This window comes from Thamnophis elegans, chromosome 9 (genome assembly GCF_009769535.1).
Source record: "Thamnophis elegans isolate rThaEle1 chromosome 9, rThaEle1.pri, whole genome shotgun sequence".
NCBI lineage: Eukaryota > Metazoa > Chordata > Lepidosauria > Squamata > Colubridae > Thamnophis > Thamnophis elegans.
The window spans coordinates 43,899,621-44,187,978 of record NC_045549.1 but is presented as its reverse complement, the minus strand read 5'-3'; the positions used below and the strand labels follow the sequence as shown (position 1 = coordinate 44,187,978).

General features: G+C 37.8%; 1 protein-coding gene across 3 annotated transcripts; it reads left to right on the top strand.

Moving 5' to 3' along the window:
- Positions 1–54,024: 54,024 nt before the first annotated feature.
- SGCZ (sarcoglycan zeta) lies at positions 54,025–282,995 on the top strand. 3 transcript variants are annotated; one of them, XM_032224356.1, is made up of 7 exons: positions 54,025–54,219; positions 135,312–135,413; positions 199,605–199,692; positions 239,849–239,971; positions 260,359–260,431; positions 280,417–280,540; positions 282,715–282,995. In XM_032224356.1, exons 1-7 carry the CDS (start codon positions 54,025–54,027, stop codon positions 282,910–282,912), a joined length of 903 nt encoding a protein of 300 aa, XP_032080247.1. In that variant the 3' UTR covers positions 282,913–282,995. The 3 variants fall into 3 exon arrangements, with proteins under 3 accessions (XP_032080247.1, XP_032080248.1, XP_032080249.1); XM_032224357.1 differs by lacking the exon at positions 135,312–135,413; XM_032224358.1 differs by lacking the exon at positions 239,849–239,971.
- Positions 282,996–288,358: the final 5,363 nt, after the last annotated feature.

The following is a 288,358-nucleotide window of genomic DNA, read 5'->3' as shown; positions in this document are numbered from 1 at the left end:
TTGTTGTTTGGCTAAGGGCCTGCTTTGTTTTGTTTTTGACAAAAATAGTGCCAAGCTTCTCAATGCTCAAATGATCTGATGACAGGATGCCTAACAAAATTGTATGAGTTAAAAAGATTGCAAACAGATAGGAAAAGAAGTTGTAGTTGTTCTTTGTTTTTGGAAATCTCCAGAGTACTCATGGTGAGCATTTTGGGTCCAATCACAGTTTATTTTTATTTTATTTTATTTTATTTAGTTTGTCAAACATATACAGGATAACAGGTATAAGTATAAACCTGGACATGAACAAGGGAAATGAATACAAATAAATGGGGACAGTAGGACAGGGATGGAAGGCATGCTGTGTCACGTTCTGGAGTTCACGTTGAAAATAAACAGAGAGTCAGTTTGTTTGGTGAAAAACTTTATCTCTGTCTAAGAAACTATGTGATAATCGGCACTAAATGACTATGATATAAAAGGTAAGCGAATCCAAGTCAGTTCTAACAAAGGTAACCCCATCACCATATACTGTATATACCATTACCATTACCATTTCCACCCAGTAAATCTACCCATTACCTAGATTATACTCCTAATCACCAGTACCAATCACCATGACCCTCAGCCACACACCCCACTCAGTGTCATCATTGCTTCCTTCCTTATCGGTTGCCCTGAGTAGAAAAGTTACTTCAGAGTAGGCAGTTGCACCCGAGTAGAAGAGTTACTTCAGAGTAGGCTCTGAAGTGCAGCTGCTGTCCAGGAGGCACACCGCCAATGACGTGGGCATCGCGCCTGCAGAGTTGTGAGGGAAGCCATGTGGAGCCACTCTGCATTGCCATGTGGCTCAAAGAGTCTGCTCTGGAGGAGACAGCCCAGGGGCTGCGCCACCCGCATGCAGCCACAGGCTCCGCTGATATCAGAGTGAGGAGTGGAAGGGCTTCAACGGCATTAGCAACATGAACTCTGCTGGCATCAAAGAGTGGAGAGGAAGGGCTCTGGAAGTGGCCCCAGTGGTGTTAGTGGCAGCGTCGGTGTTGGCGGCATGTAAGCATGCCTGAGTGGGTGTGGTGTTGGTGTGGTGCAGATAGATGGGTACACCATTGGCGACGGTAGTGATTGCAGCGTGGAAACCCTCGCTGAGGTCGGGAGGTAGAGCCACCATGGAAAAGCTGCTGACAGCTATCCTGCGAATGTCAGCACGAGGGCTGACACGCTGGTACATTGATGCATGCCCCCTTTATGGACCTCTTAAGAATCAGGTGAGGTCCACAGTAGACAATTTGAGGTTGAAACTGTGGGGGTTAGAGGATGTAACAACAGAGTCAGATGGAGCATTCCAGGCATTAAAAGTTCTTTCTGAACAGCAGTACAGAAAGTAGAATGCAGAGTTCCAATGTGCTCCTCCTTACTCAAAATCCAGTAATGTACATAGCTTCTCTATTTCCCATGGATTTGAGTCACGGTGAATCCAAGGCATTGTACAACATTGAATAATGTTATTTTGAATGAAAATAGCACTACATATTTCTGGCCATTACATTTGCTATTTAAAAAAATGCCAAATCCAAATTTCATAGCCAGGACCAACAGAGATTAGTGAAATCATCAGCAGAACAATGAGATAATCTGGCAAGGATATTCTAGCTTTTACTGTGTAAATATTGGTGATGTTGCAGTGTGGTGTTGATTGTCTTGTAGTTAGTCCAAATGATAGACTGAACAGAGAGGTGCCTTTGCCATTAAACTCTTGAGCTGAATTCAGTGAAGAATTTGGAGGATATTTCACCCCATAGTTAATGGATTATGTGGCAGATAGAAATGCTAAAAATGTGAAATTTTAACTGAAATCAGGTTTATTTTTCATCACTTTCCCTCGTTTTACTAGTTACCTTGGCAAAAAGAATGCACAGAAGATATTATATTAACATATAAAGATCTGAATAGTGGCCTTACTATTTCTGATATGGTAGCAATCATTTAGAAAATAAATAGAAATTATTTTGATATACGTTATTGTATATGAACCTCTTATTTTAGTCTTTTCTTTTTGTCATGTTTGCATCTTTATGTTTTTATGTGGGGACTGATGTGATTGTCGTGGTTACTATTATTTTTGGTTTTAATTTAATATTACATAATTACTTTATTACTAATTATTTTATATAGTCTGCTACTATGATGGTGACTGGTTCCTATTCTGGGACAATATTGTGGTCTGTTCTCAAGTCTTCAGCCACTTTGCACTAGTGTTATGTGTCTTCTCTTTCTCCTACATGTTCTCTTAGTCTCTACCATTGGTGTCTTTGCTGTTACTGTGTTGTTGCACTGCATTCTTTGGATGGTCCTTAGGAGAATAGGACATTTATTTTCTTGACCTCTGTTTCTCTAGTGTATCTCCTTCACTTGTAGCGAGTGCTGAGATCCTTTCTTAAGCAGTCTTTAGAGCTTTGGATGGAGTCAGACCTTTGCATTTCTTCAGTAGCCAAGCCTTATCCATAATCTTTGCACCCTTCTGAAATTCCATCAGTGATTAATCTCTCTCCAAGTTGCCTTGATCTTACCCTTTAACATCGTTTCCTGAAGGGGGAAGGGTACATACTGCTGCTTTTCTTGGTCATGTAACCAAGCATCTGCAGGATTACAGCAACTATAGTGAATACAGCGGTGGGCTGCTACAGGTTTGACCGGGTTTGAGAGAACCTGTACTAACATTATGGCTGGTTCAGAGAACCTCCAAATCTACCCCTGGCTGGCCCCACCCCTCCCACACCACCCCTCCCAGGAGTTTCCACACAGCCCTTTAAAAAAAAATATTTTTATTGATTTTATATTTAAAATAGTGCAGCACAGCGAAGCCTTTATGGCCATATAATCACAATATAGACACATAATCTCATCCATTAACTGTCAGCCTACTTAATACATTCTCTATTCTTTTGTCCAATCATTTACAGTTTGTTCCAGTCTTGTCACCTTGTCTTATACCAGTCATAAAACCTGTTCCAAACTTCATAATATTCCGACTCTCTTTTATTTTTTAGTTCTAGGGTGAGCTCCTCTCCTTCTGCACAGTCCAAAATTTTCCTAATTATGACTAACTCTGATGGAATATTTTCTTTTTTCCAATATTGCACATAGGTTATTCAGGCCACAATTAACACATGTATAATTAGATAGAGCACATCTTTCTTATACCCCTCTGGTATTATGCCTAGAAGGAAAATTTCTGGTTTGAACAGAATTTGTTCTCCCACTATTCGTTCCAGACGTAATTGCATTATTTTCCAATATCTTTTTGCCTCAATGGATGCCCACCACATATGAAAAAAGGTGCCTGGTGTTCTTTTGCACTTCCAACAATTTGGAGCCAAATTTTTAAACATTTTTAAAAATGTGCTGGGGGAAGATGCCATCTATTGAACATCTTGTATAGATTATCCTTATAAGCCGTGGCCATTGTTAATTTCTGATTAAGTGTCCAAAGCCTTTCCCATTTAGCCAATTCCACACTGTAACCAAAAAAATTTGCCTAAGCAGTCATAGTTTCCTTAACATGTTCTTCCTCGAGTTGTATTCCGGCAGATATCTACAAAACACTTTAATCAATCTGTCTTCTGTCTCTATCAGGAGCTTATCTAACATTGAGTATTTTTTGGCAATGCCTTCCTTTTTCTTATCCTGCACACAGCCAATTTTGGATGCAAGGTTAGTGCAGGCCCATGAGGAGGCTTGGGAAGGGGGGGGAAACAGGTCTCCTGGAAGTTCTGGAAGGCCAGATATGAGGAAAGCCTCCAGAGCCTGGGGGAGGCAAAAACGTCTATGTCCCCGCCTGCCATGGTTCAGGAGGCTGACTAGGCCACGCCCACCATGGCCACACGCACCCAGAACCTGGGCAGAGAACCCATTGAGGAAATTTTTGAAGCCCACCCCTTGGTGAATACCAGATTATTGGTTTGAATTATAGTAGGGATTGTCAGGAGAGATATCAGAAGAATGTTTTGATCTGGTTTCAAGCTTGTTTAAGAAATGACACTGGGTACGTTTTTTGAAGAGGAGTCAGGCAGGTTTAATTGAGAACATAGAAACAGAATTGAAGGTAGCTACAGGTGGGAATTCAGAGACTGGAATTATACATGAGAGAAGTGGTTCTTTTATGTGGTATGGATGCATGGGTGCATGTGTTCTCTGTAATGTTTAAGCTGGTGGATGTGCAACTCTAGTGAAAATGTTCTTATCTTACTTTGGTGAGTGTGTAGATCTTTTCCCTTTGATGTGCTTCTATGTGTGGGGCTTTGATGCCACTTCTGTGTACTCAGGGAAACTCTGTATTATGAAAGGATTTTCACTGTCTCTTGCAGGTTAATTAATATAACCTGGTCATTAATTACTAGAGGAAGACGTGGATTAGTGATTTTTGCAACACTGTTTTCTTCTTTCAGTTAGTTGTGGGTTGTTTTAATGATTAAAAAGAGGGTCAAAGATAGAATAAATCTAAATTTGAATTAAAATTCTTTTCATGGTTATTAATTTTTCCCCCACAGAAAATTGGCATCTTCTGTCATTTTATCTATTCCCTGAGCCTTGGCAATTGGTCTTGAGGACTGACTGTAGCTAGTTTATCAAAGATCTTATGATTCATATCAGCTGCTGTCCTCTATAATGAAGACAGTGGTGACCTCCATACACACTGATCTGTTTCCTGTGAAATCAGTTACAGGTAGTCCTTGATTTATAACCATAATTGTAAAATAAAAGTGAACTGGTTGCCAAACATCCAGAATGCAGTCATGTGATTCTAAGTAGCTTTGGAAAGGACCATTGTAAATTCAGTTATTTACAGTGAACAGTTATAATTTGAGGATTATCTATAGGTTGCTTCTTGATGGGGATTTACTGCAATTCACTAAATAGGTACAGATTTATCCATATACAATTGTTTCCTCTAAAAAGATTTCATCATTATTTTGCTTTTGTGACATACAAGGGACATTAACTATTTATTATATCATTACTCCAGACTAAATATTGCAAATGTTTATTGATATAGTAAACAGTAGTTACAAAATTACCCCTATCCACTGTCTCATTTTTCTTACATAAAATGCAGAACTTATAATTCTTACTCTTGAAAAAACATTCCATCTTTTGTGAAAAATAAATATGTTTTTGGTAATGAACAGATTATCCTCAATATCTCAGTTGTTCCAGATCAGAAGGACATTTTTTCCCTAATTTTCAGATGATAGTTTATGACATACAGTTTTACAAAATACCTCCATATTTTTACAAATTTAAAAGAAGAAAAGATATTTGGAACAAGTTCTTTACTGATGCCAATGAAGTCCATATAGATAGAACTCTGGTGGAATTGAGCCAAATATGTTTATTAGGAACATAAATGGCAATGTAATCATAGTAAGACAGACTGTACCATATATAAATAGATCAAGCACATTGAAAAAAGATCAGTTTTTCAAAAAAACTGTTTCATGTCCTGGTTTTAATTAAACTAATTGGCCTTTCTTATTCTCCTCATTAATACTGATTTAGTAACTTCTAGAGAAGTCTTCTATAAATCATTGAAGCCTTGATGCCATGAGCAAAAATAAAATTAGCAATAGGTGAAAGTCACATTTTACTTGAAACTGCTTAAAAGCGATGATTAAATGACCCTCAGTTCTGATAGTAATTTTCTTTTTAATATATGTCTGTATTTTATGATGAATGTTTTTTTTTCTTAGAAAAACAGCAGTGGAGAGCGATAGAAATCTTCATTAATAGTATAGGAGAGCATCATTGTCATTATTTTTAGCATAATCAAATAATTCAGCAAAGGACTATTAAGCAATCTCCCTCTCAGTAAGTTTAATTGTTTAAAAAGAAAGCTTGAAGCTGCTTTAAACAAATGTAAATCTTGATTAATTTTACATGTCAATACATCAGTTACATCTGGTATACATCTACTATTAAATCTTGTGTGTAATTATGTTTTCAGTGCCACTGTATACTGGAATAGATACCTCTAGAACCACCATTTACCCTAATTCATCATTTTGCCCAGAGACATGCTATAGCACGCTCCAGTCCACTCACTAAGTTACCTCTGACTCTGCCATGCATAGTTGTATACATATTAAGAAAAATAATTGTTTTGTAATAAAAGAAAATACTTGCTATTGTTAGCCTACAAGGCACATTCCTATAGAAGTCTGACCATACACCAAGAAAGAAATTAGTTTCTTTCAACAAGATTAGTTGCTTGCTGATTGAGTGTGTGCCATCAAGTCATTTTCAACTCTTTGGGACTTCAATTTGCTCCATAACAACCCATCTCTAGTCTATTCTTTTAAGTCTCCCAATGGTGTACTCATTACCCTTGTAATTAGGTTTATCCACCTTCTACTGATCATTATTATTTATTTATTATTATTATTATTATTTATTTATAGGCCGCCCTTTTCCCTGAGGGGACTCAGGGCGGCTTACAAAATATAGGGAAGGGGGTACAAAACAGTAAACATGAAACAATACATGAGTAAAAATAGTACACAACATTCATTCATCATTCGGGTGGGGACAGATTATGATCTTTATCCCCAGGCCTGACGGGATAGCCAGGACTTGAGGGCTGTGCGGAAGGTCTGGACGGTGGTGAGGGTACGAATCTCCACGGGGAGATCGTTCCAAAGGGTCGGAGCTACTACTGAAAAGGCTCTCCTCCGTGTGGTTGCCAGTCGACACTGACTGGCAGATTAAGGTGACCAGATTTTCAGATTGGAAAAGAGGGACACCCTTGACCGGGGGGGGGGGGGGGGGCTTGATTAAAAAAAATTTTTTTGTCAAAAGGTCACCCCAGGACACTGAAACCAGCATAAATACGAATCTGTTGCCAAACAAAATTTTGATCACGTGACCATGAGGATGCTGCAACGGTCGCTAAGTGTGAAAAATGGTCGCAATGGTCGCTAAGTGTGAAAAATGGTCGCAACGGTCGCTAAGTGTGAAAAATGGTCATCAGTCACTTTTTTCAATGCCATTGTAACTTTGGTCACTAAATGTTTTCCCCCTCCTCGAGACTCCTCACTTCTTCCTTCATTCCTCTTGCTGATCTACCTTCACCTTATCTGTCTTCTGCTCTTTCCCTCTCTTCCTTCCTTCCTCCCTCCTTCCATCCTCTTCTTTCCTCACTCACTCCCTTCCTCCTTTTTTCTCTTCCTTCCTCCTTCCATTCTTTATACGATATAAAATTCAATGAGGGTGAAACACACCAAATCTGGCAAAGCTGCCTTGCACCAACCTGGCCTGCCCATAGAATAGCAGCCACTTTGAGACACATAAACCTGGTCTGAACATATTGCATCACAAAGATTTGCAAAGATCACATTTGCAAAAAGGAACATTTCTTGTAGTAAATACATTTTATAAACAATTTAAAAGTAAAATCCCCCCAAAATAATAAAAAAGGTATTCTATAAATAAAAGAAATCCTTAAAAACCATTGTTAAGTATTACACCAGCAATAATTTATACTGTCACCATTTCAAACTATCATCAGAAATATGAATCTGTTGCCAAACATCAACATTTTGATCGCGTAACCATGAGGATGCCACAACGGTCGCTAAGTGTGAAAATGGTCGCTAAGTGTGAAAAATGGTCATCAGTCACTTTTTTCAATGCCATTGTAATTTTGGTCACTAAACAGCCATGTTCCTGACTTAACAACCACCATGGTTCACTTAACGTGGCAATAAAAGGTCGCAAAATGAGGCAAAAATCATTTAACAAACGTCTCCCTTAGCAACAGAAATTGGGGGATCAATCCTGGTCGTAAGTCGAGGATTACCGGTAGCCAATTGCAAAAGGCAACTTTACTTGGAACAGGTGAGATTGTGCCCGGATCCCTTTCATGCCAACATCCCATCCTGTCCATGGGGAGAACTCCACAGGCGGACAAAAGCCCCAATCCCCTCTCAACCTCCAGCTGACTCTGCCATCCGCCATAACCACACATGCCCCTCAAAGGCAAAACTCAGGGGGCTGAATTCTACAGGGGGAGGAGTAAAGGGGGGATTTGAGGGGCAGCCCAAAGCACCATCTGTCTAAATTTGCATCAGGCAGGCAGTAACATTTTCATAGACCATGATCAGAGGAGCAGCTGATCCTATGGAGAGACTCCTCCTGCATTCAGTCCCAGGCCTACAAGTGGAAGTACCCTTCCTTCCTTCCTCCTTTCACCTTCCTTCCCTCCCTCCCTCCCTCCCTCCCTCTTTCTTCCTTCTAGCCTTCCTTCCTTTCCATTCTTTCTCCTTCCTTCCTTCCTCTTGCCTATCTGCCTTCTGTCTTTCTGCTCTTTAGATCTCTCTTCCTCCTTCCTTCCTCTTTCCATCCTTTCACCAAAAATCAGGATGTTTTATTAGCATCAGCATCATTCTGCTGAAAATGCCAGATTCTGTGGTACTTCTGGATGAGATTTAGAAAATTACAGAGACATGAGGAACCATTATATAATTTCACTTGGCAAAACTCTGATTAAAATAATAGCAACAAAATGTAAGGTTTTTTAATTTTAAAACTCTAGCAAAACATAGATTTATTTCCAGTTTAGTTAATTAATGCCATTATAAACAGGAATGCAATTGATTAAATAAAAATGACTTTTTCTTTTATTAAGAATACTTATTCTACACTAAACTAGAAAATATTTCATAGGCCCTTCAACAAGTTTGTTACAAATTTTCAGGATTGCATGCATTCTTGAAACTGATACCATGTAATGTTAAAAAGCAGATAGCTAACTAAGTACACTAAAAACCATGTTTAATTATTTGCTACTTGAAGCCAATAGCAATGATGAAGAAATTTCTGTCATCCTCAGTGACAATATTTTTAGGGCCAAAAAATAAAACTCTGTATATTGGATCTGTTGAATGGAGAAAGGCCTGCCCCCCCTCCCCCAAATGAGACACCTTCCATGATAATAGGAGAGGAGAGCCTGGAGACAGCAATCACAAGGCAGAACGTAGCTAAGAGAACGGAAACTTGCCTCTTGGAAGGAATGACCCGGTTTGGCTCCCACTTTCAACAATCGAACAGAGAAGCGAAGAGGCAGGACAGACGAAGCGGGAGCCAAGCCGGGCTAGAGTGTTGGGCTGAAGGAAGGAGGGATACACACACTCGTGTTCTCCCCCTTCCTCTCTCTCTCTCTCTCTCAAATGGCAAATCCGAGCCCGGCCCCATGCCTTCTCCCAACCCCCGCCCTGTTCTCTTAGCTCTCCTCTCCTATTATCGTGGAAGGCGTCTCATTGGGGAGGGGGAAGCAAGCCTTTTTCCATTTCAAGGAGCTGCCGCTCCTCCCCCCCACCTCTTAGAAGTCCAGCCAGCTGCCCGCCAAGCTCTCCGCGGAGACTCACCCAGAGTTTTCACCGCGATTTGCCTGGTGAGGGGAGGCGGCAGGTTGATGCAGACCAAATCCACAGTATAATAAATACAAGTATAATAAATACTTGTATTTATTATACTTGTATTTACTTCCTCCTCCTTCTCCTCGCTGCGATCTGGTTGCTTCCCTTCACATCTTTGGAACGGCTTGGCTCCTTTTTTTTTTTTTAGGGCGCCCCTCCGTTGGGAGGAGGTGGAGGATAGGCTCCAACTCTGCCCAGAGAAGGAGTCCGAGCGCTCCGGGGAAACGCGGCAAGCAAGCCAGCACTTCAAAGTCATGTTTCGCTGAATGACGGGCAAGTTCTAAACTGCCGGCATGACTTTGAAAGGGCTGGATTGCCTTCCGCGCGGGCCGAAGTGGAAGGCAAGTGGCAAGCCAGCCCTTCAAACTCATGCTGGCACTTTAGCGTGCCCCTCAGCTGCCATTCAGCGAAACATCTTTCGCTGAATTGCGGGCGAGTTCTAAACTGCCGGCATGACTTTGAAAGGGCTGGATTGCCTTCCGCGCGGGCCGAAGTGGAAGGCAAGCGGCAAGCCAGCCCTTCAAACTCATGCTGGCACTTTAGCGTGCCCCTCAGCTGCCATTCAGCGAAACATCTTTCGCTGAATTGCGGGCAAGTTCTAAACTGCCGGCATGACTTTGAAAGGGCTGGATTGCCTTCCGCGCGGGCCGAAGTGGAAGGCAAGTGGCAAGCCAGCCCTTCAAACTCATGCTGGCACTTTAGCGTGCCCCTCAGCTGCCATTCAGCGAAACATCTTTCGCTGAATTGCGGGCGAGTTCTAAACTGCCGGCATGACTTTGAAAGGGCTGGATTGCCTTCCGCGCGGGCCGAAGTGGAAGGCAAGTGGCAAGCCAGCCCTTCAAACTCATGCTGGCACTTTAGCGTGCCCCTCAGCTGCCATTCAGCGAAACATCTTTCGCTGAATTGCGGGCGAGTTCTAAACTGCCGGCATGACTTTGAAAGGGCTGGATTGCCTTCCGCGCGGGCCGAAGTGGAAGGCAAGCGGCAAGCCAGCCCTTCAAACTCATGCTGGCACTTTAGCGTGCCCCTCAGCTGCCATTCAGCGAAACATCTTTCGCTGAATTGCGGGCGAGTTCTAAACTGCCGGCATGACTTTGAAAGGGCTGGATTGCCTTCCGCGCGGGCCGAAGTGGAAGGCAAGCGGCAAGCCAGCCCTTCAAACTCATGCTGGCACTTTAGCATGCCCCTCAGCCGCCATTCAGCGAAACATCCCTATCACGAGCGGACGCCGCCCGCAGATAACTTTCCATAACTTTCCGGGCGGCGGGACCCCCGCACGATGTTCTGTGCGGGCGGCAGCCGCTGCGCCCATGCTCTCGGAGGCGGCGATCCCATTCACGAAGAGGCAGCTCCTCGTGGGCGCAGCGCCTGCCGCCCGCACAGAGTGAATTTAATTGGGATCGCCTGCGGCCGCGAGGACCCCTGCACAAATGGACTCCTCGCGGCCGCAGGCGATCCCAATTCACTCAGCCGGGGCGGGCAATTTCTGCACGAACGGACTACTCCTCGCGGCCGCAGGAGAACAGGGAGGAGGAGGGGGCAGCCGCCCGCCCGCGGTTCAGGGGCTTCTGCCGGGCGGCAGGAGCCCCTGAACCGGCCGCGGGCGGCTGCAGCTGCCCCCACCCTCTCCTCCTGCGGCCGCGAGGAGTAGTCCGTTCGTGCAGAAATTGATTTGAAGTGAGAGAGGAAGTTCCGGAAGCGAGAGGCTGCCCCGGCGATCGATCCCTATCACGAACGGACGCCGCCCGCAGATAACTTTCCATAACTTTCCGGGTGGCGGGACCCCCGCACGACGTTCTGTGCTGGCGGCAGCCGCTGCGCCCATGCTCTCGGAGGCGGCGATCCCATTCACGAAGAGGCAGCTCCTCGTGGGCGCAGCGCCTGCCGCCCGCACAGAGTGAATTTAATTGGGATCGCCTGCGGCCGCGAGGACCCCTGCACAAATGGATTCCTCGCGGCCGCAGGCGATCCCAATTCACTCAGCCGGGGCGGGCAATTTCTGCACGAACGGACTACTCCTCGCGGCCGCAGGAGGACAGGGAGGAGGAGGGGGCAGCCGAGCCGCCCGCACAGAGTGAATTCAATTGGGATCGCCTGCGGCCGCGAGGACTCCTGCATGAACAGAGTATTCCTCGCGGCCGCAGGCGATCCCAATTCACTCAGCCAGGGCGGGCAATTTCTGCACGAATTGCCCGCCCCGGCTGAGTGAATTGGGATCGCCTGCGGCCACGAGGAATACTCCGTTCGTGCAGAAATTGCCCGCCCCGGCTGAGTGATTCAATTGGGATCGCCTGCGGCCGCGAGGACTCCTCACGGCCGCAGGCGATCCCAATTCACTCAGCCGGGGCGGGCAATCAATTTCTGCACGAACGGACTACTCCTCGCGGCCGCAGGAGGACAGGGAGGAGGAGGGGGCAGCCGCCCGCCCGCGGTTCAGGGGCTTCTGCCGGGCGGCAGGAGCCCCTGAACCGGCCGCGGGCGGCTGCAGCTGCCCCCACCCTCTCCTCCTGCCGCGGCGAGCGGAAAATTCGATTAGAATTAGATTACTCACCAGTCAGCGCAGCTGCAACCTCTTTCGTCTTTTGTAGAAAGGAAATGGAAACTCGCGCAAGCATGCTGAAAATTTCCCATCCCAGCCAGCTCACTGATTGGCTGGAGTCCAGGCCAATCCAATCAGTGAGCGGGAGGCTGGGCTGGCTTAAATTTGTAGGTAGTAGGTAAAAGGCTAAAAGCACGCTTTTTTTGGCGCTTGCAGCTCCCGCCCATCAGCTGCTAGCTTGCTGGGCTGGCTCATCTGGTAGGATAGAGAACAGAACGATGAGCCAGCCCAGCAAGCTAGCAGCTGATGGGCGGGAGCTGCGAGCGCAAAAAAAGCGTGCCTTTTAAAAAGGCGGGCGGGACGCGGGAAAGTGCGTTGGAAAGCGGGTGTGTCCCGCCAAAAGCGGGACGTCTGGTCACCTTATGGCAGATGGAACTCGGAGGAGGCCTAATCTATGCGATCTAATAGGTCGCAGGGAGGTAATCATCATCTTCCTCTCTTTCTTTCTACCTTTCCTAGCATTACAGCCTTTTCCAGAAGGCTGGGTTTTAGAAATGTGTTTGAAGTTGGATAATTTGACCTGGTCATTTGTGTCCTGAGAGAGAACTCCAGGTTGATTTGTTGAGTGATCCATGTGTTTGATTTCTTGGCTATCAACAGTATTCTCAGTAATCTTCTTCAACATGATTCTGATCTTTGTATGTATAGACACATCATGGAATTTAAATATCTTTTTCAAGGCCTTCAGGACTGCTCTATTAAGTGCAGGTCTGCAATATATTTGTTGATTATTTGTTCACTGATACCTGTATAGATCTTGCAATGATTTCTTCATCTTACCTAAACTTTCTTAATGCAATATAATGTACTGGCCTCAAAATATCACCAGGGTTTCTCATATAGTTTAATTTCTAAGTAGGTTTTTTCCTCTTCTTACTCCTTTTATGGATTTGATGTCTACCTGTTGCTGAAATTGAAGCAGAGAAACATTAAAAGACAACACAGTTTCCTTTTCCAAACTCTTTCACAGCATTCGTTTGCAGTACTTTCAGCCACAGATACAGCATCTATCTGCAGTACTTTGATGTTTTTCTGGGTTTGTATGGCAACAGCAAAGGGCAACCACACAATTCTGGGTAAAGATGTAGTTACTTTAAGGCATTCAAGTCTTAAATTTTCACCCCTGTATTCTCCAAAAAAGCTTTTAGAGACTGAACTGAACCGCTGCACAATCCTATTGGAAAATAACATGCATCAAATTGATATTTTCCTTTGCACACTTTTGAAATAAAATTGGCAAAGGGGTAGTTGACAATCATCTTCTTTTACCTTTCATATTTTGCTTCATGTTACTGATTTCTTAAGCATTTATTTATTATTTATTTTCTTGCCTTTCAAACACTCTTAAAACAACAATTTGAAGACCCAGCCATGGAGAATCTGTTAATGGCTTTCTAAAGGTGTCACTAAATTGTAATTTTTCATATTACCAGCATCTAAAATTAATTAAAAGCACTCTTTGGTTTCCAAGAACATAATTGCTATGAATTGTTTAGGGAAATCTAATTATTTTCTAAAGTTCCCATGTTGTTTATTTTTATTTCTTTTTTTAAAAAAAAATCAATCTTTCTCACATACCTGTACAGATTTATTTCTTAATATTCCATTGCTACAAAGGGAGTTAAATACATTTATAAGGTGAAGAAGGTATGTTACAAAAGGGTTAAGAAAAATACTGTAACAAGTAATGCTGCAACAGCTAGCATGTTAATCTGACCAAAAAAGCATTTTTTTTATTTAAGTCATGAATTTTGAGACACCATTACCTGAATTTTACATGCCATCTATTTTGATTCTGCATTTCTGAACCCCAAAGTGCTTTATTCCATTACAGATCCCTTATTGAGGGCCTTCCTCCTCCCATACCCTAAATGTATATGTATATGAATACCGTCAAAATCCTTGCCTAGCTGATCAGTTTAGCTAGATATTAGCAACTTGAGGTAGTTCTTTTTTTAAAGTTATCTTTTGTAGTGAAAGTTTTACAAAGAACAGAAAATTAACAAAGTAATAAAGAATAAAAATTGTAAAGGAAGGAAGAAGAAAAGGGGAAAAAAGAAGAAAAAATAAAAAGCTTTTGATTTTCTTTGCAGCAAATATAGGTATAGTTACAAAATTATTGCCCAATCCATGATTACAAAAGAAAGCTTATTCTCATTATCCAGGTTTTTTAAAAAATAATTCAAACCACAAATCATAACTGCATTTTTAATACAAAAAAATCTATAAAGGATTTCTAGTCAGTAATAACATAGATATTTTCTCTAAATGACGAGATTAACCATTGCCAAATTCCACCATCTTCACCAACACTTGAGTTACTTTCAAACTCATGGGTTGCAGACACAGAAACAACCAGGGACATCTGCATGTGTGTGTCCTCTGTAGAGGTTTATGGAAAGGAATGTAATTGCATCCTTTAAAGTATGTAGGCTTTTAAAAATGAAATACTACCCAATCTCCTAAGAGTTATGTAAAAAATATATAATCAGGGGGCATTAATTTTCCTTTACAAGAATCCAGACCTATTTTCATTATTCCTTTCCTTTTTTTTACTTTCCTTTAAAGAAAGAAACATTTAACATTTATTTATCCAGAATAAGAATTGGACACTATACACAGTGGATACTCTATAGATCACAGAAGAAAGCTGGTAGTCCTTCTTCTAACTAATTTTATTTAGAGAGACAACCTTTCATAAGTTGCAGCTCTCTTCATCAGATGCAGAACGCTTATTTTACAAAGCAATCTACTGGTATATCTGACAGTTGAGCACCCATGTCTCCTAATGTTCTATTTGTCACGTCACAAATTTTAGCAGCTCGCTCTGCCTTCCTTCCTTCCTTCCTTCCTTCCTTCCTTCCTTCCTTCCTTCCTTCCATCCATCCATGAGCATCTAGCCCATGGGCTGCAAGTTGACAGCCCTGTACTAGGGCTAATCCCATGTCCAAAGGAATGTCAGTGGATAATCTGGCTGACTTTGTATGCATCTTGGTGAAAGTATACAAATGACTAGACTTGCTATTCTAGCCATCTGTAAAAAATAAAAAATGTTCCCCTGCTCCAGCCCACATTAAAGGGTGTGACTGATGAATGCTTTCCTTCCAGCTGAGAAAATTCAATGGGCAGGAGAGAAACAAAGCCAGGAGAATCCACTAATCTCTTTGCTTAATGTCTCCTGTATGCTATAAATAATGATAACACTTGATTTGGCAGGATAGAGATTGCTGTGATGAAGAACCCTACATCTACCTCCTATTGCTTTTGCTAATCTCTGATCCGGTAAATGATTAAGTGCACTTAAGTTCATTGATTTTACAGAGTTTGGGCATTGCTGGTTTTTCAGGAATTCAGGTGTAAACTTTACAATCAAAGGGTGCTTATTTGTTGAAAAAAGCTCATGCCATTTTCATCCCTAAACACTGCCACCTTGATGGAAAACACTGATTTGTTTCTATGCTTTTGCTGCTTTCACCTAAGACTTGTTAGCTATTATGAAAAGACTTGAGTAATGGTAGTATTTACAAGATGTGTGTGTATATGTGTGTGTGTGTGTGTGTGTGTGTGTGTGTGTATGTATGTATGTATGTATGTATGTATGTATGTATATATATATACGGAACCAAGGGTTTTTTTGTATGCCAGAATTGTGCCTTTTAACATTAGAAAGGTGGCATGTCCTTATCTAATAATGATTGCATTAAAATTAATAAAGAGAATACATGAAAGCTATGAGGAATAGAACACATTCTTACTGTAACAAGATTCTGATTTATTTTACACTTGCAAGAAGGATCAAAGCCAAGTATGTCATCTGTTGCCAAGGGAGAAAAGTTATTGCTCTTGCAGCTACACTCAGTAGCCCTTGAAAGCTTGTTGTATTTGGAAGGATGTTGGTGCTGGTCTGATTATTCACTTCAATACTGGGGCTAGAAATGGCATTGACTGCCCTTTTAGCTCACACAACACTTTTATTATCCTTCAGCAACAGCTGCAGTAAATAATCATTACAAGCATTGCAAGCTGGCATACCAAAAGCCTATTTCTTTAAAGCAGCACTGGGCTAAATACCAAAGGCATTGTGTTTGGTGTGTATTGGATCCATTCTGTAGCAAACAACTGGACTGTGATTCAAATGAGTGCTCTTTGAAATTTTCTTGATTGCCTTGGCAAGTCCTCCTAACAACATAGGAGTCGTCTTATTCTGTGGAATATGGGAGTGGGGCAAGGCATGGTAAGATTCATTTATTTCATGGAGAAAAATCAACGGCTGGATTTAGTAGATAGACTAATGGCAGGTGAATCTCCCTCTAATTTGCTTTGAAATACTTTGGTCAAGTTTGATAGGTGTTTCTTGCAGGATTGGTTAAATTGCAAAAGGAAAGATGTAGTGAGTTATGCTCAGTATGCTTAGTTGAGTTTATTAGATTGATTAGAAAAGTTGAACTGGAATATATATGTTGTAGAATGTATCAGGTATCTTTTAGGTCAAAGTGATATTGATAGCTTTTCCAAACTTCTTTTACTCTTTTGGTACATTGTTAAATCAGAGAAGAGAAGATTTTTGCCATGATGGATGGATAGATAGATGATAGATAGATAGATAGATAGATAGATATAGATAGATAGATAGATAGATAGATAGATAGATAGATAGATAGATAGATAGATGATATAGATAGATAGATAGATTAGATAGATAGATAGATAGATAGATAGATAGATAGATAGATAGATAGATAGATAGATAGATGATATAGATAGATATAGATATAGATATAGATAGAGATAGAGATAGAGATAGATAGATAGATAGATAGATAGATAGATAGATAGATAGATAGAGATAGATAGATAGATAGATAGATAGATAGATAGATAGATAGATAGATAGATAGATAGATAGATAGATAGATATATCCATCCATCCATCCATCCATCCATCCATCCATCCATCCATCCATCCATCATGGCAAAAATCTTCTCTTCTCTGATTTAACAATGTACCAAAAGTTTGGAAAAGCTATCAATATCACTTTGACCTAAAAGATACCTGATACATTATATATATGGAGGTAGCATTAATAGCATATTTATTCAATAAAACACAATGCTTTGAAGACTTGGAATTCACTTCTTAGTTGGATGATTTGAAATACTGAGCACACAACATAAACTGGAACAGCAGTGATTATTTTAGTTTGATTTGTTTTGAAAATAAATCTTTTATAGGCTGGCATTGCATGCCATTTTCCTATGGTATAGAGTAATAAACTTCATTGCTTGTAGAGCTGAGACATTTTTTTTTAAAAAGTCCACAACTCTTTTGCTAGATTTCTGGAACATGAACATATTTCAGTCTTCTTTGTCTTTTGGGGTTTTTTTTTTTTTTGAGAATTTTAGAAAGGGTTGGACTCAATGAACTTTCCAATTTTTTGACAAAAGAAGAAGTTGAAAATTCAGAGTACAGTATTCCAACATAGTAGAAGAAAGTAATGGATTTGTCTGTTGCACCTTTCACTAATAATTGCTTTCTAGACCTCAGTACTAATATTATAACATGTTTTCTAAATATTCAGCTCTTTTTCTTTCTCTCAATTACTGGAAATTGTTCTGTTTGTGAATATTCAGAAATAGCCAGAATTTCACTACAATAATTTTACTACAACCAGATCAAATGAAGAATATTGGGAGACAAGCATTCAGATTGGCTTAAAGATTCTGCATGGCTTCCTGTACATTCTCAAGACAACTTTGGTGAGAAAGTTGAAAGCACTTCAAGCTCAGCCCACTAGTGTTGCAGTTGAGGTTCTGATTATGGAGTTCAGGTGATCCTAAAAGTCAAATCTGTATGTTCTAAAATAGCAGTGAAGGGATATGTGCATTTCATGTGATTCTATATAAGGAAACTTGGTACCCTGATTACCTTTCCAAAGCCAATGATCTCAATTATCAATACTTTAAACCCTTTCTTTAACAAATTGATAAAACTATGAATGAAACCTGAAGAGAGGGAAGAGAACAGGCAATAGTAAACTGTTTATGTATTTTCATTTTTTTTAAAATCATGAGGATAGAAAATATAAAATGACTTATGATATAGTGGCAGAAAATGGGACCTCCCAAGTCAGATGGCACTCAACATGCTACTTAGGAAGAGCTAAGGAACGTTTGGAGTACTAATGGTGTTTACATGTCTAGATTAAAGCCTTTGGAATATCTACCATAATTTCTGATGTTGCTATGCCAAAATGCTGAAAACAGAGGATTACAGTGGGAACATGAAATGTAAAAAGTATGAATAATAGAAAACCATAGATGGCAAAAGATGAAATGAAACAGCTTCTTTTGCCATCTTAAAATCACCAAATTGAAAGAGACTGTAAAACTGTAAAGATATTAAAGGTGGAAACCAACATGGAAAACAAAAGTGTTTCAAAAGATCTGTAAACTCGAAACTGCAGAAGGAGGTTTCAACTTCAAACATACATGCTAAGGGATGCCAATGAGTTACAATTGATTTAAATTAGATCAAATGAAGAAGGAAGGAGTATACTGAAATAGTGTACAGTAGAAATGTCTACCCCAGGAATACCATGACAGTCAAGAAAAAAGTGAATCATCAATCTAAGGTTGTCTCTAAAATCACAGATGAGCAGGCTTAAATTATTTTATGGAGATGGTGAGTTCTAGTCCCAACTTAGGCCTGTAAGACAGCTGGCTGACTTTGTGTCAATCACCAGGAGGTGGTGAGTTCTAATTGTGCCTTAGGTATGAAAGCCAGGCGGGTGACTTTGGGCCAATTCCCAGGAGTTGTAGTTCCACCTTAGGCATGGAAGCCGGCTGGGGTGACTTTGGGTCAATCACCAGAAGGTGGTGAGTTCTAGTTCTGCCTTAGGTATGAAAGCCAATTGGATGACTTTGGGCGAATCATGTTGTGTGAAGACCCAATTCTCTTAAAGAAGGTTCTAATGTTGAGAAAGGTGGGGGGCAAGAGAAGAAGATGATCAGTACTTTACAATGGTGATGGATATATTGTTAAAAAGTTCAAAGATTGTGAGGGGCAATTCATCCTAGAAAAAAATCAATGCAGTCGCTAAGAGTCAACACTGATTTGATGGCTCATAATTAATCAATAGTAGATAATGATTAAGCAAAAGAAAATAATGATTTGGTTTTGAAATATCTATTAAACTTCAGAAACATTATAATTAACATTTCTTAAAATAATATAAAGGATAACTGATTTCTTCATAATCTTTGTTGACATGCTTGCACAATTAATATTAGGGTATGTGACATTAGCATGAACTCATTCTATTCATTAAGAGAGACAGATGGCACAAGCAGTAGCCATAGGCAGTACTTAGCAGTTTTTATTATAATGGATATGCAGTTGTACAGCAGAACCATCAGAATTCTAATTTAGATAGAATTACTTATCCAAAATAAATAGTAAATAGCATGCTATGTTGCACTATAATGTACATAGTATTTTAAGAGCATCATTATCTTCTAACTTGTTAGAAATAAAGATTTCTGATTTCCATGGAAATAATAAATTTTACTCAGCAGCTAAAAGTTAAGCTACATTTGCAGACTTCGGTTATTTTCATTACACAATTCTGAACAATTAAGGATTTCTGGATGGATGAGGAGATTGTTACTTAGCAATTGATTTCAAGCAAATAGTTGTCATTGTACAAAATTTAACACATTTAGATTCTAATGCTGAGCATAGTTTGAATAAAAGTTTCCTATCAAAAACAATGACCAATATTGAGATGGTTCTTTTGATCTGAAGCAGATTCTAAAATAAAACCTACCAATTATTTTCAATGTCCTACTTTGCTTGAGTTAATGCAGCCAACAATTAACTGGTTGTGAAATAATCCTGTCATTAAGTTGTAGGTTGGGAAAAAGATAAGTGAAGATATGTGCTGATGTACTAAATGCAGCACAATATCCTAGAAACCTGTATGTTGTTGAGATACCAAATTAATATCCAAATATGTTCTGACCTATAAAAGTAATCTTTTAGAAATTATATGTTCAAAGGAAAGCTTTGCGCATACTCAGGTACAAAAGAAAAAAATGTCCTGAGGTGAATAAGAATTGAATCATGATGAAATAAAAGAGAGAATTTTGATAATATACCAAGAGAACAGGAGGAAAATATATGGAATAATGAATGTAAGTGTATACTCAAGCTGGGATATTCAGATTACAAATTTTGAAAAAGAAAGACTGCAAGTAAGCAAGGATTTTGGGTTGAAGAAAAAATATAATGGCCGATGTGCAACACAATCTAGCCAAACTTTGAACCAAATTGCTCTAGAGAAACCAGGAGTAGGTTGTTGCCGGTCCCTGCCGGTTCTCGCGAACCGGTTGGTCACCGGACCCAGAAGTAAGCCTGCCTTGCCCCCAGCCCTGTATACCCATCCCGGCTGGACGGTATTTTGTCCCTTCTGTCTCCCCGTTGCTCAGAAAAGCAATTTTGGGAAGGTCTTTGCTAGCAGGCAAGTTCTAGGATGCCTGCCGCCACCAAAGGACCTTCCCAGAGTTGCTTTTCTGAGTATATAGCCCCCACCGCTTCTGAACATCTATTGCAGTCGTGAGGAGCTGAGGAGAGCACGGAGAAGAGTGTGAAGGTTCTTGGCACTCTGGGAAGCTGCAAAAGCGGCAGGGAGAGGCGCGCGGCTTGGTTTAGACTCTCTGGATGTCATAGCAGCAGCCTCAAGCATGCCGATCTTGGCATTTTTCGCATCGGGGCATGCTGCAAGTGGGAGTGAGTGAAGACCTTTTCTGAATTGCTGGTGGTGGAGGTGTGGGCCCATCGCCCTGTGCTCAGAAAAGCAAGTCCTGGGAAGTCCTTTGCGCCGGCCAGAAAAGATCTTTGCTCACACCCTCTTGCAGCATGCCACAATGCGAAAAACACCAAGATTGGCATGCTTGGGGCTGCTGCTGCAACGTCCAGGGAGGCTAAACCAAGCCACATGCCTCTCCCAGCCACTTTCGCAGCTTCCCAGAGTGCCAAGAACCTTCATGCTCTTCTCCGTGCTCTCTTCAGCTCCTCGCGACTGCAATAGACTCCAGAAGCGGCAGGTGCAGCCGGACTGGAGAACTTTCTCTTCTCAGAAATGTCTTCTCAGTGGAGCTGTAGCAGCCTGCCTGTCCCTTTCAGGTACTTCAACCCCCAGGAGGGAGGGGGCCAGGGTGGGCATAAAGGGAGCCACAGCTCCTCTGTGAATGGAGAGGAAAAAGTTTGGCTTCTCTCTGCCATTTAAAGGCTACAGCAGGGAGAATCCCAACTTTTTCCCCTCCTTCCATTCAGAGCAGAACTGCTTCAGCCTCCCACACACACACACACACACACACACGTTGCCCAGTAATGGGGCCAGCCTGCTCTGCCCCACAGTATTTGGGTGGCAGAGTCCTCTGTGGGGGGGGGGGGAGAATTTGGTTGCAAAAACACCAAGGGGGAGGGGCAGACTTGGAGGGCCTGTTCCTTCTTCCTCTTTTCCTCTCAGCCCTGCAAATCCAGAAATCTCCCCCACTCTAAGCAGCAACTGAGACCATGCAGAGGGGAGGGGAGCAGGAGAAGATAGTCAGACAAGAGAAGTTGAAAGTCAAGAAAGACGGAGCAATTGTCCAGCAAGAGGATTTTCTGCAAAAGGGAGGGGGAGGGGACAGCTTGTAAAGACCTTTTGCTTTTAGCATAATTGCCATCAGAGCAGATGTTGGGGGGCAAGGAAGAAAGGGATCCCAGATGCTCAGCACCTTGAAGAGGTACGCATGGACAGGGTGAGAGGGAATCGGAGGAGAACTGGAGGGGATTCCCTCAATCGTCTTCCTTTGTTCCCCTCCCTGGAGGGAAGACCAACAGCATTTTGCAAAACAGGGAGTTTCCCCTTAAGGCTCCACCGTGTTCCCATGTTCTATATCTGGATGGGTCGCCAGTTTGCTCCTTGCCTTGATCGGGGCCTGTAGTATACACGCAGTGGGCGAAAGGAGTGAAGGGGGGAGGGATACTGGACAGGAAAGTCCATTGGAGTTGGTTGGCTAATAAATTCAAATAGGTAAATAATTAAAAAAGAAATTTTGGGGGCTACAAGACTTGGGATCCTGGGGTCAATCCACAGATTGCAAATCATGTTTCAAGTACCCCAAATTGGGGTTTATATTACTCAAATGGAATCCAATCAACCGTATTGTGGTTTAGTGGGACACATGAAAACCAGGACTAATGCTAAGATTGTTTAGCTCTTGCGTGACTCGTACTCCTGCAAGAGATCAGCATCTTTTGCAAATTCAGAATGTTAAAAGGGTCTTTATCAGAAGGAACCTATATGTACTTGCAAGTAAAATAAAAGCCAAATAATATGCAAAGACAACATCCCCACCAAAGTTGTTTTTTTTTAAATATTTTTGAGAGGGTAAAGAGGAATGACTTGTGTGAGAATCACCAATTGTAATCCATCATTTAGAGACTTCCAATTTGTTCTGCATGTCCATAACTGAGTTTGTCTATTTATTAAATTTATATACCTCCCATCTCACTAGCTTAACTGATTCGGGACAGTTTACAATGCCATAAAAGCTAATACACAAGCATTAAAATTAACAATTAAATGAAGACTAAAAATCCATGAGGATGAAACACTGCAAGGATGGTCTTTTTATGTTTGTCTCTTAGGGACAGCACCACACCCCCATATTTTCTCTCAGCCCCTGCTTTGGTTTATTTATTTGATCAAATTTTGAAACCAACCATCTCCCTCACAAAGGGACTCTGGGCAGTGTACAAATAAAATATTAACACCTAAAAAAAAAATATAAGATTGGAAAGAGGCAAAGATGATTAAAATGCTAAAACTGAATTAAAATTTAAACTTTCAGTTTTCCCTTGCATCAAGGTTCTCCAACAGAAGAGACTCTTGATAGCTCCAGGTTGTAATGAGGGGTCCTGGGTGCTCTCTGAGCTTGGTGGGTTTTTTACAGATATTTCATTACCAAAGTAGGTAACATCATCAGTGCTGGAAGGGAGGGGGTTGGGGGGGGGGAGGAGAAAGATAGGACAAAAAGGAAAAAGGTAAGGAGGGAGAGGAATGTGGGGTCCTTTGGTGTTCTCTAAACTTGGTGGCTTTTAATTATTTTTAGGGAAATTTTATTTATTTATTGTTTATAGAATGTTTGTTACAAGAAATGTTATTTCTTTTTGCAAATGTTTTATTTGTGATGCAATATGTTGCTTTTAAGTGTACAGGTTGGTGCATGGTTTATGTGTCTCAAGGTGGCTGCTTTTCTATGGGCAGGCCAGGTTGGTGCAAGGTAGCTTTGCCAGATTTTGTGTGTTTCCGTGTGATACTTGGTTGTTTAGGTAATTGTGAGGTGGTTGCTGGTTCTGTGAGCTTCCTGGCACTGTCCTTTATAATTTCCCACAATGCCTTGATGGTTTTTATTCCAGTGGCTTTGTCTTTCCTGTTCTTAGGGTTAGGGAAAAAAACTGGTTTCATCTGCAGTCTTCTGGGGGGAAATTGTTATTTTTTGGTGTTTTCCTGGCATTGTCATAGTTTGTGTTTGTGGGTGTGTAATGTCCCGCAGTTATCTACACATTAATAATGATCAAGTACTAATAATATTTCCTTATACATTTTAGTGACCTTTCCTTACATAATTGGTGTTTGCTTTCATACTTTTAGATTTCTAATTGCTGTTTCTGTTAGTTAGCAATTGATAAAACAAATCCCAAAGTATTTGAAGCCTTCTTGATTTTAATTGTCAATTTATTCATTCCTGCACATTCTAAAATTTATTCATTTTCATATCTTTGTTTTTTCCATTGTTGTGCAAACACAATTCCAACAGCTGTTAATGTATGTAAAATTAAATATGTATTTATTCCCTTGGAAATACAAGTAGTAAGTAGTAAGCTACATACCTTCACATGGCTGGCAAGCCACTCCCACCCCAGTCACATGTCATTAATTTATGAGCTCTAAATTTTCATTGTAATGTTGTACACTGAAAAAAATGGATGAGGCAGGAAAGTAAAGGAAATGAACAGTGAATAAAAAGGTACCAGCAGTTAATTATGGAAATGAGGACCACTGTGGTTATATGTTTTAGGAATCACTGCTTTAACAAGAAAATCTGTTTCTGCAATTTCACAGTAAATTATTGTTTTCATATATTTGCTGCATGTTATTCGGATATTTATAAATATATGTATATCTGTAAGTGTTGTATCTATATACTATACATCTATCTATCCAACTATCCATCTATTCATTCATATATTGTACATATATGCAGTACATTGTATGCATGTACTGTATATACTGTATTTTCCTAACATTCTTATTTCCATATAGCCCTTGTGTTATCGTTCAATCTAATAATTTCATTGTAGAAAAGACATCATGGCACCTGCCACTGCCATAGTCACTTTCCATCAAACTAATTTATTTCTTCATCCCAGGGTCATAAATCTCTACTCAACCAAAGTAATACTCCAGTTACTGTATAATTTCCAAGTAGAACTATATTGTAACTATGTCCCTTTAGAGACAGTTCAGTCTAAAGAAAATATTTCAGATCCTGGAAGCCAGACTAGTGAAAATAAATACAATTATGAAGTAAGACTTTCGGGGGGAGGGGTGTTGTCTAAATGTTTTATTCAGCTCACCTGATTCTACATGAACTAGGTGGTAACTCCATCATACTCTAGAGAGTTTTGATGGAAAATGAACTCCTTTCCTTGGGATTATTTTGGAAAGTCCTTCTGAGGCTAACCTATAGTCAGGCAGCCAAAATGATAACACACATACCTTGGGTATAGAATGGCAAATTAGCTCCGCCTCCTTACTGAAACATATTCTCAGTTCTGCTTTTTGTGGAAACAGCTATCTGAACTATACAACTGTACATAAATATAAAAGATTCTGCACACCTCACTGTGGCCTGCTGGATTGCTCTACTTACTTGATGTCTTGGAAGAAAAGTTCAGAAGACTCCCTTATAATGTCGAATTTTGTACTGGTGCATCAAACTCAACTGAATCCCTAGCTCAAGTTTCATTATACTGCCTCTTCTACAGATATATTTGAACATTGCATTTCTCTTAGTGAACTTCCCAAGATGTATAGACTGTTTTATATCTACTGATTAGTACAATCTTATATCACCGGGAATTGCCAAAATCTGCTTTGGTTCTATATAGGATCAAGAAGAGAAATACTTTGCACTTCAATTTAAAAATATCCTAACTCTTTCGGTCTATTCCTTTGCTTTTAGTTGGCTTTTAAACAACCACAAAAGCAACAAGAAAACATGGCTTTTCTTTTCCTTTTCTTTTTTTCCTGAGTTTTGATATATGACTGAATTGAATAAATGTATATTCTGTATAAATGGATTAGCAAGTTGAAGCCATTACTATTGAGTCCATCCACTTGGTTTCTGATCACTCTCTTCTTCAACCTGCCATTTTTTCTAGAATTATAGACTATTGCAGATACAGTAGAACCTCTGGCCATGACCATAATTTGTTCCATAACTTTGGTTGCAAACCAATTTGGTCATGGTCAGAAGTGTTCATGACCAGAGGTTCTACTGTAGTTAGTCTTCGCATAACGTGTTCAACATTTGATAATTTAAGCATTTGTGCCTCAACTGACAATTCTAGGTTGATTTGTTCAATGACCCATTTCTTAGTTTCTATCTATGGTATTCTAAGGATTCTTCTTCAACACCAAAGTTCAAAAGTATCTGTTCTTTGTAACTTTTTGCAATTATGCTGAATGCATCGATAGCAATATTTTTTTCCTAAGGCCATTTAGATGTTGACATCTCCAGTGTATTATTTCGGTAACTCATTTCCTCTTTATTGGATCTTTGAATCAGTTACTATCTGTCAATTGGCAAGCTTTAGCATACCAATTTCATTCTTCTAAATTTGGAGGTGTTTTGGAAGACATTCTTTGTTTTTCCATGTCTGTTTTAATCTGCAGTATATTTACAGATGCTACTGTAATATTGTTTCTTGTCTATTCCAATAGCACTCTGAAGTTCTTTGCTTGACATGTTTGTTTGCTTGGTTTTGGCTTTTCTTTTTTGGCAATCCTCCGTCTCTTCTGAAATCTAATTTACTTTCTTCTGTTTCTTGATCTTTATCAGTCTCTTTTCATATTCATCCTTAATAACAGCTTTGATTTCATTTAAGTTGTGGTTTCATACCAATGAGATTTGGAGATTTAAGGGATAGCTAATGCTCATCCTTGAAAACAGTGAACACATGCTAAAGATCATGTGGGAACTGTGGGAACTGGATTTCTTCTTCTTTAGATTTTAAAGTTGTTCTTCAATCATCTCTTGTAACATCTTTGCTGTTATAACTGAATTCTTCCACTTTCTTGTGTTGATAATATAGTCATAATATAGTTTTCTGCATCTGGCAAGGTCCATGTTATTACATCTTGCTAATCCATATGCAATGCTTATTCAGCAGCAAATATAAAAATATAACCACAAATTATAATTTGTATAGAATTGTATGGATTTCCATATGTAATGATACTTTACTCTTTAGGGATTGTGGAAATTGAGGACATTGTCTGAATAAAATTTATCTCCTGGAATTTCACAGGGGAAGGGAACTAGATTGGTTGGCTCACAAAAAGTTTCCATACTATTGTTCTGCTGGACAATCTAAATGGCCCAAAGCATATACTGTACAATTAGATTTAAATTTCCCTTGCTCCCATGTTACTGTTTATTAGGGCTTACCTATTCTAGAAATATTTCAGTCTATAGTGAGGTTTTCAAGAACAGCAGATAGCTTTTCTGTTAAAAATGTGAAAATAAATTATAGGAGTTGTTTATGCTGTACACATTTTTCATATGTGTACATTTAGATTACTTAACAGCAACTATGTTTTAAGTCCAAACTGCCTAGCACATTGTTTGAGCAGCACAACTGAAAATTGTTTCTCTGTGGTTTTGTTTCTATGTTACCATGTCATTTGAACATGGTGCAGCGGTTTCTTCTTTCCAGAAAACTAGAGAAGGCTCAAAGTTTATTCAAAGTTTTCTTTTTTATTTCATTACTATTTATTTAACTATTTAATTATTTAATTTTCATTGCTTATTAAAATAAATTATTATTATTTTTCTTCTTATGTAAAAATCTCCTGTGCTGCCCAATGGTCATTCCTTCTTTAGTCACTTTCCAAATTCATTTCATTCAAGGTTCATTTGGAATTCAGTATTTGGGCTTATACCTCATACCAATCCATGATTTGTTTTATCAAGTTTTACTCAGTTATATGGAATACTAGGATTCACGTACTGTATTAAATCAGAAATAGGAACCAACACAGTTATGGTTTAGTGTAGTGTGGGAATCCAGGAGTAAATAAAAAACACAAGTAGTCTGTAAGCCATAAAATTGAGCTTTCCTTTTTATTTTTAAAAAAATCCACCAGTGCAACAAAGAGAGATTTGTGAGGTTCCACAACGACTCTGTAGGGACCTCACAACCACACATGTGGCTGCTGGATGCTCATTAATGATTTAGATTAAGAAAGGAACAGAACTGGCTACATTATTTTCATGTGGTCAATAAGTAAGTAAATAAATAAAAAATTCCTATTTGAGTGTATCTCTGTGTATACTGCAATGAATATATGTATCTTCTTTTGCTTGTCACAAGCAACAGGGTACTTGTCTGAATTTTGGAGTAAACCATGGCCTGACAAATGTACTCCTTTCACTTAACTGGAGATCCAAAGAGAATATCAGGGATAAAGATTGGACAAGCATGTGAAAAACAAAACAACATAAAACGTTTACAGAAGAAAATTGTGGCAAGCAGCCAAGAATTACATGGATATGCCCATGAAGTCACATGAGATTAATGTGATTTGGTTTTATTTGTTTTAAACATCTGTCAAAATATCCATGGTTAACAAGTTTCAATTATATCAGGGCAAAATAGGTCTCTTCAGTCCCTTGCATTGCTTGGGAATAAGGATGGGTTTAAAAAGCAATCTGTAACAAGTTCATTGGCCCATGTGACAAATATAGCTATTCAATATTTCATTCACTTCTCAATGCATCAAACAACAGCAATGATTATTCTCTTTTGGCTTTTGCTTGCAAGCTCCTGATGCTAACCCTGAAGTACTTATGCTATAGCCATAAGGATTCAGTCTGGTGCCAGTAAGCACGTTAACATTTAAAGATGGGCAGGTAGCTTAGAGTCTGGTTGATTTTGGGGGTAGCACATTGCCTAGACATAGAAAATGAGTATTCCAGTAGATGGCATGCAGCTTCAAACAGCATAAAAGAAAATCATTTTTGATTCCTAGTTAGGAGAGGTATCAAGTTTCTCTGAGGATAAAACACAGCAGGGCTTGAATGCAAATGTTGAACATTTCCTTTGGGAAGAAGACCATATCTGCAGATTTGATTTACAGATTCAGGCATTTGACGTTTGCAGAAATAGGCTGCCAGAATGCTTTCTATTCTTGCAATCAGGTTTATTAGCATCTGCCTATCTATTCTTAGAAAAACAATAATAAGTGAGTATTAGTCTGAATTATTTTAAAAGAGTAGCAGGCACAGTTGCACTTTGTACTAGTAGTACAACCTGTATCTGTACCATCTCAAAACAGCAAGATTGTGTTGAATGAGAAAGGGAGCCTCAGAATGACATTAAAAAGCTCATCTTTTCCTCAGTGCTGATGCCAGAATATTTTTAGCATTTAAGGTACAGTATTTTTTTTCTGAACTGTGTTGCACAGAATGTTGTCAGGGGAATTGTAACTACACAAATTCTTTCTCCTGTAATATGCAATTATAGTATATGTTTTTTTTTTCCTTTGACCAAAGTGAACTGATATGATTCTCACTTGGTTTGGGGGCTGGTTTCTCACCATGATTACAAAAGGGAGCCTGAATTTATGGTTTGCATAGAAACAATAGTTCCCTCTCCAATGAGTTAAAGATCACTTAAAATTTAGCCTAAGTGAAGATCAAATTCCAAGATCAAAACCTGTTTAATCTGCATTACACTTAACAAAGAGACAAAGAAAAAGTCTGAGCACTAGAGTTGTAAAAAATTATTAAGAGTAGGAATAATTTGTGATTTCATTGAATTTATATCTATTTTTCTTCAAAACTGGACTAGAGACCAGTTTAGATTTACAGTTCTCTGGATGTCTTTGCTGCCATCTAATGCCACTAGGAATTTTGCAGTCCAGATGTCATAGCCCTTTTTAATGTTTTTCTATGGATGATCCTGTAACAAGGATGTAAAATTCCTTCCCCTCCCCTTTCTTATTCAACTTCCACAGACATTATGGCTGCTGACAAGGTAATAACATCAGACTGAGAAAAGCTGAGGTTTTCCACTTTTTTATTGTAGAGAGTTATGGAATTTTATAGAAAAAGGCATATTAAGCTTTCCAGAAGGTTGATATATTTTAAACTTTACATAGTTAATTATCTGCTGGGACTTGCTCTCAGAGAAGATTTTTGTATTGCTTAAATTTTTCAGTTACATTGATTTGGAATCCTGTTCTAAAAATTTTGTATATCAGATTCAGCTGAATGCAGCTTTGGTTTCCTACCAAAGAATAGGGAGATTGTAATAGATCTGAGCCAGCTGATATTACTCAGATTTATATATGACCTGGGATGTAATTATCCTTTGGATTTTGGAGTTCTCCAAATTATGTGAAACTGTTTTATCCTTCATTAGAAACATTTTCATGAAGGACATATATTAGAGAAAAGAAGAAGTCTAGAATTGAGAAATTCTATGCATAAATATCAAAACAGATTTTAAATCAAAGAAACCAGACTGAAATGAACCTATGCTTGAAAAAATGAATCTATCTCTCTCTTTCTCTCTCTCTCCCTCCCTCTCTCTCTCTCTTTCTCTTTCTCTCTCTCTCTCTCTCTCTCTCTCTCTCTCTCTCCCTCTCTCTCACACACACACACCTTGATTTCACCATCACTATCTAGGAATATGCTTTCAATACCTTAGTTTGTCAAAGATTTAGTCCTTGCACCATTGTATGATTTTGTACAATGATCAGATGATTCCCCTAGAAGTTGAGATTTCCTATAATTTGTGATTGCTTCATAGCATCTCATCAAATATTGAGATCTCATTAACCTACAAATTGAAAACCCTTTTCTTTTCTTTTACAGGATGGCCCAGTCATCTCCAATCCCTGTAGGGTCATCTGTCAGTATTTCATTGCTAAAGCTAAGCTTTTGCTTGTAATTAAAATCACTGTGTGCTACGGTATAATTTTATTTTTATTCTTACCTAGAACCTTCAGATCCATCACATTCACTAGCAAACTATAAGAACCTTACTCCACTTGCTTATCCTCCAGTCATCAACTATATTTTTAATCAGTAATTCCATCAATTATAGAACATTAAGAAGAGGAAAGTCTTTATGAAGGAAGGTTTAGTTAAGGATGTGAGCTAAACTCTGTGAAACAAAAAATTCATCTAAATAGATGAAAGATGTCTTTAGAATTTTTTTCCATGAGCTTAAAAATGACAATATTTTGCCTACCTTTGCCTACCTCTCTTTATACCAATTCAGTGCTTCTGCTAGTTCTGGTCTCCAGTTTTATCTTTGAAGCTTTTTATTCACGCTTTACTCTGTTTGGTGAATAGCCTTGAGATAAAAGATGAAACATTGAGTACTTGTGGGAGTTGACAGCTTAACTAGTGCCAAGTATGAGTACAACTGACTGTCTACAGAAAACTTTCATTTATGTAAATTCAGAGCATGTTTGATTTAGAAGAGTGTCTTCAGATGCATTTAAATTGGTCCCTGAAAAAATCCTCCATATGATCCTGAAAATATTGTTGCTTTCTAGTACAAGCATCAACTGATCTTTATCCAAACCCTTCAGAATTATGTACCGCTTCATAATGCATTAAAGCACTCTTTGAGAGTTTTATAATTGTCAGCATATTGCCCCCAACAATCTGAGTCCTCATTTTACCAACCTCAGGAGGATGGAAGGCTGAATTAACCTTGAGTCGGTCTGGATCGAACTCTTGGCATTGGGGAGAATTAGCCTGCAATACTGCTTTCCAACCACTGTGCCACCATGACTCTTATTCAGATAGTTTAAGTTATTTTATCAATACTTTTCCAAAATAAGAAAAAACATGCGCGTGCGCGCGCACACACACACACACACACACACACACTGCCAGTCTAAGCGCTATGGCTATTGCTAAACATGTAGACAAAACACAAATGATTATTGTTATTGTTGTTATTTTCATGTCTGGTAAGAGAAAACTACTTACGAAGAAAGCAATGGTAGTATAAGGTGTATAACATCCATTATGTAAGGGAAAACTGGGGAAAATGGAAATTGGAAGCAAAATTCAGCATGGAGAAGGACTTTTTAAATTGTGTCAAGAATTTTCCCCTTCTGAGCTAATAATAATGCCAATAAGAGAAAATGTTTGATTATATAAATTAGATACCTTAATAGGATCAACTTGCTGCCATGTTCAACTAATGCAACATTATGAAAGGTTCAGCCCAAGAAAAAAAATCTGCGCTTGCCATATTGAATGCTGCACTACATTTCAGGCAGAGCAGCTTGAAGATGCCAAAACATTCTGTTTATGTGTCTGTTCCATTAATAATTTGGCAATTTTTTTGTAAAGAGAATAAAAAAGCTGCAAGATGATGTGAAAACAAAATAGAAGGATTAGTGAAGGAGAAAGAAACTGAAATATTGGCACTGATACATTTGAGCTCCAGTACAGGCGTGAGGTTTCGTAGTTCTAAGAATTGAAATACATTTTGCACCTTTAAATTGTGTCTGTCAAGCACAAGAAATCAGAAGTCCAGACAGTTCAAAAGAATATAGATTTATAGTATGCTAATTCTCTCTACAAGAATCTAAACTATTAATGGTCAAAGGAAGTTGATGGTAGATGAGAGTCAGTGGAATGCAGGATGGATTGGACTTAACTCACTTGTGAGTGTGAAGGGACTCGAAACTGATGACACATTTGACCATTCCTTCAGACTCATCTTGGTCATCTCTTACAATGACTTTGTATTCAATTGTTCCATTGATAGCAATATTGTTCTACTATGTAGTATAATGTCATAAGAGTAGAAATGTACACTCTATCTACTTTGATTTTGTTTTATACTTAATTTAAACAATTGCTAAAAATCTGTCTTCAAATAAATATATGTGATCTCTATTTGATGATAAGGCACTTTGCTTAACCTTTATCAAGCATAGTTCCCAAACATAATCTCAAAGCATACATATATTATATTGCAATATTTATAGATGTACAAAATCATTTTATAAATATAATTTTATTAATAAAAAATAAAATAAAAATTAATCCAAGTTAATACAAAGTAAGAAAAAGAAAAGAAAAAGAAATCAAAAAAGAAAAGAAGAGAAAGCTAAAAATGCAAGAAAAGGGAGGAAAAGTAAAAGTAGAAAAAAAAAGAAAAAAGAAATAGTAGCTTCCGGTGCACAGTTATAAATTTATTTCTTATTCTATGATTACAGCATAATTCTCATATTTCTACAATATATCCTGTTTAATGATCAAAAACATAAATCTTGTTCATTTTTTCTGATTTATACAAAAAGTCCATTAGGGGGTTTTCAGTCAGGAATAACCATAGGTATTCTCTAATCCAAGAAGTCAGTTTAGCCATTGCAGCAAATTCCATCATTTCACTAATCATTCCTCCATTTGTGGATAGTGTCAATTCTTTTTGTGAAGGCAATAATCTCATTGGAGATCTCATGTACAAAGTTCCCTGGCTTTGTTCCAACTATATGTTCATCAGTCTCAAAATAAAAATCTCTTGTCTCAATTGTATATTAATCCTATGAATCAGTTTGTATTTGAGTGCAGAATTTTATAGCTTATTTAGACATCCACCAAACATAATAAAATGTCCCTTCTTGATGTTCAGATTTCCAATATAAATTTGAAATGCCTTTACACCTTCTAGACAATTTCTCTGGTGACATATACCCTACAGATACAAAATCTAATGATACCTATATTTAATATTTTACTTCAGTTTAGATTACATAGATTAGGTGGTTGTACTGCATTTCACAAATTTTGTTTGTCACAAGCGAAACATAAGAGGGCATAAGAGATATTTTAGCATAGTAAATAAATAAAATGGATAGATATGTGAGCTAGCTAAATATGAACAACTTAATTTCCTTATCTTCTACTTGGTTGATGGGTTGTGAATTAATGAGAGGTTTAATTTTTACAGGTATTGTTCTAATGTAAATTAAAAGTTAAACTTAAAACAAGATGTGTTTTTAGGCAATCCTAGTGACCCTTTATAGATTTTTTGCTGACAGAAGGACTGAAAAGTTGATGATGTATGGTTTTGCATATTAAAAGAATGGATTATGGGAAGAGAAGGTATTGTTTGTAACTTTATAGGAGTGGAAAATTATCAAATTATTTCTTGTGATGAAGATGAAGTCACATGCACATATTTCTGTCTTCTTTTAATTCTACTTCTTTGCTTTCTATTTTTTCTTTTGTTGCACATTTTTAAATTTGTATTTGCTTTTACTATTCTATTTAAAATCATAAAATTCAACTTTAAAAAGCCATTAGGTTCTGTCATTTTGTATTGCTTTGCTTTCATTTCAACCTTTGTTATAAAGGCAGAAAGCAATAATATTATATAAGTGTTTTAGCACACCTCAGCACACTGAGGTAATTATTTTTGCATGTGTGCCTTTGGGGAACTGCCTTGAGTCCTTACATTTTTCTTGATAAGATTTTCTGGTGTGGATTATCATAAAGTAATTGTCATGACTGACTGGTCCTGGGTCACCCAGTTGGCTTCTTGCCTAAAACAAGACTAGAATTCACACTGGCAGTTTCTAACCAGCTACCTTAAACTCTATAGCAAACTGGCTCTCAGGTTATAATAAATAAATTATTATAAATTATAATTATTTTAGTCTGAAATATCACTTGAGTTGGAGTTTATAGTAAGTGTCTAATGGTAATTTACCATCTGTGGAAACAGTTTATTGCTTCTGACTTTCACTCCAGTTATATAAAATTATGGGACTAACACTGTACTATTATTATATAATATCTACATGGAAATAAACTGTATTGAATTCAGAAAGATTTAGGGATATCAGTCTAAAAGGAGTAACTGATACAACAAAAGCAAATATCTGGAGGTTTGATTTTTGGAACAGCTGTATTGTTGTTTTTCTTTCCGTTCAGGTTTGTTTAGCAAATTCTAATGGCATTAACAGAAAATGAGATCAGCATCCTTTGTTTACTGCAAAGCAAGCCAATTGTGTCTTCATATCAGCAGAGGGAATTGGTCACTATTTATTTCTACTTTCAACATGTTGATTTCTTTTTTCATGCAGTGAACTAAATTGAAACATCAAATGTCAAGTTTGAATATCCAGATAATAGAATGTCCAGATAATATGCACATGATACACCATTTCATATTCTGAGAGCTATATATGCCATTAGAAAATGGCAATTGCAGTATTGAAAAAAACAGAAATTGGAAGGGGGATGTATAAGAGAGAGATAGATAGGAGGAAGCATAGTGTAGTGAAAGGAAGTTCAGTGAAATATGCAGCTAGATTCAGCTGCTAGTCTCATCAGCTATTTTTGAGAATGCTTGAGACTAACTGTAAAGACTGGAGGTTATCACTGGTCCCATGCCTGTCTATATATCTTTTCCAAATTTTGAATGTAGCTTTTACAACTCAGTTGCTACTGGAATTTTTAATATAATAAAGAAGCAAGGGAAAGTGAATAATAAGAGATAGGAATGTAAGATAAGAATAATTCATGCAGTTGTGATTAGCTACCTATGATTATAATTGTTGCTACATTTTTATATATTGCAAAATTCAGTTTCATTGGTTTCTCTGCAACATTTTTGGACAGCAAAACAGAGTTTCTATAAGGCTAGCACATATTTCTGCTAAAGTTAATTTGCCTAGTTTAATTCTCTATTGGCAAAATCCAAATCCATGGGAAGTACTCAACAGCTGGATAAAAAGGCCAAATTCAGTACAAACATGTGATCTTAATAAAATCGCTTGAAAACCATCAGCATTGACAAACCCACCATCAGTCAATTTCAAAAGGCAGTTTTACCTTGAACAGTGTATATATCCTACGGTGATACCTTTAACACCATCAGACAATATCTGACTATCCCAGGTCTTTGAGAAAGACTCAATAGATGGATTAAAAATGCCAACTCTAGTCTAAGCATTTATTGGGCAACAAATCATAATAATAATTCATATACATAAATGATCATAATTTTGTATGTAAGAAATGTATCTGTATTGTAAATATATTTTTAAATGGCCTGCTTATTTATGTAATGATTTGTACAAACCAAAATCTTTAATACATAAATGTACTAAATCAGTTGCATTGACATAGAGATGTACTATCTTGAGAATCAATAGAAAGAGCATAAGGCATACCTGTGTAAACTATAGAAAATGCCTTAAACATGCAGATATGAATTAGGTTTCTGCAGACCTCATACATTATTTAAGATTACAAGCCAAAGCATCAATATTTTATGTTTCAATGTGTAGAATTATTGACTACTCTGAATAAATATTTTGGATGAATATTTTAATCAACACAACCACAGTTAGCAATGACAGTATATGAAAAAATATTACTCATAACTCAGTAAAACTGTCAAGTTCTTTGATGGAGAAATCATTTCATCACAAATGTGTTCATTTATTTCTTTCAACATGCAATTTATCAAGATTTAGGTATGGCTGAGAGCCATTTCTCCTTCAGAAATGTCAATATCCTTAAAAAATAATATAGCATTGTCAATTGTCAGTCTCCTTTTTTTAGAGGACATGCTTGCAAGTTTGTAACAGTCCCTTTCTCCGTTTAGACATGCACAAGTTTAATAATACAACGTCAAGATACACACACATTCAGTTGCAGATTGGATATATTTGATTTGTAATTCATTTTTAAATTAATATATTATCAAAAAATAAACTAGCACAGAGACATTATTAGAAAAGAACATAATAGATGCATAACTAGAAAAATGAATATGTTTTTGTTTAATAGCACACACAGCAGGTGTCTTCTTTTTTTTTTAAATATAATTTTTATTAAACATTATTATCTTTAAAAAACAGAAAGAAAAATACAACAACATAAGAAAGACAAATCATACATAACAATATAAAGTAAATATACAGCCTTTTGTATCGGCATTCATTAGTTATACATTTTTTTAAGCGTAAAACATACAGATACAAATACCGTTTTAAACATACAACCCCCCCTCCCCTCCCCCCCCCGTGGTGACAGTCATTCACAGCCCAACTTTTTCTTTCCTTCCTCATTGTTAGGTCTCTAAGCCACATCTTCTCATTGCAAAGTTCAGGGATCTATTACAATACCCATGTTAACTTTCCCCATTCTAAGTCCCTGTTGTTCTCCTTGTTGCCCACATATACTATAGGTTCCAGCTAAGATAATGTTCCGTTTCTCCTTTGTCCCTCAGCCAACCTGTCATTCTGTCCATTTCTGCACATTCATAGATCTTTTTAATTATAGCATCTTCCAACGGTATGGTAGTGGATTTCCAAAATTGTGCATAGGTTATTCTTACGGCCACAATTATATGCAGGCTCAAATGCCATATTGAACTGCTTATGTTTTCTGGTTTAATGCTTAGTAGAAGGTTCTCGGGTCTCCATTCCATGTTTGCCCCAGTAACCTCTTTTAACCATTTTTTAATCCTTTTCCAATATTTCGTGGCCTCAGTACAGGACCACCAAATATGGTAGGTGTCTTCCTTAACACCAAGTTTTAATCATTTGAAAACTCTTCAAGCTTCTGCAGTGAAATGGTCTAACAGTGGCAGTTGGGGAATTGCTTGAAGGATAAAAAGTTCTTCCACTTGGTAGAATCAGTGAGAAGAAGAGGAATAGGAAAGAATCTGTCCTCTCAATTGGAACTGTCAGTTGAGAAGGTACAGTAAGATCTAAATTAAGTATTTTTCTAAGATTCTCCCTATCAGTCTCTTTCTCTCTTTCTCTCTCCCTCTCCCTCCCTCTCTCTCTCCCTCCCTCCTACCCCTTCCCCTCCCCCCTCTCTCATACACAAAGATGTACATACAAATAAGGGAAAATTTTATTTATATGACTCCAGGCTTACATACTGTGTACCTGCATTGGGTAGGGTAGGGTAGGGAAAAGGAAAAGGCAAAAAGGAGAAAGGAGAGGAGAGGAAAGGAAATTAAGGGAAAGAAAACTAATAATTAAAAAACATATTTCAGACAGTTTGGACCAGCAACCTTCTGCTATAAACATTGTTACAATATTTATGTAAAGATAGCTCCAGCAATTTATAAACATCAGTTAGAAATAATTCTGATGAAAAATGAAAATGGAACAGCAAAAGCCATCAGTGTGTTGAATAAACAAACTTTTTCAGGAAATGGAAAGAAGACCAAGTCAGAGAGGAAGAGAATACCCTGTCTGAAACTATCAAGCTGGAAAACAAAATAAACAAAAAGAGACATGGAAAACAGAATAAATCCAGGTTAAAGACAAATGCTAAATAAGGAAAAGAGCTTTTTCTAGATACTGTACAGTACATTCAAAATAAAACAGTAAGGCACAGAAGAATCCATCCAACAACTTGTTATAAATAGATTTTATTTGGAAAAAAAGAAAAAGCTATTGCAAAATAATTTTAGCAACTGCTGTGGATCAAATGCAAGTCATAGTTATAGTGAAATGAACATTCATATTTTTATCCATCTTTCTTCCACTCAAACTGTGCAAACGACTGGTTAACCTCAGTTTGGATCAGGTTTCTATTTGTCTCCTACTTTGGCAATGACCAACTTTGTTATCAGGTTTTTTTATATATATATGTGAGGATTAACTCTCACAATTCCTAAAAGATAAATAACATTTAAAGTTACCACGATAAATAGAAACAATGGTTCACAAGTAACAGAATGAAATTTAACAAAGGGCCAGATTTTTCACTTGAAATAAAAATCAAAGACGTATGCAGGTAGAGAATGGGAGAAACCAGGTTTGATAAAACTTGGAATAAATGTTGATTGCCAACTGAATATGAACAATATGTTTAGGTTGCATAAGATTTCCATATTACAGGAAATAATCACTACACACTATTCTTCTGTAGCCAGACTCCTCCTTAAATATTGTGTTCAGTTTGGGGGATTCCACCACAGAAATTTCAAAGAATTTCTAACAGGTAAGGGGGAAAATGTAACAGGATTTCTCTTCCAAACAGGCATTGGGTTCACTAGCCTACATGACTCATTTTAACTCTATAGTGCTAGTTCCATAAAGGAAAGACAATTGTACTTGCTACAATAGGGGAGCGGGGGGGGGGGGGAATCATTCCAGTGAGCGAGAGTTCATCAAACAGAAGAGAATCACAGTTGCCAAATGAAAGGATAAAGTAAAAGCCAAATTGGCTAGTTATAACTTCTACATGATTTAGAAAATGAAAGAGAATAAAGAGTTTTGTTTAATAATTTTCATTCTAAAATAGAATTTTGGACAAAGTCATCTGCACAAACTTTGTATGTATGTGTATATATGTGTGTGTATGTGTATATTGTGTATGTTGCATGTTTGTGTGTGTATGTGTGGTGTGTGTGTCAGTGGTGGGTTGCTTTTACTGTCACTACCGGTACGCTGATCATGTGCTCGCCTGACTTGTGCTGTGCACGTGTATGCAATCAACCAGCTGCTTGTTGGGGCTTGTGCACGCTGTGCTCACGTGAACACTTTGCCGTCTGACATAAAAACAGCTATAGAGCACGGGCAGGTAGGCCCAACGAGCCACCATACCAGTATGCTCTCAACTGCTCCCAGCCACTACCGGTACAACAGTACCAGGCTGCACCCGTAGTAACCCACCTCTGGTGTTTGTGTGCGTGTGCGTGCGTGTGCGCATGCATGCATGTATGTCTGTATGTATTTATATAAAGGTAAAGATTCCCCTTGCACATATGTGCTAGTCGTTTCCGACTCTCGGGGATGGTGCTCATCTCTGTTTCAAAGCCAAAGCACCAGGACTCTCCAAAGACGTCTCTGTGGTCATGTGGCCAGCATAACTAAATGACAAATGTGCACAGAACACTGTTACTTTCCCACCAAATGTGGTTCCTATTTCTCTACTTGCATTTTTACATGCTTTCGAACTGCTAGGTTGGCAGAAGCTGGGACAAGTAACAGGAGCTCACTCCATTTTGCAGCACTAGAGATTTGAACAGCCGAACCGCCGTCCTTTCTGATCGGCAAGCTCAGTGTCTTAGCCACTGAGCCACCACATCCCTATATATATACACACCCCTACACACACACACCCCTACACACACACACACTTGATGCTTACTTGGTTATTTTCAATGTGCCAAAAGGCAATTGAATGATTACATTTCTAAAACCAAAAACCTATGCAAAAATTATAGTTGTATCCACAGTAGTATTTGTACTAGGCAAGATGCACTGAAATTATTTTCACAGATACTTGCTTTGCCCTGTTGCAACAAGAAGTATTTATATAACCAGCACTTTAGTTCTGATTCAAACTTTAAGTGCATGCAGTCCTGAGTGCATGCCATGAATGTGATTATAAGGAATGCATTACAATTAAATATGTTAAATACAGGGCTTCAGTAAATGTTCTCACTACGTGGTAGTACTAATAGCAGTATCTAATTTGCAGTTGTTTCTCCTACTTAACTCCTTTTGCCTTTAAGTGCTATAAAAGTATTGGAAAACAATACTTAAGAGAGATGCATTTATTGTCCTTTTATGGACAATTGTTCCAATAAGTGCTAGCAATTCTGGCATCGTAGGGTGAAAATTGTATACCTCAGTGACTGTCCTGCCTGTGGCTGTAATGAAGTCTCCGTAGTAATCTAATTGTATTGACTTAGCAGGAAAATGGAATTCTCTTGACAGGATAAGCCCAAGCAAATTGCAGCATCATAAGGCCCATGCTGACATAAACACTATTGGCATTGATGGGGAAAAATACTGGGTTAGTTTATGGTTTGGAGAAATTTAAAAATATCAATCTTTTGAATTTAGTTGCAGTAAAATATCATGGTCCCCCCCCCCCCCTTTGTGGTTTATAAAGCTTCTCTTGAATTATTGAACTAGATTCTCCAACAACTTTCAACATTTGTCATTCTGGTTAAATGTAAGGAAAACTGCAGCAACTTTAGGGGATGCTTCTTGAGTAGGGAGGTTTTTTATGGTAGGAGCACATCACATACTCCTGAAAGAAGTATAATCAATGATCTTTGGCTAATTCCAAACTTTTCAAGTTTTTTCCTTGGCATGTAGTCTGAAAATATCAGTTTTAATTGAAATTGGAACTGGGTTCTCATTGAAGCTTACAGAGAAACTCTCTGAATTATTTAATAACGAATGCCTATGCATGAAGCTATGTGGTAGTACTACAATGTGGCAATAAATGATAAGGAAGACTCTATCCATCTTGTCATTTGAGGGCAACGCTTCCGGACAATAATTTTTCTTTGACTCCTGGGAAATCTTACTAAAAACAGCAGTCTCTGCACACCTTGGAAGCAGGGATTATACTGTATCTCTGGGCATAAAGGCGATGATCTTGGTGGAGGAACAAATAAATCTCTATGTGTGAACAGCATGAATGCTAAAAGGCTGGTTAGCCCCAACCAGAGCAGTTTGTAGGCTGAACTGAAATTGAGAGGAAAGTGGCATTACATTTCTTAACAGCTGGGCTCTTAGTAAAAGTTTACTTAGCGTTTGCATGCCTTTTCAAGTACTGTACCGCATCATCTAAAACTGTTTTGTTAATTCTGCTTTTGCAAATGTGTACACTTTAATTAGATTTTGAAGAGATAAAGCCTTGTTTGACGGATTTGAAATAGCCAAAGTAAGCTTAAGTTATAATTTCATTAATTGGTGGAGTGATTGATACACCTGAGTATTGCTTCTTCAGAGATCCAAAGATGGGATGAGATACATAGAAAGTGCTTCCCAACTACCTCCTAATGAAAGACGAGGTGTTCTTATGATGTCCATTTGTTTTATAGAGTATATAACTGCTTATATGGCTTGGTCTTGGGATAGGGGAACTAGCTGCTCTGGCTGGAAGCAGGGATGGGATCGCTTAACTAGAGAAGTTCATCTTACTCTAAATATTTGTGCTTGTTTTTCTCCTTACGTTCCCCACTATCCTGTGGGAGCTGAAGAAGCTTCTTGGATGAGAAGTAAAACATCTTCAAAACTAAAAGCAAGAAAGTTCAGTTGCATCCTGAACAAGCACCTTTGGGACAACCATGACCTGAATAATTGAGAATCTCTACAGACTTTCAGCCAATAGTCCTAAGTCCAGTAGCCCACTTGTCATCAGATGTCCAGAAAGTCCATCTAGCATGGTCCTTGTTGCTCCAGGGGTGACCAATTGGAGACAGGTTTCTGTATATTGTTTATGGGAAAGACACTCTTCACTTTGCTCCTGTGATAGTTCTTTCCTGCAATAGTGTACAAGTGGTGTTCCAGTTGTTTTGGGATTGCACCAAGGTAGTGGTGGAAGGAAGTTCTATTGGCACAGCCTTTGCTTGTTTTTGCCACAATCATTCTATTTCTATTTGTAGATTTTTGAATTTTCTTATCTTCTCCAGTTCTTCCTCTTCTATTCTGCTGCCTTCATGTACTGCCACATCCACCATCTGGACTTTTTTATATATTTCTTATCTATAATTGTTAAGTCTGGGGTGTTATGTGGTATGTGCCTATGATATTGTTGTTGTTGCTGTTATTTGTTGCACAGTCTGCCAAATGTTCAGACTAGATTTGGCATTTTTGTCTACCTAACGAGTCCTTTCCAAGGACACATAGATTTGGATGTTTGATGGTATTAGAGATACTGCTGCAGGATGAAAGCTGTTGTCTAGCTGAGTTGCTCCCAAGAACCTAGGCTCTTGTAATGTATTGACATATTATATATATATATATATATATATATATATATATATATATATATATATATATATATATATATATATATATATATATATATATATATATATATAATATGTCTTTGGCAACAAGCGTTATGCAGCAGAATGCAGAAACAAAACTCTTACAGCCCCAGGTTTTCAGGAAGCAAAATCACTTATCCAAGTGTCTCACAAACTCAAACAGGAATGGAACTGAATTCTCCATAAACGAACGACGAATGAACATTGACTTCTGCAACCAGGGCGTGGCACCATCAGTCCTTTTATCTCCAGAAGACCACACTAACGAGCCCCAGCTGCATTGTTATTCCTGCATCCCAACTCAACTCATAGCAAACTTCTGCTGAGTCACAACACTATCCCCCACCGCAGAGCCCTTTCCCCGGGTCTGACCCTCTGGATGCAGTTGGAATGGGTTGTCCATAATATGGCCCACACTCATTTCCTGTGGTGCCTCTTTCATGATTCCCCAATACCTGCAGGAACAATCCCCTTGAACCAAGACTCCCCAGGTATCTGGTGGCCACCACGTCTCCTTCCACCCTTCACGGCATCGACACCCCGTCCAGGGTCCTCCACCCTCTGCAAGGCCGACCCACCAGCCCCCATACTGTCGAAGGTTGATGGCAGCTCTAACAGCTTCGGCCGAGCCCTAACACTCTGTCCAGGGTCCTCCACTCTCTCCATGGCCGACCCACCAGCCCTTGTACTGTCGGAGGTTGACGGCAGCTCTAACAGCTTCGGCCGAGCCCTAACACCCTGTCCAGGGTCCTCCACCCTCTCCATGGCTGACCCACCAACCCCCGTATTGTCGGAGTCTGGCAGCCGCTCCAACAGCTCCACCGACTCCTGCCCAGCCACCACACAATCCTCTCTCGCAGGGCCCTTCCCCCGGTTCTGACGATTGGGGTGCGGCCCAGAAGGGTTGGTGACAGCCTCCACGGAACACAGTCCAAGACACTGGTATCCTGCCGAGAACCTAGAAACAAAGTCCAGTGCTGCGGGGACCGGAGTCTACAAAGGCTGGAATCTTGGCGGAGCCCTCCTTGCAGACCTGGCCCATTGGCACTGGGCACATGACTCCACGCACCTCCACATGTCATTTCTCAGATGGGGCCACCAAAATTGATGGGAAGCCAGACGCAACGTCCTGAAAAAAACCCAATGTCTCGATGCAGAAGCGCCATGAACCTGCAAGAGCACCCGTCGACATATGTGCTCTGCGGGAACATAGAGCCGGCCCCGATACTTCAAAAGATCCCCTTCCAAAGTCCATGGGGACACCGGCCCTATTTCCGCCTTTCGTCGCTCCACCCAGTTGTCACCCTGCTGCGCATCCCGTATCAGAGACTGCATGCTCATGGGATGACAAACAGCAGCGCAGGATGCAATGGGTAGAACAGTCCGAGGTAGAAACAAGTTTGCAGGGTTAAAGTTCTCCACTTTACTAGGCAGGGCATTCACCCTGGGATTCCACAGACCCCGAATGCACACTACCTTGTTCGAACGGGGTATCACGGCCGCACAAACATGCGGGTTGTCCGACATGATATTGCATTGCTAAGGGATGGCTGTAGTCCGTGCAAGCCTTATGTTCTTCTTGGGGCAACTCCCTGCCAAGTGTCCAAGATCCCCACAGTAGAAGCACAATCCTTCAGCACGTCGTCTGTCCATCTCAGTACGTGACACTCTAGGTCTGACAGCACCCAACTCCATGGGCTCCTCCCAGTCCACTGCAGTCCCTTGCTGAACTGGCATGCTGGTGGTCTCCTGGAATGCATGGCGAGGCCTTCGCCTCTGCAGCCAGGTGTCTATCTGGAGGCACAAGTGGACCAATGCGTCAAACATCAGTGGCCTGTCCACCCTCGCCAGTTCATCCTGCAAGGCCTCGGACAATCCATCCTGTAACGTGTCCATCAGAGCTGGTTCATTCCACATGGAATCCTGGCTACGCAGCCTGAATTCACTAACATAGTCTTGCAATGAATCACTCCCCTGCTGCAGTGACTTCAGACTTCTCGCTGATGTTTCCCCCTTGATAGGATCTTCAAACATTCGTTTGAAGTACTGGAAAAAGCCCTGGAAGTCATCCAACAAAGGGCTCTGCTGAACTAACAAGGGGGTAGCCCAACGGGCAGCTGTGCCTGAGAACAAACTGATAATAAATCCCACCTTCGTCCAGTCAGTGGGAAAGTCCTCTGCTCTCAAATTCAGGAACAGCTGGCATTGTCCCAGAAACGCGGCAAACATGGCCTGACTCCCATTATATTTATCTGGTATGGCTACTGGGCACTTCCTCCTTGGCTGGGTTTTTTTTGCAGCTCTCTGCAGATGTGCAATTTGATCCGCCAATACCGCTATCTGTTGAGCCATTTGCCTATTTTCAGCAATTAATTGCTCCATAATTAATCAAATGGAAGCTTGTTGTGGCAGAAGTCAATCTGTTCTGGCCCCCACTAGCCTGTTCCAAAAGTACAGTCACACAAAGCTTGCCAAAAGAAAGCCTTTATCAGTCCTGGCTCACGCTGGCTGCGAGCCCAAAATAAACATAGATAAAGTCTTTGGCAACAAGGGTTACGCAGCAGAATGCAGAAATAAAACTAGATTAGATTAGATTAGATTAGATTTATTAAATTTCTATGCCACCCTTTTCCCCGAAGGGGACTCAGGGCGGCTCACAACCCAAGTCAAGGGGGAAGGGTACAAATAAGGAATAAAAAGACAGACAAAACAATACCATAGTTTAAAAGCACACAACAACCATACCATTCGAGGGGGGGGGGGCAAGACTCATTAGCCCCAGGCCTGTCGGAATAGCCAGGTTTTAAGGGCTTTGCGGAAGGCCTGGAGGGTGGTGGGGGTTCGAATCTCCACGGGGAGCTCGTTCCAAACTCTTACAGCATCAGGTTTTCAGGAAGCAAAATCACTTATCCAAGTGTCTCACAAACTCAAACAGGAACGGAACTGAATTCTCCATAAACGAATGATGAATGAACATTGACTTCTGCAACCAGGGCGTGGCACCATCAGTCCTTTTATCTCCAGAAGATCTAACGAGCCCCAGCTGCATTGTTATTCCTGCATCCCGACTCAACTCACAGCAAACTTCTGCTGAGTCACAACAGAGATCCTATTTTCCCCACAACAACAACCCTGTGAGGTGGTTTGGTTGAGATACAGTAAATGGCCAAAGCCACCAGCTAGCTTTTATGCTTAAGGCAGGACTATAAATCATGATCAGCCAATTTCTAGCCTGATCCTTTCACTGTCAGACCAAAGAGGCTTTAAAATTTACTCACTTGCAATAAAGTATGGAAAGCTAGCTTGTATTCTTTTAGTAACCTTTTTTTGCTCATTCTTCATAGGGTGCCTCTAAGATCTGTCCTGATGACACTATTATCAATGATATAAAAATACTCAGCATAACCAAATAAAATTATATTTTTAAATAATTCTAAGATCAGACGAAGGAAACAAAGCCCTGAGAAAGTCAGTTATCTTGAGTTTCATTACCTGTATATAGAACATAATAATTCCAATTAAATTCATGTTATTTGATTCTGAAATAGCTTCATGGTGAATATATTTATTTGTCTTTTGGAAATCAATCAAAAAGTGGAGAATAACTAGCTAGTTTATTTTTAGATACATGTAAAAGTACAATGTTTATTGTGCCGCAAATATTGTGCCATTTCTTATACATAATGTATGTATTTATAAGTCTACAGCCTGAGAAATTAGGATTCCAGAGCTGTTATGCACCATCAGCTTCACTGTGTGATACGTATTACTCTACAATCAGTAAGTTGCTAGCTAGCAAGCAGTGAAGAGTAATACTTCATCTTCAAGTTTAATTAATGCTTTGTGTTACACAACCAGGAAAAATAGTGTGTTGGGATGCTGAAGAGAAAGAAAGTGGCAGAGATGGAAGGAACAGAGATAACAGAAGAAGTAAAGAATTCTTAATGACTATGGCTAGTTATAGGCTTGTTGTTCTTCCATTTTTCTGATTCATTGCAAATGTTGATGAGATGTTAGGCCCAAAACCAAGAATGACAGATGACAATTCTTCCAAGCTGAGATCTTCATTGTTTCACACCTACAGACAAAATTTTGCCAGACTGAGGGCTCTACTATCTGTCTCTACAATAGTTCCTGTGAATTGTTAAGGAGGGCTGTCTTCACCCTCTTTTTCTCATAATATTAACTGAGTAGTCTCTTACTTCTCTAGAGTGCCATATTTTCACCATATTTTGTCACATGTGGGCAGTTCTACCTTAGTTATATACATTGTAAAGATTCCCCTCAGTTATTGTGATGGGATGGGTTCCACAATTTACTTCATTCATTGTTTGTGCTAGCATAAGGTGACCAGATGTCCCACTTTTGGCGGGACAGTCCCGCTTTTGAACAATTTGTCCCGCGTCATTTTTAAAAAGTCCCAATTTTTCGGTTGGCCGCACTAGTGGCAAGAAAACACCGTGCAGCAGTTTGCAGCTGCCGCACAGTGATTTCTACTGTCACAGGCTCCAGAAGCTGGGGAGGTCCTTTGCAGGGGGCTAGAACTGGGGATTAGTGTCGTGGGGGTCAGGTCTGCGGAGCAGAGGGCTGAGCTGGACGAAGCAAGGTTTTATTTTTGAGGGGGGAAGTTCCAGCTCGGCTGCAGCTCCCGAGCGCCCTGGGCTATGGTTCCATTCCCTGAAGTCTGAAGGGCTTCCCCAAAGCCCCCAGTGCTCAGTCCCGGGCCAAGCGGCTCAGCCATCGGAAGTTTTTTTTTTTGTCCACTTCTCTTGGGTGCCGCTCTCCCTGCAGCCATGCCAGTCTTCCACACCTGCACTATCGAGAGCATCCTGGAGCCTGTGACCCAGCAGATCTCCCACCTGATCATCATGTATGAGGAGGGCGAGGTAGATGGCAAGGCCATCCTGGACCTCACTGCCCCGGTGGCCGCCATGCAAGCCGCCGTCAGCAACCTAGTCCGGGTGAGCCGAGGGGAGACAGGCGGGGATCCGGTTGGGAGAGGCCGGCGATGGGGGTGGCATTTGAAAGGGTTGGAGGGCCTTGGGGGAAGGCAATTGGGGGAAGGCTGCTTTGCAACCGCCAGCGAAGTGTTGTCTAAACTTCTTGGTTTGCCTTCGTCCATCCTTCCCTCCTTTCCTTCCCGATCTACCTTCCCTTCCTTCTTTCCTTCCTTCCTTCCTTCTCCCTTTCTCCTCCCTCCCTCCTTTCCTCCTTCTTTCCTTCCCTACCTTATCTTCCTTCTTTCCTTCCTTCCTTCTCCCCCTCCCCTTTCCCTCCCTTCCTTCTTTCCTGCTTTCTTTCCTTCTCTACCTTACTTTCATTTCTTTTCCATTCCTTTCCTTGCTCTCCCTCCCATACTTCTTTCCTTCTTTCTTTTCTTCACTACCTCCCTAGCCTTCCTTCCTTCCTTCTCCTCCCCTACCTCCAGCCCAGAGGAAAAGCAGATGCTTCTGAAACTTCCTGATAAGTTTGCTTTCCAATGCCTGCTTTTTTCCTTCTCAAATGCTTTCCAATGCCTGGCCAAGCTCTCCTCCCTGGAGTCTCTTTCTTCTGCCTGGGAATGGGGGGGGGGTGTTCTTGATTAAAACTTTTGCTGCCTGGCGCTGTGGATGAGGTGAAGCCGCCAAGCTCCCGCCGGCGCCCCTACCCATGGCAGTGGCGCCTCCCCCTCCACCGAGCTGTGCACCACATTACCCCTGCCCCCTCCTCCTCCACTGTGCTTTTTAAGGAGCCATGAGGCCGCAGGAGCCAGTAGGAAGGCAGAGAGGGCAGGAGCAGGAAAAAAAGGTCCCATGGCTTCTCAAAAGCACGGCGGAGGAGGAGGCAGCGGTGGCAGGGGTAATGCGGTGCCCAGCTCAGGTGCTCTGAGCGGAGGGGGAGGCGCTGCCACCGCTGCCATGGGTGGGGGCGCCAGCGGGAGCTTTGGCGGCTTCACCTCAGATGCAGCGCCGGGTGGCAAAAGTTTTAATCAAGAAACCCCCCACCCCTGTCAATGGTGTCCCGTTTTACCAATTTTAAAATCTGGTCACTTTATGCTAGCATAGTTTGATAACAATTTGAGCTAAATATTGATTGATATGAAGCTACAAGATGACTCTTAATATTGTAACTGAGAAGAAATTATGTGGACGTGTACATAATAACCTTATTTTAGTTTTTAACTGGATAAATAAGATGGAAAAAGAACTTTTTCGAACCTGGAGTCACACTTAGCTGAGTGAAATGCTTAAATTCATGCTACAAAAAGTAGTAGATAGAGGAAGGAAAAAAACATTTGAAGTTATTTAAATATTTAACCTCTTCAGGTGTTTTATTCTCAAACACATTAAAACCTAGAGTTGGGGAATAATGTCTGGTTATTTCTGTAGTTGTCAATTTTCTATTTGCATTTGCAAAAATCATTCATTTGATGGGAATTATTTGCATTAATTGTTGCATTAATATTTTCAGATAATGATTAATTCTTCATTGTTTGATATTTGTGACATCTTCATGTATGTGCTACTGAAAACGTATTGATGCATGCTGAGAAGCAAAAATAAATAATGTTATTTATTAAACAAAATAATGTTATTGCTTTAGCCTAAATTGGATTTTAGAATATGAATCAGCATGACATACATTAGTTAATTACTGTAGGGTAAACAAATCAGTTGTTAGGCTGCATAGTAGAAGTATTTTAAACCAGACAAAATAAATTGTCACATATATACTGCATATGACACTACTTAGTTAAAATTCTGTATCCTGAGTTTTATTGTTATCCAAAATTTCCAGTCAAACTCAGTAATTTAGTCAATTGGTGTCTCTCTCCCAATACTTTTGCAAAGTTGGTTAGGCTTTGGTTTTTTGTCTCCTGTGAAGAAAATTGGAAGTCACTTCTTTATCTATCACTTTCTTGCTCGCTTTTTTGTTCACTATTTCCTTAACCCTTTTATAATCTTTTTCTATTTCTTATTTAATGTTTCTCTATTTTTTTTACATCTTTGCAAATTATTATTAAATAACTATACCAAAGAAGTATCCAAGTTTTCTTTCTTTCCCATTATGCAATGTTTACTAACTTGCACTTTTCTAATAGTTTTGTAATAGTGCTCAGGCAGAACAGAATTTTGTTTTTATTTGCTCCTCATTTTTAATTTAACCAACTTAATTTATACTTTTATTTGGTAACTAATCGGCATTGTATAATTTGTAGATGGGAAGTCCTTCTTTGCACTTCGCCTTTCTCCAAATTTTGTAATACAATCTTTATCCTCACAATTTTGCATGAAAAATGTGTGCATAGGAAAAGCTGAGTATAGAATTATTTTGACTGAAGAAATTTCTGGATCAAAAATTGTACATTGGAGAAACTAGACCCAGAATCAAATATGAATTTCCAGGCATTTATTAAAATTGCAGACTGACCAAATAATAGAACATAATGCTGATGGCATCTTGAAGAAATTGATATAGATTAATGATAGGTTATTCTTTCCTCATATCCTTTTTCAGTATTATATTGCCTTTTATATGCTCTTGCAGTTAAATATTTTTCAAGTGAATGATTCAATTTCACATGTAGAAAATAGTATTTTTGTATTATAACTTTATTTGAAAGTAAAGCTAATGACTGGTACGCACATAGCCTTGCATGCCAGTGCTTTTGCAAAAGTGTGTGCTTATGGGTTGTATTATTAAATATAGGATAATATTTGTTATAGTGAAACGTCAAAATCATTCATTTTTATTTGGGTTTCTTATTGTTGAAAATTATATCAAACTAGCAAATGTCTATATTTCAATTGTTAATACTAAAAAAAAATTCCTTCTATAAAAATGCAGACAAGCATCCAGAACAGATCATAACTTTCTAGTACAGTAAGAGGAAGATGACAGAAAAGAAGGGGTAATGTAAAAATTAATCTAGACCTCTTTAAAGCAATTTTACTAAATACCAGAAGATTAGTAATCTAGCAAAGACAAGTACCCTGACATTTTCAGTTATTAACTTTCTAAAGTGCCATGTACTGAGACTAGTTTAAAATGAAGAATAGAAGTATTTTAATTGAAAACTGTGAATGATTCTCCCCTGGAGGTTCTGAGTCATTTCTTTTTATCTTCCTGAGTCTCAATGAAAGTGAGAATTACAACAGATAAGGCCATTCTTTCTTTATCTCCCCTTTCTGTTTTTTTATTTTTATTGAGAATAAGCTTTGAACATTGTGTGTTAGAGGTTAGCAAGGAGCATGGCAGTTATGATCCATGCAAAAAAAGGAGGATGCCTTCCTAATTTAGTGTATTCCTTTTATAAATTTTTCTGGATCGTGGAGATGGTTTTCTCCTACATTATTCCAGGACTCAACTCTTTTAGAGTTACATTTGGTCTCTTCTCACTCAGCATATAGGAAACATAAGTTGCTAGCCTCCTTGGGAAAGGCATGATATAGATTATGGCATGAGATGGATGGATGGATGGATGGATGGATGGATGGATAAATATTGTAACAATCCAAGGGCATTCCTTTAGCCAAGATGTCATCTTTACAAACAAGACAAGAAAACTTACAGACAAGAAAACTTACACACCAAATCGTCCCTGCCTACAGCAAACTGCAACATCTGGATTTCAGGATCTGAGAAAACCTACCTGCTTAGAAAAGTTCTACATATATAGATTTTCTTTTGACAATACTCTGTTAAGATGGTTCCCTGGAAGAAGTGGAAGTTATTATCATGGGGAATAATATTCAATCTTTTTTCTGATGAGCCAACCTTTCATTTTCCCCCACTAATCTGTTGTAAAATAATGCCCCATTTTGTCCAGTTGAGTCAAGTTGTTGGAACTGGTGATAGAAGTCAGCAAATGTGAAAGCTGAAGCCTGCAGGGCAGCTGTCAAGAGGTACTGCTCCCTTGATAGAAGAATATGCTGTGTCCCAAAAGAAATGCCACAATTTAGGGCTTTAGACAGACTTGTCTTCAACTAGAACTTTCCTCCCTCTCATTCTATTTCACTTCCCTTTTCTATATTTCTGTCATTTACCTTTTAAAACTTCTTCAGAGCTCTTTAATGTGGGATTATCTTTTTTCAGTGGAAAAAAAACTCTACAAAACAAAAGTTAATTGTTCACTACCATCACTACTGCAAAACCATAGGATTTCTCCACCCTCCTGTATGCCAGTATTTCACTCTTGGTTTTTAGTGGTTACATACTGAATAATTAAAAAAAAGTGTGGAGTACCACTTCCCCTTGACACTGAAAGAATGAATGGCACATAAACTCACAGATGTGGGAGTAGATCCTCCTCTTATGCCCCAACGTCCATCCATAAAATATATCCTATCACATCATTGACAGTTCTGTGTGGATCAGGTAAACAGGTTTGTGCTTTGTCCTAAAAGTTAAGTAATGGTGTGATCTGAAGTAATGTTCCTACATTCAAGTGTAAATCTGTATCTGTTGATCACACAACTATTAAATCACAGTCTGTTTTAATTCTTCTGCTCTAACACTAGCCATTAGTGTGCTTTGGAGAGCACACCTTGTTGAATCAAGGGGGTCTAACCTTTCTGCCAGCTTTTAAAGCTAATAATAGTATTAGCTTTTGAATAATATAAGTAATCATTGGTTTAAATTATAAGTATTGGTTTAAATTCTTTACAACCTTGATGTTAGCTTGATGTTTTCCTATAAATCAGTGAGTCCTCAGTAGTCAATGCTGTAATTAATAAATTAGCCCATTTCTCATTTTTTTGCTTGAAGTTATATAAACAATTTTTACTATTTACAAAATACCATTAGTCAATGTATCCCATTAAAATAGCATTTAGCACAATAAAATACATTTAAAGGTGTAATGTTACCCCATATGTTCTCTTAGCCTGATAAGAATTTTCACATTCTAAGAGGAAAATATTTTCTGCAAGAGCCTAAAGTGTTGCCAACCTTTTACAGCCCATGACAAGTTTAAGTACATGCAATCTTTCCATCACATTTTCATTCATTTTGTGAATGAAGAGCAAATAAGACAATCCCTTGGGGGTATATGCATAATATACTAAAATACACTGTTTCTAAATTATTTTTAAGCCAAAAATTATACAATGACACTTGGAGAATGGTATAATCTGAAAGATAACTGTGCCCTGATCTATAGATAGATCTTGGAAGTTGAAATAAGATCAGTATAATTAAAAATGTGGACCAAATGAATTTTTCATTATTGGTGGATTCCCTATTTTAAGTCATGGTAAATCATCCACTAGTTAGTGGACTGGAGGAATCCCTAAGAGATAAAATTGAATGTACATGAAAATTTAACAAGGTTGTTCTGACAGAAAAGGATTTACTATAATCCAAGCCAATTAGTGACCTCACTGCCGAATAATAGGATCAGGTTTGCAGCAGCTGTGTTTTGCAAAAAATGTATTTTAACATTGCATGTAATTCTCAAATGTGAAATGATCATTTCTGTTCTTTGGTTGAATAAATATATTTTATAACAAGGAGCCTGTTGTGAATGTTGGCATCTACAAATATGAATAACTTTGCAAATTGACATTGAAGCTGTGCTCTGGATTCTGTCCAATTACATTCCTATTTCATACCTTTCCACATTCATGAAAGGTTAGTTGCCTATTGACCGGCTTTGCCTCAACCAATATTAAGGGAGACTTGTTAGCTGACCCATTATCTTTCAGGCTGAACTGTAACAATTATTTATGTCCTGTTCTATGGCAAAGAACCTGAATTCTTAAAGTTGGAGCCTTGCAAGATTTTTGTTGTAGTTTATTTTTTCAGACAGCAGTTACTTAATGTGAAGTGAGTTAATTACACTGTTGCAAATTACAGAATATAAAGGTTGGGTTTAAGGTTTTGAATTATTTATTTTAAAATGTCATGTAGTAGCAATACTAGGGAATTGAAGCATCTTGGAACTATATGCATCCTTGTTGCATGTTTCACTTCTTCTTTTCTCTTTCTCTTATCTTCCCATACTTTCTGTGCTTACCTACCTACTTACCTACTTCATAGGATATGCAGTATTTCTCTTCCACCCCATCTGCAGCGGTGCCACTATTTTCTCTCTCTCTCTCATGATTTAAAAGAGTTTGAGAACACTGCAGGGGTAGGTTGCTGCAGGTTTTACTAATGGTTCGCAACCAATGCACATGCCCTGCTCAATGTAAATTGTTCTTTCTGCATGCGCATTTTGCGCATTTCGCACATTTTGTGTATTTTGGATTGTAGTGAACAGTCACTAAAATCCGAAATGGAGGTGGCCCAGCAGCGGCGAGGGAACTTGTTCGAGGCCGGTTCACCCAAACTGGGCCAAACCAGAAGCAACCCACCTCTGGAACACTGCAAAACAAAGCAGCAGTTGCACCTCCCATGTCTCTTTCTCAAAAGGTGTTGGGGAGTAAAAGAACTGAAGACAGAACAGACATCTACTGTGTTAAAGGCAGAAGTGGGCTACACTTACCTTAACAACTGGTTTGCTGGTTGTGAGCGAGCACACATCTAAACATCTAAACATCAAAGCCTCTTTGTTATTTTATATACCTCTGCTGGTAGACCCCTAATGAGGTAAACTACCATCCATCATTGTACATGGTTGAATGAATAAATTCTATTTCTAGCAGCACAGTGGTGTTTATTGTGTACTATATGTTTATTCGTAACTCAGCTCCGAAAATTGGACCAAATTAATTCTTCTAACAGTGTAAAAAATGGTTTTCTCAGAAGACAAAAAAGAGTTTTCACTTAGTAAAAAGAAATGGAGGATATTTTAATTGTTCAGATAAATATATAATGCTTTGCATTTTTCTTGTTTCTGATAGATGACACGGGAACAGTATATACTAGCAACACAGCAAAACAGCCTGCCAAGAACAGAAAATCCTCAACTTTATCCAGTAGGGATTTATGGCTGGCGAAAGAGGTGCTTATACTTCTTTGTCCTCTTGCTATTGGTTACCATGATCGTTAATTTAGCCATGACAATATGGATCCTGAAAGTAATGAATTTCACAGTGGTAAGTAGCACTTTTTGAAGTGGAGGGTATGTGGTTTATAAATGTTAAAGGGATTTGATACGATTATATAGTGTTATCTTTCAGTTTTCTAACAGTTTTGTGGGTTTGGGGAGTAAAACAATGGTGGAATAAGGTGTCCTTTGCCTTTTGTTAACTGACTGTTCATATATATATGTGTGTGTGTGTGTGTTTGTGTGTGTGTGTGTGTGTGCGTGTTGTATTTGCGCCATTTGTGTTGTATTTGTGCTTTTTATATAATTATATATATATAATTAAGTGCAGAACTAATTAATTCTGATTCTGAACATAGAACATAAAAGTTTTGTTTCTGGGGCAATCTAGCTGATCATTGCTAATAGATGCTATGCCCATCTAGCTCCAATAATATTAATTCTTGTAGTTTGTGAGAAAATATCAAGCCAGCTCTTTCTGAACTTTCAGCAATGACAATTCTGGTTGGAATAAAGAAACTGAACCCCAAAAGGGAACAAAGAAGACAAAATCAAGCCAAGTGATTGGCCTGAATTAATGGCATCCCTTCTGGGCTCAATAGAAGAGTTACCACAAGGTTGATGGCTCGGGAAAGGTTCTCCAGAATGCTTTGATTACCAAAAGAAGAGCTGATTGAAAGTGTAAATACCTACTGCTCTGGTTAAAAAAAGAGTGGCCCAGGAAAAAATGTGTGCCTCTGGCATTTTTGATGCAGATGCCTTTTGCTACATCTGCCACTTTTTCCAAGACTCAGAAATCATTTTGAAATTGAATTAGCAGAGATGCTGAAATTAACTGCATTGATTAGAGATAATGGAAACCATTTGTGGACTTTTTACATGCTAAATATTATAACAGATGGTTAACGGGGATTTGAAGATGTGTAATGTTTAGCTTAACCTGTTGACAGTTTTTTTCTTCTTTCTTTCTGTGTGTGTGTGTGTGTGTGTAAAAGGGAAGGAGAAATTGTTGCTATTAACATCCTAGATGTTAAATATTAAATTTATTTGATTACTTTTCCCTCTTTTTGCATACTATTTTTTTTCTTTTTTGTTATTGTTAAGGTTGATTGTATGCTTTTATTTTTTTTAAAGAAATCGCAAACCAAACAGAGTTATTGGGGAGTACCCATGTAATCTTAGTTTTGCAAAAGTTATCTTTGGGTTCTTTTTAAAACTAATTTTTAAAACTAGATTTATTCCATTTCTAGTAGAATCTCAGTATACACAGGAACCATGTAAGAGACTATCTAAAGCACTCTATTATTTTTCACACCAACGTCAGGTCCCAGTCTTCTTTCTAGTACACAAGCATATGAATTTGATTGAAAAAGGAAACAATTCCCTAAAGTCAATGCTTTTGACCCCTTAGCTTGACCACAGTATTTGTTTTAAGCAAGTATTGAGCCCATTGAACTTGCAATTTAGAACAGGGTTAGGGTTATGCAACACTGCAGATTGGGATTTATATTTGCCATTAAACTAACTAATCACATGAATTGCTGTGGTACTGGCCAGAATTACTTGCCTGCCCTTTGAAGGGTGGGTAATGAAACAAACCGGACAAGGACTATTGGAACTCTATTGTTCAAAGTATAGTATAGAATCTCTCTGTCTCTGTCTCTGTCTCTGTCTCTGTCTCTCTGTCTCTCTCTCCCTCTCTCCCTCTCCTCTCCCCCTCCCTCTCCCCCTTCTCCCTCCCCCCTCTCTCTCACACACATCTCTTACTCTAAAAAGAATAGAGGCAGGACAATCCTGAGTTTTTTTCTCACATCCTCCTGAATTCTTGCATTCCTTCTTCAAGGTGAATTCCATACTCCACTGCCTGCCTTCTCATTCTTCTGCTTAAATATTTAAAGTGTTGTAATGAGTGTGATTTAGATATGTGAAGCATAGTGAGATTTCATACATGTGCAGAATTGCTAAACAAAAATGACACTTGAAATCCGAATTTAGCAAGCAGACCAAAAACAATATCTTTAGTCTGCTGTTTGCATTGTTGTTGTTGTTGTTGTTGTTGTTGTTGTTGTATACTTTATTCATTAAATATGAAACTCAGTCAACTGAACATTCAAAAATGCATTACAAATACCATTGACTTGTGCTAATGGTTGATACAGGTTGCTGCTAGCATCCTAGGTATCAAGCAAGTACCTTCTTAAAATATACAATGTTCCGAGTAGCGCAGTTTTTTGCAATTCTGCTGGTATTATTGCAGGAAGCTGTCATTTGTTGATGTATCTTATAAAATTCTTGGACATGGTATCAAGTGCCCTGTTGACACTGGGTATCATGGTTACATGTCTCAACCATAGGCATGTAGTTTTGATGGTCAGTGACATTGTGATATTTTGTGATTTTTTTTCTACTTCTTTTTCTTCCAGTCTGGCATCTCCTGGTACAGTGATATCAATAAACTGTATATTTTGGCCTTCTATAACTGTGATATCTGGTGTGTTGTGTTCCAAATGATGATCTGTCTGTATTCAAAAGTCCCACAAGTTAGGGTTAGGCACAAATAAATGGATATATAAAAGCAAAACATAATCATAAAAACATAAAATGAGTATATATAAATAGGGAAAGTAGAAAAGGGATGGTAGGCATACTGGTGCACCTATGCACACTCCCCTACAAGAAGAGTTGAGTACTCTTCTTGTAAAAAACCTCTGGATCCTCTCTAATGTATTAATGTCCAAAATACAATGTGGGTTTCAGGCAGGTGAGCAGTATGAATATATTCATGACTTGTAAGTAGTAAGAACCAGAAAGTTCAACTTTCTTATAACAATTTATGGTAGTGGGAATAGTACACCATTAGAAAATCCTTTAGCTGGCCATTAAAGACATGGGCATTAAAACAATAGCATATTGCAGATTCACCTTGGGAATATATCAGAGTTGAAAACATATAGGAATAGCGTTTTAGCTTGGAATGAAAAATTGCAATGATAGTAAAAGCTCTTATGAAATTCTATAATGCAACCAGTGTAAAGGCAAAAGAAAAAAAATGTTAGGAAGAATATACAAGAGCCATTAGCAGGTAAAAGAGAAAATAACCAACCTCTTAGCCCTTGAAAAAGAGGCAATGTGGAAAACTGAAGATAATTTCACCTAGATCCATCTGGTATAAAAGGGGCAGAGGGAAACTCTGGCAGGCTTTCAAGGTTCTGTTATTAAACCTGACCGCAATACAGTGGAGTCTAGCAGGTTATGTTTTCAGCCTACCTGGAAGGGTAGATATTGTAGATATAATGTAGATATTCATGACAATTGTGGACTGAGGATTGTTACAGAATTGGAGAGATAAGCAGAAGGGGACAAAGTCCTGTGTCAGTTGTGTTGATGGTCACATATCTAGAGTTTGTTTTGTTTAAGGGACTAAACAAACTTTAGGAAAATAGTGCTGGGAGTGTCTTGATGGCTGCACATTACTTCCAGAATCAAAGGCAGGTTGCCTTTAATTCCTGTTGCTAGGGAGAAACATAAAAGAGGCTATTGCTTTTATGTCCCGAGTTTCTTACATGTATCTGAGTGATCACTGCTTGATTGAAAATTTTCAACAAGATAGATAGCCCTTTGAGCTGATTAGCAGTTCTTAAGTATTTCAAAGAGTATGGAAATTCCTAATTTTATTTGGTCTCCTTTCACTAATATGCATAGACAAAAATAATTTCCAAAAGCAGTTGAAGTTGATTTCATATCTGATTCTGAACACATGGATTTGAAAATGCTAGTTATATTCATCTCTCTTGAAAGATCCTGAAATGTAACATATTTTATGGTATTTGATATTTTACTGAGGTTTTTTTATCTGTGTTTACAAAGCCATGCATTATTCATGCATTTTATAGTTATTGCCAAAGGTCCACCTTTGCACATGATGATTCCCAAACCTGTTATTGCATGAATAGTGACTTTCATGGATAATCCTAGAGATCTTCTATTTCAAATCTCATAATACTTATTTTCAAAATGGATTAGACACATGTAATGCACTTGAAACACTGAGGGATCCATTAAAGAGAGGGAGTGACTTACAGAAAATAGAATGGAGAGAGAAGAACAAACTGATCTATTTCACAGAGTCTGATATTTATAAAAAGTAATCATTTAAAATTAACCCCTACTTATATTTTTATGGCAATGTGATACCCTATTGCATACTGAAATACTCATGCCCCTCACAATTTTTTTTTCAGATTCATAGTGCACATTTGGCTACAAAGGCTTTCTTCTTTTCAGAATCAAACACTGAGACAGAAAACAGTCAAACAAACAAAAAAAGACAGGTTAAAGAACAATGTTTGCATTACACCAAACATATTTTTGCATTTTAATTGTTGCTAAGCAGTGTTCGTTTAAGATGGCTTTGTTCCCTCTTCCATATGTTTTAGCACCTTTGTAATAGCTATTGACTTCCTATCCACATATCCAAATAAAGCTTTCTTGAGATGTTTGAGAAATCAAAACATGTACAGGGGGGACCAAAAAGCATTACTCCAATGTCCCAAAAGGGATGGATATGACCCATTCCCTTTTGCATTTTTCTTGAAGAATAGTTGTTTTGAACATAGGCACTTTGATCACACAAAAACTCACAGACAGACACACATTGAGACAAGTTGCATATCCAAGGATTTTTTAATTGATGTTTTTGGTCAAAACGAGCTGATTCGTTTTGAATCCAGAAATGTGGTTCTCCAAAATTTCCTATGTTACATCTTATCTTGTATTGAAAGAAAAATTCCAGAATCCTTGTAATGGAGGACCAGACAAGGGTTTTCTTGTACATGCATGTATGTGCAGGGAGGATATTGTTTGCTTTAAAACTATGTTTCTTTCACTGGCTTAAAGAGTTGTTCTAAATTTGGTTTGAAAGTTTGTACTTTTGTCGTCACAGAAATCTGATTCTTTCTTTCTTTGAAAATCTCCATTAATTAATCATTTCAGCAGCAAAAAAAATAACCTTTAATTTCAGTTCTTTTCTTTTGTTTTTCCATCACTCATTGTTCTGACACCTTATTAGATCCACACCCCTGTTGTTTGTTGGATAGAGGAGCTCTTGAAATATTATCCTTTCCCCAAGGGCAACTGTCACTTTGTCACTCTGAAGTCACTGACTTGTGTGCATTCAAAATTCTGGCATTTGATTCATTGGCATTTGGTAAATAGTTATTTGAGGAGAAACCTGCTAAGACAACATGCTCTTTTCATATATCATTGCTCTGTTTTCCCTGTCAATTAGAGGTGGTTGGGAAGCTATCATGGTGTATTTATTTAATACAAATGAATGTGATCTGTTTTCTGTCTTTGGTGTAAAACCTCAAACAGTAATCACAGACTCCAGAGAGATCTAATAGAATCAGATTGTTGTGATGAAATATCCATCTGCAAGTATTAATACTTTGATGATGAAATTGATTTGAAAAGATTTACTATTTCAGTATAATATGATACAAAATAGGGGACATAAGAAAAAAGAAAACTTGAGGGATTTTTTCAAACCAAATCATATAATTTCACTCTACTTAATCATCTAGATAAAACGTAGACTAAAAATTCCTGAAAAAACTCATAGTGTTCCCCCCCCCCTTTTTCTTTGACTAGTTTCAATCTTATGTTTCTCCATTACTATTAATCAGTGCAGGAAAGCTTGGTAGGTCCATTCCTTTCTAAAATATGTTCCTTCAAATTTAAATATAAATGGGCTGGCCCAGTGGTGGGTTCCTAACTGGTTTACTACTGGTTTGCTGACCATGAGGCAAATGGTGTGAATTAATACAGTGTTTCCCCAAAATAAGTGCTTGGCCTTATTTTCAGGGAGGTCTTATTTTTTAGGTACAGGAGGCCCCTTGACCTCAGCCCATGGATCAGCTGATCCACAGAGAACCAGAAGTTCTGTCTCTGTTTCTGGCACACTCTTGCCAGCCCTAGTCTTGCTGAGCCTGCCACTCTTTTTGCAGCCGCCACTAAGAGAAGAGGCATGGTAACTAGGGTTTGCAGTAATGGCCTCCGCAAGGCTGTTCTGTGTGGATGGCAGGTACATGTAGGGCATGTGGGCATGTTCCCCCCTTCCCCCCAGGAAATGGCAGGGACTGGCTGTGCATGCATTTAAATATTTAGGGGAGGGCTTATTTTAGGGGAGGGCTTATTTTAGCACATGTGCCCAAAGCCCAGTTAGGTTTATTATCTGGGGAGGTCTTATTTTTGTGGAAATAGGGTATGTATCGATTTCTCAAATCAATGGTTCCCTTTATATAGTTTATAACATGTATAATCCACAGCTAAAGAAAATTTAATGGGAGTTAGCAGGATGCTTCCTTGCTTTCTTCAGCTTTCATGAAAGTCATCCATTTTCTTGTAGCAAGTTCTTATTCTTTTGGTCTCCTCATATTTCTGAAGAGGAGAGGAGGAAGAAAAATAAGCCTGTATGCTCTGTTGTTTAACACATGGAGCCAAACCAGAAGATTAAAGAAAAAGAGCAAAAGCAGTGAATTCCTTTTACTGCAGGAAGTAGCCACAATTGTTTCATTTTTCCCTTTAAAAACAGCCAGAATCAGAACAAGCAGAGGTCTCTACAGCTACAAGTGAGTAGTTGGGTAGTTTTTTTTTAAGTTGAAGAAAAGATGAGTATCCTTCAAATTATAACAGGCAGGGCTGGGCAGCCCTTTGGATTTGAAGGCAAAAAGTGCTTCAAAGTACATGAAAGTGTTTACTTAGCTTAAAAAACTGCCTCTTGCAGCCCAAGCATGATCCTAGAGAAAGGTGTCTTTGGTTTAATGAGTTTCACCATTAAACCAAATATAGCCTTCAAGCCCAATACATTTCACATCCCCAGCAGCAAGTTTTCCTGTTGCTCATAAGTATATCAATGATTTTTGCTTACAGGCTTGTTTAGAATTGTGGCATCTAAACACACTTCACAGTAATCTGAGGGTTCTCTTACAGGGGAACTATTGCCTTAAATCTTTACAAAAGGATGACTTGTGCATCTGAGGCAACATCTGCCTGCTTTCAAAAATATAAAACCATCAACTAATCCCAGCCAACACACTCATGACTAAAATGTATAAACATTTATTAGAGAAATAGAGATATTGCAGGTCTTTGGAGTATATGTGTGATAATTACCTCAGGTGCCTCCAGTTTATTTTAAAAGTCAGTTAGTTAAATAAATAGGGGACAAAAAAGAGCAGGCATTATAAAATATTTCCTAAATAGCTACCCTCAGCAGGAATAGTCTACTATATTATTAGTTAGTATAGAATTGGGATAATGGAGAAAAGGGAAAGAAAATGGAAATGGATTCACAGAAGGCAATTTAAGCAATCTAAACCTATAAATATTTCACAATAATGTGTCCTATTTATCTGAAATTTTTGGCTGGCTAGTATTTCAGAATGTTGATAATAAGCCTATAAAATACAGCTGCTTATTAACAGAAATGAAAAGACTTCCTCAAATATTAATTGCTACATCATGGAGTGCATCCATTAGCTTCACAGAATGAAGCTATTTGTAAATTCCATATTAATGGCTGGATCGTTGCACTAAGAGACTGATGTTATTTATTAACCTGTTTTTCTGAAAAAAACAATTAGGCAAACTTTTTGTATCCTGTAAACCAATCAAATAAGGAAAATGCAGTTTTGTTTTGTTTTGTTTTTCTAGAGAACACATACTATTGTTAGAATTAATTCAAAATCAGTTAAATAAATCTCCGGTGCAAAGGAAGCAATACATGTACACAAAAAATAATATTAGCAGGTTCACAATGAATGCAACATATTCATATGTTTTCTTTCCATCTCAATTAGGAAGACTGATAATCATGATGAGATTGCTACAGGAGAAAGCATTAATCTGACTTGCTTCAATAGAAGGGAGACTACTTGGTTAAGAGAAGTTCCACAACACACTCAATAATTAGCCCTAATCCCATTTATCAATGCATAGAAAAATATGTACAAATAGTTCAATCAAGAGAGTTAGTTTGGTATAGTGGCACAGCCTAAAAACTGGGAGACTCTGAGTTCCAAACCTGCTTTAGGCATAAGGCCAGCAAAGTGACTTTGGACCAATCATTCACTCTCAACTCTAGGAAGTAGGCAATGACAAGCCACTTCCAAAATTCTGGCCATTCAGGGACATGTCCAGCAATCACCAGGAGTCAATGCTAACTCTAAGGCACACATGCACACACACACACACACCCCACACACAGTTCAGTCAATGACTAGGATGGCCAGTGCCTTTCTCTCCACATAATAGTAATACTTTGGGAAGGCAGAATTATTACAAAGAGATGCAACTCTTTGCTGTTCTTGGTGAGAAGTCAGCATCCTCAGATAAAAATGAATACTTTTGACTAGAAGTAAAATGCCCATATTTATCCCCTGCATGATCTATGTTTTTTTTTTAATTTCCAGGAATTGAGAATATTCTATAAGAGATCCAATTTGAGTGAAATATTTTTTCAGGTCCCATCTGTATCTTTTTATTTCTACATCAAGAAAACTAACAAATTGACACGTGTTTTCTAAAATAAATCACATTAAATTGAACATCTTACGTAATTAAGGAATGAGGATTCAATGCTAGTGTAACTTTTGAAGGTACTGGAATTCCCCATTTACCCATGGAGTCCAAGCCTCCTTTCAGTGCACTAAATCCAAATTAAAGCATCTGCAACAGATGGCTCTTCTTTAACCCATCCAACAGTTGCCGGGGTTGGCTGAACTGTTAGATCCACTGATGGTTTACTGGATTCAGGTTACTCCTGTGTCATAAAATCAACCAAGGTGATCTGTGGTTGGGTCCGTGCTGTGGTATCATTCTCTCTATTGGAGCAGGTAGCACCTTTTGCTTTGAAAGAGGAAGCAGTGCACCACTCCTCAAGAGATCATTCTTTAATCCAACCATTTCTGATAACTATCAACCAGAGATGGATCAGTTTGCAGTTGATAAGAAATCAGGAGGAAGTGGAATATCATGATTTGTTTCATTCACATTCCAAGTCTGGATTTAGTACTGAGACAGTGTTCGTTGTATGATCTGTGGCATACTCTAGATTGAGTTTGTTATCCAATCTTGAACAACTTGATGCCTGAGCAGTTTTCAATACTGTTAATCATCATCGTCTTCTTCTGAGTTGGTGCCATAGGTTGGGAATAGAGGGCACTGCTTTATGATAGTTTTTTTTCTTCCTCTTGTGCTAGCTTCAGTTGGTGTGGATTTGGGGTGGTGATAGGAAGGAGAGAGAGGTCATTCTTTAAGCCCTCCTACATGAAACCATGAGGTGAAGTTACCTTCTGATTAGGGATTGTCGTCTTCAGTAACCTGAGTATATCCAATATATCTTTTGATCTCTGGCCAGTCAAGGAGGCTGTATAGGTTTGGGGAGATAAAGTGTCTCCAAACTAATTTGAAGTCTGAGTGCTGTCATTGTTTGGACTAGTACCATGGTATCTTCATCAAGCAAATGGTTATTGCCCTTTTCTTTTATTCTAAATATACAGTATCTCAAAATAATACCTACGTGCATTTCCATTTCCTCCTATCAACTTTCCTGGTGAAACTTTGACAAAATACATAATTAACTAGCAGACCTTTTAAATAGAATGAAGTTTATCATATAGGCAATCCTGTATATCACCTAGATAACAAGGACCAATCAATCTCTCCAACAGAAGAGAATATATATAGCTTGGGGTTGAATTGTGGAGTCCCTGATTCTCTCTGAGCTTCATTGTTTGTAGACATTTCATTATCCATCTAGGTAACACCATGAGTGTGAGTGAGTGTGGAGTTTTCTCCCTGTTTATATACAGTAACTTTCTGTCAGCATTGAATGGGGGCATGGTTTTCTCCTTGATTTTCTTAATTAAGCTATTGTTTTCTGCTTGACTGTTTATTTGATGCTAATTGTGCTTATCTGGATGTTGGTTGCTGGAAAAGATATGTTCTGATCTTTTTGTTTCTTTTTTAGTTTTTGTATTACCTCTTTTGAATGCTGTGTAAACAAAATTTTCTTTTCAATGCCATTTGTGTTTTCAATAATTTTCTTTCAGTGTTTTTCTTCCTTTCCAGTCCTTTAAAGGACTTCAGGAGAATTTTACCTGGACACATTTAGTTTTCTTCCTACTTAGTACTTTATCACTTTGAATGAAATTTCATTGCATACAGATCTCAAAAGTTCACCATCTCCAATATGCACTACATAATCATGACCAAATAAATACACAAAAATATGCATATACCTACATATATTATATAACACAGAGAAACAACACAGTCTAATATGGATGTATACATGTACATGGCCCAAAAAATGAATCTTGCGAGTTTACCAGATGGATGGCATAGGAAACAAAGCTGTTACAGAATCTGGTAGTTCTGCTAGAAAGACTTTGAAACCTCCTTCCAGAGGGGAGCAATGAAAACAGCCCATAAATTGGGTGTATGGGGTCTCTAATAATTCTTTAAGCTCTAAGCACATAGCACTTCTAAGAAGTATCCTGAGTAACAGGAAGCAAGTTTCCTATAATCTTCCCAACTGTCCTTACTACTCTCTGTATTGACTTTCTATCTGAGGAACTGCTTCCATCAAACCAAACAGTGATGCAGTTTATTAAAACACTCGCAATCATGCCTCTGTAAAAAGTGGCCAGGATAGGAAAAGATGTGCTCTCCTCATCCAATGCAGGAAATACAGATGCTGGTTTGGATGCTTCACTAAGGATGATGTGTGGAGGATGATGTGTGGAGAGACCAGTTCAGATAGTTAGTTATTTGCACCTGTTCTGGATCTTTCTAAAATCTACAATGATCTCCTTTGTTTTATTAACATTTAGAACCAGGTTACTTTTATTGCACCAGACCCTCTTTCCTATGAGCATCTTCATTGTCGTCATGGATAAGACCCATCACTGCCATGTTATCCACATACTTCACAATAGGATTTGTGGCAGATTTGGCACAGCAGTCATAGGTCATCAAGGTAAACAGTAGTGGACTTAAGAGACAGCCCTGTGTGGAACCTGTACTCAAGGAGATGGAGTTGGAAACTTTTCTTTCAACTTGCAAAACTGGGGCCTATCAATAACGAAATGTAGTATCCAATTATGTAAAAGAGTATTAAAACCTAATAGTCCCAGTGTGTTCACCAAATGTTGAGGAATGATTGTATTGAATGCCGAAATGAAATCAAGAAACAGCATTCGCACATAAGTATTCTCCTCCTCCAAGTGTGCTAAACTAAGATGATGAACATAGGAAAGAGCATTACCTATAGAGCAGTTCTTCCGGTAGGCAAGCTGTAATGAGTTAAATGTAGGGGGAAAGCATAAAATCATATCGTCCTTTATCTTAAAACACTTCATCATAATGGAAGGGAGTGCAACTGAATGGTAATTCTGAAGGCATGTGATTATAGGTTTTTTTGGGCACTGGTACAATGATTGCAGTCTTAAAACATGATGGAACCACAGCCTGATGCAACGAGAGATTGAAGATGTCTGTGAGTAGGTGGCCAGCTGGTCAGCACACTCCTTAAGTACTCAGCCAGGGATATTATCAGGACCAGCAGCTTTCTGGTATTGACTTTCCACAGGATCTTCCAAACATTAGTTGTATCAAACCTAATTCTTTAAAATCCATGAAGACATGGTTGTAAGTTATTCTTTGTAATATAATTTGTTCCCATCTGAAGTGGAAAAAGGGATCATTGTCAGAGCATTTGGCAGGACTAAAGGTTGTTCTTTTACATCACTTTGTCTGCATTGTTGGAAAAACAATACCCAGTGGACACATAGTTGTTTCAGCTGAAAGCCCAGTGGGGACACAGTTACTGTATTTCAGCTCCTTATGGCACTTAGTCACAAGTATGCTCACCTACACCATTTGTTTCTCCCTCAAAACTGACTGCTATATAGATACTGTTTTCCACTTGCTCTAATGATTCATCTAAAATACCAGGCACTTTCTGAACACTTTTGAGAAGCAGAACTGATGGATTTTGAGTTATAGCTGAACCACAGGAATCCCTGTGTAGCATGTTCCCCTTCTATGCTTTGAAGATTTTTAAAATCAGTTCTATAGCTTTAAAAGTTCTATTTATTTTGCTTTATTTTTTTTTATAAATCTAGGGCTTGCACTTATTGAAAAGTTGTTTCAAATAGATACTTAAAATTTCTGAAGAGAAATGGATTGTTCATGGGCAATTTCTTTGTAGATTGAATATAATGTGAAGCTGTTTTGATTACAATTTGTACTGAATGTATTGATAGCAAATGTAAATATATTAACAGCAGAATCACCTGTAGAGCAAAATTTACCTTTCTCCTTAAATAAAGCATATTTCTTTCTCTATTATCTTCCTCTTTTTTCCTGTGTTTGTACCAATATTATTTTTTCTAAAGTTGTAACTAAATCTATTACAGGTTTATTGAGCAGCTGGCATTATTAGTGATCAATCCTGTGTCAACTCTGATTCAGTGGGGTTTGTTTTCAGTGTGTTAGTTTGTTTCTTTTGATAATAGTCAAAAGACAATTAATGATACTCCTAATCTTATTGGAGAAGTCAAACTATGTACATTGACAAGCTGTAACAATACTTATTTTCACTGAAAAAAATACTGTTGGAGTAGGATCATTCCACAAGTTCAAATTTAAAAATAATGTTTTGGACAACTCTATTAAATTTTAAGTTTGGACTTTGCATTTTAAAGGCATGAGTAATCTCTTCTAGTTGCCAGAACTTCAAAACATTTATAGACAGGGGAAATGCAATGATCATGCAATGAGTATGTACAGTAGCTATGTAACATGAATGAACATGGACAATATTTTTTTTGCTTTTGTTAGCTTTGATATCTATATATCTATATATCTCTATATCTATATATCTCTATCTCTATCTCTATCTCTATCTCTATCTCTATCTCTATCTCTATCTCTATCTCTATATCTATATCTATATCTATCTATCTATCTATCTATCTATCTATCTATCTATCTATCTATCTATCTATCTATCTATTCCCCCCTGAAAATGGAAGGGAATTGTGTCATTGATTTCTAGCAACTTTGGTCAGATATGGCCAAAAAAAGAAATTCAAAAGCCATCTTTGAGCTTCTCCTCCAACTTGGGGAAGATTGGAGCAGAGGCATCAAGGGAGCTGGACATTTGAGACCATTATGGGAGAAAACAGAAGAGTTTGTCTTTAAATGACTTTTTGAGTTGTTAACGATGTTGAGAATGACAGTAATCGAGTGCAAAAAAACCCACAGTAAAGTGTTCTAAATATTTACCTTTACTGACAAGATGAAAACAATTCCCTGTCACAGAAAAGTAATGTGAAATATATTCTGGAAAGGCCTTGTAGCTGAAGAAATCAATCAATGTCCAGAGTATGTAGCTTGAGTTGAGGTGTTGCCTATACAAAGTGTGCTTGAGCTGACAAGCATGTTCCATAATGCTTATAATTTTCATGGAGTGCATTTCCTTGAGAGTTTTCCTTATAACAGTTATTCAAATAAATCTCTCTTCAAAAGGATGTTCTCTCAGTCAAGGCAAATAACTTTGAAAAGGACATTTTGAAGCCTTGCATTGTATGCATTTGCATGCATTTGATAGTTATATAATTGTATAATTGTGTGTGTGTGTTTAATTTAATTCAATTTATGTAGCTGTCTATCTTATATAAATGAATCTGGTTGGCAAACAATTTTTAAAATTGATAATATTAAAAAATATAAATACACACAAAAAATTAATTTTTTAGATCAAGATGATCTAATGACATAGTTGCCTTGTTTTTAGCATCAATTTTCTTGACTGTCTTAGTAATAATATTGCTGATGTCTTTAATTGTTTAATTGTATTGTTAATTGTTTTAATATTTTGATTTTATGATTTTTTTTACTGTGCATCCCTTATAGTCAATTTTCTGTCAGATTGGTTATTAAATAAATAAACAGGTCTAAAGGGTTTATAAATCTGCTCCTTAGAATGGTGACTATACTTAAAAGTGCATTTAAAACATACAGGATGAAAAGAGAGACAGTCAATGTATCAAAGTGATTTCCTAGGCCATGATTTATGATCTGTAATACAATTTCAGTATGCTGGTTGAACATACAGTAAATACATATTTTCTTATTTTCATCATATGGTTGGACTTAAAGCATGATCAAACAAAGTAGATATTTTTGTCTTCTATAATTCTATGAATAGAAGATGGATGCAAATGTTGATTCATTCATTTTTTTAAAAAGAATCAAACTTATAGAATAGAACAGGACATTTAAACATGGGGTTTAGTTGAATTGATAACAGTGTTATCAAAATTTTACTCTTTACCTTCATGTTGGGAAGATTTGCACCATCTTAAAGCTTAGCTTAAATGAGCTCTGGACTATTTGACAAACTTTGTATGCAAAACATTAGAGATGTACTGAAATAACTTCTATAATACAAGCAGATGGAAATATGTACAAGCAATTGGAAGATAGAGACAATTCCATTAGAAGCATCTTGATGATGAAAGCTCTGGCTCTCATATCCAGTTTCCTCTCTATAACAATGTATGAGCAAGTCCTAATTCCCATTCTAAATAGAGTCTCTACTTCCAAGAAACTTGGCTTGTCTTTCTCAATTCTGCACAGTTATCAGCTTTGCTGTGAAACAAAGGAATCTCTTTATGTAGAGCAAATGTACAATTTTTTGCCAACAATAGAGGGATTTTGCTAATTCTTGCCAAGAATAGTTAGTAAAGCATACACTGCCTGCCAATCAAACTTCATTCTTGTCTTGAAATATTTCTTTCTAAGACCAAATATTTTTCTCCCCATGAACATCCATTAAAAAACTTAGTGTCACTGCACCTTCATTTAATAACCAAGAAAGAAACCACTCAACTCCATATTTCAAAATTAAGTGTACTTTTACTGGCTACAAACAAAAAGAAGCAAAGCAAAGCTGAATCTGAATAAAAAGGTGCGAAAGCAATAGATATCAATATGTGATTCATTCCCCTCCCCTTTGTACCCCAGTCCATAGTCCAATCATATTTCACCCAACTGTCAGGTGGGAGACATCTTCAAAAATCATCATCAGGATGGAATGCTGGACAGTTGGCCTCGGCGGGAAACTCCCTTCCTTCCGCATGCGCAAAGAGATGGTGAGAATAACTCCCTAATAAACAGTCCTCCAGTACAGAATGATTCCCCTCCCAAATACCATGCCCCCGTTCCCCGTTTCAATGGCAGCCGAAAGCAGCAGTGAAGCAGAGACTGACACTTAGATTCTGTTTATCCAGGTAAAGAGTTTGTGTACTTAGCTTTCATGAGGCTGACTTTATATCTCAGTGTATTCAGTCACACTCTTAGTGCTAAATTAGGTCTGCCATCTGTTTTGTTTTTTGTATTGCTAGTCCTTCCTCCTCCTACAATAGAAGATCAATTATGCCAATTAAATTTGCTGATTTCAGTGAATGAACATTTTGTACCATGCAAGCTCTTTACCAAAATTCGTATGCAAGTTCTTTACCAAAATTCTGCATAAGCAAAATGAAAATAACTTTAAAAATTCAGCTGTGAAAGGAAGCTGTGGAAGGGGGAAACTTAATCACTTCCTATTACAAGTCTACCTCAAAACAAGTCTATCTCCAACAATTGAAAAGCACCTAAGTATTTTGCCATTTGTTCCATTTCAACTGGTCTAATTTCTGGTAAATGAAAAAGGGGAGGGGAGAGGATCCCACAATACTCCTCCTTCGATGTTTTCCTCTCCTTAGATGCTTTCTCCAGGGCTTCCAAATTCATTTGAAATAACACTGTACATCCTTCCATCAATGACCCAAATCCAAATTTCCAATATTATCTCAAGTAAGTTGGATCAGGCCATAGATATGAATAAGGTCAACACCTTCCAGATCTATCATCTTTGGCAGGTTCAGTCAGACCTTTTAAATATTATGTTAGGAAGAATACAAGATGTGTGCTTCAGAACATGCTCTAACCAGATAGATTAGCAAGGGAGAAACTTGTAATACTCCATTTCTGTGAGATTTCAATGTGAGACTGGACAGCTCTGCTTTTTTGGAGTAGCATCAAGACTTTGAAATAGTTTCCTGATGGAAATCAGGTAGCCCCCTCTTATTGGCTACTCTAAAATTTTCAAAACTGAATTGTTTTAAGTACCTTTTCCATGAACCTTATATCTGATACTATTTTCCTTTGTGCTTCTTGTTTTATTTTTTTATTTCTTGTCATTTTTCCCTCTTACATTTCTGGAGGCCAGGTGGTAGTGATATGGTTTTCATTATTACTGTGATTGTTTTGATTTATTTTTAATCTCACCATGGATGTTTTAATAGTTTTATTATGGCAAGATAAAAGCATAAAAAAACAACATAGTGAGATCCAATCAAGTCCAGTTCTTTATTTGCTTACATCTAATAGACAGAATCTCACCAGACTACAGCTATAATCTTCTAACCTAAAAGTTATACCCTATGAGATGAAGTTGTCCTGATCCTTTTCTTCCATCCCTCATCTAGTTCAGGTCTATGTGTTCTCTTGTCTTGGGCCTTTCTCTAACATATTCTGACTCCTCTCTGGAAAGATGTGTTACTATTACTGACATTATCCCCTCCCTCACAACAGGTAGCAACATCTAGTCAAATAGTCAACCCTCCCCCCCAATAAAAACCTACACAGGGTCAGAAAAGGTAAGTGGATAGGAGACTACTTGGAAATCCCAGGGCTGTAGGTCAGACTGGGATATTTAAAAGACTTCCTGAAACAAAACAAGACTAGCCAGTACCATAGTCTTGCCATGATAAGGCATGTTTGTGAAGACACCCAGTGCCAAATACAACTTAAGCAAGTCTACTTTTAAAAAAATAAATAAAGCAGTTTAATTCACTGGAGCCTCCTATGCATATGTTCAGCTGGTGTGCCTAACTTTTTAATGATTTAAGCATGTCTTTAAATATTTAAACTTGCTATGAATGCCTTGAATACCTAACACACGAATTAATTTGTCCTTTATTACTCCATCCAATTAATGAGTACCTATAAATTTTGTATTAATATAAAACTGGTTTTAGTTTCAAACAATTATGATCATTCATGATGGGACAATGATACAAAATGAAGACAATTGATGAGTGCATAAACATTGCAAGCAATATTTATTACTTGCAATAAAATTGTCTCCATCCACTCAGTTTTATGATACTAAGGTGATGAAGAAGGAAAGTCTCAAGGAATAATTGAGTCAAGGTGAATTTGTTGAGGCCTGTGGCAAAGTAGGGATTAAAGTTAAGGATACCATGCTTATACTGCCGGGAATGGCATGCAGTATTGGCTAAAGAAACAAGTCCTAAAATCCAACATTTGAGGCTACACAATAATGGTCATGTGGAGCAAACACTATTTTCTAAGTGATGTTTTAGAAAGTTTCCAACCCTGGTTCTTGTAGAGAAAATTGCAAAGAACATGAATCAAATTGAAAACTACATGTATGAATAAGGAATCAATGGATCTGGAAGAATAGAAAGAGCAAGTAATGTGTGGCAGTCTCAGAGCGAAACTTAAAAACAATGGCTACTATATTCAGTGACTTATGAAGGCAGTGGAAGCAAGGATGGTTTGCAGGATAGAAAGGAGTAGACAGTGAATGATGTTGACAATAACCTTCCCTTCCCTTTCCCTTATTACTTCTTATTTTTTTCTACATATTTCTAATAATAATGCTTATCCCTACAGCCTGACCAAATATATATATATATATATATATATATATATATATATATATATATATATATATATATATATATATATATATATATACACACACACACACACACACACACACACACACACACACACACACACATATATACTTCCAGTTTTTTTAGACGGGACTCACAACATAATCCATTGAGATCTTTTACAGTACATCCAAATGTCCTTTTGGCTGTGTATCCTAATTAGTTAATGTTTTGACATGACTAAGAAATGTTGAATTGATTATAGTTCCTTTCATAATTACACCCTGTTCTTCCAGAATATATTGATCATCTCTAGACTAATTACTCTAGAGTTTAAAAAAACTCTGCTTTTATATGTTGGTTAAGTCATTAGCTTAACAGTTACAAGACAACTTGAAGGTTTTGAAATATATCAAATTCTCTCTAGAGATATGTTTCACTGGAGACTAAAAACACACAGTATTTATCATTAAGCTTTTAAGATTATTTTAGCCTATTTTAACCTGTAATAAGGTTGCATTCTAGTAAAAATAGACAAAAATTTCTAGAGGTGAATGATTTAAAGTGAAATTTATTCATAATATTATGCATAACACAGCATAATATTAACATAATAAAATCACTAACACATTTTTACATCAAGGCTTCTAAAATTGCTTCATAGTCTACCTAAAGCACATATAAGTTAAAATAAACTGAACTGTCAGTTTTGGAGAACTGAATGGTGTCAACAGCAGTTCCCCTTTTAAACTCTCCTTAATCTAAAATGTAACTCTTCATTCTCATGGTTGACAGATATTGGAGAGAAGACAACTTTTGTCCTAAATCATAAAACACACTTACATTAGAGTGGTTTATAAATGTGTATTTTATTGAGGTAGATGTATAGAGATACTGTATAATAATCCTTCCATCTGTATATGTACCATTATCATTTCTTCTTTAACATGCTTTCTGTCATTTTTTAGAAATCGGCTCATCAAACCAGAGATTTCATATTATGACCTTTCCTGATTCTGAATTACACTGATATGATGTCACCAGATGCCAGGGTTGGCGTCAAGCTAAGAGATACAAATTGCTTTCTGTCAAGCTATAATTTTGCCAGCCAGTAGTATTTGTGTTGAATTGGCCTTTTGCAGCAAATGGTTTTCCTTGGAGTTTTCTTTATTTGGTTTACTAATATTGTGATCCAGTTTAACTTGCCCAATGAATCTTCCTTTGTCAAAGATGAAACATCATTTGCTCTACAATTCTATGTGAGCCGCATAGAATTAAAATGACTTAATTCCAGGGTTTTTTTTTTTAAAAAAAGAAATCAGTCTTTCAACAGTGTAATAATTAAGGCATTTTTGAGATAAATTTTTGTGACACAACATCACCTATTTTTAATTTTTTATAAAAAAAGGTAACATGTACAATTAGATCATTAATTAAAATGATAATATGTAAATCAGCATGTTTTTAAGAAGCTACAAATAATTTTAGGAGTAACTGTTAAAAAGATAATGACTTTACTACATTTCATATCCCTTGGACCTCATTGTTGATAGTCTTCCCACCAAAAAGTACCTAGGTTCATTGTTATAAGTTACCATAGCTCTCTCTGTATGTGAGAAGTAAACTCTAATCAATATATACTATTACATTTGTGTTGGAAGCATCTACCAAGGCACTTCTGTGTTTAGGGGATTAGCCAGTAACATTCCCATTTCCCAGGTATTTTCATGCCCTGGTATTCCCCCCCCCCCAAGTGGTACCTAGTTATCTACTTGCATTTTGAACTGCTAGGCTGGCAGGAGCTGGTACAAATTGACAGCTCATTCCATCATATGGCTCACTCTCAGGTTTTGAACTGCCAAGCTATTGATCTCTCAGTAGTCTCCTTAACTCAGCATTCTAACCACAGGAGCCACTGTGGCCTCTATTGATAGATAGATAATGGATATATTATTAAAGTGTTCATTTTGCTATAAATCTCTGTAACTTTGGCTGCAACAAACTATCATAGCTATTTGTTACAGTTTCTTTCAAATAGTCATACATCAAAATGTTCTCAGTGGCAGTTCTATAGTATTCTTTACTTCTAGTTATAGGATTGTTTCCTTCCCATCACTGCAAACACAATCATATATAGATTAATGATGGGTGGTTTGTAACTTTTGTATGTTCTCATGATGAATTTATTCCATCCTTCACCCAACCTGTTATCCTGAAGTTGAATTAAACTTCAATACCCACATTTCCTAACCAGCATAACACTCGGGTTCATTGGCTAATGGTCTGTGAGGAATTGTGAGAACTCAAACTCAATAGATTTGGAAGGGCAGCCCATTGAGAAAGATCCGGTCTATTATGTCTCATATCCAGATCAGTTGTTTATAATGATATGTGATGATATAATACCATATGAAGGTATGGCAGATTATTGCGGATGATAGTAATGGGGATAGTGTATATAGTTTTAGCCAGTTATCAACTTCTCTGTTTTTGGCCAGATTGTTTGAACTTTTATATTCTGAGAAGGAACTCTTAGAACTAAGGCTAACATAAGTATTTTAGATTATATGGCCAACAATTTTAAGTTAGGTTGAAAAAATAGAAGCCAATACTTTCATGTTATTGCTGAAAACTAGAAGAATACATCAATGAAGTTATCAGAAGCTTCTCTTAAACAAATTCAATCTTTTGAGTAAAACTGAGGTAATCCACTGCCACTTTGCCCTGGCATAAATTCTATTACTTTCACTTTTATGTAATGAAACATCAGGTTGCCTCATACAATAATGATACTTCAAAAGATCACTGTGGTGGTTAACGTCCCTACAAATTGCAAAGTGACCCTTCTAAACTGCAACATCAACTTTTCTCACTTTTATTCACTTTAAAATATGCTACAGTGTAGCTTGGAACATTTACAAAAGGATCAAAGAGGAAGCTAAGCATTCTGGAGGACATCAAAGGCCAACGAAGGGTGCAATTATTTTTCATAGCTGAGATAAATGGCTGTAATTGAGAAAATGACAAATGTTAGACAAGAGTTAAAGTAACTGAACTCTTTTCCTATGCAGAGAGTTACCTAGTGGATCTAAAAGAAAGCAAAATATAAGTCTTCTCTCAATATCCTTTTTCACCAAATGTAGTCTTAAATATTTTTCAATTGCATTTAATTATATTGTGTCTAATCTCAATTGTGCCTTGGCATATAATGTTGCAGACTTAGAAAAACAGTTATAACATATTTTTCCTATCATTCCCAGACTCTACTATTAAATTTATTTGACTTCAGCCTGTTTTTTTGATATAGGAAACTGTTTTGGGGCCTATATTATTGTCTTCAACTATAGCACTTTGTGTGTCTGTTTTGTTCCCCCAAATGATCATGGTAAAACCACAAAACATAAAAAAAAAAATCATGTTTCAGGATAGGAATTAATAAGAATTGGAATATAAAAAAAAATCAGAGAAAAAAATTATTCTGTTGGATCTGTTGAATATGTACAAGAATTTTATACATTCATGTCAAAAACCCATTTCTACATTTTATTTTTGGGGGGGATTCAGATATCCAGAAAAATGTGTGCACTGAAGTATATACAAAAATTCATTTTCTAATGGAAAAAGAGCTTAAAATTTCATACCCTTGGAAAAGTGTATGCAATGGTCTGTAAGTTAAAGGAAGTGTAATTGTATAAAATGCATAAGACATTCTTTCAAATATTTTCTGCTGAATTGATAAACGGTTGCAGTAATCTGAGAATGTTGGGAAAAATGAAATACAGCTTTGCTGAGAAATGAAAGCGAATTAGAAAGTCAGGAAACAGAACTTTAGCAAATAAATCAATATGCAAGAAGGAAGGAAATTGTGACCATAAATGGTAAAGTGCTAGAAATGCTAATAATACTAATGACCAAAGTAGAATAAAACATTTTAGACCTTTATATCACTTGTGCATGGGGTTTGTCATTAAATGTTATGTGCCCTAGTAAATATGCTCTGCTCATCCATCTTATTCATTCTATTATTCATATACTATGAGCAGTTGAAGAACATTTAATTCCAGTCTAATAATTTCATTTGCTTTCTGCTACAACCATCCAATCCCTTTGGAAGTGCCATATTTGAATCTAGAAAACTTGCATCCATTCATGGAAGAAAGATGGAGGGAGGGAAGGAGGAAGGGAGGGATGCCCAGGATGATAGTCACCCAATCATTACAGTGTGGCAAGAATTTGGGACCACAGTATTTGTCATAATGTCTTATTTTGTGTATTGTGACCACTTCTTTGTGAGTTCCATTGGCTTTCACGTTGTTGATAGTGGCACAGTAGAAGCTTTTTACTATATTTTTGATCCAGAATATGAGGAATATTATTGCAACAATTCACTAGGAAGTGCAGAATTCACCTAAACATTTTATCTCTAAATTACATAATATTCTCACATTATATTACAACAGCCTGCAATTCTTTTGAAAAATTACTAAGCAAAATACAAACACACACACACACACACACACACACACACACACACACACACACACGCACTGAATCAGAACTGGGGGGGAGGGAAATGGAGATGGAAAGCAGGGTCATAATCTTCAGCCTAAATTGAAGAACATTTTCTTTGGTAGATAGCATATGACTCCTTATACCTTTCAGATCACTTATATCTTTCCTTCTTATATCTTAGCTTGCATGAACAAAAAAGCTGTTTTTGGTGGTGGTGGTGATGTTGAAATGGTTATAAGAAAGGGGAATGTCTCCATGTCATTTCCTTCTGGTCTGTGATATTTTTGGAGATTGATAATGTTATTAATGTTAATCAAAGAATGAATAAATGTCCACAACTTGCTTTGTTGAATATATATTTTAAGGTTTGAAACAAATATCTGCCCTAAAGAATTAGTTGCATTTTTATTGATTGCCACCAGAATGTCCATAGCTAACTACCTGATAGATAAAATTATGACATGGGAGCTTTGGTATAGAATGCTTGACATATTGCCATAGCTGAAAATTTGATTGACATGCTTCACCTGGGTCGAACTAAAGTTACTAGAGTTAAAGTCTTATCAAATATATGACCTGAGTTTATATCATATGTCAACAAAGGGAAAGCATAATTTTTATGCTACATGGATAGATTAACATGTGGTAGAAATATTAACATATTATTAATTAATATAAAGTGTTATGAATGGTTTTCTTGGTCTACTTTTTTTAATCCTTATATATATTGAGAACCATCTAGCATTGGATATAAGATGGTCAGCTATATAAATGTTTAAATAAATAAAATGTGCACTTAATTTTATTTACAAATTATTGTATTTTTTTTAGAATTTTAAATGTGTGTGTGTATGTTTGTCTAAAAATAAGGCCTTTACACTTTTCTAGATATATTCTTTCTTCCGTTTCAAGAGAGAATCTTGTGTAGACATGGTGAGGAGTGAATCTGAGCAATATACTGTATATGATTTTAATTGCAGCATTATTTATCATTATTTAAGAAATTGTTTACAACCTCAGTCCAATTGGACAAAACTGGTTGTTTCTGTTCAATGATGAGTATTGTATTTCAATACATTTTAGGGCAACACTGGGCAAAGCTGGATTAAATGATTTTGATAAAAATCATCACTGTCGTCATCATCATCATCATCTCTGCACTGTCCTCACTTGCTAAACTCAATTTAAAGAACAAAAATAAGCTGTTATAAAGTGCATAATGTTTATAATTCTGCACATTTTAATTAACATAATAGGCCTTACAAGCAATCATTTAAAACAATTTGTTTTTATCATCATAACTAATGAATAATGAATCATTCATATTCAAATTAAAGAGTTGTGTGAAGCACCACAATATAAATATTTTATTTATTGCATGTTTATTTGTTTGTTTATTTTGGTCCACTAAATTCATAATACTTGGTCCTCTTTAAAAAAAATACACAGTCACATTTATTGAGAAATCTAAAATCAAATACAATTACCAAACAGTGTAAATGAAAGTGCCTCCCCCACCCAATCCCAGGGTGTAGTAGCTGTTGTTAAGAAGATTAACTCTAATAAAAGAGGGAATGCTCAAACTGGCATTTCAAAAACAGCAAAAAATCATTAGAAGCAAAATTATTTACCATTATGAAACATGGACACTAACCTCACAATTGGTATAAAAGCTATGAGTAGCACAAAGATACATGCTCAGCATTACAAGACACAATAGAAAGTCCTGCACATGGATTAGAGAACAAACTAAAGTATACAATATCATCAAGAGAGTAAAAGAAATGAAATGGAATGGGGATGGTCACATAGCAAGTAGAACTGATGGCAGGTAGACCAAGGCAATCATAGAATGGACCCCACTTAATAAAAAGCATCCACAAAAGATACCTAAAAAAAGACAGAGCAACAACATCAGCAAATATTGCAGGCCCAGTTGGCAAATGAAAGCTCAGGATCCTATTGGTTGGAAAAATGAGGAAGAGGCCTTCATCATGCTGTGGATAAATAATGGCTAAAATGAGGATGATAATTTAGTTTGGTATTTTTTTTAAACTGTTACATTCTTAATTACTGGCATATTCTAGAATAACAGGGGATGGGTCTTCTAATCCAATCCCCCTGTTCAAGTAGGAGAACCTGTATTATTTTGGACAAATGGCTGTCCAATCTTTTCTTTAAACTCTCTGCTGGAGGCGTACCCACAACTTCTGGAGGCAAGCCATTCCACTAGTTAACTAACAGGAAATTTCTCCTCATTTCTAACTACTGTTATTGCTTCATATATTTACTATGGTTTGTTGCCCAGTCATTCAGATATTTAGACTGGATTTAGTATTTTTATCCATCAATCAAATCCTTCCCAAGAATCTGGGCAGGCGTCATTGAGGCAATCTTCCCAGTTGAAAGCAAGGGAAAAAAAATAGCTCTGAAGAAATCTCCAAGGTGCACCAAGCCGCTTCCCTACTTCACCTGAAACGCATTGTTCTGAGCCTAAGATATTCTGGCTGACTCACCACATTTTGACAGCCAAATCTGGCTCTGCATGGATCCCAATATAGTATAATGAGGCAGAAAAATAGTTTTATTATGATTTATTCAGAACATTTTGATAAAAAGGATCCTCTCATTCAAAGAGGGAACCCCAAGCCTCAGATTACAGTCTCTTTTATAGTTAACACTTCAAAGAAAAATATAAAAGAAACATTGATTAAATAAAAGTATTCCCCCTTTGTATAGGAAATCAGTTACATGAAGCTAAATATATTGCATATTTGTATTCCATAATGCTGCATATGTTCATTTAAATGAACTTCATGGTGGATGTAAAATTTAGAATGCTAATGAGGAAAAATGTCATAAGGTTAGTTAGAGTCCACAAAGAGACAAACCAGATGCAAGTCAACACTAAAGAGTTCTCTTTCTTATCAGAAGACAAACTACAGACATTCTGTTAAGACAAACCTGGTCCTATCCTATCCTGACCCCGGAGAGCAAAGTTTTATCTTGCAGTTTAGGAATATTAGGAAGTATCACTCAATCTGTCCAGTAACAGAATAAATAACTTTCTACATTCCAGTCTGCAACGGTTTGATAAACTATTAACGTCTATTAAAAGAGAAGACTAAAATCAAATTAAAATGCAAGAAAACCCATGCTATTTATCAAGTACAGCACTTAGTAGTATCAACATGTATGTTGTGTGGCCTTTAAATACCCTGCTGAAGGACGCCCTCTACCATTTGGCTGTCCAATCTTTTCCAGCGATGACGCACAGTTTCTAGAGGCAAGCCATTTCACATATTGCTTCCTTCTGCATGCAAATTGTTCCTGTGGAACCCTGTTTTGGAGTGTGTGTATTTTTCAGCAATGTTCTAACTTTGAACAAGGCAGCTGGTAAGTGAGATTTACCTATATATATTCTGTGAAGGAGATTTACAATTCTGAGTTAACAATAAGCAGAATTTTTAAAATCTGAATTTTAGAGTCACTAATATGTTTTCCCATATTTTAATTTCTAGAGTTTGGTCAGGGTTAGGATCATTGTTTTAGTTTTAAATGGCATGAGGATTATAGTTATTGTATTATTATTATTATTATTGTTGCGATGGAATACCATATACTCATATGTAGGACATGGTGGCCTCTGTTGTGTACAGGTGAAACTCAAAATATTAGAATATTGTGCAAAAGTTCATTTATTTCACTAATGCAACTTAAAAGGTGAAACTAATATATGAGATAGACTCATTACATGCAAAGCAAGATAGTTCAAGCCATGATTTGTCATAATTGTGATGATTATGGCTTACAGCTCATGAAAACCCAAAATCCACAGTCTCAGAAAATTAGAATATTGTGAAAAGGTGCAATATTCTAGGCTCAAAGTGTCCCACTCTAATCAGCTAATTAAGCCATAACACCTGCAAAGGGTTCCTGAGCCTTTAAATGGTCTCTCAGTCTGGTTCAGTAGGAATCACAATCATGGGAAAGACTGCTGACCTGACAGTTGTGCAGAAAACCATCATTGACACCCTCCATAAGAAGGGAAAGCCTCAAAAGGTAATTGCAAAAGAAGTTGGATGTTCCCAAAGTGCTGTATCAAAGCACATTAATAGAAAGTTATGTAGAAGGGAAAAGTGTGGAAGAAAAAGGTGCACAAGCAGCAGGGATGACCGCAGCCTCGAGAGGATTCTCAGGAAAAAGCCATTCAAAAGTGTTGGGGACTTTCACAAGGAGTGGACTGATGCTGGAATCAGTGCATCAAGAACCACTTCACACAGATGGATCCTGGACATGGGCTTCAAATGTCGTATTCCTCTTGTCAAGCCGCTCCTGAACAATAAACAACGCCAGAAGCGTCTTACCTGGGCTAAAGAAAAACAGACCTGGTCTATTGCTCAGTGGTCCAAAGTCCTCTTTTCTGATGAGAGCAACATTTGCATCTCATTTGGAAACCAAGGACCCAGAGTATGGAGGAAGAATGATTGAAGTTCCAGTGTAAAGTTTCCACAGTCTGTGTTGATTTGGGGAGCCATGTCATTTGCTGGTGTTGGTCCACTGTGCTTCATTAAGTCCAGGGTCAACGCAGCCGTCTACCAGGAGATTTTGGAGCACTTCATGCTTCCTTCCACAGACGAGCTTTATGGGGATGCTGACTTCATTTTCCAGCAGGACTTGGCACCTGCCCACACTGCCAAAACCACCAAAACCTGGTTCAATAACTGTGGGATTACTGTGCTTGATTGGCCAGCAAACTCGCCTAACCTGAACCCCATAGAGAATCTATGGGGCATTGCCAAGAGAAAGATGGGAGACATGGGACCGAACAATGCAGAAGAGCTGAAGGCCGCTATTGAAGCATCCTGCTCTTCCATAACACCTCAGCAATGGCACAGGTTGATAGCTTCCATGCCATGCTGCATTGAGGCAGTAATTGCTGCAAAAGGGGCCCAAACCAAGTACTGCATGCTTATACTTTTCGGAGGTCCGATATTGCATGTAATATTCTAATTTTCTGAGATTGTGTTTTGGGGGTTTTCATGAGCTGTAAGCCATAATCATCACAATTATGACAAATCCCAGCTTGAACTATCTTGTTTTGCATGTAATGACTCTATCTCATATATTAGTTTCACCTTTTAAGTTGCATTACTGAAATAAATGAACTTTTGCACGATATTCTAATTTTTCGAGTTTCACCTATCTTTTTCCCTTTTCTTTATGTTCCTTTGACTTTTATGTTTATGCTGGTCATTGATTGAAATAAAGATTGTATACATAAAATTATATTTTTTAAATATGCATATTTAAAAGAAAAATTATATTTGTATAAATTATACAAAAATAATTCCCATGTTTAAAATAGCATAGATGGAAAAATGAAGCTGATTTTTGTCCTTGGGTTGAGCTTAACCCCGGGGCCTTTATAGATTTAATTTTGCATTTTTCATAAATATTCTTCTTCCTTTCTTCCTTTTCATAAAATACAGCTGTTCCTTATGTTTGCACAGAACAGGCACACTGAAATCCATAGTTCTGTTTAGGATTGGCTTCTTCATCTGTTAAAGAAAGACTTAGCAAGAAAGCCATCATGTTCCATCATAAGAAATATGTTCCTTATTGATGTTGAACATAACAAGTAGCTACTGAGGGCATCTGAAACCCTCTTTTAAAGTGATGTGCTACAGAGGCTTCAAAACTTTGTTTACTGTATTCTTCCAAAAGCCAGATTTTTTTTTAAAAAAACAACTTTTCTATAGCCAAGTACAGATACTCGCATCATCTAATGTAGCTGCTATGACTTCTTTTCTGCTTTCTAAAAACAAGTCTGAGTATGTGTATAATTTTTTTATTATTCTTATACAACATCACTTAAAGATAATAATACAAAAATTATCTATATTCTGTAACTGTATTAAATGTATTCTGAATTATTTCAGTTCCTTTTAATGTAGTATATTAACCCTTTGGTGTATCAATAAGGCCATTTATTTAGTCTTAAGACCAAAGAACTTATTGTTGCAACTGAAATGTCTATGCAAAGGAAATAGCTAGTTTTCCTTCAAAACAAAAAAGGGAGTAGAACAAAATGCTGAAAATAAACAAGACTCAGATCTTCTGAAATGTAGGAACTTAAAAATGAACCTCTACTATTGGTTTTAAATGCCTTGTTATAAATAATATTAATCCTACTGTAAATGCTTCATAATGAAGGGTTGATGGATCAGGTATACATATTTTTCCCTAAACACAATTTTTAGCCTGTTGATGGACTCAACTTTGAAGCTAAAACAGGATTATATGCAAGAGCAAGATACAATCTGCTTCAATCTGCAAGGTCATGGTTTCTCTGGGAATATAAAAAAAATATTTTCTGCCAAAAACACATTTGCTTCCGATTCCAGGAGACATGAATAGAAAATGCTTAAGTGCATACCTTTTTAGGGCCACCAAGAGCAAAATGTTTATTTTCCATAAAGTTTGGAAGTGTTTTGTTATACATATAGGTCATAAAATAACAAATGCAATATTCAGAATTGTGTCACTGCATTACATTAGCCTTTCTGTAAACTACACAATAAAAAGATTCCATCTGATTCCAGTTCCATTTTATGTGATGTTTTAGCTGTTCTTTCTGCTATCTTAAATTTTAGATACAGTTACCTACAAGGGAGAAAATGTTGTTATGCCATTAAAAAATATGTCTATTGGAGAAGTAGAATATTTATTTATTTTGAAAGAGAAATGTATTTATATTGTACTTACAATAAAACTTACCGATTCAGGAAACTTGGACTGAAAGAAACCACAGAGAGAATTTCTGATGTATAATTCATTGAAATTTCAAATTGACGCATCAAGTAGTAGTTAAAGAGTTCCTGAAACATTAAACCATATTGTATTATATGGCTGCCATGGAAAAAATGCCTAATTATTGCTAATAATACTTCATCTATCTGCTTATCATAAGGTGACCAGATTTTAACATTGGTAAAGTGGGACACCATTGACCGGGGGGAGGATGTTCTTGATTAAAAAACTTTTAAAAATTGGGGCTTTTTTAAAATGCTGCAGGATGCGGGACAAATTGTTCAAAAGCGGGACGTCTGGTCACCTTAATTTAGATGCCCATCAAAGGCAAAACTCAGGGGGTTGATTTGAGGGGCAGCCCAAAGCACCGTCTGTCTAAATTTGCATCAGCCAGGCAGTAACATTTTCATAGACCATGATCAGAGGAGCAGCTGATCCTATGGAGAGACTCCTCCTGCATTCAGTCCCAGGCCTACAAATGGAAGTACCCCGTCCTTCCTCCTTTCACCTTCCTTCCTTCCTTCCTTCCTTCCCTCCTTCTTCCTTCTAGCCTTCCTCCCTTTCCATTCTTTCTCCTTCCTTCCTTCCTCTTGCCTATCTACCTTCTGTCTTTCTGCTCTTTAGATCTCTCTTCCCCTTCCCTTCCTTCCTCCTTCCATCCTTTCACCTTCCCTCCTTCCTCCTTTCTTTATTTTTCTGTTCTTCCCCTTCTCTTCCTTTCTTCTTCCATTATTTTCTTCTTTCCTCCCTCCCTCCCTTCTTTTTCCTTCCTCCTTCCATCCTTCCTTCTTCCTTCCTTCATTCCTCTTGCTTATCTACCTTCACCTTATCTGTCTTCTGCTCTTTCCCTCTCTTCCTTCCTTTCTCCTTCCATCCTCTCTTCTTTCCTCACTCACTCCCTTCCTCCTTTTCTCTTCCTTCCTCCTTCCATTTTTTCAGCTTCCTTCCTTTTGCCTATCTACCTTCTCTGTCTTTCTGCTCTTTCCAGCTCTCTCTTCCCCTTCGCTTCTATTCCTTCCTCCTTCCATCCTTTCACCTTCCCTCCTTCCTATTTCTTCCTTCTTCCTTCCTTCTGCCTATCTACCTTCACCTTCTCTGTCTTTCTGCTCTTTCCCTGTCTTCCCCTTTCCTCCCTCCCTCCCTTCTTTCCTTTGTACACCAAAAGTGGGACGTCTAGTCACCTTATCTTATCAGGCCATCCAAATCTATTTTTATTTCCAGTTGTTGCTATCCAATCAAGGTGACTTAATGTGTATTAATGTGATTACATTTTGTTTTATTGTTTATAAAACATACCATACCCTATCCACATCTTTTTTGTCATCTTAAAATGTAAATTTAAATTAGTAGTATCATTGTAGAACATGAATTAAGCAATGGATTAAACCATTCTAAATGAGTCTTTCCCCAATCCCACCACCTCCAATATTGATTTAAAGATTTCAAATTATGCTTTGTAGGCCTTGGAATAATTAATACATAAAACAATGCAGCTGTTTTAAAATAAATTGAGACAGAATTTATTCTGTTTTGATGGTAGGCTGGCAGAAGTTCCTCTGAGACTGTTGCATAATCTAATTAATTTCAGGATTCAGAAGTATTTCCCTGAAAATCAAGCACCCTTTCTTCCCTAAAACTGATCCATTATGCTTAATTTGAAAACCCTATACTATTATTTAGAAAGGGATTTGAATATGACCCTTAGACTACATAGTTAAACTGTTATGTTTTCAGCCAATAATTACACGGAATGCCTACTATTAGTGTCTTTATGTCCCAGAATTATAAATTACTAACAAATAAAACTTGTGAATTTAAATTCTCTTCAAATTATCTCCATAATATTCAAGAACCGTATAATTGTGCATTTCTCTAAGAAACCACATGGTTTCTGTAGCAATAGCTACATATACATAATAATGTAGCAATAGCTACATTATAAATATATAAAAGATTTTTACAACCCCCGGTATGCCCAAATATGGGAGGAAGATCACTACTTCCATTCTCTGTCCTTCGGCTCATCACAAGAGACCATCCAGGCAGAAACCCAATATTTTTTACTGTTGCCTTTTTGTTACATTTTGTTGTATTTGTGCTGATAAATAAATAAAGGGAGACTAGTATAGATCTATTTCAAGCTATTTAGCTCTCATCAGCTAGCCATACTCTTATATATATGTATTTAGTGTCACAAGCCCTGGTATGCCCCAATTATGGGAGGAAGCTAACTGCTTCCATTATCTGTCAATCGGCTCATCACAAGAGTCCATCACGACAGAAACCCAATATTTTTACTGTTGTCTTTGTTATATTTGTGTTATATTTGTGCTGATAAATAAATAAAGGGAGACTAGTATAGATCTATTTCAAGCTATTTAGCTCTCATCAGCTAGCCATACCCTTACTGGGATTCGAACCTGTGCTATATTACATCTTAGGCAAACGTCTTAGCCTTTAACTGCTTCCATCATCTGCTTCCATCATTCAATATATATATTGAATGAAAAGATTGTGCTATTATTTGTGAAATGGAAGCACAAAGTGACTAATCTTCATGATGTTTTAAGCAATGTAAGCAATTCAATGTGTTACATTTTTGATTGCCAAAGAAGTCCCTCCAATTTAAATTCCCCACTGAGTGCAGATTGTTTATGTTGACAAGTACATTGATGTGAGTATTATTTATTGCTGAGCCAAAAATGCAAATTAATGATGAACTGGAAAGATCTGATTTGCATGATCAAAAATGAAGTGTATAACCTTGTGACAACAATCACAGGTTCAGAAAAGAAAGGTTGATGAACTGATCAAGGACAATTGGCATATCATTGAAAGAGAAATTTTCTGTCAACCTTGGCATTTCAAAGGAACATGTCATGTTCTTCACCATTGGACGGATTAAATAAGAGGGCTTCTCACTACTGACAGCAGAGATGAAAGCTTCAAGAGATGAAATTTGTCAGCAAATATTGTCACACTACAAGAATGATGGTGTGGAACTTTTCCACAGCATTGTGACAGCTGTAGAAACATGAGCTTATCATTGTGCCCCAAAAATGAAATGCCAGTCCATGGAATATGATCATAAATCTTCATCCACTAAAATAAATAAATGAATAAATCAAAACCTAGAAAAATTCATGGTTACAGTTTTGTGGAACACAGATGGTGTTATTTACATGGATTGTCTTGAACTTGGCCCAGTATCAGAATGCTATATGGCAACACTCAAAACTTTGAACAATTAAGCAGAGTTTGGAGACACAAAAAGGAAATGTGCTATAACATGACACTAGACCTATTTATTTTTTTATTAAATAAGGTGCACCCAAATTGCAGAGGTGACTCTGATTGGCTTAACATATATTATGAATCATATATTATATCTCATATCTTATGAGTTAAGCAAGAGACAATTTTAAACATAGATTTCATTATCTTTTCCTATTAGCAATACTATAAATATGTACTATAAGTCTACTGCCTTTTCTTAAAATGGAACAAATACTTTTCTAGGCACCTGTCTGACTCAAATAAGAAGTATATCGGGCTGCTGGGGCCTGGCTGATTATGTGTGTAATTACAGATACACATTTAAGAAGTTTGTCCAACTTTGGCAGAAACATGTACTGTAGTAATTGGTAATGATATTGAGAAATATAGGTAGATAACAAAAATCTAATTTCAAGGATTATACACCTGTTTCATTTGTTAACAAATTATGAAGACAGCAGAATTAGTTTTCATTCAACCCTTGTATAACATAGACTGCTATTCTAAGGATGTTCAAAAGAAAATGATCTCCATTCCAATAAAATGGTTTTACTTCAAAGTAAATATATTCAGGATGAACTGTTAATTCTCTCTATTCTCAGAATTATCCAATATACTTACTCCAATTGAGGTTGCCTCCCATCCTAATCTGTAATAGAACAGACCAGGGGTGGGTTTCAACCAGTATGGACTGGTGAAATTCAGTGTGCCTTCCCGTACCCGTTGGTCAGGAGGTCCCGTACCGAAATGCAGAACGCTCCCTCCCCTCATTTGCTCTTTCACTCGCCCCACCTATCCGCACCCCACTGCCAAAAACTTCTCAGAAGAAGAACCAGAGGAAGGAAGAACTGGTGAGTGGCTGGGGTGGGGGGGAGGATGTTGGGGAAGAGGGAAGAGGCAGAGGGGCTGGAAGATACCATAGGAACACACACTTCCAGCCCCTCTGCCTTTTCCTTCTTCCTGGATTCACTCAGAGGTTTGTAAAACTCACAGCCTATGCACACGCACACATTTTTCTACTCTTTTAAAAACATCTGAGTGAATCCGGGAAGAGGCAGAGGGGCTGGCAGTGTGTACATGTGCACAGGCTGTGAGTTTTAAAAATGTCTGAGTGAATCCAGGAAGAGGGAAGAGGCAGAGGGGCTAGAGGTGTGTGTGTGTGTGTGTGCACAGGTTGTGAGTTTTAAAAATGTCTAAATGAATCCAGGAAGAGGGAAGAGGTAGAGGGGCTGGAAGTGTGTCCGTGTGCACTGGTTGTGAGTTTTAAAAACATCTGAGTGAATCCAGGAAGAGGGAAGAGGGAGAGGGGCTGGAAGTGTGTTTGTGTGCACAGGCTGTAAGTTTTAAAAACTTTGAGTGAATCCAGGAAGAGGGAAGAGGCAGAGGGGCTGGAAGAGTGTGTGTAAGGTGGTCAGTAATGTTGAAGACCAGCAAGGACAGCCATATTTCCTCTGTAAGTAGCTGTGTTATTGTTTTGTGTACTTATTTTATTCTTATTTAAGTAGTAAGTGCACAAAATAATAAAATTTCTTTTTTATATCTTCTTTTTGTAGGTCATTCTTTAGGGCAAAGAATTCAGTGACATTGACTTGGCTACTCCCACCCAGTCACATAACTGCCAAGCCAATCCCACTCAGTCATATGACTCCCAACCTACTCCCACCCAGTTTACATGAGCACCAAGCCACTCCCATAAAATAGGCCACGCCTACAGAATAGGTTCTAAAAAAAATTGAAACTCACCACTGGAACAGATGTTTCTATAACAATTACCCTCAGTCACTGTCTCTTATTAATATAATTTTCAACAATTTTCATTTAAAAAAAAAATTGAATAACTCATACAGATACATATATTTCCAAAATATCCATTGTAGGCAGCCATGGATTTGAATAAAGTCCCAACTAATCTTCCACTTTTTCAGACCAAAGATATAGAATCATAAGACTGGAAGGGATTTTCAAGGTCTTCTAGTCCAACCCCATGCCCATGTAAGGGAACTTATATCATCCGAGACAAAGATGGGTCCAAACCTTTGTTGAAAACTTCCAGTGATGGTGCACCCCCAACTCCAGGAGACAAACTATTCCATTGGCTAAAGTTCTCACTGTCAGGAAGTTTCTCTTTAGTTCCAGGTTGAATGTCTCTTTGGTGAGCTTCAACCCATTGCTTCTTGCCTTACTCTAAGGAGTTATGGAAAATAAGTTTACCCCCATATCTCTAGGGGGTCAGCCCCTCAAGCACCAGAAGACAACTATCCTGTTACCCATGCTTCTTCTTTTTCTTAGGCTAGACATACCCAGTTTCCTTAACTGTTCCTCATATGATTAATCACCTTAATCTCTCTTCTCTGAACTCTTTCTAGGGTCTCAGCATCTTTTTTGTATCATGGGGATCAGGACTGGATACAGTATTTATTTTGCAGGAGTAGGGATACTATGAACCTCATTTGTTATGCATTTCACCTACCTGAATTAGTCAAGTGGTATGTACAATATTTCTGCCAACCTATCAGTTTGAAAGCAGAAAAATAGGAACCGCCTTTGGTGGGAAGGTGTCAGCGTTCGGTGCACCTTAATATATATATATATTATATAGGCATTTCAAGTCAGCTTATGCAGACTTAAAAAGATCAGTCCATGTTTTGACAACAATATGAAACACAGCTTGAGCAAAAATGAATTCTTCCAGATACGACGGGAAATTATTTATTCCAAGTCTGTGTCATTCTTTAAAATTCCATTACCATACATTTACATGTAAACATGATTTTATTTTCTTAAGCACATGAATTGCTTATTTAAATATAATATAGTGAAATTATTTTTAACCTAGCAATACAAGAATAAAGAAGACTAATTAAAGTCTGCCATTATATAAGCTATGCATTTCCTAAGAGGAGCATCATAAGCGAAAACCTAAACAACTGAGCATCTTTATTTATTTTAACACATTTCATTCAACTCTTTATTCCCAATGTAACAAAAAGAGATGCTTTTAAAAAAAGAACAATGTACAAACTGGAATGTATCCCATTTCCCTTTATTCAATTCTTTAAATTTTGTGGTAGTGTTATACATTTTATGCAGTGTTTATCTTAATATATTTTAATTTAATTTAATTTATTTTCATATATTTTATTTATTTATGCAACCTACCCAGGTATTTTTAAATGTGCAAAAAACAATAATAGTCTCAAATGCAGTTTAATTTAAAAATAAGAAACTGGCATTCTACAGATCTTCAACATTTCACCAAATCCATGTACACACACTTATTTGCATTGCTGTCACCAGTTAAATACTAATATTATTGTGTATTAGGCTGGAATATAAGGAAATACAATTGTATACAATGGAAGTTAATTTTTTGTTCTCTGACCCATTTTTATATTCAAATAACTGTGAACTAAAGTCTCTTGTGTACTGAGTGTTTGTAACAGTAAGAGATATGATTTGGCTTCTGACTTTAATGGTGGGAAAAACAGTATGCAACATTTTACCATCTTTTGGTACTGTACATAACATATTGAATATCTATAGAACTTATGTATTTATTACAGATATTTACCCAACTGCCAGTACTGATTTGGAATGCCATTTTCCATTAAAAACACAGATGGAAGCCGAAATATAAACTACAATTTTATAGGGTTCTACATTCATCCAGCAATTTGTCCTGTTTTTTTCTCTTTAAAAAAACACAAGTTATTTGTCTTTTACCAGCTTTCTCCATGGAAAGGGTGTAGCATCTTATCAAATTTCAGTTAATAGCTAAGATATACCATTTGCTTCAAATCAAATATTTTGCAGGTTTTAAGCTGGCATTATAGTGCATTCTAAGAGAAAATCAGGACAGGGAAAAGACATTAATATTGGATTTCCTGGTAATATTTTCCCCAAGGCTATATCTGATTCCATAAGTTTATGCTGGGTTAAAAACATTTCCTTCCAGTAGCTTTTTGTTTTCTTTTCACTCTTCCTGGCTTTACAAAGCACTAGAGAATCCCATTACCACAAACTAATGTACCTTCCTTTTATAAACTGACCCTGAAACATTATTAAAAGTCCCACTATCCTCTGAAACCCAGAATAAAATAAAATTAAAATTACAAAGGAAGGAAGCCCTTGGGCAGCTGTAATCAATGGTGTCTGCTAATTTAAAATGCTTACCTTAGTCACAGAAGCATACATGTACAATCATGACTAAGTGGTAAAGACAGCATTTTTTTAAAAAGCTGCTCCTAATAATAAGTGGCCTATTTTGAGATGGATGGCTGCTTACAATATGTGTAGGTCGAGTAAGCTTTCCAGATGCCTTGAATTTATTTCTGTTTGCCAGAGCTCAACTTCCATATTATTGTCTGTCATAAACTTTACCATCATTAGACTACATTCTTATTTATTTATACATAATGCATGGAGCAGTAGTCTTGGAAACAGGCTTCACAGAACATGCTCCATGTTTTATCATTTTTGCCATTTCTGTTTTAACTGAGTAGAGAAATCTGGCACAAAGAAAAAAAACTCTAAAATGTGTGTGACCCTTTAACTGCCAGCCCTTCGAGGCAAATCAGAATAGGAAACCAAATTATGATGAATGGTAATTCTAACATTGTAATAACATTTTATTCTAACATTATAATAACAGAACATTGCAGGTATGAATGTGTCCCCCCCCTCCACTTCTCCTTTTATATCCATGAGAATTAGAGAAGATCAAGTCTAAATGCTTCTTCAAATTACATTTCTGCCTTGGACTTTTTTCTTTTATCTGGCTGTAGTCTTGGTTGTGGCATTTCCTCCTGTTCCTCAAAGTTCCTATTTCACATTGCAAAAGAAAACTCTCTAGTGGACAGAATAAAAAACAAAAGCCAATCTTACATACCATCTGTTTGGAATCAAATGAACGTGCTTTTCCCCCTTTTTTTTCATGGTTACCTCTTTGTTGGCTTTCTACTGCCTCTTTATAAAGCAAAATACTCTTAGACTGACTATCTTTAGAGAAATGTTTATGGAGTTAAGCTCTATAATAGTGTCTTAGTTTCTTTGTTCCTTAAGGTGACCAGATGTCCCGCATCTGGCGGGACAGGAACGCCTTCCAATAATTTTTCCCGGGCGGTTCTTAAAAAAACCCGCTTTATTTTGGCGCTTGCAGCTCCCCCGCCCATCAGCTGCTAGCTCGCTGGCTCGTTCCGTTCTATTTACACTAAAAATCTAAGCCAGCCCAGCCTGCCACTCACTGATTGGCCTAGACTCCAGACAATCAGTGAGCTGGCTGGGATGGAAAATTTTAAGCACGCGGCGTGCTTAAAATTTTCCATCCCAGCCAGCTCACTGATTGGCTGGAGTCCGCTTAGCTTAGCACGCCGCACGAGTCTCCATTTCATTTCGTCTTTTGCTTGGTGCTTAGCTTAACTGGTGAGTAACGGTACCGGTGGGAATTGGGAGGCGCTGGGGGGAGGAGACGGCCCTCCTCTCCTCCTTCTCCCCCTTTGTGGAGTTTCACCTTGCGCAGAGAACTTCCACTCGGTCCCGGAGATTCTGCTGCCGGTGGCGGCCCCTGTGCTGTGGTGGGAAGCGACCACGCTGAAAGTCCGCGAGGCGTGATCACTTCCCACTGCAGCACAGGCGCTGCCACAGGCGGCAGAAGCTCCAGGACCAAGTGGAAGTTCTCTGCGCGAGGTGAAACAGCTGCCGCCGCCGCGCTCTCCTACGGGAGCTTTGGGTGCACGGCGCAGCCGCCGGTGCCAGCAGGGCGACGCGCGTGGTGGGAAGACGGCCGTCCAGCCTGCTCTTCCTGGCAGCGGCTGCTCCTGCTCCTCCCTCCCTTCATGCAGCCTCCTGCCTCTCTCCTGGCCAGAGCAGCGCCATGCCTTGCCAAGAGCCACTGCCGGGCAGCTTCACATGAGTGAGTAACTCCGGCAGTGGGAATCGGGAGGCTTCGGGTGGGCGGCAGCACTTCCCTTGCGAAGGCCATCCAAGAAGCGCTGCCGCCCACCCGAAGCTTCCCGATTCCCATCACCGGAGTTACTCACTCACGTGAAGCTGCCCGGCAGTGGCTCTTGGCAGGGCGTGGCGCTGCTCTGGCCAGGAGAGAGGCAGGAGGCTGCGTGAAGGGAGGGAGGAGCAGGAGCAGCCACCGCCGGGAAAAGCAGGCTGGATGGCTGCCTTCCCACCATGCGTGTCACCCCACTGGCAACGGCGGCTGCTCCGGCCCTTCTCCAGCCGTGTGTCCAGTCCGGCCACTAGGCGACCTCCCTGCAGCCTCCTCGCCCGGCAAGGGGGAAGGTTTGGGGCGAGGGGTCCTCCGCTTCCCCCATCCCAGCAGTGGAGCGTGGGCGCCTGGTTGCAAATGCGTCTCCCTCACCTGCGCTTGAGACCCGCAGCTGAGGCAGCGCCGATGTCAGAGGAGGGGAGGGAGCCAGCTGAGGAAAAAGACCCCCACCCTCTTCCCCTTCAGGGGGTCTCCCCACTTACCATTGGAGCGGCGGGGCGGGGAGAGATTGGATCCAGCCCCCTCCCCTGCCTGCGTGGGCGGGAGGCGTGGAGGAAGGCGAGCAAGAGGAGGCGCCCAGGTTGCTGCGCCCATCGCCACCCCGCGCCTGTCTCGGTGCCCACCTGTCAAAGTGGTGATGCGGAGCAGCCAAGCGCTGATTGGGGGGGACGCCGAGCAAGGAAAGGCGGGGTGAAGGAGCCATCTCTAGCTCCGCTGGTGCCAACCTGGCCCTCCCCACTTCAGAGAGAGAGAGGGACACCCGCTGCCCAGTGCCCACCCTGGTGGAGGAGGCATGTGGGGCTTTGGGCTGGCAGGCACCGTGCAACAAAACCTCCCCCCTTCCCCATCAGGTGGCAGGTGGGGGGTTGCGGGCACACCTATCTTGCCAGCCCTGGCATGGGCCAGCGGGGTTCTCTGTGTGTTCTATTGTGGGTCTAAGGTAGCAACCACACCAGCCTCCAACTTGCAGGCTTGCCAGTCCAAGATGAGTCCCAGTCGTGTTGCTGATTGCGGGACAGTTTTGCCAAGGTGGTTGTGAGAACGGCATTCATAGGGAAAGCTGGCTTCACCTGTTACAGCAGTGATGGGGAAATCTTTTGGGCTCAAACATTCAGAAAATGTTTAATTTCACTCTCCTGGTGCGTGTGTGTGTGTGTGTGTATGTGTGTGTGTGTTGCACACATACAGACATCCTTCACCAAAGAGAAACATTTCTTTTTCAAATTCATTCATTAAAAAAGAATACACTTCAATCATACGTGGTGTTAAGTGTTGCACAAAGAAACAACACAGGAAAGGAAAGAAGGGAGGGAGGGAGGAAAGGGGAAGACAAGGAAAGAGCAGAAAGACAGAGAAGGTGAAGGTAGATAGGCAGAAGGAAGGAAGAAGGAAGAAATAGGAAGGAGGGAAGGTGAAAGGATGGAAGGAGGAAGGAACAGAAGCGAAGAGGAAGAGAGAAATGGAAAGAGCAGAAAGACAGAGAGGGTAGATAGGCAAAAGAAATGAAGCTGAAAGAATGGAAGGAGGAAGGAAGAGAAAAGGAGGAAGGGAGTGAGTGAGGAAAGAAGAGAGGATGGAAGGAGAAAGGAAGGGAGAGAGGGAAAGAGCAGAAGATGGATAAGGTGAAGGTAGATAAGCAAGAGGAATGAAGGAAGAAGTGAGGTGTCTCGAGAAGGGGAAAACATTTAGTGACCAAAGTTAAATGGCATTGAAAAAAGTGACTGATGACCATTTTTCACACTTAGCGACCATTGCGACCATTTTTCACACTTAGTGACCATTGCAGCATCCTCATGGTCACGTGATCAAAATTTTGTTTGGCAACAGATTCATATTTATGCTGGTTTCAGTGTCCTGGGGTGACCTTTTGACAAAATATAATTTTTTTAATCAAGCCCCCCCCCCCCCCGGTCAATGGTGTCCCTCTTTACCAATCTGAAAATCTGGTCACCTTATTGTTCCTTCAAATGAACGTGAACCTCTGGTGACTACCTGGAGACGGATGGTTTTTCAGAAATAGTTTGCCGAGGGGGCGCAGTGGTTAGGGTACAGTACTGCAGGCCACTTCAGCTGACTGTTATCTGCAGTTCAGCGGTTCAAATCTCACCGTCTCAAGGTTGACTCAGCCTTCCATCCTTCCAAGGTGGGTGAAATGAGGACCCAGACTGTGGGGGCAATATGCTGACTCTGTAAATAGCAATTAGACTTATATACCGCTTCATAGGGCTTTCAGCACTCTCTAAGTGGTTTACAGAGTCAGCATATTGCCCCCAACAATCCGGGTCCTCATTTTACCCACCTCAGAAGGATGGAAGGCTGAGTCAACCCTGAGCCGGTGAGATTTGAACTGCCGAACTGCCGAACTAGCAGTCAGCTGAAGTAGCCTGCCGTACTGCACTCCAACCACTGTGCCACCTCGGCTCAGTGAAACTGCTCAGTAAACGGCTTAGAGAGGGCTGAAAGCCCTATGAAGCAGTATATAAGTCTAACTGCTATTGCTATTGTTATTGCCTGCTTCGTAGGGCTGAGAAAAAGTGATTGGCTAAAGATCACTCAGCTAGGTTCATGTCTAAGGAAGGACTGGAACTGATGGACTCCTGGTTTCTAGCCACTTTTCAGCTTTGGTGGTGTGGCACTGAGCAATAGTGGTACAGTGGTTAGAGTGCAGTAGTGCAGACTACTTCTGCTGACAGCTGATTGCCAGCAGTTTGGCAGTTCAAGTCCCACCAGCCTTCCATCCTTCCAAGGTGGGTAAAATGAGGACCCAGATTGTTGTGGGCAATATGCTGACTCTGTAAGCCAATTAAAGAGGGCTGTAAAAGCACTGTGAAGCGGTATATGTCTAACTGCTATTGCTATTGCTATTAATTGGGTCTCTGCCTTTTTGGAACATCACATTCTTGTATTTTTCAGTAAAACTAACATGGGATGCTTCAGCTGCTCACAACTTTGCCTAGGAAGAATTTTCCACAAAATTCAGTTTTGAAAGGTTTAAGCTACATAACTAAAAAAAAAACTTTTCCCCTCCTTCTACTTTTCATTTTAACAAACCCCTCATCAGACCCCTGCAGTCAGTGACTGTCAATTACTTGCAACTGCAGAAATACAAGTAAAGCATTCTTTTAATTAGGGAGGTATTAAAAATGCCTTTGGGAACTAACCAAGCATAAATGTAAGTGAGAAGTTTGGCTTTTCTTGACAGGCTTCAGGATTAGTAGCCAAATCAGTTCAAACTCTGAGAGGGGTAGGGGATGGAATTCTGAATCAACCTTCCTAAAACATGCTATTCAAATTAGACAGCATTTTTATAATCAATACAATACAATAGCAGAGTTGGAAGGGACCTTGGAGGTCTTCTAGTCCAACCCCCTGCCTAGACAGGAAACCCTATACCATTCCAGACAAATGGCTATCCAACATCTTCTTAAAGACTTCTAGTGTTGGGGCATTCACAACTTCTGGAGGCAAGCTGTTCCACTGATTAGTTGTTCTAACTGTCAGGAAATTTCTCCTCAGTTCTAAGTTGCTTCTCTCCTTGATTAGTTTCCACCCATTGCTTCTTGTTCTACCCTCAGGTGTTTTGGAGAATAGTTTGACTCCGTCTTCTTTGTGGCAACCCCTGAGATATTGGAACACTGCTATCATGTCTACCTAGTCCTTCTTTTCATTAAACTAGACATCCCCAGTTCCTGCAACTGTTCTTCATATGTTTTAGTCTCCAGTCCCCTAGTCATCTTTGTTGCTCTTCTCTGCACTCTTTCTAGAGTCCCCACATCTTTCTACATCGTGGCGACCAAAACTGAATGCAGTATTCCAAGTGTGGCCTTACCAAGCCATTATAAAGTGGTATTAACACTTCATGTGATCTTGATTCTATCCCTCTGTTTATATAGCCTAGAACTGTGTTGGCTTTTTTGGCAGCTGCTGCACACTGCTGGCTCATATTTAAATGGTTGTCCACTAGGACTCCAAGATCCCTCTCACAGTTACTACTATTGAGGAAGGTACCACCTATACTGTACCTGTGCATTTAGTTTTTATTGCCTAAATGTAGAACCTTACTCTTTTCACCATTGAATTTCATTTTATTAGATAGTGCCCAATGTTCAAGTTTGTCAAGATCCTTCTGTATCTTAAGCCTATCTTCTGGAGTGTTGGCTTTTTCTGCCAGCTTGGTGTCATCTGCAAATTTGATGAGTTCCCCATTTATTCCCTCATCCAAATCATTGTTGAAGATGTTGAAGAGTATTGGGCCTAAAACAGAGCCTAGGTTGGACTGTTTTATCCCTTTGTATAAAGACAGATGCAAAAAAATGAGTTAAATAGTTCTGCTTTCTCCCTGTTGCTTGTCATCTTCTTGCAGAGTTTGTTTCCCAGTTAATGTCAGGGTAGTTAAAATCCCCCATTACTATTGTGGTGTGCTTCCTACATACCTTAGTTAGCTGAATAGCAAAAAGTTCATCTACCTCTTCTGCTTGATTGGGTGGCCTGTAGTATAGACCTATGGCAATGTCGTTTCCTCCCCAACCTTTAATATTGACCCAAACCTTCACCTTCAGAAATAATTCTCCATGATGATGATGAAGATCATCATCATCAACAGATTGTATGTATGTATGTATGTATGTATGTATGTATGTATGTATGTATGTATGTATGCTTGTTATTGAGGTTTGAGTACCAGAGAGTCTTTGATTGAGTGGAATTGTACTATTAAAAAAAGCTATTAAATGAAATTGTTTGTTTATTTACTTTGAATGCTATTCTCATATCTGTTAACCTTTTGAAGTAGTCCATACAAGAAGCACAATTATGAGTACTAAATCTGTTTGTATTGTAAGGTTGCATTAGCAAAATCTTGCAAATATTTCTACACATACACACACACACAAATTTTATTCTCTGGAAAACTAGAGAAGGTCTCCTCTGCAACCTCCCTAGGTTTCTGCCCTTTCTGTGGACTGAGATATCTTTATATATTGGTTATCCAGTCCCTGGGTGTTTCTCCTGTCTCATATCCACCAACCATTACAATGTTATAGTAACAATGATTTGCAATTCAACATGGACACAGGATATTCTTCAACAACATACTAAAGTCAAATTCAAAAAAGAGGATACTTATTTGATTATATATGTAACTACAGCAGCGAGAATTGTATTTGCCCAAAATTGGAAATTAAATAAGCTACCAATAGATGAAGAGATAATAAATATATATATATTAGATTGTGCAGAGATGAATAGGTTGACAATGAAAATAAAGAGGAATCGGAGTACTTCAAGACATGGGGAAGGTTCTATGACTGGCTAGAGAAAGCAAACTAGAAAAGAAAGTAGGGAGAAGATAAAGTACCCAGATGACGCACTATTAAATGGAAAAGGGGGGGAAAGAAGGGGAAAACAGAAAAGAAAATATTAAAAATATAAGTATATATTCAAGAACGAGATATAAAGGGGGAAAACATACCTAGGGAATACTAGTGAAGGTACGGGAATAAGAAATGATACTAAATTATATCTGGGCTGACGGAAATACATCCCAAGGAAACATAAACTGAGTTTTGAAATATACACCAACAATAATAGAAAAAGAAAGGGAGAGAGGAGGAGAAAGAAAGGAAGATGGGGGAAAGAAGAAAGAAGTAAGGAGAGGAGGATTAAAGGGGGAGAAAGAGAAGAAATGAGGGTAGGAAGGGGAAGAGGAAGAAAGAAAGTAGAGAAGGGAGGGAGGGAGAAAAGGAAGGGAAAACAAGGTGTTACAAAAGGAGGAAGGGATGGTAAATATAGCAACCCAAATTTTACATTATAACTTATTAAATGAAATAATAAATGTATAAGAATGAGAAATGTAAAGAAGAATACCAATTCTGTGAATGTATATTTAAAATAGTATGTAAGAGGATAAAAAAATAAAAATTCTTTGGAAGAACAACAGACTAAAGTCACCAGAAAGGCAAACATTCTCAGCCCATTTTTTTGTACTTTAAAGGTTACCTAGATTTTAATTCATTTACTCTCTAACAATCTTTATTCTGTGACCTTGATGATGATCCTTTTCAAGTGAAAGATCTTGCGTAAGGATGTATTCACATGTGTATGCCTTAAGGTTTCCAAAGTATTGTTTTGCTATATGAAGATGAAACTAAGGCAGGAATTTTTTTCCTACTTCCATAGCTGCTCCTTTTGCCTAGCCTCCAAGGTAGATATAGACCATAAGTAAAGAGCAAGGATGACCTAATTGTAACTATCCATAACTGGTTTTGCAATAAAGGGGAGAGAAAAGGTGAGTAGAAAAGTTGTGGATAAATGAAAACTTGACCCTCAACTCCTAGAAAGGGGAAATGGATCACTGAGGCAAGAAATGATTAAAATAGAGAACATCATAAAAGTAATATAATCTGCCCCAGCTGCCAGGTAGGTGTTTACAAAACATTTATATGGGACATCTGTACAATTGTTTATTCTCATCTGGGACTTTGAACAGCTGTTCAAACTTTTTCTGAAATCTGCTATATAAACATTCTTAGATGTCTATTTAAAATTAATTGAACAAAACATATACAATTCAAAGAAACCACAGATTTATAAATATTTAGAAAGTTATAGGCATGTACTTGATGAAATTTTGATGTTTCAAATTGTGTGTTAGTCATGTTTTTTCTTCATTTTTATTACAATTATTTATTTCCTTTATTTATACCTTTAACACAGTGTATAAACTTTGTAGGCACATTACACATCATAACATAAAGTAATTGCATTCTAATTATAATATTGTCTATTTAGTATTTTGTAATATATATTTTTACACAGAGAAGACCCTAGAATGTTAACTTCTCTTTTATCAGTCACAATCATTAAAATCTTATCTTTCTTCAGTAGAAACTGGAAATATTAAATGAAATTCCTATTATGGGTTGTTGAGGACAAATTACATCACACATAAAACATACTGTAGAACTTAGTAATACCTCTTATTAAAATAGATACAGTAAAAAGTAGTGTGGTTACACTCTCTAAATGACAATGAGGTACTGTAAGCTCTGTTCCCTTCAGAATCATTATTCCTAAGCATGTTATTTTCTGAAATGCAGTTACAGAGAAATAAAACAATATAAAGAAAAAGAAAGAGCATCAGTGGCTCTTCAGGCTCAAAGACCAGCTTTCTGAAAATAATTAGATGTTAAATGCAATATTATTACTAGAAACAGGAATGTTATATGACAGAGATGAAGTTAAGGCCAATATTTTATACATTATAGCTTTATCAATCTTCACATAGCAAAATAGTTGAGCTAAAGCTTCATTATTACGGATTTGCCCTGGAGTAAGTGATACCCATTGGGATTTAATAATAGTAAAAAAAGTGCTTAATCAGCTCACAAGGGCTCTGACATCCTACCTTAACAGGAGCCTGTTGCCTAATCAGAATAAGGTCAGGGACTCTAGGGAAAGTTTTTCAACAAGTAGTTACCTTGCCAAACTTAAAATGGTTGGTAAGTACTCTATTGCAGTAATGTTTTAAAGTATTTCTATGGTTCGAAAGTATCTCACCTATGTTGGCTGAGACGCCATAAGACCGTATAGTTTGCAGACTGCTAAAATGGACTTGTGCTCACAAAGTTTTGGACTTAATCCAATTAAATAGGAAAATGCCCTTTATTAAGAAAATTAGTAATAAGTAAAATATTTTCTATTATGTAAGATTTCTGTATTAATAACAAACAGGAAAACATTTCTCCTTATTCTATATATTAATCACTATAGTATAGAACAAGAAGCTAAAATGATTTATGAGGATTAAAAAAGCAACTCTCGCATAAAAACAGAATGGAACTGGAAAACTAAACTTGTAATGTAATGCACTACCATTAAAACCCAATTGCTATGTTTAATAAATCATTAAAAGAAAAATGTGTTTGATCATTGAATATCACAGGAAACTGCACAAATAGTTCCTCATGTATTAGATATAGCACAAATATCTTAAAGTATTAGTTGTATATATGGAAAGTGGAATGAGGAGAGAGACAACAATGATGTAATATGAAGACAGAGACATTTGATGTAAGGGACAAAGGCTTTGTGAAACAATAAGTTGAGAATCTGAATTAAATCTTCATTACTAGTTGAAAGAAATTGTACCAGAAGCAAAATATATAAAGATCTTGAAACAATGGAGTATTATGTATGTTTGCTGCCTTGAGTTACTTATAGAAATAATATAACACAAGATTTAAAAACATCTAATAAATAATGACATAAATAAAAATTCAATTAGATATATGGTAACTTGGAATATTACTCCAACTTGGAATAATATTACTTTTTTTTAGTTTTTCTCCCTCTCAAAAAATGTTTTAGTTTTTCTCTAAATGAGATGGTGGCACTGATACAAAATAAAAGATCTTATTTTTCATCCTACCATTTTCCTGCGGTTGCATGGTCCACTTTTTGGGTCAGCAAGTTCCATTTCATGCAATCAAATGTAGATCCAACTGGATTCCTTCAGTGAATTTTTCCTTTTTATTTGCTTCTTTGCTTATAATCTCTCTGGTTCACAGCAATCTAAAATTTTAGATTCTTGTAAGGACTAGAACAAGAAATAGTGGTTTGCCTGGATAACATATTACATTGAAATCTTTTTACAGAAGGTTGAAATTGGGGCAGGAGAGGATAACAGAGTCTGAATAATTAAATTTTAAACTGTTATATTCCAAAACTGAAAAGGTACAAGCAAGCAGTGGCAGACATTACTTTTTATGGATGGTTAAAATGAAGATAACCTATCTTTCAGTTAGCGGATTGGGAAGGCAATAATAATAATAATAAAAAAATCAAGGTAGTGAATCATGTAAAAGATATGAAACCTGTTACCTTCCCTCAAGAAATACACAAGGATAATGAATGGCATGCAATCTTTAAATGTAGCTTTTTCAGTAAAGAAGTGTCTGCAACTTCATGTATCAAAAGAATAACTGTAATTTAATCAGGATTTTCTTATACTTTTCAAGGAATTGCAAAAGAATATATACACATACTCAAATTTCCATATGCAAATACACTCATACAAGGCTTTACAGATTAGATTTGCACAAATTGTAAAGTGACAGAATTGCTTTCTGCAGAAAACATTTTACACTTGAAAAACCAATATGGTCTAAGTGACTGGGAGCTGATATGAATTGGAATTCTAGCACAGCAATTTCTAAAATTTTAAAGAGCATTAAAAATAGATCTAATCTAAGCCTCAGTTGGTATAATAAAAATTATGAATAATGTTTCATATTAATTTATCTGTGTCCTAAGGTCCATGAGTCAAAATAAAACCCTTTATTATTTTTAAAACAGATTTGTTACAGCTTTAACAATTACATCTATTGGAAGCTGGAAAAGCTATAATATGGAACTAAACAGCTTACTCTCCTTCAGAAAGACAAAAGAGAGCACATGGATAAACCAAAAAAGGAGAAGGAGGATTAATGAATTATTACATTAAAAGATGAAATGCTCTTGGAAAACAGGAAAATTATGGAAACTAAGAGGAAGAAATTAGAATTATGGGAGTTAGATATTACAGTGGTCATATTATAGTGAAACGATTAATGACGAATTGTGGAGAGCATAGCCATTATTTAGGAAAATCCATTGAATCAAAGATAAGTCCATCACTGGGATTTATTCCATTTGCATGATAACATTACACATGACAAATTACATCATTTGCATTGATTTACATAATTTGCGTGATGTTATTATGTAAATAACAAATTGATGCAAATGATGTCAATCAGTGGAAATTTTATGCTCCGAATACAACATCTATTATGTTGAATTCCAGTAAAATTACCATAGAGGACATCATAATAATAAAGCCTTAGAAGGCTTAGCCAATGGGCTGAATAAAATGCAATAACATAACCTGATAAGATCATAAAGCTTTGGGCAAAATGATGGAAAGATTTTAAATGTCACAGGATATTGCAAATGATTCTGTATGAATCTAAATAAGGTAAAACTAAGATTGAGCTTTATTAAAACAAATTCAAGAATACTACTAACTTGAAAAGGAACAACCTGGAGGCAAATTATTAAAAAACATTAGTTATATAAATCACCTCCGTCAGATGGATATGCATTATTGTTTTATATGTTTTAATGCAAATGCTTCAAAATAATAAGGCAGGTGATAGATAGATAGATAGATAGATAGATAGATAGATAGATAGATAGATAGATAGATGATAGATAGATTCCATCTGATTCTTACATCCATTCCTTCAATGTCCCAAATTTGTGACAGTGCTGAACAAGGGAAACTTATGATCGGTTATCAGAATTCCAGTTGTCACATTGTCCCTGTGGTCATTCAATTGTGACTTCCGGTTTGGTGTCACGCTGGTGTGGGCTGCTGACAGATCTTCTGCTCAGTTCGCCCGGCCTTTTGCACAATCGTGGCCGTAGAGCCAAGGTGGCGCAGTGGTTAAATGCAGCACTGCAGGCTACTGCTAGATCAGCAGGTCAGCGGTTCAAATCTCACCGGCTCAGGGTTGACTCAGCCTTCCATCCTTCCGAGGTGGGTAAAATGAGGACCCAGATTGTTGGGGGCAATATGCTGACTCTCTGTAAACCGCTTAGCGAGGCCTGAAAGGCCTATGAAGCGGTATATAAGTCTACTGCTATTGCTATTGCTATTGCTATAGTAGGCAAGGTCTTTTCGAGGTACGAGGACCAGTGGAGAGGGGAAGCATCGGAGCAGTGGAGGGAGAAAGGCGATCCCCCCCCCACGAAGCGAGAAGCACACTCAGATTGAGTGCAGAGGAGGTCGGCTTATTAATGGCCGACCAGAAGACGTGACTGCCAGCCCTTAATAAGGAAGTGAAAGACAACTGCAGGAAACATATCGGATTGTGGAAGATGGTAAATAAAGACTTTGATTTAAGAGACTAAATTTGAATAAGCTAAATAACCTGAGCACGGATACATAAGTGGATGCATTGGGTTGAAGCGGCGAATAAAGATTGACAGAGAAAGATTTAAGAAAGCTGATCTGCAGATCGGACAGAGAAAGACTGAGTTTTTGAATACTTAAGTTTGGAGGACTAACAGTGGGCGAGACGGTGAAGAGGAAGAAAGACGGTTGGATTTGCCCTCCCCCTGAAAAAAAAAGGGAAGAAGATTTTGTTTGAGCCACGAGGGTTTGAAATATCTTTAAAGCTCTGGTGAGGCGGATGTCGAGACATACTGACAGAGACAACAGAGGGGCGACATCTTGAAAGCGAAAGCGAAAACTGAGCAGTGGGGAAAAAAAATTAAAACACGAACCTCTCTCCACTTGTGCCTGCATCGCAGCTACTGCCCCAAAAGCCCTTTTGAATTGGACTTTTTTCTCTTCCCTTCATTTTTCTCCCTGCCTCTTTCTTTATTTTACTGACGACAAGAAGTGACTGATGGGTGAGCTCTGAAACGACTATCTTGAGCTCCGACTTCTCCTGTCTTTTGACCCTCCACATTGAAACGTACTCTCCCTTCCTTGTGGACTCTCCTTAGATTACTTCCAGATCCCTTTGACAACCTTATTGAAGTAGTACTTTGTATTTCTATTTTCCGAAAGTAGTATATCTACATTGAAACATTAACTGCATTAACTTTTAGATATTGGTGAAGGGATAGACAGTGGAAATTATTTAATGCAATAAGGAGATTTATAGTGGTGTAAATAATGCTTTACAATATATACAATAAGTAAAATAGAGTGATATAAGAGTGACTATAAACAAGTGATTATAATCTTACCAATTTATAGAACTGTTCTACTGTATAGTGCTGCACTAAATTAACTATCTCTCTCTTCTTGGGTATTCTTCATAGTGGATCAATTTGGATTAATAATTGATTATTCTCTGGTAGATCAAATTTCAACTGATTACTTGATTAATTGCTGAACAATATATTGAGATTTGGGTAACTGATATATTATTAACATTATTGATTAGCTATTTAACTTATTGATTAATTAATTAATTAAGTATAAATTATTTTAAAAGATTATAGATTAATGTAATAGAATTGTTTAAACACTTTAACAGCAATTAGAAGGTACTGGAACTACAGACCGAAGGGGGATAGCTGAATTAAATCAATACCAATGACAACAAGAACAGCAACCTTAACTAAAGGAAGCAAAAAACAAACTTTTCTATCCACCCCAGTGAGGCAAAGGTTGCCGGAGAGCAGGCAGACGGAAGATAAGACAGCCTCAATCTCACAAGGCCAAGAGGTAACGATGAACTCTCTACAGGAAGCAATTCTGAAGATGAATGATAACATCACCAAAGGCCTGGAGGGAGTAAAAAACGAAATGAGTGAAGTAAAAAATAATATGGGGAGGATTGAAGAGCGAGTAGGGGCTATCCAAGCAGCTTTGTCAAGAAATGAACAGGAAATAAAAGAAAAAAGAATAGATAAGACAGAGGACAGACTGGAATCTATATACAAAAATCTGGAAGAGGCTATTAGCCACCTAGAATTGGAGAGATCAGCGTTTTATCTGAGACTACAAAATGTAGAAGCGAGAGATGAAAATCTACGGGAACTGATTGCAGAAATCTTGGGATTAGTACTCGACAGACCAAAAAACGAGATCATCAATGAATTGGATGAAGTTTATAGAATTAACACAAGCTTCGCGAGACACCATCGACTCCCAAGGGAGATACATGTGAGGGTTCTAAGAAGACAACTGAGAGAGGATATCTTAAACACAATAAGAGGGGAATCATTAACATATAAAAGCAAAGAAATTCTTATTCTGAAGCAGATTCCCTGGAGGGTTAGAGAGAAAAGAAGAAAATATAACTTCCTCTCTTCACAACTAAATAGACATAGAATCCCGTTTCGATGGCTCCTTCCGGAAGGAATGCTAGTAACATGGAGGGAAAAGAAACACTGGATAGATACTTTGGAGAAGGCTCAAGAATTTCAGGAACTCTTAACTGCAGACGAAGAGAGATTTAGTAAAGAAGAAACTTCAAGTAGAAGTCAAGAAGACATTATAACTAAATCCCAACTGGAGGAGCGAGAGACGAGAGAGGTCAGAGAATGAGAGAGATATGGCAGAGAAGAATCAAGATCAAGGTCGCCAATTGAGACAAGATCTAAAGGTGCCCTTAAAGCAGACAACAAGTAAAGAATCTGAGGAATGGGAAACAAATATACTATCAGCAAATATAAATGGTCTTAACATAACAATAAAGAGAAAACGTGTACTGTTGGACTTATTAAAACAAAAGTTAGACGTAATCTGTCTTCAGGAAACCCACATAAAAGAGAAATACAATAATTTGTTGAAATGCCCAAAATTAGGAAAAATATTCTGTTCGTCAGCACAAACAAGAAAAAGAGGAATTGTGATGTATATAAAAGAATGGCTAAACCCAAAATTAAAATATGTAGATTAAGAGGGTAGAATGTTAATGGTGGAGGTAACGAATGGTGGGAAAAAGTCTTACTAGTAGGAATTTATGCCCCAAATCAAAAACAAGAAAGATTCTATGTAAATTTACATAAGAGGATAAATGAAATAAATTGGCAAAATATATGTATTTTAGGGGACTTTAACGCAGTAGTAGACAGCAAAATTGATTATAAGGGTACACATTAAAAAAAGCACCAGAAGGAAATTACCAACCGCCTATATAAATATGGTGAAGGAATTAGATCTCTATGATGTCTGGCGAACAATGAACGATAAGATACAACAGTGGTTCCACCACAAAACCGCGGTAGACTAAAGCACGCTCGACAAAAGCACGTACCTGACGTCATCACAGCGCGACGAAAACATCACACTGTGAGCGATAAACTTAAAATTAACGCGAAAACCTTACCCTAACCCCCCCAAACCTAACCCTAAACCTAACCCTAAACCTAACCCTTAACCTAACCCTAAACCTAACCCTAAACCTAACCCTTAACCTAACACTAAACCTAACGCTAACCCTTAACCTAACCCTAAACCTAACCCTAACGCTTAACGTAACCCTAACCCTAACCCTTAACCTAACCCTAACCCTAACCCTAACCCTAAACCTAACCCTTAACCTAACCCTAAACCTAACCCTTACCTTTATGTGAATTGGCTTGCTTTAAAATCGCTTTTTAAAATCTCTGCGGTCATATTTGTCACGCTGCTGATGACGTCAGGTACGCGCTTTAATCGGGCGCGCTTTAGTGGACCGTGGTTTTGTTGTGCCACGACAACAGTACACATTTTAGTCTCAACCACATAATTCTTGGTCACGTATTGATATGGGTTGGTCAAACCCAGTACTACTTATGGACACAGTAAATATTGAAATATTAACAAACAAGTGGGCTGACCATCATCCAGTTCTATGGCAGTGGAAAGGAAAGACAAAGATAAAATCTAGGTGGACGCTAAATCAGCACATATTACAAGAGAAACAACTTGTACAATCAATAGAAAAAGAATTGGGTTACTTTTTCCAAGAAAATTGTAAAGAGCAGACATCAACACAAAACGTTTGGGATCTGATGAAGGCAGTCGTGAGGGGAAGGAACATCAATAGCTTATATAGCAAGAAGAAACAAAATGCATAGGGAAAAACTGAACACATTGAATAAAGAATTGAGAGAGATAGAACTGTTGATTCAGAAAGAGCCAGACAATATTAAATACAGGGAAAAAGGAGATTTAATTAAACATCAAATAAATCTGATTTCTCAAGAAGAAGTAGCCCGAAACATTAAGAGAATGAAGCAGAATTACTTCGAACATGCAAATAAAACTGGGAGATGGTTGGCTCACAAAATAAGAAAAGACAATGCAAAAAAAACTATTAAACAACTGAGGGACGAGGAGGGGAATTTGAAACAAGAAATAGGGGAAAAGAAAAAGATTGTACAGAATTACTACAAGAAACTATATGAACCGGATGAAATTAGTGAACAAGACATTAGAAAATACTTAATGGAACAGAAACTTCCAGCCTTGTCGGAGGAGATGAGAGAGATGCTCGATAAGGAAATCACACAAGAGGAATTGAAAAAGGCCATTCAAAAACAAAAAAACAATAAAACATCTGGTCCGATGGGCTTCCGTCGGAAATCTATAAAAAATTCCAAAACACTTTAGAAGACAAACTATTAGAATTATTTAATGAGGTACTACAAAAAGGTAAGGTCCCAAAATCCTGGGGGGAAGCTTTCATTACCCTAATACCAAAAAAAGAGGTGGCTAACAGTAAAATTCAAAACTACAGACCTATATCCTTGCTAAACGCGGATTACAAAATTTTTATATCAATTTTGGCGGAAAGATTAAAAATAATATTAAATCAAAACATTCATTCGGATCAAAACGGTTTTCTCCCTAAAAGATACATTCAGAATAACACAAGAATAATAATTAACACTCTGGAATTCTATGAAACAAGATCTGAGAAACAATTAGCGTTAATTTTTGTCGATGCGCAGAAAGCATTCGATAATTTAGACTGGAAATTTTTAATTATACAACTAAAAATGATGAAATTCGGCGACAAATTTATTAAGATTATAGAAACCATATACTCACAGCAATTGGCAAATATCATAATTAATGGAGAATTGACAGAGAGGGTACAGATCGGAAAGGGTGTCAGACAAGGCTATCCGCTTTCCCCATTATTATTTATTATGTCGTTAAGAGGTACTCCTGAACCAGATAAGACTAAATCAGGAAATTAGGGGTTTGACCATAAAAAAAGAACAATATAAAACACAGGCCTTTGCGGACGACATGGTCTTTATTGTTGAAGACCCTCTAACCTCAGGACCGAAATTAATGAAAGACATTGAGGACTTTGGGCGTGTGGCCGGACTAAAAATAAACAAGGAAAAAACAAAAATGATTATAAAAAACTTCCCCCCAAAACAGATAGAAGAACTAGAAAAAGTAATGGAAATTAAGGTAACCAAAAAAGTCAAATACTTAGGGATTTGGCTATCCGTGAAATGTTATTCCATAAAAGAAGATAACTATAATAAATTATTATGAAACATTCAAAAAGATTTAAAAAATCGGTCGAAGCTACAAATATCGTTGATGGGAAGAATCTCAGTAATTAAGATGAATGTCTTGCCAAAAATTCTTTATTTATTTCAAATGGCACCGGTTAAATTAGGAGAAAATTTTTACAATGACTTGGATAAAACGATACGAAACTTTGTGTGGAACGGCAAAAAGCCCAGAATTAAATATAAATATCTCCAAGATAAAAGAGCACAAGGTGGAATGGGTCTACCAGAATGGAAGACATACCACCAAGCAGCAACAACAATGTGGATAAAGGAGTGGGTAACATTAACCAATTAAAGAATTCTAACTATAGAAGGTTACGACTTGCAATGGGGGTGGCACAATTATTTATGGAATGAGGGAAACAAAGTCCACAACTACTTAAAAAGACATAATTTAAGAGGGGGACTGATAAATGATTGGCCTGAAATTAGAAGGAAATTCTATATCCAATTACCCAAATGGATATCCCCGACGGAAGCCCTGATATACCCAAACCTGATAAACTTCAACAAAAATGTCATTTATAAACAGTTGTTAGATAACCAAAATAGATTAAACTCAAGGGAAAACTTGGCTGAAATGGGAATAAATATTGACTGGTGGCCATACTTTCAAATACAAAATAAGTATAAATCAGATCTAGCACAATTTGGCTTCCAGGACAGGGACCAGGAATTAGATAAAATTCTAATAGGACCAGACGAGAAATTAATCTCAAAAATATATAATTGTTTGCTAACTCGAAAAATGGAAACAGAAAGAGTGAAAGAAGTCATGGTAACCTGGGTCCAGAATATTGGCCACACAATTATGCTAGATGATTGGGAAAGGGTATGGGAGTGGAACTTGAAATTGACGATGTCGACGGCCTACAAAGAAAACATATATAAAATGTTTACCGCTGGCATCTCTCTCCGACAAGACTGGCAAAAATTTCCACAAAATCATCGGCCAAATGCTGGAAATGTAAAATAACACTGGGCACATACTACCACATGTGGTGGACGTGTCCGGTGGCTAAGACATATTGGAAGCGAATACTAAGGTGGTTAAACGAAATTATGTCAACTAAATTAAACCTCAATCCGGAAATGTTTCTATTAGGGATAATAGATCCAAAAATAATTAAAACCAATCAATATCTACTCATCCATATCTTGACGGTGGCAAGAATCTCATATGCACAGTGCTGGAAGAAAGAAAATTCCCCCACTAGTACAATGGTTATGAATAAAATTTTAGAAATAGCGGAAATGAATCGACTAACAATGCTGATTAATGAAAAGGAAGACACAGACTTCTATAAAGTCTGGGAGAAACTATACAAATGGTTTGATAAGAAAGACAATGAGAATTAAGATATATAAATGAGATATTTTATTAACTTAAAATAACTTAAGGAACAATTTAAAATGAAATTATGATATACAATGACTAAGTAACAAATGAGATAAGATATATATTAGAGGTGAGAATTCACCTACAAGTAATATCAATAGACTACAGTGTTGAAAAAACTTTGACGATCTGATAGGAAAAATCCGTTATGAATACCTGCATAGAATTATTAATCTAGCTTCATACTGTTTCCTTCTTAGTCTTTTTTTCCTTTTTTTCTTCCTTTTTCTCTTTTCTTTTTTTCCTCCCTCTTTTCCTTTCCTTTTCCTTTACTTACTTACCTTAGGTAGATATGTAGATAGGCAAGGTGAGATGAACCATGTATATATATATATATATGTATGAATTTTTGCCATTTGCGTTGTAAACATGTAATGAGTTCTATTTCTCTTTTTGTATTTTGTAAACCTTGCCTTTTTTACAACCTTTAATAAAAATTAAAAAAAATTAAAAAAAATAACAATTGTGATTTTTGGTGTTTCTACCAGCTTCCAGCAAACAAAATCAGTAGGAAAGCTAGAAGTTTCTATCTTATGCTGGAAGTTGTGATCTCATGATTTTCTCACTTGCAGAGTTTTCATTTAATGATGGCAATTTTATCTTCCATCACTAAGTGGTCATTAACTTTGTGCTTTATGACTTCATTGTTTAGTAGCAGCAATTCCTGTCCCAATTCCTGTTGTAAACCAAGGTCTACCTGTAGTTACCACAACAACAGAAATGCTTGAACTACGGATATCAAGAGTTTGGATACCTTAAAGTCCCAAAGATTACAGATTACAGAAATGCAGAAGATTACAGATAGATTACAGAGCTTTCCAACTTGCTGTTTTACCAGGGACGTGCAGTCACTGGAGGCAGGGGAGGCGGGGCCTCACCAGTCTTATGAGGAAAAGGAAAGAATTTTTAAAATAATTAAAAAGTCCAAGATAGTTGCTGCCAGACTCCAAGTCACAGTGACTCTGAGTCTGCTTAGTGCTAACTGTAGGGGGAGGCGAGAGAACTATGGGCCTCCTTTGCATAAGGAAGTTTTCGCCTTTTAAGAGTTAAGCAAGGGTTAAAAAGCGAAAAGTTCCTTATGCAAATGAGGCACATGATTCTCTCACCTCCTCCTGCAGAGGGCACTATGTTTAGAGGCTTTTTTAAAACATTTAAGCAGAGTCATCCACGTGGTGACTCTAGCAGCAACTATCCTAGCCTGCCTGGCCCTGGCTAGACCAAATCTTGCATTTTTGACGCAGCTGGAAAGTATGTGAGTCAGAGGGAGGGGGCAGAGGGGAGGAATTCAAAATTATTTGTAATGTAAGTAATTGTAATTTGTGTGTGTGTGTGTGTGTGTGTGTGTTTACCTGCCTCTGCTGGCGCGCAGGCTAGCACATTTATTTTTATTTTTTATTTTTTATTTTTTAAAGTGCTGGCATGTCTTCCGGGCCAGCCATTCAGCAGGACATGCTTGATGTGCTCCCAGCGGGCGGAGAGGGAAAGGGAGGCCTGGAGGCGACAGGTGGGTGGGCGGCGAAGCAAGGCTGCTTGGGCAGCTGAGGCATGGCTTTAAAGTGGTGGCAGGGCGCTGACTGCTCCAGCGAGACTTTCAGCTCATTAGCTTTTCTCGGACTGTTGGCGAAGGACAGGTGGTCGGGGCTTCGAGTGCCGGGGGCACTCTATATATATATGGGACCAGGTATGGGTGGCATTTTACTGAGAGGACATGGGTTTTTTTGGGTGGGTGGGTGGCGGGGAAGAGGCATCCAGCGCTGGCATTGTGAGTGCCTTTGCCAGATGGGAAGAACGTGCTCAGTGTGTGCACGTGTGCTTTTGTGTCTATAGCTAGGCCGGCACTGCACAGATACTATGGAAATAGTTGCGGGTTCAGTGCGTAATCGAGGTGTCGAGGTGGCGAGGGCGAGCGGCGTTGCCACGTGTCAAGGCTGCTTTCATCTTTGGTGCTCGTGTCGAGGCTTCCAGCCATAAAGCGGGATGCTGTATGGGTGGAAGGCGGCATGCACTTTAAAGTGCCGGGATGCTTTCTCTTTCGCCGCCCACCGATCCCTTTAAACCCTCTTTTCACCGTGTGAGATGGGAAGAGATGGATGGAGGGAGGCTGGAAGGTGGTGGGGGCACCCCTTGTGCCGCTACTTCTCGGAGCGCTGTGTGCGGCTTGCTCGCCTAAGTCTCTCCAACCATCCTTCTGCCCTGACTCAGAGGCCACTGAGGGAGGAGGACCAAGCCGGGAGTCCCCCACCCCACCGTCCATGCCTCTCCAAGTCGGGTAAGAAGCGCTGTGCCCGCTCCTCTCCGGCTCCTCGCTTTCTCTTTAACCCCCTCAAACCGCCTTCGGATCTGGCTCTGCTTTCCCTGCTTTTGCTTCAACTTCATCTTTTTGCAAAGGGGGAAGTGTGTGGCCAGGGGCGCACATGTATGAGCGGACTGTCTAGCCCCGGGTTTCCCCTTCTTCCCCCCCCCACCTCACCACTTGCCTCACCGGGCGTGAACCTCAGCACACGTCAAAAGAAATGTTGAAAAATATATAAATATCAACATAATTTCATGGTTATATTAGATCCAATTTTCAGATTTAGCATAATACATATTGTAACTACTAGTTTCCCAGATGTATATATGGCTTTGGGGTACTTTAATTGGACATATCTACTATCACTAATCAAAACAGTAGAACTGTGTTTACAAATGAAACTTGAAATTGCCTCTATATTTCCACCATTTTTTAGCTCTATGCAATTTATACCATAGTTTCAGATATACTTAAAATAATATCAGGACAAAATCTAATCTGGAGGGAGCTCAGCACCACCTATAGTGTCAGGTACCTTGTAATACATATTGTCGACACCACAATTCTTCTGGCCCACATACTTAAGGTGACCAGATGTCCCGATTTCAGCGGGACAGTCATGCTTTATAACAATTTGTCCCGTGTCCCGGGGCATTTTTAAAAAGTCCCAATTTTCTGGCTTCATGTTGAAAGCCCAGTGGATTTGCTTAAGAAATCCTAACCGGGGCAAGACAAAAGACAGTCTGTCTAACCTCTCTCTCTGTCTCAATACTTTCATTGAAGATATTAAAACGTTAAAGCAACAAAACGGACCCCCCCCCCCTTTTACTCACTTTTATAAGAAAAAATGACCCATTACCATAGAGCTGCGGGAAATACTTGGCTAGAGAGGGAAGCGACTGTTACTTCCTGGATTTTCCAGAGGGGAGGGGCATGGAGGTTGGAGGTCGGCTTGTGTGGGAAAAAATGGTGGCTCCTCATTTTTGTCTGACAATTTAAAAAAAGATTCTATCCAAAATAAATTGAAGTGAAACCATTTTTAACCATTTTGAAATATATTGTGCATAGAATTTTTAAAAATAGTTTTACTTCAATTTATTCTGTGTAGATTCTTTTTTTAAATTATCTTAGACTATAGTAAAAAAGATTCTATCCAAAATACAAAATACCAGTTGCAGTTATTCACTTAAGAACTGTGGCAAGAAAGATGGTATGTGCGAGGATTAAGATGGCTGCAGGGCTCCGTCCGCTCTAAAATCTACCCGACGAAATGCTGGAAAAACCGCGAGTAACATCTTTAAAATATAATATAAACAGCTCACCCGGGAAGCCTAAGACCCAGGGAGCCCAAAAAGATCAGTTGGCGGCAGGGACTACCTCTTTGGAGATAGCCCTGAACCGCAAGGGCTCCAGCGTCTTTAGCGGTCCCCATGCTGGTCAGGCCGTTCGGCAGCGCGGAAGAGAATTTCGGTTTGGAAATGGCGGCGGCGTTCTTCGGGGGCTCCGTCGCCTGTTTCATCTTCTAGTTATGCTGGCTTGCGACGGGAGCGACCCACGACTGTGCATACACCCCCAGGACCATCTCCGGGCCGTAAGGACGCTGCAGCTGCGGATTGTGGAGGTTTGGGCGATTCTGGCGGTTTCCGTGCTGCTTCATTTGTATCAGCTGTTCGGCGGCGAGGAGAGGAACATCAACTTGGTGGCAGTGGCATCGTATTTTGGCGTCCCCATCGCCTCCTCCACCCCTGCCCCCCGTTTGCCTGCAGGGGGATTGCGGAACTGGGGAGACCACCCCTGGAATTTGCAGACCTGGACGATCCCATTGGCTTCAGAGTCTCCGGTGCTTTTTGGACTGCCTTGCCTATCTAACACCGAGGGAGCAAGCGCCATCTTGGGAACAACGACGGGGTCTCTAGGCAATTACAGCGCCTGTTCCATCTTTTCCCATTTATTTTTAATGGTGTGCCTCTGGGAACTTCTTGGAATGGTTTTTCCACCAGAAGGAAGACTCTGGACTTGTACTGCAGGTGGACAGATGATGATTGCACTGCGTGTGTGTTTTGAACCCCCACAGGACCTCCTGACTAACAAAGTTATAGAAAAAGAGAGGGGTTATAAGACACTTCCCCACAGATACTATCTGAACTATAACTGGTCCTTAGCCATTTCAATTCTGAACATTGAGAGCCAATTTTTTTTACTGCCTGAACTCGCACCTTAAATTAACTAATTTTGCGCAATTTATAATTTCTTTCTTTTCTTTCATCTTTTTCTTCTCTCTTTGCATGGGCTATGTATGAGGTACGCATGAGATGAATGAATGTCCCACTTTTATGCTCATATTGTTGTAAATTTTGTGTTTTTTAACTCTTACGTGGGGACTGTTTGGGGGAGTGTTTGAGTATGTGTGATTCGGAGGACCTGCCGGGAGTTGCGGGGGCCACGGGGGTGGTTGAGGGGACCAGAGACACGGGAGAGGGTCGGGGTATTGCGGTCGTAACAGGGAGGGCCAGATACGGCGGGGACTTTAGGGCAGGCCATTACCGGGGAAGGAGGGTTCGCTACATTACAGAGATCCCTCCTTCCGGCCCTAGGAGTCCCACTCCAAGACCAGATGGCGTAAGTAGTCAGGACCCTGGTCTCAGGCTGTTGTCGCTAAATGCCAGGTCTGTTGTTCATAAAGCTCCTCTTGTCCGGGACTTAATTTTAGACGAGAGGGCAGACCTGGCATGTATTACTGAAACCTGGCTGGGCCCAGAGGGAGGAGTCCCCCTTGTAGAGCTGTGCCCAGAAGGATTTCAGGTGCTGCATCAGCCGAGAGCCCAGGGAAGGGGTGGGGGTGTGGCCGCTGTCATCCGGGAGTCGTTAGTTCCTCGTAGGGTCCCTGCTCCGGAGATTGTCGGGTGTGAGTCTTTGCTGTTAAAGTTGGACCTCAAGGGTCAAGTGGGTCTGCTGCTAACGTACCTGCCTCCCAACAGCGTTGCAGCAGCCCTCCCCTCGCTCCTCGAGTCGGTAGCCGAGCTGGCAATTGAGTTCCCTAGGTTGATGGTCCTGGGGGACTTTAATTTGCCGTCGCTCGGTGAAAACTCTGATGGGGCGCAGGAGTTCATGGCTTCCATGACAGCCATGGGCTTGACCCAAGTAATTCGAGGCCCAACCCATTCAGCGGGACACATGCTTGACCTTGTATTTCTCTCGGAGCAGTGGATTTGTGACCTTGGTCTGAGGGGGAGCGACATCATACCCCTGTCGTGGTCAGACCACTGCCTACTGAGGCTCGACTTCCGGAGGCCAAACCCCCACTGTAGGGAGGAGGAACCGACCAGGTGGTTCCGCCCCAGGCGCCTTATGGAGCCGTCAAGGTTCCAGACAGAGCTTGGGGTTATTCCTGACACTCTCGCCCACAGTCCGGTGGAGACTCTGGCTGCTGCGTGGCACTCGGCAGCGTCGGAGGCCCTCGACCGGATTGCGCCACTGCGGCTCCTCCGAGGCAGCGGATCCCGGAGACCCCCTTGGTTTACCGAGGAACTCCGGGAGATGAAGCGCCGGAGGAGATGCCTAGAGCACCGTTGGAGGTCCGATAAGTCCGAATCGAACCGAGCAATGGTAAACACCTGCACCAGGGAATACACCAGGGCACTTAGGGCAGCAAAAAGATCCCACATAGCCACCCTGGTTGCATCCGCTGAGTCCCGTCCAGCCGCCCTGTTTAGGATAACCCGCTCCCTATTGAACAAAAGGGAGGCGGGGGAACCCTTGCAGGGCAGAGCTGAAGAGTATGCCCAATTCTTAGCGGACAAAATTGCTCGGTTTCGGTCGGACTTGGACTCCACCCCCGCAGTTCCAGCCGAGGCACAGGGGGACCAAGTAGAACAGCTCTGGGTTGAGTTTCAGGACGTTACCCCCGGGGATGTGGACAAGGCCATGAGAGCTGTAAGTACCTCCACCTGTGTTCTGGATCCGTGTCCCTCATGGCTGGTTACGAACTGCAGTGAGGTGACACGAGGCTGGATCCAGGCGGTTGTAACCGCCTCCCTTCGGGAGGGGAACTTCCCCGCCGCACTGAAAGCGGCGGTGGTGAGACCCCTCCTGAAGAAACCATCCTTGGATCCAGCTGTTCTTAATAGCTATCGCCCAGTCTCCAACCTTCCCTTCTTGGGGAAGGTTGTTGAGAAGGTGGTGGCCTTCCAGCTCCAACGGTCCTTGGAGGAAGCAAACTACCTAGACCCCTTCCAGTCAGGCTTCAGACCCGGTTACAGCACAGAAACCGCTTTGGTCGCATTGATTGATGATCTCTGGAGAGCCAGAGATGAAGGACATTCCTCCATCCTGGTCCTCCTTGACCTCTCAGCGGCTTTCGATACCATCGACCATGGTATCCTTCTGCGACGACTGCGGGAGGTGGGAGTGGGAGGCACCGTGCTACGGTGGTTCTCCTCCTACCTCTCGGACAGGTCGCAGTCGGTGTTAGTGGGGGGGCAGAGATCGTCCCCTAGGCCCCTAAATTATGGGGTGCCTCAGGGTTCGGTCTTATCCCCCCTACTATTCAACATCTACATGAAACCGCTGGGAGAGATCATCCGCAGGCACGGGATTAGATACCATCAATATGCGGACGATACTCAACTGTATCTGTCCGCCCCGTGCCAACTCAATGAAGCGGTAGACGTGATGAGCCGGGGCCTTGAGGCCGTTATGGACTGGATGAGGGTTAACAGGCTTGTGCTCAACCCAGAAAAGACCGAGTGGCTGTTGTGTTTTCCTCCCAAAGATTTGACTAATATTCCACCACTCAGGCTGGGGGGTCAAATTTTACACCCCTCAGAGAGGGTTCGCAACTTGGGAGTCCTCCTGGATCCACAGCTGTCATTTGACCACCACCTAACGGCTGTGACCAGGGGGGCATTTGCCCAGGTTCGCCTGGTGCGCCAGTTGCGACCCTACCTGAATCGGGAGGCTCTCACAACAGTCACTCGGGCCCTTGTGATCTCTAGGCTGGAATACTGCAATGTGCTCTACATGGGGCTGCCCTTGAAGAGCATCCGGCGACTTCAGCTAGTGCAGAACGCAGCCGCGCGAGTGATTGCGGGTGCACCTCGATTCACCCGCATAACACCTATCCTCCGTGAGCTGCGCTGGCTGCCTGTCGATCTCCGGATGCGCTTCAAGGTGCTATTAATCACCCATAAAGCCCTACATGGCAGTGGATCTGGATACTTGAGAGACCGCCTTCTGCCAATTACATCCCTGCGACCAATAAGATCCCATAGATTAGGCCTCCTCCGTATCCCATCGGCCAGCCAGTGTCGGCTGGCAACTACAAGGAGGAGGGCCTTCTCAGCAGTAGCCCCGACCCTTTGGAACGAGCTCCCCGTGGAGATTCGTACCCTCTCCACCGTACAAGCCTTCCGCATAGCCTTGAAGAACTGGCTCGCCCGTCAGGCCTGGGGATAAGGATAGTTACCCCTCCCGAATGATGAATGTATGTTGCCTACTATTTTATTATATGTTTCTATCTTGATGTCTGTATTCCCCCTTCCCGGTTTTATGTGAGCCGCCCTGAGTCCCCTCAGGGAAAAGGGCGGCCTACAAATACTAATAAAACTCTAAACTCTAAACTCTAATGGGCTCAGTGACCAAAGTTACAATGGCATTGAAAAAAGTGACTGATGACCATTTTTCACACTTAGCGACCATTTTCACATTTAGCGACTGTTGCAGCATCCTCATGGTCACGTGATCAAAATTTTGATGATTGGCAACAGATTCATATTTATGATGGTTTCAGTGTCCTGTGGTCATTTTAATTGCCTTTTGTGACCTTTTGTCAAAGTCAAATGGGGAAACCAGATTCACTTATGCTACTAACTTATCAGCTGCAGTTATTCACTTAAGAACTGTGGCAAGAAAGGTGTTATAGTGACCAAAGTTACAATGGCATTGAAAAAAGTGACTGATGACCATTTTTCACACTTAGCAACCATTTTCACACTTAGCGACTGTTACAGCATCCTCATGGTCACGTGATCAAAATTTTGATGTTTGGCAACAGTTACAATTTATATTTGTAAATTGTAGTTATGTTGAAATAAAAAAAAATATTACAATACTATTTTTGCGTTGTATGAAAATTTTTGTTGCTCCGTATAAATTTTTTAATCAAGCCCCCACCCCCGGTCAAAGGTGTTCCTCTTTACCAATCTGAAAATCTGGTCACCTTACACATACTGTCTTTTTCTTTTTTTTCTTTTTCCTTTCTTTTCTCTCTCTCAACTGTCAGATCACAAACCTGAGCCACAAGAAAGTAGAAAGAATGAAACTGCTCTTGCAAAAATTTTAAGAAAGATTTCAAAGCAGTATTTTATAAATCTGTATGATTTGATTTGTGAATAATATTGTCTAGTGAAGAAAGAACAAACACCAAAATGAATGCCAAGCCATTTCCAAGCAAATGTTACTTTTTTCAGAACTCATACTAAGCTTTTCAAAACACTATAAAGGGCACGATATGCAGGTCTGTTAAGAAGTAAGAATAACTCCTGTTAAGTAACTTCCACTGAGTTGAGTGAAATTTACTTCCAAGTGCATGGATAATGCACCTCAGGTATTTTGTGTATTGCAGTAATTGCTTTTTATTCTAGCATGATTGGAAATGTTCAGTCATATTATTAACAGTCACTATTTCCTATAACTTGTTTCAGATTGCACAATAAATTTAAAATATCTGTCAGTCTTCATTTTTCTTGGCATCTTGGTTTAAATATATTTACAACATTCAATTTTGTCTTTTATATTTGGGAAGACAAATCAATTATTAAAGTGACAGAAAAAATATTGTTTTATATCTAATTGTACCCACAACTATATCTGGCTGATGAAAATATACTATTTTTTTATCCCAATCATTTGCAAATTTCTTTTCAGATAGATAAATCTTGGTTGACAATGGTGATGTTGATTTTTTTTTCCTTTTGGTTTTCTCTGTGTTTTTCTATATATTCAGTGACAAAACCTAAATCTGTAATTTTCTTATTCTCCATTGACTATATTTGGAAAGTGAAATTCTTTTCTTGAAAATCTTTAGGTTTTACCATGGAATTCTTCACTTAAAATGGTATTAAATATATTTATTAGATTAAAAACATGGACAGAAACACTTTTACAACATTACATATATGACAAAGCATAAAATACTTGTAAATTTGCATATAACTATCCCTGGGGATAAATTGTACAAAAAACTAGGTTGGAAGTTTAAATATTATTAAACAGAAGCCAAAGAAGGACAGATCAAATTGAAGATTTAACATATACATCACCCTAAAAAAAAAGAGAAAGAAAAAGAAGTCCTTGGTAATTAACATCTCCTGTTTACCTAATCTCTTTTTATTATGTTTTTGTTGATAATATTTTACATATTAAAATATAATATTTACATATTAAAATATAATATTTACATATTAAAATATAATATTTTCATATTGAAATATAATATTTACATATTGAAATATAATATTTACATATTAAAATATTAGCATGCATTAATTTATATTAATATATTATTAACCTTAAAATTACAAAAGGCAGAGAGAGAGAATGTTTTTAAATTATATCTTCTTCTGTAGGTGTTCCCTCGCTTTTCCAATATTATGTAAATATAATTCTTGTATTTACATAATATTGTTAAAACTGTTAAAACATGTAATATCAAATATATATTTTCTTTATCATACTTTTCTGGTATTATGCCTAACAAAAATAGTTCTGGCTTAAAATCTATATGCTGTCTTAACATTTTTTCTAACCACATATGCATTTTCTCCCAAAAATCTTTTGCTTTAAGGTATGTCCACCACAGGTGGTAATATGCACTTGTTTTTTATTACATTTTCAACATTTGGTGAACATATTTTTAAAACATTTTTGTTAGTCTTGCCAGTGGTAAGTGCCACCTATGAAACATTTTATACAAATTTTCTTTACACTTAATATGATCTTGATACCATCCCACTGATTATGCAGCCTTGGACTGCATTGGCTCTTGGGGCAGCTACAGTTCTGCTGGCTCATACTTAAGTGGCTGTCCACTAAGACTCCTGGATACCTCTCATATTTGCTACTATTGAGCCAGGCACCACCTATTGTATACCTGTGTGTTTGATTTTTATTGCTTAAGCATAAGACTTTACATTTCTCACCACTGAATTGCATTTTGTTGGGTAGATCTCAGTGTTAAAGTCTGTCAAGGTCCTTCTGATCTTAAGTCTATCTTCTAAGGTGTTGGCTATTCTGCCCAGCTTGCTTGTTTGAAAATTTGATGAGTTCCCCTTCTATCCCTTCATCTAAATCATTTGTGAACATGTTAAAATGTACTGAGCCTAAGGCAGATCTTGAGGTACTCTGTTGCATACTTCTCACCATTTAGATCTAGTTCCATTGAGAACTACACATTGAGTATGATTGGTCAATCTGCTATGAATCCATCTGTTGGTGATGCTGTCTATTACACATTTTACATAGAAGTAGACTGTGGTCTACTTTGCCTTACTGAACCCTAAGTAAACTATGTCTACAGGATTTCCCTGATCCACCAATTTAGTTTGTTAAAGAATGTGATGAGGTTTGTCTGACTTGATTTGTTTTCAACAAACCCATGTTTGGGGGAACAATGATATTTCTCCTTTTTCTTCCCTCTAATCTCAAAAAGGCATTAAAATAATGATATATTGAGACGTAGCTGTTGCCTGATGGAATCTGGAGTTGACATAATATCTTGCACCTGGAGAAAAAATTGCATCTTCCCAATTCAAAATAGAGGAAGAAAAAACAAAAATCAGGAATTAGAAGCTAATTTTATCTACATCCTCAGTAAACTCCAAGTCCATTTTTGAATGAAATGGGCAGCAATGGGACAGAAGATTGAGAAAACTTTGTCTCAGAGTTAATCAAAAAACAAGACTACACAGACAAAACTGGGTGATTCAATGGATTATTTCAACACCATGAAATTAACTGCTCTTAATAGTGTGTCTGACAGTTTATCCAATCTGCTCTGTAAGTTGCAGAAAGTAATAAAACTTTGAAGAACTGTAATGCTTTGCAATGTGGAATTTGAAGTTCAAAATTAGCACAGTATCCAATATTTGTTCAGCATTTTATATCCAATATTTAAATGGCTTAATCAAATAAATAATTAATAGTAAATAGCACTGAAGAATAAAAGTGATGAGTGACGCTTGACAGCAGTCATTTATTTCAAAGAACACAGAACCAGATTTTATATCATTCTTGTCCAAAAGAGCATCTGTGAGAAGAGTCAGTTGGGGCTCCAGGCAATGCATATTTTCCTCTTCTTTTACCTTATGCAAATGTTTGCCTAGATTTGGATGTACTGTGCTTGCATAGTAATGAATAGATCTATACAGAATTTCTGGACTGATGTTTTGAAAAGTTATTTATTTAGACTTTATATACTGCAAATGACTGAAGCCGTTTATCTGTTTAAAATAAATAGCTTCTGAATAACAATACTAAAAGCCAGTTAATAATAGGTACTAAAAAAATTGATGATCAAGGAGAATGAGAGAGGGGGGAGACTTGGCTATTTGTTGTTTTATAGTCACACAACAAAGGAAGAAAAAGAAGAAATACACATATCCAAAGATGATAAGAGAGCAAGTTCTGAGATTCCCAATTCAATATCCTGAATTGGAAGTATGGCAGGATGATTTACAGTCAAAAATCTGTAAATTACAAAATTTACTACAAAAAGCACATTAGCAACAAAATGGTAGAATTTATAGCAATGTAATATATAGTAATGTAATAGCAACACACAATAGTATTAATTTCAATCTTCCTTATAGCAAGGCTGATGAACAGAATTTAGTAACCTTCTGCTTATTTTAGAAGATAAGTGTACTAGCAGAAGCATCTAACCAATTTAAACACTTAACTAGCAAAGCATTACTAGAATAGAGTATCAGAATGGAGTGCAAAAGATGAGAAACCCAATGCATTAAATGTGGGCAAAACAGTGGTATTCTTGTAGTATATATACAAGGATGTTTTACGTCTTTCTCAAAAGCCACAGAAGGCACTGCATCTTTAGCCAATTAAAACACTCTTTGCAAAACAGTTTATTAGAGAAATAATAGGCTAGGAAAAACATGCTATATTTAAAACCTTTGAAGCAAGGTGCAGATTTCAATCTTCTTGAAAATCAGGAAGCATGTTGGTTCATCTTGTATGACATTTCTCAGATCCTTTTTTTAAAAAAACATTTCCTTTCAAGTTCATTCACAAATATACATTCTTATAATTGCTATTAGCATTTATCCATTCATCATTAGTCTCTATGATTATTTTACACACACACACACACACACACACACACGGTCACTTTCTTACCACTCCGTGCCTCCAACTTATTTTGCAACAACCTTGCTCCTTCCATCTTCTCAACCTCCCTTCTCTGCCTTCTTTCCTCCTCTCCTTCCTCCTTTCTTCTTCCCCTTTCTTCCCCCTCCCCCTTCTCCTCCTTCTTACCCTCTCTCCTACTCTTAATTCCCCTCCCTTACTTCCTCTGCTTTTCCCTTTCTTCCTTTCCCTCTTCATCCTCGCTCCTTTCCATTGTTGCCCTTGCTTATTTACTTTCTCTGATGGGTTCTTAGGGTGGCATTTCAGCAATCCCAACTTTATGTTTTCATACAAATAATTTTCTTTATTACATTTTATTTCTAATATTAATTCCACTAGTATCATTTTTAACTTTTATACCTGCATTTTAATACTTTCTTATCCCCTCCCAATTTAATAATGTGCCATCTGAGTTATTTATTTTATATTTTGTTCCTTTCTCTTTCTATTTTTATCTCTATTCTAGTCAATCGTAAAATGTCCTGTAGTACACTGATTCCTCTTTGACATTTCTCAGATCCTTATTGGAACAACAATGGAGCTGAAGGGTTGCCCATACTTTTCCTCCAGGAAATGTGATGACAATTAGTGAGTATAGAGGAACCTCATTTTAATCAGCATTTTGAACAACAAGTTCACAAACTTGCCTCTGCTGATTAAAAAACAGGATTGGTTTCTCTTCAAGACATTTTTAGTACCTTATTATTAAAATATTTTTATTATTATTATTTAGAAACAATTTATTTTAAATGGCTAAGAAGCTTCAGTAGTTTGCAGTACATAAAGTCTAAATAAATAAATAATTGATGGATTAAAGCAATTGTAGTGAATTAAATGTTATTAAAACAATTAATTAAAGCAATTATAGTCATTATATATACTGACCTGGTCAGATCATTTAAAATCACAATCAAAAGTGCAAGTTAGAGAAATATTGTTTTATAATCTTATTCCCTTTCTCCCATACATTTTGTTTATGCAACATGCAACTCTTGAATACACATTGAAAGAAACAATATACATAAAGTCATCTTTGCCATCTCATAATTAAATAAGTAAAAGCATAAAAAAATTATATCTATGACAATTAACCATAATTTTCTTCTTCATTGAAAGAAGTTTGAAAAGGAACTTTACTTTCATTGAACTAAATGAGAAGTGGTAGGAAAAAAATGCAGGATAATTTATCTGCACTGCATAAGCTTCACCTTGAATTGGATTTGAAAGCAAATCCTGAATTCTCTGAAGCTGGTTTAGTAGTTTTTGCAGGTTTTGTGATTTTATTGTTGTTGTGAGCCACTCAGAATGTTATGTTCTAAGTTGGACAGACATACAATTATTTAAAATAGATAAATGTCATAATATACACTTAAAATGCCACCCCCTACTTCTTTAGAACCAAGGAAGAAGTTTCATCCTGCAGCTGGTATGCTAAAGGACACTAGTGGACAGGTAGTGACTGATTCAAAGGAAATCAAACAAAAATGGAAGGGGTGAATTGAAATACTCTACAAAAAAGATAAACATCCAGAGTATTGGATACTAGAAGTCCTGTTTACAAAAACAACTTGTAGGATGAAGTTAAATCAGCACCCCAGTTCTTTCCAAGTCAGAAGACTACATGAACTGATTGAATAACCACAGCTAACAACAGGAGAGGAATCTGCAAACGTTCTAACCAAGCTATAATAACAAGTCTGGAGAACAACACAATGGCCAACAGTTTGGAAGTGGTAAACTATATTCCAGTATCCAATAAAGAGGTGTAACATAATGTACAAACTAGTATACAATAGACTTAATTTATATGCTGACAAAATAACATTTAAGGTCATCCAACACAGTGAAAATGGAACTAAAACTAAATATAAAGACAATCAAACTAATGACAACAGCTACAGAAATCAATCTCAGATTGACATTGAAGATATTGATGTCATGCTTAGTTTTTACATTCTAGGATCCACAGTAAAGTAACAAGAGTTAGAACAATATCCACGAAGGCCTTTGAAAAGATATTCAGGTGCTGTCATGTGTCTTTACCTATAACAATCAGAATTGAATAATGGTATTTACTGTGAAACTCTATGGAAGCAAAACATGGAATTTGAAAAAGTAGGACATAAACAGTACTGATGCTTGTCAATAGTGAACATTAAACATTGGTTTTAGAAAAAAACTCCTGAGAATACCATGGACAGCCAAAGAAACCCAACTAAATAGTTCATCAAACAAATCAATCCAAAGTTCCCACTCAGGATACAAATGACCAGTGTTAAATTACCCACTTCAGATATATTATTCAAAACATTAGCTCTCTGGAGACGATTCTACTGCTGGGGAAGATGGAAGGATAGAGAAGATTCAGCAGGATTCAGGATTCAGCAGCAAGGTGGGTAAATTCAAGTCACAGTGGTGATGAGCACATCTTTGGAAGACATGAGTGAGAAGATTAGGGGTAGATCTAAGTAGCCCAATGTTATGTGTCATGATTTGTTGCCACCTTGAAGAACAATTCACAAGCTGTGAATAGCCATGATATTATTAACATTGGATAATGGGCTTTTTTTTAAATGAACTAACAAAATTCCACAGTTATCCCATCTAAGGAAAGCTGAGATAGATCTGACTAAAACATTCCTACTTTTTTTTCACTAGAAGTTGGTCATCCTTTAGATTTTGAAGGAAGAAACATAGCCTTTAAAATAATAAATGTAATGGTAATCAAAGCTTAAATTTCAATACACATTAACTTTTGAATCTTCAAGATACCAAATTATTGTAATTTCCTTTGTGTTCAGCACTTATGTTGATATAGAAGTATGTTGGTCAAAATGTGTCACAGAATATGTACAGGAAAATTTAAAATGCTAAACTTAATGGCTAGTTCTTTAACAACTGTTTCCCAAGTCCTTCACTTGTTATGCACTGTTATTTCAAAACACTATGTTTATGTATAGAGCAGTAAATATATAGATTACATTCAAGCCCTAAAATATAGAAATGAAGGTACTTAGCTTTTTCATTTCAATAATTTTTTTCCCTGTTTCACTCCTGATAGACTGCTATAGATTTTGTCATATTTGTCAAACAGCTGAACATTTATTTGTGGTTATAAACAATGAAGTATGTATACTTTTAGCTAATCAATGAAATTCACAATGAATATCAGGGAACTTGACATCATAAATTAAACCTAATAAAATACATTTGGAATCAAGGACAGGTTAGGACAAACTCTAATGCTTGTAGCAGCAAAGAGGATAGCCTTAACATTGATCTGGAAAAATATAGATTAATCCCTTGAAATACTTCACTGATGTTCTTTTAATGCTTCCTTATCTTTTCCAAGCATGGCAGTTTAAAAAATGGGTAAAATTGCAAGACATATGTATCTAGCTTTGGTTTTTTTCCAAGGTTGTATTTTAAAATATGTTTATTTAACTGTATATGACATTTATAGAAAACTTATAAGAACATTTTAGCCATATTAAGACAGCGAAACAACTAAAGATACAAATAATATGTACTGAGAGGGAAGAACCTTGGGTTTTGGTGTATCTCTAAAATAAAATTTGGAAACATATGCTACATAAAAAATGGCATTGGTTGGGATTTGGGCTTATGTGGTGGTGGAGACATTTTTCCATATTTCAGGAGTTGTGGGCCATCCAAAGTACAGCAAACCTGAAAAAGAAAGACATGGGAAAGGTAATACTACTTTTACTATAATATTATTAGAGCAAGAGAACTTATACTCCCTTTCCCACTTCCTCTCTTTACCTTCAGGAAGTGTTATGTCTAAGAGGTTTCTCAAATTACATTTCTGCCCTGGACTCAGATTTCTTTTATCTAATTGTTGTCCTAGTTGTGGCTCTTCCTCCTATTCCTCAGGATTATTCTGTCCTCTTCTTCCATACACTATCTCCATTAGATAAGACCATATCAGGTACTTGTATTCTCATTGCCCATATATTGACAGAAAGAAAGAATCAGTGGACTTTCAAAGGCTTTCCCCATTTTGGAGAATATAAAATTACACACACACACACACACACACACACACACACACACACACACACGCACGCACACATGAGTCTTTCTCTCTGTGTGTGTATGTGTGTAATTTTACATTCTCTGAAATGGGGAAAGCCTTTGAAATTCCACTGATTCTTTCTTTCTGTCAATGCTGCATTTTTAAAGAGGAAAAGAAAGATAATGTGCAATTTAATCTATTATATGACATACTATTTTCAAACCAATAATTCAGATTTTTATCTTAAGAAAATGGTAAGTCCCCTCCTAAAAATCTCACTCTGAGTTACAACAGGGTATGTTGTTCAGGGTCATTTAAAAGATTTAAATAAAAACTCACAATCTCAATAGCATTTCACAATTATGCATTTATGTTACCTTTATTTGTCCTTTTTATTTTGCTATATCTGTCCACCACCTATAACTCATTTGTTTTTGTGTGTGATCAAGAGTAAATGCTATTTAATAGTCATGACTAATACCATTGTCTTGATGTAATCAATTGCCTACATTTTGTGAAAAAGTATTAGTGTCATCAACTTTCAAGACAAACATTAGTAGCAAAGGAACAGTCTTAATAAAGTCAAAAGAAAATGATTATTTTAACAGATTAGTTCAGAGTTAAGGATAACTTCTATATCACATTTGACAAATGCAGTTTTTTTTACTTCTCGAGTAAAGTTTAATCAATTTAATGTGTCACTAAATTAAGTAGCATTTTTGCAATATTTCAGTACAGCTACTGGAAGACCTTTTCCTCATTTACCTAACATACTGATACATTTATTAGATAAGCAGAGAACATTGTGAAAGAATGAAATATTTGACAATTTGGCCATATTTATCACACCAGTCACTGTACTTTAAGATTCTATTGATTGGAATAAGTTGGAACTTAAATACAAATTTAACTGAGTTCCACTAAAATAAGACATTAAAGTGGAATTGGCATTGCATCCATATATATGTAATAAAAATTAGAATTACATATTTTCCTACAGAGAAGTGTTTCCATTTGCTTCTGTGCTTAATATCAAGAGTTATATTTCAAACACTTTTTGACCATTAGAGGTAGCTGATTCTGTTGATTTTAATCTGCCGAACCTCATTTCACTAAATGAATTCTGATGAGCTGAACTATTTATGTAAGTATGAATGCTATACATAAAAATATTTGTATGAAAATAATTTTACATATAACATTGTTCGTCTGTGCTTTTCTCTAACATGTATGGCTTCTGTAGATTTTATGCAAACATTTTGAATTGCAAATTGCATCACAATATAATCAAATTTAAATGCACATGGTTCCCAGGTTTTTCCTTCAGACGCACAGGATTAAAATCATTACATTCATCTAAACAGTCTGATGAACCAATTGTCTTGTCTGTTCCTCTCTTCAGTGTGCAATTTGCTTTTCCAGGCCAATTTTCTGAGAGGAAGCATAGCCATTCTGCTTTTGTTAGGCACATATACATATAATCAGATTATCCAGCTCAATTTTGGCTGGAAAATACTCATCATAAAAATAATATTTCATTAAATTATTGTAATGTTTTGAAAAAATGATAGGTTCTGTTCTCTGGTTCATCGAACAGCACCTCATCATATCATTCCCAATTAAACTATCTGCATGCATTTAACAGATGGAAGTAAGATTTTTTTGGGGTTGCTTTGCATCTGTTATATCTCACTCTTTAAAAAATCCCCAGAAATTTTTCCTTTAAAACTCATCAAGATTTATGTGTGTGGGTGTGCGTGCCTGTGTGTGTGTATTTTACACACACACACACACACACACACACACACACACACACAGTTATAAAGTATACTTTTTAATAAGTGATGGGTCTATCTTTCCATGTTTTTGAACTATTGATTTTTGCCCTTGGAAAACCTCATTTCACCCCACCCCACCTTACAAAAGTAAAAAATTATTTCCTTAAACAAAACATGTTCCCTTTCCTGCACATTTTTAAAACTATTAAATAATTTATTATTTGCATGATAACAATTATATACAATATATTTAAGGTTTTTTTTAAAAAAATAAAGAGATTGCATTAAGCTATATATTTGGACACAAAACAACTTGACAACATTTCATTGAATTGCTTACAAATCCTCCTCCTTGCCAGAAAATTTGTTCACACAAAAGAAAAGAAACTCATCAACAACCCATTGCTGCACATCAAGTGTCAATTTGCCTTTCCACAGTTCTGTAATAACTCTCTTGGCTGCTGCTGATATACAGATAATTCAACATTCTTAGTTTTTTGATTGATTTGTTTATTTTGTTAGTTTGTTAAATACCATTTCAGGCTCGTCACTCTAAGCACCATATAAGAACATCTTATTCAGTTTCAAATATCAAGCAACATAAATCCACCCTAATTTCTAGCAGCTCTTACTCTACCATTCTAAAAGCCTTGCTCAAAAACCAGGTGGTAACTGTCTTCTAAACAGACAAAACTTGCTTCCAGGGGGTGGAGAAGGAGAGGCAGAGCAGAGAATACAACCCATCTGTCACTGGATCTTCTGCATCAGGACTGGTAGCTGGTTCTCTTTGCAGGCTCATATCAGATTTGACTTTCCCTTAGAGCAGAAGCTCTCATTCATGAGGGTGATGATAAGCAGCTTCAATTGTAGAAGGTTCCACAAATTTGAGGTGTCATATAGAAGAATATCTTTTATAATTACAAACATGCTAATATTGTTCTGCCAGTCCTGTAAATTTCAGATTAAGATATTTTAAACAGGAAAGGTTTCATAGTGCACTCCAAGATTGATCTTTACAAGAGAGAGTAGCAGAGAGAGATTGAGAGAGAGAGAGACAGCAGGAGAGGGAGAGGGAGAGAGAGATTGAGAGAGAGAGAGAGAGAGAGAGAGAGAGAGAGAGAGAGAGAGAGAGAGAGAGAGAGAGAGAGAGAGAGAGAGATCTGAGATTGGCATGCATGGTCAGGAATTAAAGGAAAACTTGCAATGCTTCAATATTGCACTGAACCGAATAACTTTGTTTTTCTCCTTTCCTTTCTACACCATTGTAGACCACACAGTAAATGAAGGCTGATGTGTGCATTATGAAACAATCAGCAACATTTAAATTATTACAACCTCACAACTGAAGGCATTATTTTAGTAGGCGACAGGTCTACTATGTAGTTCAAATAACAGATGCGCAAAGATTCCACTGACTCTGCTTTTCTAAAGGGAACACCTTGGTTTGCAGTTCTGAGACTAATGCATGCATCCTAAAATGTATTTGTAATCTTACATGCAGAAAGAGAGCAAAAATGTTCTCAAAAGAAACTGATATGCTGATAAATAAGATGAAACTGATGTATAAAATAGGACTAATGGGTTATTTGAAGAAAATATGCATAGATTGGGAACAGACTGATAAAACCATTTTTAATTCAAAATCTGTTTTAAACAATCATTCCGATATGCAATCACTGATAAAGAAACTATATACTCAAGATATAATCCAGATTTTGAGCCTGCATATAACTTGTCATAGTTTATGATCTTCATGTATGAATGAATATATATATCTTTTCTTCTAGAATATGGTAGTTTAATATACAGGTTTCACAATTGCCATAACATTTTTGATATTTTGTATTTCATGTTTTACATCGGTGTAAAACAATTTCCTACTGCACAGTAGATGTTTTTCCCATCTGTTTGTGACAATATAACATTTTAAAAACTGACACCACAAGAACTCCAAGCCATTTTTTGTCTTTTGAAATGAATCATGAAGTTAGGAGAGCAGCTTTCATCCAATTCTAGGTAATACATGAAAAATAATTTCCAAAGGCATTGCAATTACATCAACATGAATGTAATAATTCAAATTATCCAGCAGTAGTATCAAATAATTTTACAATATTGATTTAGAAAGTCAACACAATTATTGCATCTACAACTATCAAACAACAATTTTGCCATTGGTTAATTGTGCAATTAATAGTGACATAACTATCAAGATTCTTTATTTTTCCTAACAAAAATAAGGTGTAGGATAGATTACCTATAATTACTGATATTCTTATCATTTTACTTTATTATCCAACTAGAAAGCTGGAAATCATAGATATATTTCTCTAAGTAAACTAAGTCCATCTTAATAGATATCAGTAGATTCTCCATTTACGGAGTATATATGTAACAAAAATATAGTACATATTTGCATGCACATCTAAAATTGAAATATAAGATATCACTTTATAATCAAGTAGAATATCTTCACATAGAAAATTTCAAGGTAAGCCTCCTTGATTATAGCCTACAAGATCATTCTTGATCATTCAGTATCTATACTAATTTATATAGGTTTATTATATAAAGTATTCACAATACTGTATATAATAAACCTATGTAAATTAGCATATCTTAACATTATCCAATTTGGCTCTTAAAATAGTATTCCAAACTCATTTCAGAAGTCTGTTTCATTATGAACACTGATTATGCTGAACACAAATTCTGGATGCAGATATATCAGGAAAGCTAAGGTTTAAGTCATCAGGCTAGAAACCAGTTGTATTTCTAGTCCCAACTTAAGCATTAAATGGATAGCTTTGAGCTTGTTACACTCTCTAGGAAGCACCTTTTTCCTAAGGTGTGCCACAGTTGTGTGTGCACATGCTATTGCCCATGCACGTGTGCCCACACCAATTCAATCCTCCCTGCTTGCTTGTGCATGCGCATGTGACCCCCCATGTACATGTGCACACAACCCCTCCCCAGGCTCCAGAAACCTTCCTGAAGCTGGAAATGGATTTTTTCAGAACTTCCTGTTGGTCCATTGGGCCTGTTTTTTGCCCTCTCCAGCCTCCGGAGGCTTTCCTGGAGCCTGGGGAGGGTGAAAACGGCCTCTCCAGCCTTTGGGAAGGCCGAAAATCAGCTGGCCAGCACGCACATGCACACCAGAAATGATGGCTGGTGTGCCAGCAAATATGGCTCTGTGCGCCACCTGCAGCCTGCATGCCAAACGCTAAGGGCATGAGTGACTGCAAACACGGCCTGTTAAACTAGGAAAGGGCATAACTAGTGCACAAAATGAAACTATAGAGAGGCCCTCCAAACCACAACTGCCATTTCACTATTGGAATAGTGAAAATGTTTTGAATGACAAGACTTGTACGCTTTACCTTTTACCCATATGAATTTTGTGAAATATGCATGAATATAAGTTGTATGAACATCAGAATGCTATTCTTTTCATGTCTTACTTGTTCTCATGATCTTCTCAAGATCATTTAATTATTCACATGAGATAAGTTTGCTCTTGTGTGTTCATTTAGCTTATCTCTCTGCTCTGGTAACGGTAACCATAAAATGCTACTTTATTCAGTTTCCTTTATTGAATAAAGGAAATGGAGTATTCTTAGGACTTTCTATTTCCGTGTTGCTGGAAGAAATAAACCCAGAATTAAGCTGGTTGTCTTCCAATCTTATTTACTTTTTCTGGTCTTTGTTTTGCATGTGATTTCTATTATATTAAATCTTTTTAGCAAGTCTTTAGAAATGTTTGTTCCCATTTTTTTCAACCCAAAAGCTTTAAAGGTTCTTTGGTATTAGCAGAAGTAATGTAATTGAATCCTCATGAACCTCATCATTTTTCATTCTGTTGCTTTCCCTAGGCCATTTTTTTTTTATGAGAGAGAAAAAAGTTTTCTCATAGATCTTAATGTCTGAAATGGAGGATGTAATAAACAATCTAAGTCTCAATAAAGACTATCTAAAATACCAGACTTTCTAAACCAGACTTGAAATTGAAATGATATAGCCAACTACAAGCCCTAAACCTATTTTGCAGAAGATGCTGTCTTGCAGTCAATACTGAAATATGATTCAGTTGGCTTTAATATGTGGGGTGTCATCTTACATTTGTTTCAGGAAACATTGTGTTGGCTTGTGCTGTCTGACTGCAATAATAGATATTTTGTTTACTGGTTACACTTTCCCTGATCATCTGTGGAATGACCCCTGCTACTAGGACCAATTTTGCTTGCCCTCTCTAGTGCTCCCATTCTGAAAGCCCATGTTTGGGATAGTCTATTCAGTTGTTAGAGGAAGCCATTCAGGTTTTCAGTGCCTCTTGCTTGACAATTAATAAAAGTCATCATTTTTTATCATTACAATTTATAGAATTTATATTTACATTTCTATTGAATTTTCTTTGTGACTTAACACAAAAAGAAATTCTATTGAACCACTGTAGCTTTTTGTTGATCAGGTAAGAATAGCTAAATACTCTCATCTGTTATCCCCTGGCCTAATCTGTATAGACTTCAAAATTAAGCAGAGTTTGGCTTTTTTGGGTATGGTTAGCTAGGAGACCATAAAAGAATTTGTGAATTTTAGGCAAGGCTGAGTAATTTAAAACAAAATTCGAAATATAATAGTATGAATTAATTTTAGAAGTTTACAGGTAGTACTTTAATGTAGCCTGAATGTTATCATCATAATTTAAGATGGTCATAAAGTGACTGATCCAATTTTACAATCTTCAATCTTTTACAATCGCAGGCCTACATGCGATTTCCACTACCAGTTCGGGTGAACTGGTCTCAACTCTTCTGTTTACAACGTGAACTATGAGAATTCACACTACTACAAAGAGTGGCATGTTTTAACATCCTTTATTCAAAGATTCCTGGAATAGATATAAGCACACTGTTCTTAGTGAAAAACTCTGTCATGTGAGACAAGTGAGGCAGAAACATTTGACTATGTCTTTCTGTACTTCCTCTTCTACAGTAACAGTTGTAATACCCTTATAGATACTTTTGCTAAAAAAAAATCTGAGGTGTTCTGCATAAATCTTAGGTCCACTTCCATTTGGAGATGAAAAACATAATCGTGTGGCAAATGCCAATCTGTCTGGCAGCCTGATAGGGCTTATGAAGCCACACAATGGAACAAAAAGGCTGGGGACATATAAATGAGGGATGTTCTCTCTCATTGTTGTATTTGCATTAAACCTATATCTCTTGTTTTGTTATTATAATATGAATCATATTAATAAATTGTTGTTATTAGGCAGAGGCCAGAATAATTGATTGAGTGATGTTGATTGATTGATAATGTTGATTGATGTTTCTGATGGAAAAGAGTAAGTAGGGCCCATGCTTCTACTGTTTTGAAGGAGGACACTGAATCTGGTTTTGCATTTTTTTGGTGCTGTTCATGAAACTGACTTATAGTTTGTACAGCAATCATGCAATATGTATAAATGTCAGTATTCTAGTGATGCTTTATCCAGTTATAAGACAAAGAATGTAGAAGAAATACCTTGAAATGTTATCCAGAAAGAAATCTCAACAATGTCAATGGCAGAGGGAAAGAAATCTGAATTTCACCTCTTCTCAGTTTTTGAATTTAATTCCTCTAGTCCTGTCCAAGTCTGCATAAGACTTATTATTGTTTTTCATCATTCTAATTAAAAAAAACAGACATCATGCTTGCCAACATAGTCTTGTTATATTACCTTGGTAACAGAATACAGGCTGAGAAGATGTTTCCTTTGGCCACCATTTTTGGATCCCCCTTGTCCAACTTGTTGCCCCAGAGATGTGGAGTTATAGAAGAAGAGATGCATACAAGGGAAGAGGAAGCAAAAGATGGAAGAACCATTGTCCCTATGTTATGCGATCTCTTTCTCTATTGCTGCTTACAAATAATCTGCCACTTTAGCAATAACAGTGCAAGTAGTAGCAACTTCTTTCTCCTTTTCTCAGTTATATATTTGAAAAGCAGGGTAAGGAGGAGTTTGGCCAGATGATAGCTTCCCAGGTTCTAACTCTGGCCATTTTCTTTCTCCAATCATTTTTATTCCAACCTATTTGTGAAAGAATGAAGGGATAGAGAAAAAAATGCAGTTCTTCTGATAGGAATTAGTAAAAGTGTTCCATCCATATTTGAAATGAGAAGGAAGACAAGTCCACTGAACACAGAGAAATATATACTTCATAGTGAACTAGAAGGCAGGGGTCTCAGTCCCTGATTTTTTTACCTTCCTCCAAATCATTACAAGAGCAAAAGATGATCCAGTGTCAATGGGGAATCCATCTGAGAGGTTGTATTAAGGCCTGGTGAGTTTTACATATGGCCCATCTTCCCCTTCCTTTTTTTATAGTTTTCAATATTGACTTTCAAGCTAAAGATGGATAATACATATAGACCCATACAAGTTACCTCTATGTTGAGATAAAAACATAGCAACACGAGTTCTTTAAATTATACCCCCAAATGTATCTACTGAATGATTTTTAATTATGCTCAATGGACCAAACAGTAAATATTGTACAGTATGCATATTGTGTTATTAAACAGCAGTTTTTATTTCTCCTAAATATAAACACTATTTTTTAAAATGATCCTTTAAACTTTAATGGGAGAAAATAGTGCGCTGTTTCTAGTTTCTAGCTTCCCAAATAACCCATGAATAGACACATTTGTGTATTATCATTTCCAGGATGGAATGGGAAATCTCAGAGTCACCAAAAAAGGAATTCGACTTGAAGGGATATCTGAATTTCTACTTCCATTGTACGTGAAAGAAATCCATTCCCGAAAGGTAGGTTCCAACGTCTGTTTTGCTACAATTACCATTTTAAAAAATGAAAGATTTTAGTTCAAAAGAGTAAGCTGTAATACAGGCTAGTGTCTCCAACAAGATGTTTTTTTAAAAAAACCAGTTAACAAACTAATCAACCATGAAGCTTAATGGTCATGTGGCTGCCAATTCTATACCGTCATCTTCTGTCAATTGTTCAGACAGAATTAGACTTATAGTCAGCACACTGGAAACCATGATTCTGGGAAAGTTGCTTTACATTTCTCATATGAGTGTTGATGCATTTGTTCAAACATATTTGTTAGAGTGATAAAGAAGAAAAAATGAACAATATGGATCCAATCCAGTTTATAAACTTTCATTTCAAAGTGTGGCTTCTTTCTTTTTTCCAATGATGAAATACAGCATTTTTTTCCTAGTTCAGAATTTCATATGCATCTATTTCACAAATATCATTGAAAAGTTCTGAAAAGCACAGAGAGTGAGATCAGTTGGCTTGTAGGCTTCTAAAGGTATTCATTTCTTTAATTTTACAGTTCTTATAATACAGATGGTGAAGTACAGAAACACATAGTTGACTTCTGTAAATCAGTATTAAATAAAAAGGTTTTCTCTTCTTTTAAGCTTGTAACCCAAGAGCAGATGAGATGCATACATAATTCAACATTAGGAAAAGACTGATTCCAAAGGAACATTTTGCAGTCATGGAAAGTTGATATATTTGGAACATAAGATAGTTTTGTTGGGAAGCTTGTTTTATATTTAATTGTATTGTTGTAGGATAATGGGAATGCTTATATAAGCAAAAGTAGGTATAAATGTTAATAGCAGTGATAACACTAGGATCCTAGTAAGGATCATTATTTATACAAGAATATCAGATAGGTTTATTAGTATTCTTCCTTTATAGAAAAAAATAGGTGCTAATTTTGGTGGTGAAAATTTGAACAATCTGAATATACAAGAGTTTAGCAGGCAAATCATTTTATCAATTAGCAGTTTTAAAAGATGAGTATATAATATGGACAAACTGATCAAGACTAAACCATCTCTATGGATTGCAATTCATTTCCTTCCCAAGATATATATCCATGTAGTCACAGGCTCTGTGCCTTAATATCTACTAGATGGCTTGGATTTCAACTTTCAATTCACAACTTTTTCTATTACTCACACTTTACAGATTATGCAGAGTTACTTGTTGGTTGGTTTGTTGCAATTATATCCTTACACAATCTGGTTGTGTACATGCTTTACAGTTCGAAAGCATTTGGAACATTCACAGTATGTTTTACTGTGTGATTAAAAACGAAAATTAACAAATAGTTGTGCCAATCGGGACCTGGAGTTGAGTCTGGGAAACTAGAATATGCCATAGTGCAGTCTGTTTTTCAACTCTCAATGTTGTATTTTTCTCTACCTATCATTATTGGAATTTTATTGCCTACTCCCATCATTTCCAAGCCTTCTCTCATTCCCTGTTCATGGCCATGTATATACTGCCTTATGGATCCCAGCCCAATCACCCAATCAGGAGAAAGTGAAGAAACAAGTTCCTGTGGTATATCAGCATTAATTATCAGTGCCAGGAGTTCTCCCTCATCTCCAACCCCATTCATATACAATCTATGCCAGAGGTGTCAAACTCCAAATGAATCTGGCCCACAGGATGCTTAGATCTGGCCCGCAGGTTGACCTGGAAACAGCGAAGGACTGGCCCATGAGACCTCTGCCAGTGGAAATGGTTGCAGGAGGTCTTTGCAGCTGAAAACAGAGCTTAGGAGCCCATTTTCATTGGCAGAGCGCTTGAGCCACTATAGGCGCCCCCAATATGAGTGACATTGAGCTGGCCACACTGACCCTAGCTATGGCCCCCCTGGCCGCCCAAGGTCAAACACAACCCTGATGCAGCCCTCAATGAAAGTGAGTTTGATACCCCTGCCATCCCAGTGTACACACATTGCTATGGTTGTTCACATAGTCAGCTAGTTGTTTAGACTGGATTTGGCATTTTTATCAACCTCTCGAGTCCTTCCTAAGGATCTGGGATAGGCAGATATTGTTTGCTGGTGTTAAAAGTATGTCAGAAGGTGTTAGCTGTTTCAAGTAAGCTGCCTCTTGCAATTGACTGGTGGTGATTTTTGTTAATGCTAATAGTATTCAAGTGGTGCTCCATATGTTCGGGGTTTGCCAAGGTGGCGCAGTGGTTAAAATGCAGCACTGCAGGCTACTGCTAGATCAGCAGGTCAGCGGTTCAAATCTCACCGGCTCAGGGTTGACTCAGCCTTCCATCCTTCCGAGGTGGGTAAAATGAGGACCCAGATTGTTGGGGGCAATATGCTGACTCTCTGTAAACCGCTTAGAGAGGCCTGAAAGGCCTATGAAGCGGTATATAAGTCTACTGCTATTGCTATTACTGCTATTTGCACCCACAGTGCCGATTACCATTGGTACTTTCCAGAGCACTTTATCTTCTTCATTTTCTATGACTTTCACTATTTTCTGGTCTCATCAGTTCTTGTTTGCTGGCAAATGGTATTTCTTTCAGATCTTCCATGCACCATTTTTGCTACTTTGTCATGCCATTGTTTATAGTCAGTTTGCGCAATCTTCTTGCAGCAGCTAACTAGATGGATCACTTTTTCTACAGCTTCTTTGCAATGACAGGATGTATTGCTTGGTTCTCAGTTCTGGATGCTTTTGTTCTTAAGACTCAGTCTTATGCACCCAGAATTAACCCATTTGTGTCATTCTTCAATTTTTCTGTTTTTATTGCCAGTTTTTATGGTTATGTGCTTTCCCTGCTTTTTTTTAATCTATAGACCATATGATACTTTACTTTGCCATGTCTCTTGTCTTTTCTTCATTTGATGTTTCTTGTAAGCCAATTTGGTCTCTCCGGGTCTCAATAAGTGTGGTATAGGAGTTTCAGTGTGTCTTCTTCACTGTTCTTCAATATTCACCCAATGCCCTTTTTTTGCTTCTTCAGTTGCCTCGTATACTTGCAATATTCCACAGTGACTTATTTTTTTCCTTTTTACAGAGTCTTTTAACATTACTACATGGCTCAAGGGCTTGATTTGCTGTCATTATTTTTCTAGTTTTCGTATCAGATCTTTCAGTTCTTCTTTTCTGGTTTTTCTATCAGACCTAATAGTTTTTTCCTTAGTTCCTATCAGACCCTTTAGTTTTTTCTTAATAGTCCACTATTCCAGCTGTGTATCTAATGACTGAAATTGCCCAAGTGTTAATTGCCTTGATAGTATTGCCTTCACTGAATTTGGATTTTACAATCTTCTTCACTCTTATTTCTAACCTTCTTCTTGACTTCAGTGTGCTTTATGTTGTCAGCTTGAAGAATGCCCAGGTATTTGTAGTGGTCTTCTTCATCCAGACTCTTGATTTTATTTCCAAAAGGCATTTTGGAATTTCTTCAGTTTTCACTATTTGTACCCTGTTGATGGTTAGGGTGGCACCTTTGTCTAGTCCAAACACTATTACAGTGTTATTGTCATCTATAGTATTTCTTGTTGAAGAAATAGTTTATGTAATTAACTAATTTAATAAATAAAATATTTATTACATTATTTTCATATAATAAATGTTGGGAATTGATAAACAATTGGAAATTTCATGAAGGGATCTGTGAATTGAAGAATTTTGGGCACCCCGTTTTAGATGGTTTGAAGCAAGAAGACAATGTGACCAGAAGCCACATACATATATTCACTTTCTGAAAGAACCTTTTTCTCTCTTCCTATTAGCCTGATTCTCTTTGTGATCTTCTCACTCACACATACACACATTTTATCTTTCTACCCCAGGCAGCTGGCCAAGTGAAGGAAAAGATAACTCTTACTAAAACATCTGTGCCAAGAAACTTAAATTTAGCCAAGGGCAGTTCTTACACTGAAATTGCCAATACCTGGCTTTATACATAGTTGTTTTAAACCAAATCAGAAAGAAATTGAAAAGTTCAATCAGAAAAAAGCAAACTCAACCTATCATATTATTGTTTAATATCAAATTGTTTAATCATTTAAATTAGGCTATGCCACCTAATAACTGAAATAAACAAGACAAGGGTGAAGTAATCAAAGGTACATTTTTAGAAAATTTGGTGCATGAATTCTTTCTCTATAGCCTGTCACTTCTTGAGTTCTTTATAGCATATCATTGCTAACCATTAATCAAGGAGTGATGTGAAAATGTTTAGAATCAATGAAGTGTAGAGAATTTTAATATGCATAGTTGTACTGAAGTTGTCAAGTGCTATTTTAAAATTTTTCTCTGCCAGAAAATCTACAATAAGCACTGATTCTCTAGCTCCATGGAATTAATTGGGTACAGTTTTTACTGGATATTATTCAGGAAAAGTTAGTTTCTTGACAAGAATGTCCATCTTTTTTAATGTACTGAAAAGTTTGCTTATTGAAATTTCTCTGTTGAATATAATTTCTATATAAAATGTCAAGAGATATAGCAAAAGAAAATCATGGGACAATTTTCAACACTGCTTCCTTAGTAATATATTTATTGATAAACAATTGTGCAAGCATGAAAGACTTTTAGATTGCTTGGTTTCTCTGCATATTTATTGTTTATGCTTATGAGGTATGCCTATACCTCAGTTGCACAAATATATTTGTATGTAAAAGAGAAAAAGACTGAGAAAACCGGTTGCAATGGGATCCGGAACGCACCACTGATTGATAAATATATGTGCTTATTTAGTTACAGGGTATGTAATTGCAGCTCTGTTGGTGTGTATCTGCCTATCTCTTGGTATTCACAAACTGTGTATGACAGATGAAATTCAACATTTGCCATAAATTAGATGTTATAACATATATATTTCAACAGTGGACAGAGTATGTTAGTGTGTAATTAGACCATAAACATATGAAGTTTTCAAAGTTTCTGTTGAATGCCTTTCAAAAATGCCATTTTTCTAGGGAGAAAAAAGCTAGCCAAAAATGAGAGCTGGAATAATATTATACTGCATTAAAAAAGAGAAAAAAGAAAGTCATTATTTAGTAAGTCCACATTCAAAACTCACAAAACTGATGGTGTGGCAATATATACTGTATGCATGTAATTCATTTTGCCGATTGATTATAAATAGAATGATGTTCTAAATTAATAGCCCTCCCAAAAGACATATTATCCATTTGGGAGAAACATATCATTTAAATTATGTATCACAGGGAAATGCAGACTTTCTAGCTTAGTTATCAGCAGCAAAACATTATTTGTTATGAAATACTATAATGACAGTACTTGCATTGCATGCCAATTATGAAGCTATCCATAACGTGCTTCAGTTTTATGGAACTCTTCCAACATCAGAAATCTGATCTTGTACACATACAGTATTACCACATGCTCATTCACTCTTTCTCAAAGGTCAGAGTGGATTTGTACAGGAATCTTACTTAGTACTTCTTGAAATCTTGTGATGCAATTTTCTAACCCAAATGTGCTTAAAGAACATGAGGTAAGGTAAGATCTCTCTCAAACTGAGCTTAATTCCTGGTCACAAGTCCAAGATTTCTTGGCAGCCTTATGGAAATAGTTGTCTTTCATGACTGGGTTGTTTTTTCAAATACCCAATCTAATCTGGTGCCACGGAATTTTACAGTAGTACAACCAGGGAGTAACTACATGCAAATATTAGTTTTTTTCAAAATCTGCCAAGATTAGCAGGATACTGATACCTGCTATTTAAAGAAGGAGGGAGGGAGGGAGAGAAGGAAGGAAGGAAGGAGGGAGGGAGGGAAGGAAGGAAGGAAGAAAGGAAAGAAAGAAAGAAAGAAAGAAAGAAAGAAAGAAAGAAAGAAAGAAAGAAAGAAAGAAAGAAAGAAAGAAATATCTATTATAGCCAAACCCAGATATTTGGCCTTTGGCTATAAAAGATATACATTCATTAATAGCAAAAAAACAAAAAAACAAAAAAACAAATGTTTGCAAAATGTTCATATTTGTAAAGAAATGATACTTTTATGCACACAAGATAATATTTGAACATATTTTATTACAAACTAGCATAGTGTTTTTTTAAAAAAATTCTGTTGTGATTTAAAACAATCATGAGTTCTTTAAAAAATGATTTATGGCCATGACTTATTTAGTTGGCTTATTGACCAGAATTTGCATACTGAGTTTGATTATGGTATGATTTTATTTTGGAGATAATTGGTGAGTTTCCTAGTTATGTCTCAAAAGGAGTAAAGAAAACATAATTTTACATAAGTTTTTCTTGGTATTCTTTATATTTTCCTATGCTATTTGTAGCTTTGCAAACATGGGAAGAGTATACATCATTCACTCTAAATTGTCTTCTCTGAGTATGATTTCTTCTGAACATATTTCATTATAAACCTAATGAGACCTTGGAATTTTTAATAATTCTATCATTAAATTGCATTTTCATCTAGCAAGGCAGGTTTTTCCCCCCCATTTAGCTCTCTGAATTTTATTAATCCCATAAAACAACGTCCTATTTATTGGTAGAATACTCAGCTGAGTCAGGTACGACTGTTTAGAGCTAGCTGCTTCTCAGTGAATTCTGTTTAATATTGTCTTAATCACAGATGCAGTCAAAGGACCACTCATTCATGTTTATGGAGGGCTTTATAGTATCTGCCACAAAATTATGTTGGCTGAGTTTCATAGGGTTGGAGAATTCATGATGCAGTTCTTGTTTTTCTATCCCTCACTGCAATTTTTTTGAACTCATCCATTTTCAAAGCTATATCATTCTGACCACATCATTTTCAGTTTAGACTTGGATTTTTCCTTCTTCCATTTCCTTTCACTTTATAAAATATTAAATCAAATGTGAAACCTTTTTACATTTGCTGAATCTGCATATGTAATAATTCTTTGAAATGGCCTCTTAGCTTGCTCAGAATAGAATTGAATACTATTGCTAACAACACATTCCCTATATAAAGTATTTACCTCATGGCGAATAATCAAGTCGATTATATTATAGGGCTAAAGAAAAGTATGGAAACATACTCTAGGAGGAAAACATTAAACAAAGCCAAAAACAGAAAAAGCAATACATTAATTTTAATTAAGTACTTTGTCAGTGGTTGTATTTTATGCCAGCCTAGATAACACATGCATGTTTTGATGTAACACAAACACACACACATTTTCTCCTGAAACATGCATGTTCATAAGTATTTTCAAGTATATATTCTCAACTGTGTTTGTTTATATGAAAAATGAAAAAGTTTATATAAGAAATAATACCACATAATAGCCCAGAAAGTACAAACTAGACTGATAGGTTTTTTTTTTTTAAAAAAATGCAGACTAAACAAAATATTTCTACATTCATTAATACTGTTCCTCAGAAAAGATCCAAGATTTGGAAATTCCTAGACCACAGCAAAAGTTACAGGATAAAAATTTGTAACTATCTATATTGCTAAATGTGTGTGGGGGGGGGGGGGGGGGAACTGTGCTATCCTGCTTTAGTTGCATAGTCTGAACAAAGGATAGGAACCAAACACTTAATCAATAACAGGGAAATTGGTGGCATCTATTATCTTGATTGTTTCTGAGGGTGCTATTGGTGCCAAGTAATTTAAATCTCTTCTTAAAACTCCTGGATACCATTTAGTTGTAAAGATTGCTGGATAATCCAATTAACTATCAAGCTCAGAAATGGTAAAGAAGAATTTCTAGTACTTGTGTCACCTTTTTAAAAAAATAACAACTCTTACTGCAGGCATTCTAGATTGCTAATTAGGCTCCCTTTACTAAGACCAAAACAAAAACCCCAGTTTTATATTATTCTGGTATTTGGAGAAGCCAGGAAGGATAAACTTTTCCCCCAGGAATATTAAATAGATAAAAACTTCATGACAGTATATCTGCATTTAATAAATTAATATGTTAAATCTATGAATGGGTATTTGGAAGAAAAATGTAGGTTATAGAGTGGCACATAGAATTAGAATATTGTTTCTAATATAAAAGAATATATGTAGCTTAGGGTTAAACTGCAGAGTCCCTGATTCTTGAAAAAAAAATTATTGCATTTGTATGCCGCCCTATCCCGAGAGACTCTTGAGCTCACAACACATCTCATAATATATGGACAAACTCAACTATTGTTTCAACTTGGAAATTGTGAGCATCCTGTACCAAGCTAAAATCAAACATGCTAGGAAATTTCTGGAAACTTGATATTCAAAAAAATCAGTCATCAACAGACACAGAGATAAATCACATTTACCAGCCATTCAAAAGAGACAATAAAAAAGCTAAGAAAAGCAAAAGACCAGAACATACTGTCTCTAGCAACCAACTCTCATATAAGCAGGGATTACTCCGAGACAAACAATCAAGCAGAAAATAATACGCTAACACTCCACCAATAGTGGTAGGGCAAGCTATTGCATATGAACACAAAGCAAACCCCACACTGGGTAATGAAACATCTGCAAGGAAGCAGCGGCTCAGAAATTACCAAAGATCCCCAAATATGTCTTCTGCCTACTGCCCTTTTTGAAGATTTGGTATATCATACTTCATTTTCAATGGGGAAGCACAACATAAGTTTTATCCATTTTGAGAACAGTCTAGTTAAGATAATAACCAATCAGGAATTGTTCATTTTATATACCATTGGATGTATAAAAATTTCTGTAGAGGCTACTAAAGCTGAAATCAGCTTCTTATACTTCATAACAGCTGGCCACTGTGATAATATTCTTGAATCAATAAACATGATATGGGTTCAGTATATGAGCAATTGTAAATAAAGAAAAAATATGATAACCAGATTTTGTTCTGAGATGCATGTATGGGGCATTGTGCTGTTACTTACTTACTTACCTACTTACTTACTTACTATGCTGCCATTATGCTGTCTATAAAGTCATTCTGGGCAGCTATTAGATTTTTAAAAAAATACAGAATACAGAATAATAAGACCTTGGATGTCTGCTAGTTCAACACCCTGCTCAAGCAGGAGACCCATACCATTTCGAACGAATGGCTTTCTATTCTTACAAATCCCCTTAAATACTTTTATAGTTAACCCAATGTGGTGAACATACCTAATAGTCCTTCATCCTTCTATTTTCTCCACAAGAACAACCCTGTGAGATGAAAGAGAGTAATTCAGCCAGAATTGCCAGTCATCTTTCATGCCTAAAGTAGAACTAGAAATCACTGAATACTGGTTTCTGGCAGAGGTGGTATTCAGCAGGTTCTGACCAGTTCTGGAGAATCGGTAGCAGAAATTTTGAGTAGTTTGGAGAACCGGTAGATAACAACTCTGACTGGCCCCGCCCCCATCTATTCTCTGCCTTCCGAGTCCCAGCTGGTTGGGAGGAAATGGGAATTTTGTAGTAACCTTCCCCTGGTGCGAGGTGAGAATGGAGATTTACAGTATCCTTCCCCTGCCACACCAACCAAGCCATGCCCACAGAACCGGTGGTAAAAAAAATTGAATTCCATCACTGGTTTCTAGCCTGGTGACTTAACCAAAAGACCAAACCAGGAAAATGCCAGAATATGAGTTGTGTCTCAAGAGCCTATCTCCCAGAAAATCTTATCTAATTCTGAACGTTTATACTGTTTTAATAATCTAAACACCTTTTATTTAGCTAGCTTTTAAAGGGAATTGTTTAAAATCTACTCCATGATTCAAATGCTGTTTATTCTTCCTTTAATATGACAATGTTTAAAAGGAATGTTTACTGTATGTTTTTCCCTTTAGCCCCTTTCAAATGCACATCAGAAAAGAATACTTTAAAATATATAAAATAAAAAGTCTTCTTGCAGATATATTTGCTTCTATTTTCCTTTGAGCAGGCTTTAATTTTTTAAAATTTAAAACTGCCTTTGAGGGAAGTAACGAACTTCTACATTTCTGTAACTCTGATTCAGTGGTAGGTTGCAAATCCTGTTCCAACCAATACAGTTGGAACAGGGCCGGCAGCGTCCTCATGGACGCGCGCAGCGTGCACTTGCATCTTAGTGCCTCCGTGATTCTCCAGCCGCTCCGTGGAGCATCGCGCAGGCACTGTACATGCCCTGTGCCTGCACAGAAGCGCAGAAGCCTTTTGTTGCATATTCAATATGCAAATACCAGCTGCGACCTGATTGGCTGGTCATTTTGACAGTTGGTCTGAGTGCTAGTATAAATACCGTTCAGGGAAAGTTGAATCGCTGTCATCTCTGTCATAATAAAGATCTGTCTTGCATCCATGGCTCCTGCGTGTCTTTCCCTCACAACCCACACGTTACAATACCTTTAAACACTGGTAAGGAGCTCGGGCGGGCAAGTGGGCCAGCCCAGAGCACTGGATACTGTCCCCAGTTTGGAAACAATCTCACTTCACTAATCCCACTGAATAAAAGTCAGGGAACAAGAGCTATTCTAAGGACACGTTAAGATGTTTCTTATTTGAAAGAAAACTACCTTGCAAATTCTGCTTGCCAAAGATTTGCAAGAGTCCATGTTTGTGTGCAGTGGCACAACCAAATTGTTTTAGCTGTACCAAAGCTAATTATTTGTTCACAGAACTATGTATGACAATATTAGGCTGAGCACCTAAAAATGTCCATTTTATTCAGGTAACACCAAGTTTTATGCAAACGGTACTTTATATTGTTCAATGAAAAGTTAACATCAAGCTTATTGATCCTCATGTGGTATTTGCTGCTTATAAGGTACTAAAGGAAATAAAGGGACCAAATTCTTTCTTGCAAATGCATTTAAGAGATACATAGAAAAAGAAATGGGTTTATTTTTCACCACATAGTCTATCATGACAAAGTCATACTGTAATCTTGCATACCATTCTTTTTTATATTTGCATATCCATGGAAACTTTTCTGTGCCTAAGTTTTATAAACTTCCCAATTAAATGTATCTCCTCATCTTGGAATTTTCCTGGTCATATAAAAATGAAAGGTGTACATCTAAGATAGAGTCCTTGAATGCATAAAGTTTGTGAGTTGGGTGATGGATTCTGAAGAGCAAAAATTGCCTATATTATATTATCTGTCCATCTAACTGAATTTTGCCTTTTAAGGCAAAGTTTAAGAAAGAAACTAGTTCCTTGGGGATTGAACTGAAGATCATTGGGAAGAAAACAATTTATTGTTGTTCTAAAATGTTGTACAGTTTTGATCCTTATTTTATGCTTCCTAGATACATAGAATCAGAATGTGGTTGTTCTTTGGACTGCAGACTTTTATTTATTTTTTATTTATTATTAAATTTATATTGCCACCTATTCGCCAATGGCAACTCAAGGCTTTGCTGAATTATGCAGTGCCATTCACAGAAAATAAAATTATATTGCAAAAATTAATATATTGGGAAAACATTGGAAAAAAGTTTATTAGCGAAAGATGAATAAGGAATGTGTTCAGAAAACAATTTATTTTGGCAGCCAGATTTGCTACCAAGTGACAAGCCAAATTTTACCACATCAAGTGAACATCTAAAAATGTATGGCTGATCAGGTGATGTTATGGCTTTTGGGGTCCAGACTATGTTAAAGCCAGCATTCAAGGTTGAAAGTGCTTGCCTCTGAGTAGTTTGGGATAGCCAGAACATTTCATTTTACATTTCACCTCAAAATCTGAGTATTCAAACATTTCATACTCTATATTTCTCCAAAGCCACAAAATAGGGGTGCATAAGGAATCCACCAAGCATAGTGGATTCCAATAGAAGATAATGTTTCTGTATGAGCTAATAAATTAGGATGAGACTTTATGCAGTTTTACATACTAGTTAGTGGTGGATAAAACTAAACTGTATTGGGGAAAGAGAAACATGGAAGAAAATGTACTGTATGTACAAATGCATGTCAATGAAGCCCCATGTTTGATTTAATGATATATAACTAATTATATACCATATAATGTAATGATCATATAGGTGCAGATATGAGAATGGAAAAGGATGATGAGTTTAGAAATATATGTGGTGTACAATCTTAATGTTTTTCCAAAATTATATAAGGACAAAGGAAGTAGTAGAAGAGAACTGAACAATCAAAGTATTGAAAGAAACTTTGTCTGATCTGAAAGATATAAAGGGATGGATAATACATAATAGCTAACACATAATTGTAATATAAGGCATGAGGGTAGGTTGGGTACTATATTGTTATATTTTTATGGTTCTTTATTTTGTATTGTAATGAAACTTTGTTAGAAGCAATTTCTCTTCCCAACCTCATTTGTGATAAAGATTATACTAAAATTAAAATGATTATTTTCTTCAAATGTTCTAATTAATGTCTGATTAATAGGCTTCAAAGCTTCTGAGAATGAAGCAGAAAATAGAAGATAATCAAGTCATTGAAAAGCCTCTTTTGATATTCATTATTTATACAGTTCACCTATGGATGAGGGTGAGATGTGTATTCCTCTGATGGGACTAAAAGTCTAAAAAAAGGAGGTTGCTGTAGATATTCTACAGCACAAAGAGGAGGGAGTCAAACTATTCTCCAAAGCACTTGAGGGTAGAACAAGAAGCAATGGGTGGAAACTAATCAAGGAGAGAAGCAATTTAGAAAGGAGGAGAAATTTCCTGACAGTTAGAACAATTAATCAGTGGAACAACTTGCCTACAGAAGTGGTGAATGTTCCAACACTGGAAGTTTTAAAGAAGATGTTGGATAACCATTTTTCTGAAGTGTGTAGGGTTTCCTGCCTAGGCAAGGGGTTGGACTAGAAGACCTCCAAGGCCCCTTCCAATTCTGTTAGTCTATATTCTATTCTCAGTGACTTAAAACATTAAATTGGGTCCTTTCCCCTTCCCTTCCCGACATAGTGCATGAATGGCTATAGAGTTAAATTGTTTCTCTTTTCCTTTACATATATTCATATATGTATGAATAACTGAATACCAGAACAAGATTAACCAAAGTCAAGCTTGCTTGTGAATTCATTAAATTCAAGCTCTTTTTTTCAAAGAGTTCTAAGAAGTTCAAAAGGGCATTATAATTATCTGTTTCCATTTTAGCTTCACAATAATGACTCTATGGTTGGGCTGAGATGTACAGACTCACCAAAACTCAATGAAGAGTTGCCTTGTGGTGAGATGGGTTGCAAATAATTTAATTAATAAATAATAAACAAAAATAAATATTTGACAGTGAATTTGAAACTGATTTCCATAGTTATTATGTTACTCAACTGCAGCCTTTCTTTGCTTTGTAAGGGAAACAGCTAAAGATTTAACTTGTACTATTTTAGACTATACCCTGCATATTAGAAAGCAGATGCTAGAGAAGGGTTATTTTTGCTAGTTTTTAATATTTAAGGTTCAGTTATTTATAGCATGAAGTAACCCAACAAGGAGAGGATTATCAGCTCTGCGAATATTAGGGTTAAGACATTAGAATAGATTAACTGACCCATTGATAAATATTGGTGACTCTTGGGAGAGAATGGAGATGGTCATATTCTTCAGAGCTCAACGGCGCAGCTACACTATTGACAGAATAGACATAATGATGCAGGAAAGATGTAGAATGACTTCTGATAGTTCTTTGTTTGCTGCTTTAATAGTACCAAGGGAAATTCTGATTCTGAACAGAAAAGAAACATAGAGAGAAGAGATGATTCCCACAGGGCTGTTGTCTCAATTAAAATGGTCTTTTCAGATATAAATCTGTCCAAGCTTTTGATTAGCTTCAAAAGGCCATGGTCTCAGCCCATCTCTACTGACTATATAATTGACAAGTCCCATCTGTAGGGTCTTCAGTAGCTGCATCTTAGTTTACCCCTGGAGAGATGAGCTGGTCGACTTCTTCAGTGATACAATTAAAAAAAACCTTTCTATTCACTGGCTGGCTGAAATTGAAATCTGTCTTGTATTGCTCTTATTTCTTTTAAAATATTTTTTTTAAGTTTCAATTTATTCATCTCTTGTGGTCTCAATTCTATGCCATTTAAGATGTTTAGTAAATATACAGAATTAAGAATTGTTAGTACCAATGAACACTACCTCTGTGTGGAAAAGAACATTTTTGGTCGATAGAATTTTGATAACAAAACTTTCCTCTTTCCCTAATGCAATCAAATAATTATTTCTCTGTGTATCTTATATTACATCTGTGTTGGCCCTTGGGTGAGTATGAACTGATTTTCCAGATGGCTGGCTTGATTGCCTGTTAATTAGGATTCAATCTTATGTTAAAGCTACATAAATACTAAGGAGATTTGTGAATAACAAGACAGAAATTAAAGATACATCATTTGTTAATAATTCCAAATGTGTGGTAGAAAGGATTTTGTGAGGAGGAGGTCACACAGAATAACAGGCATGCACATTCAACAATTTATCTCACCATATTTTGAAATCCATCATAAAGTATATTAGATTGTTTATCCTGCATGAAGAACTAATAATTTCACTGATTTATCTATTACTGTTGGCCAACCAGAATGAACAATATGCAATTAATGCATACAGGTTTTCTATCAAAATGTTTAGTATTACTTAAAAGTTAATTAAGTCTTCATTTGTTTCTAAGATAAAGAAATGATTATATTACTGCTCCCTTCCCTGGCATACCTTGGGCAATTAAATGATAATTTTCTTGACTAAGATACTTTAAAACCATGATAATGTCATGCAATTTCAGAAGCATATTGGGCCCACAAGAAGCCATTAGAGCATATTTCCATCTCAGATTCAAAGTCAGTTTATCTTGGATTGCAATTGTGGATAATGGGCAGAACACCTAACATTAAACAGATATTGTTACACTTTTTTAAAAAAATATTAAAATCTATACACTGATTTTTTTAAAAAAAAAGTTATTACATTATAGAACAACATTATCACCTGAGAACTATCACAACAAATTCCAAATCAAATCATACATCCATACACATCAATCCACTTCAAAATATAAACCATATAACAATATAACTGAAAAGTCAGCTGATGATGAGCAAAGGGAAAATGCATACACTTTACTTGGCTAGAACAAAAGAACTATGGAAAATAATACGACTACAATTTTGGATGCAAGGATCTGAAGCAGTATATAAGTCTACTACTGCTATTGAATTAACTTGGGCAGCAAAATTGTGCCATTTTCTCCATAGCAACTGATAAAACACTTGGATGATACTTTTGCTAACAAGTGTTTTTCTGAAAACCTTATAAAGAAAACAAAATGGATTCCAAACTTTAGGTCTTTTTTACATATTAGCCTTTTTATGGCTGCAAAAAGAGGCTTCAATTAATCCTTCTATGACCTTTTCTTTTTTTGGAGTATTATGGGACAAACCATTATTATCCTCGCCACAGCTCTCTAAAACTAAATTGAATCTTGATATAATTCCTTTTTCCCCCCAATTGTATTAAGGAACAGTGTTTGCATTTTATGAAGAGTACATTTCTGCTCATATCTGTATATGAGCAATGCAAGCTAAGAAGCTAAAGACATCTCTGGCTGAGCCATGGTGTACACTAAACAAAATGCACATAAGAAGCAAACCTCACCAGTAACCCAAAGCCCTGAACCAAATCACAATCTCTGAAAAAAATACATAAATGCACTGATCATTTTTCTAGAATATGTATGTATGTATGTATGTATGTATGTATGTATGTATGTATGTATGTATGTATTAAGTGTTACAACCCCTGGTATGCCCAAATATGGGAAGATATTTATTTATCAGCACAAATACAACATATACATATACATATACATATACATATACATATACATATACATATACATATACATATACATATACATATACATATACATATACATATACATATACATATACATATACATGTTGTATTTGTGCTGATAAATAAATAAAGAGAGACTAGTATAGATCTATTTCAAGCTATTTAGCTCTCATCAGCTAGCCATACCCTTACTGGGATTAGCTGATGAGAGCTAAATAGCTTGAAAAAGATCTATACTAGTCTCCCTTTATTTATTTATCAGCACAAATACAACACAAAGGCAACAGTAAAAATATTGGGTTTCTGTCTGGATGGTCTCTTATGACGAGCCGATGGACAGAGAATGGAAGCAGTGAACTTCCTCCCATATTTGGGCATACCAGGGGTTGTGACATACATATATATATCAGCAGGTAAATAGAACTCTGGATACAAAGATTGATAATCAGGCTTTTTCAAGGGCAGAATTACAAAAAGAAAAGACAAAAAAGATAGGAAATGGCTTAAAATGAAGATTTGTCTTAAAGGACCTACCGCTAGCATGTTCCATATGAAGCTGGACTTGCCTAAGCATGTCTTTTAATACAATATCAATAGATACTGAGTGGTCAACCAAAGTTCTTCTGAGAGGACAAAATTATACTTTTCAAAGTTTGGAAAGACAGGATTGAGAGAGAAAGGTATAGAAGCTTCTACACATTAAAATAGACTAGATTTTGTGTGTAGACTTCTAATGAATCTTAATTAACATTGAACTATGGGCACTCTGGGTAAGAATAATTGCAGTTGTCAGATGCAGGTTTCCCACTGTTACTTTCTTTCCTTTGGCTTGATGTCAAGCTGTGGCTTGCTGTGAGCTCTTTTCCTCTAGATCTTCATCTCTGCTTATTTTGTCCTGTCACTTTCAGTGCTTAGTTAGTAGTAGTTAAGGATCCTTAGAATCAGAGGAGGGTCTGATTGCAGACAGCCCCTCTTGTTGCTTCTATGTACTGTGATACTCACAAAAACAATGCATCTTCAAAGAAACTGTTAAAACTTAGTGAAGGTACTTTTTTTTTTACTGACAGTAAGTCAACCTACTACACAATTTTGACATCTTTTTTACTATTTTCCAAATACTATCTCTTTTCTTTACATTGTGGAAGGTAATCTACAATTACATCTGGCCATCCCATTAGGTCAAGTACAGGGGTGGGTTCCTGATCTTGTTCCAACCAGTATGGTTGGAAAGGGCCCGGCATCATCCACATGGACATGTGAAGCATGCGCATTCATCTAACTGTCCAGTGAAGCCTCTGCAAGCCTCCGCAATGCTCCAGCTTCTCAGCAGAGCATTGCACAGGTGCTGTATGCGCCGTGTGCATGCATGGAAGTCCTGAAGACTTTAAAGACAGGTAAGGAGTGAGGGTGGGCAGGCGGTCCCTCTGGAGCACAGTATGAGAATGGTACCCGGTGCTCCGGGCAGGCTCTGGTACGCTTGTACCAGGGCACACCACCTGCAACCCACCACTGGTCAAATAGTTGTGGATCTTGTCTACTATGGCCTATTCTCTGGAACATAGTTTCTACTGAGATGAGATTGGCCCCATCCTAGCCTACCTTCCAAAGAACTTTCAAAATGTTGTTTTTCTGTCAACCCTGGCAATCCCATGAGGAGCTGACCAGGTAGCTGTGTGATGTCAAGTGACAGTTGTTCTCTCACTGTCTTGGGTTTTATGTTATTCTGTTTATTGACTGTTTTATCATTTTTATTCTTATCTATTGTACGCCATCCAGTATCACATTTTGTGAGATGGGCATTTGTAAACTCTATATATTTGCTAAATATATATTTCTAAATTGGCATGGAAATGTTATCTTAGTTCAGTAGCAATAGCAATTGGACTTATATACCACTTCATAGTGCTTTAAGCCTTCTCTAAGCAGTTTACCAAGTCAGCATATTGTCCCCAACAATCTGGGTATTTTTCCAACCTCGGAAGGATGAAAGGCTGTCATCCTTGAGTCATTCAGAATTGAACTCCTGGAGTGAGCAGTGAGTTAGCCTGCAATACTTCACTCTAACCACTGTGCCACCATGGCTTCTTACCTAGTACCTAGTCAGAAGTAGAATAAGAACTGCATTTGAAGGAAATAACTTTGCATCTTTTTCAATTTTGAGAAATCTTACTGAGGTGAGGAGATGATGATTAATTCTGATGAAGCAGCATAAATTACTTCTGCCATTTCAAGATGTAGCAGCACAACATTATGTTATTTGAATTATAATTTCTCAAAAGGAGTATCAAAAGGTAACATAATTTTACTAGTATTCTTGGGAAGAAAAATATGGTTCTCTTCCCCATGTCTAGTGGGAACATCCATCTATTTTCAATGAAAAACAAGAGGAAGAGAAATAATATTTTATTTCCCATGTTGCAGCATGATGTAGAGAGAATGAAAAATATCTATCCAATATAGAATTTATCATTTTTATTGTTTCTATACAATATATTTATAAACTATTAAATTATAATGACATTCTAGTATTTAGATAATTTAGAGCAGGGGTGTTAAATGTGTGGTGTCACATTGTCATCATATGACATGTGACTTTTCCCCCACCTTCACTAAACTGGGGGTGGGTGTGGCCAGGGCATGACGTATAAGAGCCATAGGCCACGAGTTTGACAACCCTGACTTAGAGCATTGGAAATACAGTAAAGAGAAAAAAATATTTTTATACAATAAAGATTTTGGTCTTAAGTGGATTACTTAATACAATAATAGCATATAGCAGTATTTTTCAAGCTCTGCCGATTTAGGATGTGCAGAATTCAGCTCCCAAAATTCTTCAGCCTGCATTCCTAAACTTCAGTAATACCGGTGGATACATAATTTTAGGTAAATATATGAGAAAATAAAGAAATTTAATATCAACTTTTTAATATAGTCTTCTGTATTTGATATTCACCACCTCTTCAAGATATTGTACAAAAAATAAATACTATGAAGAGGAAGGAGAAAACCTGAAGGAGATTTTCTCAGAAGCCTTTGATCAACTGATGGGATGGCCAGGAGGGTACTTTGACTGGCATATTGACAAGATATATCATTAATTCATGGCTTGCCAGACAGAAACAACTTCCCAGGGACATTGTGGTGTATTTTGCCACAAGGGACACGAGGAATTTGATATTACAAGAGTCTTATAAAACCAAGTTGCAAATTGGGGGCCAGGAGGTGATAGTTCTGAAGGAAATACCACCCAAAATGTTGAGATCTAGAAAAGACTATGCCTTCTTAGTGGATGAACTCAAAACCCGTCAATTACAGTTCAGATGGGAAGTTCCAGCCGGATTAGTGGTCAACTACCTGGGACAAAGATATCGTCTTAACTCACTATAGAAGGCTAAAGATTTTTACAGCAATATACTGAAGGCTGGACATCCTCCCCACCTCCAGGACCCAGAGAAAGAGAGCAAGAAAGACAGAACAGACAGCAAGATACCCAAGGATCATTGCTGGTGGACCAAGTTCGGATACCTTTGCTGGAACTAGAAGGAGGAAAGGAGCAAAGACAAACCTGTGTGGTCACTAGGCGTATGGAACAAGAGTTAAAGAAGCAACAAGTTTTGCAACAAACGTACACAATGGCTAAAGTAGCCACAGATTCTAGCTCAGAAGCGGTGGGAGAAGCCAGGCCGAAAGCCAAACTACAGGATTTCCAGATGGCTCTTAAAAAACTTCAGGGAGCTAAAGATGACAACTAAATTCTTAACTTGGAACGTCAATGGCTTAAATTCACCACAGAAAAGGAAGAAAATAAACCATTATTTGAAACAATTTAAAAATGATATCATTTGCCTGCAAGAGACACATATTAGAACAACTGACCAGAAATATTTGATGAACGCAAGACTTGGACAACACTTTATAGCCTCCGCCTCAGAGAAGAAAAACGGTATAGTTATATACTTAAGAAAAAACATGAAAGCTGAACTAATTGAAGCAGACTCCCAAGGAAGATATATTGCAATAGAACTTGTATTAGAAGGGGAAAAGATACTTTTAATAGGAATATATGCTCCCAATCAACAACAAGACAAGTTTTACAAAATGCTCCATACTAAGTTAATACAATGGGACTATAGATGTTGCATATTAATGGGTGACTGGAACGGAGTTTTGGATACCAAGAAAGACAAGAAGGGTCTCCTGCAAAACATCCAAATGCGAGCGAAACTACCTAAGTCTTTTTTCGATATGATGGATGATATGGAGCTAAGAGATATCTGGTGAGAAAGAAATGCAAGAGAACAGGACTTTACATTCTTTTCTGATAGACATCAATCTTTTTCCAGGATTGATTTCATATTAACAACAAATGATTTGCTTTCCAGGGTAAAGAAGATGAGATATGTTCCAGAGCCTTCACAGATCATAACCCGGTTTGGATGGAATTGGAATTTGGGAAGGAATCTAGAAGGTGTTGGAGATTAAATGAAAATTTATTTAGATATGAGAAAAATGTTAATGATTGTAAAAAACTGTTGAGAGTATATTTTGTTTTTAACATGAATAAGGGTCCATCTATGGAAATGGTTTGGGATGCAAGTAAAGCGTACATGCGAGGAGTCCTAATAAATTTAAATAAGTTATATAGACTAGACAGGGGGAAAAAAGAGAAAGGTACTAGACAGGGTTGCCCCCTATCACCATTATTGTTTATTATAACCCTGGAATTATTGTTGAATAAAATACGGAGATCAGATGATTTACAGGGAATCAAGATTAGGCATCAAGAATATAGACTACGTGCATTTGCAGATGACTTGGTTATAACATTAACCCAACCAGAAAACTCTATCAAGGTTCTAATAAATATGATTAATCAATATGGCCAAGTATCTGGGTTTAAAATAAACAAAGATGCTAGTTAAAAATATGAACACCAATCAAAGGGAAGACTTAGAAAAAATAACAGGATGTGAAATAGTTAAAAAGATTAAATATCTAGGAGTTTACATCTCAACCTCAAATGGGAAACTATATAAGTATAATTATGAGCTACTATGGCATAGTATACAGGCAGAGATGAAAAATTGGGAAAAACTACAACTGTCTTTGTTGGGAAGAATAGCAGCAGTGAAAATGAATGTATTGCCTAAGTTCCTATTTCTTTTTCAAATGATACCAATAGTTTAAAAAGATACAAATTTGTGTGAATGGCAAAAGGGTATTAACAAATTTGTATGGGCAGGGAAAAAGCCGAGAATAAAACTTAAAATAATGCAAGATGTACGTGAGAGAGGAGGCTTGAAAATGCCAAATTTAAAACTATTCTATGAAGCAGTAGTTTTATCAATAATCAGTGACTGGATCAATTCAACAGAGGATAGAATACTTAACATTGAAGGGCATGATTTGCTGTACGGTTGGCATGCTTATCTGATATATGACAAGAAGATGGATAAGAATTGTAAAATTCATATTTTAAGGAATGCTCTATTGCGTGTCTGGAAAAAATATCAACATAAACTAAACGATAAGATACCTATGTGGGCAATTCCCAGACATGCAATAGAGAACATAAGTATAGCACAAAAACAGGAGGTAACTCTATATAGACAGCTTCTTACTATAGAAAAAGGTGTATTACAGCTAAAACCCTTGAATGTACTAAAAGAGGAAAAGGTAATCCAAACATGGTTTCAGTATGGACAGTTACAGGCCAGATGGAAAAAAGATCAGAAAATTGGTATTACGCAAAATGAGGACAATCTACTAAAACAAATTAGGGATCAAAGTCAAATGCATATAAAAAGGTTATATAATGTATTAATAGAAATGGATTCTGAAACAGAATTAGTTAAAGACTGTATGATAAAGTGGGAACAAAATTTCGAAGAACCAATAATATTGGATACATTGGAAAAGATATGGGTAAGAAATGTAAAATTCACGCAAGCCCAAAATCTGAGAGAGAATTTTTATAAGATGTTTTATAGATGGCATTTAGATCCTAAAAAACTGGCTTGTATGTATCCAAATTTACAACCTAAATGCTGGAGATGTGATTGTGTTGATGCTACATATTACCATATATGATGGACTTGTAAAAAGGTTAAAGCGTTTTGGATAAAAATATGGTGGATTATGCAAATATTTTTTTTAAAAAAGGATAACGTTTACCCCTCAGTTATTCCTGTTAGGTATAACTATTGATTGTACTGTTATAGAGACTAACTTGGTGGCCTTTCAACTCCGACGGACCTTGGATGAAGCAGATTATCTAGATCCCTTTCAGTCGGGTTTCAGGCCTGGTTACTCCACCGAAACTGCTTTGGTCGCACTGACCGATGATCTCTGGCGGGCCAAGGATAGAGGACATTCCTCTGTCCTGGTGCTTCTTGACCTCTCAGCGGCCTTCGATACCATCGACCATGGTATCCTTCTGTGACGACTGGGGGATGTGGGAGTGGGAGGCACCGTTCTACGGTGGTTCTCCTCTTACCTCTCGGATAGGTTGCAGTCGGTGTTGGTTGGAGGACAGAGGTCTACCTCTAGGCCCCTAAAGTATGGGGTGCCTCAGGGCTCGGTCCTGTCCCCTCTCCTATTTAACATCTACATGAAGCCTCTGGGTAAGATCAGTTGCCGGCACGGGATCAAATACCACCAGTATGCAGACAATACATAGCTGTATCTGTTCGCCCCGTGCCAACTCAGCAAAGCGGTGGAAGTGATGTGCCAGTGCCTGGAGGCTGTCAGGGTCTGGATGGGAGTAAACAAGCTGGCACTCAATCCAGACAAGACTGAGTGGCTATTGATGTTGCCCCCCAAGAATGGTCAAGATATTCCATCTCTCAGCCTGGGGGGTGAAACTCTATACCCCTCAGAGAGGGCCTGCAACTTGGGTGTCCTCCTGGACTCGCAGCTGACATTAGAACATCACCTGTTGGCTGTGACCAGGGGGGCTTTTGCCCAGGTTTGTCTGGTGCACCAGTTGCGGCCCTACCTGGATCGGGAGGCAATTCAAATGGTCACTCATGCCCTCGCCACCTCTAGGCTTGATTACTGCAATGCACTCTACAGGGCGCTGCCCCTGAAGAGTGTTCAGAGACTACAGTTGGTCCAGAATGTGGCCGCGTGAGAGATATCGGGTGTACCTAGATACACCAATGTTACACCTATCCTCCGCGAGCAGCACTGGCTTCCCATTGGTCTCCGAACGCGCTTCAAGGTGCTGGTTATTACCTTTAAACCCCTACATAGCTTGGGACCTGGATATCTGCAGGACCGCCTCCTGCCACATACCTCCCAATGACCTATAAGATCTCACAGGCTGAGCCTCCTCCGTGTGCCGTCGACTGGCCAATGCCGGCTGACAACCACTCGGGGGAGGGCTTTCTCTGTAGCTGCTCCGGCCCTGTGGAACGATCTGCCCGCGGAGATCCGGACCCTTCCCACTCTCTCAGCCTTCCGAAAAGCCACTAAAATCTGGCTGTTCCGGCAGGTCTGGGGCTATTGACCCTAAATGAAGTCCAGCTCCATCTAGAACTGAATGTATGGTGTGTTGTTTTTAAATCTATCTTTTCTTTTCCCTATATTTTAGTTTTTGACTTCATTTTTGTATTTGTAAGCCTCCCGGAGTCCTACGGGATTGGGCAGCATATAAATTTTATTAAATTCAAATTCAAATAACTTGATTTTGTACTTAATAACGGCAGCAAGACTGTTGGTGGCGCAATACTGGAAGAAGGAAGATTTGCCTACTATTCAAGAATGGACATTAAAAGTAACAAACTTAGCAGAGATGGCTAAAATATCAGCATAGCTTAAGGATCACTCAGATGAGAAATATAAACTGGAGTGGAGAAGATGGATTGACTATATTCAAAATAAATACGGGACTAAGAAATTCCAGATTGTTTATGACTGAAAAAGGGAGGAATGACATAATCTGTTTAGAGTTAGCCTAACAAAAGAGGAGTTAAAGCACAAATGAAAGATGATACTAACTTTCTTTTAGTTTATTTTAGAACATGTTTGTTAAAGATTTATATCCTGTATTTGCTCTGGGAAGTTGGGGGGGGGAGGAAGGTTGGGGGGGTTGGGTTCGGGTGGGGAGGGTGGGGGAGGGTGGGTAAATATTTGTAAAAGCTTTTTTAAAATATTCAATAAAAAAGAGGGAGGGAATTCTTCAGTATGTATTACTTTATATAGTATTTATTTTATATGTGATTAATATGCCTGAGATCTTTCATATTACAAATAAAGGTAAATTGATAGTGTTTGGAAATTTAACACAATGAGCTTTAGTTATTTATTCTTCAGTGATACATTAAAATGTAAATATCATTTTGTTCGTATCCCTAGGTAGATGCAGCTCAATTTTTACCTGAGCTTTTTCTTTTTTTTCAACACTATAGCATGCTAAAGAAATGCAATAGTGTTCAGTGCTAAAGTAGCTGGTTTTTGTTAGCTCCTCTGAGTATCTAGTTGTGACATTAAATGAATCATTGAATAGTTCTGTGTAGCATCTTCAAAGCAGGTCTTTTATTTAGAATTACAGAAAGAAAGCTAAATTTTCTTTCATTGCCTGCAGCAATCTTGATAATTATTGCTCCCATCTGCCAGTAAATGCTACCTGTATTTTTGAAATTTAAAACTTTATATCAGGATATATTAAATACATCTATTTTGGTCTGACAGTTAATGTTAAATATTGGTTAATATTCATGCTGCCAGTAACACCCTCTGGGTTTTCTGATTGGCTGAAAGCCCCAGAGGGTGTTGCCGGCCGAACGTTACTGTTGATTGGCCGAGGGACTGACGTCAGCGGTTGCTGTCTCGTCCCCGGCCGGTGATTGGTTAAAAATTAGTATAAATACCTTGGCGCGAGTTTATGTTCTTTGAATCGCTGTTGACCAGAATAAACCGTGTTGTTGTTGTTGAAACCTGGCTGCGCGTCGTCCCTCCGTCAAAACTTAAAACTGGCGACGAGGATGGGATGTTGCGATTCCACGCAAGCCTAGGTTAAAGAGAGAGCGAGGTTCTATCAGCTAGCTGCCACAAGTCGCTACTCGCGCCGGCACCGAACTCTGAGGAAAAAATTTTCCTGTCACGACCTCCTCCCCTCAGCTCCTCCATCTTCAGCCTGCCGAACTCTTATTCAATATGAATTCTTTGCCGCCCTTCGCTCCTTTTGGCTCCGCCGGCGAATCCTGGGAAGGATTCATGGAGCGGTTTGAAACTTATCTAATTGCTACCAAAAACCAGGCTCAAACAGATGAGGAGAAGTGCAGCTTCTTTTTATCATGCTGCGAACCCTCTATGTTCGCCTCAGCCAGAGCTATGGCTGCTCCCAGGCCGGCATATAAGTTAGGCTGGGACAACTTAATGGCGAAATTGAAGGGGCACTATGCCCCGACGCCTTCCAAAATTGCCCGCAGTTTCGCGTTCCGGAGAAGAGTACAAAAGCCGGGAGAGTCGATTAGTCAGTTTTTAGAAGCCCTACGCACTGTGGCATCCCAGTGCGATTTTTCAAACCTCGAAGAAAATTTAGTAGAGCAATTCGTGTGCGGAGTGCGGGATGTACATTTAAGAAGCCGCATGTTCCGTCATCACGATATTACACTACTCCAAGCAGTGGAGATCGCCAGAGCAGCTGAGCTCTCTGAGCAATCAACAGCAGATTTGGAGCGGCTACAATTGTCATCCCAAACTCCAGGGCACGTCCCGTTCACTCCACCAGCCTCACAAGTACATGACATTGACTATGATGACCTTACACCATCTGAGGATCTGGAGCCCGACAACGTCGGCCAAGTCCGTGCCCAACCGCGGCGGAGACAACCTGCCCTTTCAGCTGCCGCACCGAAAAACTCCAAGGCATCTTGCCCTAGCTGCGGAGGCCGCCACAACCGCCAAACCTGTCAATTCAGAAACGCAATCTGCCGCCGTTGTCAGAGGCAGGGGCACATTGCCCAAGTCTGCAGAGCATCCTTGCCGGCCCCTGCCTTCTTCCAAGCAAATGAGAGACCCAAGTCGCAGCCGCGCCGCCAGCCATCGAAACCAATTCGCAGAGGAGACGACTGCCACAATGTGTCCGAACCGCAAGAAGTGGAGAGTTCCATCAATCAGGCCTCCTCAGGATCCCGAAAAATTACAGCCAATGTCCACCTGGCAGGTCAGCCATGCCAAATGGAGGTGGACTCAGGCTCCTCCCGTTCATTATTGTCCTGGGACATGTTCTCCCACCTCTGCCCTACAGTTCCCCAAACTAAGTTAGCCCCATCCCGTGTGCTCTTAAGGGACTACCAGGGAAAATTGATTCCTGTCCTGGGATCTTTTCCTATTCCTGTCAAGTATGGCGAGTTTACGGGAGAGCTGCCAATCATCATTGTAAAGAATGCCCTGCCGGCCCTTCTTGGCCTTGACTGGTTTCCGGCATTGGGGTTGTCCATTGGGGGGGTGCACCGGGTAAATTCTTCTTCCATTGAGGACCTCCTACAGGAGTTCTCTGATGTTTTTGATGGACAGCTCGGGTGCTACAAGGGAACCCCCATCTCCCTTAGTTTGGATCCTCAGATTGCTCCCATTAGGCTGAAAGCCCGCAGGGTGCCTTTTGCCTTGAGGGCCAAGGTTGACGCTGAACTTGACAAATTGTTGGCGCAGGGTGTCATCGAGCCAGTTGATCATGCTCCATGGGAGACACCCATAGTCCTCCCGGTCAAACCGGATGGCTCGGTGAGAATCTGCGCCGACTACAAGTCGACGATCAACTTGGCCCTTCAGGCAAACCCCTATCCAGTCCCTGTTGTGCAACACCTGCTCCACTCCTTGGGGCAGGGTTGCATATTTGCCAAACTGGATATGGCGCAGGCCTATCAACAGCTCCCGGTGGATGACGATGCGGCGGCTGCCCAGACCATCGTCACCCATCGTGGGGCTTTCCGTTGTCGCCGCCTACAATTCGGTGTGTCCGTGGCCCCGGGGATCTTCCAGAGCCTCATGGAGCGCCTGCTCCATGGGCTACCGGGGGTAGTTCCATATTTCGATGATGTTCTGATCGCTGCAACAAGCCGCTCAGAACTCATCGAAATATTACGGAAGGTCCTCTGTCGTTTCAGGGGCGCGGGATTGAAATTGAAAAGCAGCAAATGCTCATTTGCTGTCCCTAGGGTAGAATTCTTGGGCTTCTTAATAGACGCCCAAGGCATTCACCCTACACCATCTAAAATTGCCGCCATTAAGAACGCCCCTGCTCCCACCTCCAGGGCGGAGCTACAGGCGTTCCTAGGGCTGCTCAATTTCTACGCCCCCTTTATTCCTCACAAGGCGTCACTAGCCGAGCCGCTGCATCGGTTGCTCGACCGATCCGCGGCCTGGCGCTGGGGGAGCCGCGAAGCGCATGCGTTCGCGGCTGTCAAAGAGACGCTGACGTCATCGGCAGTCCTCATTCAGTATCATGATGGGATGCCTCTGACGCTGGCGTGTGACGCCTCCCCATTTGGTGTAGGGGCGGTCCTGAGCCACATCCTCCCGAATGGCTCAGAAGCCCCTGTGGCCTTTTATTCCCGGACACTCTCCTCGGCGGAGCGCAACTACAGTCAGATCGACAAGGAGGCTCTGGCTGCAGTGTCCGGGATTAAGAGGTTCCACGACTACCTCTACGGTCGGCACTTTACTCTTGTCACCGACCATAAGCCACTCCTTGGGCTTTTGGCGGGTGACAAGCCGACCCCCACCATTCTATCCCCCGCATGACTCGCTGGACGGAGTTCCTCGCAGCGTATTCTTATACGTTGCTCTACCGTCCGGGCAAACAGCTGGGGCATGCCGATGCCCTCAGCCGTTGCCCACTCCCGGAGACGGACACCGCCCCCGTCCCATCTCTCTCTGTCCTCTCCATTGCCGCCTCCGGATTTCCACTCTCCGCCGCAGACGTGGCAGCCCACACGAAGGCCGATCCGATCCTCTCCCAGGTCTCTTCCTGGGTTTTGAGGGGATGGCCAACAGACAAGGTGGCAGAGGGCTTCCAGCCCTTTAAAAATCGCCAGGCAGAGATCTCCCTCCACGGGGGTTGTCTCATCTGGGGGGATCGGGTGCTGATCCCCACTGCGCTTCGGCCACTAGTTCTGGATCTGCTCCACAAGGACCACCCGGGCATAGCACGAATGAAGGCATTGGCCCGTAGCTATGTCTGGTGGCCCTTGCTGGACACAGAGATAGCGGCCCATGTAGGCCGCTGCACGACCTGTCAACTATCCAGGCCCAACCCCCCTGCCGGGCCTGCTCGTGAGTGGGAGGCTCCGAGAGGCCCATGGTCTCGCCTCCACATCGATTTCGCTGGTCCTTTCCACGGCCAGAACTTCCTGGTTGTGGTGGATGCCTACTCCCGGTGGGTGGAGCTAGTCATCATGGGCTCTACCACAGCCGAGAGTACGGTCAGGGCTTTACGGAAATTGTTCGCAACCCATGGGTTGCCGGACGTGATGGTCTCGGACAATGGGCCCCAGTTCACATCCACCATTTTCCAGGAGTTCTTGGCCGAGCAAGGGATCCGGCATGCGCCCATAGCCCCGTACCACCCGGCCAGCAATGGCCGAGCAGAACGGGCGGTCCGCTCAGCAAAGGAGGCGCTGAGCCGCATGGACCGGGGCGACTGGCAGGCGAGGGTGGCGGCTTACCTGCTAAGCCAACATTCCACCCCCTGCCCAACTACCAACAAAAGCCCCGCGGAGCTCTTGATGGGCCGGCGCCTGCGGACTCCCCTGGATAGGCTTCACCCGCTCTATTCAGGGGATCAGCCGAGCAATCTGGGGGTTCTCCCTCCCCGGTCCTTTAAGTTAGGGGATTCCGTGTGGGCCCGGTCCTTTGCGGGGGAACCAAGATGGGTGCCAGGTTCTATCATTGCCCTGACCGGCCCATGTTCTTTTAGGATCCAATTGGCTGATGGATCACAATGGAGACGCCACCTGGATCAACTAAGGAGGCGTCTCCCGTCGCAGGCCGGTGGCCGCGAACCCCCGAGTGACAACACCGCAATACCGGGGTTGCAATGTGAAGCCTTCGCCACTCCAGGCCTCATCCTGCGCCAACCACAAAGTTCTCAAGCCGAGAGACCGCAAACAAGGGCCTTCGCCACACCAGGCCCTGCGTACCCAAGCGCCAACTACCAGGACGCCGAACTAACAGCTCAATCCGAAGGCACTACCCAGAGGGTCCCTCCTACGACCAGTGACGCGCCCCCACGACCAAACCTACCTTTGCAGTTGAGCCCGCCTTCTGGGCCTTTCCGAAATGGCGTGCCTCGGAGCTGCACTCCCTTCGGGGAGGAGCTACCACGAGGAGGACCTCCTCCGCCGACGACTTCCCCTGCAATGAGAAGATCTGGGCGGGTCCGGCGCCGCCCAGCATACCTTAAGGACTACGCATGCTCCGTTTCGGGCATGCGCAGAACTGGGGGAAAGGGGTGTTAAATATTGGTTAATATTCATGCTGCCAGTAACACCCTCTGGGTTTTCTGATTGGCTGAAAGCCCCAGAGGGTGTTGCCGGCCGAACGTTACTGTTGATTGGCCGAGGGACTGACGTCAGCGGTTGCTGTCTCGTCCCCGGCCGGTGATTGGTTAAAAATTAGTATAAATACCTTGGCGCGAGTTTATGTTCTTTGAATCGCTGTTGACCAGAATAAACCGTGTTGTTGTTGTTGAAACCTGGCTGCGCGTCGTCCCTCCGTCAAAACTTAAAAGTTAATATCAAACCTTATACCTTTTTTTTGTGTATTTTTGAGTCTGTATTGAGTTTGGCAACTCCCTGGACAGGCTCCTTGCTGTTTTCTTGCCAAGGTTTCAGAAATAGTTTGCCATTGTCTGCTTCCTAGGGCTGAAAGAATGCGGCTGGCTGAAGGTCACCCAACTAGTTTTGTGCTTTAAGCATGACTAAAACTCAGAGTTTCCTTGTTTCTAGAATGCAGCCTTAATCGCTATAAGAAAATCATTTTCTTATAAACAGTCAATATTTTGTGCTTTGTAAAAAAAAAAGTGGGACAACTACAGTACTTCAAAGAAATTGTGCATCATTGCTCAAAGCCAATATTTGAAAAGAATTTTGCAAAATTTTGTGAGAGTTGGGCGGCTAGATAAATTAGTTTAATAAAGAGGTATTGTGCCGATGACCATCTGGAATTCATTGGCTCGGATGTTATGCTGAACAATTCATTTTGTGTTTTGCCAGAGAAAATATCTTATGAGCTGTAATGACGTGCAGGGTTATAAAGAAAGAAATGTAGGCCAATAGAGTAGCCATCTTGCTTGCAATGAACTGTATTCATCTGTCCAAATTATAGAAGCTTGCCAAACTTGCAGTTTATCAAATTTGTTCTACCAGGGGAAATTGTTACACATTCAAACAGGCAGGAAAACCAGTTTTTCTGAGATATTATCCATCTATAGTACTTACCAGACCATCATCCATTGAAAATCATTCCTCATTTTTGGATAATGTTGTGGATTTTTTTTGTTTATTGCAAGATCCAATAAACATAAACTGGTTTCAATGTTCAATGTGCTGGAAGAAAAAGCTCCTTACAAATTAGTGGCAATGCTATTTTCTGTTTTGGCATATTCTTACTCATGCAAGTAATAATATTTTTATAATACACCATCATTTTTATAAAGGGTTCTTAGTGAATTGTTAAGACTCTTGGTCTGGGTGGGTAAGGCATATGTGTACTCCTCCCTAGGGCCAAAGACCTTTGTCCAGTCAGGATCCTGCCTTCAGTTCAAGAGGGAGGGCATTATCCGCTTACTTGTTGGCTTGTCTGCACCTGGAAAGCATAGGAAACAAATTCAACAGTGAGTATTCATTTTCCATTTCAGAGTCAGAATTTGTCAACTGTGAAAGAGACTATTAGACCACATCGCAGCTATCGCTACAGCTTCATATGTTGACCAACATATAATAGTCAGGGTAGAAAGGGTTTGTGGAGAACCTCATTTTCTACACATGCCACCAAAAATATTTCCAAAATTAGAGGATTTGGTATAATGGAGAAAAATAATAACCCACAGCTTGTGGTAACATAGACAGATAGACATGAATCTCTTTTGTTAATGTCAATATATAATTTTGCTTATTTCCTGCCTTTATTACCTTTATAAATAATTCAAGGTACTACCTATTTCTATTTTCCCTCATAATGATAGGTCTGTGAGGTAAGCTGGGCTGAGAGAGAGTTAATGGCCCAAAGTCACCCAACTGGCTTACATTCTTAAGGCAGGACTAGAACTCATAGCCTCCTGTCTTTTAGTAGGAGTGCCTTTAATCACTAACCAAACTGGCTCCAGTATGTATATGATATATGATATTCAATGCCAACCAAGTGGCAAGCTTTATGAAACAAAGTTTAAAGAGGACAAGAAACAAGGAGGGCCAAGATTAATTGAGTTAAGGACAAATGATCTTGTGAATGTGGTTTTGTCTTAAAAAATGTGATGGGAGGGAAGGATTTTGACATGTTTTCCTCTTTCTTAAAATGAAAGGCTGGCTCTCTACAACATCCAACCCAGCTCTGTGAATGGGAAAACTGTCACAAAACATCACATGACGGCAACGTGACACGGCGAGTTTGACACCCGTGCTCTACAATAAATTCACCTAGTCAACTATGATGGCATTGCTATTCATTATACAGACTCAGAATTCTATGAATTTTAGTCTCAATATTAAATACTCACTGCTTTTCCAGCAGAGTTAGGGATAATGGTCCATAAGAATCAACAACTTGGAGGGGTGGAGGGGGAGAAATCCAAGGGCTGGAATGCCCTTTATCTTTAGCAATAGTTTCAAAAGACAGTTATAAAACTTAATTGCTCATCTATGTGCTAGAAGCAAGATCACCAATATCACAAGTTAGGAGATAATGTCCACATTCTACAGTAAGCCATTGTAGAATAATTCTTTTTTTAAAATCCAAAGATCTATTTAATTTCTTTTACATCAGACAACAAATGCCTGGAACTATTTCTACTTAAAAGTTCAAATCCTGCATGTAACTATCTGTTTTTATGAATGGCTGATGAACATAGATGACTGCTGAATGTTTCTCAGGAATCAAATCTGTAGTTGCCCTTATGCAGCTGCAGATAGGTTTTTTTTAAAAGGCATGTTTGAATTAAAAAAGCACAAATAAAACAAAATCCAAAATCCATAACAATTTGACAGATTAAATAAAACTATCTATTGACATTATTAAAATTTGACATTCTAAAAAAACAATATTAAACCATTGATATCTGTGCAGCAGTTAACTTCTTATGAATTACTTCAACAAGTTTGTTGTCATGTAACACATACCCCATGTGGTGCAAAGGTATTTTGACTTTTGTTTCAACATCATATACCAACTCCACAGAATAGTTTTGATTCACTGTAATCTAACCAATCCTTTGTCACAGAAAACATTTTGGCCATTTGTGAGAAATGACCTATATATAATTAGGTGGAATGCTATAATCATATGAGCCAGCTGTGTTTATTCATCTGCAAATTCCTAATTATAATCCCCGGGAGGTTAAGGAGATGTAGTATTGCCAGAAATGTTTACCAAACTATGAACACAGATGGTTAGGTTTTATCACTTTTCCTTGAACTATCATAATTTATTATGACCTTTGGGTTAATATTTTATCAAAGTCAATATAATATTTTAAGGTTAAATCATTTAAATCTGGCAACAAGTGAGCAAGTATACACTTGAAAGATGACCAGAAAGAATTGAGAGCATCAGAAATCATATAAAAATGGACAATGTATATATGTAAATACAGGAAATGAAGGGTAAATGTACATAGATAAGATATAAACAAAAGAAACAGCAGCCAATAGCCTGCACTAAGAAATAATTACAATTTCACATGCTTGGAATACACTCTTAAGGTACAAACCATGACCTCTAGCATAATATGATGAATGTCATTGAACTGTGACTGTGTGAGTTGATTACCAGATGCATAAAGACTGTGGGCTATATCAACTTTGAGTTGCAATTTCCCAGTTAACATTAAAAAAATATCAGGAATTCTCCATCCTAATGATCATGATAATACATTGGTTCTAAATTTTAAAAAGTAATTGAATTTCTGGAGTTATTATAATTCATTTGAATAATTTTTGTTAAGGAGAACTTTGAGAATTTTGCTTAGAGAAGAAACATTATCAATTTTAACCAGCTGCCTAACTCAACCATAATATTCTTCATGACATATATCCTGGTTATTTGAGAAATGCCTGTCACCCTTTAGTTGTTTCTGCTCATCCAGTATGATCAGTCTGGTGCACTCTGTTCCCTCACAGTAAAAACAATAGCAGAGAATAAAGTACATCAGTTAAAGTTTTAAAATATCACAGCAGCATTAACAAACTTATTAACAAAGATATAAGAACAAATCAAAACTCCAACAATAGTTTTGTAAATATTGGGGTAAATAAAAAAATATTGACCAATTCTGCAAAAAGGATAAATCCTTCCCAACCTAATCAACTTTTGTAAAATATTCCAACAGTTCCCATCTTTTATTTTCAAATGTTTTATTCATTTTCATTTTCAATTTTGTACATTCACTTATATACTGACTTCCGGGGGCGGTGCCTGTCGCCGAAGGAGCTCAACGCAGCTCCTCTCAGAGTTCTGGTCTGTATATCTAATTAAGATCAATAGATATCACCCCTTTTTGGCAGAAAGGGGCAGGCAGAAGCTCAGGTGCTAGGATTTATTCGTAGTTCACAGCCCTTTTCTTTTTTTTTTGGCTGTGAACGGAGAAAAGATCCAGCGTAACTGAGCTCTTATCTCCAGCCAGTTCTTCTTAGCTGCCTTTTTTGCAGCCCTAGACAGGTGACCACCCCCCCTCAGGACAATGATAAGCTGCTTAAAGCTACTTAAGATTAACACGAGCGGGTTCCACTCCTGAGATGTTCCTTTTTTTATAACTATCTTAAACACCAGCCTCGTTTTCCTTTGAGGCTTCTTTGTTCAATCGTGCTACAAAATGGTGATTTTACTGTGTTGGTGATTAATAGATGATGTAATTAACCGGCTCTATCTTCCTGGAGACTGCTCCTCATTAACAAGCAAAATCTACAAATAACTTATTGAGAACTGAGCAGGTGAAGATACTGTTTATTTGTTTATTCTCAGCTTTTACCTATAATGGCTCCCAGGTCTAAGCAGGCAAAGCGCTCCCCTTCGCATGTGCTTAAAGAACTTGCTATAAAATCGCTGCCCTTGCCTCCCACACCCCCTACTGGAGATTCCTTAACACAGGAACTTCTTTTTCAAATACTTAATGACTTCAAACAAGAAATCAAAGAATTTGTGCTGGACTTATGTGACAAAATTGAGACCAAGATTGCCCAAATAAAGATGGATATGTTTGAAGCTATGTCTGCTTTGACAGATTATACCGAAGAAATGGAGACTAAACTGGAAACTTTGGAGGAGGCTAATTTTAATTTGACTTCCAACATCCAAACATTACAACAAGAGATTAGAGATACTCAAACACAACTTATAATGATAAATTACAACAGGAAGGCGTTTGCAATAAGAGTCAGAGGACTGCCCAAAAAGAAAGGAGAGAACTTGAAACAGACATTTGTAGAGGCTTTCAGTCAAGCGGTGGGAAGTCCGGGATTCAATTTTGATTGGAATATTCGAAAAATCTATCGCCAGAATTCGTGTGTAGCAGAACAGCGACAGCTCCCAAGAGACATAATTATATATTTTTTCACAAGAGAATCCAGAAATGCGATCATCCAAAAGTTTTACAACAACAGGCTGCGAATCGATGGGCAGGATCTGTTTGTCTTTAAAGAAATACCACTCCAGATGCTGCAAGCAAGGAGAGATTATACTTTTTTAACCAAAGAGCTTAGAAACCACCAAATACAGTATAAATGGGAAGCTCCAGTTGGAATCACGGTTACATCCGAGAATCAAAGATTTCGTTTCAACTCTGTTTCGGAAGCTCGGGACTTTTATTATAAAACTCTGAAGGCGGGACTTCCTGACTCACTCGGAAATGCAGAAAGACAAGGTGAAGGAAAGACAAGCAGCAATTCACTTGGTTACAAGACGGAGGGAGTTGTTCTCCCCCTACCGGAGAGGCAGAAGAGCGGAAACTGAGGATTTAGCCATATCTTCAAAGCAGTGGGACACGTGGCTATAAGGCAGAGGGCTGCCTTCTCTTTCCGGAAGGGCAGAAGAGTAAAGAATAAAGATCCAGCGATGTCTTTAAAATACTTTTTAAACTCTTAGATTGATTAAAATTTTAGGATTCCTGTTTGGTATGAAATGGTAAAGCTGTATATCGATGAGGAACGGAAAGAAGCATCGCTTATTTTGGACAGATATTGTATGGGATTTATATAAGACTTATTTGAATTTTAATCCAAACTGCGCATGAATTGTTTTCTGGTGTGAGGAAAGCGGAGACCAAGATTTATTTGAATTGCGGTTTGGGATGAATGGAGTCGGGAGGAGTGGGGCAGAAGGGAAGGTAGAGCGGGATATTGATGAAGTGATCTTGGGACTGAATGAAGTGGTATGGATTTTGGACACACATTTTACGGATTTACATGCTTGAAGTCTAACATAAAAAGCTCAGGATCTTAAAGTGAAGAGAGAGATCCTAATTTTATGGAATTTTGGCTTGGGAGGAATGGAGATGAGAAGCGAGGGGTAGGAAGAAGAGTAGCGAAAGTATGATTAGACTGCTCTGTATTAGAAGGTAAATTGATTTTTGTATAAACTATTATCTGAATATAAGGTTAAGAAAGGCTATTTGGAGAGTCTACAGGAAGATGGGGGTAAATATCAAAGAAGCAAGGGACGAAGATAAAATATAAATGGAATGATCTATACTGTTTAAATTTTAATAATGATGGGAGGCTGAGCATAATGCAAAAAGATTTTTATTCTTTTCTTTTTTTCTTTTTTTCTTTTTTTTTCAGAGTGTTCTTTTTATTTTATTTTCATTATTATTTTTAATCTATTTGACTATAAGATATTCTAAAAGGTGAATGGTAGTGAACTGTGCCGGGTGTGGGACTTGGGAAGTCGGAGAGGATTAGGGAGGGGGGTTCATTGGGGGTGGGTGGGTGGAGATATAGTCTCAATATATAGAATAAGAAGAATACACTTGTATACTGTTGTTCCTTATCTTTTCTTTTTATTTTTCTCTTTTTTTTTCTTTTTTTTTTTCTTCTTTTTTCTTTTTAGCGCAATTTTTAGTAACTGAATAGATTAATGAATAGAGAAATGCACCAAAGTGAGAAGTAGAGGAAAAGAAGAGGGAGAAGTAAGGAGGGAGGAAGAGGGGAATGTAAGGAGGATGAGAGGGGAAGGAGGGTGAGGAAGGCGAGAAAGGAAGATAGGAGGGGAAAGGGAAGTAGGAGGGGTGATTGTTGGAGGGAGAAAGGAAAGTTGGAGGGGGAGAAGAAGGGGTGTATGGAGGACAGGTTGGTTTTATATGTTGGATGATGAGTTGTGTTTAGGTTTGTTTTATTTTTTTATATTATTATTATTGCAAATATTCAGTTCCCATCTTTTAGAAGTCATTTTTTCCATAACAACTATCATCCATAATTGTTCATTTTGGTGCCCTACTCAAATGTCATTTGGTGAACTGAGGAAGTGAACTTCTTGGTTCTGAAGTTGTCTACTAGAACAATTTGTCAGGCATGAAGAATCAGAATCACACTTATGTTGTTAAGTTCCAGTTTAAATACACAAGGATACAGTCAAGTAGCAGTCAGCACTAAGTTGGTACTAGATAAGAATTCAAGAGGGCCTGGAGTTGAATCACTTATGGGAACATAATGACTCTACACTGATTCCTCCCTTAACTTTGCCCCAAGGCTACTCTTCTTCTCCTATGCAGTGTCCCTACAGAGATATATAAGTCTCCCACCCTTCAAATTTCTGTAACTCTGCAAGACCTGGCTCTGGGTCAAAGCCTGGGATAGGGTGTTTGTGGCCCCATAACAATTTTTTAGATGTTACTCATGGGATAAGGCCTTGGTGGTGCAGTGGTTAGAGTCAGTAATGGTATTTGGCCAGTTCACATCTATTCGGGGGAACCGGTTTTAACTTTCTAAGCAGTTTGAAGAACCGGTTGTTAGAGGAAATCTAATTTTGTTTTTCCACTTTATAGGGCTAATCCTGTAAGGAAGGCAGGAAGGAAACATTCTGGTGTTGTTTCTAGCCTAATCTTTACTGCCCTGCTTACAGAAACTGCCTCTCTGGTTAATCCTTATTACATTGTAACAGCTAAGGGGAAGCGCCCATCGACCTGAATGATGTGACTTGGCCATGCCCACCCAGTCACATGACCACTGAGCCCCGCCTACCCAGCTGGTCATTAGGGCAGAGAACCAGTTGTTAAATTATTTTAATCCTACCACTGGTTAGAGTGCAGTACTGCAGGCTACTTCTGCTGACTTCTGGTGACTTCAATTTGCCAGTTTGAATCCCACCAGGCTCAAGATTGACTCAACCATCCTTTCTTCCGAGGTGGGTAAAATGAGGACCCAGATTGTTGGGGCCAATATGCTGACTCTGTAAACTGCTTAGAGAGGGCTGTAAAGCACTGTAAAGCAATTATAGGTCTAAGCGCTATTGCTATTAGATCCAGATAATGTATTCTTTGGGGTTGTTTTTTTTTTAAGTATTATTTTAAAAATTGTGAGCTGCCCAAAGTGCTCTTTGGAGACAGGCAGGCTTATTCAAAATTTAATGAATAAACAGTTAAAGCAAACTTATTTATTAACCCTTTCTCAAAGGAACTATGTTTGGTGCATATTCAAAATATAAGAAAATAATTAAGCTTGATTCCCGGAATTCTACGGTTTCAACTGTTTCTTTACAGTTTTATTTTAAAAATTTATCAATTTTCATGTTAAAAATAGAAATGTTTTAAAAGTAGTACTGAGTTTGAAAAAAGGATATGAGTATTATTAAAATATGCCTTTTAGTAGAGATAAAAAATGTGTTTATATTTATTTAAAAAGATTTCAGATTCACATCAATAAATTGTATTTATAATTATATATTGACTATAAGCTAACTGAAAGGCTGCCTTATTGTACATTTTATCTAGTCACTGCAGCCATCATATATCTTACCTTTTATTATTTAAAAAATAACTCAAGGTGGTGAACATACCTTATAATCCTTCCTCATCCTATTGTCCCCATTCTGTGAAGTGGGTTTAGTAGGGAGGGAGAGTGACTGGCCCAAAGTCACCAGATGGTTTTCATGGCTAAAGTGGAACCACCTTGGTCTCCTGGCTTCTAGCCAGGTGTCTTAACCACTATACCAAACTGGAAAGCCCCTGTTCAATTTCAACCTCAGGCTGCTATTAGAAAAAGAAGCTTCTTCAGTGGCCACACTAATTTTCTAGGAAGACTCACTTGATGCCTCAACTGTTGACCTTTGAATAGAAGACTTTAAAAAAAATAATTAAATAGGTTTTAAAGGTTATTTTAGATGAAATTTATTACTTTTTAAGATTGGTGATCTTAACATCTATTATGAAATTATTTTGGCTATTATCTATACTGTGAGGAAGATCAATCCATGTTGATGTTTTTAGTATTCTATGATTTTTTCTTAATTGCCTAGAGGACTTGAGCTTGCAGTTTATAGTACGTATTATAATGTACACATAAACAAACTTTACTTAGGACAGCTTTAGGTTCCTAGATTTATAGCTAATTGTGTGCTTTCCAAGAAAATCAACAATCTTTTACTGCTGTTTGTCAGATAAAAACAAGCTTTGCTTTATGGAGCAGCACTTGCAAATAACTGAATAGCTAAAGTAATTTTCTACTAAATTATGGCAATCAGAATAAATATGAACTGTCAGTGTGCCAACCAATTTTGTGTTGAACTTTTCAAAATATAAATGCACATAACTGTACAAGACCACGGGCCCAAAGACAGCTAAAAAGTGTAGGTGTACAATATAATTTATCATTCCTACAGTATTTCTTCCAACAAGACGTTTGAACATTCATTAATTCTTTGAGCTAGTCCCAGTTGTTTAGAAGGATATTATTCTAGGGCTGCCTTGAGAATAATCCATAAAGGTGGGTCACACATCAAAAAGGCGGAAAATGTAAAAGCTATGGTTAGCAGGAAATATATCATCAATTAAATTTCAGAGCATTTTTGTACTTGTGACTACAATATATTTTAAACTAGTGAGATGAGAGTTGTCAAGCAAATGATTTAATCTATTGATTAAAGCTGGTCTGGCATAATTATAATGAGCTTTAGGGTTTCTTGGTGTGATGGGTCTTTTTTCAACTGGACCAATTAGATTGATGCAGACACAAAGGAACCACAAAATCACTGCACCTTAGACAAGTGTGTTTTTATTTCTCCTATAAGGATCAGAAAGATGTTTTATTTTGAAAAAATTAAGACATGAAAATAAAATATGAAACTTGCAAATATATAGGTCACTGCTTTCTATTATCTCTATTATATAGTCTGTTCTATTGCTATTATTTCTAAATTACTATGCTAATTACCATTTCTGTAACAATCATACTGTTATACCACTATTCAATTAATATTACCATGTTTCTCCTTACTACATTGTGTAGTATAACTATTCAATGATCATCATCATATTTAGTACTATTATAACACGCTCAAGAGCAGCACTAGAAAAGTTTTCTTCTTACAAATCCTGTTCTGCCTTAATTCTTTTCTGTATGATTTCTTCTACTTCGTTTTTGTTTTCTGTTAATGGCCAGCAGATGGAGGACTTGGACCTGACCACATTGTGCTTTCCTTAGCTGTGCCCCTATATTTCTTTTTCTTCTAGGCCACCCATTCCCTTTGAAGGAATGGGTGGCCTTGAAGGAAAAATAGCTTCTTATATTTGGGTGCTGTTTTCTCAGTTTGCTGGTGGTGCAGAGATAATAAAACATGTCTCCTCCCACACCTATATCAAGATTGCAGCTTTATGGACAACTCAGCTATGCTGGCACTAGAGAAATGGATCAAATGGGAAGGAAGAAAGGCAGCACACAGGTGTCTGCAGTTTTTCTAAGCAGCCTGCTTTACCACACCCTGCTACTAAGGAAGCCTTAGGTATTTAGTAGGCCAAACTTGCTCAATCATCAGAATTACTGATAAATAAAGATTGGAGTGCATGGTTTAGTACAGTGATGGTGAACCTTTTAGACACCGAGTGCCCAAAGTGCATGAACACATGCCCAAAGTAAAAGGTCATGCATATGCGCAGACATGTGTGAGTGCAGGTGTGGGCATGGGGTTATTTTCAGGGAAACAGAAGCTCACAAAAGAAACACCACAGAGATATGACTTAGGATGATGGCACATGTGCCAGTAGAGAGGGATCTGCATGCCACCTCTGGTACGCGTGCGATAGGTTTGATTTCACAGGCATAGTAGGATTGTCCTAGGTTTTCACATGGTAGGCTCCCAAACAGAAGATAACTTCATTTAGTACTGATTAATTGCATTTAATTAGTTCCCATTTTAAACCAATTAATTTGGTACTAACATTAGGAAGGACTTTGGGGAGGGTCACATGTGCCCTGCTGCTGCAATTCATGTCATATAAATCCAGCTAATTTTGAATTTGACTCCTTTTAGTCTCCTATGCCACTTTCTCCTTGTCTCTCATTTCTCCTTTGACCTCAGATGTTAAAGCTACTTTGGCAGCAGAAAGGAACTTCATCAACGTATCATCCTGGCTCTTTTTTCTTCAATTAAGGGCTCAACCCTTAAAGGCCAAAAAGAAGCAAAGCACAGCTAAGACAAAACATACATGACCATCCAGTTTTGAATAAAACCAACCTTCTCATTCCTCTAACAGAACGTTTAAGTGCTGCAGTTGCTAATGATGATTCATGAGTCATAAATCTCTTTCAAAGAGTTTAAGGGAATCAGAATAATCTGAATAACCCTGATATAGTTTTTACAATAGATACAAAAAATAAAAATTACTGAAAATGTCACTGAAATAAATCCATGGTAGATAAACCAGTATTTAATTTTAATTATTGTAATCACTAGAAGTGTGAAAGCCTAAGTTAAAACACTCAGAGATGAAGCATTTGACCTTAGTGCCTTCACTGGATATAATATATGATATTATCTTCTATCTTGTAAATGTTGACATGAGTGAAGGGCCATGAAGATTCCATGATGATTAAATTTGCACCTAATAATCTTAGCATAAATTACTGTTGCTAAGTTTCTTTTCTGTTCCCTTTACTTCACATTGCAGGATATGCTATATTCCATCACCCATAAGAAAAACCAAAAATGCTAGGGAATACCTGGAGGGTTGGCATTCAGACAAATCAGCCAGTTGCAGACACAGAGATATATTTATACATAAACGAAAAGAGATAATAAAAAATTCTAAGAAATAAACAGATTAGAACACATCCTTTCCTAGAAGCCAGCATGTAGTTAAACAGGAATTAACCTAAGAAAAACAAGGAGAAAATGATACCTTAATCAAGGAACTACTAGTGAGGGGGAATCCACAGCCCCACAAAAATTGGCAGGACAAATAAATAGAGAACAAACTCCCAACTATGTGTCACTGATAATGTTACATAATTGGGTAATGAAATGTCCGTAAGAAAATAACCATGTTCAGAGAGCAGCAAGGATTCCATAACTTATACTGCAGATGCTAAAATTATTCTAAGAAGGTGAAGAAGAAACTTACATATTTTCCTGCAGCTGTCAAAAAGTGCATTCCCTCACAGATACAACTGCTTGAGATAGTTGGTGGTGATAGGTGAGGAATGGAAGTAAAATACAATGGCTTTCAGAAATGAGGTAAAGGCCTTATTTACATTATGAGGGCTGCAACTGAAATGCAATTTTCAAAAGATGTATGATTCAATCAAAGATAAATAATCTGTTACATAATTTTAATTTAGACATTTGTTATTGTTGTAGTACAATAGAAGATTTGGGAGCAAAAGCCCTAAACTGCATTTAAGGAATTAGTGGATAGGTTGCTAAATGCAGCAGAGATGTCTTCCATCTAAAGAGGGTACATGTAAAAAAAAAAAAAAAAACCATACAGTTTCAGCTACACCGTTTATCATGTGTATAAATCCTTTGAAATCACTAGGAATGAAAGATGTTCAACTGTTATAGGACTAGTATGTTTATGAAGTTTTATAACTTGAAGTTTCAGGTGTTGCATCATGCAAAATGTCATTCGTGATATGTTTCAGAGTATTGCTTCATTCAGATTATTCATTCTGTAAAAGGGGTGCCTTGTTTATTCACAGATCAGGGGTGTTAAACTCACGTCGTCACGGAGGTGTCACATGATGTATTGGGACTTTTTCCCCTTTCTCTAAAATGGAGTAAGCATGGCCATCACATGATGCATCTGGCCCCTGGGCCATAAGTTTGACAGCCCTGACTTAGATCAATGTTTCTCAACCCCAGTAACTTTATGATGTATGCATTTCAACTCCTAGAATTGATCCAGCCAACATGCTGGTTGGGAAATTCTGGGAGTTGAAATCTTCCCATCTTAAAATTGCTGAGGCTGAAAAACATTGAAGTAGATAACCAATATAAGAGATATAAAGCAGAAGAAATAGAAAAAGAATAAAAGAAATATAAACAGAGAGCAAACTGCACACTCATTAGCACTGATGATGTTACCCGATTGGGCAATGAAATGGCTGCAAGTAAACAACGAAGCTCAGAAAGCACCACAGACTCTTTAGGTATAATAACTCTAATTAGAGAAATACACACATTTTTATTATCGTGAATCTTCTTAAGATTTTTGTTGGTGATCAAATGTAGAGGCTTTCTCCTTGGCGCATAGGAGAGAAATCTCCTGAATATAGATTACTGACAATTTAAAGCCCTGTTGTGTCTAGTACATAATTCCCAATCATCCTGTTTCCTTTCCATGCTGCAGATAAGAATATGAAATTGTATATGGCTGCTTAATACAGCAAAAAGAAATGGAAAAGGAACTGAACTCCCCATATGGGAACTGCACTCAGCTCAGCAGCAACAATCACATAGCATGGAGGACAAACAAGTATATTTAGTTAAAATCTAAAACAGCTGTACTCTTAGAATACCATTCACAGATATATTGTATCCATGTCAAACTCCTTGCTATTAGATTTTTTGGGAGTGTATCCTGTGGTATTATTCATTAGCATATTTCTGTTTCTTACAGAACTAGTCTATAGCCAGATCCTTACATAGGATACTGCAACTACATTTATGTACATTTTTGCAAGGTCTATACAAAGATATTCCAAGAGGTTTTTTTAACTAAACTCAGACTACATACCAGGAATATCGCAAAATTATTCCTCTCAAAATGGGCAGTACATCCAAGTTTTCTCTCAATTGCTAATGTGTGGTAGACCTTCAAACAATTTGACTCTGAAGTTGCAAAGCATCAAATCAAGTCAAATTTCTTTTAAACTTCCTTTCATATTAAAGTTTTTAAGAAAGGCAAAATATTGTATATTAATGTATATTAACATAAAGTAAAAGAGAAAAAAGAGAAAGCAAAGAAAAAGAAAAAAGTGCAAAAAATATGAAAAGTTAAATAGAAAAGAAAGGGGGGAAGATATAAAGAAGTGGCTTCTGGTCGTCTCTCCAGCAGTTTTAAGTACAACTATATTTTATATTCTCTAAAGTTACATCATATTACTACTCTTTATGTAATCTATTCTGTGTAATCATCACAACTATAAATCACCTTCATTCTTCATTCAAAATCCATAATAGGCTTTCAATTATCAATAAATGTAGTTAGTGTATTTTCTCTAATTAAATAAGTCAATCTATAAATTTCAACAAAGTCTGTCAACTTGACCAACCATTCCTCAATAGTGGGGAGCCGCAACTTAGCAATTTGAAGATGGGTGGACTTCAACTCCAGAGTTGAAGTCCATTTATCTTCAATTTGCCAAGATTGAGAAACACTGGTGGGTGGCATCAATATTTCATTTCTGTGCATCCAATGCAGTAATACTATACAGGAATAATCTTCCATGATTTTTCTGTTTATCCATTAAATTTAAAAAGTTCCAGTTTTAATTGAATATTGATTTTTAAAGTCCTCTGTATCAAAATATGTAATATGTAAGCTCTCTTACATGTTCGCCAAACACGATAAAACATCCTTTCATGTTGTTCACATTTCCAACATACATTTAAAATTCCTTTATACATTCCAGATAATTTCTCTGGTATATTATGTGTTATGACTCAGCAGATATCTGCTGTGTGTCTTTTCAGGATACAAGATTCATTATGCAGCTGGGGCTTGTAGAGGCAGGTTTGGAGATAAAAGGACGGATGCTGCCACGCCCTAGTCACAGGAGTCAACATACGTTCCTTCGTGTGTTCCTTGTTTGGTACAACATTGCTTGATTATTAATCGTGATTTATGGAAGATACAATTGGATAAGTGCTTTCTGTTTCTTGTAACCCTGATTCAAGGCTACACTGGAGAAGTGCATTGCTTGTAAGAGTTTTTGTTTTGCATTCTTGTCGGAGACTTGTATTTATGTTATTTTTGGGCTCGAAGCCAGTTTGAACTGTGAACTGATAAAGAAAAGTTCCTTTTAAGTGTATTTGTCTGGCCATTTGTTAAGAGCCGTGAAGTGGGGACAGAACAATTATGTACCTATGATGCATCATTTTATAAAAATCCTCTTTAAGATCATAATGCAATGGTAATTTCAACCATTTTAACCAAATATTTTTCCATTGATCCATCTTTATATTACAACCAAAATTCTTAGCCCACTTTATTGTACATCTTTAAATCTATTCTTCCTTTCAATAAATTTCAACAAATGTTTGTACATTTTAGTAGTTACTAAATTGCATTTCAATTTCAAATTCTTCCTCTGTGAGGCAGATGGGTAATTAAAAAGTTTGATATATAAATGAAAAATAAATACATTCTAACTAGTTGTTCAATACCATGCCTTTTTATTCATTTCAAATCTTTCAGATAACCATAAATGGAAAAGAGCCGAGGTGGCGCAGTGGTTAGGGTGCAGTACTGCAGGCCACTTCAGCTGACTGTTATCTGCAGTTCAGCGGTTCTAATCTCACCGGCTCAAGGTTGACTCAGCCTTCCATCCTTCCGAGGTGGGTAAAATGAGGACCCGGATTGTTGTTGGGGGCAATATGCTGACTCTGTAAACCGCTTAGAGAGGGCTGAAAGCCCTATGAAGTGGTATATAAGTCCAACTGCTAAAACCACTGAAAGCTATATCATTCAGCTGTTAATTGTTCTCTCAATTTTATATTAAATTCCCCTTGATAGTTTTCCACAACATCCCAACACAACAACCATTTATCTTAATTTGTAATTTCTCTTTAATAATAAACTTCTAGAAGTGAGATCCATGAAGGCACAATCTGGAGCTATACCTCTTCCATATTTAATATGGTATGCTTATTAAAATGATTTTGAGTCCATATCAACTTAAACATTGATTTGCCAAAATTATGCATGCCATCCAACTTTAGATCATGTCTTATAACTGTAAAAGTCTTTTGTTTCTCAGCAACATCCATTCTTTCATCCAAAATTTTCTTTTAATTTCCATAGTCTTTGCACTGGTGATTTGTCTTAAGGCAACATAAATGAAACAGAGCAATGTTGGAAAACTGTTACCCCCCACCCCCTCTAACCCTAACTTCAATAAGAGATTATCTTCTGCTCAAAATAATACAGAATGCTGATATGCATATGTGTTACATTAAGTGATTCTATCATGGAATCATCAAGTTGTGAGGGGCCATTTTTCCTATCAAATCTACTTCTCTTCAGTTCAGTGGTACAAATTAAAGTATCTCAGATAGATGACTGTTGAACTTGTATTCATATTCATTATAAAGAAGGACTTTCTATTTTCCTAGTGACCCTGGATCATTTTGTCAGTGGTTTTTATAGCCGATAACCAGGCATTGCCTGGGTATTTATTTATAGGGGGGAAATGTCTGGACCAAAAGTAATTTCTAATGTTGCATTTTCCCCCTTACTAGAGGGAGCCCCCTTGTAGAGTACTGTGAAGCCATTACCATGGCAACTCTATTGTGCTGTACAGTAGAAGCCATTTTAAGGAAGTACAATAGAAGTCATTTTAAGGAAGTACAGTAGAAGCCATTTTAAGGCACAACAGGCTTTATCTTAACAGAACACACACACCCCCGAGGGGTGTTAGGGATGTCTTACCCCCACAATATTTCTTTGAAGAGAGTAAGGCATCTGTGTAGCGAGTGTGGTGAAATTGCTCGAGGCATTCCAGAGTTATGCTGGAACACACACAAACACACACAATTTATATAATTAAAGTAAGGCTATCTGCTACTAACATGTAGAAGCAACTCTGCCTTTGCTTGTATCTTTTAGAAGTAGCACATTGAGAATGTGCTACTTCTTGTGTAGAAAGAGCAAATAATGCTGTTAAACTAAGATTCTTGTTTCAATAGCAGAGGGAAGAAATTGTTTTGTGTCTGAGGACCTTATATTCATTTCTATATATTCAATGGACACATTTTTATATTGATATGGTGGTGAGCAATGACATGGCAATGTTACTGGAATGATTGAAAAAAAATGATACTGTTTAATCTTAATCTTTAATAATACAAGTACATTGATAGAATTATTTTATTTGAGGAGTAGTGTAATATTTGTTTCTATATATTTGAATGCTTATTAAATATCAATGTACATTTGAAAAATTCCTAATATTCAGAATCTATTTAACAGGGATCAATGCATTTAATGTACCTTCTTTTTAGGTTGATATGTAGGATGAATGATGGTCTTTAGGCATCTGATTGACAAATATGCATGTTTGAGACAGAAAGATAATGAAGCATAGCTTTTAGAAGCTGCAAATTACTGTGAGGTAGAATTGCTGTAACCTGAACATCTGATTTCTTATAAAAACTGATAGCACACCTTTCTTGAAAACCTCCAAGGTTACATTTTGCATCAATATGAGATGCTCCTGGAAACACAAAGAACAACATATTTCATTGTTATTAGTTAGGTCGTTATTTAGACGTTTCTAAATAATGATCTCTACTAGCAGTATCCAGATTTGTATAGCATATACAAGAATCTCTGAAGTTGGTACAATAATGGCCAAAATTCTGAGTATATATGATGCAGAATACCTCAATTTTTGTATACCTAGCAAAACCTCAAGGAATTGCTAATTGTACTCTACAGACAAAATCCTGAACTGACTTGGCCTTGCAAATTTGAACAGTTTATACATTTGAGTTAAAAAGAGCCATTTTTTCAGAGCCTAGGATCTGTAGATTGTGCATTTTATTTTCATAGCCACACTGCTTTTTATACCTGTTAAATTATTTAGATCCTAGAGCAATTTCAAGAGGAAATAAAAGCCCAGATAATTTCACCTGCTGAAATCCACTCCTTAAATCTCTTTAAAGCTATTAAGAGGTGATTCACCTGAGAGAAGAACATATCACATTGAAGTGATTGGCTGCCCTGGGCATGCAAAGAGGGAATACAAATGAAATCTTCATGTGGTTGTCATGACTTGCTCCACTTAAAGGAGCTTCACAAGCTTTGTGCTGAGTACAAAACACTCCCCTGCTTCTCAAATACAAGTAAATTGATACAACTTCTTTTCCCCATCCCTATTAACTATAGCCTTTTATTCAGAAATCATTATAACCTTAAAGAGACAGCACAGAAGAAGCTATGTTTTCAACACTGCCTTATTTGTTACCTCAAACACTGAATCATGTCCAAGACTGTTGACCATCTAATGCAGGGATGTCAAACTCACATCCTTATGGCGTCAACATAAGACATATCAGGACGTTTCCCCACCTTTTAAAATAGGGGTGGGGGTGGCCAGCGCATGACACATCTGGCTTCTGGGCTGTGAATTTCACAGCCCTGCTCTAGTGTGTTAAAACATGTGAGCTAAGAATACCAATCTAACTTTGAAATCAAATTATGTCATTCATTGACAAGTCAATTACCTTAGACATAACGTAATTCTAACAGACATCCAATATCTGGAAGGGGCTTGTTGGATTTTTGTGCTACTCTGGAGTCAAATTCTAAAATATGAATTCCAATCAACATTTGTAACATTCCATTCTGTGCATGTTCAGTTTTCTTTTTTCTTCCCCCCTTTTTGATATATAGTATAATCAATTAATTCAGAACAAGATGAGTGGCATATAAATTTAATAAATGAATAAGTAAATGATTGGCGTTTATTTGGTTTGTTTGTTAGAATAAATATAAATCCTTTCAAAATACCTGATAATAAGATAAAACATTGAAGTATTGGCTGAAACAAAAAGTATTATTTGCTCCTATATGGATAGGTCATTTTAGTTTCATTTTTTTCATGAATATATTTCCATATCTTCCTCATTGTTCCACGATTTTACTTAATACTTTTGCTTATTCAACTTGTCTTCACATTTTTTTGAAGGCTTTCTTGTGAAAAAAAATCTTGTTTTCTTAAATCACCTTCTCGGGATGTTTTCAAATTGGCTTGAGTGGCTTTTTAAAAAAATGTAGTGCTAAGTAACAAAGATTACATGTTTCTTTTTTCCAGTTACACATCTCTCCATTGCTCTGCAGATTTGCTGGCTTCTCCTGCTTAGAGATCTGAAAATGCCTTATGGGTTGAGTCCTCCATGAAGTTTTCCTTTGGGATCTAATTGAAGCATGAGAAGCCAGAGATGCTGCTGATACTGGAAAGATGGTTGTATAGCAAAGGAGTACATTCACATACATCTCCCTTGGTAGCTTCATTATTAAGGTAAGTTCAATCTTGTTCCATCTAGGAGAATTTCAGAGTTATGTTCTTCCTTTTCTTTGAAAGAAAAAAAAGCAACTATTACTTTTTCATCAAGTTGGATACAGGTGGTCAGAAACAACTTGAGAAAAAGTATTTGGTACAGCAATCATTTCATTGATCTGAGAATATTGCTTATCTAATCTCTATCACATATCTATTGCTATTGCTTCATGTGGGTGACATTGAATTAACAGACAGAGAGGGGCAAGAGAGTTTGATCTGGAATGAGGAAGCATTTTTGCTCTGTCAAAACTGAGCAAACCATACCTTTAAATAGATGATGTTGTTTTCATTGCCCTTCCTTCCTTCCTTCCTTCCTTCCTTCCTGCCTTCCTTATATAATGCTGGCTCACAGATTTATTGGTCTGTATGCCTATCAGTTTACCTGTTCAAGCACTTGGTAAATCCTTGCCTCCATCCTGCTATCCTGAATAAACAAATCTCTGCTGAGCAGTTCACGTTCAAACAAAAGAAGCAGGATCTACAATTTAGCAAAATGCAAAATAAGGATAACAATGCCTATAACTGCCATTAAGGGAACTTTTCCTAGTTACTACATTAGTGACATTCTGTGCCTGCTTGAAGAAGCTAAGATGCTTCATAGCACTATGCACAAGAATCTCAACCACCAATTATAATCCCTTGTTTAATTCTGTTATTAAGTTAGCAAAAACCTTATTTAACCACAGTTTTGCTAATTGTATAAGCTAACCTGCAATGTAACCTGCTCTAAATAGCAGTTTGGCTGTTTTGGAACTTAATTGATAATTACATTGCTTAGGAAACCTGCTGGCCACTTTTAGCTAAGCACCAGATGAAGCTGAACATATCAAAGGAAAACAGTGAAGTGCTATATTAGAACCAAAAATGTGAAGGAGATGGACCATTTTCAGCTGTTTAAAATCAAAACAATGAACAGGGATAGAAAGTCTATCCATATCCTATCTGCTTTGTTTTTGTCTTTTGGAGTGACAAGTCTTCCTTTTTTCCTTAACAATAAATTCTATTTTAGTCTTCCTGAATAAAGTTGGAAGTTCATATAAGAGAAGGGTCTCTTATGTGTTTTCATAGGGTGGTAGTGAACACAGGGTGGTAATGAACACAAAGGGAAAAATGTCACCCTTGTAATATTAATACAAATTGTACCAATCTTTTTTTTTTTTTTGCTTCAGACAAGGTTAGTCTCAAGAAATACTAGTTTGCTATTAAGGACTAGTTGCTAAATAAAAATATCCTTTCACTTTCCTTTTGTGTTAGGAGAATAATTTTCAATTTTATATTATGGCACCATATCCTAAATAATTATTTTTTAATCAATTTTTTTATTTTAGAACATAAACATTCCATTTTCAAATAGTAATCAGAATATTTGCAACTGTTCATTACATTAATGTTGATTCTATAATAATAGTAATAATAATATGTCCTTATCCATTTTAACATGCCTCCTTCATATAATTGATTCTTTCCTTATAATTCCCTGTTTATAACTCCTATTTTTTTCAACTATTGATAAAATAAATCCCATCAAAAAGTATTCAGTTTCTTCTTTTTCCTTAATTGTAGGTGTTAGCCTATCCATTTCTGTACATTCTAGTAATTTTTAATCACATTTTCATCTGTAGTGATATCCTCATTTGAACTCTCATGACATCCACATCATATCTATTCTTGACCAAGACATATGTCTATTTGAATAAAATGAATATTGTTTTTTCTTAGAGTATATCTCTCTCCATACATCTTGAATACCTCTTTCTTCCACTATTTTTAAAAAAGGGTCTTTGGAAGATTTTTTATGGCTTTTTTGCCTACTTTACTGCTTTTGTAATCAAGTTCTGCGTCTACGATTGCATTGAAGTCTCCTCCACACAAATATTTTCATATTCCAATTCTATAATTTTTTGTGTAGTTTTTCATAAAAATCTTCTTGCTTATTGTTTGGTACATATATTGCTACCAATAGTATCTGCTTATTGTTCATTGTTACCTCCACCATCAAAATTCTCCCCTCCTTATCTGCAAAAAATTGTCTAGCATTTATTGTTTCTTTAATATATAAGGCTACACCTCTTTTCTTTTGCTGTGCTAATGAAGAGTATAATTTCCCAATTTTAGGATATTCCAATAATTTATTATGTTGTTTTTTGATGTGACCCTCTTGAAGACAAATTAAATCTAACTCTAGTTTTCCTAATTGATTAAAAGTCCTTTTCCTTTTCATAGGAGAATTCAAACAGTTTGTGTTAATTGATAGCAGTTTTATTTTTCTTCCATAGTTTTATTTGTAGATAAAGTAGGTCTTATTGTTCTAGTCATTCTTATTTCTCTCTGTTTATCCTTCGCCTACTCATTCTGCCCTTTCCTCTCATTCTTTCATCTTCTTTTTGTTGTGCATTTCCCCTCTTGATGCTTCCTCTTGTTTTTTGTCATCTATTTCCTCTCTTTTCTTTTCCTTATATGACCCAAATGTCTCATCATAAAATTGCTCTGCTTTTTCTATAGTATTTAGTTAATGTCTTTGTTTCAAGCAGGTCACCAATATTCCCTCAGTTATCAACCATCTAAAATTTACTCCATGTTTAATTAGTTGTCCAAAATTGGTATTGTTTTCTTGTGTCTCTTACTCTTCTAGGGATTTGTTTCAAGACTACTATTTATCTCCCTTTGTATTTCAGTGGATCATCTCTTGCTCTTTGAAGTATTCCCACTCTTATTGTCTTCTTAGTATATCTCACATGTACCTCTTTGAGAAAATTTTTCCTTGATGCATATCTTGTGTATACTCTAAATATTTCATCTATCCCAGCAAGCATCTGCTGCTTGCCCACCTTCATTTCATTTCATTTCATTTTATTAAGCATTTATAGGCTGCCCTTTTCCCTGAGGGGACTCAGGGCGGCTTACAATAATAGGGGAGGGGAGTGCGGGACAAAACGCAATAATAGGGGAGGGGAGTGCGGGACAAAACGCAAAAAGAAAATGTGAATAGAAATAATTAACAATAAAAAACCCAACATTCACCTCCAAAGCTTCCACCAACAATTCTGTAAGATTTTCTCCTTTTTCTTCCTAGATGTTCTGAAATCTCAAGAAGTATTCAGTTTTATCCATCTCCAAGATAATTACTGTTCTCTCAAGATTCGTATATGCCTGTGGAAGTCTATTGTCCATCTCTTCTACTTTTTTCTCTACTTGTTCTGATTTTCTTCTATTTTCTGAATCTGTTGTTATTATTTGTTGAATATTCTCCATTTTGTCATCCATCTTTTCCATTCTTTCCTTCATGTCTTTAAAGTTTTTTTTACTTCTTGAAGTAGTTGGAGTATTGATTATAGTTCGTTTCTTTCTGTTGCAACATGGTATCCAATGATCTTTGACTTGCTGGACTAGATGCTGATGATGATAATGCAGATGCATTTCCACCCCTAATTTACTTTAAAAAAAGAAAAAAGTAGTTCCCTGCTTCTTTCCAGCTTTTGTTTACTTTGTCTGTTAAATTTCCATATACGTTCAAAAAGCTAAACTATTTAGCATGTTATAATGTTTCACCCTCTGTCTCTGCTATCTTGTATAAACAATTTGTCAGTGCAGGTGTTATTTGTAGCAAAGCTAGCTAATCTTCAGCCAACATTCAAGGTCACATTTTCAATTCTCACTGTTTTCCCCCACCTGTAGATGTCGCTGTTGCTCTACTTCTCTCCTTTTCCTCTCATGTTAATTTGTACTGTATTCTCCAGACCAAAGCTTTTTAAACATCCCAAAAGTCATAATTTCATATTCCAAAATAAATTCCAACTTAGTCATTGTTGTTGTTAAAATCCCCAGTCTGACTTTCCTAACTTTAGACTTCTTTCTCTTTTCTGAAAGGTTCTTTTTTCCCTGTTTCCAGTTCTATAGAGAGCCACTATTCTTGTTGGGGTGGAAAACTAACAATTCTACCGCCTCTTCTTTGAGTCCCACTTTCACCAGGCTAGCTTTAGGGGGGTAGGTTCCTCAATATAAATGGAAAAATCTCACCCAGATCAATCACACTGTTCCTCCATTTTATTGCTTGCTTCATCGGTCGGCTGTCTCAGCTTTGTTCAGGCATGCAATGGCTGTCTTTTTCTTCTGACCAGATTGAGAGCTTCCTCCAAATCAAACAAGCAGTTTGCAGTTTCCTTGTGGTAGATGGAGTTTCCTCTCTGTCTTTATCACCCCTCCAGGGTGACTTGGATCCCTCAGAACCTCCTGACAGGTCAAATTTGGCACGATTCCACAGAGCCCCATGGATATGCATTATATCACCACGATATCAGCCCCACATCCCATATCCTAAATAATCATTCTAACACTCTAGTCGCATTCTGTATTAAAGAGATAGAAAGGATAATATATCAAAACAGCACCCATCAAGTCTGTATAGCCCTGGTTCTGTCCAACCTCATATCACTCCTCAAACTTCCTTCTCTCTTTTACACAATGCATATGAATTGATCCTAAACATCTGATCAAGGAATGTTTGTATACATAAATCTCTGTGCAATAGTTTTATATGCACAGAGTTTCAGCTTTCATGGAGTCTTATATACATAAGGGTTTATGCACATAGTTGTCCACATGCAAAATCACACATTCCCCAATAATTTACGTATCTGGAATCAGAGAACACAAGTATCACTGAGAGTAAAGGACTTAATAGATCATTTTAAGGGATTTGGGCAATTCTTTTAACTTAGATGCATCTCAAAATGGAGATATTTGTTGGTAAAGGCCTTTTTAAAAAACAAAGTCACTATATTAGAAAGCCCAGATAGTCCTTATTTTATAACTGCAATTGGTTACAGAGAGACAGATAGACAGACAGACAGAGAGACGCTGCCTAAAAGTTTCCCTATGATATCCTGTTCCTGACCCATTTTTTCCACCTTCTCAAGAGATTGCTTAACAAGCTATCTCTTTCTGGGCTGCTTTTCTCCACAGCACAGAACTTCCCTAAAACGTACTAGCTTCAACTCAAGAAACAGATGTCTGTGACCTTAATTAATTGATTAGAACCCTGGGTCAGCCACAGTTGCTGCCTGAAGCTGACCAGGCCTTTGTCAGTGTCACACTGAAGAGTTGTGTTATTGAAAATGTGATGCATTGGTCAGAAAATTATTTTTATTATCATTTATTATTGTTGTATTTGCAAACATCACTATTTGAGGTAGTTGCTAAATGTGAATTATCTATAATGAATTTTATCTGAGCTTGGAAAAGAATCACATTAAAAACATCTGCTCTTTTATAGAATAATACTTAAATCTACAGTTATTTCCTGTAAGTATCTTAACATTTTAATGATGACATGAATGTAAGAAAGCTGGCACTGAAGTGTACTTTCAAAAATTAGGAAAATATTTGGGTAGGTATTTCTTTTTTTGTTTTTATCTGTCTTATAATATTGCCTTGACCAACTTTTCATATCACTGTGTTAACTCCATCCCAAAACATCTCTGTGTGTAGAAGGACATATGAAAAAGACAAATATAATGCATTTCTATCTCTATGATTGAGAAATTGGTGCACAGATAGCTAGGAGTTTGTGTTGACACTTCTTTTGTACATTCCATTCATTGTATAACATTCAGGTAGAGGACATAGAATGCTCTACCTTCCTCCATGGTTATACAAATGACACCAATATGAAATTCTGCTACTATATTTATCAATTGATGTATTGCTTAAATCTATTACCCTTTGGGGCCTGGGTTTTTCAGCAACTGTAGACAATTTTCTAACTGTTCCTTTTCAGGTACTTTTAATAAATTGGTTCTTTCAATGAATGCTATTATTATGTCTACACATAGTTCTTGACTTATAACCATAACTGGGACTGGAATTTTCACTGCTAAATGATGCAGTCATTAAATGTGTCATGCCCATCTTTAAGACATTTTTCCCCATAGTTGTTAAGCAACTTTGATTTCCCCCATTGACTTTTCTTGTTTGAAGTCCCCTACGAAGGTTTTTAATGGTGATCATTTAATGATGATCATCTTAATTGTGAACTCTGGGACTCTGCAATATTTGTAAATGCATGGTGGTTCCCAAGCATTTGAATTCTGAAAATTGTGAGAGTGAGGGTTGATTTATTTTCCAAAGCTGCTGATGGTAGGACAAGAAGGAATGGGTGGAAACTCATGAAAGAGACATCCAAGGAGAAACTTCCTGACTGTGAGAACAGAATAACAGAGTTGGAAGGGACCTTGCGGGTCTTCTTAGTCTAACCTTCTGCTCTGGCAGGAAACCCTATACCATTTCAGGCAAATGGTCATCCAATCTCTTCCAGACCGAGCCAAATACAAAAAAGACAGGGAATTTCAAGACAAATCAGACATCAAAGACCCATAGACATTAATAACATCTATATACAAAAGAGACTATCACCCAGCCCAAAAATGAACCAAAAGACCCAAGCACCTCTCTACTAGCAACCACTACCCAGATCAGTATACAGTAGATTAATTCCAAGGTTAATGTCAGACCAACAACCAAGTAAACAATACTCCAGTTAAGAAACTGCCAAAGAAGCCAACAGCAAACAGCCCAAGGAAAGGATCTCTAAGGATCTCCCACATCCACCAACACAGACAGACAAGCCACTAGAATATAAATTGACAGCAAACTGCACTCCTTATTAGTACTGATGATGTTACCTAGTTGGGTAATGAAACATCTCCAAGAAAACATGCTAGCTCAGAGAGTGTCAAGGACCCCTAATGTCTTCTTAAAAACTTCCAGTGTTGGAATATCCACAATTTCTTGAGCCAGGTTGTTCCACTGATTAATTGTTCTGACTGTCAGGAAATTTCTCCTTAGTTCTACATTGCTACTCTCCTTGATTAGTTTCCACCCATTGCTTCTTGTCCTGCATTCAGGTGCTTTGGAAAATAGGTTGTCCCCCTCTTCTTTGTTGCAGTCCCTCAAATATTGGAACACAGCTATCATATTACTCCTGTTCTTCTTCATTAGAAGGCACCCTCCTTTTTGTTCTGCAACCCAAAGTCCAAATACTAGAGAAAAACAAGACATTTCCCAATGTCTTAAGATCAAAGATTGCATTCCATTTCTTCTGCCAACCAAACTATGTTTCCCAACACCAAACTGGATTCTCCAACCTAAACCTTAAATCCAAAATGGAAGCTGACCCAAGACAAAAGATCCTGCGACAAAACAAAAGACCATCATGGCAACAGAAAGGGAATCAGATGAGAAGTTGACCAACAGTTTCCCCATGAGTCCTATTCAGGAAACTAACCCAGCAGAGCTTCTATAGGATGAGGGAGTCTACCCCAAAGAGCTATGCCTTCAGATGAAAAAAATGGGGAACAGGCATCCTTAGTTTGGTAGCTTCTTAGAGACATTTGCCTGGCATTGGTGTATGAAGAAAAGGTGGAGCAGGTGACCTTTGATAGGAGGATAAAGAGAGGTGGATTATCTCCTTGGGAATTCTGATGGCTTTATGACTTCACACCTGCAGGCTAAACTGTCAATTACTGTCAGTTATCAGTTATCAGAGTGAAGATGCCTCCCAAGAGGCAGGTTGGTCTTCAGAAGGGTTCCTGGACTCTGAGAAACCTTCCCCCTTTTTTGTAATCAGCTATCAGAGGGGTAAGTGAGGATTAGAGTTTGGTTTGGGATTAGAATTAGAGTGAGGGTGAGGCTCAGGATAAGAAGTAGAGTCAGGGAAATGGAAAAGAGATGGAACAGAGGGAGGAAGAGGGAAGGAGAAGGAGAAGAAAAATGGGGAGCAAAAGGTAGAGGAAAGATTAGAGATAGAAGGGAAAGAAAGGGGAGGGGAAAGAAAAGGGAGGTGGAGAGGGAGGGAGATGGAAAAGAGGGAGAGATAGATCATGAAGGGGAGGAAAAGGAGAGGAAGGGAGGGGAAAGAGAGGGAAAAGGGAAAGGAGAGGAGAGGGTTCAGGGATGGAAAGGGAATAGAGCAAGTGGCAGAGGGAGGGGGAACAGCAGGGGAATGGAGATGGGAAGAAAGGAGTAGGAAGAGGGAGAAGGAGACAGGGAACAAAGAGAGAGAAAGGGGAGGAGGTAGAGAGGAAGAAGGGCAGGAGAGATTAGAGGGAGGGGGAAGGGAAAAGGGACAGGAAGAATGGGAGGGAGAAAAAAGGAGGGGAGGTAGGGAAGAGGGGGAAGGAGAGGAAGAGAGGGAGGGGGAGGGAAGGGGGAGGAGGGAAAGGAGAGAGTAAAGGAGTTGGGGAGAGGGACATGGGAATGGAGAAGGGGTAGTGGGATGGGGGAGAGTGAGGGTGTGGGAACTGGAGAGAAGGTAGGGGAGGGGATAAAGAAGAGGAGGGATCTTGGTTTAAGGGGGAGGAGAGGGAGGAAAGGAGGGGGAGGAAAGGAAGGGGAGGGATGGGGGAGTGAAGGAAGAAAAGGAGACAGAGAGGGGAGGGGGACAGTTACAGAAAGGAAATTGAAAAGGAGAGAAGGGAGAAGAGAAGATGGAGAGTGAAGGAAGGGGAGTGGAAGGAGAAAGGACAAAGATAGGGAGAGATAGACTATAAGTGAGGGGGAGTTATCAGATTAATTTCGTTATAATTGGATGTACTGCAAAAATGCAGACAGTGAGCATTGCAGTAGGGTGCTGTATGAATTCAGATGTTGACTCTGAATTCTAGATTTCTAAGATATCAGGGAATCCTGGTCTTCCAATCCTACTCAAGCCTTTCAACCACTGGATCCACACCAGTACCTTCTGGTTATATGGGATTAAGCAAGACCCCCAGAGTTGCTGGGAGCTGGATGGCATACACTTTTAATATATTCTGGTTGTTCACACATTCAGCCAGTGTTTAAATTAGATTTGGCATTTTTATCCAACCAATATCATTAATATACAAAAGAATCTTTCTCTTTTGGTAATGCTTGCTTCTTCCATTCATTTCCCCTTCCACTTGTCTTTTTCCCAAAAAAGTGTTGCCTGAAAATCATCACTATTTTAAAATCCCTTAAAGTAGTCCGTTTCTTTCTGTCTCTGTCTCTCTCGGTCTCCCTCTCTCTGTCTTTGACTCTTCCCCACTCCCCCCCTAATGTTTTGGTATGCAATATTTCTCTTTTGATTAAATGGAATTTTCAGAATAACAGAGTTGGAAAAGACCTTAGGGATCTTTTTAGTTCAACACCCTACTCAGGCAGGAAACCCTATATCAATTGAGACAAATGGTTATCCAGTTTCTTCTTAAATTTCTTCTTAAAACTTCCAGTGTTGGAGTATTCACAACTTCTGGAGGCAAGTTGTTCCACTGATTAATTGTTCTGATTGTCAGGAAATTTCTCCTTAGTTCTAGGTTGCTTCTTGATTAGTTTCCATCCATTGCTTCTTGTCCTGCCTTCAAGTGCTTTGGAGAATACAGTACTTTGACTCCCTCTTTTTTGTGGCAGCCCCTTAGATATTGGAACACTGATATCATGCCACCCTTAGTCCACTAGTTCAACAATTAATTAATAGAATAGGTTGCATCCCAGAGTTGTGGGTGCCCAATTGATGGAGGTTTTCAAGAAAAGATGGACAAACATTTGTCTGGGATTGTATAAGGACTCCTGCCTTAGGCCGGGAGTTGGAGTAGAAGACCTCCAAGGTCCCTTCCAGCTCTATGATTCTAAGTAAAGGAATGAAAATAAAAATGTGAAGACCTAGGAGAATAGGAAACTTTTTAAAGCAATACAACCAGAGGTGGGTTGCTCCTGGTTCAGCTTGGATCAGGCGAACTGGTAGTAGTGGTGGCAGGAGGCTCCGCCCACCCGCCCAGATGCTTCTGCACATGCGCAGAGGTGTCATACACGAGCACGCCTGAACCAGTAGTAAAAAAATTGGCAACCCACCACTGAATACAACCATTCCTAGATAAAAGATCCAAAGGCAAGATGTGAATCTAAGTGACAGCCAAGAAACCTATTATCTTAAAACAAACTCCAGAGCCTTAGAATTGCAGTACATTATCAGATTAATGTTTTCTAAAATGGAAAGACAATACAAATGAATTTAACTTTGAGACTGCATCAATGTTATTGAGAATCATTCTAATTCAGATACACATATGTTATTGGTGCTATAAACAGAGGCTTTCCTAGTAATCTTATGAGCAACAAAACAGTTTTTGGTGATGTTTCTCTTAGATCAACCATTAAATCTGTTATTACCTCACAGCCGCTTTTTGCCAGGCCAGTAGTACTGCATTTAATGATCTTCAGAAGTCCAGAAGGTATATCAACAAGCTAATCACTACTTAGGAAAAATATCTCTAGCATCTGCTTTTGTTGCCAAGAAGCCCCTTGGTATGTGCATATCCTCAGCCAAAATGATTGCTTTGGACATGATGGTTCCCAAACAATCATGTTTCTGCAGCTGGAGAAACAGAGAAGCCAAGAATCACCTTTCATCTGCCAAGCTGCAGGAGAACAAGCTGATTGGCAATCCATTAAATAAATCAAACTCTGAGAATTGAAAATGATTTTCTAAAAACAGATAGATAATACATTTGTCATACTATTTGTCAGATCTCAGGGTCTTCAAATCTGCCTGTATGCAAGCTGATGAAGAGAAACAACATATGAAATATATTATCAGGAGAGCTTCAAAAATTTACAAAAATAACGTGGAGCTACTATTCAAAATTTAGTTTAACTCATACTCAGCTTTAAATGTTGCAATGACAAATGGGATATGATGCTTTCACTGAATCTTCTGTATAAGAAGTGGCCCTAGGGCTGCATGCAGATTCTAACATAATGTTAAAAGTCTGCTACTTGTAATCAGTTCAGCCAAATACAATTTTTCTAGCTTTCTTTATGAAGAAAGGAGAGAGAAATTTTTAGAAACTGAAATATAAAAGAGAGAAGTAAGTAGACATTGTATTGGTTCTGCCTTGTCCATTGTTTGCTTAAGCCTCACTTACTATCAGCATTTGGCGTCCAATATATTATTTGGAAAGCTTATTATTTCAACAGAAGTTCACCATGCTTGATCTATGATTTCAAGGCCCTAAAATTAAATTGTTATTGTTATAAGAATTTTCAGTATTGTTCTGTTTCATAAACTCCCAGTTTTTTTAAGTGGTGTATGCATTCTTGGAAAATAATAGCAAATGATACATTACATCTTCTCAAATGCTAGCTCTCTACAATGGAGGTCAATTCTCTACAATGGAGGTCAATTTTTAATTGCAGGTCACATTACAGTGTTAGGCAAAGGCAAAGTCAAAATCTTTGGGTTAATGCTCCTGAGCTATCAAGCTATGAAGTATGTGTATCGGATACAAAACATACATGTATAAAACGAGCAATGTTTAATAATTGTTACTTATTAGATTTTTCAGAGGATATAACGGAATGCGTGGATGACCTTGGTGAATGAGGGGAAGAGGTGCTGCCTAGGAAACAATCAGACAAGAGCGGCAGGAACCCCTAATGACAATGGTTAAAGAAAGAGACTTAGGACATAAGCACATACCCTAATGGATCAAATAGTTAAAAGTGATTCTGTTAATGTAGCCTTACAGTAAAGTAGATTTAGCTCATCTAGTGGTGTTTTCTTTCTGGTTTACTTGGGAGAGCTGACATCAATCTCAACTGCAGGTCTCAAAATACAAACTTCCCACTACCACTTTTAACCGTCTGAACAATTAGGATGTGTCCTTCCTTTCTCTGACTATTAAGACATTGGGGGCTTCTGCCTCTCTTATCTGATTCTTTCCTAGGTGGCATCCCCTCATTCCCCAAGTTCCTCCACACATTCCATTACAGAAGGTGAAGTTAGACTACATTTTCAAAGAAAGAAACTCATTATACCATACTTAGGATTTTCCAAGCCAACAGATTCATTCTCTGACTGGAGAATGAAAACCTGACAGAACCTCCATCCTCCCCTCGTCTCAGACAAATCTGAATCTTCAGAACCACATGAGGTCCTTAATCACTCATTTCTTCCTCCAAAGATGTTTATGAAACATCTTATTGTTCTGGTAGACAAGAAGTTCAAATAATTAAAAAGCAGATAGAGGCTTAATTTTAACTACCCTTTGCACAGGAGGATTTCTGCTTTTTATATATTTACTTGATAGATTATTCATAGTGGATTCAACTTTCCCTGCATTGATCAACTATTATATGTCCTTAACTTCCCTTCCCTTTCCTTCCCAAGCTTAAAATAACTATAAAACAGGCAACATAGAATACAAGATTTTGAAGAAATAGGAGGAACACAAAAATATATCAACAATCCTTATTCTCTTAATTTCTTATCAAGAATTAAGCCTAATTTAGCATAGCAGCTTAATGTTTAAATATATATCTATAGTATTCCATTAAAATGGTTCCATTAAAAAAGGCAGGACTAGAAGCCAGAATTTCTAATCTGCTATTTAAACTAAAATGATTTATATGAAATCTTTTTTTATTTCAGATACAAGCTAGAAGAACTACTACTACTTTTATTTATTTGAAGTATTTTTTCATGATTTTATAAATAGACAAGATATATAAATGTTAACTTTAAATGAGTTTTCAAAGGAAAAGCAATTTATGCTAATTTGAGTATCAAGTAAAAAATAGCATGAGGATTTAATGAGGGTTAAATCCTCATGAAGCTTTAATTTAATTTAAAAATATCATTTTTAGCATCCTTGCCAGTTTTAAATTTTATACAGTTTTTATGTTTTAAAATATTTTATTGTACACCACCTAGAGTCCCAGGGGACATGGTGGCTCAGTGGCTAAAACATTGAGCTTGTCTATCAGAAAGTTCAGCAGTTCAGCAGTTCAAATTTCTAGCACCACATAACGGAGTGAGCTCCTGTTACTTGTCCAGCTTCTGCCAATCTAGCAGTTCAAAAGCATGTAAAATGCAAGTCAAAAAATAGAAACCACCTTTAGTGGGAAGCTAACAGCGTTCTGTGTGCCTTCGGCATTTAGTCATGCCAGCCACATGACCACAGAGACATCTTTGGACAGTGCTGGCTTTTTGACTTTGAAACAGAGATGAGCACTGTCTCCTAGAGTCGGGAACAACTAGCACATATGTGCAAGGGGAACCTTTACCTTTATCTTAGAGTCCCTCTGTGAGGGAGATGGGCAGTTTTAAAATGTAATAAATAAGGTTCTGATGTTTACAGAAAAGTGATAAAATTCACAAATAGGTAGTCTACTATATTATTTATTTTAAGACATCTGATTTTGTTGAGGGGAAGAAAGAAGATTGGGTAAAAGAAGTATCGTCTTAAATTTGTATGCATTGGTCCATCACAGCAAATAAGACACCTGATTTTTAAATAATCCCTTTCTTAGCTTATTGGATTTCTGTTGCTAAGAAGCACTTGTTTAGAGGAATATGTATTGCATAACAGGGAAAACAGTAACTTATTTATTCTCATATACATACAACAATTTTTATTCTACCCTTGGCATAATATTACTATATTTGCTAAAATGAGTAGAAAAGTTCTCACCAGCATAGTTCTTTCCACACAGGTTATTTCATTTATGTTGAATGTTTTGCACTGAATGTATGAATGTCCATAGCATTTAGCAGGCATGAATTCTCTGTTGAGTGGGGGTTCCTGGGGATTTAAATCTAATGCATCTTAAGAAAGTGAGGTTAGTGAAACTTGACCATGAACTAAAGAAAGCCAAGTTTAAATCTCAGCCAGCTATAATGCTCAAATTGGTTGTTTTAGGCCATTTGCAGTCCTTCAGGAAGGAGAGGTGAGATGAGGACAAAATTGGAAAAGAGATGAAGCCTCGTGTGGAATGTCTTGGACAAAAGATAGCATGTACATTTATATTCCTAAGCAATACATTCACCAGCAAAGAATTAAGGAATAGAATACAAACAATTAACAGGAAACAATCACACACTGACATGAATTTTACCCAAAGCTCTCAGTTTAAGCCAAGCCAAGGGAGTTTAATTTTGGATAAAGACGGCAGTGGCATTACATGACAAAAATTGCTAAATTTCTACTATACACAAAACAAATATTTTGAACCGGGCTAGGTTAGTTTGTTTCACTTAGCAACTACTTTTTATTTATTGTTTTCCTAAAACCTCTGTGAATAAGACTCGTGAATCATCCAAAAGTTTCACAAAGTGAGAATCTTCTATCATTCGTTTTTTTTGTGATTTATCTTTAGTGCTGGGAACCAGTATTCCGCCTTTGTAAATGACTCCCATTTGGTTCACTTACTGCTGTTTAGAATGGAATAGCCTCATCCTGACTAACTCAGGGGCATTTTTGATCATTCTCTCCTTCACACTCTGAATGTCTTAATGATCATCTTTAGCAGACCCATTGCCTTTAGTGTCAGAAAATGTGCTGGAAAAAATAGTACAGCTGCTTTAAACAGAAATTACAGTTTTTCAGTATGCATGTATATGCAGCGGTGACATATTGCCTTGCCATTTGGTAAGCCTATTGCACCAACATGGGATGCAGTTGTCTGAGATGGTAACTGATACATTTGGAATCATAGTGTAATTCAAAACTCAGATTTCATATATCACCATGTACCTGCCATTAGCAAAACTGTACTATTTATTTGTTTGTTTTTTATATAATTGCATTTCTACAGCTACCCATTTCACTTTGTGACTCTGGGTGGCATACAGAAAAATAATCAAGAATGTATAATTGGATTGGATTGGATACTTAATTTGGCTAAGTGTAATTAGACACACTGTGAGGGACACAGTAGCTCAGTGGCTAAGACACTGAGCTTGTCGATCAGAAAGATCAGCAGTTCAGCGGTTTGAATCCCTAGTGCCGCGTAATACCTTCTGCCAACCTAGCAGTTCGAAAGTATGCAAAAATGCAAATAGAAAACTAGGAACCACTTTTGGTGGGAAGGTAACATCATTCCATGTGCCTTTGGCATTTAGTCATGCCAGCCACATGATCACAGAGACGTCTTTGGACAGCACCGGCTCTTTAGCTTTGAAACAGGGATGAGCACCACCCCCTAGAATCAGGAACAACTAGCACATATATGCGAGGGGAACTTTTGCCTTTACCTAATTAGACACACAAGTCTCCAGTACAGAAGTGCGTACTGTACTTGCAATGCAACAGAGATCATCATCATCATCATCATCATCATCATCATCATCATCATCATCGCAATAAAAAGGGAAGTAAAGAAGATAATAAAAGAAATAAATAATAATTCTTCAGTCACACTCTTTGAGTTGAAAAGAGTGATGCCATAAAAGGAAAAAAAACTGTCCCATATCTAGATGTCTTGGCATTCAATACCCTGTAGCACTGTCCCAAAGGAAGGAACTGAAAGAGGCTGTGAGAAGTCTGTAAATATCTACTCATCCCTTCTTCTGACCTGCAAAATATATAGTTTCTTCCCTATAAATACCATTAAAAACAACCAATTTGAATTAAAAGAAAAGCAAGAATTTCAACTAGATCTCATGAAGATACTTGGTCTTTGACAGGAATACTCTCATTCTCTCTCTGCAGTTTTTTCTTCTCATTTCATTGTTTATATACATTTTTTTTCCAGGACAGTCCACTGGTCCTACAATCAGATAGGAATGTTACCATGAATGCAAGAAATCATATGGGACACATAACAGGACAGCTGACTGTAGGTAAGTCTTATTATTTAATGAAAGTTTTGTGCTCTGAATTTAACACCATACTTTAAAATTTAATCCCTTAGCATAGGTATTAAAGGAAACAATTGATTGCAACTGTGTTATTAATAATACTGATCTACAGCCTACATTTTATAGTCAACTAACTGTACTACAAGTTAATTTTAAACAGAAATATAAATTGATTAAATAAATACATCAAAACAGTTCTCAGAGTAGTTAACAATAACTGCAAGGCAAATAAAAACAATTGGTAAAAGCAAACTTAAAATCTTAACACATTATCCGAAGCACACAAACTGATAAAAAGCATCATAAAACCACACAAAAAGTCAAAGAAATGAATCTCTGAGGAGGAAAATGAGGACTGCTCTCTATGTCATAAGTATGAGACAGTTTGCATGTTTAGCAGATTTAGTTCCAATTTAATAAAAGAGATAATGTATTATAACAAATTACTGATCAGGTAAAATGAGATTTAATTCTATCTGTACTTTAATAGCATCTCCCTGCCTCCCCCTTTTCTTTATCTATTCAAATATTTACAAAAAATATTTTAATCTTTACATCTAATAAACTTGCATGGCACAAAATGTAGAGCAATTAGTTTCATATTTTTTTGTTTACTTTTTTAAAAAAAAGACGATACTGAAAGAGATAAGAGCTATCCTTAGGATTATTTTCCTTGATTCTAAGCTAGACACAAAGCAACTGAATGAATTTCTACATATTATGGACAGTTTAAAAGTGCATATAAATGTATGTATGCAAGCATGCATATGGATGTATGGATGGATATAGATAGATAGATAGATAGATAGATAGATAGATAGATAGATGGATGGATGGATGGATGGATGGATGGATGGATGGATGGATGGATGGATGGATGGATGGATGGATGGATGGATGGATGGAGTGGGTTGGTACGTAGGTAGGTAGGTAGGTAGGTAGGTAGGTAGGTAGATAGATAGATAGATAGATAGATAGATAGATAGATAGATAGATAGATAGATATGCATATAGTCAAGGCTATGGTTTTCCCAATTGCAATGTATGTCATGAAAGTTGGACCATAAGAAAGGCTGAGCGCCAAATAATTGAGGCCTTTGAACGCTGGTACTGGAGAAGACTCTTGTGAGTCCCTTGGACTGCAAGGAGATCAAACTGGTCAGTCCTAGAGGAGATCAACCCCGACTGCTCTTTAGAAGGCCAGATTCTGAAGATGAAACTCAAATACTTTGGCCACCTCATGAGAAGGAAGGATTCACTGGAGAAGAGCCTAATCCTGGGAAAGATTGAGGGCAAAAGAAGAAAGGGACAACAGAGAAGGTGGTGGCTGGATGGAGTCACTGAAGGCGTGAGCTTAAATGGACTCCAGAGGATAGTAGAGGACTGGAAGACCTGGAGGAATGTTGTCCATGGGGTCGCAATGGGTCAGACACAACTTCGCAATTAACAACAACAATAATGGACAGTTTATATTTCATTGACATAAATTTATAGACTACAATTTTATTGACTTTCATGTTCATTGGATTGATTTAAAAATAATAACTATAAATTACAAAGAATATCTTTCCATTTTTTTCATCAATTGTGGCTAATATACAGTTAAACAGCTTTCAAGATAACTAACCTTAGCTTCAGAGTGGTCCAGGAATGTTTGAGATATTTTAGTAGTTGAAAATGTCAATCTGAGGCTTCTCTGACTAGAAATCACGGAAAGCCCAATACATTGCTTTGCACATGTTAAGAAATTACGCATTTCTTATGAATCAGCAGCTTCATATTCCTGTTTCCACTTGGAATGTTCTTAACTTCCCCTTATAGTTTACAGAGATTGCACTTTTTACAATAATATTTGCAGAGTGTTTTCCGCCACAAAAGAAACACAGTTGTCTTTTAAGTTAAACCTTTCAAACTTGAAGAAGGGGAAAAGAGGACAAGGAGCCTATAATCCTTAGATAACAGCTTCCCTAATCAGCATATGCCATACAGCATGTTCAGTTCTATAACTCCGTTCAGGGTTAGTTGCTGTGATTCCTAGCAATTTCTCTCATAAATCTTCCTTCATTGGTAGGCTTGTGTTGTTCTTTACAAATTAAAATGTGTGATTATCCTAGCTCAGCTGCCACTTTTTAAAAATGATAAAATCTTCCACAGAGATATTGTGATTTATTATATTTGATTTCCTAAATAGAAATAAACTAGATTGCTGAAAAGATTGATATGTTAGCTGATTCAACTAAAACAGATCCTTCATTTTAAAAGGTGACTTTTTAATTGGGAAGTACTGTATATTTTTCTCAATATATTAATAGTTTTGAATCCGTTCACAAAAATATCAGGGGAATAAGTTTTTTTGCAGATAGATCCTGTTTCTTCTTGTGAAATAAGAAAAAAAATTCTTTAGAACAGTTATTTTGTTCAAATTTAAATCACAGTTAGTGAAATATATAAAGAAATAATATAAAGAATTTCAGCTATGGACTTCCAGATGCTTTTTGAGATTGGTTGTTACTTGCAGATATAGTATTTCACTATCCAACTATGTAACATCTTCAATGAGTGGTGTTTGTTTTGTTTATATACATGGGTATCCCACCAACAGTGACAGGAAACACTAACAAATTGATATTTGAAACAACTAAAGCAAAATGTACTTAAAACCATGTTTCTCTTGTACCTTGTCTGTTACCTATGAAATACAGCTTGAACCTACATTATTAACTGATTTTATAAAGAATTGTCCTATTTACAGAACAAAGTAACTAGCTTGAATTCCTGTAGAAGAGAATATATTTATCTTAGGGCTGAACTGTGGGGTCCTTGGTGCTCTATGAACTTGGTTGTTTGCAGATGTTTCATTACTTTACTAGGTAACATCTTAAGAGCTAGAAGGTTTAGGGTTAGGCTCCCTGAAATTCAGAGAGGAAAACAAACATCGCTGAGAGGTTTGGAGAGGCTAGTTAGGCATGGAGGCCTCTTACATTTATAATCCCCCTACTATTCGATTCCTAGTCAACTACATGGAAAAATCCTAACGGGATGGAAACCTACTCAGGGTTAGTGTTAGGGTTGTTAGGGTTGGGACTGCAATTAAGATTAGGATTACAATTAAGATTAAACTTCCTTGAATTATCAAGTAACACAAACATGGCCAAGAGATTTTTAGAGGCTCATTATTCTTAGTAGGTGTGTTATATTTCCAATCCCCCTTATTATCAAGTGCTGGTAAAATACATGGAAAAATCCTGTTGGGATAGAAATTCACTTAGAATTGGAATTAAGGTCCCATGAATCTTAGGAGGAAAAATATCACTGAGAGATTCAGAGAGGCTTGTTTGGTTTAGGAGGCCCCTAACATTTATACTCCCACTAATTTTTGATTCCTGGTAAAGTACATGGAGAGATATTATTGGGGTGTAAATTATTAGATCGGGTAAAGGAGGCACAGTAGGCTTCAGTAAACAACAGCTCTTTATTTCAAGTCAAGTAAACATGTGGCTGGGGAATGGTTGGACAGCATCCCCTTTTGAAGGGATCTGTCAGACCTCTTAGCCAATGAGATTCAAACTCTGTTCCTGCTGGAACAGAGGACCTTAGTGGAAACCTCTTGCAGTCTGTCAGCGGGGGGGGGATATCTAACACCCCTCCCTTCTAAGATGGAACAATCTGACTAGTGACGTAGTCACGCAGGTAGGCAGGCTTCTGCGTAGTTCTGCCTGACCTGCGCAGTTCAGTCTTGGTGTTTCCTTCACTCAAGTTGGATGGACCTGTTGCTTCTGCTGATCTGCCTGGTGGAACCTCCTAGAACTTTTCACAGGCTGCGGCTGGAGCTTCCAGTGTTGAATCGCTAAGAGCTTGCTGTGGGTCTGCATCGCAGTCAGATAAGTCATCCGACATTCTCGGGTTTTCCTCAGGACTGTTATTTTGTGTGTAGCTTCTTTTGGTTTGTGCAGGAGTTATGTTTGGCTGTCTAAGCGTTGAGTTAGGCAGGCGGCTACGGAATTGGTCAATATGCCTTCTCCAGTTTCTACCATCGTCAAGTTTCACTGTGTATGATCGCGGTCCGGTAACGCCAATTATAGATGCGGGAATCCATAACGTTCCCCCGGTGTAATTGTGTGCATATACTGAATCTCCTACATTAAAGGACCTGACTTTGCTAGTGGAGTCAGGGTGTCAGCACTCCTTCATTGGATAATCAGGAAAGAAAACCACAAGACTTCATTGATAGAAATCAAGTGTACTTTTACTAATTATAAATGAACAGAAGCGTAGCAAAGCAAAGACTGATTATTTAGGCGCGAAAGCAAATGATATATAGAATAACCCATTCCCCACCCCTTGGCATCCCAGTCACAGTCTAATCATAATTCTCCCAAATGTCAGGTGCGAGATAACTTCGAAAGGCATCACCAAGATGGAATGTCGGTGCCGTTGGCCTTGGCAGGAAACCTCCTCTGCATGCGCAGTAAGACAGGCAGCAGAAATTCCAGAATCTTCCTCCAGCACAATTAGTAGTCCTCTCCCAAATACCATGCCCCCCACTCCCCATTTCAATGACAGCCGAAGCAGCAGCAAAGCAGAGGCTGACATCCGGCCCTCCTCTGGAAAAAGGCGGTCAGATCTGGAAAACGACAAAACACAAACAAACAGATGAACAACAAAAAACAGAAAAAGAAAAATAGGGGGAGAGAAAATCAGGAAGGAGAGACAATTAGGGCTTGTCAGGATAAGCAGAATAGAACTGGCAGAGCAGTTGGGGGGCCCAGAGATGGGACTTGTCCACCCACTCAGCATGAGACTTGGGAAAATGCTTCCAAGCCACCAGGTACTGAATCCGATTCTGCAGTTTTCGAAAGTCCAAAATTTCTCGAACTTCAAAATGCTGTTCACCATCAATCAATAGGGGGGCAGGTGGCGGATCCACTGGTGGATGTAAAGATGAAAAACGAACAGGTTTAATGAGATTAACGTGGAAAACAGAATATACACGGTTGAGGTGCTTGGGTAGCTGCAAGCGAACCGAAACAGGATTGATGACTTTGATTATGGGAAACGGGCCCACATACTTAGGGCCCAACTTCTTTGATTTCTGCGTAGTTTGAAGGAACTTTGTGGATAGATAAACCTGATCACCCACCTTGTACTGATAAGGTTGAGCACGTTTCTTATCAGTCTGTTTCTTATGCGTGCGATGCGCAGCATCCAAAGTACGAAGTGCCAAAGGCCAAATATGCCGCAACTGCTCACTCCACTCAGAGATGGATGAAACCTGCGGCTGCTCAAGAGGAACTTCGGGAATAGGAACAAAGTCCTGGCCAAACACAACTCGGAAAGGGGTGAACCCAGTGCTGCTATGTACAGAATTATTATAAACCACTTCCCCGTGCGGCAGCAAGTCCACCCAATCATCTTGCTGGTAATTGATGAAACAACGTAAACATTGTTCCAGAACAGAATTAGTCCTCTTGCAAGCCCCATTAGTCTGAGGGTGGTGGGCGGAGCTTAAGCCTTGGGCAGAGCCAATGCGCTTAAGAAATTCTTTCCGGAAGACCGAGGTGAATTGCACACCCCTATCCGAAATGATTCAATCAGGCACGCCGTGCAAATGGTAAACGTGAGAAATGAATAGTTTAGCGAGCGCCTTTGCAGAAGGAATCTTTGGGCAAGGTATAAAATGAACTTGCTTGGAGAACAAGTCAGTAACCACCCATATGACAGTGTGCCCCTGGCTCTCAGGAAGTTCGACAATGAAGTCCATAGAAATCTCCTTCCAGGGGGTGACAGGGCAAGCTACAGTTTGGAGCAAACCCTGTGGTTTCCCCGGCGGGACAGCTGGCGACATAAAGTTCAATGTCCTTCTTTAAAGAGGGCCACCAAAACTGCTTTTTCACCAGACGCAGCGTCTTCACAAAGCCAAAGTGCCCCGCCAACTTGGAATCATGAGCCCGTTGGAGAACAACGAGACAAAGAGAGGCAGGGACGTAAAGTTTCGCTCCAATCCATGGCAAATCATCCCTCATGGTGCATTCACCTTGATGTTGCTGGAACCAATCATCCTGAGGAAGGGACTTCTTAAGGTCAGAAAGAAAATCTTGGGATACGTCCACCTTAGAGCATGTCTGTTTCCTAGTAACAACAGGAGTAGCGAGGCTTGACGTGGGAACTACGGGCTGGACAACGCTGAGCTTAGAGCAGTTGTATTGAGGAAGTCTGGACAAAGCATCAGCCATGAAGTTCTTCCCCCCCCAGGATGTACTTAAGTGTGAAATTAAAACGATTGAAATGCTGAGTCCAGCGCATCTGCTTAGGGGAGAGCCGCCTGGGAGTCCTCAAAGCCTCCAAATTTTTATGGTCAGTCCACACCTCAAACAGGTGCTTAGCGCCCTCCAGGAAGTGGCACCATGTGGCCAAAGCCCAACGTACAGCAAATGCTTCTTTCTCCCAGATCGCCCAACGTCTCTCAGTGTCTGTGAGTTTACGAGAGGTGTAGGCACAGGGTTGTAAATTACCTTGGTCATTGGTCTGAAGCAATACGGCCCCCACTGCCACGTCGCTGGCATCAGCTTGTCCATCTCTGGATGCTTCAGAACCGGCTCCTCGGCAAAAAGTCATTTCAACTTTTCAAAAGCAGCTTGACACTCCATGGTCCAATGCAACGGCTTGCTAGGCTTAGGTTTCGGCCCACCTTTGGACTTCAACAAATTAGTGATGGGAAGTGCAATTTTGGCAAAAGAAGGGATGAACTGTCAATAGAAATTGGCAAAACCCAAAAATTTCTGCAATTGCCTGCGTGTACGGGGCGCCTCCCACTCAGTGACCGTTTTGACTTTAACGGGGTCCATCTCCACACCTGCGTGGGAGATACGATAGCAAAGGTAGTCTATCTTCTCCTGGTGAAATTCACATTTGGACAACTTGGCATAAAGCTCCGCGGCTCGGAGTTTCTTTAGGACAGTGCGGACCAACTTGACGTGTTTGTCATGTGTTTGCGTGTAAATAAGGATATCATCCAAATATACAATAACGCCTTTGTAGAGGTGGTCATACAAAACCTCATTAATTAATTGCATGAAAACTGCAGGTGCCCCCTGCAGGCCAAAGGGCATTACACGGAACTGGAAGCAACCTAGGGGGCAGTTGAAAGCAGTCTTCCACTCATCCCCCTCCTTTATCCGGACCCTATAGTATGCCTCCCGTAAGTCCAGTTTAGTAAAGATGCGGTCTTTCCCCAGTTGGGCCAGCATGTCCTTCATCAGAGACAAAGGGTAGAGATTGTGGGAAGAGATTGAATTAAGGTTCTTAAAATTCATGCACAAACAAAGAGAGCCATCTTTCTTCTCTCTGAATAGTACAGGGGCTGCCACCTTGGGTCTGGCTGGTTCAATGAAACCCCTTTGCAAGTTCTTGTCAATAAACTTCCTCATTTCCTCCATCTCCCTGGGTGACATAGAATATATTTGGGGCTTTGGAAGCGGTACCCCAGGCAAAATCTCGATGGAGCAATCAGTGGGTCTGTGGGGCGGAAGCTTATCTGAAGATTTTTCATTAAAAACTCCTCTCAGGTCCCAATATTCCTTTGAAATCTTCTCTTCCCCCTCAATTCTCTCTTGGCCCCTGGCCGCCAAAGTGGGGCCGGAGCCAGCAGGCTCTGAGGCTTCGGCTTCCCCATCTGGGGCTGTGCTGGTCCGAATGCACAGCCACCCCTCCCTCCAGTTAATGCGAGGGTTCCATTTACGAAGCCAGGGGAGTCCCAAAATAAGGGGTCTGTCCATCCCAGGTGCCACAATAAAAGAGATTAATTCTAAATGGGTGCCCATTTTCATTTCTAGAGGTTCAGTGTAAAAATGGGCTGCCCCACCCCCTGCAATGGATCCATCGATCTGGCAAAAAACAATAGGGGTTTTCAAAGTCCTCAATTTCAAGCCCAATTTTTCAACCATTGCTGGACTAATCATACATCTAGAGCAGCCCGAGTTGAGGAGAGCAGAAAGCTGCTCCATCGAACCCTTTTAAAGGGATCTGTCAGATCTCTTAGCCAATGAGATTCAACCTCTGTTCCCACTGGAACAGAGGACCTTCGTGGAAACCTCTTGCAGTCTGTCAGTGGGGGTGGGGAAATATCTAACATAAATATATTCAGGGTTAAAGTTATTGTTAGAGTTAGCATTAGGCTTTCTCAAATTCTCAGAGAAAAACAAATATGGAAAAGAGATTAATAGAAGCTCAATATGTTTCAGAGCCATTTTACATTACAATGCTACTAATTTTCAATTCTTTGTAAAATATTTGGAAAAATCCCATTGAGATGGAAATCCATTTAGCATTACTGTCAGGCTCTCATGAATATATAATGGAAAACAAATATCACTGAGCAATTCAGAGACACTTGTTATGTTTAGGAAGCCTCATATATTTAAAATCCCCTAATTTTGAGTCCTGGTAAAATACATAGAATAATCATATTGGGATAGAAACCTAACCTTGGTTAGAGTTTGGCAACCTTGAATTTGCAGAATAAAACCAGCATGGTTTATAGATTTGTGGAGGCTCATTATTCTTATCAATCATCTTACATTTTATGTTTACAATCCCCCTAATTTCCAATTGTTGTTAAAATACATGGAAAAATTCTAATCCTGAAACTCCTAAAGTTAAAACTTTGGCCACATCTACTCAGAATGGTAAACTAGATTCTGCTGAATCTTTTTTATTGGATAGATGGATATGAATAAATAGATAAATAGATAGATTGATCATAGATAGGGGAGGGAGAAAGGGAGAGGGAGAGGGAGAGAGAGATCATAGGAAAGAACCATCTAATACAAATTGTCCTGATGTTATCTCCATGCAGCTGTAAATCCAATTTCTATCTGTACTGTTCCTTTGAGAAGGTAGGTAAAGAAACAGAGTTGTACAGTCTTAGATAAGATATGTGTTGATTGTTATGCATTAGTAATAAAAATTCTGAGAAGTATTTAAAAAGCCTTCAATTAGTATAATAAAAACCTGACGTTAGTTTATATTTGTTATAAAAATCGCAATACTGCAGAGATTAGTTGCAGCAACTGAACAGAATAGGCAGAGAGAGTGAGTGGAAAATACCAATTCTCTTATGAGTGAGCCATTGATCTCTCTTTGGCTGAATACGTAAAAAGAAGGTAAAAGAATCATAATGTGGTTCCTTCCATCATCATCATCATCATCATCATCATCATCATCATCATCATCATCATCATCATTATTATTATTATTATTATTATTATTATTATTATTATACAATTGTATCACAGCGGCCAGTTGTTTCGCCGGATTTGGCATTGGTTACTAGTCGGGCCCCACCCAGGGGCCTAGGACGTCGTAACGTATTTTCGTAATATGCGTGCAGATCCAAGCAGTGCGGCTTTTTGCATTTGACTGATGGTGATTTTGTCAATTTTTGACTGTTTTAAATGTAATTCCAGTGCTTTTGGTATAGCACCCAGTGTGCCAATTACCACTGGAATTATCACTGCTGGTTTGTGCCATAGTCGTTGAATTTCGATTTTTAAGTCCTGGTATCTTGCGATTTTTTCATGTTCCTTCTCGGCGACCCTGCTATCACCTGGTATTGCGATGTCTATGATTGTGACCTTATTTTTCTCAACCAGTGTGATGTCTGGTGTATTATGCGCCAGTATTTTGTCGGTTTGTATACGGAAATCCCACAAGATCTTGACCATCTGATTTTCGGTGACTTTTTCAGGCTGATGTTCCCACCAGTTTGTTGCTGTTTTAATATTATAATTTTTGCACAAATTCCAGTGGATCATTTGTGCTACTGAATTGTGCCGCAATTTATAATCAGTCTGCGTGATTTTTTTACAGCAGCTGAGTATGTGATCAACAGTTTCATCAGCTTCTTTGCAAAGTCTGCATTTGGCATCATCAGAGGATTTTTCGATTTTGGCCTTAATGGCATTTGTGCGGATAGCTTGTTCTTGCGCAGCCAGGATTAGTGACTCTGTTTCTTTCTTTAATGTACCTGTTGTTAACCATAACCAAGTTTGTTCACTGTTCACTGAATTACCACTGCTGGTTTGTGCCATAGTCGTTGAATTTCAATTTTTAAGTCCTGGTATTTTGCGATTTTTTCATGTTCCTTCTCAGCGACCCTGCTATCACCTGGTATTGCGATGTCTATGATTGTGACCTTATTTTTCTCAACCAGTGTTGTTGTTGTTGTTGTTGTTGTTGTTGTTGTTGTTATTATTATATATAGGACCACTGAATTTAAAGATTTTCCATTAAGTGGTAGACCATATTATCCCGTAGCAGGTACTTAAAAATATCAAAATGACCCCAAAGACACATTTATGCAGGTAATATTTTAACAATGTATGAGGGAGGAAAATCTGCCCTTTTCTATATACTGTCTATTACCTGTACATATCACATGTGACAAGGTGCAGCTAAAAATATATTATGCATGCCGAGCATGTGGGCAATGGTTTAATTACATCCAGTTTGTTCTTGTTCCATCATTTTTGCATGTTGTAAGAGACTATAGTAATACTTACGTTTTCAGTAATGAGGACTAGAGACTTCCTGTCTATTTCACAATGCTCCAGACTGAGAACTTAAAAATTCCATCGCAGGGTTTGAAATACCACAAGCCAGAAAGCACATTGAATTCTTAAATACTTTTAAATACTAATCATGTACAAGGAATTACGTTATTATGATTACTACTATATAAGGCATGTGTTAGAAGGCAGACAAGCACATGTATGATATTCATGTGTACTTTTCATTTAAAAAACAAACAAACTAGCAGCTAATAAAGTCTGATATTAGAAAAATGAGGTTGGCAAATGAGAAATGAAATGAAATTTAACTAAACCTCAAAAAACAAATGTTACCACAATCTTTTTCCCCCCAAAATGATCTAATACATTATTTCTTTTAGTGTGTATTTTCTTCTAATATTTCAGTGCTATAACAAATGCTCTGTGACTGTCATGACATTCCCAGAGCTGCTGCTGGCTGCAAAGCACATTTACATTATTTGGAGCATCGGGCTTTATAACAAATCTCTCACAGGACATTAAATTTTTATCTTTGCTTTCTCCCTGCTCTTTCAGACATTCAGATATCTTATTTATTTATTTTTTTCTAAAATTGTATCTTGCATGCAGACTGGATGGGAAGGTCACCAAGAAGGGCAAACAAATTTAGTGGTGTTTTATAACCTGTGTGACAGAAAAATAGGTTGACATTCTCACATTCCTTTGACATGAGCCTTAGCCATATTTGTATTGGCAAATTGTTCTGCATGATATTAAAATCAGAGAAAAGAAATATAAAAATAAAGCTTCCATCAATTTTTGGGACCTTGTGGATATATCAAGAAAGTTTTCATGGCAATAATATAAAAGTAGTTTGCAACTTTTTGAATTCCTAGTCTAGCCTAAAGCCCTGGTTTACTTGATAATCTCCCATTCAAGAACTAAACCAGGCCTCATTATCATGAGTCCTTAAAAGAGACCAGACAAATTCAGAATTCAAGGGCATTCTTTGAACTGCATTAACTTTTTTTCCTTTATTGTTAATGTAACAAGCGTGGCAAGACATCAGCTTCAGAATGATTTTATACTCAGACAATTTATCCAGCAGAATGCCTCTATGGCATACAAACAGATCTTCTTTTCTTCCCTCTGCCTTCAAAGGCGGACTTAATCATGATTTCTTAATATCCTAAATATTATTTTGAGATTAAACAACCCTTCTACTAAAATGACAGTGTGCTTCTTCTACAATGCAGCTGTTTCTAAATTCCCCAAAGAGATAATCAAGGACTCTACAAGAAGCTGGTCATTTCTCATAGTTAGCAAAACATGGATTGTGCTTCTTGTGCCTTTAAATCTACCTTCCCTTTAAGTCAAGATCCAACATTGTGTTATCCTCCTCAGGAATTCTGTGCTAATTCCTCGTTGGTGATCTTCAGTTATCTTAGAAGTTTGCCAGCACTACCTAATCCTGTTTCTTTCTCTTTTTATCCAACTCCCCATCTGCCACTTTGAGACTCAATTTCAGAAGTTCCCAAACTATCCAATTCACAGCACCCTAATGGTTCACAGGCTGTGTGCCTGGCATTCTGGGCACTGTAGAAAACTCACTAACAGCTGCATTTATTAAGTAGTACCATCAATTTGGTGGAGTAGTTAAGGCACTGGGCTAGAAACCAGGAAACTATGAATTCTAGTCCTTGCCTTTGGCTGAAAGCCAGCTGGTGAATCTTGGGCCAATCATTCTCTTTCAGCCCATAGAAGAAGGCCATGGAAAACTATTTCTGATATCATGCCAAGAAAACTGCTCAGACAATTACTGAAAGTGACTTTCTCTCTCTCTCTCTCTCTCTCTCTCTCTCTCTCTCTCTCTCTCTCTCTCTCTCTCTCCCTCCCTCCCTCCCTCCCTCCCTCCCCCCTCCCCCCCTCTCTTTCTGATAAGAAAGAAGATGGTGTGGGGGTAGAATTCAAAAATCTTAATTTCCAGTTTTGTGAGTGTGGCTTGGTGGGCGTGGCATGGGAAGGATACTATAAAATCTCCATTCCCTCCCAACTCCAGGGGAAGATTACTGCAGAATCCCAATTTTATCCCAATCAGCTGGGACTCAGGAGGCAGAGAATAGATGGAGGCAAGGCCAGCCAGAGGTGGTATTTGCCGTTTCTCCAAACTACTCAATATTTCTGCTACCAGTTCTCCAGAACCTTTATTCTGCAATCCTTAATCTCTGGCAAATTTGGGTGTCACCACATAGAGAGATACATTACTGAGAAGTCAAGTGATTATATTTAATATATCCATAGCTGTGTTACCCCTCAAAATGACAAGTCTTTGAAAGATATCTGGTGTCAACTTCATTATTAAAAGAATGGCATCATTCAGTGGCATAATTCTCCTACACTCTCTTGCAACCCATTAGTGGATGGGTGTATACATGCAGATTTTTATTTTAATAGTAAAATCCAATACTAATTAAACTTAAAGAAAGGGAAGATAAAAGGTTAAGGAAAAAATAGATAAGAAAAATAAAAATAAAAATGTAATAAAGATAAATAAAATATATAAAGAATCTACACTATTTATTTTATTTTTATTTTATTTATTTTATTAGTTTGTATGCCGCCCACTCTCGGAAGACTCAGGGCAGCTTACAAATAAAAAGAGAAGGGGGAATATAAAAAATAAAAAACAACAATTAAAAATTCAACAACATTCATGACTTAGAATGGGGCTGGATAAATCAACAGCCCCAGGCCTGCCGGAACATCCAGGTCTTGGTTGCTTTGCGGAAGGCCGGAAGGGTAGTAAGGGTCTGGATCTTGACTGGGAGATCATTCCATAGGGCCAGAGAAGCTACAGAGAAGGCCCTCCCCTGGGGAGTCGCCAGCCGACATTGACCGGCAGATGGAATCCGGAGGAGACCTAGTCTGTGTGATCTAATAGGTCTCTCGGAGGTAATTGGCAGGAGGCGGTCTCTCAGGTAACCAGGTCCGATACCATGTAGGGCTTTAAAAGTAATGACTAGCACCTTGAAGCGTGTCCAGAGACCAATAGGAAGCCAGTGCAGCTCACGGAGGATAGGTGTAACGTGGGTGTACCTAAGTGCACCCACAATCGCTCCCGTGGCTGCATTCTGGACTAGCTGAAGTCTTCGAACACTCTTCAAGGGCAGCCCCATGTAGACCACGTTACAGTAATCCAGTCTTGAGGTGATGAGGGCGTGAGTGACTATCCGAAGGGCCTCCCAGTCCAGATAGGGTCGCAATTGGTGCACCAGGTGAACCTGGGCCAGGTCACAGCCGACAGGTGATGTTCTAGTGTCAGCTGTGGATCCAGGAGGACTCCCAAATTGCGAGCCCTCTCTAAGGGGCGTATAATTTCACCCCCCAAGTTAAGAGATGGAATAGCTGGACCATCCTTGGGAGGGAACATCAATAGCCACTCAGTCTTGTCAGGATTGAGTGCAAGCTTATTCGTTCCCATCCAGACCCTGACAGCCTCCAGGCACTGGCACATCACTTCTACCGCTTCATTGAGTTGGCACGGGGCGGACAGATACAATTGTGCATCGTCCGCACATTAATGATATTTGATCCCGTGCCGGCGTATGATCTCACCCAGCAGCTTCATGTAGATGTTAAACAGGAGGGGGGACAGGACCAAACCCTGCGGCACCCCATAATTGAGGGGCCTAGGGGTTGATCTCTGCCCTCCAACTAACACCGACTGTGACCTGTCTGAGAGGTAGGAGGAGAACCACTGAAGAACAGTGCCTCCCACTCCCACCTCCTGCAACCGTCGCAGAAGGATACCATGGTCGATGGTATCGAAGGCTGCTGAGAGGTCAAGAAGCACTAGGATAGAGGAGTGACCCCTATCCCTGGCTCGCCAGAGATCATCGATCAGTGCGACCAAAGCAGTTTCCGTGCTGTAACCAGGCCTGAAACCCGACTGAAAGGAATCTAGATAATCGGTTTCATCCAAGGACCGCCGGAGTTGAAAGGCCACCACTTTCTCAACAACCTTCCCTACAAAGGGGAGGTTGGAGACTGAACGATAGTTACTCAAAATGGCTGGATCCAGAGAAGGTTTCTTCAGGAGGGGTCTCACCACCATATCCTTTAGGAGGTGCGGGAAGAATCCCTCCCGGAGAGAGGTGTTAACTATCGTCTGGATCCAGCCACGTGTCACCTCCCTGCTGGTCGAGACCAGCCAGGAGGGGCACGGGTCCAGTATACAGGTGGAGGCACTCACCGCTCCCATGGCCTTGTCCACAAGTTGAAACTCGCTCCATAAAATCTGCTCAAGACCTTCCCCCGGTATCTCGGCTGGTACTGTGCAATTGGAGTCCAGATCTGTCGGAATCTGAGCAGCAACCGGACTGTGGACGAGAGCATCAGGTATTTCTCCAAACACCGTCTGAAATCCCATAGGGTCCATCAGGCGCCTGGGGCAGAACCACCTAATCGGTTCCTCCTCCCTACAGTGGGGGATTGCTTTCCGAAAGTCAATCCTCAGTAGGAAGTGATCAGACCATGACAAGGGCAAGATCTTAATGCCCCTTAAATCTAGATCACGTCTCCACTGCTCCGAGAGGAATACGAGGTCAAGTGTGTGACCTGCTGAGTGAGTCGGACCCCGGATTACTTGGGTCAAGTCCATGGCTGTCATGGAAGCCATGAACTCCTGCGCCCCATCAGAGTGTTCACCGAGCGAAGGCAGGTTGAAATCCCACTAGTATACACATATTTAGTGTCTCTTCATTATCTATCTATCTATCTATCTATCTATCTATCTATCTATCTATCTATCTATCTATCATCTACACACACACACATACGGATTTCTGCCAAATTTGGTTAATGTAATTTACAATAAAGTAGAATCAGTTCATCTTGGTGTGCTTCTTGTATAGACTACCTTGCAAGGCTGACATCAATCTTATAAGTCTGAAAGTACATCTCCCCCTAACATTTTTATTTAAAAAGTCATTTGCCCCCAAGTCAACAAACACATTCCTGCTGAGGGCCAGTTTGCCTTTCATCTGATTGTTGCCCTAGCAGAAGCTCTTCTTCCTGTCTCCCAAGGTCATTTCCATATACCATTACATCCACTGAGTTTTTTCTTCAAATCTAACCAAGAACAGATTTAAAAGGAAGAAGCTGCAGGAAGATAAGAAAGGAAAATTTTATTTTCAGAAACAGAAGTGTGGTCTAACACAACTGTAATTTCCTATCTTTTATGCATTACTTAGATTTAAGCTGGAAATGTACAGAGTAGCAGCAACATATTGCAAAGTTGATTGTATCTTTTGCATTTTTCAACTGTTTTCCTTCAATTCAATAAAATAATTGAGGAGGAGATCTTCAGAAGAGAAAGTATGTCTGGAAAATTTCTTAGGTGAAGCATGAAAACTTGCACTTCTCCTAGTTCTTATAATAGACAAGTGAGAAGGTCCAATTTATAATTGTAACCAGTCTACAATATGTCTGCCTTTTCATGTTTCAGTTAAAACCCAAGGGAAGATATAACATAGGAAGTCCTTCCATGCACTTATTTTAGATTAGGAATAATGACCAGTCAGGAATAATGGAACACTAATAGATTTATTTTAATAGGCTTGCAACAATAAAGGTTCAAGATTATTAATTCTGGGCTTGATTATCAATGGAATTATTTATAACAGTATCATACCAACCTGCCCTAATGTTGCCAAGATAAATTGTTTTAAAGATGTCTGTTAGCAATGCAAAAAAAGGAAATGAATTAAGCCAATTTTCTAATTTTTGCTAATTTTTCCTAATTTCCTGACATTCACTGGCTCCCACTTTTAATGGGTAATCAAAACTGTTTCAAAAAGTGGAAGCTTCTCTTTCTGTAATTATTTGCCCAACCTTGCACTCAGCTGACATTACAGATGATGTAAACAACTTACCTCTGTAAATTCATTAGTAAGTGTGCTGATGATAGTGGAAAGGTACATAGTGACAAGGTTTATTTATAATTGAAATGCTGATTTCTCTTTGGATTTTTATGGGGTGGTTCAGACAAATCCAGCAATCTCTCCATAATTTCTTAGTGCTAACAATAACAAACTGAAGGGAGAAACTGAATCTGAAGGAGGTGTTACTGTGAAGTCTCATGAAGCTTTTGTTTGAAAAAAAAATCAATTCAATTCCTATTTGGAATATTTACTTTAAACAACTAATTTCCTCTAATTTCTTCAAAGGTTTCATTCAACCTTATGTTTTTTCCTGTTTAAAAATATTTATAGAGTCAATATTTTCATTTTATTACCTCCAGCATTGATTCAGTGATAGGCTAGAAACAAGGAGTCTCTGACTTCTATTGCTGCCTTAGGCAAAAGCCAGTTGGATGACCTGGGGCCAGTAACTCACCCTTAGCCCTACTCACTTCATAGGGTTGTTGTGGGAAAATAGGAGGAAGAAGTATTATGTACCGTATTTTTCGGACTATAAGACGCACTGGAGTATAAGACGCACCATGATTTTGAAGAGGTAAATTTTTTTTAAAAAGTTTTTGCACTCTGCAGGCCTCCCAAACCCTCTGCACGCCTCATTTTTTTTTGGGGGGGGGAAGGGCATGCAGAGCTTTGGAAGGCTCTTAGAGTGCTCCTAGGGGCTGGGGAGGGGGCAAAAACGAGCAAAAAACGGCCAATTTTTTTGCAAAAACAGGCCATTTTTTCAAAAATAAAAGGGGCATGCAGAGACTTGTAGAATGATCCTGGGGGCTATGGGGCAAAAATGGCCCATTTTTGCTTTTTTTTTTTGCCCTCCCCAGCCCTCAGGAGCACTTTGCAAGCCTCCCAAACCCTCTGCACATCCATTTTTGCAAAGGGGGCAGGGTTTCGGTAGGACAAAAATGCTATATTAAGTTTATAAAACACACCCAGATTTTCACCCTCTTTTTTGAGGGAAAAAGGTGCATCTTATACTCTGAAAAATGTGGTATGTTTGCCACCTTGTGTTACTTGTAATAAAGGTGAACTTTAAAAAAATCAAATAAATAACACAAAGATATCTAATTCTATGCATAATGAGTAAATAAATCTGTGTAATGGTTAAATTTTGTGAGAAAGTAAAAATAGCATATTTAACTCATGCAAAAGAAAAGAATTGACTCACAGAACTACTAATCGATTATGTAGCTTGTTTGGTTTTAGTTCTAAATGTTTTGTGAATACAACCATTTTTGCTTTGTTTGCAATTATACATCTTACAGGGTTACAATGATCTGTTTTTACAGCTTACTTGGTGAACTAGAATTAAGCAAATTAACTCTTAATGTCCTGTGTAACCCACTGAAATTGGATCCATTTCACCCATGTTTTGCTTTTTTTGTTCTCAATAAATAAAAATGCAATACTCAGAACATAGCTGTGAGAGTTCTGTTTCTAGAGAAAATAAATTCTTAGATGTCTGGAGCTTAATGCAGAATCCTTTGCCATTATCCATCCGTTTGACCTTGATGGGAGCTAAAGTTTGAAAACATTTCATGAGATCAGGTTGTCAACTTTCAAATAGAACTTGAGCGTTTCAATTTTGAAATCCTATATGTAGCAATTAAATAGGCTGAGATTTAACTCTTTTAGCCACAGAATTTACTTGTTGACTTTTTAAAAAATCTTGCTTGCTCAGAGTTGTTTTCATGAAGATGAAATTAGACAATTGGGTCATTTTAAACTCAAGCAGAAAAGGAGAGATGTGAATATAATAGATGCTTTCCCCCAAACGCTGCAAGAATGCTATTTCAATAGCAGTATATGACATTGGGTGAGTTTAAGCTGCCTTGAACTAAAAAAAAAGTTGTGTCATGTCATGTATAAAAGACCAAGTAGATTCACTTAATTTTTTATTTAGAAGGGTGCCTATACAGTACATGTATAAATGTTGTAAAATAGGGCTCAGAAAAAAACATATTAAGTTCAAAAACTGTTAAAACTATATGTATATTATAACTGCATTTTAGAACTTATTACATTTTGAAAAATGACATTTAAAAAACCCTCAAATATATATAATTGCATATGCTACAAAGCATTTTAATTTTGATAGGTAACATATTGCTTAATTAGGTGTCATCAAAGGAAGTCTGACTCCTGGTGTCTGCTTAATCAAATGTTTAGCATCTAGATGGTAGAAATGACCCATCTCTCTTCCAGGGACAGGTCAATAAGCCCGTTACTCCCATCCTTCTACTTAATCTTAGTTTCCCCCTTTTTAAATTGCCTTTAGTTTTTTCACACACACACACAGACATACACATACAATGTGTGTGTATCTGTTTCTGTGTGTGTGTGTGTGTGTGTGTGTGTGTCTGTGTGTGTGTGTAGATAGATAGGTAGGTAGGTAGGTAGGTAGGTAGGTAGGTAGGTAGGTAGATAGATAGATAGATAGATAGATAGATAGATAGATAGATAGATAGATAGATAGATAGATAGATAGATAGATAGATAGATGATGTATGTATGTATGTATGTATGTATAAAAGAAACAGACATTGCAATCTCCGGAACTTTAAAATATATTGCTCACTGAGCTTTTGTTAGCCACTGCTAATATTGTCAGATTTTAAAAACCATTAACGAGATACCTGCCTTTATGCAATGTTAATCAATTTGGCCATTGCGCGCAGGTGATAGGCCCATCCACCCTTCTCCCACCAATTAGTTTTGTTGTTTTTACATTAGGCATGTTAATCGATGCTCCTATTCCTTCCTCCCCTATCGAACACAGCTTGGGCTGCTCATGCAGTTGTTGTTTCTTCCAATCTTATAGTAGAGTAATTGTGTAAGTTAAATAAATCTGGGATAACATGCACCCATATCTTTCTTACTTCTTATTCTAAACTACTCCAATTCTCAGAATAGATACTTATTCCTTGAAAGATTTTTTCCAGAAAAATAATCAGAGGTTCTGGCACACCCATTAACCTTACCGTGTTCCACATTCTGGGGTGATCTCCATAATCAAAGGCCTTGCTGAAGTCAAAGAAACAAAGAGAAATCTACTTTTTCATTCCCTTAGGTTGTCCCCCGTTCATCTTTTCTTAGCCAACTGAACTTGCTGTCTTTTTTAAACATACCTGTTCTTTTGCCATTTTTCTCTATATTCTTCCTATTAAATACTTCAGCAAAACTTTTCTTGGCTGAGGAATGACTGCACTTGTTTGTGATTTTCTTGCATCTTCTTTTTTCTCTGTTTGCAAACAAATCTTTTCCAGTCTCTAGGACACTCAGCCTAATTCATATTTGCTGACACAGAGCTGTTAGCACTTCAACTGCATTTTCTCATGCAGTTTTAAACAGGTCAATGGATATGTCAACTGCTCTGGTGCTTTTCTATTTCCTAGCTGGTCCATTGCCTACTGTGATGTTGGTTCCAGAATACATTTTACCTCTGCAGGTGCATCTCACATTATATAATCCATTTCAGTAAAGTCTTTTCATTTTCCTTTAATCTCTGTTGTCTCTTACATCTCTTCTGTTATTCCTTTTGAGTATTGCTACTTGTAACATTTTCTGTGATTTCTTAATATTAGTAAATTTTCTGTGATATTAGTAAACATTTTCTGTGATTTCTTAATATTAGTAAATAGTCATAAGTATTCTAAGCTTCGCCTTCATAAATGGCATATTTACATACTCTGTTTGATGGTCTGTGATACAGCTAATTTATATGGAATTATGCTTTGTAGAAGTTACTTTAAAATGTCTTTCTGTTGGATGCTGAGTTAGATGGCAGCATCTAATGAAATTTAGTCCTGTCAAAAGGAGGAGGAGGAGGCAGCATAGAATGAGAAAATCTCACATAAGCTCACTCAAAATCTTCTTGAATTGATGTCCTTCCTGCTACTTATAAAGAAATAGGAGACTAACTATTTGAAGCATTGTGTGTAGTCTGCAAATAGACAAGCAACTCTAATTAAGCAAAAAGCTTAATCAGACCCCAGGAATGCTGCCTAGGTAGGTGACATCTCCCCCCTGGTATAATACTTGGAAGAGTAATATTTATCAATAAGCGATAAATTCTCTGGAACATTTCATTTAACAGGGAAATAAATAGACAGATGCATGCATGCATGCACATGCGCGCACGCACACACACACACACACACACACAGACTTATACTTGCTCAGATCTTGTCTTCATTAGTTTCTTTTTCATCCCATAGCTGTGGTTTGAAGACAAAGTTAAACAGAAATCTCTCAAATACAACAAAACCTTTCAGAAAACTGGTAGACAGATTTTGACATGGCATTAATTCTTGCACATTGATCTATCTCTGTTTTCCTCACAAACATTAAAGCCAGTGATGTGGTGTTGTTATCAGCTTCAAGAATTTTCACCATTGTGAATGAATATCTGCAAATATCTGAAATCTGAAAACATATAAAATGGTTTAAACAAAAGCATTCCATACTCTTTTAGGTAAAACTAACCATGTCCAGGCCAACTGGGGCAAAATTAGATGATACATGGATATGTACAATATATGCACATGTGTCATTTGTTGCTGAAATGCAATTACAAGGAGCAGCATATTAATACAAATACCAAAATGCTTAACCAATTCTCTGCATTTCAGATGTTGCTTTCTTGATCACAGGTAGCTTGCTTTCTCCAACTGTTTTTGTTGCTGTAGAGGTAGAAATATAAGGTTTAATTGTCCCCACCTTTGTGGCTTCTCTTTAATCTTTTGGGTGAGAAAGTCTTATGGAAACATTCTCAGTGGAGAAAGAATGAGATGTATGGGTGGATATGGTACTTTTGAAGCATTCTTGTTCTCTACTTTTACAGTTTTTATCTGTAACTTCCCTCTTGTTTGAAACTTCATTATTTTGCAGTGTTTATAAACATTAAATCTCCTACATAACCATGCTGTAAATGTCTGTATTTCCCTTGATGTCGTATGGAAAGCATTCTAGTTTCAATTTTATAAGCATGGATCTCAGTATATTCTTGGATTAGTATAATATTGTGATTTCATTTCAAATATAATTTCTAAAATTTTCTAAATGTGCTAAATGTTACTTCAGGGATTTTTTAAATATGTTAATCACATGTGGTAAAATGTTATTTCTGTTGCATGGTATTTCCATTTGTTACTATATGTCTTGCCTATACTGAAACTTATTAATGAAAATATATACTATCTGTAAAACATGTTATAGCAGTTTTCTTTAAGATTATAATTTGGATTAAATTTTATACATTTATTCATTATTTTTTCCCATTGCAGTGCAATGACTGTTTCTTTAAAGTTTTGCACCTATTTAATCATGCATTTATTTGTTTGTTCTATGCCATATCTAAGTAGGAGTGTTTGTGTGTCTCTCTGTGTGTAGAGATTGCTTAATTTACATTGCCTGATTAAGACTCAGTCTTTCTAGATAGAATTATTCAGTTTCACCAAAGTTTATTTGAGGCAGTGTAGTACTTTTCATTTTTTAAGGAAATGGTCCTTGAAACATGCTACACAAATGCAACAATTGAAAGAAACTCATTAAAACAGCTACCATATTTTTCAGAGTATAAGACGCAGGTATTTCCCTCAAAAAAGGGGCTGAAAATCGGAGTGCATCTTATACACTGATAACAGCATTTTGAGGGTTTTTTTCAAAAAGGTTAGGGGTGCAAGGGTCTTGTAACTTGACAGCTTTAAGACTTGTGTGCTTCAAATGTCAAAGTTTCTGAGCCAAAATTTTGGTTGCTAAGCAAGAGCTTTGTTAAGTCAGTTTCACCACATTTTACAAGTTGGCCATGCCCACCAGTCACATGGCTGGCAAGCCACTCCCACTCAGTCACATGGCTGGCAAGCCACTCCCACTCAGTCACAAGGCTGGCAAGCCACTCCCACAAAGCAGGCCACACCTACAGAAGAGGTTCTAAAAAAATTGAAACCCAGCACTACACCTGTTACATTTTACCAACTTATTTTTGTATGTTCTACTATGTTATAACATACCTTTTACACTTGAGTGTCTTTTCTTTTATTTATCTATATATCTATCCATCTATCTACCTACCTACCTATCTTCTATCTATCCCATTTAAAAACAATTACTGAAATACATCAATACTTGCCCGATTGCAGGATTTGCTTACAACTAGAAAAGTCAAAGAATTGGGAAAGCAACAGTTAAAACTCTTTCATATAAGCATATTTCAAATCCTCAGGCCCTATGGTGAAATTCATCTTCCAGTGTTAAAGCAGATAGAAGGAAAGAGATTGGCACCATTAGCAATTATTTTTGAGAACTTGGATGACAGGTAAGGTCTCAGAAGACTGCAGCAGGTCAAACTCAATGCCTATTCTTAAGAAGAAAGGGATGGAATCAGGAATCCAGGGATTTCATTCAAGTAAGTTTAATTTAACACCTGGCAAGTTTTTAGAGTAACTAATAGAGCAGTCAATCAGTAAATAATACAGTCAAAGGAAAATAAGATAAAGAACAGTAAGATAATGGGGCAGAGCTTTGTTAAATAATGGGTATTAGGGCTGTGAGCTTTTTTTCTTTTTTTTAGGATGAACTGTAGTATCAGTGAAATATTAATTTTGTAGGACATGGGGTTTTTAATATATTAAATTACAGCAGGTTCTGTGTAGATTAGAATGTGTTTTCCAATACTTATGAAGAAACAATGGAATCCAAAGATACACTGAACAATCAGATGAAATAAGCAAATAATTACTCCAAAATCTGTAGTTTTGGGCTACTACAATCTTGTCTTTTTTATTCATTCATTCATTCAGTTAGTTAGTTTATCAAACATGTATGAGACAATAGGTATAAGTGCAAACATGGACATGAACTCGGAAATGGATATGAATAAATGAGAACAATATAACAGGGATGATAGGCATGCTGGTGTACTTATGTACACCCCCTACAGACCTCTTAGGAAAGTGGTGAGGTCCATGCTAGATGGTTTAAGGTTAAAGTTGCAGCGGTTTGAGGATGTAACAACAGAGTCAGGTAGTGCATTCCAGGCAGTGGCCACTCTGTTGCTGAAATCATATTTCCTGCAGTCGACTTTGGAGCGGTTTACCTTTAGTTTGTATCTATTGTTTGTCTGTGTATTATTGCAGTTGAAGCTGAAGTAGTCATCGACAGGTAGGACGTTGTAGCAGACAATTTTGTGTATTATGCTTAGGTCAGACTTTAGTCGGCATAGTTCTAGGTTGTCCAAGATTTTAAGCCTGGTGGCATAAGGTATTATATTGTGAGCAGAGGAGTGGAGCACTCTTCTTGTGAAATACCTCTGGACTTGCTCGATTGTATTAATGTCCAATATACAATTGTATTAATGTCCCTTATACAGTGTGGATTACAGGCAAATCAGTGATATTCACTGATTGGTCTGGCAAAAGTTTTGTATGCCCTAGTTTGCATTACAATGTTACCATACAATGTTCTCCTAGCTTGTTTCAGTTTAAATTCATGCCTCATAAGATTTTTAAAAATGTACAAACACCATTTGTTAGATATTTTTTTTAGCAAGGATAAAGCAAGGATTTTTTTAGCAAGGTTTTTTAGCATGTAGCACTAGAATTGCATAACTATGACAGAAGCCTGAAAAACTGTCTGAAGGATATTGGCTAATGTACCTAGTTCAGGAAATCTAGGGGCATAGGTTCTAGGGAGTATAAGAAAGTCAGCTTTTCTTTCTCCATTTTAATTTTAAAATAGTCTTTATTTTTCAGGCATGTCTGTTAAAAATAGGTGGGACAGTTCAACGTTTCCTGAGCTGTTTTATTGCAGTGTCCCCAGCCCCGAGGCATGACCCATCACAGGGTGGTGTCCCATTCAGAACTGAGTCATGCAAACAGTGGATGAGTGCATGTGTGCAACTCCACTTGTATGAGTGGCAGGTGTTTGCGTTCCACTCGCACAAAGCTCCATTCCACTTGCTCAATGCAGGGATGTGCATGCCTATCCCTCTGCCTCTCCTATGTCGGGCAAAGTGAAGAGGTTGGTGGCTGCTGTTTTATTGCACAGTTTTTCTAGTTTACTACATTGTCCTTTGATGTGGGATGATGACAGTTAACATTATAGAGTAGGAGAAAGATGTTCAGATGGCAAAGAGGAGTCACCCAAGTCTCTTTCTTAGAAAGACTTCATCTCTTCTTCCATCCATGTTAACATAAACTGATCTGCCAAGGTTTAGCATGGGAAATGAAATTTCTGGGAAGCCATAGCCAGGGTTGTGAGATATCTGATATGTGTCTGTATGTAACAGAAACAAGTATTCTAGTGCAGTGATTTATTCACAAATAATTATTAGATGCATATTACTTTCTAAACTTGTTAACAAGCTGTGTTTGCTACATGTACAGTACATGTAAATATGTACATTTGCATCTAATTTTATGCATGTGTATACGCACACACACATACATACGCACCCATGTACGTATATTTATATTTGTCTTGTTCTCTTCCTTGATTATTCTTAAAAACTTTCCTACCCTCCATTTACCCAAAGGGAAAATCTTGACAAATTGATTTGTAGGCTTCAGTCGGCTATGTATAACACTAACTCAGTGTAGTGTATAGGTTACTTTATTATTAGTTATGGGTGATAAAGGCTAATCTTGTTGATCATTTCAATAAGAGGCACATGACATTGTGTAGTGTGATAATTGTGGTAAAGGACCTGCAATCCACTCTGAAAGATAATAATGCTTGAGCACTGACCTTATGTATATGGCATAAACTAATGTACAAATCAGAATATAATTATCTTTTAAATGTGGCATTTTCTCCCGATTTTGCCATCCTGTATTTGGATTAAATATATATTCAAATGCTTTGTCCCACTCATTATTACGCTAAACTTGGGAGTGTTGCTCCCAAAGCAATGATGGACCTTTGTCAAAGTCCAAAGATTAGTCATTCTATATTATGCTAGTCAGGATAAATGTGAAAGAATCCCATTCTTGGTAGTACATCATGACCTAAAATTATTTAAGTCTACTGGGAGATCTAACTTCTACATTAGTGGAGAGGACCTGTTAAAGGGATTATTCTTGAGAGATGAAAAGTAAACATGATGATCCTTTGGAAACCCTAGTTAATCTGCAAAAGGTAAGTGACTGTCAAATTGATGTTGTTGTTAGTAGATGTTTCTTCTTGGGTACGAAGTACTGGTTTCTTGATTTTCAAAGGGGGTTATACAGTGGACTATTTATATCAGTAACCAGAATAAAACTGTAGGGAAAACTTGGTCTAAATTATATTGATATATTTTTCTTCCTGAGAAATATAATTCTATGGTCCTATTGTTTTTAATCTGCTTGGATTTGGAGGCTTTTGTTTTTGTTAATGCACTATCACTAAATTTTGATAAATTAATATATTTCCTTCTTCTGCTAGCTTTGGGAATTGAAGATCCTCAATAGATGGTAGAGATTTGTTCTTGGATTTTATATATTGATTTTATGTTGAAATGTTCTTTTAGAACTTTAGAATTGTCTGATGATTAGGTGAACCATTAATTAATTTTATACACACACATATGTATGTGTGTGTGTTGGTGTTGGTGTGTGTATGTATTGTATGTATATATGTATGCATGTATTTATGTATGTATGTATGTATAGATGCATATACACATATATATGTATACATATGTATATACATATATACATACACGCAACACACACAGACACACACATATATAGGGATAATACTGTATTTATTTGATTTTATATTTACAGCATCTATGTTTTGGTGCTTATAATAGCAACGCTACTAGAATTTTTTGAGTATCTACTTAAATTTCTTAATTGTAACCAATTTCACTGAAGTGCTGTCTTCCAGATGCTCCAGCGCCAGGAGAATGAATCTAACATCTATTAAAGACTGTAAGACAAAATCTAATTGCATTGAATGGGAGTCAAAACAAGCTCAAGAATGTATTTAGAAAATGCAGCCTATACTTCACAGATTCATAGAATATAGTAAGGTATTTGCTGTGATTTCACAATCCAATCTCAAGAGGATGTGTGTACTTGGCAGGGATGCTGCTGTATTAAGCACTTCTTGTAAATGTACAAGTGATGCCCTTCCTTCATTGTTCTGAATTCGTTCTGGGATTGTCTGTTCCTTACTCAAGCATTTGCAGTTGCCATATTCCAAATCTTATTGAGTATGTAACTAAATCATAAATGCTGTAACAAGAATTCAGTCATTCAAGGAGAGATTTGATGTGGAAATAACAGCACTATTTAATATCTTGCAGATGGTGCTGGAACTTTGAGATACATTTTTTTTATTCTTACTATTGGTTATTTTTATCAAATACATTGCAACTTGAGACTGATTATAACTTTTTTTTAAAAAAAAGTTATAATTGGCCAACAGAGATACAGAGTGACTTTTCATTCACTAGTTCTTGGTGTTATTGTTTTGGGTATTCCTTAACATTTCCATTACTATTGGCTCCATAGAAAATTGCCATATATTGTTTTTTTTTAAATTTTTTACTATATTTTAGGATCTCTGTGTGTGTATGCACATGTCTTTCTTATCACATATAGAATTCTGGAGTATGAGTTTCAGTACATGCAAGATCAAGACCTAAACATAGAATCAGATATGCTTTAACATAGGTTAAACATTAATGAGTACAGTAATTCTGTTTTAACCAAGATATGTTGCATGACTCATCTGGATGATGAAATTGTTAAATTGTAAGCATACATTTGTTCATTCATTCATTTCATTCATTTAATCCATCTCAAACATGCGAGGTGGCAAACAATGATAAAATCAGTTAAAACTAAGTATAAACAATATATTGGATATATTGCCAAGAAAAAATATATAGATATTAATATAATATAACCAGGAAACTGGGTTTTAATATATTTGGGGCCCCAATCCTGGGTCCATAACCAACTCTTCAAGACCTTAAAATGGACCAACAGGATCATTGCCATCATAAGCTCTGTAGGCCAGAGCTAGAGAAGAGAAGATGCGTCCCGTAGACCCACCAGACAGCATACCTTCACTGATGGGATCCTTACCACATCCAACCTGTCCAACTGAATTGGACTTGTAGAAACAACTGGGAGGAGATAGTCTCTCAGGAAGTTGGTCCCAAGCCATGAAGGGTTTTAAAGGTATACTTTTTGTTTATTTTTGTAGTTTGCTTTTCATTTTTGTTTGCAAGCTATGCCTATCACAAAAACTGATCCACCTTTTATCTTATCTTTTGACACACAACTAGAAAGTGTAGCTAGACTAAGGAGAAAAAGTCACAAATATTTGACACAAAATGTTGCCTGTGGATATATGTTACCCACCCAAACTATATATCAGGGTTCTGTTACAAAAGAACATCTAGTTCACCTATAACTTAAGCAAAGACTTGTCCATTTCTATCCACTAATGAAATAACTTACAACTCTACTCATACATATTCAGTTTATACAGTGTCTCTTGCACTATTATATTAACTTTCCATTGAGGGGAAAAATTACACTAATTCTCTGATGGCCTGTAAAATTTGAACACTTCATCTGTGTTAACCTGGAAAGCATCTGTTTTTATTTTATTTTATTATTTTATACACACACACTGTGATGGGTTATTGGTTTATTAAAATATATTTATAGTTTCTGTCCGCAAATAAACACAAGTTATACTACGAGGTAGGAAGCCTACTGAATTCCAGATGTTGCCTACCTATAACATTCAGCAGCCCTCAGAAATATGGCCAGTAGGTAAGAATGCTGGGATTTGTAGTTCAACAACATCTGGAGTGGCACATGTTGCCTACAGCTATTCTTTTAAGCTCAGTTGGGTTTTTTCTTCCAGGAAATACACAGGAATACAAATTAAGTTTCGTATTTACAGGAAGATGCTAGTCTCAGCCATTTCCTTAAATCTATTGCTTTAAGAGCAGATGGCATTTACTTGCTTGATCTACTTTCTATGCTTTAATTATATATTATAATTATATAATCATATACATATATATATATATTCTAGTAATTCTACAAACAGTAGGTGGGCAATAATTTTTCTACACATATATTGCAAATCTTAAAGGACTGAAAAGTTTAATGATGAATGGTGAATTAATCATCTACCTCTATAAAAACATCAGCTGTATTCACTTGTTTTTGCATCCATATATAATCCCCCCCAAAATGTTTTGCTGTTTAGAGTGTTTAGTTCTGAATTTCTTCTGTTCTAAAAATTTAGATGTATTTTACAGAACCTATTGAAAAATTCAGATAATTTTGTTTTTGTGCTAAAATGAAAGGAAAATAGTGTTCATCCATGCACTGTGTTTCAATGTAGTTAAATATGAATCGAATGAAATTCAGGACACATGCTTAGAAAATTACTAACCAATTCATAAATCAAAAAAACCTAAGAATTACAACAATCCAAGTAGAAAAAGATAAATCTGAGATTAAATAAAATTGCTTAATCCTTTTGCTGCTGAAATGCTATCCTAATCTAATAGAACCATATGACCTACTTTTAAGTATGGTACACAATTCTGGTCCTTTCAAACTCCATTAGACAAATTTGGTTATAGAAAGATTGAATACTAAATGATATTATTCCAATATATAGATATTTAAAAAGAAAAAAGCCTGCTTAATTCATAGAAAGCTCTATTTTTTTTTAATCTTAGTGGATGTTTTTATTTTATTTTTCAGTATTCCTGTTTATAGCTCAACTTTTCATATAGTTCTCCTAAATATCTGTGACAATTCTTTATATTTTGCTTCTTATCTTCACTATGAAGATAGCATTTCTTTGAATACTTGATTATTATTGGGGAAGGATCTACTAATTAAACCATAATTAGAAGATTGTGCCTGATAATTCATTTTTCTGTACTTAAGCTTATTAAGAAGCTTCATTTTAAAAAATCTGAATGCATACCAACATGATATACAGTTGAGTGAAATTCTTCATTTTAGTTTATCTCATTGTCATTTTTTTTCAGCCTCAGGTTTATTCCACTTCATTTCTACTTCAGTTCTTTAAAAAATGAAAATACCCCTTTATAACATATACCGTATTTATCGGCGTATAACACGCACCGGCGTATAACACGCATCCCCCATTTTAACACAAAAATTTGAGTAAAATTTTTTTTCATTAAAAATAAATGACTTGGAAGCTCGGAACTTAATGTTGGATTAAAATTTATAACATTAGAACATGAATTATAACATTAACTCCTCTTAAAAGGCAAATATGAAATGAAAAAACACCTCTTTGAGCAAAAAGTTATTTCCATTTTCTTCCTTATATAATATTTTCTGTTTCAACATAAAGTGCCTTCCTTCCTTCCCTCCCTCCCATCCCTTTCTTTATGTTTTCTTCATGCTTTCTTTTCTTTTTCCTCTGCTCTTTTTAAATCCCCCCCCCTTCTTCTCCTCCTCTACATTTAGGTTGGATTAGTTTGTACAACGGTCATCAAACTTCTGAAGTAAAAATAAATAAATAAATCATATTTAAGAAGAAGAAGAAAAAGGAAGACGTTTTTAGTTAAGTCAAACGTTTTAATAAAAGTTTCATCTTTTAAGATTCGTCCAACACATCCAATTGTAACCTTAACAGTAAAGAATATCACCCCAGCTGCTAAAGGTTCAACCAGTCTGAGAACCATTGAAAAGACAACAGTGCAAAATCCAAAAGACACAACTTCCTCACCGCCATTGCTTTGGTACCAAATCTTTGAGGAAGGGGCTCCAGAAAGAAGGAGGAGGAGGAGGAGGAGGAGGAGGAGGAGAAGGGAACCAAAGAGAGGCTTTTACCGGGTCTGCGCCCCACAGCCAGGACCGTCCTTGCGCCTCAAACCGCGTTTCTTCCTGCAAAGCCCTTCGGGCAACCCGAGAGTTCCTTTTGGCGCCAGAAGGGCTTTGCAGGAAGAAACGCCGCGTTTCTTCCTGCAAAGCCCTTCTGGCGTCAAGCGGAACTCTCGGGTTGCCCGAAGGGCTTTGCAGGAAGAAACGCGGCTGGAGGCGCCAGGACGGTCCTGGCTGTGGGGCGCAGACTCGGTAAAAGCTCTCTTTGGTTCCCTCCTCCTCCCCCTCCTTCCACAGTCTGTGTGACGCTGCCGCCAGGCTGAGAGCTGCCGCTGAAACAAGTTTGGGAAGGTCCTTTGCAGGCAGCCAGTTCTAGCTGCCTGCAAAGGACTTCCCCACGTTTGCTTTGAAAGAAACCTCTGCGCGGGGGTTTCTTGCCACCTTAGAGGGAACAGTGGACCCGGCGTTGGACCCGTATTTATCGGCGTATAACACGCAGTATCGGCGTATAACACGCAGGCAGGGTTTAAGCTTGCAATTTTAGTTTTAAAACTGCGTGTTATACGCCGATAAATACGGTAACTTCCTAATATTTCTTAATAGCTTAATTTTATAAGCACATTTCTCTGATTAATTCATGGTGGTGTTCTATTGTACGCCATTTATAGATTCATACATACGCAAATATGCACATACATTTATACATACATACAAATATATTGTATATAAATAAATTTCAGGATAAATCATTAATAATGATGTGAACTTAAGCTAGTGAAATAAATTTCCTTCATATTCTTCTGCATTTTCAACATGTATATATTCAACCAAGTAAAGACTCGTAATAAGATTTATCACTCTCTCCCATTTGCACTTTTCCCTTTGGTGAGATGTCACCATGGCCTGATGGCCTCTACCATCTGCTACACAGTTTGCATTTGGATGCTACAAATCTGTCATTAATATCTATTAACTGTTGGTGTAGCAACTGTATTCTAACCTTCTATTCCACATTAGCCACTAGTCATGTGGATTAGAGCAGTGGAAATGACTGAATCATAGCTTCACCCATGTAGTGTATTTACTTTTACAATAGAAATTGCGTGCTAGTAAACTCCAAATAGGAATGGCAACCCTTGGATAAAGACTTAATTCACTGCATTGAAACCATATCTATAAATAAATAAATCTAAGACTGTGTTATATCACTCATTTGAATCTCTTAACACTTTCAGGCAGAAGCCTTTTCCACCCCTACAGTATCAAGATATGTTTACATTCAATGTTTTATACTTCCAAACTATTATTTTTCCACTCCAGTGAGTCTTTGAAATTGTTTCCATTTGTTAATCATTTTACTAAAAGAAGGTCAGGATACTGTCACATTCTGAAATAAACACTTAACAGTGGATTAAATTCCAGTAGCAGCTCTTTGACATTAAAGAAGCAGTTGTTTACACCAAGAAGCCAAATTGGTATACGTTTATAGTATGAATGTGCACGTATGAAATTTAACTAAAGCCCCATCTAAAGTAAATTCACAAAACAATAATAGCAATAGCAATAGCAGTAGACTTATATACCGCTTCATAGGCCTTTCAGGCCTCTCTAAGCGGTTTACAGAGAGTCAGCATATTGCCCCCAACAATCTGGGTCCTCATTTTACCCACCTCGGAAGGATGGAAGGCTGAGTCAACCCTGAGCCGGTGAGATTTGAACCGCTGACCTGCTGATCTAGCAGTAGCCTGCAGTGCTGCATTTAACCACTGCGCCACCTTGGCTCTATTATTATCTTGATACTGTAGGGGTGGAAAAGGCTTCTGCCTGAAAGTGTTAAGAGATTCAATATCTGCTCTATTATTCCCCCACCTTCAAAACAAAGACTATTGTTTGAAGCATCTTGTTAAATTGAAGTGTTTTGTCTTTGACATTTCAAGTACCATGTTGTGATCTATACTGCTGGTTGGGTCCATGTTGGTTTCTTACATTATCTGAAAATTTTATTACCTTATCTGGCAATTATCAATAAAGGTGTTTAAATATAGCTGAAAGGCTTGATTCTTGTCTGTTTGGAAAGGCAACATAATGGTCTTTGTAGAATAAAACTAAGCCTAGTACAGAAACCCAGTTTGAGATTTTTTTCTACCTTACTGAATATCCACTTATTGTCTAAATGGCATAGAAGTGTGAATGGAGAGCTATAACATTAAATGCATTTTCACAGTTCAATTACCTTTTATTGAAACACTGTCAAGGTGCAGGAGGACATTCAAAATATTTACGTAGGGTATTAAGTGAAAATATGTTGCCTTCTTCTCATTAGCTCTTTGGTGACATCAATAAAAATAAATAATTTAATTGAAATTATTTTAGAGGGATCCAGGGAACATTGACTGATTTTATATGCAAATTATAGCTGTAATGGATTGCAGTTACAAAAGGGGAGGTAAGGTGATGGACTATGTAAAACTGCAGTTTCCTGGGAAGGAGGGAGCCAATTGGAAGAAGGATGATGAGACAAGAGACAACATAGTCTGGAACTAGATCATAGAAAGAGGAAGAGATTTAAGATAACCACTCCTTAGAATCTCCCAGGATACACCATTGTGATGAAAGTAGCATAAATCAAATCTGGCAAGATTCTGTCTATTGGTGTGAGCAAACAAAGAACTGAACTTTAACTGAATTGTTCTGTAATGTAATGAGTCTATCTCATATATTAGTTTTACCTTTTAAGTTGCATTACTGAAATAAATAAACTTTTGCACAATATTCTAATTTTTCGAGTTTCACCTGTATGTCACTCTTGGGCTGAATCTGGCACTATCCAATCATCATTCATAGATGATATCACTTTAAAATAGAGAAAGGTTATGGATTTAACATATACAGCAGAATATTATCAAGAGCTATAAAGTATATAATTCTAAAAGTCCTTATCTGTTGCTTTGTTTTTAGTCTTGCATTGCAATCAGTAGATCTAAATGGAGAGAGTGCTAGGAAATCAATCCAAAAGGAAGCTTGGTAACACCATAAAACACTTACAAAACAATTACTATCAGAATTAATGGATTTACTGAGAGGTGATGAACAATCTTTATCTCATGATATAAATAAATGTTCCGTTGAAGCTTTCAAACAACAATAATAATAATTGTAATTGTGTTTAATTTTCCCAAACGACTCCAAATGGCAGTTGAGGTTCTGTGATCAAAGCCTGGCTCTTTGTATGTGTCAATATATGTGTGTCCATATTATACATATGCAAAGGAGGGATTTTGTTCATGTTGCCATGCCTATTATCTTGACGTTTTCACATACATCACCCACAGACACTAATGTTCTAGTTTTATAATTCCACAACATAAAAGGAGTTAGATATTAATTCTAACAATAAAAATTGTCAGATTAATCAGCAAAATATTAGTAACAAGGGTACTTCATCTTCTCTTCCCACATTTTGGCATTGTCAGTTCCTAAATATTCTTTGGGAGGAATTATTTTCCCAAAGTGTCCGCAAAGTTCATAATTTTTGTGAAATTGGTGAAGTCCCTACCAACTCCTCTTTTCCTCTTCAATTTTTAAAGAAAAGGGAAACAAGATTAAGGTGACCAGACGTCCTGATTTTGGCGGGACAGTCACGATTTATAACAATTTGTGTCCCGGGGCGTTTTTAAAAAGTCCCGATTTTCTGGCTTCATGTTGAAAGCCCAGTGGATTTGCTTAAGAAATCCTAACTGGGGCAAGACAAAAGACACTCTGTCTAAACCCTCTCTCTGTCTCAGTACTTTCATTGAAGATATTAAAACGTTAAAGCAAGAAAACGGACCCCCCCTGCGCGCCCCTTTTACCTCATTTTATAAGAAAAGATGACCCAGTATCATAGAGCTGCAGGAAATACTTAGCTTGAGAAGTCGCGAGTGTTCCTTTTCCAGAGGGGAGGGGCACGGAGATTGGAGGTCGGCTCGTGTGGAAAAAATGGTGGCAAAGTTTCTTTGAAAAATATTTCCCTGACTAATTTCACCATTTTAATTTGCTCAGTTCTTTGTATTAACATCTACATCATTCTGGATTGACTTGGAGTGCTCACTTGTGCCTGCTGGTAAGTGAGCTGGGGTTTTTTCTTTTATTTTTTTAATGTATTTTAAAATAATATTTTATTTATTGTGCATAGGATTTTTTAAAATAGTTTTATTCTGTGTGGATTCTTTTTTTAAATTGTCTTAGACTATTTAAAAAAAGATTCTATCCAAAATAAATTGAAGTGAAACTATTTTAAAAAATTCTATGCACAATACTTTGAAATATATTGTGCATAGAATTTTTAAAAATAGTTTTACTTCAATTTATTCTGTGTGGAATAGTTTGAAATGTTTTACTTCAATTTATTCTGTGTGGATTTTTTTTTAAATTGTCTTAGACTATTTAAAAAAAGATTCTATCCAAAATACAAAATACCAGCTGCAGTTATTCACTTAAGAACTGTGGCAAGAAAGGTGGTATAGTGACGAAAATTACATTGGCATTGAAAAAAGTGACTGATGACCATTTTTCACACTTAGCAACCATTTTTACACTTAGCGACCATTGCAGCATCCTCATGGTCACATGATTAAAATTTTGATGTTTGGCAACAGTTACAATTTATATTTGTAAATTGTAGTTATGTTGAAATAAAAAAATATTACAATACTATTTTTGCGTTGTATGAAAATTTTTGTTGCTCCATATAAAATTTTTAATCAAGCCCCTCCCCCCACCGGTCAAAGGTGTCCCTCTTTACCAATCTGAAAATTTGGTCACCTTAAACAAGATCTTAGATAGAGGCAAGTAAATGCTGGGCCTCACGTCTAGGAGACCAGATTCAAGTCTATCCATGCATGGTCATAATTTATTGAGTGACTTGGCATATTATTACCTATTGGGGTTTTTTAAGATATACGAATAAAATCAATATTCATTTTGAAGGTAGGACTGGAAAAGGAGGAGAAGGAAGAGATTAAAAGTAATAATTATTGATCTTTCTGTCTACACAAACCTCTTAGCTGGATCCTGTGTGACCAGGTGCTTTTCTTGCTGCAAGAGAAAATAGAGTTCCAGATCATTCCAAACTCCCTGAAATGAACCAAGATAAGAAGAGTATTTTCTAAATCCTTTTCTGTAGTGGATTATCTGATAAGCATTCACAAAAATATAAATATAAATATATAAATATATATTTTATATTTATTTTATATAAATATAAAAATATAAATATAATTTTTCATGCTCTAGTATTACTGAACACCACACATGTTTTTTTACATGGTTACACTTTTGAATAGAGAGGTAAAACTTTCCTCAGTTCTACAGATTGTTTCCTGATTATCTGCATTGAAAAAATGAGTTCCTTTTCGTTCCTGTACAAATAAGGGTGAGAAAGCATTGTGAAGAAAGGAATCTAGCCAACATTTCGCAGGCTTGGGGAGAATCTCCCAGGTTGAATTGGTTCCATAGAATCAAGGTTGCCAATCTGTTTTAGAAAATAGGCTACAATTTTAGGAAAGGCTGGCCTGTGTGATGGTAAACTGGCACTGAAACAAGTCATGTTTAGCATGCCTCAAACTTGGAATTACTTGACAGTTCTTGGTTCATTAATCTTACCGAGAAATGTGTTGATCTTTAAATAGAAATTGCAGTTTCTTGATTAGTGTGCTCTCACTTCCCCTTTGGTAACACACTTTCAGTTTTGCGCCTTCGTTTTTGATTTAAAGCTCCTATTACTTTCTTTTATGTTCATTCTTTTAAATTGTGTCAAATTTAAATCTATTTCTCACTTCAGATAACAATGTCTAAGGAGATAATCTAAACATGCAAAATCACATGCCATCCTTTTTCTTGTCTTTTTGGGTGAGGGGGGAGATAGTAGCTGATGCAATGTTATTGTTGATTTGTTTTGCTAACTTGTAAAGCATTAGATTAGAAGCAATGTAATTTGAAAGTTCTTTTTTGATCGATCTGTCACTTTATTTTCTTTGTTAGGTATGTATTTATTAAAAATGTGTTGGTATTTTTTTCCTCCTGATTATTAAATATATGGATATACATGTTTACATTCACAGGTTTCTTTGTTTGAATTTTATCCCACCTTTATTTTATAACTAACTTAAAGGGATGAACATATTTATTACTCTTCTCCTCCTATTCCCCCACCACCACAACATCCCCAGAGAAAGTGAACAATCCCAGAGAAAGTCACTGGCTCAAAGTCACCCTGTCAGCTTTCATGCCTGAAAGGGTGTGTGTAAAATCACCATCTCCTGGCTTCTAGACCAGCACTTTAATCACTACATCAAACTGGCTGTAGGATATACTGTACAGGGGTGGGCTTCAAAAATTTTAGCTAGGGGTTTTCTACATGGTTGCTGGGTGGCGTGGCCATGGTGGGTGTGGCCTTCTCGGCCTCCTGCACCATGGTGGAGGAGGGATTTTTGCCCTCCCCGGGTTCCAGAGGCTTTTATCGACCCTACGGGAGGGTAAAAACAGCCCCTCCAGGCTCTGAAAGCCCAAACTTCTAGTAGGCCTATTCTTCATCCTCCCCGACCCTCCATGCATGCCCTGCACTTATCTGCATCCAAAATGGGCCATGTGGGGACTTCAAGGAGGGGAGGGTTGGAGTGAGTGGGGCCAGCCAGGAGTGGGATTTGTGAGTTCTCCAAACAGCACAGAATCTTAGCTAGAGGTTTTCCTGAACCCCTGTGAATCCCCAAAAGCCCACTCCTGCCACAATCTCTTCTCCATTTGCAAATAAACTCCTTTTTTCAGGATTCCAGTTCTAACTGCAGTTGTGAAGTGAAATATTACCTAATAAGAGACATAACTGAGAGGATCGTGTGTAGTCCATTCTCCAACAAGGAAAAATAATCTCTATATTCCAATTTCTGAATGCCATAGACAAAGAACTATCCCGGAGTATAGTGAATGAACTATAATAAGGTTGTGTTAAAGAGGCAAAATGTTTTTGCCTTATTGAAATAATATTAATGCAAAATCCTTTTTGGAACCATTAGATGAAGTCCTATTTAGCACCTGCACACACACACACACACACACTTACAGACAGAAATTGATATCTCTTAATTCACTGAATGGGATTCTTATCCCAAATAAATTGGATTACTTTTCTGGTTTAGAAAGAAATTCTGTGAGGAGGTGATTCCAAGTATTTTCTGTTTGAAATTAAGCTTCTGTGTCTTTAATGGCAATTGCCGTCAGTCATGAACTAATGAGACCCGCATGTAAAGCTTCCAATTTAGTGGTTTATTTTTCAAGCCTATACATAGGAAGCTTCACTAACTAACAATTTGCACCTGAGTAAAACTAGGTGAAGTTCAATGGAATTCATGAGGGTTGGACTTCATCATTTGTATCACAGAAAGAATTTAAATTAATTCCCCACTTCATTTTCTCCCTGGCTCTCACCAACATCCTTATAGATTCCATAGATTCTTTTCTTCAGTGGATGCAGGCAGGAGTGAGTTCCAGCAGGCACCACTGCTGGTTCGCTTGTGTGTGAGGGGCATAGGTGCATGTGCATTTGATGCGCACTACACATGCACGTACAGTGCAATAGAAATTGTTCTATGCATGCGCAGAAATGAAAACCAAGATGGTGGTGCCTATGGCGCCACGTGGAGAACAGGTTCGGGGATGTGGCAGGCCTGGGTTGCTGCCAGTTCCACCGACCCAGGCCGCCGAGCCATCACTGGTTCGTCCGAACAAGTCCGAACTTGTAGGAAACCACCACTGGATGCAGGGATACAAAATGTTGCTTGTTGCCTAAAATGAATCAGTACACTTAAAAAGTTATTTTTAAGTAATGAGCAGAAGATGGTGCATCAGAAATCATGGTCTCCAACAGACAACATGAAGAGAAGAGCACTATTCTACTAACATTTTTCTTTGTGTTAATATGCATTGCATTGATGATATTCTCTTGAGGGGGGGGGGGGTTAACACTTTTTTTTTCATTCAGTTGTGACTGATTCTCAGAGAATGCCTGGACAATTCCCTGCAGGTTTTTTAGCAAGGTTTTTCACAAGTAGCTTGCCATTGCTTCATTTGTAGGACTGAAAATGAATGTCCAAGGTCACCCGGCGAGCTTTGTGCCAATAAAATATTTGCTTGCTTCAATTTATTTTTGTGCAAATAAATTGTGCAAGTAAAACATTTACTTGTCCCAATTTATTAAAGCTTTAACCTTGGCTACAACCATTGCACAAAGAAATGCAGCACAAGTGTCTGCAATAAATCAAATGACTAGAACCCTTATCCTTAGATTTCCTCAACTATATGAACTCACCTAGCAAGTGTGGTCTTAGATGGATTTTATCAACAATGTAGGATTTGGTAGCCTAATTTCCAAAACTGGAAATGTTTCCAATTTAAAAGCTCATAGGAGGAAACCAGGTGGTGTACTTTACTTCCTTAAAAGTTGATAAAAATATATTCCATCATTCCTCAACTTTTTAAAAGCCAAATTGATATCCATATTTCCCCTGCCCCTTCCATAACAAAACCCACTTTCTAAACTGGTTGTTTTTTATCCACTGGCTATTTCAAATAGAATCCTATGCCTCTCTGCCCCTTTGATAGGGATGTTTTCAGAAAAAGGACAAACATTAACCAGATTTTATTCCTGGTAGGATGATTCCTGAATTATTGTAATCCATAGTCCATAAAGATGTTTTTATTAAATCCAAACTTTTTGGAATAATTATCTTACAAATGCTCTGAATATTATTTCTAATTTACTTATACCTATTTATTTATATTTATAATTTTAAAACTTTAAAATAATGTCTTAGCAAATAGAAGGGCAACATTCCCACTGTTTCTTTATTTCCATTTAATAATGGCTACTTCATTTTGAAAAAAACAGGAACATTTGTGTAATGTCCTTTCATAGAAATTATTTGCAGCATATTAAATCAATTAAAGAATACATTTTAAAAAGAGTCATATACAGTAAATTGTAAAAAGAATGGTTTAACAGCCTGAAATAGAGAGAAATCTGGTTTGTTAGTATTCAATATGTATGGTAAATAAAAAATATTGTTCCCAATTTATCCAAATCATTGCCCCACCCATTAAAAGATTCAATGATAGAACACTCTCACTATTGAATGAGCAGTTTATTAAGAATAAACAATTTGAGTTTGATTATAACTAGTATTTAACTTTCAACAAACTAATATGCATTATTGAAACATAAATGTTTATTTGGGCCATTATACTAATTTTGTTCAGTATTTCTGTAGATTGAAAGGAAAAATTTGTGTGTGTGTGTGTGTAGCAATTTAACAAAAAATAGTTAATAAGTACAGTTGATAATTTAATATTAGTAAAATAATATTATTACACTTCTTAAGCTTAACAGAAAAACCTTTATTCTATACTAATGTTTTGCAAGATGTTTATTATACATATTTTTGTTGTGCAATAATCCTATGCTACACTTTGGGGATGAAATGTCATGTAAAAACAATTCTTAGTGTTTGAAGTAGATATAAAAACTGTAATAAATAAATTGGTATCACATATAGCTAGGTCATATATATCAAACAATGAATTTGGTTGTCCCTGGAAGATCAAATGCAAGGAAATTCTCAGCATGGAGTCTGTAAAAGATATTCATATAGAGAATTAATGTAAGTGTGCCCCCCCCCCCAAAAAAAATATCTGAATCTAAAAGGAAAATTGGGGGAAGTTATGAGAATGTGCTAAAGATCTGTTTTCTCTCTTTTAGGTGCTGAAAGTGTAGAAGCCCAGTGTAAAAGATTTGAAGTTAGCTCAAGTGAAGATGGTAGAGTGCTTTTCTCTGCCGATGAAGAAGAGATTGTCATTGGAGCAGACAGACTGAAGGTCACCGGTAGGTAGTAAGAATGGGGTTGCTAACCATGAATGTATTTCACTTGCAAGCAAAAAAAATTGGGAAGATGGATTTATTATGTGTTTTATGTGTTTGTGTGTGTGTGTGTGTGTGTGTGTCTGTGTGTACACATACATTTTATGTATATGTATGTATATACACAAACACACATTTTTGTATGTGTGTATGCATACATATATACTTCCCTCTCTCGCTCTGTGTGTGTGTGTGTGTGTGTGTGTGTGTGTGTGTGTGTGTGTATGTATGTATGTATGTATGTATGTATGTATGTATATGTAGGTCTTTGGTTATTCAGGTTTTCTCCCGCGTAAAATTGGAGGTGTCTTGGCAATGTTTTGACGAAGACTCATTCGTCATCTTCAGGCTTCGTGCTTCCAGGAGCAATGTGAGATCTCGGCTGTTTCTTCCTTTTAACTGCCAGTCGGGGTTTGAACTGATTGGGTGGGAGCATGATGAATGACACCAGGCCCACACTCAGAAGAACCAGAAGCCAGACTGCAACTGCACCATTAGCCACTTTAAACCCCTCCTATCCTTACATGAAACACAAACCCCCAACCGATCAGAACACACCTCCACCCAATCAGAACACAGCCAAGCTCCCACCCAATCAGTTCAAACCCCGACTGGCAGTTAAAAGGAAGAAACAGCCAAGATCTCACATTGCTCCTGGAAGCACGAAGCCTGAAGATGACAAATGAGACTTCATCGAAATGTTGCCAGGACACCTCCAATTTTACGTGGGAGAAAACCCGAATAATCAAAGACCTACATACTAACACCCGCGAAAACCTCAGAAAACATATATTTGTGTGTGTGTGTGTGTGTGTGTGTGTGTTCTGTCCCCCCTTCTCCGCTCGTTAACAGACGACAGGCAGACAAACTTAAAAGGAACTCACTTTATCAGTTCTTGGCTCAGACTGGCTGCGAGCCCAAAAATAAACATAAATAAAGTCTCTGACGAGATAACAGAATACCAAACAAAAACTCTTACAAAGCAATGCACTTCTCCAAGTGCCTCCTTGAATAGGGTTACAGAAAGGAAATCACTTCTCCAAGTGCTCTCAAATAAACCACGACCGATGATCAATGAATGTTGAAAGAATGAAGGAACGTTGACTCCTGCAACCAGGGCATGGCACCATCTGTCCTTTTATCCCCAGAAGATGCCCCTAATGAGCCCCAGCTGCATAGTTAATCTTGCATCCCAAAAAGACTCACAGAAGACTATTTTTTTTAAATATATTTAAATAAATATAACAAATGTAACAAAAAGGCAACAGTAAAAAAAAATATTGGGTTTCTGTCTGGATGGTCTCTTGTGACGAGCCGAAGACAGAGAGTGGAAGTGTGACCTTCCTCCCATATTTGGGCATACCAGGGGTTGTGACTTTAAATATATAGCTCTCACCCTGGCTGGCTGATAAAGGAGTCGAGCTCTGTAGCTTAATGGTTAATACATCTGCCTAAGAGGCAATAGAGCACAGGTTCGATTCCCAACAAGGGTGTGGCTAGCTGATGAGAGCTAAATAGCTTGAAATAGATCTATACTAGTCTCCCTTTATTTATTTATCAGCATAAATATAACAAATGTAACAAAAAGGCAACAGTAAAAAAAAATATTGGGTTTCTGTCTGGATGGTCTCTTGTGACGAGCCGAAGACAGAGAGTGGAAGTGTGACCTTCCTCCCATATTTGGGCATACCAGGGGTTGTGACTTTAAATATATATATCCCCAGATATATATATTTAGTGTCACAACCCCTGGTAAGCCCCAATTATGGGAGGAAGCTAATTGCTTCCATCATATGTCAATCAGCTCGTCACAAGAGTCCATCATGACAGAAACCCAATATTTTTACTGTTGCCTTTGTTATATTTGTGTTTTATTTGTGCTGATAAATAAATAAAGGGAGACTAGTATAGATCTATTTCAAGCTATTTAGCTCTCATCAGCTAGCCATACCCTTACTGGGATTCGAACCTGTGCTATGTTGCATCTTAGGCAAACGTCTTAGCCATTATGCCACAGGTCTCCTCCTTATCAGCTGAAGCCAGGGAAGAAGGTATATGTTTAGTGTCACAACCCCTGGTAAGCCCCAATTATGGGAGGAAGCTAATTGCTTCCATCATCTGTCAATCAGCTCGTCACAAGAGTCCATCACGACAGAAACCCAATATTTTTACTGTTGCCTTTGTTATATTTGTGTTTTATTTGTGCTGATAAATAAATAAAGGGAGACTAGTATAGATCTATTTCAAGCTATTTAGCTCTCATCAGCTAGCCATACCTTTACTGGGATTCGAACCTGTGCTATGTTGCATCTTAGGCAAACGTCTTAGCCATTATGCCACAGGTCTCCTCCTTATCAGCTGAAGCCAGGGAAGAAGGTATATGTTTAGTGTCACAACCCCTGGTAAGCCCCAATTATGGGAGGAAGCTAATTGCTTCCATCATCTGTCAATCGGCTCGTCACAAGAGTCCATCACGACAGAAACCCAATATTTTTACTGTTGCCTTTGTTATATTTGTGTTTTATTTGTGCTGATAAATAAATAAAGGGAGACTAGTATAGATCTATTTCAAACTATTTAGCTCTCATCAGCTAGCCATACCCTTACCCACACATATATATGTGTGTGTGTGTGTGTGTGTGTGTATGTATACCTACATACACACACACACACACACACATATCTGTGTATGTATATATACAGATATTTATGTACATATACACTGGTACATGCACACATGCATATACATCATATTGTATGAGCCGAGGTGGCGCAGTGGTTAAATGCAGCACTGCAGGCTACTTCAGCTGACTGCAGTTCTGCAGTTCGGCTGTTCAAATCTCACCGGCTCAAGGTTGACTCAGCCTTCCATCCTTCCAAGGTGGGTAAAATGAGGACCCGGATTGTTGTTGGGGGCAATATGCTGACTCTGTAAACCGCTTAGAGAGGGCTGAAAGCCCTATGAAGCGGTATATAAGTCTAACTGCTATTGCTATTGCTATTGCTATCTGTGGAATCTTTTAGAAAGAGGGTGAATGCCGTCCATCATTATCACATCCAAGATTTGTGCCAATAGCTATATTTCATGATTCTGAATTAAGAACTGTAATTTTCTTCTGTTGTAGGAGTACAATTTTATCTTTAAAGTTACAATGTTCATTTCTTTTGGCCATTAAAAGTTAAGTTAGATAGTGCCCTTTGGCATCATGAAGGTTGCGATTATATAGTCAACTATATAATGTACTCTGAATGTCTGTTCTAATTTCTCTGTGATTTAAGGCTAATATAGGTATAGTACTGTGACAAGATTATTAATGAAGGAGTATTTTCAGTAGGCAGAACTACTGAATTTCAGGAATGATTTTCTCTCATAATTTTAAATTATTTCTAGTGAAAGATTATTTTTTCAGGCATACTATTTGAATTCATTGATATATATTGATCAACTTGATAGTACAGATGGTGTACAATTTTTGCTGCTGAAACCAATTGGATGCCTTTTGTTACGATAGTTCGTAACAAATGAACCCAGCTTATCATCATTGGAGTTCCATACCCATGATTGAGACATTCATGTTAAAACTCTTACCCAAAGTAGAGGGTTTAATAGAACCATAATTGTATCTTTTGGAAATTCAAAATCTTCACTGATCATCAATTCAGGTTCCCACTTTCATAAACATTTCACTTATACATAATGCTTCAAACTCTGCAAACTCTTTCTGTATGGGATAGTCTGTTCAAGTGTTTTTAGGAAATTGTGTTGAGGGCTTGCCCGTAGTGGCTGTAAAATATTTCTACATGACTGGTGCAGAGGAAGAATACAATTATTAATTATAATGTTATCTAGAAGAATAGATTAAAAGATTAGATTGATTTATAATAAAACAAAGCGTATGTGTTTAGATATAATGAGAGCCTTTCCCATAATTTACAATTACATAGACTTCCATTAAATAAAAAAATAGATATTAAATATTTATTTTCCTTTTCATTAAAGAAATTAAGATTAAACATTTGCAGGATCCAAGCAGCTAACTTGTCAGATCTGGCCTAACTAAATAACTTTTGTACATTTTTCTGTATTATAAACATATAACATGTGTATCTAAAGAGATGGAAGTCTTTTAAAAAAAAAAACTCAGTGATATTTTTGACAGAATGTCATGTCATAGGACATATTATAGATGAACTGATGCAAGACATGGATATGTAACATAATTTGAGGTCAATGCTCAAGAGCAAGTACAAAGACAGTTCTATCTGTTTTTGTGGCTTGGGGAATAGAATGCCTTTTGGCAATGTTCTAGTTATACCTTGCAATCGTAATTCATTCTTTTGTAACCCCAAGGCTACATGACATGGGTCAATCCTTGATGACCACTAGAGAGCTGCCACATTAGAGAAAATGGAGGCCAACATCCAACAGCTGGAATCCTATGTTGGATCCCCTGTAGAAAACTGCTTATTTTCTGTTGTCTATGTATCATAGAGCAGCTTGGCTCCTACATATTTAAAAGATTTTCCTATTTTAGTTCTGTCACAACCTTTGAAGTTAATCCATCTTCATCAGACTGAAAATTGACTTACATATTATCATTTTAATATCTTGCCTTTGATTAAAAATTGCAAGCAATTAAGAATGATCATTTAACGTCAGTGGGAAAAGAACTTTTAGTTATACAGGCCACTTTCAATACATTCTGGAACACTTAAGCTAAGCAACATGACTGGAGAGATTTTGCTCCCAAATCTAAGTAACAAAAAAGCTAACCTTTTTTAAACCTCAACTGTCAAAGAAGATGCCCTTGTGCATTGTAAAAAAGAAATGCTGTCCAACTATTCTGATGATACTAACATCAGACAAGAACAAAGCTTTCTAGTCAGATTTCCTCCTCAGTGGGATATGATTAAAGAAGCTGTAATCAAAGTGTATGGGAAATTGTCTTGAGTTGCCTTTTTTGTTACATATATATATGTATATATATATATGTTTGTATGTGTATGTGTATATGTATATGTATATGTATATGTATATGTATATGTATATGTATATGTATTTGTATATGTATATGTATATGTCAGTGGTGGGTTTCAAAAATTGTTCAAACCTACTCTGTGGGTGTGGCCTCCTTTGTGGGAGTGGCTTGCCGCCCATGTGACTAGATATGAAGATGCCGACGACACCTTGTCAGAACCACCTTAAATTACCTCACACACAGCACTGGCATGCATAAGAATATGATGTAAACTTGTTTTTTAAAAGGCATCTTTGGTTGCCTTTTAAATGCAGTAGTCATCCTTACCTTTCACACAGGCACTGAGTCTTATAAATATGAGCATGATAGTCAGTGGTGGGTTTCAAAAAAATTTGGAACCTCTTCTGTAGGTGTGGCCTGCTTTCCGGGTCCACTGGTGGAACCTCTTCTAACTGGTTCTACCGAATAGGTGCGAACTGGTAGGAACCCACCTCTGGTATATGTATATTTACAGTGCATTCAGAAAGTATTCAGACCCCCTTAACTTTTGTCAATTTTGTTGTGCTGCAGCTTGATTCTACAGTTGTTAAAATTCAATTTTTTCTCATTAACCTACATTCAGTATTCCATAATGACAAACTGAAAACAGAATTTTAGAAATGTCTGTAAATTTATTAAAAAATAAAAAACTGAAATATCACATTGGCATAAGTATTCAGACCCTTTGAAACAACAGATGAGATTAAATTCTAGTGCCTCCCATTTCTCTTGATCGTTTCTGACATGTTTCTACACCTTGATTGTAGTCAACCTGTGGTAAATTAAATTGATTAGATATGATTTGGAAAGGCATACAGCTCTCTATAGAAGGCCTCACAGCTGACAATACATACTGTAGCAGAGCAAAAGCCATGAAGTCAAAGAAACTGCCTGCAGAATTCATCGACAGGATTATTGCAAGGCACAAACCTGGGGAAGGCTACAATAAAATTTCTGCTGCACTGAAGGTTCCTAAGACACTGTGGCCTCCATAATTCTCAAATGGAAGAGGTTTGGTGCAATCAGCACTCTTCCAAGAGCTGGTCAAACTGAGCAATCAGGGGAGAAGGGTCTTAGTAAGAGAAGTGACCAATGGTCACTCTGTCTGAGCTCCAGAGATCCTGTGTGGAGATGGGACAGAGTTCCAGAAGGGCAACCATCATTGCAGCCATCCACCTATCTGGGCTTTATGGAAGAGTGGCTAGATGGAAATCTTTCCTCATTACAAAACACATAAAAGCCCACTTGGACTTTGTTCCTCACCATCTGAGAGTCCTTCAGGTGCTTTTTGCAAACTCCAAGTGAGCTCTACTAAAACGTAGAATAATGTTGGGGTTGGACTCTACTGTTTCATGCTACCAGATTTGGATTAAAGTTGCACAAATGTGCATGTTATTGTATTATATAAAAAGCATGCTAAAAAAGTTATAATAGATGTCCCAAAAATGCTTTTTTAAGAGGCAATCGGACTTCCTTGTTTTTCTTTGCAGATATTTCACTTCTCATCCAAGAAGCTTCTTCAGCTCTGATAGTAATATAATAGATGATAACATTATATATTGTTTATGGCTTGGAAAAGTAATAAAAATGAAGAAATAAGGAATGTGTACAAGTTACAAATAAAGTTAGAAAAAGAGAAATAAATCAATGAGAACTTACTTAATAATATTCAGAATATAAATGATGAAGTGTGTTTGAGAGAAAATCACATACTGCCTGCAATGACTGACAACAGGGTTTATTGTAGATGTGTAAAATGATTTTTGTGTTCTGCTTTATAAACCAGTTAAAATTGAAGATAGAAGAAAACAAAACTATATGTCTACTGTAACTCATTCAGTAAACGTAAACATAGCATTTGTGATAACCACATTGCTGATGGTTATTTAGTAAAATCAAACTGCCATGTATAGTTTTCTGGAGCAGTGATGTCATTTGAGAATCCCAACCTGTCTTAATAGGTTTTTATAATAATTATGGAAAATTTTATATTCATTACTCTTTCTTTCTATATGTCATTACATTAGCAAAATTGCTGGAGACCAGAGATGCAACTTCAGTTCACACTAGTTACTTGTTCAGGGTGGCCCAAACATTCATTTAAATGTAGGCTTGAGTATCTTTATCTGCATACCAAACTATCCATTCTTTTGCATGCACATATGTTCACACAAATATTTTTTCCTATAGCAATCTGTTAGCAGATTGTTGCATTACCTGTATAATATTCCTATATAATACAAAAACAATGGGTTTATATGGATAATTGCTATATGGGGCGGGGAAACTTAAATCATTCTCTCTTCCATCAGTCCTTCACTATATTAGTATTATAATATGTGAGAATAGATTGATCCAGTTATTTATCTGAAGTAAAAAGTAATTTGCATGTTCTATTGTTACCAATTAGAAGACTGTTGGGCATGATGTAGTTAATTATGGATTAATTATGCCAAAAGCTTCCCCTCTGACAATCAAATTGGAATTTTTCAATATTTTTCTATTTCTAAATGTTCAAGCCAATTATTCTCCTTTAAAAAAGTATCAAATGTAAATGTAAAATAAATGGATCTATTTTATTAGTGCTATAAACATTTATCTACTTTTCTTAAATGGCATGATTCTTAAGAATTATCTTATTCTGAACATGCAGTGTAATGTCCAAGCGGCATAGAAGCAGGATACACTGTAATGTCCAGAAAGGATTTCTGACACAAGATATGTGTTCTAGAATTTGTGGCTTTCTCGTGCATATCTCAGTTTTATTGAGTTGAATAAACAAAATGATCTTATTCAACTTTGATGAACATATCAAATCAGATCTGAGGTATAAGAGAATCCTTGCAGTTCTGAATCAACAACTTTTATACTGTCTTAAGTAAAACTAGTTTTAAGTCCAGAAAATATACAGTAAATGTCTATGCAGGTCATGTACATTAGATATTACCCTGTTTCCCTGAAAATAAGACCTCCCCAGATAATAAGCCCAATTGGACTTTTGAGCACATGGGCTAAAATCAGCCCTCCACTGAAAATAAGCCCTCCCTGAAAATATTACAACACAGCAGCAGCCATGAGGTGACCAAGCTCACCACCTCCTGCACTTCAAAAATATTAAGACCTCCCCGAAAATAAGGCTGAGTACTTATTTGGGGGGGGGGCAAAAGAAAATAAGACCCTATATTATTTTCAGGAAAACATGGTATTCAGACATGTTCAATTCACTTTTCATGCTTTTATTTAAGGACTGTGAAGAAGAGAATACAAGAAAAGTGACTTATTTATTAATTTATCAAATTTTTATAGCCACCTATCTCTCAAGAAGTGACTCTGGGAGGCCTACAACAATTAAATAAAAACAACACTTACATAAATTGATTACTATAAAAATATAAAACAATCATCATTAAACATGTAAAATATACAAACACAGGAATTAAAAGAGTGAACATATCAACAGTAGAGGTATATTAAAGGGTTGCTGGTTCCCTGGGATCCCAAGTCTACTGACATAGCAATAGCAATAGCACTTAGACCTATACCGCTTCACAGTGTTTTACAGCCCTCTCCAAGTGGTTTACAGAGTCAATATATTGCCCCCAACAATTTGGGTCCCCATTTTACCCACCTCGGAAGGATAGAAGCCTGAGTCAACTTTGAGCCTGGTGAGATTTGAACTGACAAATTGCAGGCAGCCAGCAGGCAGCAGAAGTAGTCTGCAGTACTGCACTCTTAACCAATGCACCACTGTAACCAGTTCTTGAGTAAATTCAGAAACTTTAACAGGGATGGAGCAAACCTGACTTTGTATATGGGGGGTGGGGGAGTTGAGGGAGACTGACTTCCCTTTCAATCCACTGAAACATTCACCCATAAGATCACATCTAGGGTTAATAAGAAGATAATATTTCATAATATCTCCATTTATATACCTGTATCATAAGGCTGTATTTCTCCTTGGTGAGGGATAATTATGGCATTATATTTTTCTGGTTGACCTCTACAAATTGAGTCCAATGCAATCTAAACATAATAAGGTCTTTTTTAAATATCTAAAGCCCTGGGGTTTATATAGGGTATCTGGCTTTTATTTTGTTTTATTTTTGCATTTGGATTGTAAACGAGAAGCATGGAGATGGGCATTTATTGATAAGATTCCCAATTCACAAAAGGTATTATAACCATATTTTTAAAACATAATTTCTTAGAAAACTTTGCTTCCATCCCCAGGCCAAGATTTTTCCTCTTCTTCCTCCCTTCTGCTCCCACCAGATATTTTTCTTGATAGCGTAAAACCCTTTCAGCTATTTTACTTTCTGGATTCTCTCATCAGTGCAAAACATGAAAACACTGCAACCAACAGCTGCTGTCGTGTTTTTTCTCATTTCTGAGCATTGATAAAATATAGGAAATATTGTTAAAAGCATGCCAGCAAATACAAATATCATCTGACCAATATAGCACTTTTTTCTGATCTTTGGACCTGAATTAATAGTCTGTCTCCAGTGGTGTGATTAATCCCAGCCTGTGTTTTTAAAGCTTATTTATTTCTTTATTTGTTTATATTTTAGTGTTTAATCACATACGCATCTGGAAGCTTCAAATTTTAAACAGAATAATAAAATAACTATAAAATTAACATATTAATGTTTTTTTAGAAAAAATAACATTAATTTCCTGCATTAAAAATTAAACAACAAATTATAAAGCTATTTAAAGTAATCAACTTTTGGAGCTTACCTCAACCATATAACAAGGGCCTAATGTCTGGAGCATAGAATGAGCAGGACATTTCTGGTTTTGGGTTTTCCTTCCATTAGTAAATCCAATCTATTAACCGGTCTGTAAACTGCACTGTGGTTTTTTCAAAAATAAAATGAAATGAAATCTTGGAAATGATATTGGCATTTCTCTACAGTTAGCAAGACAAGCATGAATATCTCCATAAAACCATCAGCTTAACTTGATAAACTCTACTTTATTAGCCAGCTGGAAGGAAGCTGTTCAGCTTGGGAATAGTAATAGTAAGAATAGTTCCAGACTGTTGGCTTTTGTTACATAGGGAAACTCATATTGTGACTGGGCAGCAATGCCCAGTGGAATAGGCAGTAATGAACAACCAATAATAATCAGATGACTGAGAAGACAGTTTCACTTCTGTTTTTGTACATTTGATATCTGATATCTCCACATGAAAATAGAAGAAAATAGCTAATCTTTTAGAAATATACTAAAACATAGCTAAGCAACAATTCAGGTTACTTCCAAAAAATTATTCAGGTTGGATAATTTGAGGGGTCCTTGGTACTCTCTGAGCTTGCTTGTAGAATAAGAAGAATAAATGAATGCTATTGTCAGCCCTGAAGCCATTTTGGGGAAATCTTCAGGGCTGCCACAGCAAGGCCAAGTGGAGCTATGGGAATGTAAGGGAGTAGGTAGAGATAGCTGGGGGATGTGTAGGCAAAATAACATTCTTTCCCATGGGAGCCAAGGATGCTCAACCAGGTGTTGGAAGGGAGTGGATCAAAGCCAGCCAGAGTTGGGACGATGACCTTATTGGATTATAATGGACCTATGATCTGGATGGCAGGGCCTTTGGACTTTGATTTGGGTGGGGAAAACCCTGGGCCCTTCAGAGTCAGATTTTCACCAGCCACGTCAATATGACATCCCAAATAAATATATTCTTTGAGGGAACCCTAGGTCTCAAAGTTTTGATTCCTTTGGGGTTATTACTTAGAACCCTGACAGCTATATTCTTTGAAGGTAACTGTTGTTTTGTTCAGTCACACACTCACTCACTCACTCGACGCCTCTTCACCCAACGTGGGTATAGGCGACTTCCATGGAAATTTATGGCAATCCATGGAAGCTGTTTCGGCTGGATATACCCAAGGGGACGCCAGTCCCAAGGGTCGACAGAGCCCAATTGGTGGGAACAGGGGGCACTACGTGAAGGCCGGGTTGTCGTTTGATAGTTGAGAGGCTATATTTGGCGCATCAACTATCCTTGCCCCCTGTTTTGTTCAGTCAAGGACAGTGTTCCATTATTGAGGTCTTAAATATAAAATCAAATCAAAAAAGTATCTAGTGACAAAATCCACTTTCTAACAAAAGGAGATAGAATTACAAAAGCATCATTTAGTTTTCACCAGTCACCCTGTTCTGTAAATAGAATTAAATGAGAAAAATTTGAAGGAACAACAAAAGCTGAATTCATCTGTTCTGACCTCTTAGCATGAGGTCAATTTTTCAAATGCTTTAGGAGCCGCAGCTGGATCATACTAAAGACAAGAGTTTATCATAATGCTTCATATTACCTCTTGCCATTTTATTTCTTCAGTGCTCCAGAATTATTTACAGAAAATTGATGTACAATAATAGAAGAAAAAACTCATTCAATGAAACAGAAATACATTTCTTTTCTGTAGGCTCACATTATTGCACTAGTAGTATTATAGTGTTATGAGAAGCAAGTTCCCTATCAAACAAATTTATACATAATATTTGATGTGGTTGTCTCATAATGTAAGCATTTTTATGAGTATATAGGTTGATCCACAGTATTTTTATATATGTCCTGCAGTATTAAATACAGATACATGGTAGTCAGAAGAGGAATACATGTGAAGGTTTCAGTGGCATTAGAAATAATTGAGGATAAGTCCTCAAAATAAATCAGTTTTCAGATTGCACTCATCTTTGTCATATTTAGCCTTACATCAAATGTTGAAAAATATTCCAGACCATCTCAGTGGTGGGTTTCAAAAATTTTTAGAACCTCTTCTGTAGGTGTGGCCTGCTTTGTGGGAGTGGCTTGCAGGCCATGTGACTGGGTAGGAGTGGCTTGCCAGCCATGTGATCGAGTGGGAGTGGCTTGATAGTCATGTGACTGGGTGGGCATGGCCAACTTGTAAAATGTGGTGAAACTCACTTAACAATGCTCTTGCTTAGCAACCAAAATGTTGGCTCAGAAACTCTGGAATTTGAAGCACGCAAGTCTTAAAGCTGTCAAGTTACAAGACCCTTGCACCCCTAACCCTTTAGAAAAAAAACCCCAGGGAAGTTCAAACTTGACAGCTTTTAGACTTTACGGTTAGGTAGGACTCTTAGAGGCAGGTGGGGTGATTGGTGAGCCAGCCAATCAGTGAGCAGTGGGCGGGGCAAGTGTGGTACGGACGGGGAGGGGGAGGGAGCTGGAACCGGTTCTAAATGGCACAGTAGATTTGTGGAACTTCTGCTATAGAAGAAATTAGAACTGGCAAGAACCCACGCCTGATCCATCTAACTCTTTTCATTGTTTTAAAAATGGTAGCATTAAATTTATCAATTTAACCCTTTAACACTTCTGGAAATTCTTATGACAACATAAAGGTGTCAAGACACAGCCTAAACTCCAAATTCTTAAAAGTTTTTGGTCTGGAATACTGAACCAGTGCTGTCATTGTGATTCATTCCCATTTACAGAGCAACCAGGCAGAATCCTCAAATCTATGGTGCATTTATGAAAGATAAAATATAATCAGTATATAATAAAAGCTTATGCTTTGCCCTGTAGTTTAATTGATAGTTTTAAAAACTTGTAATTATGCAAAGGATCTGAAGACAAATTTAAAAAATAAGAAAAATAAGGACGCCTTCCTAACCTGGACATAAATTTAAACAAAGAGATGTCATATCATTAAACTTCACTTATTATTTAGGAGTTGAATAAATCATATCAATCCAGTATAAAACAACTTTGTGGAAACCCATATAAACCAAAACATATCTCAAAATCTGCAATAGATTAATGGCTTAGCAACTAAAGAAATCAGAGCTACTGGATGTTGGTAATTTTGAGTAAAAACAAGAATGTCAACTAAAAATTTCATATTGCCTTATGATCAGAAATTGTCATCCATTCTGATTAAAATACTATGCAATTTGTACTGTGCAACCTAGCTTATGTCACCTGCATTTATCAAAGAAATAGGTCTTTGGTTACAAGACTATGCAGTTCTTAGTCAGCTGGGGAATAATAATTGTAAAGTTTAAAGTAAAAGTCACCACCTATGAAATACCGGTATTTGTAAAAGCCTTACTATAAATCTATAATAAAATAAGAAGTTAAAAATATCCTCTCAACATGAGAAGCAAGAGTGTCCCCAAATTTCATAGATTAAATTTTAATGACAATTTTTTGAAGCAAGAAAATAAAAATTAGAAACCAAAAATTGTCATTAAAATTTAATCTATGAAATTTGCCATATGTATCTTTAGGTGTGGGAGGTGGGACTTTTATATTTTTGTTGAAAAGAATTGTTGATTCATCTATTTGGAACCTGTATGAATGTTCCCATTTGAATCTTGAACAGATAGTATAGTAGAGTATTATATTGCTTTATTTGTTGAGGTCTAAAAGTCAATAATTGATTTTTCCCCTCTTCCGGTTATTGTTGCCTTATGTTATAGCCTTTATTGTCATTGTACATCATATATACAATGAAATCGGTTATTATGCAATGTAATACAAATTCTCCTTCTACAACTATAAAACTTGTTAATCTAACAGTCTAGAAAAGGATAGGGTGCATAAATAATAATAATTCTTTAACAGTCTCAATCAGAGGTGAGTTGCTACCAGTTCAGCTTGGTTCGGCTGAATCGGTAGTGGCCCAGAGGAAGCTGAGAGTGAACCAGTACGGTGGCTCTTTTGGCTCTCCTGCCCACCCACCCACTCACGCTCTATACCTGGTTTTATGTCAAAAGGCAAATTGTGCATGCACGCACAGCATGTGGTTCCTGAGCGAGCCCTGACAATCAGCTGGTTGTCGCTGAGGTGGTGTGTGGATGGAACACGCGAGCGATCAACAAACTGGTATTGAAGGTAAATGCAACTCACCACTGATCTAAATCTAAATGTTAATCTTTAGGCAATTGTTGCTTCTTTTTTATTAAACAAAATGTACAAGAATGAATAAATGCTTCAGTGGGTTCCCATGCCAAGGGCAGTAGTGTAATTGAGTCCTATTAATACAATTTATCTCTACTACTTACTCTGTCATTCTCTAAGAAAATCTTTATCATTCAACAAATATGTATTCAAAGGGCACTTATAGAATATACATACATAAACTTTCATCAAATTGAAGAATGTATCATGGGAGCATGAACTGAGATTAATCAATCTCAAATCAAAGAATGAGAAATCAAGAAACAGTGGAGCCCGAAGAAATTGTGATAGAAAATAATCCAGATGTTTTACTAGTGCTTTGAAAGCAGTACTATGGGATGCAGATCATCATTACAGGTAGTCCTTGATTTACTACCACTATTAACCCCAAAATTTTTGTTGCTAAGTGAGACATTTGTTAAGTGAGTTTTGCCCCAATTTATGACCTTTCTTGCCACAGTTGTTAAATGAATCACTGCAATCGTTAACTTAATAGCACAGTTGTTAAGTGAATCTGTCTTCCCTATTGACTTTGCTTGTGAAAAGGTGATTGCGTGACCCGGGGACACTGCAACTGTCATAAATATGAGTCAGTTGCCAAGCAACTGAAGTTTGATCACATGACCAGGAGGATGCTGCAATGGTTGTAAGTGTGAAAAGCAGTCATAAACCACTTTTTTCAGTGCTACTGTAACTTCGAACAGACACTAAATGAAATGTTGTAAGTCGAGGACTACCTGTATTAGAAGTAATGCTTGCTATTGCCACGAAGCTATGCCACTGAGTTTAAAGATTCCATTTTATGACAGCACTTAAAAATAGCCCACTCTTTTTCATCTTCAAGAAAAAAAACAATGCTTTTAACATACAAAGAAAAACTATAAACAAGACCTGAAAATTAAAAGAAAATAGAAAAACAGAAGTGAACCCTCATCAGAGGTGGGAAAATAAAATAAATGCAAAACAAAAATCTTAGTTCTTAAACAATAAAGTAAGCATGGAATAATATTGTTCAGAGTTTCCACATCATTAGAAATCCAATTCATTTATACAAAGTGAACACATATCTTCTATCCAGAGTTAAGTCAAGTGTAAAATAGTCAACTATTTAACTGCAATCCACTCATAAAGAAGTTCTTAATAATTTGACAGATTCCAATCTTTGGCATATCCCCCCCCCCCCCCAGTATTCCAGCAACCTTATGAATACTAAACCAGAACAAGCCAGAAACATGAATCAAGGTCTCCTCAAAAATGTACTTCTAACAAAGATGTTGAAACCCACCCATTATCATAAGCCTTGGAATATCTAATAAAAATCCTTATTTCATCAGATATAATGAAACATTCTCTAAAACTTTATTGATTGCTTAAATAGAATATTCTTACTATTTTTTCTAAATTATTTCCATATCTTTCTCAGTTGTAGTTTTCAATTGTATGATAATACTTTGATCTTGCAAATTAATTAGAGTGGGGGAAGGAGAAGGTGTGTAATTCTCAAATGTTTGTTAAATTGGAGAGGACTTCATTCACAGCAACATCATCATATAAGTTACATCACTTGTGCCATTTTATAACATTTGAGCAATTATGCAAATAACATAGCATTTCATAAATGAAGCAAGTATTTTGCTCATTATATCTGAAGTCCACTAAATTGAGATCTGCAAAAATTGAGTGTAAATGAGGGACTCATAAACCTCTTTAAGTTACACTAACGGCGTGGAAGTTTCAGATGCTGTTAATGCATCAAGCCCAAATTGTCAGGTGAAGAGAAATTTTAATTAAATATATTCCCATTCAGTAGTTTTAGTCGATCCAAATTTATTTTGCAAAATATTGGATGTTGTAAAGGACTGGTTGACAGTGAGCTGCACACAAAAAATGAAAAGATTTTCCAGCTATTTCAGTTTATAATCATTCCATGATATTAATTTGTCATGGGAATTAAGATCATATTTTAATTTCTTTCCCAACATTATCCATAAGTTGTAGTGCAAGGGGAGGGGGGGTGACAGGCTAAATTTCCTGAAAATATCATCCTAAACGGAAGATCATATGGTTTTTATTTGTTTATTCATTTTAATCAGTCTATCTCAGGACAATCAAACTCACAGCCTGGATGCGTCATGTGCTGGCCATGCCCAAACCCAGTTTAGTGAAGGGGGGGGAGTCATGATACATCACATGACAATGCAAGTTTGACACCCCTGGCCTACCTGATCAAAATGATTCGGTCAGTTTAGGATTTACCTAAAGGTAAATTTCCCTCATTTCGCTCCACGGTCATGTCTAACAATCTTTCATCAAAGACATGAACAATTGAAGTTTCTTTTAATTTTTTTTAACTTTTATATGTTTAGCTTTCATCTTAATTTTTGTTTGTTTCACTGAGACCAATTCTTGCAAGATAAGAAACCACTGGAATTCCCACCTGATTTGGGACTAAAATCCCTTCCATTTGCTTTTCCAGGGAAGCAAACCCACATGGTTTCTAGGTTATTGTAAATTAATTTCAGCAAACTCTGCAATCATTTTTTTAATTCCCTTATCTGAAATGAACAATACATTCCCCTAGAGCTGAGTTCATTTACTCTGGCCCGAAATGCTGTAATTAAATTAACAGGCTCTCTTTAAATTGCATATACAGTTCTCTCAATAGAGGAACGTAATTACTCAATTTTGCTTCTATTTGCTACTATTCTGTGGTGTGTTTGTGTGTGTGTGTGTTTTCCTTTTGAGAGAAAGATGCTATATGTAGAAGCTCTTTCATTTGCTGTTTATATAACAAGTATCCTCTTGCTCTGTTCATTCTCTGGATGCACCGCTACCAACATCTATCACCAAGCTTTCGACGCTGTAATTTATAATATATATTTCCAGTGATATTAATGAAACCATGTTCATTGTCATTTTCTAAAGGTTAGATCTCAGTAACTGGTAAATTGAGCAGAATAAGTAGTTTACCCCAGTCAGTGTCTGAGAGTGCTACATCTTCAGTTTCCATAGTTTCAAGGAAGGACAATTTGCAAATGCATGACTAGATGTGGTTTGTACTGAATTAGGATGAATGCCATGTACACAGAGCTCTGCATCAGATAAATATCTTTTAGAATCATGCCATTTAAAACAGCTCCATTTATCCTGCAGGGCATTGCTTGCTTTACTGGAATGATATCTCTTGGAAGATTTTCAATGCTCTGTCTTCTCTAATCTCTAATCTCTTTATGGCTGATTCATCCATCTTCAGGGTCAGGCAGTTTAAGAGAAAGTACTACACCTTCATTTTTTGTTGTCTAATATGGGAGATTAAAATTAAATTCAATTAGTTGGTTGTAATAATTTCAATGATGTATATTTTGTACTCTGTATCTGTATATCTCTCTGTGGTGTGTGTGTGAGAGGGAGGGAGGGAGGGAGGGAGGGAGGGAGGGAGAATGAACACAAACCTTTTTTCAAGCCAATCATCAAATTTAGAAAGGGAAAAAATTGCCCCAGTCCTTAAATGCCCTTTCAAATTTTTACTTTCTTTCACAGTATATTCCCATTTTACATTGCAAACAGTATTGAAAACTGAAATATTTAATGGGGAAAAAAGAAACAGATTTGTCTCTTTCATTCTTTATGCATAATGATTGTTGGATTAAGGAGCAAAACCCAAGGTATTGGGAGACATGACAGTGCATTTAAAGTGCATGTAAAGACCGAAAAAACAAAGAAGAAGCATGTCTGATCCTCTCACAGATTATGCTCCTGTCACTTGTGATATCAAATAGAGGAGGAAATATATTTAGCAACTAGATGGGAGAAGTGGATGGGAGGGTTGTTGTTTTTTTACCATGGTAAGAACTGGAAGCACAAACAGGATCAAGCTGGGGACTTTGCAAATTCATCTCCATTGGAAGTTCTATGGTCATCTAATGGTGTTATCCAAGTCTTGATCAGAAATCTTTCTCAAAATCTCCAGTCAAATGAACAGATTGATTCATTACTTTCGTTGGGAAATGTGGTCAGTTAGCATTCAAGCAGTAGACTCGAAACTTACCTAACTGAAGCATAAACATATGCAGGTGACTTCTTTCTGCAACATGACCAATGTTTGAGTGAGATAAACTTAAAATACTATTTCAGTATTAATGAAGTTTTTCCTCTCTTTTTTGAATGCCATGTCTTTAATATCTATTAGATTTTCCTACCATTCCACTACAAGAAGTGGAAATAAGTTAGATTTACTCTTTCACCTGATGTAATGGTATGCAGGAATGACCACGCAAGACAGAGGAAAGAGCCACAGCCAGGAAAATGGTCAGATAACAGGCAATTTAGCCTACAGAAGGAATGTAGGCAGGAGCAAAAGTCTCAGAAAGGATGCTTCCTAATGTGGAAGTATGGCAATTGTTTCAGAATGGAACTCTAGTTTCTAGGGTTGTTATTGGTATCAGGAGAGAAATGTACTTCCAGGCTTGCAAAATTCTGTCAGTTTAATCTTGCAATAAGGTATAATTAATTCATCCAGATGTGTTTCCTGTCTACTTGGCAAGGCTATCAGTCTTGCAAGTATTTTTCTCATGTTTCCTGTATAGCCCAAGACGACAGACAGGGTCCTTTCTGAGATGGTTTGCTCTGCCCACATTCCTTCTATGGGTTTAGGTTAAGGGTTAAGCTGCCTCTATTGGACCAAATGAGCTGTAGCTGAACTCAATTCACAAGGTCATTCTTACACATCTTTAGTGTATATCAGGTGAAACAGGCAACAGAGGCAGGATATGGATTCATAATGGAGAGAGGAAAACTCATATTTACCAATGAAAAATAGATAGTGGCTTTCAGTTCAGCCATGAGGAAAATCTAGCTCTGAGAAGTAGAAACAAGCCTTATGAATTGCTGGGCTTGTGTGATTTGTCTTCCCCTTTCGTTGTATAGGTGAAAGAATCGTTTAGGTTTTTTAATGATCATTTGTTCTTAGTGTGGGTTCTTGGGAGAGAGAAAATTATGGTTAATGAGCACCAAACATGCTTTTTCTGAATAACAAACAAAAAAGCAAATTCTAGTTTGGCACAAACATTAAAACAATGTGTCAGGCCTGCAGTGGTCCCTTTAAGAATCTTTGGCCTGCCACACTCTTATTAAGGGGGGGATTTAGCAAGGGGTAAAATGTGTTGTTTTCAAAATAAAAAAATTCCTTCCTAGAAGCTCAAGGTCATCTTTTGTCTCCCAAACCTTTACACCTGACCGGAAGCAGTTAGGCGTAGACGCCAGCGTGGAAGAAGAAGATTGTACCATGTGATGGACTGTGGGTGTGGGGGCAAGATCATGAACTTTTAACTGGGTGGGATTCTGATGTAACTTCCAGAGTTGGAATCCCCACAGCACGATGCCAACATGCCTGCCTTATTAAATTGGAACTTTAAGCATAGTTTTGCCTTTGACTCTGATTTAATTCTGCATGGTATTTGGAACGCTGACACAACGCTTCTAATCTGCTTTCTACCTGCTTGAAAATAGATGGTTGTTACTTATCAGTGATTGTTTTTCAACAATCTTCTAGAGCAGTGGTTCTCACTATGGTCTGCAGATCCCCAGGGGGGCCACAATGTCATCACAGGGAATCTATGAAGGCTTGAAGAAATTTTATGATTTAAATCTTGAGTTAAGTCTTGGGAGTCCATGGCCAAAAAAGGTATTTAAACAGGGACCATGGGAAAAAAAAGATTGAGAACCACTGTTCTAAAGCATGTTAAATGGTAGTAAGAAGGAGAGTTCCGATTGTTAGAAGAGAAAAAATAATAATAATGTAAGATAATAGTTTTTATTGTAAAACATTTAATCAATTTGTATTTTACACCAAAAACATTTTCTTTTAGTTGTTTATCTTCACTTAAGCATTTTATAATATATTGAAGATCTGAATATGAGCCAGGCTTGGGTGCAAAAGGGTTTTTATACAGTACATTTCTAAATAAGTATAAATATTATGCACTTATTAAGAAGATAAGTCAGTCATTGTTTTCAACAGCCATATACTTTGTAGACTTATAGCTCCATGAAAGGAAAGGATTTTTTTACAAAACTGCAGAAAAAGTAGATACCTGAGCAGGTTTTGTCATGGACCTCCTGCTTCTGTGGAAATAATGGAACAAGTGTCAATTAATTTTACCAATGTACAGGCCTATAGATCAAGGCTGTTACTTTTAGTTAGATTAATTAAAACTTTTTCATGTGTTGTTGCACTGTCTTAAAATTCTTCTACAATAAGTTTCATTGAAATAAATCTCATAAATATTAATTTACCTTATTATTAATTGTTTTTTCAGAAAGGGGGTTTCATTACTTTTCAAATGAAATGTTGACATGAAATGTAACTATCCTGTATTCTATTCATGTATTTGTTGTAGGCACAGAAGGAGCTGTATTTGAGCATTCTGTGGAAACTCCCCATATCAGAGCTGAACCTTCTCAAGACCTCAAGTAGGTGTCTTAAAAGCAGTTTTTGGGTATTTGCAAAATGATTAGGCAAGAGAAGTTTCAATTTTTTATTATTTTCTTCACTAGAAAAGTTGAATCCTATTTGCATTCCTTGCACATAAATAAATGTCCCTGAGATGCTGGTCAAGTGGAGAACATTACTCATTAGCTCCTTCAGTGCCCCAGTTACAATGAGATCATGGCCAAATTGATGATGAAAAGTGAATTCAAGGACTCAGCTCATCCGATTGAATTGCCTTATTCCAGATGTGACTACTTACAGTAGTCAAGTTGCTATTTTTGCTTTGTTGCCATTAAATGATAGATCCTCACCTGTAGTCCTCATAGTGACCATCTTATACCTTCAATTCATTCTACTCTTTTTAAAATATTATTGTTACTTTGTTTTATTATTTTTGTGCTATGTTACATTGTTATGGAAAGCAAGTTTAGTCTAGTGGTGTTTTTCATATAATTTTATTAAACCTATCAAAGTATAAAATACAAATGTGTATTGTGGAAAATGGGGAAAGGGAAAAAGACAGAGAGAGAAAACTGTAGGATAAAGGAGATTAAGAAAGAAAGGCATTGACTTCCTACTCTTTTCAAATTTGTTTCTTTAACCACAAATGTGTCTAATCAGAAAATCAGAAAATCAAAGTTTCAATTTTTTTTCTATCCCAAGCAAAATCCAGAACTGATTTGCAAGTAGAATTAAAGTTGGATGTGTACTTTTCTTTGTTTAATAAAGCAGTTAATTTGGTCATCTCTGCCAGTTCCATCACTTTTTCCAGCCATTATTGTGGGCATTAGTGTATCTTTCTATTTTTGCAGATAGAGCATTGTCACAACTCTCAACAGGTATAACAATGAAGTTCCAGAATTTTTCAAGTTCTTTGCCTTTTAACCTAAAAGAAAAGTCTCTGGTTTGATTTTTATATTTGTTTTGATTGTCTTACGTATTAAAATATGAATCTTTTTCCAATATTTCTTTGCTTTGTCAAAACTTCACTAAAGCTGATAAAAAAAATCCTTCTTTGCATTTATATTTCCAACATACTTTTGAAACATCTTTATATACTGTATCTTTGGGAATTTGTCAGGTGTTAAATACCATCAGTACATCATTTCATAGCAGTTTTAGTAAATTTTAAACCCTTTATGCACATGTTTTCTAATTATTCAAGCATTACATTATATCCAGAATGCTTTGCTCATTGAATCATACAATGCTTCACATATTCATTCTCCAAATTCAATTTCAATAGCAATTTATAAACGTTTCAATAATATGTTCATCGTTGCCATACAGTACAATTTCAAAAGCCTTTTAGTCTAATAGCTATGGCATCAGGCTGGAAACTGGGAGACTCTGAATTCTAGTCTGGCTTTGGGCACAAAGCAAGCTCGGTGACCTTGGGCCAGTCAACTTCTCTCTTCCCTGGGAAGGAAGCAATGGCAAATCAAATCTGAAAATTTCTGCAGAGATTTGTCTAGGCAGTCTCCGAGAATCAGACCCAGTTGAATGGAAGAAGAAGAAGAAACATCATGGTTACAACCAAAGCTGTATTGTATTGTGCATCAAAATATTTTAAGTATTTAACCTACAAATGAAACTTCGTTAATTGATCTAACACACACACTTTTCAGCAACAGGAACAAGAGAATGGCAAATCTTAACTGGGTGACAGAGACCTCAGAGTGCAGGATGGCAAGGGAAACTGTAGCTGGAACTGTGATCGGGTGACTCATGCTGCTAGAATGAGGTGGGGCTGGGCTTTGTATTGTGAAAGGCATCAATGCACCAAGAAACCCTTATATGCCATGTTGCTGGGCTTGGGTGCAGCTCAGCTGCTTCTTGCAGTCTCAAATCCAGGTGGGTTACCAAGATTAGAGATTTAGTCTTCTGAACTTTTGGACTCGTGCTGGAGCCCATCTTCGGGAACTTTTCTCTGGCAGAGTGTGTGCTTTGGGCTATTCTGCATGCCATATTTATATGGCGCCATTGTGTGTGGCTTTTTAGATGAAGATTGGGGTTTTGATAGATGGCTATTAAGGCATTGGCTGTTATTTCCTTGTGCTGTCAAGCCCTCCCCTGCTAAGTACTTGATAAACTGGAGGTAAACCAACTTTATATTTCTTCATTTTGCTTCTAATAATCTTAATCTTTAATCCTTCAAATAGTGTCAGAGAACTTAATTTCATTTCATTTTTTCTTTCCTTTGCCCCTTCTCAAAAAATCTTCAAAAGTTTAACAAGCCTCTTTTGTAAATCAAACTTAAGAAAATGATTGTGGTTACTCTCTTGGTTTGTTATTTGCACATCCTATTTTAGGACTAAGGCATAAATCAGGTTTTTTGGTAGGGGATTGTCTGGATTACTTGTGGCAGATCTCAAGTTCTTGCTATGTCTGGAAAGAAGTTACAAAGAGCCAATCTATTCACCATGGTCATCAGCTCCACTTTTCACACTTTTCTTCAGTTCGTCATTTCTTCCTTGGAAGTCTACACATTTAAGAGCCATTTTAAAGGCTTCAGGAAAGTTCATACTATTTGTTCTGCTGTTGTTTTTATGGGGATTTTATGCGTTACATTTTGATTATTATTCCAGCCACAAATGTTTTTTTCTGCTGTTTTTATTATGTATTCTTTAACTGCTCTGAATACCATTCAGATAACCAAGTAAGTGGGTTGTTTTAAAGCTAAATAAATAATGGAAGGGAAGGTTTTTGAGTTTATTGAGCATTGTTTGTGCCCTGCAGAACAAAGGTCTTGTTCTTATTATGAGTTATTTCAGCTAAAAATGTCAGTGGAAGGTTAGATATGCTGAGGCTTCTCCTTGAAAAGGGAACGTGCTTTTCTATGTTTTTTTTTTCTTGAGCCATACTCATTATTCATTTGAATCTCCAAAGTTATTCAAAAACCACAAATGAAAAACAACTCACTTTTCAAGTCCATGAAACAATATGCATTAAAAGTGTTTAGGACTACTACTGAGAGCAGTATGTTCTCCCCAAAATACAATAAATATGGGAATAAAGAATAAATATCATATTCAAAAATGATGCAGTGCTCTAAGTCCAACTGAGATTTTAAACACAATCAGAGCCTTTTGTAAAGTATAGATCTGACATTACTGCTGAGTCTGAATTGATAATTTTTCAAAAAATACCAAAGATACTTGAACAAATGGTTACATATCATTTTAAAGTTCCATATCAAATCCATCTCCAAAGACTTGGTAATCCAGTTTTCAGATTGTATATTTGATTCTCTCTTTCTTTGTTGGTGTTGTTTGGCATTCTATCATATCACATCCAAGGATGTAATCATGAAGAAAAATTCATTCAGTTCAGTCAATAAGTGTGAGTGTATTCATTTGTCTGTACTTTTCCAAGTTTTGTTTAGTAGCATTCAGAAAAAAATAAAGGCACATAAAGATGGATATATTGGTAAAAAATAAAATGATCTTTGAAATTGTTTGGTTTAAAAAAAACATATATTAGGGAATTTATATTAGACATTCAAGTAAATGAGGGCAGATATGATATTGCTGCCATTACAGAAACTTGGTGGGATGAAACCCACAATTGGAACATACAGCTAGAAGGATTTAAATTATTTAAAAGAAATAGACCAAATAAAAGAGAGGGTGGAGTTGTACTATATATAAGAACTAACTACATATCTACAGAAATAGAGAACAACAATGATGAGAACTATCTTGAATGCATTTGGGTCAATATTAAAGCAGGGAGAGAAATGACAATACTACAGGCCACCCAACCAAGCAGAGGAAGTAGATGAACTTTTTGCTAGTCAGATAACTAAGGTATGTAGGAAGCACACCACAATAGTAATGGGGGATTTAAACTACCCTGACATCAACTCTGAAACAAACTCTGCACCAAGTGGAAGATCCAACAGGTTCCTATCAAAACTAGCAGACAACTTTCTTTCCCAAAAGGTAGAAAAGGGAACAAGGGGATCGGCCATATTGGACTTAATTCTCACCAACAGAGAGGAAATGATAGAAGGTATTGAAGCTACTGGAACCTTGGGGGCCAGTGATCATGCAATACTGGAATTCAACATTATGCAAACACAAGCAGTAGAACAAAGTCAAACTAGAGTATTGGACTTTAAGAGAGCTAATTTCAATAAACTTAGAGAGAGCTTGGGAAGGATTCCATGGATGAGAATCCTCAAGGGAAAAGCAACTCAAGAAGCTTGGGAAATTTTGAAAAAATGAGATTATAAAAGCCCAGTCTAGCACAATACCAATGAAGAAGAAAAATAACCGCTCCCAAAAGAAACCAGCATGGCTGCATAAAGCACTCGCTGACAAATTGAAAGACAAAAAAGTTAAGTATAAAAAATGGAAAGAGGGGGACATAACTAAGGCAGAATATCAGCAAATAGCCCGAGCCTGTAAAGATAAAGTAAGGAAGGAAAGCTGAGGCTCAAAATGAAGAAAGCATGCCACAAAAGTAAAAAATAACCCCCCAAAAAAGGTTCTTCCAATATGTTAAAAACAAGAAAAAGGTTAAGGAAACAATTGGTCCATTGCTGGGAGAAAGTGGCAAGAAGGTGACAAGCAACAGGGAGAAAGCAGAACTATTTAACTCATTTTTTTGCATCTGTCTTTACACAAAGGGATAAAACAGTCCAACCTATCAAAAACAGCACCAAAAAATCAGATTAGGAACATAAATTGAAATAGGGAAGAAAATGTTAAGTAAGCACCTGTCTACCCTAGACGAGTTCAAATCACCAGGACTGGATGGATTATACCCCAGGGTTCTGAAGGAACTGGCAGACGAGATCTCAGAACCACTGAACTATATTTTTCAGAGATCCTGGAGCACCGGGGAACTGCCAGAGGACTGGAAAAGAGCTGATGTGGTTCCCATCTTCAAAAAAGGGAAAAAAATAGATCCAGGAAACCATAGACGTATAAGCCTGACCTCAATACCAGGGAAGATTCTGGAAAAAATAATCAAGCAACGAATTAGTGAACACCTAGAAGTAAACAAAGTAATAGCCAAAAGCCAACATGGGTTTGTCAAAAACAGTTCATGCCAGACTAATCTTATTGCATTCTTTGACAAAGTGACAAAATTAATGGACCAGTGGAATGTCGTCGATATAATTTACTTGGACTTTAGCAAGGCATTTGATAAAGTAGACCATAACCTACTACTAGATAAAAGTAGAAAAATGTGGGTTAGACAGCATCACCAGCTGTAACTGGCTGACCAACCACACTCAATGTGTAGTCTTCAATGGAACTGCATCTACATGGAGGGAAGTATGCAGTGGAGTACCCCAAGGCTCTGTTTTAGGCCCAGTACTCTTCAACATCTTCATCAATGATCTGGATAAGGGAATAAATGGAGAACTCATCAAATTTGCAGATGACACGAAGATGGCAGGAATTGCCAATGCTCCAGAAGATAGGCTTGATACAGAAGGATCTTGACAAACTTGAACATTGGGCACTATCTAACAAAATGAAATTCAATGGTGAAAAAAGTAAGGTTCTACATTTAGGCAAGAAAAACAAAATGCACAGGTACAGTATATGTGGTACCTTGCTCAATAGTAGTAACTGTGAGAGGGATCTTGGAGTCCTAGTGGACAACCATTTAAATATGAGCCAGCAGTTTGCAGCAGCTGCCAAAAAAGCCAACGCAGTTCTAGGCTACATAAACAGAAGGATAGAATCAAGGTCACATGAAGTGTTAATACCACTTTATAATGCCTTGGTAAGGCCACACTTGGAATACTGCATTCAATTTTGGTTCCCACAATGTAAAAAAGATGTGTAGACTCTAGAAAGTGTGCAGAGAAGAGCAACAAAGATTATTAGGGGACTGGAGGATAAAACATATGAAGAACCGTTGCAGGAACTGGGTATGTAATGAAAAGAAGGACTAGGGGAGACATGATAGCATTGTTCCAATATCTCAGGGATTGCCACAAAGAAGAGGGAGTCAAACTATTCTCCAAAACACCGGAGGGTAGAACAAGAAGTAATGGGTGGAAACTAATCAAGGAGAGAAGCAACTTAGAACTGAGGAGAAATTTCTTGACAGTTAGAACAATTAATCAGTGGAACAGCTTGCCTCCAGAAGTTGTGAATGCCCCAACACTGGAAGTTTTTAAGAAGATGTTGGATAGCCATTTGTCTGAAATGTTATAGGGTTTCCTGACTAGGCAGGGGGTTCGACTAGAAGACCTCCAAGGTCCCTTCCAACTCTGCTATTGTATTATATAATTGCTTCCTGTGGTTTTTCAAGAAAATTTGGAGACTAAATAGAGAAGAAGTGAAGTAAAACCATGCATGAAGTTTTTATCTAAGAAAGAAAGCTTTAGAATATGAAACAATTGGAGTATTCCATTTTTTAAAGATTTTTCATGCATTATAGAAATATACTATTGTTTGAAATGACATGAATCCACAGTATGAATACGTGACTACATTGTCCTAAAGCATATTAAATACAGTCTTGCTGTTATAGGACACTATTTTTACTTCTTACTGGAAATCAAAAGGTTCTAGGAAGACAGCCAAAAGCATAAGGAATGGGGAGATACCCAAAATAACAAGAACAGGCATATTTAATTCCTTAATCCAGATGAATAACCATAAACCATAAGAATTGGGACAGATACTATATATCTCAGCATATCCTACGCACAGTGGCCCAGAACTAATAAATTTACAATAAAATATAATAAACCAATTTGTTTCAATGGATATTATAAATAAGGAATAGCTGAACTCTAGAATATAATAATCTGGGGCATGGTGACATTTCCAACAAAAAGAAAACTACAAACAGATCCCCTATATTTATGTTAACAGTGCTCTGTGGTTGCTTATATCACCTTCCTTTGATATTTTTTTTCAGAAAAGGCAATTTTACAATCTGATGAAAGCTAGTCCATTTCCTTATTTATATTGTCAGTAAATGTAGTGCACCGAGAAAATGGTCTTGAGGGGCAAAAGGAAAAGATGCTACCAAAACAACAGTCAGAAAAAAGAAACCTAAGTTCGGGGCAGAACTGTAACCTGAGAAAATATCTTAGACAAGGCCCCCTGTAGTTATCACAAAGATAAAGGGAGTGAGGGAGTAAGTGCATTCAGTTTTCCAAGATTCATCTGTCCCTCAAAGCCATTCCCATGTTCCACTACAATAAGGTGACCAGACGTCCCGCATCTGGCGGGACAGGCACACCTTTCAATAATTTTTCCCACGTCCCGAGCCGTTCTCCAAAAACCCCGCTTTATTTTGGCGCTCGGAGCTCGCTCGCTCCCCCCGCCCATCAGCTGCTAGCTCATTCTGTTCTGCACTAAAAATCTAAGCCAGCCCAGCCTGCCGCTCACTGATTGGCCTGGACTCCAGCCAATCAGTGAGCTGGCTGGGATGGAAAACTTTAAGCACGCCGCTTGCTGCATGCGGCGTGCTTAAAGTTTTCCATCCCAGCCAGCTCATTGATTGGCTGGAGTCCGCTTAGCATGCCACGCAAGTCTCCATTTCATTTCATCTTTTGCTTGCTGCTTAACTGGTGAGTAACGGTACCAGTGGGAATCGGGAGGCACTGGGGGCTGTTGCTCCGAGTGGAAGTTCTCTGCGCGAGGTGAAACAGCTGCCGCCACCCCCCTCCCCTTCCCTGTGTGCGAGAAAGCCATCTGGGGCGGCTTTCCCAGCCTCCTTTCTCTGCCCCCGCCCCGGTTCCACCTTCTCCAGCTGGCGGCCAACGGGAGGGAAAGGCAGGAGAAAGAGTGAAGGAGACGATGGCGCTGCTCTTCTCTGCCCTCTGCATGGTGTTGGGCCTTTTTTTCGCCATCAGCGGGGCGGTCAAGCTCACCGACCTGATTGCTGGAGACGCCCACCGGCAGATGGTGAGCGGGACGCCTCCGAGGTGGGAGGGGAAGCTAGTCCAGGCCGCCGCTGGGCGAGGCAAGCGGCAAGCCACAAGTCGGGGCTGCAACCGTCTGGGCCGCCCATGCCTCCGTGCCCCGGATCCAGCCACCTAAGCAGATCCCTCGCCGGAGGGACAGTCGGCAGAGCTTCCTGAGTCAGTTGTGTCGCGCGCTTGCAAAAGAAAAGATCGCCGGAGACGCCCACCGGCAGATGGTGAGCGGGGCGCCTCCAATGGGAGGGGAAGCTAGTCCGGGCTGCCACTGGGCAAGCTGCAAGTCATGGCTGTAACCGTCCGGGCCGCCCGCGCCTCCTTGCCCACCCCAGCCTCCCATTCACCCCAGATCCAGCCACCTAAACAGATCCCTCGCTGGAGGGATCTTGGTAACTGGCCGGACAGGTGGCAGAGCTTCCCGAGCCAGTTGTGTTGCGCGCTTGCAAAAGAAAAGATCGCCAGAGACGCCCACCGGCAGATGGTGAGCGGGGCGCCTCCGAGGCAGGAGGGGAAGCTAGTCCGGGCCGGCACTTGGCGAGCCGCAAGTCAGGGATGCAACCGTCCGGGCAGCCCACGCCTCCATGCCCACCCCAGCCTCCCGTTCACCCCGGATCCAGCCACCTAACTCAAGAAGTTCTTGCTTGTCTGGGTTGCTCCACAGAGAAAATGATGGGTCTGGGTGGACAGGCGACCTAGTTAGAACTTAATTGGAGTCTGGCAGTGCATGGCTGTATCATCGGAATGGCGCAAGGGCAGGTTGGTTTTTGCTCTTTTAATCTTTCGCATGCGTAAAAGGTCTGAGGAAGAGCTCATTGTCCGTGGGAAAAACTTCGGGGCAAATTCTGTTTACACGGTGGTCTCGAGATGCACAGAAGTAGGGAAGGGAGGGAGGGCAGCGCTAATGGATACTCTTTCTCCATCGCGATCTCCTCTTTTGATCTGTGACCACGAGCCATTCCTATTGGCCGTTTCCCTTGTGATGTCTGGGGACTGCAAAAGAAAAGGCTTCCTTGGGGAAGCAGCGCTCACCGCCTCCTGCCCGCAAAGGGCTTGTTTGCTCTCTTCGGAGGATGCTCCCTTTTCAGGGCAGGGATTCCTCCCCCCCCACCTCTCTCACACACACTCACTCTTCCTCTCTCTCACACACACACAAACACACACACACAATCATACTGTCTTTCACACACACAAACACCCCACTCATGCTCAACTTCCTTTCTCTCACACACACAAACACACTCAGTCATTCTCTGTCTCACATACACACACCACTCACAATCACTCTCTCTCTTCCTTTCTCTCTCTCCTTCACACACCCACCCCATTCACACTCTCTTCTTGGGTCTTAAGACCTTTGTCCAGTGTATCTCAATTAGGGGTGGGGATGTTTTAAAGCTGGTTACAGTCATATTTAATGGGTTTTGTTCTGTGTGTGTGTGTGTGTGTGTGTGTGTGTGTGTGTCTCCCGCCCCTTTCTGGCCATCTAATTTATTGCAGACTTGCTGCCCTCAGTTTAGGGAATTAGTTGGAGAGAGGGAAGAGAGTCTGAGCCCACAGGACTGCCTGGGTTTGTACTCAGGTATTTCCAAATGTGGGAGTTTCTCTGGCCTTTGGCCAGCTTTCCATTTGTAGAAGCATTTTGGTGCCTAAGGCTGATGTTTGAATCTTCGTTGCTAGGGGTGGGAGAGAGCCCATTGCAAGATTTCTTTTTTTTTTTTTTTGGAACAGAGAACTGCCTGAATACAATCTGTATCATTCACTGGAACCAGAGGTTTACTCTTCCAAGCTTTGGGACTTGTGCTGGAGAGCCCATCCTTAGGGAACTTCTCTCTATTTGAATGTGTGTATTGAGACAGAGGGCTGTCTGTTTTCTTTTTTCCACTGAATTGGTGAAAATTACTTTTTAAACTTAAAAAAATAAAAGAAAAATGGGCTGGAAGGAAGAGAGAACACCGCTTCCTCCTCTTCTTCCCTGTCTGCGGTTCCGATTGCAGTTGCAAGGAGTGGGAAGGAAAGGAAGGAGGGAGGGGGGAAGGAAAAGAAGAAGGGAGGGGAGAGAAGATGGAAGGAGAAAAAATGGAAGGAAGGAGAAAGAATGGAAGGAGAAGGAGGAAGATGGAAGAAGAAGGGAAGAAAAAGAAGAAGGGAGGGAGAAAAGAGGGAAGGAGGTAGGAAGAAAAGGGGTAGAGAGGGAAGAGAGGGAAAGAGCAGAAAGACAAAGAGGATGAAGTTGATAGGCAAGAGGAAGGAGGAAGGAAGGAAGAAAAAGGGAGGGAGAGAGGAAAGAAGAAAAGATGGAACTAGAAAGGAAAGAAGGGAGGGAGGGAGGAAAGGGGAAGAAGGAAGAAATAGGAAGGAGGGAAGGTGAAAGGATGGAAGGAGGAAGGAACAGAAGCGAAGAGGAAGAGAGAAATGGAAAGAGCAGAAAGACAGAGAAGGTAGATAGGCAAAAGAAATGAAGCTGAAAGAATGGAAGGAGGAAGGAAGAGAAAAGGAGGAAGGGAGTGAGTGAGGAAAGAAGAGAGGATGGAAGGAGAAAGGAAGGAAGAGAGGGAAAGAGCAGAAGACGGATAAGGTGAAGGTAGATAAGCAAGAGGAATGAAGGAAGAAGTGAGGTGTCTCGAGGAGGGGGAAAACATTTAGTGACCATTTAGTTACATTTAGTTTACATTTAGTTACAATGGCATTGAAAAAAGTGACTGATGACCATTTTTCACACTTAGCGACTGTTGCGACCATTTTTCACACTTAGCGACCATTGCATCATCCTCATGGTCATGTGATCAAAATTTTGTTTGGCGACAGATTCGTATTTATGCTGGTTTCAGTGTCCTGGGGTGAACTTTTGACAAAATATAAAATTTTTAATCAAGCCCCCCCCCCCCCCCCAGTCAATGGTGTCCCTCTTTACCAATCTGAAAATCTGGTCACCTTACACTACAATGATGCTAAGAAACTTATTTCTTGGTCTTGCAGTATTCCAATGAGGTAAGCAGTAACATTTCCTTTTATGTGTACATATAAAAAAAATGGCTAAACTATAAATGTGTTACTATTATAATGATTGAAATTTACACAATTTATACATTAATTGTGTAAACCTTGGGAATAGTGTTTCTGTTAGGATCATAAATGTTTTAAATAAAGAAATGGAACAAGTTCTGATTAGATTTGAATTGGTATTACTCAAGTACTCAAAAAGTACTTGAATTGATTTGGGCATGGCATTCCAGAAGGGATGGGAACTGAGTTTGATTTGTTTCAAAATTCTAGATAGGGATAAGATTTTTACGTAGGCTACAACAAATGCAACACAAAATGCTCAAAACTGGGATTTTGTCCCCGTAAGAAGACATTAATCTTGCAATGCTCAGTTTTAATGGTTTTAGCCAATTTCTTTTCAAATATTTTTTTAAAAAATTACTTACATCTGTCTTCATTTAGCGCAGAGAGAATTGGTGGAGACTTTGGTGCACTCTGAGTTTGGTTGTTTTGCTTGCAGACATTTCATTATCCAACTATGTATAATAATAATCATTGCTAGTGAGTGTGGTGTTTGTTCCCTCTTTATATATAGTAGCTTACCCTGCCAATGTTGGTGGAGGTATGGTTTTCTCCTGGTTAGTTCTTTGATTAGGATATTGTTTTCTGCTTGGTTGTTTGTCTTAGTAGTTCTGTTATGGCCCGACGGTGGCCAGCAGAGCTGGCAGCAGAGTCAGACAGTGAGGAGGTTGGGAAGGAACATGGGCCAGCCCTTGGGGCTGAGGAAAGCTCAGACGAGGGCTCTGTGTCAGAGGCAGAGAGGGAGCTAGACAGCAGTGAGGCAGATGAACAGCTGGAGCCTGTTCCCAGTGTGCGCGTGCGCAGAGCTGCAAAAAGACAAGAACATTTAAGAAAGCAGGATCAACTTGGGAGTAAAGTCACACCTTGGAGGTGATAGGAAACAAAAGAGGACCGAACAAAAGAGGGCTTTTGCAGGAAACAATTTGTTCCTTCGGTCGTTTCAAAAGTGGAAAGTTCTGTTTGTGACTATAAGACACTTTGTGCCAAGTGCCCTTTGTTAGGAAACTAGTTATCTGGCAGTTCTGCAAGTGAGATAAGGCTCGTGTTGATAAATATTCCTCTGAAAGACTGCTTGCAAAGCCTTGCTGACTGTGAATGAAAGGAAATTCACAATCATGTAAATAAAAGAGGTTTTGCCAGGACCAAGACTCTGCTTCATGTTTTTTAAGGAAGCCTGGGTCAGGACAAGTTCTTTGATTGGGGTATTGAGAGAAAATTTTGCACCAGATGTTTTAAAAGTTTATCTATATCCAAAAGAGCATATAGTGAAGTTCACTGAAACAATGCAATGTCCTACATCAGCTGTTAAATACAAACTTTAAAAAGTAGGTTCTTGTTTTTCTGGGGTATCAGGAGGGCTGGCCTAGCTGATTTGCAAGGATCCTGGACAAAATTCTCTTATCCTTATCTAGGCTTGATTGTAAACAGTATTGGTTTTCTGGCAATGTTCATGTTAGTTAATTAGCAAGGTCAACAGAGATAGACTTACAAGGCAAGGAACACTGCCACAAAATCAGGAAGGCTGCAAAGAAAGATTTTGACACAGAACGAGTAGTATTTATACTTCTGCTGCCATTATCACCACATTTTCTTAAAAATAGTCAATAGAACAATGCAAACTTGGCACACATTCACTTACCATAATATGAAATGACTTCAAGCTGCTGCAGATTATGAAAGTAAGGTTTGAATCCAAAGTGTATTCTAGATTAGTCACATATTCTTTCTCCTGGGTTGAATTCTTTCTTCTGCTGGCAGGGGTAGTACAGAATAAAATTAACCTTCTATTGGCAAAAGAAAAAGCAAATGTTAAGATACATGACTGGCTGAATTAAAGAACTTGAGAGTCGATAAAGTGAATGAAGCAATGTTAGCCTGGCCACCCAGTTCTGAAAGACAGTTTCATAAGGTGATAAAGCCTTTTGGCTGATGACTGCTTTGTGAATGTCAAGGAGTCCATCACACCATTCATTTTAATGAGGAACTAAAAGAACAATAACATTGTCTAGTAGGATCTCTGAAGCTGCAGGAATGCTATTGAATTTTCAATTCAGAAGGAGTCTAATAAATACTGAGCCAACAAATTCCATTTGCCTTTTGAATCCAGGTCCATTTTCAGTTCATGAATTTGTGTTAAATGGGTGATTAATCAATGTTGATTGAACTGAATCTCCAAACTGAACCTTGCATGCCATGTTATTTGAATCATTATAAAATTTACTGCAATGCTGCATTCACAGCTGAGGTTTATTGTGCAATTAATTCAGAAGCATATCATGAACTACAGTCAAAATATGTCTTAAAATTAGCAAAGAATTGCAATGATATTCTCTGCAAGTATAACATCTTTGTCTATTGCTATTAGTTATTATTTTTTCTTAGCAAAATTGATTGAATCCCTGGTATCTAATAGGTGGATGACATTGTTTAAAAATAAAGATTTAATTCATAACCTGAGCACTGACAGCTGATTTCATAAGGCTTTTATTGCCATCTTTATTCCAAAAATAAAAAAAATAAATGCTACAGCTCAGTTGACTACCCTCTAAGCTTCCAAAATATTGGTTTTAATGATGGAAATGTACCATTAAAACCAATGTTGAATATACATAAGGTACCCATTAAGATTCAATATGTTCTAAGGCATTTGTAGCTATGTGTGAAAATCTGTGCTATCAATCACCTTCCTAATAAGAAAGGTAAATTGCTTTGCTGTTGTTCTGTGCCTTTGGGAGAACTCAAGGATCAAATTTAATAGCTTTTTTCCCCTGTCATCGTCAAGGCTATTGTGCCATTAACTATAAACTAATGCTGAAAGCCAACACTCAGCATAATGAGATTTTTAAAAAATTGATCAGGCAATGCAAAGTTGCAGGAAGTTTCATTCTCATTTGTCTCAAAAAATACAATAGTGAGTAGTAGTAATAACAAAAGTAGTAGTAGCAGCAGCAGCAATAGTAATAATAAAGTTGTTAATGCATGGCTCTAATAATATTTTTTCTTTACAAAGAAGAAAAATAAGAAGTAATATTGCTATAATAAGTTACCTTTTCAAAGCTAGACTCAAAATGGCCAACTTTGATTCTGCCACCCACTCACCACCACCACCCCTCATCACATAAAAAGCATCTCATGCTGGGAAGAGGGAGAAAAACTATGAACACATTCAACAAAATAATTTACATAGTACATATTTGGCTTTAAGTTAATTTAAACGTATCAAGAACTTGTAAATTTTAATGTGACTAAAAAGAAATAAGATTTACTACACGGCTGGGCCATAATTCTTTTTTTAGGATTCATGAAGAAGAAGCTAAGAAGACGTCATGGATGGCAAAATTGGGTAGTTAAACTACCCAAATGTCAATTGCTCCATGTTAGCTGAAAATGATTAAAAATCCTTGGAGTCTACTGTTCAATTGAAGTTGTTCTACCTTTGCTGAATGTTGCTTATAGTTGCTAAAGAGCTTGTGACTCTTTTTGTTTCATCCTGGATACCTAAAGTTCAGGAGAAGCTGTCGACGAATTATCTATAGAGTAAGTTACAGATAGAAGAGTTACATCCTTACATTGGAAAGCTGAGAAGCAAGTTTAGAGTAAATTTGTCTAAAGAGGTAGTTGCCAAAAATGTAGTTAGCCTTGGGGGTGGCAACTGTTGCAGGTTCTTACAATACCTCAGTGACAGTTCCAGGAGTTTCTGAAATGCTCTTTATCTGGAAATTCCACCCCTCCTTGGGAATTCAGGCATCATTGCTTGCCCCTATCCTTCATTTCACTGCCTATCTAGATCTGTTAGCATCAAATACTGGAGTTCATTACTTTTCTGTAGCTCCTACTAGACTAAAATGAACAGGCTACACTAAAAGTAATAGCATGCTCTATTTAATTAAAGTTCAGCTTTCAGATGTCTCAGTTAATGAGAGCTTTAAGATTGATAATAAGCTGACTGTTACAACTTATTTCTCACATAATAAGGTGAGAAAAATATGTTCAGTAGCTAGATATTTGATGCCAAAATAACTTGGCATAGAGGCTGGGATGGCAAATAGTTTTTGTGTTTTGTGAGAGCTAGAAAACGTGCCATATGGTAAGAGACTGAAAAGGCAAAGCAGTCTCTTGACCCTTTTCTGAGGTCTTATTTCTCACATACAAGTTCTACCATTGGTTGCTTTTCCCTGAGAAAACAGGCTCAAGATCCCAGGAGAGAGAGGAAAAAATAGCTGCAAAAACTGAAGCAACAAGAAAAGCATGCAACCTTTTTCTCCTTGATTAGATGTCTGAAATGGAAAGATGAGTAGTATCTTGCACACTCAACAGTCAGTTTTATTGTTATATTTTTATAGTTTGTAGATTTCCATCAGCATATCTGTTTTCTGCTAGGCTCAGAAAGTAGGCAGGCAGGCAGGAATTTAAAAAACAAGGAGAGAGATATAATGGTCCTAGGTGAGAAGCCTTTTCCTCACCTTACCTGAGATATTATGCCAAGTTCAACTCTCCAGGAATATGTCCATCCTGCAACCAGAAAAGAATGTTCCCCATCTTTTCCTTAACATTCATGTTACTCTAATACAGAAATGGAGAAGCCCTTCTGTCTGGAGGGGAGAATTAGACACTGAAGTCATGTCCAAAATGGACAGAACTTCCTCACTGTCGGTATGGAGATTTTTTTTGGATCGTTCATTAACACATCCTATGTTCCTATGCACATCCCACACATTTATGTTCATACATTGTCCCGCTATGTATGTCCTGTAGAGAATATACAATTTGTCCAACAAGACTTCCTCCCTCCACTCTCACATGCAACAATAAAGCTCTATAAAACTTCCACCAGCCCTATTAGGGTCATATAAAATTTTTGGTGAAAGACAAGCAAATTATATTTCTTTGTGAGGAAATCATGGGTAGAAGGGATTAAACTTCCTCTTCCTAGTTATGAACAAACAAATTGCTGTCTGATCATCAAGTAGGTTTTGAAAAGTTTCGGATATCAGTTAATTTGATTGTAATGCAATGCAGGACAAATATTGTATCGCTCATCACAGACAGGTCTTCATGGATGAAACAAGCTTCTTCATTGGCTGGACATTTTCCATTCCTATTGTAATTTTTTTAATTTCCAACAGAATTAAGAATATACCTAGCTCTAACCCTAACCCTAACCCTTTTAAGGTCCAGTAATAAATTAACAGTCTTGATTCTCTTTCTTATTATTCATGATTTATCTTTCCTTACATAGCTAAAACAGAGAGCCAAAATTAGAAACTTATCCTGCTTTTTCAGCTTTGCTTGGACAAGCTCTCAGGATTCAAAATAGCCCTTTACATTGTTCAAGCTGCTTGCTTTGGACAGAATGCCAGGATCATTTTCTGTACTATTTATACTAAAAATATAAATATGAGTGGCATTTCTTTCTGTTGGCTTTCAATGCCTATGGACATAAAAAGAATCAACCCACTATCATCTGGTATTTTGCAAGTCAAAGTGTCACTCCAACTTAATGAAACTTAATAATGAATGTAAAAAAACTCCCAATTTTGGTTTCAGAAAAGTTGATGTTTCTTTTGAAGCTAAATTTGGCTCATATGTGATTGAGAAGGGATTAACTTTTTCCCAAGCATTGACACTACCAGAACCCTTCTGTAGATGTGTGAATTAATGTTTCCTATTTTTGTTCATGTTCTAATTAATTAGAAGATTAGCAGATTCTTTTAAATGAAATACTGTATATCAAGATGTTTTGCATCCTTACAGCCATACTTCCATTTTTTTTTGGGGGGGGGGGGAATAAAACAATGTATTAATTTGCCAATCCTGAAATTAGCTAAGCCAAGCCTTATTAAAAGGCATTCCAGAATTGGTGGGAGGGGGTTAGAGTTCATCTATGAAAATTGCAACAAGTATCTTAGCAGAGAGCATCAGAAGCATATCAGAGTTATCTAGGGAAGCCTGCACAAATTTTATCTGAGCATGTATAGAATTACAAAACAATTGAAATCCTGATACAAGAGGAGACATCAGGAACTGCCTTTACTTCTACAACATTGCAACATTTTGTGTAGCTCTCGAATCCAATTACAGTAGTTTAGGAATGACATTAAACCATTAAAGAAATAGAATGTCAGTTTTCAATATTAATTTTGACATTTGCTGAGTTCTTGAACCTCCAACTTCCCATACACTCTATTCTAATTTCTATGGAGAGTTAGTTCCACATTATCAACCTACTATGGAGTGACTAGGAGCTGAGTTTGACTCAATGATATCTCTATATTTTATCTTGACCCAGCATCCCTTTTTAAATAGTTTGACGGTTTTCCTAAAATATTAACCATGAACATCTGTGTCAACCTTCATTCAAATCAAAAGTAGATGAGTATTTGGCATGGATTGCTATCTCTGATTTAGTCTGGGAGGTTCTCTGAGAAGGATCCTGTTAGGAGGCTGATTTTGCTATATCCTCTCCTATGATATAAGGCAAATCTTGTTTTTTTTGTAACTGCACATCCAAATTAAACTAAGCCCCTGACCTGCAGATTTACCAACATAGCTCTCCAACCAACTGCAATGGTGTCTTCAAAACTTGAACATTGTTGATTAATGTTTTAGCTTGGCCCGCAGCACAGAAATAATTACAAACAAAAATATGATTGGGCTGCAATATTTCTGAGTTTTCTTGTGACTGTTTCATTCAACTTCTTTAAAACCCTAGGCGTGTCCATTAATTTGTAGGAGTCTCATTTGCTAGCCTCCAACTTCTTCAGGCAGAACTGCTACCAATGTCATATGCATTGACTTGGATTTTAAGAAAATGTGATTTGCACTTCTGTGCATGTTCCCTGACATACTCAGTATCTGGCAAAACCGCACAACAAATAACTCAGTAGCTCTCTTTAAAGGTGCAACTATTCACCAGATCTTAAACACTTGATTCTTTTTGTGAACATTTATAATTGTTGGTTACCTGGGGTTTGCAAGACAGGTAACATTAACAAGACTAATGTCATTACTGCTTAATTAAAATGATCTTCACCACAAGATTAGAATCTGTGATCTATACCAAACATGGGTCAATCAAATTTTAGTGTTTTCAAGTCCCCATTGATTTCAGTAGAAAGTTAAGCACCTTCTTAAATCTCTGGTTACAATCAATGCAATTTAAATGCCCAAAACAGTGGCTGGATGATATCCATCATATACCCTAATGTTTCCAACTTAGCATTAATAGCTTTGAATTCAAAATAAAATCCTTTAGTTTTATAAGTAAATTTATCTTCCTTACCTATATCGCCAAGGGTAATTTTATGTTAAACCACACATATTTTAAATTTCACGAGGATCAGAAAAGCACACAAAAAATAGTCTATTTCATCATACAATAACATACCATTTGCCTGAAGAAAATAAATTAAAAAGTGGGGTTTGTAGAAGTGAACTAAAAATTATGATGTCTAGAAATTTCCTATTGAAAGAAAGGTGATTCTTAAATAATATCTGTTAAAATATAATTTTCCTGCAGTTTAAACTATATTCTTTCCTTAATAAGATGGTATAGCCATTACATAAATCACAGTTCTTCAAAGCAACCACATAAGATAAAGGGTAAATATTCCTAAATTTTATTGATAAATATTTATATAAGACAAGCTGTTTAAAACAGAGTTTTAAACCTAACTTGGAACATAGTTAAATAAACCAATAAATGACATAATATTTTAATTATATTTTTAAGCTTTGGTTTAATATTTGCTGTTTCATAACTACACCATGTATTGTATAAGCAACGAAACAGGTGTCAATATAATAAAATAAATGTGCTAATGACAAATTACAAACTTTACCCTTTCCCACTTGTGTTGCACAATCACCCACAATATATTAGTGGCAGGTTTTGCACTGTAGCATTGCAACACATGCTTTGTCACTTATGCCACTGCTGTAAACACCCCCAATCTACCATTGAGATGACAGACCATTTAGAAAGTTGACCATAATAAAAAACACAAATTATTAGAAAGAAATCCATTCATTAATTGTTGTAAAATAATGTCACTATTTATGTAAATAGAGAAGTCTGTAACAGATCTCGATAAAGAACTCTGGAAAACATGATGTTGAGATATTTGGATAAGAAATCTTTAAATCAGGAATATCATGCTATAATGCTTATTAATATTTTTTCCCATTATTTATTTCTTGGAATCAATATTCATTGCCTTTCTGCCAGTATTCAAAGCAGGCCTGTTGACAATAAACACAACAACCCTAAAGACTGATATCTATAGGACAGTTTTTGAATTGTAGTTTCTGGCATGCCTATTGGCTGAAACTTTCAAATGCTTACATTTTAGACCCTTCATTTGGAGTAAGCAAATGTATTTCTAATAGTACCCAAATTAGTTGCAGACTTTCATAAGCTTCCCTTTTACTATGATAGCAATTATATATCAGTTGCTAAAATGTTGATGAGTATACAAGGGTCACTTTCATAAGCAACGACAAGCAGCAGGTGTCACCCACACATGGATGTAAAACAGCACTCACCAGCTTGAACTTTTATATAAAATTATTAGTCATCATTAAACATGATATCCCAATAGACCAGGGGCCTCCAACGTTGGCAACTTTAAGACTTGTGGACTTCAACTTCCAAAATTCCTCAATCAGCAAAGCTGGCTGAGGAACTCTGGGAGTTGAAGTCCACAAGTCTTAAAGTTGCCAAGGTTGGAGACCCCTGCAATAGACCATTCACTGAAAAAATACTGACTTGAAATAAGACAGACTTTGTTCTACAAAAAAATAACATTATACTGTACAAAATATGAATTGATATTCAAAATAACTTTCAGTGTAATTAGGAATGTTGTTGGTATTTTATTTCTATTGTGTTGTAGAAAAACTGCCTAGCGGATGGGCAATACATAGGACATGTGGTACTTTATTTTATTTTTATAAATTCATTCACTTTCCTCATTTCCACCCCCTCACCCCAATTTCTAGGCTTGAATCACCTACAAGATCTTTGATAATGGAAGCTCCAAAGGGAATACAAGTGAGTGCAGCTGCAGGGGACTTGAAAGCCACTTGTAGAAAAGAGCTACATTTGCAGTCTACAGAAGGGGAGGTAAGCCTTATTAGAGAACCATATTCATCTAGTGAAATCCTATGCATATGTACTTGGACACTAGTCCATTATATGGTGCTTAGAACCAGAGCCTTAAATTAATTATATTTATCTCTGTCTTGCAATAAAGTCCATCACATTTTAATTGCATGTGCATATAAAAAAAACTGTGAGCTTGATAGCATCTTTATCTTTGAGCAGCTGATGTTTGATCTGATTCTGGAGGACATTAGATTTATGGTCACATCAGTGCTTGCTCCAAATATTTGCTACTGCTTATTGTCTCTGGAGGAAAGACAAACTCAAATGGGTCCAGATGGATCCCAGATGGACACTGGAGGGAGTTTTGTTAAGAACTTAATTACTGGAATTAAAAGGCAGTCATTATTGCTCCATGTTCCTTTCTGGGAAGCATGTTGGTTTACCAAGAACCTCTGTAAAACAATGTGGTTGGAGTTCACAGTACTTGACATCCTCTATAGCGGGGTCTCCAACCTTGTCAACTTTAAGACTTGTGGACTTCAACCCCCAGAATTCTATGAGTTGAACGCATGCACTAAATAAGCCCTCCCCTGAAAATAAGCCATCCCCCCCAAATTGCAACAGAACAGCAGTCATGAGGTAACCATGCTCCCCACCTCCTGCATCTCAAAAATATAAGACCTCCCTGAAAATAGGCCAACAACTTATTTGGGTATCAAAAGAAATTAAGACCCTGTCTTATTTTCGGGAAAGCACAGTATAACCACAAGGTTGTGTGCAGACATTATGTATTCAATTTCTTGATCATTTTACATTGCTTTTCCATAAGCTCATTGCAACTCTATGAAGTAGCTAAGAAAAAGGATCTAGCCAATAGTTGTCTAGTTTATTTTCATGGCTTAAGATGAATGGAACAGATAATTAGATATAAGTATAACAACACTCCAAATCCTTACTCCACATGTCTCTGTGTTCTTGAACATTTAATTAGTGTACTTTAGCAGCTGTTTCTAGAATCGTTTTGTAAAGAATATGTTAAATCCTTTAGGAGTAAGTGGGATTCTGGAGCAGTTTGGCTACATATCAAGAAAAAAAGTGTTCTACACTGGCAAATACTATATAAATTATAATTCTACAACTATCAAGATAACCATCATCTATTCCTATTCCTGATCCTGATCCTAAGCTTCATACTCTTTATACAATCTTTGTTGATTCTCCCACAAAGTTTTTTCTATTTCCAAGTTTTGATTCCCCTATAATATTAATTCATCACAATCATAAGAATCAAACAAAAGTTGAATTCCACATTACTGTATTATAATAATCATTAACTGTTCAGTTAAACTGTCTAGCTTTCACCACAATGCTGATAGTTTTAAGGGAATGTGGGGCAGGTATCGAGGGCTGTTGGATATGTTTTATCTTTTCTTCATCATTAATTGCCAACTAATCTCTTCCTAACTACCCAACAAAGGTCCTCAGCTAATAGATGGAAATTCACTTTTGCAAGTTCTTTCAGATAAGCAGTCTCATTGTCCAACAACCTAAATCCATATCAGCAGCTCATAAATTGCAAGCCTTTCCAGAATGTTCTTTTCCTAGGTGATATTAACAACTGGGAGAATATTAAATGAACAAGAAGAAAGGGAAACAGTTGCAGAATTGTGGGAATTACATATTGCCTTCTCACTTACAGTGTACTTTTCAAACTTCATTATGCTGATGGACACTAATGTAGGAATATAATTGCTACATTAGTAATGGGAATATGCATAATCCCTTCTCTAAGTGGAACTGACAAATGGCTACAGTTAAATCAGAATCACCAAAGAGTATAGTGTTGTGTGCTTTTAATTTTTCTCAGCTCAAACTTGTATGTCCTTATGCACTACTTCAGCCTTCTGCTCTATTTCAACATTTAAACACCAGAAGAAATATATGGATGGTATCAAAAATAAGGACAGCTGGGATTGCACAAGGAAAAGCATTGCTGCCAGCCACTGGGTTGTGATGAAGTCCAGTTAACCAGGAAAGAGTCTGGTTCTGCTATTTTGTAATAACTGAATTTCATTCTGAAATACAGAGGAGGGCATCATCTTCTCTATTTTAGTGGTCTGTTTTAGAGAATCCAATAACATATCCTGCAGTAAAAGTAATTCATTTTCCTCCTTTCTTTTTTTTCCCCCCAGATATTTTTAAATGCAGACTCAATCCGGTTAGGGAATCTACCGCTGGGATCTTTTCCCTCATCTTCCTCACCAAGTTCATCGGCAACAAGACAGACTATCTATGAGATCTGTATTTGTCCCAATGGCAAACTCTACCTTTCTCCTGCAGGAGTAGGTTCCACGTGTCAGTCCAGTGGCAACATTTGCTTGTGGAGCTGAAGACACCAGAATCATCCTCCTCCTCCTCCTATTTCTCCTCCTCCTCCTTACACCAGAATAGCCTTTTTGTTACTGTCCCTCTGCTTCACGGTTCTGCTTGATTTCCCTCGTTTGATCATGAAGCTCTACGCAGCCTCCTGGATCTCTTCCAGCCCAAGCAAGGAGCCAAACAGAGCCTTCTCTTCTGGCTTATAGAGCTCCATGATGGAAGATAGAAGGCCTAATAAAATGGTTGTCTTCACCAGGGAATCTGGATCTTCGTATCACTTTTTGTCCAAAAGGGAGAAATACACAGGTGCCTTGGCTATATATGAAGTGAAGCACATTGTTTTAGAATTTTTTTGAGCAGGAACTGTATACGAGAAACTGCACATATATACATAATTATATATAGATAGATATACTACTATAGAAATTGGCCCAGAATCTAAAGTTGAGATGAATTGGTATGACAAATAACTCTACTGTCTGAAAGCACAATTTTCATATACCCATCACTTTTGGATGTAAACTTTTATCCCAGAATTTTAAGACTTCAAAACATTGTGTAACACTTGCTTTACTAAACAAGTAAAATTCAGTTTCATATTTTAAACAGCAAGAGACAGAATCCCTCTCTGAGTGATAATCTTTTCCCCCTCCCTTCAGGGCATTGTTATTGTGTCTCCTTCATTCAGATTTTGTGAGTTAGATAAACACTTTTACAAGTCATCAGAATTGTTACCTATCCAAACCTTTTATTTCTGTGCTGATTTTGAATGATTTGTTTGTGCATGTGAAGTAACATTTAATAACAGTTTTCCTCTCAATCATTTGAATGCATCTAATGCAGCCACACTATTAAAGAAAAGGGAATCTGTTGACCTGATGGCCCATAGAGCAAAATACACATATGATTATTACATTTTGCTTCTCAACAAACAAGCAAACTCTAATATATATAAATGTCTAGAGATGGAGAAAAGATGAGGTCACTGAGGGTGTTTTCTACAAAGAATGACTTACATACTTTGCCCAAAATATAGTGACTTATAATGGGAACAAGAGCCATGTCCTGGTTTTAAATGAGAATTTCCTCATTTCTATTTCATTACAGCAAAGGAGGCAAATCTATGCACGCATAAATGTTCCTTTGATTGAAACAAACAAAAGGGTAATGCCAGAGTTCCTAAGGAAGCAATGGGTTGGACTGCAGTAGTCTCATGTTGTAAAGTTCTTTACTTCTTCTTCCCTTCCTTCATCCCTAAACATCCCAAAAATCTTTCTAAGGAGTCTCAGGAAACTGCCCAGGTGAAATATAAGTGGAATGTAGAGTGGGAGTGATGAGTGCAGCAGAATAGCCCCAAATGCATTAGTCATTTTAGGTCATTATCCCCCCCACCAGTTGCTCTCATAATATATTTCACATTACTCGATGGTGATCACCAAGTTTCTCTGAGAAACTTTGGTAGTAGTGAGGAAGTCTTTCCTTCTTTGAACTTCCCTACAAATATATTTCAACTAAATACTAAAAGAAAAAAGTAATAAACAGATTGATACTATGTATATCCCCTCAAGTATATATTTAGGGAATGTACACACTGGAATTTACAAAAAAACAGTTTTTATGGAAACTGAACCCTGAAAGCAGTGTCAATGAGATAGCAATTGGAGATACATAAGCTACAGGGGAGTAAAAATATTATATATATATATATATATATATATATATATATATATATATATATATATATATATATATATATATATATATATATATATATATATATATATATATATATATATATATAAACTATGTAAGGGAGAGAAGACTATTCCTAGTCCGTTTTCTGGTAATGATTAAAATGGAAAAGAAAGAAAGAGAGAGAGAGAGAGAAAGAAATGAATGAATCACTGTTTCAATAAAGCTATTTGAAAATAACAAGCACTCATCATATGTGCAAGGAGTAATAGTCTGCCATTATATGAATGAGTTGTGACAACGCACTTCTCATTTTAAGCTAATTGAATAGGGAACTGTTTTGTTTTGTTTTGTTTATACTTTAAGAACAAACCTGAATTTAAAATATTGTTTATCCAAATTTATTCTTACCATAGTTTAAACAAGCTATAGGATGTGGTACATTATTGGCAGGGGATGGGAGAAACAAATGTACCATGATCACATTAAGAATGAGCCATTCTGTTTAAAACTAAGTACATATTCTACTGCATTAAAAATGATGTGTAGTTACCATTCAGTGCTTGCCATCCATAAGCCTAAAAAAAAAAAGCCATTTTGTGAGAATGCCGGCATGCTCTCCCAAAATGGGCAGCAGAGCAAAGATGATTCCTGGAAAATAAAAGCTCTCCCCTATATCCTCTATATACATGTAGCCTTAATTTTATAATCATTTAAATGAAATGTTTAGGGTGCTCAGTTATTTCAGCTAAACTGTGAAAATTTTCTAAGTAAATGAAATGTCTTACATGGATTCTATTGCTAATTTTAAACTGCCAAATGAATATCCAAAAATAATGAATATGGGTATAAAATACTGTAAACTCCCCCCAAACTTTCCTCTTCTTTTCTTCAGGCAATCAAAACTAAGCTGGAAAGCAGAAAAGTCCCCCTTCTTTTTCTTTTTTTTGCTTAAAATCAGAACCACGTTATTTAAGAGAGCCATATGGCTTAGCCACTGAGTCAGGCTATCAGTTCTATAGTTGATACCCAATTTTCTTCATTTGGTTTGTGTGTAGCTCAGCACAATTTCACAATCGTGAATCTAAAGATATATGTATTTCAACTCCCAGAATTCTTCAACCAGGCAAACCGATTGAGGACTTTGGGGAGTTTACACATTTTCAAACACTAGTATAGTTGTTCCATCATTATATTCCACTTACATACAACCTAGCAATTTGTGCCCTTCTGAAAATTTGCACGTGAGTTTCCCACCAAAACCTCTGAATATGTTTTTTCTAATATACCATTTACAGAAATATTTTTAATTTTAAATCTGTCTCCACTGTGATTTGTAAATGATTTCATTTTAACAAGAGTAGACTTAATATGTGCCCTAGCAAGTGCATTCTTCCAGCAATGTTCAGCCATTATATTGCCATTTTTTCAGCATCTAGAGTACATGTCAACATAGGCCATCTACAGCCTTTTGTCATGGGATATAATAATAATAACAACAACAACAACGATGACAATGATGACGATGATGATGATGATGATGATGATGATGATGATGATGATGATGATGATGATGTCTGTAACACCATCAAACAATCAAATCTGCCTGTCTCAGATCCTTGGAAAGGACCCAATAAGTAGACAAAAATACCAAATTCAGTCTGAACATCTGGTTGACTGTACAAAAAACCATAATAATAACTTGATTTATGGATCATATTATAACCATTACAGAAATACCAGTTTCTAAAATAAAAAGATAAAAGCATAAGAGTTGTTAGTACTAGATAAAAGTTTACATTACTCTTAGTGGATACAACAGAAAATAGAGGGAAATAATACAAACTATTGTTTTGACTTTTTTTGTAGGATAATTCGGATTAACTCATCTCTAAATCAAATTAGATTTTACCTTTTGATTCAATGTGTTTGAGCAAAGACTTCCTTCTTGTGCCTGAATTGGATTTTGATCTGGTTTGGCAATAAAATTATATTTATTTTCTAGCTGTGTAGAATTTATACAGATACTTATGAAATATAAACTACAATGTTTGGGAGCAATTTCTTCAGGTGACATTTCAGATTTCCTGAGGGTTTTGGATGATATCAAGATTCCAACATTTTCTCATTAATATAGTCAATCTTCCCTTCACTGCCAAGCATCCCATGTGATATTTTTTTTGTAAAAAAACATAATTAATAACTGAATAATAACCAAAATATTATTCCTGAGGAATCACTGAACAAGTTCAGGAAAATCTTCCCTAACTGAATTGTCCCTCTTCTGTTTTCTTTAAAAATAAGACATTATAAAGTCTTTTCTAGCTGTATAAATTGCATGTGTGTTTCGCTAAATAATTGATACATACTGCAACAATATGTAATTCCAATCATATAGTATCCAGTGGATTTTCATGCAAATCTTAGAAATTAGAACACAGTTTAATTTTAAAGTTCTAATTTTTCTGAAACCTTTTAATACAGTTTCGGTTTTTAAAACTTTGGGTTCCCACATCTTAGACATATTTCATGACAAAGAAATATTTTTTTTCATGCAAAGCTTCTCCTACTTCACATGCACATAGCTTCTAATGCCTGTTTCTTATAAGGTCCCCAAACTCTTTCATTTCAGGAGTGTATTAAGAATAATAATTTATTAAATTTATATGCTTCCTGAGTCCAGTGACTCTAGGGTATTCCAATCCACATGTAACTCACATTAAAGTAAAGGAATAACTAAGCATAATGCCAGCCATATTTTTAACTTGCAGTTTTTGTAGGAGGAGAAACATGTTAGACTATGATAGCCTAAAATCAGGAGAGTAATGACAGCTCATTCCTTTTAATAAAATATATTACTCTGAAAAATTGCCCCCAGACTTCTTCTGATTTTGCACTTCTAGTAGTATTCTTTTATGACCAGGAGCCTGAAAATTATGGTGTGGATTGGCTGAATGGTGCGAAATAAAGATTATTGCTTTCCCGAGGACACAGACAATATGAGGAATGAATTCAAATGCAAGGGGTTTCTAGAAGCCTATTGTAAACTAACAAGAAATTGTCTCTTCATATCTATTACATGGATTCTGGTCTTTCTCCTTCAAAATGTGATCTAGACTACTAATCCTAGAGTCCCTGTGCAGCAAGCTCTCCTAGGGTATTTCAGTCTACCATTTGGTTATAATGATGCAAAACAAAATAAAATATGGTCTTCAACAGAAGTAAATAGAGAGACCCCAAAATTACAAGCTAGAAAACAGTAGGAAGTTGTCAAGTCAGGATTGTCTGCATAGCTCAAAAAAGTCAAGATGGCAAATGTGACCCCATGATCCTTTTAGAGCCATGGCACATGGTGCATGAAAAAAAGGGAGCAGTAGTTGCCATTTTGAGTTTTTGCCTTCCTTGGTGGACATCTCTGGTAGCATCTAGGCATAGTTAAACAAGGTAGAAGAAAATGGCTTTGATGTAAATATACTTTTTTTTTCCTAGGCAACACAGCCTTCTTATCTCCATCAAGGTCATCTTCCTACTCTTTGCAGATAGGTAGATGGTCACTTTGAATGAAACTATAGGTTGGAAGATCTTTTTTAGTTAAAGTCTACATTATATTGACATATAACAGGAAGGAATGCAAATCTGAAGTTAGGTGCTATGATTACAAGTTTCAATTAAGGCCATTTTAAAAATATTTCCCTGTAAATGTGCAGAACACTATGGAAATGGTACCTCACTTTTCCAGACTTCTTAGTCTCTTCAGAATCATCC

What these genes read in the sequence shown, in the direction of transcription:
- SGCZ (XM_032224356.1), top strand. Translation starts at nt 54,025, where the DNA reads ATGACACGGGAACAGTATATACTAGCAACACAGCAAAACAGCCTGCCA. An exon ending in AAGAAATCCATTCCCGAAAG is followed by an intron (nt 135,414 to 199,604) that starts GTAGGTTCCAAC and finishes TTTTTTTTCCAG; the next exon opens with GACAGTCCACTGGTCCTACA. An exon ending in TGCAGTCTACAGAAGGGGAG is followed by an intron (nt 280,541 to 282,714) that starts GTAAGCCTTATT and finishes TTTTCCCCCCAG; the next exon opens with ATATTTTTAAATGCAGACTC.